Source organism: Carassius carassius, chromosome 36 (genome assembly GCF_963082965.1).
Source record: "Carassius carassius chromosome 36, fCarCar2.1, whole genome shotgun sequence".
Taxonomy (NCBI): domain Eukaryota; kingdom Metazoa; phylum Chordata; class Actinopteri; order Cypriniformes; family Cyprinidae; genus Carassius; species Carassius carassius.
In genome coordinates, this window is record NC_081790.1 from 16790669 (window position 1) to 17079026 (window position 288358).

Here is a 288358-nt window from a genome sequence, read left to right on the forward strand (position 1 = left end):
CTGGGGGTAAGCAGATAAACATCAAATTTTCATTGTTGGGTGAACTATCCCTTTAATAAAGACTCCAACCAGAGACTGCCTGCTCTGCCATGGCACCCTAAACTGACTGATCTGCCATGGGTCCCGGGGCCGGTACCCCACTGGAGGCCTCCCATCCCATACAAGCCTGTCCCTAGAGGCCTCCAGAGCGCAAAGACACGCTTTCTGGGAGGGGTCAGCCCTGTGTTCCTGTTTTGTTGTGTTTTGCTCCCCATGTGCTCCCCGTGACCCAGTTTCTCCCTCGTGTTAATTGTTCATTGATTTCAGGAGTGTCTCATTGAGTTCCTCATTTAGTTCTGTATTTAAAGTGTGTTCTGCCCCTTGTTTCCTGTCCAGTGTTAAATGTCAATATGCTACGTATGTTCCTGCCTGCCCTATGTTTGGATTAATAAAGACTGTTCTATTTGAATTCTCCTACGTCTCCACACTCTTTCGCTCCTACACAGTAGACACCGTGACAGTAGTATTGTGAAATACTGTAGCATTACAATTTAAAATAGCTTTTTTATTTGAATGTATTTTAAAATGTTATGTATTGTGAACGATGCACAGCTAAATTTTCAGCATCCATTACTCCAGTCTTGAGTGTCACATGATCCTTCTTCAGAAATCATTAATATGCTGATCCTCAAAAAAAATGTATTATTATGAATGTTAAAAACTATTAAAAACCATTATACTCTGATGAATAGGAAGTTCAAAACAACATATAAAACATTTTGTAACAGTACAAATGTATTTATGGTCACTTTTGATAAATTCATCCTTACTGAATAAAAGTATTAAAAAAAGAAAAAATAGAAAAACAATGAACAAATATGTGTGTGTGTACCTGGTATTCCCTATATGGAGACCAAATGTCCCCACAAGTATAATACCAGTAATTTTTGACCTTGTTGGGACCTTTATTAAAAAAAAAAAAAAAAAAAAATTCTGTGATGTGATGTGGGCAGGGGTTAGTGGATAGAAAAATATGACTTGCACTGTATAAAAACCATGACACCTATGGAGAGATCCCCTAAAACATGGAAACCAGTGTGTGTGTGTGTGTGTGTTTATATTTCAGGATTCAGGAACACTTTTAAGGAACAGTTGTGAGGCAACTTCAGAAAGCAGTGAATCTAAGAAGTGAGTGAATTACTATCAACTAATCAGGCTGATGTAATTAAAGTAACAGAATGATAGTGACAAAAGCTGATGAAATCATGAGACCTGACAGAAAAGATGTTCTTTTCTCCATTATTAGTTTCAGCTAACCCTGACTATAAGTAGATCGGGACACAAAACTGAATTAACTCCCTAAAAATATCAGAAAGTATCGAAACCATTCAACATTCTAGATTCACTGCATGAGACTGACCCTTAGACTTCATAGCATTCCAAGCTTGACCTCGGCATTTCTGAAGAATTGTCAGGATAAGAAACTGACATTGGATGAAACTGAGAGACTGACTCTGGGATTCTGAACTGTCGCATGGCTGTGCAAAGCGTGAAACCAAATAGGGGCCCACATTTTAAGTTGACTCGCAATAGTCAATTTACTTCTGAAATGTTGGCGTTTCCATACAACAATGTATCCCACTGCTTAACCACCATAGTAAGAGGCATTGTTGTTGGAACTAACCAGCTATGTTGCTTGTTTTTTTGAAAATGGTTGCATCTCTGTTGTTTGGACCACATTGGTTCAACAATATAGGACAGACATTAGTGACATCAGGCACAGGTGGTGAAGTAATAACTTCTACTAACTCATTGATTTGAGATCTGGTGCAATTGTCATGGAAGATTATGAGTATTTCATTGTTTTTTGTTACTGGTCTTATTTCTTTCTTTTTTTTTTTGCTGTATATGGAGATCCAAACATAGGTTTGGGAAGAGCCTAATCATTTAGTCCTGTCAATCATTATTAGTAGCATATATAAGCAACATTTGCGCTGTCCCAGCAACAATTCTTCCGGCATCCCTCCACCTCCCCATCTCCTCCTTTATTTCTGTTCATCTACCTCTATGTAGTACAGTAGTGAGGTGGGGTCGAACACATAGCTCAAGCCGAGCCTCGGGTTTGAACCTCTGTCGAGGACAGCAAGCTAAGTTCGTTTACCTCTGTGATGAGTGGGGTGGGGCCGAGGACCGTGGGAACGGAGCGAGGCCGGTGGAGTGATTGGGAAATGAGCGACACCTGCTCTACTCACCGGTTTCTAATCCCACAGAGGAGATTGGAAGGATACAAAAGAGGAGCGACGACAGTGAAGGACGAAAGAGGACCAGGCCTGGGTTTTATTTTGTGTTTGGTTTTGTTTGTGTGCGGCAGTCATCCGCGAGGGGCTGTCGCGCTGTTTTGTGTTTATTTTATTATTAAACTGATTTGAATGTCTGCCGGTTCCCGCCTCCTTCTTCCAGAGATTATGAAGTTTTTATACCGTTACAACCATTAACTATTAAAACTGTATGGGCAGACAAACTTGTGAATTTATATTTTATTTATTGCAGGGTCCTCCTTATGTCATACTTCGGGGTTCCAGAATCCAGAATCCGAGCTTGCAATGCTGTTTGCATATGTGCTTTTGGGAAACACACCCCTGGCCATTTTTAAGGCAGCATAATAGATGCTTGTTTATTACAGTATATCCTAAAATCCTGTGCTAGTAGTTGGTGGAAAGAACAAAATAAAAGAGGTAAATTAATAAAAAGTAAATTAACTGAAACATTTTCGAATGTTTGTTTGTTTTTTTCTAGCAAGAAATAAGAATTTAAATGATTAAATATTTTACTGGTTATGACTAAAATGCACTTGAATTTGTACATTATATCATTATATATGAAATGGCATCGGCCACATTCACACAGAAGCAGTATGTGGTTGTCAGTCCTGTTTTTATATTGATACAGTTCCGTTGACACAGACACTGACTTGTGATCAGTGTGTACCCCTGTGTGAAGCTAAAATAGAGGTAAATGCAAAACTGAAGAGACCAGTTATAATTTGGCTTTCACATATCCCCCCCCCCCCCCTTCCCCCCCCCCCCCCCCCCTAGTTACTGTTGCTACATCCGACAAGCCACGGCACTCTCACTACACACATGTACTGTGTTCAGAATCGCCCTGGGATTGATTGAGTGCACTTGATAACGTCCACTATAGTTTACAAATGGCTTTCCCTTCAAATAGTGCCCTATATAAGGGAATGGGGACAATTTCCGACACAGCAATGTTCTCATGCAGTAAACAAATACATTGCAGAGCAAAGAGGACACTGACAATATGCTGACTAGATTAAAATGCAAAATGAACCAAAACTATTATATATACTAGATCCCTTGCACCAAAAGCAGTTATTGTAAATTAAATGATCACAGATAATAATTTTGATGTACACTGCTTGACTGAAACCTGGCTAATCCAAATGATTATATTGGTCTAAATGAGTCTACTCCACCAAACTACTGTTATAAGCATGAGCCCCATCAGACTGGTCACGGCGGTGTTGCAAAAATATATAGTGATTTTCTCAATGTTACTCAGAAATCAGGATACAGATTTAACTCATTCGAAATACTTCTGCTTAATGCTACACTGTCAGATATTCAAAAGAAATCTATTTTACCTCTTGCTCTTGCTACTGTGTATAGATCACCAGATCTGTATACAGATTTCCTAAAATAATTAGCAGATTTCCTCTAAGAAATTGGTTACTGTTGATAAAGTGCTAAATGTCACCGGGCCCACTCATAATTTTAATCATACACTAATACATTAAAAGGGTATTCTTAAGGCATTATAATGAATGCACAATGCATTATAAAAAACTTTATATGTTATATCAACTCATGAATAATCATAACAACAATTATTATACATCATAATACTTACATTTGTGGTTATAAATCTAAGAGTATGATTATTTATAACACTCAGTGAACACCATATTTAATTTACTTAATTTAGTACTCTAATGGACTGTATCATATCTTGAAATTGCTTGTTTAAAATCTGCACAGTATCTTACTACAGCTTGTGAGTGGTTAGATGTTGTGTGTTATTCAAGTGTTTTTTTTTTTTTTTTTTTTTTGTAGGGCTTATGTTAAATAATTGATGTTAGCTTAATACTCCAACTGAAGAAAATGCAATGTTTTATATGGTTACATTTTATTTTGATGGTCCCCTTAATCAATGGATTATAAGCAACTTTGCCACAACTTGCCAACCATCTCTCATTGGAGTACTAGTATGCTCAAGAATGGTAGAATCTAGTATGGAAGAATAAGTTGACGTACTTGCAAAGACACTTATGTCAGTGTATTTGTTGGTTAACCATCAAAAAAAAAATTGTTAGCATATATTTACTGTCATGGGCTATGTTCCATTCAGCTTAAACACTCCCAAGAAACTCCAGGACACAGTTGATTCATTTCCATGAAGTTTACTGGGAATTTTGTGAAACTGCAATACAGTACAATGAGATGTCTATATTATTAATCAAACTCAAATACACAATAACAGTGTAAGTAGCACCACTTAACTAACATAGCAGTGTAGCCTATATGATAAACACAATCAAGCTAGTAGAAACAACCAGCAGCAATAAACAAACTAATTTAACCGTCTCAATAATCTTACTAACTTAAAAGTAAGCAGTAACCAAATATTAAACGATGATAAATACTTACAGACGTTGCCTTAGCAAAAAGGAAAAAGGAAAAGCGATCAACTCAGAACGACTGATAGAGCTCACACATTCCTGTAGCTGATTACCGCATGGCAATTTTACTTCCTATTTCCCCACATGCACTAGTATTAAGTTACTATGGTTACAAGATAAACAAACCACACTGAACTGCTGAAACAAACACATTTTCAAGCAGCATGACACTCCCCGCTTGGGGTCTTTAAAGAGCCCACATTAATTAACAGAATCAGTCTTTGGAGAGAGAAGCAGAACCACTTCTTTAATGGGCCGAGAAAAAGCCTTTCTGGTTCCATCCTTGACGACTTCCACTTGAACCTTCCGGACCAGTCCATCTTCTCCTGGAAAGGTTTTTGTGATGATGCCCGTAGGCCATTGATTTCTCTTTGCCTGATTGTCTTTCAAGAGAACTATGTCTCCTTCCTGGAGGTTCTGCCTTTTTCCTTGCCATTTGTGCCGAAGCTGCAATGTTTTGAGGTATTCATGTTTCCACCTGTTCCAAAACATGTCTGCTAGGCCCTGAACCCGCTTCCATTCCTCTCTGATGAGATGCGCTTCCTCAAAGCTTCCTGACGGAGGAGGAGGAGCAGATCCTGTCTTGAGAGTCAGGAGCATTGCTGGGGTGAGGATGACAGGCGATTCCGGATCCGATGATACTGGGATGAGCGGTCTAGCATTCATGATTGCAGCTACCTCAGCCATAAGTGTGGTCAGAACTGCATGTGTAAGGTGAGACCTCCTCTGCTCAAGCAGCATGCAGTCCAAAATACGGCGGGCAATGCCAATCATGCGTTCCCAGGCGCCACCCATATGGGACGCGTGGGGCGGGTTGAATACCCAGGTGCAGCTCTGTGTGTCCAGGTACTCTTCCACACTGTTGAAGCCTGGATTAGTCTTGTCCATCTCCAGCTCACGAGAGGCGCCGACGAAGTTAGTTCCGCAGTCAGAGCGAATCTGCTTTGCAGGGCCCCTGACTGCAAAGAACCTCCTCAAGGCATTGATAAAGCTGCTGGTACTCATTGCTTCAATTACCTCGATGTGAACTGCCCTTGAGCACATGCATGAGAACATCACAGCCCATCGTTTAGAGTTGGAGACTCCTCCTCTTGTGCGGCGTGAGACAATGTCCCATGGTCCAAAGACGTCGACACCTACGTAGGTGAAAGGAGGTGCTACTTGTAACCGTTCTGCCGGCAGAGCTGCCATCTGCTGATGTTCAGTCTTCCCCCTCAGCCTTCTACAAGTGACACATCTGTGAAGCAGACTGCTGATGCAGCGTTTAGCTCCTACCAGCCAGAACCCTGCCGCTCGAATGGCACCTTCGGTTAGATGTCTTCCTTGGTGTTTCACTGCTTCATGATAGTGAGACACAAGCAGGGTTGCGAGATGATGTCGGCCAGGAATGATGATGGGATGAGCCTCGTCCGTGCTCAGATCTGACTTTCCAATCCGACCTCCCACTCTAAGAAGTTGATCGTGGTCCATGATGGGGTGCAATTTCCACAGGCTGCTGGAAGATGGGATGTTGGATCCTGAGTTGATACACTTAAGTTCCTCTGCATAGCACTCATTCTGGACACTCTTCACAATGCACACTTTGGCCCTTAGCAACTCTTCCTCTGTAGAGCGACAGATGTGCCAGCCCTGACATTCATTCTGGGTGGAGTGGGCAAAGGAACGAGCCACGTGGATGAGGTGCGCTATGGCCGTGAGGAGAGTGCTGAACTTGGAGAAGCGTTCAAAGCGTTGTGGGTGCACCACATCTCTGGTAACATGTGTGAGACTTGTCACCACCTGAGGACGCACTTCAGAGTCAGTATCAGGGTCAATAAGGTTATAAGTCTCTGGAAGCTCAGGTGAATACGAAGATGCATCATGGAGAAAGGCTGGTCCTTTGAGCCAAGTTGTGCTGCTAAGCAAAGCTGGTGTCACAGTTCTTGACCCAATGTCAGCTGGGTTGAGGTGCGTTGGGACGTACTTCCACTGACCAGAACAAGGTGATTGATGGATTCGTTGGATCCTGTTGTGTACATAGACATAAAATCTCCTTGTTTGGTTCTGGATGTACCCTAATACAACCTTGCTATCTGTGTAGTAGGTGATGTTGTCGAATGTTGTGTCCATCTCTGTGACTACCATCTCAGCGATCTCAATGGCGAGTACAGCCGCACAGAGCTCAAGTCTAGGGATAGTTAAACCAGGTTGGGGGGCCAACTTTGCCTTCCCGAAGACGAAGCCAATCTCAGTCTGTTCTTGGTGGCTTGTCACCTTTATGTAGGCAACGGCTGCTATAGCCTTGACTGATGCGTCTGCAAAGACACAGAGCTCTCTTCTTAGCGCACCTGCGGTGGAGAAGGACGTATAGGGGCGTGGTATCTGGAGCCCCTCTAGGTCTTGGAGTGACTGTTTCCATCTAGTCCACTCAATCTCCATGTCTTTGGGAAGAGGTGAGTCCCAGTCCTCTGATTGCTTGGTGAGTTCCCTGAGTATCAGTCTTCCATGAACCGTAATGGGTGCAAGGAACCCTAGAGGATCGTAGAGGCTGTTCACGGTTGAGAGTACCCCTCTGCGAGTGAATGGCTTCTGATCATCTTTGATTTGAAACATGAAGGTGTCTGTGCGCATGTTCCAGAACAATCCAAGGCTACGTTGAATGGGCAGATCATCAACAAAGAGATCTAGGTTGTTGACGTCCTTGGTGCGATCTTCGGTTGGAAATGCTTCGATGACTGCCAGTCGATTTGAAGCAATTTTGTGCAGCCTGAGGTTAGAAGCTGCAAGCATCTTCTGTGCTCGCCCGAGGACGCTGATGGCCTCTTCCTCTGTGCCGAAGGACTTTAAAGCGTCGTCAACGTAGAACTCGCGGTCGATGAATCTTCTTGCATCACTGCCATAGTCGGCTTCTGCTTCCTTAGCTGCCCGTCGCAGACCATACACTGCAACGGCAGGCGAGGGACTGTTCCCAAAGAGGTGAACTCGCATTCTATAGTCCACTATGTCGGAGGTAGAGTCGTTGTTTCTATACCACAGGAAGCGGAGAAAATCGCGGTGGTCCTCCTTAACGACAAAGCAGTGGAACATGTGCTCAATGTCGGCGGTGATCGCCACCTGTTCCTTCCTGAACCTCATAAGAACACCTAGAAGGCTATTATTAAGGTCGGGCCCAGTGAGCAAAACATCGTTGAGTGACACTCCTTCACATGACGCGCTGCTGTCGAAAACCACACGGATTTTATCTGGCTTCCTAGGATGGTACACACCGAACAGGGGCAGGTACCAGCACTCTTGTCCAGGCTGCACTGGCGGGGCAACTTCTGCATGTGCCTTCTTAAGCATCCTCTCCATAAACTCTAGGAAATCGGCTTTCATCTGTGGTCGTTTTTCCAATGAGCGCCGGAGTGAGACAAGACGGTCGAAAGCCTGTTTCCTGTTGTTAGGCAGCCGCTGTCTTGGTGACCGGAAGGGTAAAGGTGCAACCCAACTTTTGGAGCTGTCCTGATAGCACTCAGCTTCCATTATCTTCAGAAACTCTAGATCCTCCATGGATGGAGCGAGTCTGTGGTCGTCGGGAGTACGAGCGAAGACAGTCTGCCCCAGGCAGTCTCCACTGAGCATCATTAAGCCACAGGTGGAGGTAGGTGCAGGATGATGCTGAGTTTTAGGCACTTGACCAAATACCTCTTTCACTCTGATCTGGTTGTTGCATGGCTGAAGATAACTCGTACGACCGTTCTCTAAGATGGCTGTTTTGTAACTCCTCACTTCAAGTGGTCTGTGGGCACCTCCAAGACACACATCGCCGACGACAACCCATCCTAGGTCAAGCCTTTGAGCAAACGGTGCATCTCCTGGGTCACTTATCTGTTCTCGGACCTTGTGTGCCTGTAAGATGTCTCTACCCAGTAAGAGGAGTATTTTGGCGTCTGGATCCAGAGGCGGAATCTTGTCGGCGATGCGCTTCAGGTGGGCATGATGGTAGGCTGCTTCCGGCGTAGGAATCCCGGAGCGAACGTTAGGGATTTGGTTGCACTCGAGGAGTGTAGGCAGAGGAATGCTCAATTTCTTGTCCACCGGCTCCACAGTGTATCCGCTGGCTCTCCTCCCCGCTGTCTCTGAACGCCCCGCACAGGTCTTGAGAGTATATGAGTAGGAGCTTCCGGAGATCTTAAAAACCTCGAAGAACTCCGACCGCGCCAGGGAGCGATTGCTCTGCTCGTCCAGTATGGCGTACATTCTCTTGGACTCCTCCCTGCATCCATTTGGGAACACGCTGACGAGACAGATCTTGGCACATGCTCTGGCACTCAATCCTTCACCACATACTTGAGTGCACGTCGACTTGACCTCCTGGATGTCTGCTCTGTCCTCCTCGCCGCCGTCCTCTGAAGTGGAAGGGGACGACTTAGATTTCCAGGTAGGTGGGCAGGGGTGGAGCGCTGTCACATGAGCAGTGCTCTCACACTCTGTACATTTTAACTCAGCAGTGCAGTTCTTTGCAAGATGCTCTGTGGAGGAGCAACAGCGAAAGCAGATGTAATGCTCTTTCAAAAGCTGTTTGCGATCGTTTATGCTCTTCTCACGGAAGCCTCTGCATTTCCTCAGAGGGTGGGGCTTTTTATGCAAAGGGCAGTATTTATTTGGATCAATTCGTTCCAAACTTTCTCTGCACTCGGCCTTAGCAGTTCCTGAGACCTGCGTCTTGTGAACATAAACCGATGTCTTTATGGGCCTCTCCCATTTACTCTTTCTCTCTGCTGGAGCTTGCGTGAAGAGGTTAAAGCTTGCATCGGTGCGAGCCCTTGCCTCCATGGCGATGAAGTTTACAAACACGGAGAAGGGTGGGAAGCTAACGAAATGTTCCTGTTTGTATCTGGTACCAAAGTAAAGCCACTTTTCTTGCATGTTGTATGGGAGTTTCTCAATGATAGGCTTAATTCCTCTGGAGGTATCCAAGTATGACAAGCCTGCAAGGTAGCCATCTTCCTTGGCAGCTTGTAGCTCTGACAACAGGTCGGCTAGATCCCTGAGTCTCTGTGGATCCTTTGTTGTGACTTTTGGAAAGTTTTCTAGTTTGTTGAACAGAGCCTGCTCGACGGCCTCTGGCGAGCCATATATTTCGTCGAGGCGCCCCCATGCCATGTTCAGTCCAATCGCTGGATCCTTAATGTTGACTGTTTTTATCCTTCTTACTTGTTCTGCTGACTCTTTTCCCAGATACTTGGTGAGGAGGTCGAGTTCTCCTGCAGCAGACAAGTCTAGATCGGCGATAGCGTTCAGGAACGATGTTTTCCAGGCCCAATAGTTCATTGGCTGGTCATCATATGTGGTGATGCCTGAAGTCACCAGGCGGCTGCGAGCAAGGTATTTGATGAGGTCTCCAGTGGACGTAGAATGGCCATAGCTACCTCCATAAGGCGTCCTGTGAGCAGGCAGGTGTGCAGGAGATGAGGAATCTTTCTTGATGTTCTGTTGCGGAAGATTCCCACCAAGCTGAGGAGCTGGAGAGGAGTTGAGAGGCTGCTTGAAGCTTTGTTGTGGCAGTGCCCCACTGGTCTGAGGAACTTGGTGTGGCATAATGTCAGCGGAAGCAGCAGCTTGGGTTTGACTTGCATTGAGTGGGTGGTGTGTTGAAGGGATAACATTGATAGGTTGGTGTGGAGGATGAAGCGTTGGCGAAGCATAGTCACTCCCTCTTCTGACGGATAGACCCCTGCTGCATAGGCTGGCTTGTGTCGACACATAGGCGGCGACGAGCTGGTCTTTGACCGATTGGGGGACTGGGCTGTTAGCCTTACTGCATACTTCGAAGCCCATATCTTGTAAACCAGCCACGAGAGCATTTGCCTCTGCAATGGCAGCATCCTTTTCTTTTTCGTCATTTAATGCATCAAGATTAGCTTGAACTCGTGCCTGCTCCACTTTAAGTTCAATTTCCTTTAGCGCATGTACCGCTCTAGCTTGCGCTGCTTCGGCCTTTGCCTTTGCCATGGCGACGGCCATGCTCATCTTCGAGCTGGACGATGTACCAGATGAGCGACTGCTTCTTGAGCGCACAGTCTCAGTCTGGTTATCTCCATTTCCTTTTTTATTGTTGTTACGTTGTGACATTGTGACTCACCGCGTTTTCAATATCAGGAGAAGGAAGCTAGTATGTAGCTGACAGGGAGCTGTAGCGTTAGCCGCTTATCTCTTGGTATTGAGTTGCTCTGTAGGATGGCAATCCTTGTGTCCCTCATTAGCTGTGATGCCGTCTTTTCACTGTCATGGGCTATGTTCCATTCAGCTTAAACACTCCCAAGAAACTCCAGGACACAGTTGATTCATTTCCATGAAGTTTACTGGGAATTTTGTGAAACTGCAATACAGTACAATGAGATGTCTATATTATTAATCAAACTCAAATACACAATAACAGTGTAAGTAGCACCACTTAACTAACATAGCAGTGTAGCCTATATGATAAACACAATCAAGCTAGTAGAAACAACCAGCAGCAATAAACAAACTAATTTAACCGTCTCAATAATCTTACTAACTTAAAAGTAAGCAGTAACCAAATATTACACGATGAGAAATACTTACAGACGTTGCCTTAGCAAAAAGGAAAAAGGAAAAGCGATCGACTCAGAACGACTGATAGAGCTCACACATTCCTGTAGCTGATTACCGCATGGCAATTTTACTTCCTATTTCCCCACATGCACTAGTACTAAGTTACTATGGTTACAAGATAAACAAACCACACTGAACTGCTGAAACAAACACATTTTCAAGCGGCATGACATTTACAATTACATCAAAATAATTATACTGATATTACAATAAAAATAGTTCAAAGCAAATGTGTCATAATACACAATCATGTGATCTGATATCTGATCTTATGGCTGTTTGAGAGAATTGTTTTTATTATTATTATAATTATTACTACTTATAAGTGGTCTTTGACCGCTTTAAGTAAAGTAGCATTAGAAAAATATGAGACTTATAATAGATTATAATTATGAGAAATATAATACATTGTAAAAGTTGAATGCAACGTGTTCAATGTGTTATAAATAATCATTCTCTTAAAAGCTATAACCACAAATAAAAAAAAGTAAATATTATAAAATATTAAAACTTATTCTTATGAATATTCATGAGATGATACAACATATTATAATGTTTTTTATAATAGATTATGCATTCATTATAATGCCTTAAGAATACCATTATAATGTATTATAAATACAGGCTTCAAAGAAAGTGTTACCAAAAAACTGCAGTGGTTTACAGCTATATGACTGGAAGAGTTTAGAAGAGCTGGAAGAGCTTAACTTAACACTGCATCTAAACCAACAACATGTTTATTAGATCCTGTTCCCTCTAAATTACTGAAAGAGTTGTAACCTTTAGCAGAAGAACCGCTTCTCAATATTATTAGCTCGTCGTTATCTTTAAGTCACATCCCAAAACAATTCAAGCTGGCGGTTATTAAGCCCCTTATTAAGAAACCACAACTAGATCCTAGTGAACGGGCAAATCACAGACCATTTCAAATCTTCCGTTTATGTCTAAACATTTTTTACAAATTGTGTCTGCTCAACTGTGCTACTTCCTGCAAAAAAAAAAAAAAAAAATTATATATATATAGAATTTCAGGTTAGGTTTCAAACCCCGCCACAGCACAGAAGCTGCACTTGTTAAAATTACAAATGACTTGCTTCATGCATCAGACCAAGGCTGCATCTCATTGCTAGTTTTACTTGATCTTAGTGCTGCATTCAACACCATAGATCATGACATACTCATAATTCGATTACAAAACTATACAGGTATTCAAGGGCGGGCTCTAAGATGTTTAGATCCTGCCTGTCCGATCACTACCACTTTGTTTATTTAAATGGGGAGTCATCTTAGTTATTACCAGTAAAGTATGGAGTGCCACAAGGATCTGCCCTAGGTCCTCTGCTGTTTTCAATATACATGTTGACCACTGGCAATATTATCAGAAAATACGGGATTAGTTTCCACTGTTATGCTGATATACTACAGTATACTATATCTCAACGAGACCAGATGAAACTTCAAAATTATCTAAGCTAACAGAGTGTGTTAATAATGTGAAAGATTGGATGACCAATAATTTTCTCCTATTAAATTGGGATAAGACAGAGATATTTCTTATCAGATCAAAAAAACAGTACACCGAATCTCGTAGATTGCTATTTGCAACTAGATGGAAGCACTGTTACTTCCTCTACAGTCAAAAATCAGGGTGTTATATTAGACAGCAACTTGTCTTTTGAGAATCATATTTCCCATGTTACAAAAACAGCATTCTTCCATCTTAGAAACATTGCCAAGCTACAAAACATGTTACCTTTTTCTGATGCAGAAAAGCTAGTTCATGCATTCATAACCTCTAGACTGTACTATTGCTATGCAATGCTAGGTGGTTGTCCTGCATCTTAAATGAACAAGCTACAGATAGTCCAAAATGCAGGTCAAGAAAATATGATCATATTAACCCAATTTTTACAGTCTCTGCACTGACTACCTATCAGTTACTTACCTATAAGGCCCTTAATGGTTTAGTTCCTGCAACTTAATTTTCAGTAAAGCTGCTTAGCAACGATTTGTATCCTGAAAAGCGGTATACAAATAAACTTGAATTTAATTGAATGGAATTGAATTGAACAAGACAGGACAGGTTTCTTTTGCTGTGAAATTGTGTCATTTTTAAGAAATTCAAAAAATTAATACTATTCTATTGCATTTTAATGTGTCACGTCACATCGCTGTAGCACCTCAGTTCAAGCAGCACATGAACAGGTCATATCGTCCTTTTTACTACCAGTTACTTCACGAAATAAACATGAATGAACATGAATGATCAAAAGTTATGTAGTTCTGACGTCAATACACACCATTTTTTAAGTTCAAGTCTGTCAGTTAAACTCCCTGTAAAGGGTGAATGAAACAAATTTTAGAAAAAGACCAATCAGAATTCAATATATGTTGTGATGACATCATTGCTTTTGGTTGGATTTTGCATAGATATATGTAGATGCCACATTCGACCACTCCAGATATGTTGACACATCTGCTATCTTAGAACGGTCTATGTCGTCATTCACAGTAACAATCAATGAGTTTCAAAACATTGTTCAGAACTCATTACAACATTGTGCAGCATCTGGTTGTAAAACTGCCTAAATGTAAAAAAAGTTTTTAATATGCATTAATATGGATTTTAAACTAAAGTACCTTTTAAATGCCTTGTCAGCTATCGGCTTTGTCATGTTGTATTTAAAATTTAGTTTGAAGTTATATACTGTAAAAAGACACTATGAAGATACAATACTGTAACAATACTTTACTTAATTGTTTCCAAATCAATATTAGGATTAAACTTTCTGAATATACTTTTTTAAAGAATAAAAATAATAATAATAATAATTTAATCTGCACTCAACAATGGCAGAACTTTTCTGCTGCACACACTGACAAAATGTCTTAAAAATAATTTTAAAAGTAACCTTATGATGTCAAAACAAGTGATAAATGTACAATTGTGTACTGCATGTGCAGTATTTAACACCCCCTTGTCAGAATCTTAAGACCCTAAACAGATAATATAACAAAATCTATAACAAACAACAAAATCTACAATAAGGTCCCATTAGTCAGAGTTAGTTAGTGTGTTATAACATCAACTTATAATCCTTGTAATGTTAGTTCTCAAATACAAACGTTCATTGTAACTTCATGTTAGCTTATAGGTCCTGTAAATAATATTAACAGATTTAACTTTTAATTTCAATAATGTATTAAGAAATGTTTAAGTTAACATTAACTAAGATTACTTGAAGCATTTTCATTGTTGGTTCATGTTAATAAATGTTAACAGCTAATAAATGGAATCGTTTAGTAAAACTTTATGCTTTTAATTCATATTGCTAAATTTCCCAATTACAGGTATCCACACTAGAGATTAGGAAGGAAAGAAATCGTTCACCCTTAACTTCCATAGTATGGGGGAAAATACTATGGTCATCAGTGGGGACCAGAAACTGTTTGGTAATGCATTTTGAAGAATGTTGGTAACCAAAGAGTTGCTGGTAGTCGTTGACTTCCATATTATGGGGAAAAATACTATGGATGTAAATGGGGACCAGAAACAGTTTGGCAATGAATTTTGAAAAATGTTGGTGGTAACCAAACAGTTGCTGTTAGCCTCTGACTTCCAGAGTACTTTTTCCACCATGCTATTGATAGCTTTCAGTCACATGACCGGCTCGAAGACCTTGAGGGCAAAACATCCATAGAACTGCAGCACAAAAAAACTATCAATTTTCCATCTGTTTCACAGCCTCAAATATTTAGATCCCCTCTAAAAAGAATAAAACAAAGGTATGTGAACAAAATGCAAGTTTTTGCCATTTGCAATCCATATTAAGCACCCGCGGCAATATTTAAATCATTAAACAGTGCGACAAACATTGTAAAAGCACTGAAAGTGCCTTAATATATTTAAAACAGTAATATTAAAAGATAAAATTCAGTAATCACTATATTTAATGATAGTTTACATAGGCAAGCAGATGAGGCTGGAATATGAATGCAATCCGCTTAATGGTTCAGTGTTTTCCTTAAAGGGTTAGTTCATCCAAGATTGAAAATTCATCCATCTTCTACTCACCCTTGAAGCATCTTAGGTGTATGTGACTTTCCTCTTTCAGAATAATCCAATCGAAGTTATATTAAAAACTGTCCTTGCTCTTCCAAGCCTTTCAATGGGTGTTTGTTGTCAACAGTTCAGAAGACGTGAAATAAAGTACGCACATCTGTAATGAAACCTCCCTCAAACGCCTCCAGGGGGGTGAATAAAGGTCCCCTGTAGCGAATCAATGCGTTTTTGTAAGATAAATATCCAGATTTCAAACATAATAAACACTTTTTTTCTCACTTCTGCTAACTGTTGGGAACCGGAAGATATGCAGGTGGATGTTGTAGTTCATAAGCTCTGCGTGGTTAGTGACGAGCGCGGAGAGAGAACAAAACAAAACACTGGTCACAAATTAGAAGCACAAAATGAGGATTTGTAAAGAAAAACGTCTGAGGAATTCAAAATAAGCCAAGAGGAGATTGGTTTTCCTTTGCTAAAGTAAGGAAACTTTGTTTCCTCTGCTCCTACATTTCCCAGAGGCGTGACGCATATGTCTTCCATCTTCCGCCTGCACGTCTTCTGGTTCCCAACAGTCAGCAGAAGTGAGAAAAAAAAAGTGTTTGAAATCTGGAATCTTTTGAGGCTGATTTATACTTCTGCGTTGGACCTTTACGCCGTAGGCCAGTGGTTCCCAATCCTGGTCCTGGAAAAACCCCAACACTGCACAGATGTCTCCCTATTCAAACACACCTGATTCAACTCATCAGATCATTAGAGAAGACTCCAAGACCTCAAATGTGTTTTAGATAAGAGAGACACCAAAAATGACATTTCCATAGTTTTTCCATTTTTCCTCCATACCATGGAAGTCAATAAGGACCAGAAACTGTTTGGTAATGCATTTTGGCTATTTTCTTTACTTTATTGGTATAGGACAGTGTAGAAGTTACAAGATGCAAAATGTGGGAGAAAGAGAGAGAGGGGGCGGGATCAGGAAAGGTCCTCAAGCCCGGATTTGAACTCTGCACCCATAGTGCAATGGCGTTATATGTCAGTGCCCTTCCTACAAGGCTGTCAGCATCGACTGGTAATGCATTTTGTAGAATGCGGTAACCAAACAGTTTGAACAGACTTCCATAGTATTTTATTTTCATACTATGGATGTCAGTGGGGACCAGAAACTGTTTGGTCACCGAAATTCTTCAAAATATTGTTTGTGTTCAGAAGAAGAAAGAAATTCATACAGGTTTGGAAACAGCTTGAGGGCGAGTAAATTATGACAACATTTTCATTTTTGAGTGAAAATTTCTTTAACTAGATGTTTAAAATACCAAATGTGTGTCCTAAAAGTGATGGCAAAATAGAAAATACTGATCTGTCTGTTTGGCTGAACATTGCCTGAAAGAGAAAGAGTGCTCTGGTAGGGAGCAACGCATGACACAGGAGAGGCCATGGTGGGCGCACTCGCCCCGGGGCTTCGGCCACACTCAGATCTTTGTTGCGTTCGCTCTGCGTGAGACGAGGCAGAGGCACTTTCCTGGGAGAGTGAGAGAGACAGGGAGAGGGGGGTATTAGTTTTACTCTGCCCACTGCCTCCCACTCCAGCTGCATACATGACTAGCACCGCAGGAGTGCCCCAGAAGACTGCCCGAAAAAGAAATGCCAGAGAGCGAATAGAGGAAGATGTCCGGTTTCGCAGACGCTCAGGAATGTTGCAAGCTGTGTGAGATTTCCAAACAAACACCGCAGTGCTGCTGTCTCCACTCTGCCCCGAGGCACAGCCCAGCGCTCCTTTACACGCTCACCTCCCACAGCCACCTCAGCACAAGTTTCCCATCAGTCTGGATGATCTGTTTCACTAATGCGTCAATTGTTCAGTTGTTGTTGTTGTTGTTTTTTGCAGTGCTGTGTAATGCATACATTGTTTACTCTGGCCTGTATCTAGCCTCTTTCCCCCATCCAAAGTGTTAGATTATGGGACATGCAGTACATTGACTCTCCCTGTGCATTCAAGAGCATATGGTTGTCTTTGAAAAGCCGACCCTGACAGGATGACAGGCAAAAACTTCTGCTGTCTCTCTGCCTTTGACACAGTAGTACAAAAGAGAGAGAGAGAGAGAGAGAGAGAGAGAGAGAGAGAGAGACCACAAAGCTCCATCTGAACCCTCATGCACAGAGATCCATCTGAAAACTGGCAGGCAAAACAAAAATGAAATAGAGGAGGAGGAACTCAAGAGCCAAGTGACTACGACTGTCATCAGAAGAACAGGTGTGGCCAAATACTGATGTTTTCAGGAGATGCTGATGAGACAGATCCTATAGTACCATGTAAAAATGTTTGCTCTCGTCTGGGATTCCTAAACATTAAACATCAGCCCAACAGCCCATGTTAAAAGTGTCAACCATGCAAATGACTATGAAACAAAGAACAGATGCATAATGATGTAGCGAAGAAGGAATCTAGCGATCTAGTCATTTAGAGATGAGAAAAAACTGCAATGAAAGATCACCATCTAGTGGTCATTTGGCTATATTGCAGATTTAACAGAACAAGTTACAAGTTAAAGGGTTACTCCACCCCAAAATGCAAATTTTGGCATTAATCACTTACGTTCCAGACCCGTGAAAGCTTTGTTTGTCTTCGGAACACAATTTAAGATATTTTGGATGAAAACCTGATCTGAACAAAAATAGTGCATAGGCTGCTTACGTTTAGCGGATATTCAACAGTGATGCGGAGAGACACAGAGGAGACAAATTGTTGAATAAAGTCGTTATTTTTGTAATCTTCACATACAAAACATATTCTCGTCACTTCATAAAATTCTGACGATGTCTTTCATACTTTTCTGGACCTTGACAGTGTTATTTACTTGGCAGTCAGTGGGACAGTCAAAAGCCTCCCGGTTTTCATCCAAAATATCTTATCTTGTGTTCTGAAAACAAACAAAGCTTTCAGGGGTTTGGAACAACATGATGGTAAGTGATTACCCTTTTAATGAAGTGATTGCTGTTTAAAATAAATGCTTTAAAAAAATCCATTAATCAAAGGATAATAACAAAAATGATATATTAAGAAAATATTAAGCAGTACAACTGTTTATATAATAAATAATTATAAATAAATAATATAATTTTTTATATTAATAAATGTTTCTTAAACACCAAATCAGCATATTAAAATGATTTCTGAAGAAGTATGTAACAAAGGATGCATGCTGACAATTCTGCTTTGCCATATAAATTACATAATAGTCTAAAGCTAAAAAAAATGGTGAAACAAATTTTAATATAAATTCAAATTCTGCTTTGCCATATAAATTACATAATAGTCTAAAGCTAAAAAAAATGGTGAAACAAATTTTAATATAAATTCAAATTCTGCTTTGCCATATAAATTACATAATAGTCTAAAGCTAAAAAAAATGGTGAAACAAATTTTAATATAAATTCAGTCTCCTTGAGCATAAGAGACTTATTTCAGAAACATTAATAAAGCTTACATGCCTTACCAAATTTTGAACGTTAGTGTATAGGCCTATTGCAGGTGCAGGTTCAAATTTGGTCAGTGCCACCAAGCATCATTTTACCGGCTTGTCTCACAACCATCAAGATGCAGGTTTGAAGTAATATGACGCTGAGAATCAGAATTGCATTTTTGGAAGAACTATTCTTTTAATAAAAGCTAGTGACAACTGTTTGGTATTTCTGCTGCTTTCAGTATTTGGTAGATATAATGTGGCACATAATGAAAAAGACTATTTCTAATCGCTGTTTGAATCTCTATTTGCAAACAGCAATACAGCGTACAAATCAACTTGAATGAGGTAACAATAAATAATAATACTGCACAGCTGAATGTGATGAAACTCTTGAGTTTTTGCTTGCATAACTTTAGCCTGCCCTGACCTCTATGGGAAGAATAAGGTATTGCAAAACTCTAGAAACGTGTATATAAATGCAAAAGCAGTTCAGCCTCCTGAACCAATGGGAGTTCCCTGCAGCTGTTTTTCACCAGCAAGAAAAAGCTTCATTAATGTCTTTCCGCAGTGTCAATTCAAAGCTGACTGCCTGTTGCACTTCCTTGTTTCAGCCTTCGGTCAGTGATGCCCTGGGACATGTAGACTGAAAAAAGTAATATAAGGTAATATATCTTTTAACACTGCAACATAAAATAAAGCTACTGGTGTCTGACTGTTACATTAGATGCACTCAAGAGTTGTCCATTTGAGAATATGGGTTTCCTCAAATCAACTGGGAGATGATAAAACATTAATATTATTCAACATAACAGAATATTTAGAACTAAACTGATGATAACATTCTCACATTACCATCTGTTCAATTGTTGACTTTCATGCCGATTTTGTCTAATACCCAGTTATCACAGTTTTACGGCGTGAAGTACCACTAACTGTAATAAATGCTATTATTTATCAAATCAAGCTGGTCTTAACTGGTCTGTTGGACAGTTTTACTTAAAATTATATTAAAAGTACTGCATTACTTATTACTAATTACTTGCCAAATCCCATATCAACCTCGACCATTTACACAAGTATAGACATGAAACTGCTTTTAATTAATATGAATTAATTTTCAAATTAATTCAACTTTTCTTTTAAATAAATAATGTAAAAATGTATAATATAAATAAAAAATGAACAGTATATAAAACTATTTTTGAATTTACCAAAGTATTTCAAGACAGAAGGTTCGATTAAAAACATAAGCTACATTTTAACAATTAGACATTACATTTTCCTGTAAAGTCAAGTATTGTTTTATAATTGTTCTAAGTTCAATACAGTATTTCATGCAATTGCATCAGAAGTAGCTAATTCAATTACAGATAATTAAGAGTAGCCTAATTCAAAGGAAATGTTAATTAATCTGTGCATACAGACAATAGGTTTACACTAAATAAATAGTTTTACCAATGACATTCAATAAAAATTTGTTTAAACTTATGTTTAAAAACTTATTTAAAGAGACCATATTTACTACAGCCAAATAACTAGCCTACTGTAAAATATTCTGCACATTTGTTTAATGACTTTTTGATGACGGTTTTGGCTAATTCCAAATTCTCCGTTTTTATTGAAGTGTCATTATTGAGATCATAAATATTCTTAACTCCCGTTTAATAATCTGGCAGAGCGAAGATGCCACAAGCGTGATGCGTTTTTACAGACCTGAGTGGCATTTCAACTTGATTATCAGTCACGGCGATGAGCGAGCGGCGCGTTTTCGGGAAAGCCCTTCACCTCCACCTGATGGCAGCATCAGCAGGCCCTTCACGCGGGTGCGTGGGAGTTCCCCGCTTCGCCATGTCGGGGTGGTGCAACGCGCTGAAAGGATCTCCCGAGCGCGCGCGCTCTCTCTCCCTTTTCTCCACCGCCCCCACCCCATCAGCTCCATCCTCCCCCTCACGACAGTCTCAGTCTCAGCAGCAGTATCATCAGCAGCATCGTCCTCCTCCACCCTCTCTAGGCAGCAGCATCATCCGGCGGTGAAACACGGAAGGAGACGCATCCGAGTGATGCCACTGCACCAACCGCATCTCGCCACCGCGAAAACACGCCGAGAATAAAGCGCTTCTTCTGCGAGCAGGGAGAAACACATTCGCCTGGAGAGATCCACTGCCCATGAAGATGTCTAACGCTGACATGGTCTTGAACTCCACCGATCGGGTAGTGAAATGTAAGTCTACATTTCCTCCCTCTCTTCTACCTGCATCTATATTTTGTGCCATTATTTACGCACTAATTGTTCAAATATTATTACAGCTAATTAAGACGTATAGATTGCGTTTATTAATGTGGTCAGTTCATCTTTAGGAGTGAACGTTTTTGAGTTAGCGATGATTTTCTCTGCTATGGATGGATGGTAACTGAGTCACGGAGGCAGAGGGAGATGTGTTAAATAAGGCAGATCCAGTGGAGGCGGTGATGCAGCAGGATTTAGGTGGCATCACGCAGTCCTTCCTGTATTCTTCTGAGACGATCATGCAATAAGGTTTTCAGTTCATGTTTAGCTGTTTGCTTTCTCTAAGGAAAGCCTCCGGCATGAAGGTAAATCATTCGAGATGGAAACTGTCACGCCCCCGTTGCGTCTGATTGATTTTCGCACATTTGCTGGTCACGTAGCGCACATTAATCTTCACATGTAGGAACATAAAAGCATAGATCACTGAGACTGAATGTAAGCGTCTCGGTCTTATATAGAAACTAGACTTAATTGAAGGTCATTTTTTGCTTTTAAAAACAGTTCAACATTAAAGGCACTTTCATAGTTAAATTATATTGAAATAATACATACACACTCATGAGGTGTCAATAGTCATATCAGTATTATTATAACAAAAAGCTGTTTTTGTTTTAAATAGAGCGGGTCGCGCGTTCTTGGGCGCTGCTATGTTTGGATCACGTGACCAGCCGTTTGATACAATTAATCGTGTTACTGATAAAAAAATGATTTTGCCAGGATGCTTTACAAAGCATACATATAAACGTACATTCTAATAGCATCCGACACAACATAAAAACAATGCCATGGTGTGGATCAACAGGTGTGTGACCCACCAGATGAATGAAAAAATAAAAACAAAATGGCAACCTAACCCACAAAAGGGGAAATATAGAGAAACATGGGAAACTGAACAAAACAGAACATGCACAAACAGATTCAGTGGTGTCAGCAGTGAGTGAGCAAATTTAATGCATCCAGGCCAATAGGTGTCAGTATATACAGTCCAAAACCACTTGTATTATATGGATGAACTGGAGCATATAAATGTAAACAACAATTAACTTACCATAGGCTACCTTTCTGTCCTTGATGGTGACAAACAGAAAACAACTTCATCATTTTAATAGAAACATAATTTCTTTTAAATTAGTTACATTTTTGTGGTGTTGGCTTTCATTGATGCATTCTGACTCTTTGATGGCAGTTAATGGGGCAAGTTTACACATTTACACTTTCATAGATTCTCCTTTCTCCTCTCAGGGTTGCAACTTTTGTCTTTTCGGTCCAGCGAAGTAAAATTTGTGATATTAATAACAGATACAGTACATTCTTGTAAATATGTGTTTTGAGTGAAATGCAGACTCTGTAGGTATTCAGCCTCCTTAAAAAACAGTAAACCCCCAATGTTAATCTTTTTCTTTTCTTTTTTTCTTTTTTTTTTACACAAATTAACACTTCAACCTAGCTGATTGATTTGAATTGCAAATATCTGTGGACTTTTGAAACAATTTCCAGGATAACTCAATCTGCATGCTAATGCGGCTGCAATGTGTTTTCCACTGTGTTGATTCGATAAATAGTATTAGCATTTAAAACACGCTTTGTGTCAAAGACGTAGTTCACCCAAAAATGAAAACTCTGTCATCATTTACTGTTTAAATCCCATATGATTATCACAAAAAGCAGATGTTAGGCTGATTTACGGCATGAATGTTGTGCATAATTGCACCTGAGATTCCTGATTTGTTGATATGCACATTTTTTGGCAGAATTTTTTATTTCTATCTGCCTTTTAATGCTGAATCTTATGATAAGGCCCATTATAACTGTTTTTTTTTTGTTATAAGTCATCTGACCTCTCTTAAAGTTAAGTTTGCATTAGTCACTGCTACATGTAATGAGTCACAGTAGTGACCCCCCTCCAACGCACCGACTACCTCATAGAAGTACTTTAGATCTAGCAGTTTAAGCCGTAATGCCATTCTCTGAGCTACCTCTGTCTCCTCTCCCCCCTTATGTATAATTGAGGGCTTTTATCATCAACAAAAATGCATCAATAAATAATCACATGTAAAATCCCAGTGATGAGGTTAGCTAAGCATTCATATTTAGCATTGTGCAGCGCCAAATGCAGGAGACAAACAAATAATTTGTCTCTGTGTAGAATCCTCACAGCAGCAAAGCAGGATTTCATAAAACACTGCATGGTGTATGATTTGCAGAGTCTCATTTACTAAGTGCAACTAGAGTTAGGCCTTTCATTCCTGCACTGGCATAATGGATTTTAGGCCGCTTTCCATTTAGTGTTTTGATATGCTGGTTTATCGCCTCGTCTCATGGGAGCTGTACTGAGCATCACTCTTTGTATGCGAAATCATTATATTGTAGCCACACTTTTAGCATTCTCATACTCGTTTCCAGCTTGCACATAAATCTGTCTTAATGATCCTGGTATGAAGGCAGAAAACCATTCACAGGGTTGCAAAGGTGAAATGAACAGACTAGGGATGTTGTGATGCTTCATTCGTGTCTTTCTTATAGCTCAATGTTGTGGCAATTCTGTGATTGTATTAACTCTTTACAATTAACACTATTATTATTATTATTATTATTATTATTATCTTTGTATATTTAATAACATATATTAATTTATTTGGTATAATGCTTATATATTAATATTGTTTTGGCCTTTTCTTCAGGCTACGGAAGCATGGGAGTGGGTTTGCATCTTGATATGCATTTCATTCCGCAATACGACAAAACAAAATTCAAAAAAGGGATTTTCCACATACAAAAAAGTATGAAGTGGTCAAAAACTGTGTCTGACCCACTCCATTTCTTCTGGCGTATTGCCGTTCAGTTAATTACCATGCCCTTTATGATAATTACAAAAATACACACACTTCTTTCATAATTAACAGATCAAACTGAAACAAAACACAAACAAATAATATTAAAATATAAAACAAAATTAAATTTTACAACAAATATAATATATGTTGTTAATATAATAAATTATAGTTTTTTATGTATAATAAAACTATTTATAAGGACTGCATCTTTTACAAAAATAAAAATATTATAATCATATTTATATATTAATATAATATGTGACCCTGGACCACAAAACCAAAACCAGTCTTAAGTCGCTGGTGTAAATTTGTAACAATATCCAACAATACATTGTATTGGTCAAAATTATCGATTTTTCTTTTATGCCAAAAATCATTAGGATATTAAGTAAAGATCATGTTCCATGAAGATATTTTGTAAATATACTAGCGTAAATATAGCAAAACATAATTTTTTTATTAGTAATATGCATTGCTAAGAAACCTCATTTGGACAACCTTAAAGGTTATTTTCTAATTTTTTTTTTTTTTTGCACCCTCAGATTCCCGATTTTCAAATAGTTGTGTTTCTGCCAAATATTGTCCAGTCTTAACAAACCTTACATCAATGGAATTTTTTTTTATTCAACTTTCAAATGTTGTATAAATCTAAGTTTAATAAAATTGACACTTATGACTATGGTCACATATAATAAATATATTTGATGAATAATATTAAATGGTATCTACAAAAACAATTAATTAATAATATATAAAACCAAGAACAGTATGAGGAGTATATCTTTTACATGTGTGAACCTGCCATCCAGCATGTTGATGTGTTTATGTTTCATGCAAAAATCTGTGACATGTCAAGAAATTGGCCACTTTAGGGGAAAAAACTCCAAAAAAACCCCCCAGACTTTTACTGTATATTGATCACACAAAGCATTTTTCTGCATTTTGTTATTGTTTATATACAAATGTGTCAAAATTGCACACAGCTGTAGTTGCGATATTACTGTATTTACTTGTGTTTCAGAATAGTGTTACAGTGATACTATCATTACACAGCTTAACAACTAACTACACAGCAGGTCTCTATATGAATGGCTACTGAGAATGAGTGAGTCAATTGAGCGCATTTTGAACAAATTAATAAATATAATCTGGCACAGTAGTTTGCTTTTATACTAAACGTTGACATAGATGTTTACATAGGTGTTTCTGGGGAGGATATGATAGGTAAAGTGATAGTTTAAGGCTCTTTAAAAATACAATTTGTCAATCAGCGCCTGGTTTTAAAGCCCAGAGGAGGAAGGTCAAGTTTTGCTTCAGCCTCTAAATTCTAGTGTGTAGATGCCAATAGCCCACTCACTGCTCTGGGATGCCTTCATGACAGGCTTAGAACGGCCTACTTTACTAAGTCCAATTCTAGGGCATTAACTGTGTTAGTTCTGATGGGGCTTGGCGAGCCACAAGGGGCTCAAGAGGTATTGTCTGGATATAAACAGGACACTTGGAAAGGTGAGTCACCTAGCGGTGATGCTTCTCTGGGTCATTTGCTGATTAGGACACATGAAGATTACTATTAGTGTTATTGCAATGCTGCTGACCTGACATTGTTATACTTACAAACGAATAAGGAATGTTGCCAAGTAAGGTGTGCTGTTGTTTGCTTGTTATTGTATGGCAAACTAAAATAACAGATTGGTTTAATGCATTTTCTGGGAAAGAAAAGTTGGTGGTGCTTGAAAGAAACTCACTGAAGATACGCTTTAAATCAGTACCATATCAGTTATTGGTCGTTATTTTAATTGATTGTTATTTACCAATATTGGATATTTCATTGTGCATACATTTGCCCTACTTTTAAATTTAGACCACCTTAAAGCTAATCTTTGATACACTAATAATTTACTAAATGTACCAAATCTCGTAATAAATAGATTTGATTGTCGTATAATAAAATGGGTAACACTTCACAACAAACTTCCGTGGTTAACCTTAGTTAATTACATTATTTAACACGAACTATCAATGAAAAAATTGCTAACACTTTATTTAAAGGTCTTTGTTACACGTTCCTTGCATTTATTTTTATAATAGCAATAAATTATTATAATAAATACTATAATAATAATAAACCAAACCCTAATCCTAGCCCTAACCATACGGTAAGTCTATGTATTTATTTACTATTACTCAGTACTTTAATATATAATTACACTGTAAGAAGGACACCTAAAAAAAAGTGTAACCAAAAGTTTTCTGAAGCATTAATTAATCATAGTTCATGTAAGGAAGGTTTTGTAAAGTGTTATCTAAAAAGGTGATGCTTTAATTTGTAGCATTTAAAATGATTGGTTTTAGTTTTTAGGGTTTTGTTATTCATTTATTTTGACAACTGGTAATGTTTTTTTAATATCTCTTTTATCGCTCTTTTATCGGTTATCGGTCATAACATGCAAATATTTAGCATCTTATAATGTATTGGCCAGAATTTTATATTCATTGCTATCATGCCCAGGTGTTGTGGGTGGTTGCAGTGGCATTGCAGTTGCTAAGATGTTCTTATATTGGTTTTTAGAGTATTTGCTATGCAGTTGCTATGGTGTTTTCTGGTCGGTTGCATAAACTGCTTATACTCGTCTTTCCAGCTGATCAGATTTTTCTTTAATACTGGTCTTATTTATTAGACAGTTACATGAAAACATAGTCAACTTGAATTTGAAAAGTAAAACTGATTACCCCTTGGCTAACCACTGGTTGGTTAGGCTAGTTCTTAAATCACAGTTCCAACAGAGTGGCTATGTTAATGAAAATCATAAATCTTGTTACTTAGAAAAGTCACTTCTCTCATCAATAAACCATATGATTTGAGTTACCACTCCTCTCTATATTTCAAATTGTCAAAATTTAGTGTCAGTGTCCCCTAATCTTCAATAGTAATTGAATCTTTTTACGTTTTCAGTAAAACAAAAGCTTGTTGTGTTTATTAAATCCACCCAAATAAATGGTAAATGGTTTCAAACACATGCTCTGTTATTTAAGCATTGCTTTCTTTATCGGTTCTTACAAATAGCTCAGCATGAGCCTTCTCTGGTCAAGCTGTTACAGTTTCCCATATTCATCACCTATATTTTTTAATGAGTTATTAAGCCTGTGTTTTCCCTTTAATTAGTGTGATTCCATGGGCTATTCATTGAGTGATTGTCCAGAATTGTTGTTTGAGCAATAAGCTCAAAGCAAAATATGAGCATAATCCGTTAGGTAGAGTCCATTCAGAGTGTGTGAGGGTAGAAGGTAAGGTGGAGTAATTACTGACAGGATTGGGATGGAGCGAGATGGATGCTGGGGATCCGCTTGCCTGATATGTACATGCAAGCTTTATATAGTAGTGTGAGTGAATTATTTAAACATTGGTTTGCAGCACTGTTTCAGTTCACATGGCTCTCTTACATAACAGCACTTCCCCGAGGTCTACTGATGAGATGGAGAAGACGAGGGAGATGAGGGAATGAAGAAGAAAGGATGAAAGAGAGGATGAACAATCTTAAGGCCTATTCACACCAGTGTGAATATTCCCTTCAAATATTCAGTCAGAGGACAAATGTTGGGAAAAAACACCGGGTTTCTATGGGCCTGTGAATATGTGTGAATATTCATCTGCCGGCAAATCTAATGAAATGTTTTTATTTTTTTGATTGACCAATAAGATATTAGCTTTTGATCATGTTTGCCAAGTCGCTGCGGCACAGTCTGTTACATATGGTTATGATGTTGTCTTTGTACTCAACCAGAAAAAGAATACACATTTGAAACATTTTCTTTTAAACACAGAGTTTGAAAGTAAGTCTTATAAAGATAAAATATAAATAGAAGCAAAAGTAATTAATAAATAATAATAAAAAGTACTTATATATGTATTTTTTTATTACTTTTGCTAACATAATTAAATTTTTAATACAGACATTGAAAATAAATCATGTAAAAATATATATTTTTTTATAAATAATAGAAAATACTTATATATATATATATATATATATATACACACACACACACACACACACACACACACACACACACACACACACACACAATATATATATATATATTACACATTTAATACATAATACATTGAAATAATTTATAAAAATTAAGCAAATGCATTAGACTTATCTAGTTAGGTAAAATTAATAATTTAATTAAACTCTGTATTGAAATCCTTATGCTGGCAGATATGTCCGTCATCTTTTGTACTGTTCAGCATCACCTATTCCATCAGAAAGTATTTGCTTGAAACTTAATTCGAACAAAACATTGTTTACATTTGTTATAAAATTTGTATATACGTTTTGACTTTGACATTTTGCATTTTTGTTTTTGTGCTGGGTGTGAATAGGTATTTAGCTTGGGGAAACAGAAAAAGGGAACGGGGGATGTGTTTGAGTGAGAAGGCTGGAGAGGTGTAAGACATAAAGACGTTTCCATGGAGAATGGTGGACAAAGGATCTCGAGGGCATCTAAAGGGAATATGGTGAATGTGAGGAGAAAGTGACAGATGAAGGCTGAAGTAGACAGGCAGGACATGATAGAGAGGGGGAGGGAAATAAGATGATAGGAAAAAGTAGAGACAGAAGGAGAGCCACGCATGAGAATGCTTGTAAATTGCACAAATACATGACAGGTCTGTGGATGAAGTGCCTGCTTATTATAGTAGTCCTGCTTCAACAAACACAAACCTTCACACACATTAAACATCACTAATGCTGTCACTCTTTCATCAAAAGGGATAATTCACCCAAAAATGGAAATTCGGTCATCATTTACTCATCCAAAAGTTATGTCTGAATAAGTTTCTTAGTTCTGATGAGCAAAAAAAGAAGATAATTTGAATGTTGGTAACCAAAGCAGTTGATGGTAGCCAATGACTTCCACTGTAATTTTTTACCCATACTATGTAAGTCAACACCTACCGTCAACTGTTTGGTTACCAACATTCTTCAACATATCTTCTTTTATGCTCAAAAACTCAAACTTCAAACAGATTTTAAACAACTTGAACATGAGTAAATTATTACAGTATTTTCATTTTGGGGTAAACTATATCTCTTTAAGTTGTTGAATCAATCTCTTAATGTTTTAGTCAGGGCTGTAGCCTAGCAATTAGCATGCATGCTTCAACATAGGGGAGACCGGGGCTAGTTGTCACACTGCTTGCTTTCAGTGAATATTTCTTAGAGTATATTGGTTCACCTTTGACAGTTAATTTCAAAAGCCCTGGTCCGCTCTATTAAGTTGTGGCAGTCATATCATGTCGCAATGTTTGAACCTGGCTTGCATTGGAATATCATCCAATGTCATATATATATATATATATATATGACATTGGATGATATTAAAATGTGTCTGGAATATGAAATTTGTATAAAATTATGAAGTTTTATATATAAATATATAAAAGTATGGAAGCCTGTTTCTGCCACTGAATAAGAAATACAAAAGGTAATTGCGAGTTTTTTTCTCTCTCAGTTTAGACTTCTTTTCCCACAATTGCGAGTTTACATTTCTCAGAATTGCCTGATGTAAACTTGCAATTCTGACTTTATTTTAGGAGAATTGCATTAACTCGTAATTGTTATAAAGTCAGAATAGCGGAATATAAACTCGCAATTGCAAAAAAAAAGTCAGAATTGCGAGATGTAAGCTCACAGTTGCAAGAAAAAAAATCTAAATTGTGAGTCGCAATTAACTTTTAGATTTTTTATCCAGTGGCTGAAATGGGCTTCCATATAAAAGCTTTAGGAAAGAATAGATTTTTCCAGAATGATTTTGTACGGAATGTATAGAAATGTACAGTATAGTGCATGTATAGAAAAGGAAAATAATTGTTATTTCAAAATCAATGATTTTTATTGTAATTATTATTAAATAAAAAATAAACAAATTAGGAAATATATTGCAAAAATGCTTTATTAAAATAAACAGACAAGCATTCACATTTTCGAGAAAATAAGTCACAATTGTCACACCTGTTCAAATTAACATTATTAAGACAAAAAAACTTGGATTGAATTAAAGTTTAATTCGACACAAATCCAAATATGTGCGTGCTTGGCATTAATTGAATTATTTAAGTTGCTTTGGAATTTAAGTCGCAGCGTGTTTCAGTTTATTAAAAAAAGTGATGTGTTGCGGAAAACAGTTTTTTTTATTATTATTACTGTAATAGAGACAAATTTATTTTATTTTAGATTACACTGTAAAATTACAATACTAATATTTATGTGTTCATTTTCAAATGTTAAACCACAGAGCTTTTATTTTGATGGTTTGCCAACAAATAAGTATATGCGCTGCATGTTTCAGAGTGAAGGGTAGCACTGTGTTGATTTTATTTCGATATATACTGTATTCCCCTGCCCCCCATTCTAATACCAGTCAGCAGGGCCGGGCAGCCACACTAACTCCATCTCTTTCATCTCTCCCTTCTCCAGCATATTGGCTTTTCATGCATGGGTTGTGCTCAGGCCTGCAAGCTGCCACACAGCCAAAGCCCATAAACATGTAAGGGCTCGGCACAGTCCGGGTTTGTGCATGTTGCGGGAACCACTGACACATTTCGACACAAGCGGTGCAAATGTTTCGAGTCGAGTCTCATAAAAGAAGTGCTCCCAATTCTGGTTGCCAGGTCTATTTAAGTATTATTTTTTGTAAACAACAGAAGTCGGACACAACGGCGCCTGGACTGGAGGGCGATAGTCTGAATCGCTAGTCCAAGTGATTCCTAGCTGCGCTAGTTCACGCTGTGTGGTTGATCCCGCTAGAGTTAATGTGGTAGACACTGTGGAGGCTGTTATGTAATCCAGTTTCTTCAGTTATTAATAATGTCCTGTCAACATGTCCACTTCTCTCTGTTCTTTTTAACAAGCTCCACAGCTTTCCACCACCTCTGAAACACCTTAAATGGTACACTGATAAAAGATCTGCTGTGCGACGTTAGCGGCTTGTCGTCCACCGGTGACAGATACATTGTTAGTCTGTAGTGCACATTATATTAGGCCAAAACGTGGACAATGGGTAATGGTGAAAAGTGAATAATTTGACTAAGTAAAGTCTTGTAACAGAAAACATAAATTATTGTAACAGAGCCATGAGCAAAATGAATAAGCTCTCAGTTCACCAGGAGATTGAGTAGGTACTACATTTGGTTTGAAAATGTACTTACTTCATGGCTGTATAAAAAATTATGTATGATACAGTATGAATATGAGTAGGATGATAGAAAATTGGACGTACAGTACATCTGCCATGTTACTGCTGTCCCACCAGTGTCAGTTGCGTTGCTCCATTGCCATTCGTAAATCCTCATCCGTGGCCCCAATAAAATGTTTTTACATGCTACAGTATATAGTATGCCTATTCGTATGCACTGTTTTTGTTTTCTGATAATATGCTTCATTCAAATGTGCAGAAGAAAATATCTGTCGTTCAGTTTTATTGTAACTCATAAGCACAAACTCAATTACAAAATCACAAGCATAGACGACTTCATACATAAAAGGTCATAACTGATTTAAAGCAAAACATCAGTTGATTTCAGCACAGTTTGATGTTAGGATGTTGCTAACCTAGTACTCTGGTAAGCAAAAAAAAAAGCTTTTCAATATTTAGTATGTTTTTGTCCACCATCTTAGCTTGTTGCAGTGCATTTTGGGATTGCATTCTCTGCAAAGGATACATGTTGTGCTACCCTACCTTACTAAATATAGCATCTATTTTAGGGTGACCAAACGTGCCATTTTCCCGGGACACGTCCTGGCCAGGATTTCTATATTGCCTAAAATATCTAGATTTTGGCTTTGGTTTCCTGTTTTCATACTAAATGAAGGTAATGACTGTATGACCAGTAACATGCAGACATTGTACATAATTAGTGGTGCATGAGAAGGTGAGATCTACAGAGAATGGTCAAAGCGATGCAAATACGTGTACATATTAATGTTCGACTTGAAGCTGCACTGAGCATACCGATCGGTGCATGACATCAAAGTACCGTGAGAGCAATTGAAAATCACAAGAAGTACAGTACTTTGTCATACAACTATTGGTCTGCGCAGCGCAAACAAAGCCAAAGCGTGAATATTTTAGGCAATATAGAAATCCTGGCCAGGACATTTGGTTTGGTTTGGTCACCCTAATCTATTCGACATCCAAATATGTGAATATACTGAATTGAATCACATTATTTGAGAGTGTTTAAAACCCATACACATACAAAAAATTTTTAAATGTATTTTAAAAGCTAAATTATGCTTTTATTTTTTGTGTATTTTTTTATATATAAATATATATTTAAAAATATATATATATATATGCTGTCAAACGATTAATCGTGATTAATTGCATCCACAATAAAAGTTTTAGTTTACATGATATACTGTATGCGTGTGTACTGTGTATATTTATTATGTATATATAAATACTAGGGGTGTAACGGTTCACAAAATTCACGGTTCGGTTCGATACAATACACTGGTGTCACGGTTCGGTACGGTTCGGTATGTTTTAGATACAGCAAAAAGAAAAAATTGGCAGATAAATTTCCTTGATTTAAAATTTTTTTTAAATTAAAACTAACAAAGTGTTTTTTACATTGAACAATGATGGAGCTATTCTTTACCCATCTTCTATGGTGTTTTCTTAGCAGCATACTGTATAAAACAAAAAAAGCTCCTTATTAAAAAAAAATGAAAATGTTATATTATTGTAGTAGTTATGAACAAATACAAAGATGTAACTTTTTAATGTTTAACTTTTTTTAGATGTAACTGGGGAAGTCGTGGCCTAATGGTTAGAGAGTTGGACTCCCAATCGAAAGGTTGTGAGTTTGAGTCCCGGGCCGGCAGGAATTGTGGGTGTGGGGAGTGCATGTACAGTTCTCTCTCCACCTTCAATACCACGACTTAGGTGCCCTTGAGCAAGGCATCGAACCCCCAACTGCTCCCCGGGCGCCGCAGCATAAATGGCTGCCCACTGCTCTGGGTGTGTGCTCACAGTGTGTGTGTGTGTGTGTGTGTTCAATGCTCTGTGTGTGTGCATTTCGGATGGGTTAAAATGCAGAGCACAAATTCTGAGTATGGGTCACTATACTTGGCTGAATGTCACGTCACTCACTCACTTTTATATGGAACTCTATAACTCTTTATATTGAGTGTGTTTTTACTCAATTGGTTCTCTAAAGGGCTTATGTTTTTTGGAACAAAGCAGGAATTACGGTCTGTCTGAAATGGGCTCGTGAAGGAATATTGTAACGGGGCTCAATTACATTAAGCATGTTCTTAAAACCTACGTTTTCCACTACAGAGTAAGGCGCTCGCTCACTCAGTACGCGCTGAAGGCTCGTTGCAAAATGGCCAATGCGTTTAACAGACCAGAAATAGAAGATCCTCCAATAACCAACAGGTCTGGTGTTTGGGTGCACTTTGGATTCCCTGTAAGCTATAATGGTGATGATAGAAGGAATGGTAAATAGTAAGGTCTCATATCCACGGCTATAACGTAAATGTACCAATCGCCGTGGTGATGTCTTTTGCCCTGTTTGAATCCGTTGGAAATGTCTGTCTAAATGCTGCGGGGATAATTTTTTTCTTGAATGTTTCTCATTTTTTTCGTCTTTACCCAGATACTGACACACTAAGGTGATGTCGGCGTAAATGAGTTGACATGTTTCAAGTATTCCCGCTGGTGTTTTTTTTTTTTTGACCGACTGACTGAGTAGCCTAACATAAACATATAAGTTGGTGTTTTTTTTCTTCTTCGGGGGTGTCAGGGGCGTTGCCTGTTACGTCGTTTGGGTTATTGGGCTACCTTGTTGAACGCATATCATTATATTTCACAATTTTTTTTTTCTTTTCCAAATATAATTAATTAGTCCAACGAACCGTTCGGTCCATAATGCGTACCGCGTACCGAACCGAAAGCCTCGTACCGAACGGTTCAATACGAATACGCGTATCGTTACACCCCTAATAAATACACACACATTTTTAAAATATATATTGTGTCAATCCAAGAAATACATTCACTCATATCACATTTGAAGAAAAATTTAATTTGTTATCTATAACATGTATGAATTTAACACGTTGGAATAAAATTCAGCAAACAACATACTTTATGTCATGCACCTGGACTCATTATGTTTTGTTTTCCCTCCATGCCCCATGTTGATTGTCTAATTCCATGGACCTGTGTTTAGTAATTATCCCTCGTATTTAAGTTCCTGTCTTTCCATCTCTCCTCTGTCTGGTCTACTCCGTCCATACTTGTTGGATGTTCTTTGTTACCGTTGTGGATTATTCCTGTGATTCCTGGATCAAAGACTTTTGCTTGTACTCCACGTTTCTCTCTCGTTCCTTCCCGCAGCGAAGTGTGACAGAAGACCCAACCATAAAAACAGTTACCTCCATTTGTCTCCCCTCTGTTTGTTTTCCATTTTTTCTTTCAGTTTTTTGTTTCTGTAGTGTGTCCCATGGATCCCCTCCTTCGCCCAGAATATCTCCTCCTCCTGCTGGAGCAGGGGGAAAAATTGCTCGGGCCCACATTAGACTGTTCATGGTTGTGGTCATTCGAGAACATTCCACAAGCAAATTTTGCAGCCTTCGTGGAGTGGACACTGGGGAGAAACGCCACTCCCAAACCAGAGCCCAGCCCAACCCCCTTCTCCCCAATGCGCGGAGCGCATGCCCGAACTCACCGCTGATGGAGAGCCAGAGCCCGCCACAACTAGTGAGCCATCGCTAGAGAAAGCGACAGAGCTGAGGATCGATGCAGAGCCAGAGACCATGACGTCAGTCCAGGTATGTGAGCCAGCAACACCCGCTGTCACGAGGGAGAAAGCCACAAACATTGTGAGCAAGGAGAGGAGCTCTGCCCCCTGCACTGCTGCTAAGGGTGAGCTGAATATGGTGTCGCAAAAGGGCCAAAATGAGGAGGAGGATCTCATTGACTGGGAATCTGATCTGGAGATCGAACTGCCTCCTCTCTCCGTTGTCTCCGCTGGTCCTGTCCAGCCCTCCTTCATCCATGGTTCCCTCGTCCAGCCCTGAGGGGGCTTCTTATTCTCCATTATCTGCTCCTAGAATGTGTCCTCCAGTGCCTGCTCCTAGAATGTGTCCTCCAGTGCCTGCTCCTCAAAAGTGCCTGCCCTCCCACCCGTTCCAGCCTCCTCCACCGTCTGGCAGCCCCTCTTCTGGCCCTCAGCCCACCATCATTACAGTGCAAGCCCCGCGGGACTGCCATCCTCCAGTGTCACCATGGATGGAGTCTCCCTCACCTCCAGCCTCCGAGGCCTGGACTCAGCCTGTTGACCCGTTGGCTCCACCATGGCTCCTAGCTCCCTCCTCTCCATCGTGGCTGGGCAGTCCACAAGCTCCGCCTGGCTCCCTCGTCCCTCTGGCTCCACCTTGGTCTGGCGTTGACCATCCTGCACCTTGGGACTCCACTCCTCTGGCTTCGCCTCATACCTCCGTCCCTGTCAGGCTCCTTCATTCCCCTGGAGTCAGTGGCCACTCCTCCTCCATTGCTCCTCCCACTGTCGGCTCCACCATGGCATGACATTATGGCTGTGGTCTGGGTCCTGCTGGGCTCCTCCGTCCACCGGTTCCCACCCATATATATATATATATATATTAGGGATGCAACAATACAGTTAGCCCACGGTTCAATACATACCTCAGCCCACGGTTCAATACATACCCATGATTTTTGGTTTGGTTCGGTTCTGATGGCTTGACACATAAGAGTGTTTTTTTTGTTTTGTTATTCTATGCTTAGACAATAGGAACAGTAAGAGGTTAAGAAGAAAAAAATAAAAACGATTTATTGCAATACTCCTTTATTTTACTTAAAAGCAAAGAAAAGTCCACTAGTTCCTAGTGTATTGTATAATATAAAATATTTTTTTTCTTTTAAAATTAACACTGACATCTCACAGCTGCTGGTAGCCCATGTACAAACTGGGGAACACATAAATTCCTAAATTTTGAAAATAAACATACATGTGAAGTTAGTAAACATAAATTGACCATTTCAAATAAACATACATGTACTTCAGTAAACATAAATAAATAAAATCTTAAACTTAACAGTACTCCAGTACAGTATTCTTCATTCAGAATGTAAAGTGCAATTTCACTTAGGTCAGCTATCTATTCTTGTATTTTGAGGTTCTTCTGTATAAAGATAAGCCTGTCAACATTCTCTGCAACAAGGAGCGTTTTGCATTTACAAGTCCCCGGTAGTGGAGAAAATTCTCTAACTCGCAACAGAGTGTTTTTTAGAGGACTTTATTACCTGCTCTGCACATGTCTCCACACCACAGAGTTGAAAGACGTCGGCGCGTCCTCGTACTGTCTCACTTCACCGCCGCTCGCCATGTTAAAGTGTGGAATGATGTTCAGCACCCCCTAACGTTAGAGCATAGTCATTGAATATTTACTCGCGGGGAAGAGTTTCCTCATCTCAGCTCGTAGACTTACAGGCACATACAAACAGTAAATTCGGAGAGAAATAAAACGCACATAAATTATTTAAACGTAAAACCGGAAAAAACGCAATTCACAAGTGCGTATTGAACCGTGGGTGTCATACCGAACGGTTCAATATTATGTTGAGAATTGTGGCATCCCTAATATATATATGTATATAAGTGGTGGGCCTTTATCGGCGTTAACGTGCTGCGTTAACGGGAGACTCCTATTGGGCAATAAAAAAATATCGCTGTTAATCTATTCTCAAAGTTGGGTTGAGAGCTGGATCTATACTAGGCGAGCTATGATGACTTTCACCTTGATATTTTAGTGCGGATGTAGTATGCCTAACTGAATTGCACTGTAGGAGGCAAGAACAAGTCTTCGAACCTGTGTGTATGCCTATTGTGAAATTACCACATCAAACGTGATGTGCTAACATGGATGCAGTGTTACGAACGCACACACAAAACGAGAGATCCAATCGCAGTATTTAATGGGGAATCCAAAATCACATCCAAAAACAGGCAAGAGGTCATAACAACAAAATCAGTCCAAAAACAAGAAACATGAAAAACACAAGGAAACACAAGAAAGCCAGGTGACGGAAAACAAGGACTCCATGAAACAGATAGAAACAGACCGGTTTATAAAGACAGGTTAAAACGATGAAAGTGGAGACAGCTGAGTGCAATTAACAGGTGTGCAATTAACAGTGATGAAAGGGACAAAGGCTTTTGTGTGCAGAGGGGTGACTATGGGGAAGTGAGACCACTAGTGGACACGCTGGGAAACATAGACCAGACACTGTGACATTACCCCCCTCTAAGGAGCAGCTACCAGATGCTCCACCGAACACAAGAACAAACCAAGGAACACAGAGACCAGGAGAGAGGTGGACTAATGGAGGAAAAGGGGGAGGGACGGAGGGCCAGGTCCATAGAAGGGAACAGGGACTGGAAGTGGACAAAACAACAATAACAACAACACAACAAGGAGACCAGGAGGGAGGTGGACCGGCGGAGGACCAGGGGGAGGGCCAGGTCCATAGAGGGGAACAGATACAGGAAGTGACAAAACAACAACAACAAAAAGCAACAACATTTGCAGTGGAGCTGGGCAGGCGGCCATCTTGTGCTGTGGCGCTGGGTTGGTGACCACCTTGTGCAGTGGCGCTGGGCTGGCGGCCCTCCTGTCTGGAGACACAGGTCTAGAGTCGGTCATCGTGTCTGGAGAGACCGGTGTGGCTGGGGTATCCCACTGAGCCCTATGGTGTAGGTACCTGGTGAACCCCCTAAAGTCCAGGATCTCCAGCCCCTTCATCTCCCACTCAGGCACAGGGTCATCCAGGCAGGCGTTAAAAAGGTCTTTAAGTGCCTCATCCTTGTACCCCATTCTTACTGCCATGGTCCAGAATAATTGCGCCAAACCACCCACCTCACTCCCCTCTTGACGGAGGGTGATAAGATTTAGGAACCTCCCCCTCCGCTCCTCCATGCTGGCTGGGGAACAGATACGAAATCCCACACTGCTGGATCTGGGCATGATGGAGTGGACAGGAAATGTAGTGCCTGCAGAGGGGTGACTATGGGGAAGTGAGACCACTAGTGGACACCCAGGGAAACACAGACCAGACACTGTGACATGCAGTTGAAGCCGCCGGGTTTGCTTCAGGGATTTTTTTTTTTTTTCGACAAGACGCACGCCTGTTTCACACATAATCCGTCTGCAGTGCGTATGCAGTCCGTGTGCGTTACGTATGTGGTACTGAAGCAGCATGGACTCATACTCATTGTGCTTTCACACAGGACACGTTTGCAGTCCTCTACTCGGTACGTAAACGATCGCTGCACTGCTGCAGATGCACCGCTCCTGGAACGCACTGACGGACCTCAACTACGTGAACGCTGGATTCCGTTAACATGGGCGCGTAAAAAAATACGAAACATACCCTGGTCTAATGCACCAACTGGCTCTAGAAACCCGTTCTAAAAGACTTTCTTTTAGTCATTATTTTATTTGGGTAGCACACATATTCTGAATGCCTTTGGCAGAATTCAAATGAGCCATTTTAATCTAGATTAATCTAGATTAATTCCAAGATTACAGTGAGATTAATCTAGATTAAAAAATCTTTTTATCTATGCCCACCAATATATATATATATATATATATATATGACAGTAATATATTTTATTGAGCTTCACTGTGTACAAAATATATTTGGCTTATATCAAATATATATTTTTGTCACAAAAAAAAAATATATATATATATTCATATATATATAGACATATGGGAGTGTTTAGAGCATTTTTAAATGTCATATTAACATATGCATGTCCCCTTTCATCAAGGTTATGCAGAAAATACTAACATCTAATTATTTTAAATAAATCTAAATGTTAACTCTTTGAAATACTTGAATACTGAATATACAAGGTCATGCTTCTACTGTCTATGTAGATTTTGACTTTCCCTGTACTTTATGCTCAGTGTGTGTGTACACATACAGTAATTTTTATGGTTTTTTCCCATATTATTAAGCTTGTTCTGTCAGCAATCAGCATATGTAAATTCTTTTAAATGATTCTGGGTCAGTAGTCACGCATATGTTGCATGCAGTGACAATTCGGCATGTATTTGACGCATCATCTCTGGTAGCATTAGCACAGTTGTTTGCGGTCTCGGCCTAAGTCTGAAGCTCTTCTGTTAACATGATAAGGACATTGACAGGCATAGACACTGTTACGCTGCCAGGTGTGCTTGTTGGTGATGCGTTTTCTGCCACACACATGTAGAGGTTATTCCCATATTATGGTCTAACACACAGGAGGGATGTTATGTGCTTACATCCTTCAGGTTTCAGCAAAAGGTTTACTGTCAGTCACAGGCATCCAGAGCTTTACCACAGGAGTAAATGAGGAGAGAGAGAGGAAGAGAGAACCTGTTCGGTGTAATAGAGCCATCGATTGCACAATGTGAGACAGTCATGAAGACAGGCAACCATAAGAGATCTTGTTAAGATGAACTTAAGATGAAGCGAAACCACAATAGACTTATCTATAGAAGAATGTAGTCACAGAGGGTGTTACACAGATAATATTTCCCTTCTACTTTCAGTAAATCTTGAATGACATTATGAGAAAATAAAGGACTAAACAAGGTAACTTCTGCATGTCTGTTTCAAAACCTGCTGAGCTGCCTAGGGCCTAACTAGACATCTTTTAAGGCACCATATGTCCTTCGTAATTCTGAGGGTAAAAATAGCTTTGTATGTATATTTTCGCGTAGTTAGAAATCCTACAACACACTGTGAAGAAATTGTTGAATAAAGTTGTTATTTTTGTTTTCTTTGAGCACAAAAAGTATTCTATTAGCTTCATAAAATTATAGTTAAATCACTGATGTCACATGGACTATTTTAAAGCTGAAGTAGGTAACTTTTGTAAAAATGTATTTGTGAAACTTGTCATTATGTCCTGACAGTATAATATGAGACAGATAATCTGTGAAAAAATCAAGCTCCTCTGGCTCCTCCCAGTGGTCCTATTGCTATTTGCAGAAATTCATCCGCTCCCGGTAAGAGACAACGAATCAGAGCTGCGGTCCGTAACTTTTTTTGTGTTCAAGATTTACAAATTGTATATAATAAGCGAGTACACCATGAATCCATTTTCCAAATCGTGTTTTTAGCCTGTCCTGAATCACTAGGGTACATCTATAATAAGTGTTTATATTCGGACTATTTTAGATTGCTTCGGGGGTACCGCGGCGGATTAACCCGGTACCTTTGTGATTCTTCATAGACATAAACAGAGAGAAGTAGCTCCGGCTACAATGTTCTTCCGCAAGACGCAAGCAGTTCTGTTTATTAACCGCTAGAGCGTCAAAAGTTACGGAATGCAGCTTTAATGATGTCCTTACTACCTTTCTGGGCCTTATTATGTAGTAGTTACATTGCTGTCTATGCAGGGTCATAAAGCTCTCTGATTTCATCAAAAATATTTTAATTTGTATTCCAAAGATGAACAAATTTCTTACTGCTTTGGATCGATGCGAGGGTGAGTAATTAATGACATAATTTTGGACATTTCTGTGTAAACTATCCCTTTAAGGTTTAAGCTATTTTTTTATGCAGGATTTTATGCTATATTTATATTTTATTGCAACATGCACTCTGTGTTACAGCTCCATAACAGCTCTATAGAAAGCAATAGTGTCCACCTACTTTTTAGAAGCCTTGGTTCTGGAAATATTTTTCTTATAGAGATTGTAAATAAGCCTTTATTACAGAGTTATAAGCCATGAGCCAAACCAGCCGTCTACAAGGTAAAGCACAACATTACAAATTCATTACAAACTGATTTGAAGGAAACAACTTAATTGAAGGGAAGAATAATAATCCCATGAAGCTTTTTTAATTACTTAGTAATATATTTCTATATTATAAACCTCAGTAATTGTTACTAATTAAAAATGGTCTGTGTATGCTAAATTGTCCTATGTATTTCATTCGTTTTAAAGAATCATATCATTAGCAACATGCTAACTTCACACTCTATTAAAATCCATTGTGACTTCATGTGCCAGTTTATTAAGCAAACAGGGATGAAAAAATGACAGGTGCTTATTTTAGAATCAGTGATCAAGGAATTGGGTATGTCTGCATAATCTGAATTTGCATCATGCCAGGGTTTTTACACTTAACTTAAACCATAAAGAAACATATGTCTCACATGACATAAATGTTAACTGAAATAAAATAAATAATTTCTGCTAGTTGCCATGGCAACATTTCTCATTTTCATTTAGTTCAACTAAAAACTAAAGCTGAAATCAAAATGAATAAAAACTATACAGACATATATGAAGACAAACATTCATACAATTATACTAGTATCTCAGTGATACTAAAATAACACATTTTATCATAATTAGTACAAACTATGTCTAATTTAGCTGTATGCAGCTCCTTCTTGATTCATTTTTGTACATGCTCTTCTATATGAGTATGCTAGGTATACCTTGTTTTATTTATATGTAAATATGTGTAAATTATAAACCCCTGAGGTATACCCATTAAGAGCAGTTCTCCTTTCTGCTTTCCTTTAGCTGAAGCATACAGTAGTGCACTGCTTTTTAGCTGCAGAACAGAATATTTCAGAATGTTTGTGGTGTGTGTAGAGAAAGACAGAGCTTCTGCAGACCTGCACATTGGAGATTTAATCCCAAATCACAGTGTATACTGTGTCTGAACCGGCCACACTTCAGTAGTCACTGGCTGTTGCTCAGCAACATGCACCACAGTCCAACATCTTGTGAAGTGAAGAGCCAAGCTGCTGTTTTCCATCTCACCCTTGAACCACTCTCTCTCTCTATTCATTTGCTCTTCATTCCTCCTTACTGAGACCATTGTTCATCAGGCATTTCACACATTCTCCTGTTTCTCTCTTGTCTATTCTTCCTATTAAGTTTCTTCTTACTCCGATAGGCCACATGTTGTGCTCTGGAGCATCTCATTATTGTTCATTTTTTACACAAAGTTCTCGTCATCTTTCTGTCCTTCAGGATGCTGTGCGAGCGCATCTCAGCCCTCTAGAGTATTGGGAGAAGGCGAAGATGGGGACAAATAGGAACATTATGTTCTTGTGAGGGAAGCATTATGTTCTGCGTTATCTGTCTATCTTTCTCTCGGTCTCTTCGTCTGACTGTGCTGTGACGTCTTTTGGTGGACTCTCACACTGAGTCAGAAAAGTGCCAAAAATTAGTTGAAATGCTGTCGCTGTTCACACTCATTTGATTCTTCACATTGAGAAGCAAAAACCTTAAATTTGAGTGCTTTCTATTTTTTTATTTACTCTCCACCAGACCCATCAAAAAGCCAAGGGCCCCTAAATCAATTACATACTAGAAACTGGTTTATTTTAGCTTATGATAAACTGGACAGGATTAGTATTAGTGAAGTAAACAGTTTAAGAAATAAGCATCTGTATGTTACTTTGTATGGGCATATATATTCTTCTACAGTAGTAGTTCTCAACCATGGACCGGGGCCTTCAGCAAATTTTCTTAAAAGTATATAAATTAAATGACTGGGTCCCACTTAAATATTAGGTCGCCTTAACTACTAAGTACTTATGTCATATTGTATTGCCAAACACTTTTTCTGCTATTAAGATGGGATACAGGTAAAGTTAGGAACAGGTTTATTGGTATGGGTAGGTTTAAGGTGTAAGGGATTGGTCAACAGTGTAATTATACATTTAATTACAGAAATTAATTACAGATGCAGGTACATGCAGGTATTTTAAAAAATCTAGTTTTCAGGAAAGTTAAAATCATTTACACAATAAGTGCATTGTATTAACTGATTCATTTAAATGTAAGTACATAGTAGTAGCCACCTAATATAAAGTGGGACCAATTAGTGTTAATGTTTTACAATAATCTAATATTAAATCTTTAATCTATAATATTAAAATATATATTTAATATATATTAATATTAAAACACTAATAAATGCATAAAATCAACTAATATGTATCAAATCAATTTAAAACATATTTATTTTTATTTCCCCTCAATATATATTCCAATAATTGAAGAATAAGCATTTTTTTAAATTTCTGGAATCACAAAATAAATAGTGGATTATTAATTTATCACTACTACCAGTTTCCAATAATAAATTTTTTTATGTTTTTTTTTTTTTTTGGATTTGGAAGTGGATTTGTCGTAATTACAAAGATATTTTCTTGTCTTAAATGACCTAAATGTGTTATGAATTAATCATGAATTATTTTAATCTATTGATGGCATGAATATTTTTTTTCTTTTAAGATCTATTTTATAGGTATGACAAAGCTACGGGAACTTTTTTCTGCTTTTCTCTAGAGAAAAAGGCCCTAGTAATCTCACATGTGTCTCCTCAGATGTTTCAGAAGAGATCTCAGCAGTGTTTTATATTGTCCTCGGTTTTCCCAAAATAGCAAAGTCTGCGATCAAAAGACAGAGCAACGCTTTGTTTAAAGAAGTTATCTGGGCAGTTGGAGAATACAGAGATTTGAGCTGTTTCTGAATTCACAAAATGGTGATGGCTTGTCTCATGAATATTCATTACCTTATGCAGAAATGATCTTTCACTGTTTTGATGAACAATGTCTACATGAGATAATGATCTTGGAGAACAAGTAACAAAACATAGATTTTTTTAATGATGTTACCTTATTGCATATAGGGGATCAGGGTCCTAGTCCCCCCTAATTAGACTTTCTATTTTAATAAAATGAAAACATTGTACATCAATGCATATCAAATAAAAATCTACACATTTCACTGGAATGGATAGCAAGCCGCAGAAAGGCTATGTGAACATCGTTGGTGCTTTCCGTAAGTGATAACTACAACAAAATGTGTTTATGCTTTACATGCTAGTGGCTAGTGGACTAACAGCATATGAATAGGCTTCCGGAATATCTTGTAGATATATCTTGCATTAGAGTCAACATATAAAACATTAATAAGCGGCCATATTTAGCATTGTTCTGCCAATTATCATCCAGCCATTTCAAAGCGATTGAAAGCACAAGCATGAGGGCTAAATATTTGTTGGTTCTGACCAGCCGAAACATTTCTACACTATAGATAATAAACAATGGACCTTTTTTCCAGTAAAAATTCACTGAAATTTCACTGATGTGACCACATGTTTCGATTGATTAAAATTCCCATGACCAAGGAGACCAAACATATACAGAAGCAACACAAGAACACACACACTTGAATGGGATGTATTTTTACTGCTCATAAACTACTATGCTAGGCCTAGTCTCATTATCCCAGCAGCAGGAACATGAGATTTCTTTTTTCCCCCTCAAGTCAAACATGAATTATTTAGCTTTGTGTTGATCACGTTGAGTCTCTGCCCTGAGCTTCCATCCCCAGTTCCCTTACTGTATCCCTCTCTCTCTCTGTCTCTCTCTGAGCTGTGTATGTTGCTGCTAGCCTCTACTCAGCAATCTAAAATGCATGTTTTTCTCACAGAATTGCCCATATCTCTGAAGTCTTATTCTGAAATCCTGCTGTGAGTGACTGTGTCATCATGTACAATGAACAATGTGTAGCATTTCTTCTCAATGGCACTGTAACTGCACTCAGTAATTATTTCCGTACAGTGTGGGGCGTATCTTCGCAAGCACACATGCGTAAATAATTCACCATGCCAATGTTTTGTTGAAGCCAAGTCCCACATTGTCAGTGTACACATTTGTGAGTCATGATGGAAAGAAACTGCCTTTGCCCCAATTTTTGGTGCAGATATTGTTTTCTCAGTCTAATTTCTAAATTGAATTTTCACACAGCTGAGAATCGGCACCTTTATCAATTATTTACATCCAGCTCTTTGGAAGCTTAATAAGCAGCTGTTATTATAACTTGTCAGTCAACTAACAAATAGCAGTTCTGGCTTTGTTTTTGAAAAAAAAAAAAAAAAAGGCCAATTTTGCATTGCTGTGAGCTTAACGAGCAAACGATGATGCTGGGCAGACATGATTAAAGAAAAACAGTTTTTTGTGGAGTTTAGTTAACAGAGAGTCATTTATGTTTTAACAATGAAAAGTGTTCCTGTGGCTCAAGTGGTAGAGCACATTGCGTGAGCAGCACAAGGTTGTGGGTTCGATTCCCAGGGAACACATGTTAGGTAAAAAATGTTAGCCTGAATGCACTGTAAGTCGCTTTGGATAAAAGCGTCTGTTAAATGCATTAATTTAAACGCATACTTATTTTTACTTTTTGCATTCAGTTGATTTACAGTGACAGGAAACAAGATTACTAACTTTCTATACATCAAAGAAACCTGCAAACAATTTCATGGTTGCCACAAAAATATTAAGCTGCTAACTGTTTTTAACATTGATAGTTATAAGAAAAATTGCTTAACCCTTAAGGCGCCAGGGTTTTTGGGAAAAAATGTATTTTGACATCAAGATTTCAAAAGCTTGTGGCTTGAAAGAGCTTAAAGATAGAGATCTACTGTCAATTAGAAAAATGTTTGGTATGATCGAAAGTTTATGTGGGGTGTAAATATACTAATCTAATTTGCATATTATAATGTCACCAGGGGCGGCTATCTCGATTTTCATAAGATTCAGGAAATATTAGATATTGAATTGATGTTTGAACATATTTGCATGTTTTTGTGTGTGTGTGTCTTTTTTATCCTCATTCCAAATTATCAGAAAAGAGGAAGCCAACCATAAAACAGGAGAAAGTACTAAATTATTACTATATTACTACACTATATAGTAGTAAAACACATGTGAACAGTAGCCTACTTTTTGATCAGTTCATCAGTAATATTCAGGAAATAATAGATAGTGAATGGATGTTTGAACTCATTTGCAAGTTTTTTTTTTTTTTGTATTTGATTGTTGTTGTTTTTTTGTCTTTTTATTCTCATTCCAAATGATCAGAAAAAAAAACGAGAAATGTAGTACATTATTACTATATTACTGTGCCATAGTAAAATACATGTGCCTATTTTTTGATCAGTTGACCAGCTATCTGCCCAATCAGGTATCTATGTGACACAGTTCGTAGTTCTTGAGAGTATGGTTCTTCTCATTCATTGCATGACACAGCGCAGAGCGCACCTTCTCCACACAGACTGCACCTGTACTGAGTTAGTTGTCTGCCGGCCGCGTATTAGAGCGTGCGCGATCAGCAACATCGCTTAGTATTAAATCAGCATACTGTATTATAATGATTTCTGAAAGATCATGTGACACTCAAGAACAGAGTATTATTTAATAACTAAAACTAAAATAATAATAAAAAATTTTTTTACTTGAAATAACATAGATGTTAATGGTTAAGTAGTATATTTTATTGCATTTTAAATAGTTTTCAAGGCAACGTTTCTAATTTTCATTTAGTTTAACTTGATGTACTATAATAACAACTACAGTATATAAACATATTTCAAAACCAATGAAAATAACAAAAACACAGCAAAATTGCTTAGTCATTATCTGAAATTAAAACAAAATTGATCATATAAAAATTAATTCAAAATTTTAATTTAAAACTTCACATTATTAAAAACAATGTAATGAAGAATACAGTAGGTGGTAAAAAAATAGGCTTTGTAATAAATTGCATTTCAACTCTTTCTGTTGTAATGAATTTTATTTTAAAGAGAAATAACTGAATTAAATTTAACAGAATTTTGGATCAAATAGCTGCAGCCCTGGTAAGCATAAAAGACTTCTTTTAAAAACATTTTAAAAATCTTTCTATGATGGGGCAGCCATTTTGATTTAACAAACAAGCATTTTTTCCAACATAGTACTACTTTTGATAAACATATATAGTGCAGGCTCAGAATCTGAATCATCAAACGATGGAGTTACAATATCCCGGAGAATAGTTGCAACTGACCACTGAGTTAGGTTAATACAACATAACTGATTTATCAAAAGTGACTATAACAATCAAGTTCTAATGTATACTCTCTGTTTTGTGTTTCCCTCAGCCGTTCCCTTCCCCTTGAGTCACCGCCTCACCATGAAGGAGGTGTTTGACTGTGAGGGGAAACCAAGGGTGGATCTACTGAAAGCCCACCTCACTAAAGAGGGCCGAGTGGAGGAGACTGTGGCCCTTCGAATCATAAATGAAGGGGCCTCTATCTTACGCCAGGAGAAGACCATGCTGGACATAGAGGCACCTGTCACAGGTACTTCCCTTTTTTTTCTCCTTTCCTCACAAACAGTATGAAGATAAATATACAAAGTAATAAAAGAATGGTGTTACTTGACATGCATTTAAGTGACCATGTATGGAAGCCCGTTTCTGCCACTGAATAAAAATGAACAATAATTCAAGATAATTGCGACTTTTTATCTCACAGTTCCAACTTTATTATGCAATTGCGAGTTTACATCTTGCAATTGTGTGTTATAAAGTCAGAATTGCAAGATATAAATGCAATTCCTAGAACTACTATGTGAGATATAAATACAGTCTCTCTTTTTCATAATTCTGAGAAAATATGTCAGAGTTGTGAGATATAAACTTGCAAAACAGTTTTTTTAAATTGCAAGTTTATTTATCATGCAATTCTAAGAAAAGAAAAGTCAGAATTGTTTGTGAGATGTAAATTCGCAATTGTGGGAAAAGATGTGCGATAAAAAGTCACAATTGTCTAGTTTTATTTTATCCAGTGGCTGAAACAGGCTTCCATTACTATGTGTGCCAGGTCTTGCAGCAGGGTCGGATGTATTTTCAGACATTAGTCGATGAAGAGCGTCTGTGCATTAGCATCTGTGTGTGTACATAATGAAGTTTGTTATCTGACGCCGTCTTCACATGTTAACTGTATATCTGTGACAACCTGCTTTGATACTGTCAGCAAACAGGACTAAAGAGCAGCAAGACAGCAAGAGCTTGAGAGAGAATGCACAATCCTGACCTCAAATACAAAAATAAACTCCAAAACACCCGACTGGAAGTTCAAAGAATGAACAAGGCCGACGAAAACAAAAGGCAGCAAAGCGAGCAAGCGCTCAAGGTGTTTCCGTATGAAGTTTACCTGTGAAGATAGTTGTCACTTTGAAGTCCGATCCCTTGTATGCGCGTGAACGTGTATTTGTGAGTGTGCATTAATTCCCTCCTTACCTGTCATCACATCAACTATAAGGTGAGAATAGAGGAAAATAGTTTTACGTTAAAACTAGGGTAATTTACGTACCATGTCTTTGTCTATTCGATGGATTGTGCATCTCTGCGTCTGAGCATTTTTTCGCTTTTATCAGTGACTGTGGATAATCAATAGAGTTGAGTACTTGATACCCGTGTCCATCTGCAGGAGTGTGTCAGCACACCAGCTGGCCGTGATTTCCTCTTTCTCATCTGTGTATGAGCCGCTTACTCCCCAAAGAAACAGGACCTTGTGTAACGGCACCAAAAAAATGAAAATACGCAGAGATAATGGATATTATTATGATTAATTTTTCTTTGTAATCTGATTCTGCTCACCCAAATGATACATCTCTTTTACACTGGCAAAATTGCAGCTTGTTTATTTAATTGTAATGTTTGCTATAGAAGCGAAGTTGCTATATTCTTCGAAAGTCATTTTATTAATTAGTATTTTGTTTTGTTTTGTAGTGTAAGGATAAAAAAATCCTTTAAACAAGATCAAATTACCTGAGAAGCAAACTTGCAAAAATAATTAATTAGGATTATTATTATTTTTTTAAACAAGAGAAAAATAATGATGAAAATTTAGTGTTTTGCAGTATGGTCAGGCTGTAAAACTGAGACAACTTATGTTAAAATCACTGCACCAAAGGCCGTTTTTGACGGCCAAGAAAGTCACATGATCATAAGCTTCAATGCATCAGGAGTCGCTTTCCACTGTGTTTTAAGACACAAAGCATTTGAGTTCACACCGGTTCAGTCACAGGAAGAGTTCAGTTCCACCATGCACTTAGATTTGTCTGGTACAGTGCAGCTGTTAAAATCCATCAGTTGATCAGAGCGACCTACAGAGCGAGAGAGAGAGAGAGAGAGAGGGAGAGAGAGAGGGAGAGAGGGAGAGAGAGAGGGAGAGAGAGAGGGAGAGAGAGAGCAGTTCTCTCCTGCAGAACACACCTACACCTCTGAGTCATCTGCATCTAACAGCTCAATATTCTCTCTCTCTCTAAATCTCTTCCCATCATCCAGTTCTGCTTGCACCCTGTGTGCCTGCAGTGGGTAATGTGAGAATAAGCATCTCCCCCTCCACACTCAGCACTGCACAGTCACTGCCACACATGAAGAGAGATACTTACAATTATCACTGTTTAGAGTTTACTGTGTGTGTGTGTGTGTGTTTGTGTGTGTGTGCGTGCGTGCTTGATTGTGTGATGTCTGTCCCTGTGCTCAGAATATTTGCCCAGATCAGCTAAAATTAGGCCAAGTGAAGTTTATGACTGCAGATCGTCTATTATTAATATCAAAGGGATATGAAATATGCAGGAGGCACAGTGTACAAAAGGACTTGTCATTGTCAGTAGATCCAATTCTTTTGTGATGCAACATAATGGCAAACAAAGAAATATCTGCTGCCATTTGGCACTACCTTCACCCAGCTTTGTGGCCATCACCTTATGCTATTGTTAATCAAGACTGCTTACACAATCACACAGATGTGCACACACACACACACACACACTCACACACACACACACACAGACACACACAGAGTGCTGGTTCAGGCCCATTCATTTATGCTGAGAATGATTTGTGCTGTGTGCTCCTCGCTCATTAAAGAGTTCATATAACTCAACTTCAAGTCCTTTCTCTTTGGAGTGTTACAAGCTGTTTGTGAATAGATAAGATCCCTAAAGTTGCAAAAGACTAAAGTCTCAAACCCAAAGAGATATTCTTTAAAAAAGTTAAGACTTGTCCACGCCCTCCTAAAACGCCTTGTTTAAACACGCCCCACATGTCTACATCACTGTGTGGCAAGATTTGCATAAATGTTTACGCAAAGAAAATGGTAGTATTGTTTCTGCTGCTGCCGCCATGTCGTGGAGACACTGTGTGTTTCATTGTGAAAGCGAAACTACGTTGTTTGGTCTTCCAAAAGAGGATGAAATCAGTGGTTAAGTTGTATTTACAACACTGTTCCAGAACAGTTCAACCCAAATATTCAGATGTGTGCAGCACATTTTACGTAGGGCTGTTTCCTGAACCTGGGAGAGTAGCCTACAATGCCAGCTGTGCACAAAGGTGGTTTCTATAAAGTGAGACAATTCCAACTTTGACTCACAGTCTGTGAGTACGTTTATATTTAAAGCATTTGCCACTGATGATTCAAACGCAAGTTGTCGCGCCAGGAAACGGCATCACAGTATGTTATGGCGTGAAACATTTCCATCACACGCTTGAGGCATTCTGCCAATCACAAAGCACTGGATAGCTGGCCAATCAGAGCACACCTCACATTCAAAACAATGAGGCTTGTAAAAATCGATATTGTTTCAGAAAGGCGGGGCTTAGAGGAGAAACAATAATGTACAGTATTTGGAAAATAATGGGTTTTTTGAACCTTAAACCACATAAACACATTGCATTACATCAAATAAACAACATAATGTTCTTTTTAGCAAAGTCATATGACCCCTTTATGTCCAGCTTATGTAATGGAAAGGAGAGGAGAGGATGAGGAGGAGGAGGAGGAGGAGGAGAGGAGGAGGAGGAGGGGAGAGGAGGAGGAGAAGAAGAGGAGGAGAGGAGAGGAGGAGGAGAGGAGAGGTGATGAGGAGGAAGAGAAGAGGAGGAGAGGAGAAGATGGAAAGGAGGAGAGGAGAGGAGAGAATAAATTATATGTACAAATGGGAGAATAAGGGGGAAGAGGTGGATGAGTAGAAGAGGAGATGAGAGGAGATGAAGATGAATAGAGAAGAGGAAGTGAAAGAAGAGAAGTTGAACAGATGGGAGAATTAGAGATCAGAGGAAAGAGGAGAGATAAGAAAAAGAACAGTTGAAATGAGAGGAAGAAAGGAGGAGAGGTGACAGGAGAAGATGGGGGGAATATGAAAAGATGAGATTCTGTTCCTGTTCAGAAGAGGAGAGGAAGAATGAGATGAACTCATGATCTGAGATCAGAGGAATGAGGTGAGAAGTAGAAGAGATGAACAGAGGAGAGGAGAAGAGCAGATGCAATGAAAAAGGAAAAAAAACAGGAGATGCCGAAGTGAGAGGAGGAGAGAAAAGAGGAGAGGAAATGAACAGATGGATGAACAAATGAGAGAGTACAATAAACAGATGAAAGGAAAGAGGAGAGGAGAGGAAAAGATAAGGAGAGGAAATTAGCAAATACACTGAGAGGAGATGGGAGAATAAGGGGAGCAGATGGGGAAAGAAGACAGGAGAACAATAACACTCGAGAGAATGAGGAGTCAAGGAGATGAACAGATGAGTGGAGATTAGAAAAGAAAAGAGAGGAGTTGAATAGAAGACAGAATCAGAGGAGCAAATGAGTTGGGGGAAGAAGAGAATAAGAACAAACTAGAGGATGAGACGGAGAGGTGAGAGGAGAGGAGGTGAAAGGAGAGGGGATGAATAGAAATAACAGACAGATGATATGAGAAAGAAGAAGAGAAGATTAGATAAGCAGTGAGAGGAGAGAGGATAAATAGGAGAGAGGAGAGGAGATGAATCAATGAAAGGAGAGGAGAGGAAGGAGATGAATGCATGTGTTCATGGAAGGGAGAGGAGATAAGAAGAAGGAGCAAATACAAGAAGCAAGAGCAGATGAAATAAGAGAGAATGAGTAGGGGGAGGAGGAATGAACAGATGTGAGGATGGGGAGAAGATGAAAGAAGAGAGAGGAGACAAAAATGACAGAAGGACAGAAAAGAAGTGAGGAACAGATGGGAGTATAAGAGAAGTACTGTACATAGATGAGGAAAGAGGAGAGAAGAATAGATAAAAGAAAGAAGAGAGGAGAAGATGAACATGATCAAAGAGGAGAAAAGAAAGAAGAAGTGATGAACAGATGGGTGAATGAGATCAACATGAGATCAGAAAGAGAAGATGAAGGATCAAAGGGTAGAGAAGAAAGGAATCAAACAAGTAAAGAAGAAGAAAGGAAAAAAATAGGAGACTCAACATGCAGATGAGAGAGGGAAAAGAAGAGATCAACAGTAAGAGGAGTAAAAGAAAAAAAGAGGAGAGGAGAGGAGAGGAGAGGAGATGAATAGATGAGATCCTGTTTATCTCCACAAGAGGAGAGGAGGTGAAAAGAGAGAAAGGGGGAGATAAACACATGAAATGGTGATTTGAGAGAAGAAAGAAGGGAAGACAAGATTACAGAAGAGCAGTTAAAAAGGAGAAAAAAGGAGATGAACAGTGAGAGGAAAGAGAAGAACAGAGGAGAGAAGATGAATAGATGAGATCCAGATCATTTCCAAAAGAGGAGAGGAGGTGAAAAGATGAAAAGAAAGGAGGAGAGGAGAGGAGATAAACTCATATCTCAGGATATGATAGGGGAGAAAAAGAGCCAATGAAAGTTATGAGAGGAGTCAAATAAAAGAAGAGGAAAATAAATTAATATTTGTGAGACAAGGAGTAGGTAAGAGAAGAAATAGAAGATAAACTGTGAAAGGAGATGAAGAATAACAGAGGAATGAATAGGAGTTAAATAGATGAGATCCTAGAAGATGAGAGGAGGTGAAAAGGTAAAACAAGTGGAGAAAAAGAAAGAGATGAACATGTGCGATGATTTAAGAGATGAGAGATAAGTAGATTACAGAAAAGGAGCAGATAAGAGAAGGAGGAAAGCAGATTAAGAGGAGAGAGCAAAGGAGATGCAGAATTGGAAGAAAAAGGAGGATATGAGAGGAGAGAAGAAGATAAAAGAAGATGAACATAAAAGACATAAAAAGAGAGAAGAGGAGATAAACAGAAAAGAGGAGCGAGTGTTTTGAACTGTTGGATTGATCAGATACACTTTTAAAAATAAAGGTGCTTCACGGTACCATAGAAGAACCTTTTTTTCTAAATGGTTCCATAAAGAACCTTTAACATCTGAAGAACCTTTCTGTTTCACAAAAGGTTTTTTGTTGGTGAAAGAAGGTTCTTCAGATTCTAGAAAGGTAAGAAAGATATGGTTCTTTAAAGAACTTTTGACTGAATTTTTCTTTGTTGTGCCAAAATTGTTATTTTATGGCCTCACTGTAGAGCTGTAGTCAAGTCCAGCTTTGTCGAGTCCAAGTCAAGTCTAAGTCCAGGACTAGTCGAGACCGAGTCAAGACCGAGTCCAAAGAGGTTAGAGTCTAAGTCAAGTCCAAGTCCAAAAGTTTTGAGTCCAAGTCAAGGCCGAATCCAAATGAGAGAAAAAAGGATCCTCTTCAAGACCACATACTTAACTACTGATAATGCATGTGTGAGAGGCAGCATATCTCCTATTCTAAGAAAATTATTTTACATTATTATTTGTAATGATCAAAAAGCATGTGCAAAGTAACAACTCTGTAGGAAGGGGTCTCCAAACTAGTTCCTGGAGGGCCAGTGCCCTGAAAAGTTTAGCTCCAACTGGCCTTAACACACCTATCTGGAAGTTTCTAGTGTGCCTAGTAAGAGCTTGATTAGCTGGTTCACATAAATACAGTGACATTTTGTCATACTGTACTAGGGCTTGTATAGACTAGTCGGAGCTGTCAGAAACAATCGACTACTCAAACATACATTAACCATAATAAATACAAAGTACTTGCAAGTATGACGTGAATTTTAGGATTACAATATTGCGTGGAGCTGTTACTTTCTATGATCTTATCCATGTTGCATGTAAAAATAAAATGTTTAATGTAATAATTAGGTTTGTGCCTGAAGTAGAATACCTTATTCGGAATGGCAGGGATAATGGCTTCAAAAACGAATAACGGACAAGGAATAATTCTGCCTGAGTACTCAGCTGAAACTGACAAAGTCCGGTGTTTGCTAGATAACAGTTGAGCCAGGGGATCAGCGCAATATTATACACAGACCTCTAAAGTCACGAGTGTGAAGTGAATGAATGTAAACTTTATGAATGAAAAGAACGCAAATCAAACACCGCATTTCTGTTGCCTCTAGTGCATCTCTCAGAAACCAGAGCTTTGCAAGAGTAATTTCACCTATAATAATATATCATACACGTTATATAATTTGTTAATATTTAAAAAGCAATTATTTAAACCTTCCCTCTAAACACTGGACGTCGGATAGATGTGCAGATCATGTCTATATTAGGTCCTTCAGTCCAATACCATTTCTGAACATCTATTCGGCGTCCAAACTAGGTCCACTATTTGGACGTCCAACCATGACCCAAATTGGACGTCATCATGATGTTCAACATTTGAACATCAAGATGACGAAGTTCACTAAACATTAAGAATCGCTTAAAGAGTTCTGCATAATGAAAATGTACACATTGAATGGATTCAGTCGTGTTCAAATGACCACTAAACCTTTGTCATGACATCTCTCTGCTTGCATGATAAATATTATTTTAGTAATTAATAATTATTTTAGTTTAACATGACATATTTGTTCAGTGATAACTACGAAAAAAGATAAAAAGTCATAACGGTCTTATCAAGTAACAAGTCCGAGTGCAAATGCAACGAGTCCAGGACAAGCTGAGTGCAAAAGCAACGAGTCGGAGACGATAGAAAAATGTCTCGAGACCGGACTCGAGCACTACAGCCCTACCTCATTGTGAAGAACCTTTTAAGCAAATTTATCTTTAAGAGTGTATCAGGAGTAAAGGTGGAGCGCAGAGACAAACAGCATTCAGTGAGCGCTGTGGGAAACCAGGACACACATCGGATTCCGTCTACATTTTCCTCCTCAAGCGCTCGCTTGGCATGTGACCCGAGAATGTGAACGAGCATGTTAATTGCACATTTAATACCTGTTTCTCCTCAAGCACAGCTAAAATCAGCTCAGCCAACCAGCCAGTTCATTTAAACAGAAGCACTTAACACCAGGACCCGGGATAATTTTCATGCACAATTCATATACTTCTTCATACATAATGTAATGTCTCAATATGCAGGATCCGCTCATTTATATACAGTGAACGCCACTTACTAACACAGCCCAGGCACATTTGCATTATACAGTTCTTTTTCTGCAATGTGACTGGGCATTTCTGCATTTTTTTCGCTCTCCGATTCAGTTTATATAAACCGATCTATATCTACAAAGCCTTAAACAACGGGACTTTCAGACCACGGTGGAGCTCTGCCAGACGAGAAAGTTTGAAGTTGTCAGGAGAAAACCAGATGCCCGGAGGGAAAGAGTCCACCTGGGTATACATGGAGGACTCCTGCTCCTGTGAGACCCTTCACATAACAACAGCAGTGTGGACTAAATAAATGCGTTTGGTGTTTTTAATGATCCTCTGCACTCGATTCGTAACATCTTAGATCTCCCGCCTCCTATAAGACGCAATCAGATGGTGTCGTGCACCTTTTCCCACAATGCATCTGCATTTTTATCGATGGCTTGGGTGCTGTAGAGGAGGCAGGGTGAAAGAAGGGAAATAAGCACAGCGTGAGAAGGCTGGAGCGGTAGCAGCTGAATGCAAGGGGGCGGAAGAATCTCTTTACCAGTTGGTAGAGAAGCGAGAGCGCGCAGGCAAGAGAGAGTTCAACTTGTCACCTACCTGCCATTCATCAGCCTTGCTCCAGCAGAAAGAAAGAGAGCCAAACAGTGCTAACTGTAGCCCCCGTGACCTCAGCCTTCCAGAAAACGATCCCTTTAGCCCTTCTCGACATCATTTCCTCTTGAGGCTTTTATTCTTTTTGACTATGCCGCAGTGCTTGATTACTTCTAGGGCTTTTGCTCTATAATGTGTGTTAATGGTTCATGTTAATGGCCCATTTTGCATGTATGTCAGACTCGGTGGACTGCTTGCGGCTGCAGTATGATTTAAGCCAGATAAGTCATCAGTGCTAATTCATCTGACGAGAGGAATCTTAATTTAGGCCGCTTCCCTTGAGACGTATGAGGCTAAATGAATGGTCATTCTGAGAATGGATCAATTGATTTGGGTATTGATCTCCAAGTAGAGAGCTGTTTGGGTAGAGCCTGACAGAATGCTTGTGTCCCTACAGTGAGCTACAATCTAAGAAAAGGAGGTCAGCATCATACAGTTCATTTATTAGGCTTGAAAAATGAATGCTGGTGTGTTTAGGAAACAAACATTAGAGTAAAGGAAGGGCTGTAGAGTTGATTAAAATACTTAGTCGGAAAGAAACATTTTTGGTCTTTGTCTGTCTTAGTGTAGTCCTAAATGGTGATAAATTTCACTCTTTGAAGTTGCTTTGAAATCAAAATGGACGATTCTTATTTTTTTCGTGTTTAAATTATTTATTCAGGCACATAATTATTAGTTAAAAATTCATGTGCCCCTTTAATCTTTAATCAGAAACATTAACTTCCCCTCCCCCTCTTTGGCGTTCGCACTGACTGGAGGGCGGGACAATGATCTCTTGCTTCTAACGACCTGTCACTCTCATGAGATTGCGTCAGTTAGCAAACGACAACAATCCAATCAATTCTTCATGGTCCTAACACAATCTTATGGGAAATGGTAAATTTTTTACAGGGTGGCAGGATGTCGTATGAGCCCCACCCTTAATCGCAACCATCACTGAAGTGTGTGCCGATCATATAAATAACATATGAATGAGATCATGTGAAGTCATACGAAATAATTTGCAGAAACTTCAAATAGCTATGATTTGCCTAGAGACTGCTGAATTTTGCACAGTTCTATATCTTGTATCCATATTCTGTATGTCTTTGCCTTCGTGGTTCAGTAGGAAATATACTGTTCAAAAGATTGAGGTCATTAAGAAAAACAGGGGTCTGTTTTTTTTTAAAGAAATTAATACTTTTTTTTCAGTAACAATGCATTCAGTTGATCAAAACATTGAACACATTTGTGTATCATTTATAATGATACACAAAATTATTTTTCAATTAAATCTTGTTCTGTCCAACTATTAATTCATCAGAAAATCATGTATAAAATGTATCATGCTTCCTGGAAAAACATTGAGCATTTAACGTTCACTATAAGAAATGGTGTATGAGCAACAAATCAGCATATTATGATTTCTGAAGGATAATGTGACACTGATGATTGGAGTAATAATGCTGAAAATTCAACAGGAATAAATTACATTTAAAAATATTTTTAAATATAAGGTTAATCATTTTTCACAATATTGCTGTTTTCACAGTTTTTGATTAAATATATGCAGTTTTGGTGAACACAGGACTTCTTTCAAAAATGTATATTCTTGCCGACACCAGACTTCAACACTGAAGTGTTTGTTAACACAGGAAAGAAAACTCCTTGTCAAGCAATCTCTTGGTGTCTTTAAAGTGGGAGAAACAGGAAGTGAGATGCTCCACATTTTTTCCACAGGTCTCAAGCGTGGTGACGCACTTACAGTAGGTCATGTCACACAATCTGGACCTTTCACTGCAAAATCTGATTCCTCAGATTTCGACTGAAATTCAAAAACTTGTTTCCCTTCCCACAAGCTCAGAGTCGGTACAAACACACTTGGTAATTTCAACCTCTATCTTTGTATGTCAGTGATGTGGGCTTGATATCTGGGTGATACATGAGCTAAGAGGGTTTTTAATGCGTGTTTCCCTCTCTGTCCGTGGCCACACCAACACACACTACAGCCTGAGAGGCCTCTGGGGCAAACGCTTAGGCAGCATCTCCATGGCAACGCAAACTCCTCATTTATTTCATTCTTTATTCTCATCAAATTCATGTCTCCATGGCAACAGGAGTTTGCATTTTGCTCCCTTGCTCTTTCACAGAGAGAGAATTGTGTTGCAAAGGACTTACGTAGATTTTCAGGCCAGCTATGTTTCATATAGGTTCACTCTTCCAGATGTGCACAGCTGTCATTGTCAATTCGATCAGTTCATTATGGCTTGAGCAGTCTAGTGGCTGATATTAAGGGATTACGCCTAGCACAGAGCTGCAGTTACAGTATGATTTTAATAGGTATGGCTTTATGAATCCACCATGGATTAATGTTTGTAGATCCTGGATACTGAACAAACAGTTGAGTCTGTTTGCATCCAGCTCAGCTAGTCAATATTTTCCTCTTTCTCTTTCTTTATGCAGTATGCGGTGACATCCATGGGCAGTTTTTTGACCTGATGAAACTGTTTGAGGTGGGAGGCTCTCCAGCCACGACACGATACCTCTTTTTGGGTGACTATGTGGACCGGGGTTACTTCAGTATTGAGGTAAGAAAAGTTGCATTGGGATAGTTTATGCATCCATCTATGATTTCACCATTTTTATTCAAGTTAATTGAAAGAAATTATAAATTTGAATGAAACGGTTAATTTGAGTCATTACCAGGTCCAGACTGAAAATGCATTAATCAGTTTCTCAACTGATTTTGGGGGCAAGCTACAGAATTGATTGAAACATAAGAAGAGTAACTGCACTCAAATTGTACAAAAACTACGATAGAAGTTAATTGTCATAATGAAAATTAATAAATAAGCATGTATAAATATTAATGAAATTAATATTAATTCATATTAAATTTAAAAAAATTCTTTTTTAATGGTGTGTGTGTGCACCAAAAACGAATATAATTATTTGCATGAGTAGATTACATACAAAGTCAATGCAAAGATGCAAATTTGCACCAGGTGACGTAAATGACGTGAACTGAGCAACGTGATTGCTGCAAACACACGATATACACCTCAATTGTGTGTTTCGTGCAAGTTGAAAAATTTTAACTCCAACAGAAAATTAGCATGATGTGCTGTCGCGCAAGCCAACCAGCGATGAGCTTATTGACACATCTGGATTGATATGTCTGGTTGTATCAGAAAATGGAAAAGAGCATTACGCAATGTTTATATTCGCACAAGCGACACGAAAAACCGAGGGAATCTAGAGCAATAACACGATGCTAATATTTGCTTCGCTTTTGTGTATACATTATATGAATTATTAAATGTAGTCTCTCTGCTGTCTTATTGATAATTGCAAAGCAGCTTTAAATTTGTCCAAATATTTAATAAAGAAACAAATTCTATGTAAACCTGCAGAAGTTACATATAGTAATATATAGTAGTACAAATACATTAATAAATATAAATTAAAAACACTTGTCGCAAAATACTATAAAAAAATTTATGAATACAGTGTGACATTTAAAAAAAGAAGTATACCATGTATATTTACTAATAAATTAATACACATTATAACTATTTAATTATTTCATAAATGCTCATAAAACAGCATTATAAGTATAAAAGCATTAATATGCTTTTATATTTTGTTCCAGATAAATTACCACATTGCAAGACACTGCTGCAACTACTTGCATCATGTGACTAAAAAAGTCAAAATAAAATAAGATGCCAATAACAATGAAATGAAATATAAAATAAAATAAACATTTCAAAATATATTAATGAACATGTACAAACATCTATGTCTGCAGCTCTTAAATGACTTCTGTTGCAACTGAAGCATAACTGTCCTCCCTCAGTAATACCTGTATTTATTAAATTCTTAAAATTCACCTTTTTTCAATTAATCTACATTTTTCGTTTTCAATTAAACTTGCATTAAAGCACAAACTACACTTACTTGACCAAGCAGGCTTGGTTATTGGCTGATAGTCTCATCCCAGTTAACTTGCAACTCTCAAGTGTTCCTTTGGTAACAAGAATGGGCAATTCTGTCATACGCGTCAGGGAATCATCCTCCAGCTTCAAACAGAGAGAAGGAATCAGTCATATGTGAGCGCTATGCTCTGACGTTCATGTTCTTTGACTTGTCCAATTTCTGCCATCTTTGACTACAGGCCATGATTAGTTCTGCCAACACATCTCAGCACCGACTGCTCAATTAAATCACTCAGCTCCCAATGTTTGCTGAAGAATTCTTCTTTTATTTGCTAAAGCATGAGATCAGCATGAGCTGTGTTTAACTGTGTGTGTATTAGCAGTAAAGGGAGAGGAGGAAGCCCATGTATGGTCCGAGGGCAGCCAGTGAAGGTGATGGGGACTGACAGTAGATGTGATAACATATGTAATGTAATTGGAAGAGTATTATTAACACTGCACAGACCTTGTGCTGGCCTGCATTAGCATGGTGTTTGTAGGTATCTCATGGATGTGGCCATATGTTTCATCTCTTTTTCTCTCTCCTTCTCTATAGTGTGTTCTGTACCTCTGGTCGCTGAAAAGCCTCTACCCAAAGACGCTATTTTTACTGAGAGGAAATCATGAATGTAGACATTTGACAGAATATTTCACCTTCAAACAAGAATGTGAGTATCCCCGGTCATGCTTGCAATGTTGTATTATTGTGCCTCAAATATAATTTGTATTAGCAAAAAAATTAAATAAATAGAAGCTTTTTCAGAAGTATACTAAAAAGTCTAGGGTCAGTATTGATGTATACTTTTAATTCTTTTATTCATTAAAGATGCATTAAAGTCTTAGTAAAGACACTTTTAATGCTTCAAAAAATTATATACTAATTTAAATTATATAATATATTAATTACATAATTAATTAAATATTGTTGGTTTTAAATAAGAATAAGAAATGTTTGAGCAGAAAATCAGCATTTAAATTACTTAAACAATATATATAAAATAAACAAATATTTAACAGTTTTTACTCTATTTTGACCAAATAAATGCAGCCTTGTTGAGCATAAGAGATTTTAAAAACATTTTAAAAATCTTATCATCCCCAAACTGTAGAAAGGTAGTGTATATATATTTAATATAATTTATATTTATATTACATTTGTATTTTTTTTGTATATTTGATAAGTAATTCATGATTTAATGATTAATGTTTTAAAAGGAGTACATAAATCTTTATATTTTCCTATATTAAAAAGGTTATAGTTTTCCAGTATTAATAGACCAGATTGATTTATCATAATTGTGTGTGTGTGTGTGTGTGTGTGTGTGTATATATATATATCTGTGTGTGTGTGTGTGTGTGTATATATATATATATATATATATATATATATATATATATATATATATATATATTTTATATAATGTTTTATTAAATAATAACTAAAAAAAAAAAAAAAAATATATATATATATATATATATATATATATGTCGTGTTTATATGTAAATTTGAATAGGATTTCACATTTCTGAACAATAATTTTAAAAGGGCTATTTCCCTATATTTCATTGAAAATGATCAAATTAGAATAACAGAGCCTAATCCTCAAATTGCTATAAAATCAATAAATTTTCTATAATGTCTATTGTTCTTGAAAGGACAAATCGTTCCATTTAAAGAGAATGAGGTTTATAATGCAGAGAAGTTGAGGGTGGAGGAGGGGTAAGATGTGGAGTATGAGGTAATGCTTCAGACTGGAGCTTTCCCATGAGGCCGAGCGGCGAAAAGCAGAGACAGGTGAGGTGGGAGGGAGAGGTGCGGAGTTGACGGCAAACGCTTTCTGTCTACTCCACTGACCTGTCGCCATGGTTACAAATGCTTTTGAGAGGTGGCGTATTGAGACATAATGAGAATAGGACACGCGTCGACACACTGAGAGAAAAAAAAATCCCTCCTCCGTCTGGAGACACTGTTTATCTTGTGTGTGTGTGTGTGTGTGTGTGTGTGTGTGTGTGTGTGTGTGTGTGTGTGTGTGTGTGTGTGTGTGTGTGTGTGTGTGTGTGTGTGTGTGTGTGTGTGTGTGTGTGTGTGTGTGTGTGTGTGTGTGTGTGTGTGTGTGTTTGTGACGCACTGAGACACATGGGGCTGACCGCTAAAGTTCGGTCCCAGTAGGAATCTAATGAGACCGGAGAAAAACATGATAAGTGCTGTTATAACAAAATAGCTGTTGCTTGCTACAAATATTAGTTTGTTTTTGCAAAATAACTGTAAAAAACATGATGTCACTTCTTGTTTCTTTGTCATAATGACTTACCTTCACAACTTTAATGATAACAATGCAGTCTCAGTCATGCCTATGATGTCTAATGATGTTATTAGAATATTACCAGAATTGATAACAACTACAGTGTAAACTACGTCATTATGCTAAAAATAAACAATAATATTCGTAACATCTTTTCTTTCCTTGTCTTAAAAGTACAGTAGCAAAAACAGCCTTTTTTGAAAGCTTGACTGACATTAAAAGTGGTTTTCAGGTCGAAATCAAGTAAAATAAAATAAATAATTATAAAGAATCCACATGAATACCACAACAATGTTGTATTTACATTATTTTAAGCACAGACTTTTAATGAAGTGTCAATTAAAGAATCTTAACAGAATTAGAATTAGCAGAAGCTAATTTTATATTTATCTTTAAAAGTAACTATGAATTGTATTTTAATTGTATTTAGTTTTTATAAAATAGAACAGTGATTAAGTAAAACAAATATTCTCATTCAGTCAGTTTATGAGGAGACTGAAAAAAATTCCCCATCATTCTCTTTGGCAAGAATGAAAATTCACCAAGAAATGAACAAATTACACACCTAATGCATATCCTGTCACACCCCTGGACTGTCTTTGTTGTGTTTTCCCTCCCCATGTGCTCCATGACCTGGTTTCTCCCAATTAGTCATTGCCCTGTGTATTTAAGCCCAAATCTGTTTGGTCTGTGATTGTCAGGTTGCTTGTTGGATTTATAAAATTACAATTTCGTTTATCCACGGCTCCTTCATTCATTTACTTCATTAAGACCCAACCCAAACAGTTAATTTTGTGTGTTTCTCCCCGTTTTTGTTTTCCATGTTTTTTATACGGTTTTCCTTGTATTCCTATGGATGCCCTCGCCTTGAAGTTTACTTCCCTAGCCCGAAAGGACTTTTCCCTATTGGAATATGTGGTTGAGTTCAGCCAGCTCACCGTTCGACGAAGCTATGCTGAATTCGCTGTTCTGGATCGGGGCAAATTACCAACACCCAGTTGACCTCCCTGACACCACTGGACTGAGCTGGAGGGAAGCAATCATCCAGTGTCTGGAGACTGTCTACCCCCAATCCGGAACACGGCCAGACCCAGAGCCCAGCCCAACATCTCCCCACTACACGGAGTTCAAGCCTGAGCCCTCCACTGACGGAGAGCCGGAGCCTGTCGCGACCGATGATTCATAGCATAGAAGTGCATAAGAACTGTGGATCGTCAGACCAGGTGCAAGAGCCATCTACAACGCCCACCACGAAAGAGAAAGCCATGTACAGAGAGAGCGCGGAGATGAGCTGTGCCCCCTGTGCCGTGGCTGAGGACGAGCTGGAAAGGGATTTGGGAGAATACAAAGTGGAGGAAAACCTAATTGACTTGTTTACCAACCTCCTCCGTTGATTAACTTTGTCCCTCCCGTTTCTGAGTTTACCCAGAGAAAGTTCCTGTTCCCTTGTCTAGCCCAGAGAAGGCTCCTTTTCCCACATCCAGCCTTGAGATGGCTCCTGGTTCCAAATTAAGCCCGGAGGCTCACAAATGCACACCCACCCACCCTCTCCTGCTCTCTCCACTGCTGTCAACTGGTCTGTCATTCTCCATCATCACAATGGCTGCAGAATCATTAGTCTCTGCCTCCAGCCTCTGAGACCCAGCAGCTCTACCATGGCTCCTAGCTCCATCCTCTCCGCCGTGGCACATCAGTCCACTGGGCTCCCTCATCTCTCCAGCTAAGCCTTGATCTGTCGTTGACCATCTGTTGCCTCGGGAGTCTACTCCTCTGGCTGCACCTTGACACTCCTTCCCTCCAGCTCTGTTAGACTCCTCCATTTTTTCAGCTCCTCCTCGATCCTCTGTCGCTCCGGCACCACCACGGCCTTCTGGATCCCCACATCGGTCGCTAGAGACATCTGCTCTGCCTCGGCCCTCCGGATCCTCCCCAATGCCCTGGCTCATGGACTCTCCGTCTCCACCTCGGGCTCTTCCACCACCTGCTCCGCCACTGTTGGTCGGCCCCTTGGAGTTGCCAGCCCTACCTCCTCCATGACTTCACACCCGTCCCTCCTTCTGTTGTTGTTACGACATGGGACGTGCCCTCCTGGAAGGGGGGAGTAATGTCACACTCCTGGACTTTGTGTTTTCCCTTCCCCATGTCCCAACTCCATGACCCAGTTTCTCCCAATTCCCTCCTTATTCTGTGTATTTAAGCCACAGTCCGTTCAGGCTGTGTTTGATGGGACTACCAGTTGTATTCAGGCTTCCCTTCCAAGTGTAGATTTACCCTGTGTGTTGTATTTAATGAATGACAGTTACGTTTATCCACGGCTCTTTTGTTCCTCCCGGCAGCGTATCGTGACATCCGTTGCTTCTCATTTTATACTAGCATTACAATGTCTTTGCAGAACAGAGATACAGATACTGGCTTGATAGAGAATGTAGGCTTTACAAAATTATGGTGAAACTTTAGGGACCAGTTCTCACTATTAACTAGTTGCTTATTAGCATGAATGTTACTAGCATATTGGCTGTATATTACAGTTTTTCTCTATTGGTTTGGCTCATTTCTTGAAACCGAGGTGACATTCTCTAAACCATAAGGTCATTTGGCCAAACAGTCTTACAGTTCTGCTCAACATTATAGCTCACTAGCAAAATCAAATATCTTTCCCCAAACTCTTCTTCCATGCTTCAAAAGCAGATTCCTTTCCCATATAAAAGGTCAGTACAGTCAAAATAGCACAGATCCTTCTCAATTGCCTTGGCACATGTGCATTCATTTAGTGCTTTTGTCAAAATAACCTGGATGGTTTAGCACAACACCATGGATCCCCTGCAAAAGCTCATATCTCTCCCAAAACAGTTTATCCATGTGTCAAAACTAAATATCCTTCTCATATAAATAGTCAATGCCCCCAAAATGCATTATACCTTTGGCATTGTTTAAGTACTGCATGTCAAAATGCTTAGACGTTTTGTCACTGAGGCACAGGTCTAGCAACAGAATACCACCATGAATAAAACTAAAAGATTTTACAGTAAAATCAGCCTCCAATAAACCACTCATACTCAAGGAAACTGTAAACATTTTTATTCGTACAAAGAAATGTTAACATTAGAGAACATACTGTGAAAAGAAAACATATACAGGATTCTGTAAATGTGAACAGTTATAAACACAAACAAAAAACAAAAAAAAACTCTAGCCTACCATACTGTAAATAAAGTTTCAGAACTATAGTACAGTAATATTTTCAGTGGTCGCCATTGTCACCCTCTCTTTCCTGGCCACCATCCTCATCCTCCTGGCCATCGACGCGCTGCTCTCTGTTAGGCCATAAAATGTTTGATTGGTCATCTGAGATGTGGGAAACTGCTCCTTCGTTAGTTCTAATTTCACCTGATTGATTGTCAAGTACTGTCATAAATTTATCAAATGTTCCAAGAAATTCTTTCATGGTATTATATCTTTGACTAATTTTGACAGTTGAACAGACAATTGTGCATATGATGACTTACACAATGAAACCATGCTGATATGTTTTGGAGGGAGTAACCATTTCACTGAAAAATCAACTAATCAGTTTAGATCAGCAAGATCTATTTATTTGGAAAATGTGCTAAATGTGGGCTCATTGTGCTAACTGTAGCTACTTGTACATAATCATTTGAAAAAAAGCACAGAGTCACTTGAGACATGTACTAAAGCATTTGCAATTTGATAAAACCAATGAAAAATGACATTCTGTTGTGAACAATTGCAAGGTGGTTTGGAGATTTGTCCATGTTATTTTGAGAATGTCATCTCGGTTTCAAGAAATGAGCCAAACCAATCGAGAAAAACTGTAGTACCTATAAAGCACATATTAATGTTTTATTCTGCATGATCACATTTAAGATCCCTTAAAGGGGTGGTTGACTGATATTTTTTTTGGGGGGGGGGCTTGATTGTGTTTATGGGGTGCAGTCTGACATGGGTTTATGATTCGTTTTTTTTTAAACGCATTATTGTTTACATAATTTACCTTTATTCTACACCACTATGTCCCTTCTCCTGTAAATGTGATGATGGTTTTCTGGTTTTATGAAGCCCCTCCCTCAGAAATACATGATGGGCTCAGATTGGTTAGTGGCCCAGTGTGTTGCGATTCGTTAAACCGCAAGTGTGTGTTCAGAAAGGTCATGGCCCTTGCCTCAGTGCATGTGCTCCAGTTGTAAACAATATCATTGTTACTGCTTAGCATGTTGAGCCCGACTGAGATGCAGAGGATATTAGTGAAGAGGATTGTGCAGAACCTGTACAAACACGGCCTTTAATGGTATGTTTTTTTGTTTGTTGTTGTCTCATATTTTTAGATATGCTGTTATTTGTAAATGCTACTGCTTATGTTAGCTTTTATCCTTATTAAAGCTTTAATACAGTATGGCAACTGTATGCGCGTCCATGTTTATACCTCTCATAGCTATGTGAAAATAAGTGTATAATTGTAGCAGTTCATTGTTGGAGCTGAGACAAGCAGATTATCTGAATGAGAGAGATAGATAGATAGATAGATAGATAGACAGACAGACAGACAGACAGAAAGACAGACAGACAGACAGACAGACAGACAGACAGATAGATAGATAGATAGATAGACAGACAGACAGACAGACAGATAGACAGATAGATAGATAGATAGATAGATAGATAGATAGATAGATAGATAGATAGATAGATAGATAGATAGATAGATAGATAGATAGATAGATAGATAGATAGATAGATAGATAGATAGATGCAGAGCGTTTGCATAGCAGGGGGATTTAAGGAACCTCAAACAACAACATTACACACTAACTAATGTTAAAAAACTGAAATCGTAATCAACCACCCCTTTAATCTATATTTAAACTTAACAACTACCTTGCTAACTAGTAATAAGCAGCAAGACAGAAGTTGTAGTTAATAGTCAAAGGGATAGTTCACTCAAAAATTAAGATTTTGTCATCACACACTAATGTCGTTCCAAACATGTATGAGTTTTTTTCTTATATGTTGATCATAAAAGCAGATATTTAGAAGAATGCTGGTAATCAAACAACAACTGTTTGGTTTTTCAAAAATTTTCAAAATATCTTTTGTGTTCATCATAAGAAAGTAACTCATACAGGTTTTGAACAGCATGCAGGTGAGTAAATGATGCCAAAATGTTCATTTTTGGGTGATCTATTATTTAATAGTGAGAGTTGGTCCCCAAACTAAAGTGTGACCAAAACGACTTATTTTCCTTTGTACTCACTTGCTATTTTTCTCCCTCACTGTCCATCAGGTAAAATCAAGTATTCAGAGCAGGTTTACGATGCCTGTATGAGCGCATTTGACTGTCTGCCCTTGGCAGCTCTCATGAACCAGCAGTTCCTGTGTGTCCACGGTGGCCTGTCCCCAGAAATACAGACCTTAGATGACATAAAGAAGGTACTGCCAAGCCATGCATGAACAGCCGCGCTGTGTGTAGGAGGAGAAATATTTCATGGGTGGCTACAAGAAAGCAGTATATGTGTGTGTATTTCTGTATTCTGTATTATATTTGTGTCTCTGTGGCCTAGTTGGACCGGTTTAAGGAGCCCCCAGCATTCGGGCCTATGTGTGATTTGCTTTGGTCCGATCCCTTGGAGGACTTCGGCAATGAAAAGAGCCAAGAGTACTTTACCCACAACACAGTCAGAGGATGCTCATATTTCTACAGGTGGGTGGTTTTTGTGTGATTATGTGCATGATTTGATGTGTCTGAGTGGGAATATGCTGTCATACTAAAAGTTTTCAAAAGAATCTGCCATTAAATAGCCTATAATGGGATCATCAGCATAATGTTAATAGTAAATTCGTAATATTGTGAAATATTCATAAATTTAAAATATTGGGCCTCATTTACGAAACAAAAATACGATAGAAAAATGGGCGTACGGTCTTTTCATTGTAAAACTTGGAATTTATCAATATGAACATGAACGGTGGCTACGATCAAAAATCACGTCTGGTCTCAGCTCGTGTACACAAGTTTTTGAGTTACCTGAACTTGTGCGCAGCATAGTAAATAGCCATTCATCATCAAACTAAAATGCAGTCAACCAAACAAAAGTTACACTGTTTATTTTAAAAGGTCCTCTGTAAATGTAGAATTCAGGGACCAAACAAACATTTTTGCACATGTGAAGGATTTACAGAGATATTAGAGCATGAGTGAAGTATAAAGCCATGTTTAGTCTACATAATGAATAATAGTTATGCAAACAAATGTTACGAATATGGCAAAAATGGAAACATTTGGATTATTGTGGAATTAGACTGGCTCCTGAGCCCAATGCCATTCCAGTTCTGCTTGACATTTGTATGCTGTTTATAATAAATGCCATTATAGCCTTACTTGTGTTTTATTTTAGAGTTTAATATATAATTAGGGGTGCATGATATATTTAGACCGATGATTAATGCAAATTGTTAACTGACAAGCTGCCCAAATCCAAGTTTATTATCAGCTTGGATTTGCGCAGCTTGTCAGTTAACAGCGGCTCCGTGAAGTAACAGCTGCTCTATGTCAAATCAGGCACCTGATGGTATTTACCACTGATTAGAGAACCGGCTTTACTGACTAGATGCGCATTAATTATCGACTGATATATATTGTGCACACCTAATAACTGCTTATTTTTCATTTTTGTTCTTTTCTGAATACCGTTAAATTTAAAATATTTGTTGTAGAGTGAGGGGAATTAAATAGGCTGTTTATATTTAGGCCTACCAGTATTTTAATATACATATAAATTACATAAATTAATGTAGCCTAATTGTTGCAATTACAAGATTAACAGGTGTTTGTGGAGTAAGATCAATTTCTCTTTCGTGAGATTACTTTCTCTTTTTGGCTGGGTTTCGTCTCTCTGTGTCAGAAACTCTAGGGCGAGGCTTCTAAACCGGGATGTTTTTAGGGGTGTGATATTCAAATGACGATTGTTTTCTGCCGCCACATTTATCAACGTGCGCTCATTCTTACGAAGAGTTTGGCAGCATACGAATGTTTAATGAATCACATGTAAAGTGTCATAAACAGAGGTGGGTAGAGTACCCAAAAACTGTACTCAAGTAAAAGTAAAAGTACTTCTAGAAATATTTACTCAAGTAAAAGTAAAAGTACTAGTCTTGAATAGTTACTTGAGTAAGAGTAAAAGAGTATCGGATAAAAAATCTACTCAAGTAGTTAGTTACTAGTTACTTTGGGTCATATATACTGAGCCTATTTTTATTTAGATATATAGATAAAATGTATGTAATGTATGTGTGCTTGTATAAATGTATATATTTCATCAGCCTTTACTCCAATTTATGTAATTTATTATAAAACCCTGTCTGTTTACTTAAGTAACAGATTTAATACGACTGACTTTATATTAAATATTAAATGTGAATTTAACATTGAAAGTTAATGTGATATAAATATTGCTACTAATCTTTCATTGTTCAGAAAGAGAGCAAATAACATTTACATTATTAAAGATAATTTTACTGACAGTCTAGATTTCAATCACTCTCAGAAACTCCCATTAAAATCACTGAAACTGTTAACACTGTGAAATCAATATCTTAATTAAAGATTCGTACACACATCTGCACTTTGTTGTTCCTGCGAGAGAATTCGCCAGAAAGAGGTATCCAGTCAGCGAGCGAGTGAAGGAAGCACCGGCATTTTAGCGATGACTCATCTGAACGCCTCTGATTGGCCAATGCTTTAATAAGCTCAAAAAGATCATGTGTGATTTGTTATAATGCGCAGCGCTGTATAAACGCATCTATCTCTGGCTAAGCGCCAGCAAGCAATCACAGATCTGAATTTAGCAGCTGATAATATGACTCGCTGAACGTACTTGCACCAGTGTGATTGTATTAAAATTAATAAAATCTTAATCGGCTGTTTTTTTGTCTTTTGGAAGCTGCATTCAACTTGACTCCCCTCTGTTATAAGCCACACACATACAACAAACTAATGTCACAGTGGTATCGTGTACTGTAATCGAATGTAGCCCAAGTTATTACCTGTTAAACAGTAGACAGCACAAGCGGTGTTCATCTAATAAGGATCTCCATCGCTAGCAAATAATAACCTTTGCAGATTTCAATTCAGTGCAGTTCCAGTCATGTTTTCAACGCTCTTTCTGTTCTTAAACGTTACAACTCCAAGTGAACCACTTCAGACGCTCAGCGCGTGTGGCAGGGAACTGAACGACTCATTCAAACTGATTCATGAACCAATTCCTTCTTTTGCCAATTGGTTTGATCAAGCCTTTGAACAGAATTGACTCAAAAGAATGAATCATTCGCGAATGGGCATCGCTCATTGCCCAGAGAAAAGTAGACGTCGCGTTTGGAATAAACTGAAGCATTATAACATTTATTGCATTAAGATAAAGTAACGAGAGGAGCGTCGAGCACAGTAACGAAGTAAAAGTACAGATTTATCCCCAAAAATTTACTCAAGTAAGAGTATAAAGTACCCATCTTTAAATATACTCAGAAAAGTATTCGTTACCCCAAAAAATTACTCAAGTAAATGTAACGAAGTAAATGTAACTCGTTACTACCCACCTCTGGTCATAAATTGACTTGTGCGCATGGATTTGCACTAGTTTCTGCATTAGATTGATAAATGAGGCCCATTATGTTTTTTTATGTTTTTTTTATTTTTATTTTGTATAAAGTAATTTATCTGATGCAAAACTGCATTTTCAGCAGCCATTACTTCAGTCTTGGGGCCATTTTGACTAAATAGGGAAAATTAGCGCAAGGGTTGCAATTCCAAAATAGAGTAGATTAAAGTATGTAATTAAATCAAATTAAAGAACACAGACGCAACATCTAATGTACAAAAAAAAATATGGATAATGTGTTCCTCTGACATTCAAAATAATTCCTTTTACCACGCGCTCTCTGTTCTCTGTGGTGCCTCTTTCTAGCAACAAATGCGCAAAATAGTTTAAGACATGCTTTTTGGGGGGATTAAATAATGGCGCACATATCAGTAATTTGACGAGTGCAAACATTATTAAATCGCGTTGCGTAATTCATTTTAATATTCTCCTCCCATAAATTTTGCATCTGAAAGGGATCTCCTACCAATGCATTGGCACCTTTTCAGCACTAATTCTTCACTGCGAGTCATTAGTAAATCCTGACAGTACTATTTTAACACCACAAAACGTTATTTAAAAAATGTTATATATAATTTTTTGTTCACTCTTTTAACCAACAGATATAGAAAATCATGGTATTAGGATTTTAATTTGGAAGATAGAATTCACAAACATTATGTTTTCAGAGTGTTTTAAATGAGGCATTTGAAACCTATGGAATCTTATTACTGCCACAGAATAAAAAATATATAAATGGCAATCAAAGCTTTTTATCCCACAGTTCTGTGAGATTCTAAATGTATGTCTTAATTTCGCTGCCACGATGCTAGGAATGTGCATATGTGTGTGCATTGATGTTGTGTAACATAATGTGCACATATGTGGGCGGATATATTTGTGTGTATGTATGTGTGGGGACAGCTGGGCTGGTGGGGGGTTGTTGGGTCTCTCCACGAGCTCAGGGTTGATGTTGTTTTCTGTTCTGCATAGAGAAACAGCCTCTTAATATTTCACACACTCTGCTGAAAATTTGATGGAACAACAGTACACTGTTGCATGTTTCTGAGCCAGTCTGTTTTTTTTCAGCATTTAAATGTTTGTGTTTTAGCATTAGCATTAGCATGTAGTCTTCTGAATCTTAACAGGATCTATCTATCTATCTATCTATCTATCTATCTATCTATCTATCTATCTATCCAGTGTTTAGTGTCTGGTGTAAACTGCAGATTTTGCCTAGTGGTTTGGAGCCCTACATTCATTAGTGTGTCTCTGTGTTATATGCATAATACCAGAGGCAGCCATGTTACAGAGCACACACCACTGAATTCATCACAAATACACACAGCGCTGCATATGCTACTTAGACAGATACATACCCACACATCTCTGTTATGCAAGGTGCACAGAAGCCATTTGTTTTAATCTGTGCTGTCAGTGTTCTTCGAGCTGCCCACCTCCCTGAATCACCATGTTGGAGTTTAATCACTCCTCTTTCACTCCATTCACTCTGTTTGTTTATGTGATTGCCTTTATGCACTTGCACTCTCCATAGAGTGTTTGCACAAATGAAGAGAGAATATTTAGAGAATAGAAGAAGCAATTTGTGTAAATATAAGTATAAATTAGTATAAATATATATATATATATATATATATTATTCATGAGTATTTTATACAGAATATTCAATACAAGTTCAATATAAGTTAAGAATTTTTGGCATAATGTTAACTGACCCTTTGAAAAGACCCTCTCCAGTGGATGTTGCAATATTCGACAAGGCATGCCGCTCTCACGCCTCACGCTCTCACATCATGTTCTCATGCAGTCAAAATAACATCCTGGAGCAAAGAGAAAACTGACAACACACCAACATACAAGAAAGAGCAGGTTACTGTAGGTATGAAACCAAGTCTCAGCTTAAAAACTGTCATTTTTTTAAGAAATTCATGTTGTGACAGATCGCTGTAGCACCTCAGTTTAAGCAGCATGTGAAGTGATCATCTCTTCCTCTTTTCTAGTTATAGCACAAAATGAACATGAATGAACATCAGAAAGTACCTTGTTTCAACCGCAGAAAGCCACTGATTGGTCAGCTTGTCTGTCTGTCAAACTCCCTGCAAAGGGACAATTAATTAATGAATGGAATTGTCATTTTTGGGTGAACTAGCCCTTTAAGTTGGAAGTGGACCAGATTTTCTGCTGATCAAACGTCTGGTCATGTGTGATTAGGGTGAAGCTGTCAGAAGAGGAGATGGGGGGATGCCCTTTCAGCCTCTTGCATCGTACTGTAGTCAGCAGAAAGAGTGAGTGAAGAGCTTACACTGCGGCCAGCAGCGGCAACTCAGCTTTGCGATCTATCCCACAATCCCCAAGGGCTCTGCAGTGTGGTGTTGCCATGACGACCCGTTTCCTCTTCTCAAACTGGAGGGAGTGATAACTAGAGAGTAAGACAGATGCAAAGGAAGAAGTGATTGGTAAAGAGCAGCGGTAAAGCAGCAGTGCCCCCTCATTAGCTGACTACATGAGAGAGAAAAAGACCGAGAGCAGCTCACACCCTCCTTTACACACTCTCTGGGTTGTAGGCAAACATATGTTAGTGCTTTCTCACAGTGAAGCTTGACAGCATCCATCCCTATTCATTTTCATTGTATGGAAAAGAGCAGCATGAACATTCTGCCTAACAACTCCTTGTCTGTTCCACAGAATAAAGTAAATGTTACATGTTTGGAATATGGGTGGAAATAAAAGGATAATTTAGCAAATCAGTTTTTTGATCGCGGCAGAGAGCAACAGTCAGGGTCCTGGAAATTAAAATTTCAATTTGAGTGACTTCTGAGTCTGACATTAATTTATAAGCCCATAAACCCAGACTGAGTTCTGAGGTTAATTGAATGCTTTTTTTTTTCTTTTCTTTTTTTTGAAGTCATTTGTTTGCACAGACTGTTTAACAGTTGAGATTGTCATGAAAACTACATTACCCATGATTCTCTACAGAAGATTCCACTTATCAGACAGTCTTTGTGAGCAAATTGTGTCAGAAATGCTCTGTGGGGAATGCCAACGATGAACATAATAACGTAATCAAGGCGACAGTTGCTATGCTGTAAAAATACTTTACTATATGTGTATTTATGCATATTTTGCAATAAAATATATTGTTTCCATATGTATAATAAATATAAAAATATTAGTTTAATAACTCTTCATTGTTTTTCATTCTGTTGTCATTTTCAGCGCTTCATGGCATTGTATTTTTTCCTTCCCCAAAGCCGTTTAGTACTTAGCTGTAATTTTGTCTTTTTGTCTGATTTTCAAATACTTTCTTGCTTTAAAGCCTTCTTTCTTACCAAAAATAGTCTTCTGAAAAGTTTAAATAGCACACAATACTTTCTCAATACTTTGAAAAAGTCATTTAATTGAAACTCAAAATATTGTTGGATGTTTTCTGTACCTATTCTATAGATATATGAACTATGAACGTAAAAAAAACGGATTTCTTTCTCAGGATATCTGTTAACAACATGATAATGCTGCACAGCAACAGTTGAGGCCACGCTGCCCCTGCTGGACATATGTTGAACTGCACCCCGCGCTCCATTCACACAGGAATGTTTTGGTTGGCTGACGGTGGAAAGCATTGAAAAAACAATACAACATTAATGAGACCGGTCCACCCACAGTTTCTGAATGTTGGCTCCTATTTTCTCTCTCATTCTCTTTTCCTTCTCTTAATCTCTGTGTTGCAGTTATCCGGCTGTCTGTGACTTCCTACAGAATAATAACTTGTTATCAATCATTCGAGCGCATGAAGCACAAGATGCAGGGTATGTATTACCAGTATTTCGCTCTGTATTTAAATTTTTGTGTATTAATATGCACCCTTTAGGTGTAGATAAGGTACTAAGGGTACACTTTTTTCATACACACACACATTGTTTTCTGCACATTTTGTCTATAAAAAGTAAATTAAAGTGTTTTGTCTTTCTCTCTCTTCAAAAAGGTACCGGATGTACAGGAAGAGTCAGACCACTGGCTTCCCTTCCCTAATTACCATCTTCTCTGCACCAAACTACCTTGATGTTTACAATAATAAAGGTGAGTCGTGTTTTTCCATATGTGCGAGAAAAATGGAGCATTGTGATGGGAACAGAGAGCTGGATGAGAGCGTGGGCATGGAACAGGGTCAACCTCTCAGCAGTACCATCTAGTGGAGGCTTTTTTGTGAAGACGAATGTTCAGCCACATACAAAATTGATATACTGTATATCCAGAAGTATTAACACCATGTTTGATTGACATTTTCTTTCTTATAAAGCTCATTTAGCTTGGGTTTTGTCATATCATTGTGTGTACACAATGTTTCAGCCAAAAATGTAGACAAGGATTCTACTTGAATTAGTCGTTTAGGAAACAAACCCAGCGGCTCAGGAAGCCACGCTCTGTTGAAATGATTTCTCATATTATTGATTCGTAAATTTTCATAAGCCGGAGGCTCACTTTTTATTATTATTCACTTCCTCAGCGGCCGTCCTGAAGTATGAGAACAATGTAATGAACATCCGGCAGTTTAACTGCTCCCCTCATCCTTACTGGCTGCCAAATTTTATGGATGTCTTCACCTGGTCCCTGCCATTTGTGGGGGAGAAAGGTACCTATATTTCATACATATGTACAGTATATATACAGCATATACATATATATATATATATATATATATATATATATATATATATATATATATATATATATTAGTGCTGTTAATTGATGAAACATTTTTAATTATTCATAATTTTTTTCTGAAATGAATCGCAATTAATAACACCAAACATTTAAGTTTTTAAATATACTTTTATATTGCAATAATTTCACATGCAATCTTCAAATCAAGTACAACTACATAAAGGCAGTATATATATTTATTTATATTTGTTTAGTGGCATCTTTTTAATGACTGAAGGCGATTATACGAATACTGATGTCTCTGTGAAATTGACCATTGATTATAGCCATTCAACATTCAATTATAAATGAGAGCTATCAATTTTAACATTTACTAGACTTTTAAAAAATAATAATTTTTAATTTAACTTAAAACAATCTGCACATAAACCCATTATAATAAATGTCATACCTGAGCCCTTCAGCAAGTAGGAAATATATAGAAATTGAATAAAGTTATCAAACACTAAATTTAGGTCCTTAAAGCTACAAAAGTTATTGATTTCCTCCTTTTTTTGGGGGGGGGGGGGGTTGAAAGACATCACAGCTGCTGGGTTATTAGATTTGTTGGCTGCTATTTCTTTAAGAGCTGCTGCTGTTAAACTTGACACGGATCTGACATGCATTGTGTTTTCTTTCAACCTTTTGTATATAATTGCACTTTAATATGAAATGATATGCAGCGCAGGTGCATTTGTGTGTATATATATAGGGCTATGAGTTAAATGCACTGACCTAATTAATTAGTTATGAAAAATATTTTTATGCAGTTAACAGAAAATGACTTTGGTAGAAGTTGAAGTCACTGTTTGGAATATTACTTGAGTAAAAGTCTTAAAGTATTTGATATTTATTGTAATTAAGTACAAAACTTATTTTTTTAATCTTAAACGTACTTAAGTATTGAAAGTAAAAGTACAAGTAAATGGAAAATGGAAAAGAAGCAAATATATATATATATAAATGTTCATACACAGCCTGAGTAGCAAGACTGTGTTCAGTTTTAACTATTTCTTCCATTTTGTGTTTTTGGGTAAGAATAAGAAGCACTTCATCCAGTACTTAGTGTCTTTCATTCCATCATAAGAAAACATTTCTGGAATCTGCATCTGAAATAGCATCTAGGACATGGATTCATTTAAACTGCAGTTACAGATGCATAAATAGGCTTAATGGTTTGTTTTTAACATAAAAGGTTGAATACTAATGATATTTGAAATAATTTAAAACATTGAAAAAATGTGAAATAAAAACCGCCAGTAGGTGACAGCAAGTGAATGTTAATGAGTGAGTCATTAAACTGATTCATTCAAACGGCTGATTCATTCTGAAACAAAGCATTTGATTGTGTTAATGAGTGAGTCACTGAATCATTTATGCAACCAATTCATTCAAAAAGCTGATTCATTCGATAAGTAAACACCGTCCATACACACTCTGTGTATGATTCGGTGATATAGACTACTTGATAACGTTGGGTTGCACATCATTACAACAACACTTACCATATTATCGCAGACGTACTGTATATTGCACACCCCAACCTCGACTTGAGTGGAAAAGTTAAATCATCTGAGGTTGTGCACTTGTTTGCACATGAGCAAAGGTGTTTTTAGGAATTTAACTTGCACACGCCAGACCACTGATTCGTCAAACCTGCTATCCTGCAGTCTGTGTTGTTCTGACTATTTTGTAGTAAGTAACAAATATCCTTAGGGGAAATGTATCGGAGTAAAAGTATGCATTTTAATTAGGAAATGTAGTGGAGTAAAAGTTGCCTGAAATATAAAAACTCAAGTAAAGTACAGATAACTCCCAAAAAATACTTAAGTGCTGTGATAAAGTATTTTTACTTTGTTACATTACAACGCTGCCTAAAAATCTAGATATTGGGGCAAAAAATGCCTCTGAATGGCTTTTTGTCTCAAATGTATATGACATGATAAGTGATATCACATGAGCAGCGAGAGCAATATGACACAAGTGATGTTTTTGTCACGAAGAACATGAGTGTAAATGTAATTTTATAAAACATTTCAGTAAATAAGATGTTAAAGGGCACATATTATGCCCCTTTTTACAAGATGTAGTATTGGTCTTGGGTGTCCCCAAAATGTGTCTGTGAAGTTTCAGCCCAACAGATCATTTATTATAACAGCTGGAAAATTTCATTTTTGGGTTTTGTCAAAAAAAAAGAGCTGTTTTGGAGTGTATTTCTTTAAATGCAAATGAGCTGCATATTCCTGCACCTTGTCCAAAAGAGGGCATCACGGATACATCTCTCTGCATTGTACACATGTACCTAATAACAGCCAGCAGAACCAACATAACTGAGAGCAAGAGAACTGGTGTTTAGCCAAACATATGGGAAGCCAAATGCACTGAAAGTTGGATGAAACAGCGCAATGTTACAGAGCTCGCGACGCGCTGATCTGTCATCGGCGCAGATCAATTGCAAGAGACGCGTGATTGTACTACCAAACAAATCACGTGCTACGAATCACAGCACAGATCAGTTAAAAAGTACTTAATGTATGCGAATATGTTTAAAACGCTAAGCACTATAACGACATGCCATTCACAAACGAGTCTGGAGTCATACAAGTATTTAGGTAGATTTTGAGGCGTATTACCTTGAAATAAAAAGTAATCCACAGCGTCCTCAGCAGCTCAGATGTTGAGAGAAAATTAAGACTCTTATGTTCAGTCTTACATCCAAACATAGAGCATCGGGATTGCTTGCAAGTCATTGTTACAGCTGCTCGAACACAGAGAAAAAGGAGGACAACGTACAACCGCTGAGGGCGGAAACTATAGCAATCCAGAGCTGCCAATCAACTCCCTATGAAATGTGATGTCAAACTGCATGAGAATCAAAACAGCAGGCTTAGTGAGACTGACTTGGTTTAAAGGGGATAAAAAAAAATGAGGAGTGGGTGAGGAGTGGGTGAATTTTTATCATTGTAGGGTGGTTGTGTTCACACACTGCCAAACACCATGTAAAAGTGGATTTTGCATAATAGGTGCCCTTTAATATTGTCCTATATTTTAAACACAATTTTGTGTGTTTTTGTTAAATTTTGCCAACGAAAATATTAAAAGACACAGTAGAATTGTTGTGGGTCTCTGAGCAACACAGCTGTGTTTAGTTTCTGAATGAATCTGATTCAAACAAATCGTGATTTAGTAGCCCATTTAGGGTTTTCACACCGTGTAGTTCTAAGAACTTAGTTCTAAGAGCTAGCCAGCAGGGTGATTCCTAGAAAACCAGTTTCTCCCTTGGGCCGTTTTCCTGGTTGCATCCGCACCGGCAGCAAGAACTTTGAATCGGCCAACAGCCAAATCTTTATTCATGGCATTTGCATATGTTAACAACCAGTGAATGGAGGACGCCATGATTGGAACTGTTTTTTATTGTGTGTTTTGGGTTTCATGATAACAGAGATGGAATGTAAATGCACAATTTACATGACTGAAAGAGCAAAAAGTTAGTCTAAGAGATAAAATCTCCAATGACAACTTGCAGTGTTACATTTCGAGGCTGAGAAAAGAGCACAACACTGCAGACAACAGGTAAATGCTGCACTGTAAAAAATCATAAGTTGGGCCAACTTAAAATTTTAAGGCAACCAGCTTCAGCAGATTTTTGAGTTTGCTCAACTTAAAGGTCAATTAATTGTACAAACTTTTGTGCATGTTCAATCAACATAATATATTAAGTTAAGTGAACTTTTAGTTAAACTTCCAATTTTGTGTTTAGTTGACTAGTAATATATTTTTAAATGATAAAAACTCCATAAGTTTACAAAACCTGATAGTTGAAGTTGCTTTAAAAAACAAAAGTTGACAAAACTTAAGTTTAAGGCAACCAGCTTCCGAAGGTTTTTGAGCTCTCAACGTTATTATTATTATTTTTTTTTTTGGTTTTTACAGTGCAGCTTCAGAACTTTAGGTTTTACTCAAGCAGTTTAAAGTTCAGCACAAAACTGTCAATCCAATATGAGTGAATTAATTTATTAAATGCTACTCAGTACAACATTGGTCCTCAAAAAAATCTTTAAATGGACAGAATCACAATTTTTTTTATTTCATCAATATGATTTTTTTTTTTTTGTAGAACAGCAAGTTTAAATCACAAACCAAGTCAAATCATTTTATTCGCAATAAAATAAATAAATTAAAATAGAAAGTTTTTTCAAGTTAAGAGCTTATTTGTCACATTTGTGTTGCAAAATTAAAAACGTCTACACAGTTAATTAAATTGGGAAAGCATCAAAGAAAAACTATCACAAAATTAAAGTCCAAAATAATGTGCAAAAATAACAACGGATGCAGTTGTTGTTCACCACCTGGTCTCGGAAGGGAGTGGTGGGAACCTTGGGCATGTATCCTGGCCGGGGTCTCAGGACAACCTGAGAGTAGGCCGGCCTGAACACAAGGCACTTTTCACTTACCGAAAATGCTTGGAGGTCCCTGACCCTCTGATGGAAGTGAGCGCGACCAGGAGCGCTGTCTTGAGAGACGGGAACTTTAGCTCGACTGAATCCAGCGCTGGTGGCAGATCACTCAGATCTGCCGCGACCCGTCCAGAAGCCACACGTGGAGGTTCCAAAGATCTGGACGCAGGTGCCAAGCCTCTGAGAGAGGAGGCGTCTGACTTGAGCCGCGTCTGACTCCAGAGGAGGAGATGGCGGGCGAGTTGGGACATGCAACGTAATCGTAGACCGCCCTGTCGGTTGGTGTACGAAACAGCCGCAGTGTTGTCCGTGCGGACCAACACGTGCCTGTCTAGCAACAGCGGCCGAAACCGCCGTAAGGCTAGATGCACTGCCAGCAACTCCAGACAGTTGATGTGCCAAACCAGTCGAGGTCCTGTCCAGGACCCTGCGACTGCGGATGCCATATGCCCCATATGCCCCAGTAGCCTCTGAAAGTGTTTCAGTGGTACCACTGTCCTGCCTCTGAAGGAACTCGCTGGTGAGCCGTGCCATCATACTCACCGAGTCTAACTCCATACTGAGATGAGAGATTCTCTGCACAGGGGAGAGCTTGCTCTTCTCTCGGTTGACCTGAAGCCCCAACTGACTGAGGTGCCGGAGCACCAAGTCCCTGTGATCGCACAACTGCTCTCGGGACTGGGCCATAATGAGCCAATCGTCGAGATAGTTGAGGATCCTAATGTCCACTTCCAAGAGTGTGGCAAGGGCGCCCTCCACGACCTTCGTGAAGACACGGGGGGACAGGGAGAGCCCGAAGGGGAGGACCTTGTACTGCCATGCCTGACCCTCGAATACAAACTGCAGAAACGGTCTGTGGCGAGGGAGGAATGAGACACGAAAGTATGCGTCTTTCAGGTCGATCTTGAACGCAGATCCAGGATAGGCCGAAGGCCACCGCTCTTCTTGGGTACGATGAAGTAAGGGCTGTAAAACCTTGTCCTCATCTCGGCTGGAGGGACCGGCTCGACTGCATCCTTCGCCAGCAGGACAGCAATCTCCTCACGCAAGACAGAGGCATCCCGGACTGCCACCGAAGTCTCGAGCATGCCATTGAAATTGGGAGGTCGCCGGGCAACCTGAATCACGTAACCGAGTCAGACCCTCCGAATGAGCCAGCGTGATGGGTTGGGCAGTGCAAGCCATGCTCCCAAACTCCGTACAGGTGGCACCAAAGGGACAGTCGACATACCCGCAGTGGTGCAGCGATGGGGAGTTGTGTCGGATGGCCCAGAAGGCATTGCGTTCTGAGTCATCACAGCCACACTCCTCACCTCCTCCACTCCTCCCAGAGGAACTGGCCAGAGACGCGTAGAGAGGTGAGATGTGGGTGAGACAACACCCGAGGGGGGCAGCCCCGCCGAATCTTCATCCACAGAGGTCAATAGCCCATCCCCGATGCTGAAATCGACATCTGATCCCTGGCGGTAAACTAAATGACCCGTTGGGACTGCAAAAGACAACCCAGCAATATCATCTGCTCTCTTAGTTGAAGCGCCCAGGGGAATCGCTGAAAGGGACATGTTTTCTCTTAAACTCAGAGATGATTGGCCTCCAAAGTGAGACCCCATATGTCGTTCGACATAACTCGTAGTGACCGACAGATAGGGACTTACACTTACCAGAGCGATCACAATGAGGGAATGAACAGACACAGCTTAAGGAAACTCGAAAATGAAACAGGAGAAATTAAAATGGCGTTGTTTATAAAAAAGCCATCGAACTGCGCATGCTCATCAGCCTTTGTGGGCAATACTAATAACCAACTTAAAGTTGTTAGTTGTTCTAACTTGAAATATTAATTTGGTGTTACAAATTGATCTAAATTTCTATTTAACTTACATTTCTGTGTTATCTCAACTTTTTTAATGTTAAATTGTTGAATTAACTTTAAAAACTGAGTTTGTAATACAAACTGTAAGTTGGATTTTTTACAGTGTGATATCACTGTTTTTAAAAATGGCGGGTAGCCGGTGTTTCGTATGCGTTTGGTCAATCAGCATAGACTCACATCACTGGTAGTTCCCATTGAACTGTTTTAGACCCTACTCTGAAGTAGGAGCCAATTTAGCTCCTCCAAACGGAGTTCCTAGAACGAAAGCCGTTCCTAGTTCACCTGTGGTGCGAACACGTCAAAAAGTGGGTACTTCCGCCAATAGTTCTAGGAACTATGAAAACTTTCCTCTGGTGCGCAAGCCACTTAGAGAGCCATTTACTGAATTCCTGAATGAATCAACTGTTTGAACGAATCGACTCATAAAGACATTTACCACCACCTTGCTGGTAGTTTTAGTTTCTTCTTTAGAGTATCATTTCATTTATTAAAAAATCTATAATTAACCCTCTTAAGGCAGGCGTTGCTGATTTGCAACAGTTAAAAACTAAAAACCTTATTACTCCAGATACATATTTTATGTATCTGGAGTACTAAAAACTTTACTAAAGGTTACTAAAGTTACTAAGTTACTAAAACTTAATTTGAACCTGAGAGGGTTAATGGGATTAAAGGGATAGTTCACCAAAAATAAATAAATTCTGTCATCATTTACCCACCCTCATGTTGTTTCAAACTTGAGTGACTTACTTTCTTTTGCATAACAAATATTTTCACAGCCAAGTTGAAGTCTGTTGTGGAAAAGAATAAATTGTTGAATAAAGTTGTTACTTTAGTTTTCTTTGTGCACAAAAAGTATTCTTGTAGCATTATAAAATTATTATTGAGCCACTGATGTCACAGGGACTATTTTAAAAATGTCCTTACTACCTTTCTGGGCCTTGAACGTGTCAGTTACATTGATTTTTGTAGAGTCAGAAAGCTCTCGGATTTCATCAAAAATATCTTAATTTCTGTTCCAAAGATGAAAAGGGTATTTAGGGTTTGGAATGACATGAGGGTGAGTAATTAACAACAAAATGTTCATTTCTGAGTGAATTAATCCTTTAATGCAAAAATCTTAACCCCAAAACTTGAATTCAAGTTGAACTTCAATATTCTTTCCTTAAGATAAAACAGAAATGAGAAAAAAGCTTTTGCTAATGTCCAATACTTTCTACTGAATGTTGTTTTAATATGTTGTGATTGAGTGTTGTTGTTGTTTTGCCCGCAGTCACGGAGATGCTGGTAAATGTGTTGAGCATCTGTTCTGATGATGAGCTGATGAATGATGGAGATGAGATCTTTGACGGTGAGACATCTTCACTCGTTTGCTCCACAGTTTCCTTTATATTGCATGTAGAAGATAAACATTATTCATCTTCAGAAGTTCCCCAGCATGAAACATGATTATGATTTCTCAACAGAAAGGGCCTTTTCTTTGACGTCAGGTACATCCTGAATTATGACTCACAGTTCTTTTAGTATATTTCCTGTTACGTAGCACTCTTGTGATACTGTGCTTTGAATAGCCCTTAAGTTTCGTCTTAGTACTTAGTAGCTGCTAATGTTACCAGTACTGGGGAGACTAGTTTAAAACCAGTTTTTCAAGCTACAAGCTACTTATAATTTAAGGAAAAGAAAACTACAACGACAAGCTGTAATTATTATTTACAAATATGGTTTAGTTTAACAGAAGCAGCATTTCTCTGACTCAAAAACAATGAGGGTTTTATCTGAGTTAATCTAATTCACACTAAACTTTATACAGTGTAACAATGTGAGTAAAAAAGTAGCTTGTACTTGGGGAAAAAAAATACTTTGAAAAAATAGTTAGTAGTGTCACTTCTTTAGGTTAGTTAGTCCCAGAACCGCCGCCAACACAATACACAAAAGTTTCTGGGGGTTTTTAGCCTTTGGTTATACTGAGACTGCTTGATTTTTTCTTTCCGCCCACAGCCAATGCAGCAGCTGCTCGAAAAGAGGTTATTAGGAACAAGATCCGTGCCATTGGGAAGATGGCCAAGATGTTCTCTGTGCTCAGGTACAAACGGGGCTTCCTCCAGCTGAGTCATTCAGTTTGCGGTCAGCTGGATCACATGCTCATGAGACCACTTTTGCTTATCAGATAGATTGAGGAGAGGCTTCTTAAAAGCAAGATATGGCTGATATTGAATGCATCACAAAACTTGGATGCATTTTAAAGGTACAAAAGGTTTTTTTTTTTTTTCAAAAGGAATGGCATGGAATGCTGGGCTCTCTATGGAGATCTGTGATTGTAACACAAACTTGCAGGTTTTAAGTGGAGAGTATCTTTGAGAGACCCTTAAGTATAAGGGCATCTGTTTTTATGCTATATATAGTCATTCATACTATGTAAGAAAACCAGTAAAGTTAGATTATTAAGAAAACATTAATTAAAGGGATAGTTCACCCAAAAATGAAAATTCTTTAATTAATTACTCGCCTTCATGTCGTTCCAAAGCCGTAAGACCTTTGTTCATCTTAAGCACACAAATTAAGATATTTTTGATGAAATCCAAGAGCTTTCAACCTTACAGGAATACAGTTGACATGCGTTCACAAGAGTAGTCTCGTGAACATTCACTGAAGACTGACACAGAAAAGGAGAAATTGTTGAATAAAGTTGTTAATTTTGTTTTCTTTGTACACAAAAAGTATTCTTGTATAAAATGATGGTTGAACCGCTGATGTCATATGTTCTTACTACCTTTCTGGACCTTGAACGCATCAGTTCCGTTGCTGTGTATATACAGTCAGAAAGCTCTTGGTTTTCATCAAATATGTGTTTTCTGAAGATAAACAAAGCTCTTACGGGACTGACACAACATGAGGGTGAGTAATTAATGACAGAATTTGGTGGTGAACAAATGACATTAATGACATTTTTGGGGAACTATCCCTTTAAATTGCCAATGTATTAAAGCCAAATATGGGCAAGTGTATTTATAATTTTTTTCTTTCTTTTTTTATTTACTGTTTTAAAAAAAGTGGCTGTTAAGGAATAAACAAAAATCACTATTTGTGTATTTTGTCCAGCCTTTGGAATGCAGAATAAATCTCTAAAAATGTAAATTTCTCTAAATATAACCTTTTTCTCCTTCAAAATTTTCAACAGACCCCAGTTCGAGAAAAAATAAATAAAAATTACTAAATATAAAGTTTGTTTAACTCAAGACATTTTCAAATTTTTACTATCTATCATGCAAGAGTTTGGAGTAATTACGATTTTTTAAAGAAATTAATTCATTCCTCATTTATGAAGATTTTATTTCAAATAAATGCTGTTCTTTTGAACCTTCTATTCATCGAAGAACCATGAAAAAATGATTTCCACAACTGTTTCCAACAATTATATATTGTTGATATTAACATATTAGATTGATTTCTAAAGGATCATGTGACACTAACGACTGGTGTAATGGTGCTGAAAATTCAGTTTTTCATTGCAGCAGTAAATTACATAAAACAAAAGTTATTTAAATTGTAATAATATTTCAAAATATTACAATTTTACTACATTTTTTATCGAATAAATGCAGCCTTGGTAAGCATAAGAGACAAAAATATCAAAACAATTTATAGGCTGCAAACTTTTGAATGGAAGAGAAATATCAGTAATGTGTATTTTATTATTTCTGATGGTCCTATGCTGTCTTTGCAGAGAGGAGAGTGAGAATGTGTTGACCCTGAAGGGTCTGACCCCTACCGGGATGCTCCCCAGTGGGGTGCTTGCTGGAGGCAAGCAGACTCTACAGAGTGGTGAGCCCACGATCCAGTACTGGCCATGTTCCTCTCTTGGTTCTTGTCTACCTGTCTCCTCCTCCTCCTGTCTTTCTTGCTTCTTTTTATTTTCTCCTCTTCTGTCTCTGTTATGTCTGTCCCTGTCCTTTCCACCTGTCTCTCCATCTGTCTCTTTCTGTATCCTCTGACAACTCCAAGCTTTGGGGTGCTGCTCTTTTAGTTCCCCCAAAGCATGGACACATTAGTGGGTCGGTTTACCTGTCAATGGTAAACTGGGGTGAGAATGAGTTTCTGAGAGGCTCGTAGGGTGTCTAGAGCACAGGAAGCGTGGAAAGCAGGAGAAGTCTCTTGCAAAGTGCGAATGGTTGAGGGGATTGTCTGAGTTTGTGGTCCATAGTCTGGTTGGCGTGCATGCGTCCCAGTGCCCCGCCGCTGCTTGTGCACAACTGCTGCCTGTGCATTACTGCTGTTGCATGGCTTGTTCAGGTGTAACACACTCCCCTCCTCTTCCTCCAGCAACCGTCGAAGCCATTGAAGCCATCGAGACGGATGAAGACGGAGAAGGTAAATCCAGGACATGTATCTGGGCATAATCCAACATATGATGGTAGATGAGTTTTGGAATGGTAGATGGTTTGGTATATGGTTTGTTTCTTTTTCAACATGGGACCACATTTTAAAACACATCTATCATCGTATGCTGAATTTTCTGCCAGGGTCACCATATTCTGAAGTTGACTGCTCTAACCAACCAACACACTACATTAGAGAAGAGTAACAAGACCAGGAAACCACCGATCACTACGAAGGGGCACTAGACATGTCTGGGAACAGTTTGGTGTCAAATAGTTTTCAAGTAATCTGTCATAGTCTGGATTGCTTACTAGTTAACACTGTGGCTGTGTCCGAAACACAAGGCACCTGTCTTAATATCTGGTCAGTCACTGACTAAACAGACAGCACATGTGGATTTTAGGCACCAAAACATCACATCAAATGATCAAATAACCAAATTCAAGTGAGCTTTAGAGATAACCAAGCATACAATCAATGCTGGGCTCAACATTTCTGATTTGTCCTTGAATATAAATTGAAATGTGTAATTTTTACACTACTATTCAAAGGTTTGGGGTCAGTAATATATTTTTTTATTAATACTTTTATTCAGCAACGATTCATTTAATTGGCAATAAAAACATTTAGAATGATACAAAATATTTCTATTAAATCATTCTTTCGGTCTATTATCTGGAAAAACAAATATCACGGTTTCCACAAAAATAGTTTTCAACACTGATAATCATAAGAAATGTTTCCTATGATTAAGAATGAGCATAATTCTTTCTAAAACATTAAAACAACTTACAGACTCCAAACGTGTGGATGGTACAGTAGATTTACATGAATAATTTTATGTTTCTAATTTCACTGCTGCAGTGTTTATTAGGTTGTAGACACAGCCATTGTGTTATTAAGGTATCACAAGATGCTATTTGTACAGGAAAAAGAATATATATATATATATATATATATATATATATATATATATATATATATATATTTTCAGCAACTTTAATTTTATCAGATATTTGCCGTGCCCTTTTGAAGTGGTGACATTAAGGGAACATGCCTTTTATTACTTGCATGATGGTTTGAGGTAGCATCTAAACTGGAGGCATGATTTTTGGATATGTTCTGGCGGGCGCTGCTTTTCCTCTGGCCCTCATGGTTCTAGTGTGGGCATAGCATGTGATTAACCCCAATCAGGAACTCTCAGCCAACCAGAGTGTGTTCCTCTTCTACAACCTCTCGCTTTCTGAGACCAGCTTACCTCAGTGATACACACATGGATGGACTCAAGGGGTTTGGACAATGGTTTCTACTTCCTCTATATAAATATGACTTGTTATCTTGATATTTCTCTGAAATGGCTTAAAGCTTTTCATTTCAGAGGAACCTCTAAAAGGCTAGTGTGGTGTGTAAAATTAAGTTTAAGGTTCATTGGCATTTTCCAATTGGATAAAAATTAATAAATATATATATTCATATTGCAGTCGGCAAATGGATTAGTAAGTGGAACTGACCAATGACTTGTGACTAAAAGTTGTGTTTAGTAATGAGTTCTTAAAGTATTATTTTATTGAAATGTTTGTAAATAAATTATTTACTATATTTTATATAGTAACATTTACTATGTATAAATATAATATTATTTATAAAAAGATTAGTAATTGGATTAAAATCTATACTAAATAGTACTTTTAACTTATGTTTATTTGTCTATTTAAAATAATTTATTAATGCGTTATTTTATTGTTGCACTTAACTTTTTAAATCAGATTTTTTAAATGTCTATTTTCCATTTTGATAAGTCATTTATAAGTTTACATTTTTATTATTTAATACATTTATATTTAATTTTATTCCATAAATTCCATAAAAGTCCTCCATAAATAATAGAGCTATATATTGTAGTACTGTTCAAAAGTTTGGGTCTGTAAGATTTTTTAAATGTTTTTTAAAGTCTCTTACGCTCACCAAGAATGCATTTATTTTATCAAAAATATGATAAAACTGTAATATTGAAAAATATAGCAAAAATGTAAAATAGCTGTTTTCTAAATAGATGTATTTCAAAATGGCATTTATACGGAGCCCCACACATGACATGCAAGCAAAAATAAATAAATTGTGCACACGATTTACTAATTCGTTCCCTCATTGTACTAAAATGTGCACATGATTACTATTGCATTCCATTGATTTACTATTGCGTTGCTATTTACGTGCGCATGATTTAGCAAGGGAAGGGATTTAGAGGGAACGAATTTGTAAATCGTGCACACAATTTATAAATCGAGTGAACGAAATAGTAAATTGAGGGAACACAATAGTAAATCGAGGGAACGCAATAGTAAATTGAGGCAACGCAATAGTAAATCGTGCGCACAATTTATAAATCGAGTGAACAAAATAGTAAATCGAGGGAACACATTAGTAAATCGAGGGAACGCAATAGTAAATCGAGGCAACGCAATAGTAAATCATGCGCACAATTTATAAATCTAGTGAACGAAATAGTAAATCGAGGGAACACAATAGTAAATCGTGCACACAATTTATAAATCAAGTGAACGAAATAGTAAATCGTGCGCACAATTTATAAATCGAGTGAACGAAATAGTAAATCCAGGAAACGCAATAGTAAATCAAAGGAACGCAATAGTAAATCAAGGGAACACTATTGTAAACACAATAGTAAATTGAGGGAACGCAATAGTAAATCGAGGGAACACAACTGTAAATCGTGCGCACAATTTATAAATCGAGTGAACGAAATAGTAAATTGAGGCAACGCAATAGTAAATCGTGCGCACAATTTATAAATCGAGTGAACGAAATAGTAAATCGAGGGAACACATTAATAAATCGAGGGAACGCAATAGTAAATCGAGGCAACGCAATAGTAAAACATGCACAGAATTTATAAATCGAGTGAACAAAATTTTAAATCGAGGGAACGCAATAGTAATCGTGTGCACGTTTTAGTACATTGAGGTAACGAATTAGTAAATCGTGCACACGTACATACATTTATTCCTGTGATGGCAGTGATGTGAAGCTTTATTTTCTGCAATCATTTCTTCAGTCTGCAGCGTCACATGATCTTTCAGAAATCATTCCAATATGCTGATTTTGTACTCAAGAAACATTTCTTATTACATTTCTTGTAAATGTTCAAAATACTTTGTGTAGCTTAATAATTTTTGTGGGAACTGTATTACAAGCGTAATAAAATTATTATTTTAATAGTTTTTTTTAAAAGGAAAAAATCATACTGACCCCAAACTTTTAACGTATATATATATATATATATATAAAATTTTTAGACTTTTTTTAAGAAATACCCAATGATGAAATATATTTGTTCAACTGAAAAATATGAAATGCAAAAAATGTAGGTGCATTTTGAAATCAACTTGTACTTTATGAATATTTTAATTAATTATATGCAGCAATAAACAACATGTAAACTAGAGCTACCTGATTCTGGATGAATTGGGAATCATGTTTATTCATATATATATATATATATATTCAAATTAAATTATGAATTACATTTATGCATTTAGTAGACGCTTTTATCCAAAGAGACTTACAGTGCATTCAGGCTAACATTTTTTACCTAACATGTATATATATTGGAGATCATGATTCTTAAGAAAAAAAATTTGAAAACTAAACAAAATAGCATAATTTACTAGTGGTTCTGACAAAATGTTCATTGCTGAAACAAAAATAAAAATAAAAAATAATTAAATAAAGGATTCAGTGTCTCAATTCATAAAGACCTGTTTCTCAATTAGAATCCTCTGAATGAACGATTCAATGAAAATACTTTTTTAAACGGGAAGTTGTCGTCACCTAATGGTGGAGGAGGATAAGCATTACAATACATACACGTTAAGGTACTTTCGTTTTGATCACTACTGTAGAGAATAAGTGTTTATACTCAAACTATAGCATACACTTTTATATCAGTAGGCTGCTACTTTTATCTAAATGTCTGTAACACAGAAATAATGATGTTTGGCTGAATAAACGGTTTGTGTTGCTCTTTCTGGATCAGCTGCAGCATGAATAATTTATTAACATGGACAGTGACAAAATGTGCTTCTCACGCTCCACTGACACTCGCGAATCGTTCTCATTCTGGAATAAGCTCGCGTGGGTGTTTAATTTGAGATTGCCATCTTTAAACGAATAAATGTGCGGCTGTAATGTAAACACTGCAAATTGTTTTGCTAGGATATAGTCACGTTCTCGTGAGACCAGTTGGGTCTCGTCACATCCCTAGTATTTATATACATAATAAATATACACAGTACACACACATATATTATGTAAACAAAATATGTAAACTTTTTTTTGGATTCGATTAATAACGATTAATCATTTGACAGCAAAAAGATAGATAGATAGATAGATAGATAGGTAGGTAGGTAGGTAGGTAGGTAGATAGATAGATAGATAGATAGATAGATAGATAGATAGATAGATAGATAGATAGATAGATAGATAGATAGATAGATAGATAGATAGATAGATAGATAGATAGATAGATATTATGCGTTATAAGTTTATAATGCCTCATGGCATTATTTGCAACAAATGTAGTTACAAGAAGATGATGAGAACCAATAGTCTAGTTGTTCATTGTGGGCTTTTCCCATCTCTCCGCAGCCATCCGTGGCTTCTCTCCACAGCACAAGATCAACAGCTTCGAAGAGGCTAAAGGTCTGGACCGCATCAACGAGCGCATGCCGCCCCGCAAGGATGGAGTCAACCACGTGGGCCACTCCATGGGCAAGATGAACATGTCTGAAACCAACGGCACCGAAGACAACAGTAACATCCAGTGATGAAACAGCTGCCCTCTTACCTGCACCTGAGTCCATGACGCATGGCAAGACAATGCCAAACCCGTGATTTAAGGCCTCCTGCTTCCAACAAACACCTAATGACATCACCTACACATGCCTCCCTGCTCCAATGTCCAATTAGAGAACCAAACTATCTTTAATGTTTCACTGAAAAGAGGCAGACTGTTTTCTTGCTGTCAGTTTGCCGCTTGCAATTTTCATGCCGACGGCAAGTTTCTGCCTTTTTTGGGAGTGTCGAATGGGGTGGGGGGGGGGGGGGGGTTGATTTGCCTGTGAAGGGCTGAAAGTGTCTTTATCAGAGAGAGGGTCGGTCTCAGTTCCTTTCCGGCTCCGCCCCTATGCCAAGTGGGCGGGGTTTAGGAACTCTCTCTTAAGCCTGATCCATCCAGTTCGTCTGTGCGGGTGACAAGAGCCCGTACCGGAGACATATACACACTTTTTTCCTCTTTTTATTGCGAGTTTTTCTTCATGATCCCATCTCATAATGAAATGATCTCACTGTTGACGATGTTTTGCTACTAGTATTAATAAATATACAAATTTCAAATGACAAAAAAAGGAAAATTGTTTGTAAGAAAGGACATTTAACGACGAATCCTGTACATTTTATTACTTACAATGCAATCTTACCTGGGGGTTTTTATTTCTTGATTTGGTTTTTGGTAAGATACCATGAAGCAGTAGAGGAGAAGAGCGGTGATGCTTGTCCGCCGTAGACTCTCGATCAAAGCAACCGTTCGGACGAAGGAAAACTGCAGATGGAGCTCAATTTTGGCGCCACCTTCCTGATTGTTTATCACTTGCCTGTATCTCAAGAGAGAGAATGCACATAGTACATTTCGCAAGTCAAATAAATATATATAAATATATTTAAATATATGATTATTAACGGTCGAGGACAATGATTTGTAACAGCATCTATGGTACTGAACGCATCAGTGCATGCAATTAAGTTCCTTATTGATATGTGAAATATTAATTGTGATGTGTTTCAATATAGTAGACTTGAATTATTTCCCTTCAAATTATATTTGTTTTTATATCTCTATAAATAGATATGATTTTGTAATCTTTTACTTAATTTCTTTTCTTTTTTTCTTTCTGTTGATTGATATAATTTTATTATGGTTGATTTTATTTTTGTATAGTTTCGCTGTACAGGCACTGACGCTCTTTCCGAGGTGTTTTTTCGTCATCTTTCGTTCTTTCTTTCCGTTTCGTTCTCTCTGTTCAGTTGGTGTACAGAAGTTGTTCAGTAGTGTGAATGAACATATTACTCAGTGAAAAACAACATTCAGGCTGCCAAAGCATGATCGCATGGTTTATTCAAATGTAAACTAATTGGACACAAGGAAAATTCAGTGTCTCACTTTGAAGAGGAAAACTATATTATCATTATGATTCTTGATTATCTTATTAGTCTTACAATTAAGCTTACGGTTCTTTCAGTTCCACTGTTTTCTGCTCCTTGTTTAGTCCAGACGTGGTTTATTTCAAAGAAGGAATTTTATGGATTTGTGACTATTTTTCTTGTAATTTTCTCTGGAACTAAGTTTTCGCATTTGACTTCCTAAATGAAAACACATATTGTAAGCATGCCCTATGGGACAAATCACTTTTTTACTCTTGAATAAAATATGCATGAACTAATAATGTCTCTCCCCTTTCGATGCTGGACTGAAAATGTGCTTGCAAAATGATTTTTCTCTTTCAAGAACAGTAAACTGATTATTCAACAGCAACAACAATGAAAATGCAATTTTTTTAATGTAACATTAACGTGAAGAAATCCAAAGACCACAGTTTGAATAAGGTTTTTATTAGGAACTTAGTTTCAAAGGCACAGTCAATGAGGGCTTTTTTCCATGAGGGCATCCCACCTGTTTCCTGCTATTCTTCCACAGGAAGCTCAGCCCCTTCTCCCTCAAACCAGACCTCGGCGCCCACTGACACACACCCAAACACACGCTTCTCAGCAGGGCTTTGTAATACTATGTGCACTCCCTCGTGTGTTACTATTATATCCAACAGGAAACAGATTTGGTCATACTGGTTGATGCCTCAACAAAATTCACTAGCTCAAGAACATTTCCATAGTTTTTAGGCTTTGTTTTTAATTTTTTACACATACATAAGTACTGTAATTATTTGCTGATATCTGGGATACATACGACCTGTCCGGTGTAGGTGGATGAGAGTAAAACTCATTTGGATTGAAACATGGAGCAGCTATTTTTTCTTCTCATTCCCCTGTTTGCATCTTCTTTCATCTCAGCAGGTAAGTCAATCAGAAGCCATTTTTATATTTTATATTTTATAGTATATGGTAAGAAGAAAAACAGTATAAGGGGTGATCAAAGTTTAAAATGTTTTCTGGCTTAAACTGCAGTAGTCACTGACTATGTATGGTGGCCCCCAAAAGGCTGCTTTTAGTGCCCAACATTTTGTGGCTATTTAATATATTCAGTATATCTTTTCATGAAATGTATGTTCTCGATGCGATTTGCACAGAAAATTACCAAAACATACCAACTACAGTACCTCCAAACACAACTGCTACGTCTACATTGTCTGTTGTTTCAAAAGCAGGTGAGTATTTTATATTATATTGTGTACAATTCTCATATCTAAACAAGAATTTCCTACATTTTAGCTGATTTGAACATATTTCAAACAACTGGTAACTGTCACTATACCATTGTTAAGATGATATTAATAAGTAAGTGTCCAACAATGTTTTCTTAAACGTATCTGTAACAGTGCAACTTTATTTTCCATTAATTAGACTTTAACCAAAAAATGTAATTCTTTCTTCAGCATAGTGTTTATTTATTTAATGCGTGAAGAAAAATTAACTTAAGGTAAATGTATCCATCTTTTTATTTTTGAAGCCCAAACTGGGCCTTACCATTTGTCATCTCGATATGAGAATGGCGTGACCAGTCACACCTCAGAAACTGTAAGCACAACCACAGCTCCTGTGTCTTCTAGCCACACAGGTAAGGCAAAAATACAACTTCAGTTGATGTTAATATATTGTGTAGTAAACATACAATGATGTTACCTCTGTTTGCTCAGGCAGTACTAATGGATTCAGCCTTACTTCGCACACCACACCAGGTAGTACTTATTTCTACCCACTGGTAGACTAGTTCACCCAAAATAAAAAAATAAAAATGCTAAAATGTACACATTCTCATGCAATCCAAGATGTAGATGATTTTGTTTCTTCATTGGACCAAATTAAAAAAAAAGAGGATTGCATCACTTGCTCACCGGTGGGTGGATCCTCTGCAGTGAATGGGTGCCATCAGAATGAGAGTCCAAACAGCTGATAAAAACATCAATATAACCGAAAGCTATAATAAGTGAAAAGCTTAATAAATTAATAAAATAATAATTGATAGAAAAAAATTTTCCCTTTTATCCATATCATTGCTTTCTCCAGTGAACAAGTTCATTGTTCAATCTGAATCAGGAGAGAAATATGCTCAATCTAGCACAATTTACAAGTTAAAACTGTTTTTAACAAACATTTCGGTCGATAGTAAGTGATTAGTGATGGACTGGAGTCTTGTGAATTATTGTGATGTTTTTATCAGCTGTTTGAACTCTCATTCTGACGGCACCCATCCACTACAGATGATCGATTGGCGAGTAAGTTATATAATGCTACATTTCTCCAAATCTATTCTGATACACAAAAAAAAAAAACTCACCTAAATCTTTTATGACCTAAGGGTGAGTAGATTTTCATTTTTGGGTTAACTATTCATTATATATATTGGAAGAGTATAGGGGAAGTGAATGTGATTAAAATTATAAAATTGTGTATTAAAGGGCAGTCCATCATCACCAGCTCCACACTGACCACACTAAGATCCTACGCTGACACAACTCTAAATTCCACCTCATCCCCAGCGGCCAAAATAACAGGTTTTACCTCCTTCCCCCCTAAACTCGAATTTGCTAAAAGATGAACAAGTATCCTTGTAGATGTAAATGGACAAGATATAATTAATTCAAGAATGTCCTGGCTCATAGTTGAGTTTTGGGGATCACAATCAGTGGAAGTTGGAGACAGAAATGTAACCTTGTACCTCTGTTTGTTCAGGCAGTACTGATGGATCCGGCCTCTCTTCACATAACGACACATCAGGTAAGAATTATTAACTGCTAATACAAACCCAATTCCAAAAAAGTTGGGACACTGTACAAATTGTGAATAAAAACAGAATGCAATGATGTGGAAGTTTAAAATTTCAATATATTCAATATTCAATAATTTATTCAGAATACAACAAAGATGACATATCAAATGTTTAAACTGAGAAAATTTATCATTTTAAGGAAAAAATAAGTTCATTTTAAATTTGATGTCATCAAAACATCTCAAAAAAAGTTGGGACAAGAAAATGTTTACCACTGTGTGGCATCCCCTCTTCTTTTTATAACAGTCTGCAAACGTCTGGGGACTGAGGAGACAAGTTGCTCAAGTTTAGGAATAGGCATGTTGTCCCATTCTTGCCTAATACAGGCTTCTAGTTGCTCAACTGTCTTCTTTGTCACATCTTCCTCTTTATGATGCACCAAATATTTGGCTTGACATTTCAAAATATCTCACTTTAAATCTCATTTGATATGTTATCTATATTCTATTGTGAATAAAATATAAGTTTATGAGATTGTAAATTATTACATTCCTTTTTTACTCACAATTTGTACAGTGTCAAATTTTTTGGAATCGGGTTTGTAAAAGAATAAAAATTAAAAAAATTGCTGAAATGTACTCACCCTCAGGCCATCCAAGATGTAGATGAGTTTGTATATTTGTATATCTCAAATGTATGAAAAAAAAAAAGGCATTTGAAGATCATTTTGAGCTGTATGTTGAAGAACTGGTCGTGCTGTGCAGTACATTCAAGTATCTATCATTTAAGACTACATTAAAACATTATTTCACGTGTTTGCTCCGTGTGCAGTGGTTGTTACACTGCCTCCAAAGACTTCAACGACCGCTAATTCAAGCATCAGCATGTCAGAGGTGACGGCATCCCCTTCACAGGCACCAGACAGCGGTCTCACTTTGCTCGCCTTTAGTAGGTTTTATACCGATATAATCTCATGATACACATTATTTCTAGTGCTAAAATATTTCCTGTCTCCAATTACAGGTGTGATGAGTCTTATACTCGTTTTAATTATTGTCATGGTGGTCTTAGTGATCGCTATCAACCTCAGGGGACGGTGTAGAAATACTAAACAGCATGAGGGTGGGTTTCTCATTAATTCTATAATTTTCTAAATTATCTTTAAAAGCTCACATGGCTATAAATGTGCATATAATTTATCTGTTTTCTATTTTGTGTTTTGTTGGGGGGGGGTATTTATAGGTATTAAAAGCTGTGATCCTGTGGTGTCTGACAGGTGAGGACTGATAAATGTGTCTGTATATTATATAATAAATTAATATAATAACAATTTTAAAAAATTTTATATGAACATTTAAAAAGATCGCAAGTACAAGTTAATTATATCAATGTAGCCTGCTGTAATAATGGAACATAATATATATATATATATATATATATATATATATATATATATATATATATATTCTTTTTTTTTTTTTTTATATATATATATAACTTTATGTACTACATTTAAATAACAGATCTGTTAAAAGTTAAATTTAGATAAAAACTATTCTGTATGTATATTATATAATAAATAATATAATAACAATGATAAAAAAATGTATATGAACATTTAAAAAGATCGCAAGTACAAGTTAATTATATCAATGTAGCCTGCTGTAATAATGGAACATAATATATATATATATATATATATATATTTTTTTTTTTTTTTTTTTTTATATAACTTTATGTACTACATTTAAATAACAGATCTGTTAAAAGTAAAATTTAGATAAAAACTATTGGTCACACTTTATTTTAGGTTCCAATTCTCACTATTAACTAACCATTAACTATGACTTTTGCCTCAATTAAATCCTTATTTGCTGCTTATTAATAGTTTATAAGGTAGTTGTTAAGTTTAGGGTATTGGGTGGGATTATGGATGTAATGCATTATATGTACTTTATAAGCACTAATGAACAGCCAATATGTTCATAATAGACATGCTAATAAGCAACTAGTTATTAGTGTGAATTAGACCCTATACTAAAGTGTTACCAAACTATTTTTTTATCCAGCAACTTGACCAGCAACTGTGAGAAGGAGAGCATCACTCTTGTCTCTGTGAGGACAATAAACACAGAAAGCAGTAAGTACATGCTTTCCTTAGTGTTTTTGTGACTGATACGGAGAGAACAGCATCCCATTTTATGTTATTCTAATAGGGTGGGTTATTCTCGCTATCGAAGGGTTGTGAGTTCGAGTTTCGGGCCGGCAGGAATTGTAGGTGTGGGGAGTGCATGTACAGTTCTCTCTCCACCTTCAATACCACGACTTAGGTGCCCTTGAGCAAGGCACCGAACCCCCAACTGCTCCCCGGGCGCGCAGCATAAATGGCTGCCCACTGCTCCGGGTGTGTGTTCACAGTGTGTGTGTGTTCACTGCTCTGTGTGTGTGCACTTTGGATGGGTTAAATGCAGAGCACAAATTCTGAGTATGGGTCACCATACTTGGCTGAATGTCACTTCACTCACTAATATATGAAACTGTAAATGTCCTTCTGTAAGACTTCTCTTCTGTGCAGATACAGATTCTCCCCAGATGTCTTCAGTTCGTAGCACAATAGTGGATAATGATGACCAAGAATTTACCAGAGACCTGCTGGGCATCAAAGACGGACTATGATTTTACTCAGTTCGTAGCACACGATTTTGAAGGCTGCATATTCTATTTATAATATTAAATGAATGTGAATGAATGTGCCTTTAGCTAATGGCCAGTGTACAGATCACACATCATGTTTATGACATACATTGGTGCACACACTGCATATAAAATATCTCCTATATATGCTCTCATATATTAAACATGACTTCCTTCATTGATAAATAAAATGTCACTTTTGTGTTCATCTTCTTTTTCAGATTAAAAAAGTTTTTGTAAAGTGAAATATGGAATGTAAGGTTTTGAGTTGAGTCCTGTTTCACAATTTTTTTTATTTATTTTTTCTGTAGAGGCCACATTTGATGTGATATATTTGTGCCATTATCCTGACGACCCTGTCAGACGTTTATTTTGAGGTAAAGACTGAACATTAATGGTTTTTTGCTTTTTGGTCCTGGTCTACACACCTGATTCAGTTCATCAGCTGATTTGCTGAGAGCTCCATGAACTAAGAAAGATGTACAAAATGTACTTTGAGTCCACAACTGCATACCACTGCTGTAAAGTATTCCTTATAATTCTTGAAATCATTGGTATTTCCATCAGGTGGTTGTAAGAGGATCTTCTGATGCAGTCAAGACAGAAACCACTAGGGCAGAGCAGTTTTAGCAGGAACCTCTGGGACCAGGGAGGTTGAGAGAGGAGCTCTGGGACTGGAGCAGCTTTAGCTCTGGTTGAGGTTATGACAGGAAACAATGGCTTTTGTTTTCTTGGCAGCCGTGGCATTAATCTCAACACCATCACGGGAGGAACCTTCCATAGCACACATGACAGGAAGCTTTCCAACTTCAGCTGTTATGACACAGAGCTCTAAAACCATTGCAGGTTTTGGACTTGCAGCAGCAGAAACTTTCAGGCCTGGACAAGAAGATGTAGGACCAAGGCAGCTCTTAAAGGTTACCATGTCAAGTAACCTCTGCAGTGCCTTTGATTTGGTTCTCTCTGACCTCAGCAGGTCCTGGAGCAGCAGTGTCAGGAACTTTTATGGAGGCCTTCGGAGTGATTTCTGAAGCAGTCCTGGCAGTATTTTTGTGCCCGAGGTGGCTGAGAAACTAAGCTCTGTCGCCATGTGAGTGGCAGGCATCTCTATGTCGGCAGTGCCAGGAATTTGTGGGACAGGCTTGACAGGGAGTTCTGGGAAGCTCTAGGTAGATGACTCCATTTTAGAAATATGATTGGATGGTGCAGAACTTAACTTACTAAAAATAAATGAACTATTTACAATTCACATCACTATGCGAGTATAGTTCTGCAAGATGATAAAGCTACTGTCTCAGGCCAAGGCGCAAGATGCTAAGGCTGGAGGGAAGGATAGCTAACTTAACTACCTAAAACTACACTAAATATTTACAATAATTATTCATCCCTAAGCAAGACGCTAGGGATGGAAGGGTCACCTTGGTCAGCCCACCAGACAGCCCTGTCCTCCATGACTTACAGGGGGACCTGAAACACAATTAAGAATTATACATTTACAACTTGTGCAAATTAGACAAATCAATTTCATGAGGTTTAAAAATACATATTTTTGTCTATGCAATGTATGATGATTGACTAAGCCTAAATGAGTTACTGCAGGTATTAAAAGTTAGCTGATGTCCATATTAAAATAATCAAACAAGACCATCAGAAAGTCAAAAAATAAACAAACAATATTTCAGACAGGAACCACTTTGGCAAGTTTACTTGAGTTTATTGAACACAATTTATCATTGGCGTTTTGGTTCCTTATGGGGGTTCTTGCTACCAAAATAACTGAACATTCAAGAGCTATAAAAATTAACCCCACGAAACCATCTGTTACAAACATGCCAGGTTCCACCTCCACGCAATCACTACGCACGCCCTCACCGGAATACTAAGCACATCCACCTGATCCTCATCACCACCCAATCACCTCAGCACCATTAAAACCACACACACGCACTCAATCGATGTCCGGTCTCGTTCGCGACAAGGTCTTACCTGTATGCTAACTCTAAGGACTAACTCTTCTTCTGCTTACCTCTCTCCAGCGATTCTCCAAAGATCCAGATCCCCAGTGTGCGTGTGTGTGGTTCACCTTCCTCCTCTGGCGTCTTCACCCAACCTGCACGGATCCATCCCTCACTCCACCCTACACTACCTGCTCCTCTGCTTGTGTCTGTTCAATAAACCATTCTGTCTGTTACTCCTCAGCCTCCCGAGTGATCCGTAACAGAAGACCGGACCAACACCGCCAGGCACAAGCATGAGCCTCATGGACCCCTTTCAAGATCTGGTTAATGCACTCCGAAGGACACTCACAGCTACAACTGCATCCCCAACACCAGCGAGCACTTCCGTCAACGATGCCAGCACTTCCTCACCTTCTGTTCACACCAGTCCCATGGCCTGGCCAGCGCCCTACTCTGGTGCGGCGGAGGAATGCAGCGGTTTCCTCCTACAATGCTCGCTGGTCCTGGAGATGCAACCGCACTTGTACCCCACTGAGAGATCTAAGGTAGCCTTTGTAATTTCTCAACTGCAAGGTAAAGCACTACTGTGGGCAGATTCAATATGGACTCAAAATCACCCAGTTATCCAGTCTTATTCCAGCTTCATTGACCATTTCCGTGAAGTTTTCGGCAGACCAGCTTGGGACTCTTCCATTGGTGAGAAGCTGTATAATCTCAAACAGGGGAAAATGTCTGTCAATGAATATGCCCTTCAGTTTAGGACTCTAGCAGCCTCCAGTGGATGGAACAAACAGGCTTTACTGACTACCTACCATCAGGGATTGGAACCTCGAGTGCAGTTGCATCTCGCTGCATACGAGGACACCATCGGGCTAGAACGATTCATCCAGCTGTCCATCCGCTTTGCCACTCGTATGCAGTCGTGCCTCGAAGAGCACCAGGGCCAGGCGTATTCCTCTATGCCACTCTGCCGACCACAGGCCGTCAGCTCCCCAGAACCAGCCAGTGAACCCATGCTACTAGACTCCTATCATCTCTCTATGGCTGAACGACAAAGACGGCTGGCCCAGAATCTGTGCCTCTACTGTGCAGCCCCGGGGCATGCCATCGCTGTATGCCCCGTCCGTTCTCCTCGTCCCATGGTGAGTGCCATTCTCCCTTCAAGATACCAAATGAAACCACTCACCACTGTTGTGACACTTACTGCCGCTGACATATCTCTTCCAGTTTCCGCCCTCCCCGATTCTGGGTCAGCCGGCAACTTCATCTCCGGTGCCCTCTGCCATCAGCTCAAGCTCGCTACCACGGCAACGCCATCAGCCTACCAAGTCCACACTATCACCAGCAAGCCGTTAAGCAGGAGATGCGTGCGTCATAGTGTGGGTCCCATATCCCTCCAAACTGGACTACTCCATCACGAGGAAATCCATCTGCTGGTTCTGGAGGAATCCGCCGCTGACGGATTCTAGGGCACCCGTGGTTAGAGCAACACAACCCCGTAATCTCCTGGAAGAGGGGCGAAGTCCTGAAGTGGGGCGACGCCTGTTTCAAGAGCTGCATCTCAGGTTGTTCAGTTCCAGCCACACCTTCCCCCGAACCTCTTCCAGTCTGTTCCACATCAATAGAGAGCCCAGTGGAAAACCAATCCATCGCCATCGCCTGTGCAATCGATCTGCTGCTGGGTGAACCAGTGCCTAAAGGAAGGATATACCCCCTATCCATTTCTGAGGAGAAGGCCATGGAGGAGTACATCAAGGAGGCGCTGGCTCAGGGTTATATTCGTCCATCGACCTCCCCTGCTGCTTCGAGTTTCTTCTTTGTGGAGAAAAAGGACGGAGGTTTAAGACCATGCATTGATTATCGGTCTCTCAACAATATAACAGTTCAGGTACCCACTTCCCCTCATCCCAGCTGCCTTGGAACATCTCCGTGGTGCCACTGTGTTCACCAAGTTGGACCTCCGCAGTGCCTACAACCTCATCTGGATACGAGAGGGGGACGAGTGGAAGACCACCTTCATAACCCCTACAGGCCACTATGAATACTGCATGATGCCGTATGGACTTGTTAACGCCCCCTCAATATTCCAGGACTTCATCCACGAGGTGCTCTGGGAGTTCCTCCACAAGTTCGTCCTAGTCTACATTGATGATATCCTCATTTACTCCCGGAGTCTGACAGAACATCAACGCCACATTGTGGAGGTCCTGCAATGCCTGAGGGCCTACCAACTGTATCTCAAGGCCGAAATGTGCTCTTTCCATCAGCCCTCAGTGCAGTTCCTTGGATACAACATCAGCAGCAGTGGCATCCGGATGGACGAGGGGAAGGTAAACGCCGTCAGAGATTGCCCCACTCCAACCACGATCAAGGAGCTACAGCGGTTCCTTGGCTTTGCCAACTTCTATAGACGGTTTATACAAAACTTCAGTACCATCACCAGCCCTCTCACCAGTCTACTCCGTAACAAACCCAAATCTCTCTCCTGAACTCCTGCCGCCACAGAGGCCTTCCACATCCTTAAGGAGGCCTTTACGACCGCCCCACTCCTGGTCCATCCCGATCCCGACCAACCCTTCATCGTGGAAGTCGACGCTTCAAACACCGGAGTGGGAGCAGTCCTTTCTCAGCAACAGGGGAATCCCTATAGCCTCCACCCATGCGCCTTCTTCTCCCGGAAACTCAAACTGGCCTTGGAAGAAAGGAGGCATTGGTTGGAGGGAGCCAAACACCCCCTTTCTGGTCCTATCAGATCAGAAGAACTTAGAGTATCTTTGAGTGGCCAAAAGATTAAATCCGAGACAAGCCCGCTGAGCGTTATTCTTCACCCGCTTCCATTTCACCATCTCATACCGCCCAGGGGTGAAAAATGTGAAGGCTGACGCCCTCTCCAGGTGTAACGCCCCCGAAGAGAATCCCAAAACTCCGGAAACCATTCTTCCAGAAAGAGTCATCGTCTCTCCTATTACCTAGTCTGCTGAGACCCTTCCTCCTACCGAGCCTACCACCAACACCCCGCCGGGTTGCCTACCGGAACTTCAGTATATTCCCAGGACACGGCGCACTCCACTCATACACTCCGCTCACACATCGCTTGGCACTGATCACCCGGGGGTCAATGAAACCCTCTCGTTGCTGAAGGAACGCTTCTGGTGGCACAACATGGCCTCGGATGTCAGGAGGTACGTGAATGGATGTACAAGCTGCGCCATATCCAAAAGCCCTCGCCACCTCCCATCAGGCAAGCTCCATCCTCTGCCCGTTCCCAATCGCCCGTGGTCACACCTAGGGGTGGACTTCATAACCGATCTTCCTCCTTCAGATAACAATACCTGCATTCTTGTCATAGTGGATAGATTTTCTAAATCCTGTCGTCTTCTTCCTTTGAAGGGTCTGAAGAACTGTTATTTAATCATGTCTTCAGGTACTTCGGCATCCCAGAGGATATTGTCTCGGACCGAGGCCCCCAGTTCATCTCCCGGGTATGGAAGGCTTTCCACTCACTCCTAGGTGTGGCCATCAGCCTGTCCTCCGGGTACCATCTCCAGTCAAACGGGCAGACGGAGAGGAAGGTTCAGGAGATTGGACGCTTCCTCCGTACCTTCTGTCACGGCCACCAGAACTCCTGGAACCAGTTCCTTGGGTGGGCCGAGTATGCAACAAAACTCCCTTCATCAACCTACCACTGGACTCACTCCATTCCAGTGCCTACTCGGCTACCAACCACCTCTATTCCCCTGGTCAGGTGAACCCTCGGATGTCCCCGCCATCGACTACTGGTTCCGGGAGAGCGAGAGGGTCTGGGACGCGGCACACCACCAACTCCAGCGGGCTTTACGCAGACGTAGAACGACAGCTGACCTTTGCCAATCAGAGGCCCCAATGTACCAACCTGGTCAGAAGGTCTGGCTGTCCACCCGGGACATCTGCCTGCGTCTGCCCTGCCGCAAGCTAAGTCCCAGATTCATTGGCCCATTCACCATCATCCAGCAGATCAATCCGGTCACGTACAAACTCCAGTTACCCCCTGAATACCGGATTCACCCCACATTCAATGTGTCTCTCCTTAAACCTCACCATCCTTCTGTCTCTCCCTTCACAGAACCTGGTGAAACGGAAGCCCCACCTCCACTCCTCCTAGACGACGGCGCAGCCTATGCAGTGAGTGACATCCTGGACTCCTGGCGGCATGGTGGACAACTGGAATATCTATTGGACTGGGAAGGATACGGTCCAGAGGAACGTTCCTGGGTCCCACGCAACGACATCCTGGATCCTAACTTACTCAACACCTTCTACTCCAATCATCCTGACCGACCAGCTCACAGGGGAAGAGGACGTCCACCACGTCGTCTGGGTCCTCGGCCTTCAGGAGCGGGCCGTGGGGAGGGGGGTACTGTTACAAACACGCCAGGTTCCACCTCCACGCAATCACTACGCACGCCCTCACCGGAATACTAAGCACATCCACCTGATCCTCATCACCACCCAATCACCTCAGCACCATAAAAACCACACACACGCACTCAATCGATGTCCGATCTCGTTTGTGACAAGGTCTTACCTGTATGCTACCTCTCAGGACTAACTCTTCTTCTACTTACCTCTCTCCAGCGATTCTCCGAAGATCCAGATTCCCAGTGTGCGTGTGTGTGGTTCACCTTCCTCCTCTGACGTCTTCACCCAGCCTGCATGGATCCATCCCTCACTCCACCCTACACTACCTGCTCCTCTGCTTGTGTCTGTTCAATAAACCATTCTGTCTGTTACTCCTCAGCCTCCCGAGTGATCCGTAACACCATCAGCTTGGAAATACATGACAATTAAGACTCTTAATAATTTCTTTAAAGCAAACAGTGATAATCATGTAGATGTGGCAGTGGGACGTCTATCCTGTAGCCTGGTTATGAAGATGAGTGTCTCTCAGCAGTGAGGTCCATGCCCGCTAAGACTTGAAAGCCTTAGTGATGTGAAACAAAGAAGACGACAACCAGAAAGTGCACGGTAATATGCTCATACTTATAATGGGGAGAGAGGGAGGGTTGCAAGCCGTTTGAGCATGCTTACCGAGCAGTGGTGCCACGTATATATATGTCCCGTGTCTAATAGGAGAGTAGTAGTGATTGGAGCGAAGACAGCTGACTACATCAGCTGGTCGCAGCCAATGCCTCCGTGACCTGACTGAACTAACGCTGCGCTCAATATATTTCAAACAATTTTAGCTTGTCTTTGACACAGTACTTTAAACAGGTCATGGAAGAGCATCTTTAAATGAAGCCTCTTTTCCAGGTCGCTCTTCAGATATCCTCGGATAACACGGCAGCATTTTGAATCGCAAGAAATGGTGGTTTCTTGCATAATTTATTTGCAGATGCCACTAGTTCTGATAATGTAACTAATGCAATTTAAATGTGGCTGAAATGTTCAAATATCTTTTTAAAGCCACTGTATAAAATCTCTAATCCAGTTCAACAAATCTTGAAATGGTGAAAACGTATAAGGTGCAATACAACAGCATCAAACCATTGTTATATAATTGAGTAATTTAGTGAATATTAGCCTAAACATGTTCCACTTGATCTGACCTGATATTAATGAAAAATGCTGTTGAGCATCCTTCCTTTTTTTATCTTCTGGGAACAGTAATATAAATCAAAAAGTAACTGCACATATAAAACCCATCCCACCCCTGGTAGACTTCAAAATAAAGAAAAAAAGGAATAAATAAATAAAATAAACAATAATAATATAAATAAATGAAGTGATATTAATACATAAATAAACAATAAAATATTTTTTACAAAGATTTTAGAAAAGATGACACATTAAAAACGGAAAGCCATAAATTTACAGTTTTTACATTAGATTTTTTTTTTTTTTTTTTACAGTTTTCCTGTGGTTCAGTGTTAGAGCATTGCTTTAGCAGCGCAAAAGGTTGTGGGTTCAATTCCCAGGGAACACACATACTCTTAAAAAAAAAATTATAGCCTGAATGCACTGTAAGTCACTTTGGATAAAAGTGTCTGCTAAATGCATAAATGTAAATGCAGATCCATGTATATGAGAAATTGAGAGTTCTATTGAGATAATGTCCATCAAATACACAGTCCAGGTTTGTGAGAGCAGCTAACAGTTAACATCTTTGTTTGACAGACAAGGTGAGGTCCCAAAACTCATTCATGAAAAAATGGTGTGGAGTCAAACATATCTCAGTATCCATATCTCCTGTGAGAGCTGAGTCCAAAAAGGTTAGAGAGAGAGGGGCACTCCCAAAAAAATACAAAATAAATGCAAAAACATGCCTAAAGATCCTTGCAAACAGAGATTGCACGTAGGAGAAGATGACAGATTCATATAAAAATGTTTCATTCGAGTCACGTAAACCCTTCAATGAATCATTTGGTGGGTTTTAAGAAGACAATTTAAACATTCCCCATACCTGATCCAAAAACAAAACATGCACATCCTCATTAAGATCCTTAGCCCAAACAGTTGAAATAGATAAAGGTTTGTATGAATTCTCAAAAAGAAAGAGATAACTGAAGCAGGGGAGGGAAGAGGAAGGGAGGGAAGGATTAGTTTGCGTAAAGGGTGAATAGGCAGTTGAGAGTTCCAAGGCACCCCATATGCCCTTAGGGCCGATCTAATGCACAAATACATAAAAAAAGGAGGTGTCTGGCAAATTATATTGAGTTTTGAGAATCTGGAAGGATTGTAAACCACTATCATCATATATATTGTGGTCACTGAAATCGAGTACTGCCTGAAAAAAGATTATTATTGTGGAAAATAGGCGAATGTGGAGAGGAGGTGGGTTACAATGGGACCAAACCGAGATTTACACGGTCAAAGCGGAACTCCCTAAAAAAACAAGATGTTTCAATTTGTACAGATAAACAATAGATTCCTCAGTTGCTCTCCAAGACAACTCACTGTCAGGATCAAACCAAACTGATAAAGAGCAGAGGGAAAAGGCTTGAACGTACAGTCTAATGTCGGGAAAGAAAGACCTCCATGTAATCTATTTTGTTGTTACACACCAACTGCAGTGTCATACCATCCAGCTCGTCGAGAGCATTGACTGTATAAAAACATGGACGTAGTGTTCGTGACGTCACCCGTAGACTCCTGAAGTGTGTTTTTGAAGCCTAAAGTGTGTAGAGCGGGCCGTCGCCATCTTGGCAGCGCGTCACCGCGCGACTCTCCCGGACAATCAAAAATGGTCAAAAAGGCGGGAGCTAGTTGCTGTAGCCACACCCACCTAGAACGACGGCAGTGTCAGCAGCGGCAATCCACCTGTCACTCAAGTGGCTACGCCCTTAATTATGCAGAACTTTAAGTCTTAATATAATTTAAACGGATGAGTTATAAAAAAAATTCACCCCCCTCACAGTTGTCATGAAGGGCAAAATTAGCTATTTAGACCAAAATCATTTTTTGAACCAGGCTGTAAACATGTTTTTTCCTGCTGTAAAGTTGGCCATTTTAACATGGGGAGTCTATGGGACTGACTCCCTTTTGCAGCCAGCCTCAAGCGGCCAGTCGATGAATTGCAGTTTTAGTCACTTCCTTATTGGCCTCACGAGAGAGAGCGGGAGGTTGGCGCCAGTGTTGCCAGATTGGGCGGCTTCCCGCCCAATTGGGCGGTTTTGAATTTGATAGTGCGGGTAAAAATTGTCTTGGGCGGGTGGACAAAATTTGGGCTGGTTTGGGGTCAGTTTGGCGGTTTTCAAAAATATAAATTGTATAGGCTAATTGGCTAACAAACAAGCTCAAGTCTGCATATACTGCATCCGAACAGTCATCACGTTGTTATAAACTGCAGTGCAGAGGTGCTGATGCTGATGTGGACGTCGCGGCCGTACTTTTAGCCAATCACTAGTGATCTACAGACACACGTGATGATTCATGAGCAATAACGGATCTAATTTTAAATGTATGAACTGTATGAGTGATCATAATGCCTAAATATATGTTACATGGTAAAGAGTGGGAGAGTGTTTTAACACTCAAAACGTGAATTACACCTGTTGAGGGAAAGTCCTAAAATAGAGCACAGTTAAATTATGTAATTTATAACAATCTATTTATATCTAATCTATATCTAAACGATCTTGTCTTTTATCTTTTAAACAGTACAGATTGGTATATCTTCTTATTTGACTGTTATATGTGTGCATAAACAAGTGTGAAATACCTAATGCTTTTCCTATCACTTATACTGGACACTTATGCATTTAAATTCTGACTGTTGACATTGAAAATGATGCATATGTTTTTTCGAGGGTATCGGTAAATCAATTGTAAATCAATCAAATGTTTTGACGGTGACTGCTTGCATAACCTATTTTAATCATATTCGGTAATTGTTATTTGCCACCATTTGATCCATGGGAAATTTGTCTAACGTTATTATTTAGTTTTAAGGAGTTAAAATGGCTCTTAACCCCTTTGACTGACATGTTGTATCACATTATTTTGTTAGTTAAAGTTTTGGGCGGGTTTTTGTTGGAGTGGGCGGGTTTTTGTGAGCTTTTGGGCTGGAAATCGTCCATCCAATCTGGCAACACTGGTAGGCTCTCGGTCAAGGACTCTCTTGGTCAAGGACACCTCGACACTTGGTCAGGTGGAGCCGGGGATTGAACCACCAACCTTCCGGTTTGTAGACAACCTACATGAACCACTGAGCCACTGCCACCCAGGATGAGAAGACGAGACCAATTTTCTAAAATGTGTGGATACTTTTGCTAGCATACTATTAAACTTGAGGGAAAGTAGACATGACTTACTCCAATTAATTTTAAACCCAGAGAGAGATCCAAAATGGTCAAATAAATTCAACACATGAAGAACAGAATGTGACGGCTTCTCCAAAAAACAATAAGATATAATCTGCAAACAAAGAAATATGACGATGAGTATTCCTTATAAATATTAGAGAAATAGTTTCAGATTGCTGAACTGCTTGAGCTAAGGGTTCCAAGGATAGGGCAAATAACAGAGGAAAAGCTGGCAACCCTGACGAGTAGCCCTGCCTCAGTGTATGAAGAATGAGCACTCAGATCCTGTGAGAACAGAGGCTGCTGGATTGATGTACAGAACTTTTATCATATTTATGAAACTTGATCCTAACCCCAGATGGTAAAGTTGACTCTTATCAGAATATGGTCAAGATATTATGTTGGGATTTAGTTTGGAGGACAAATCTCATCATATTTAATGTTTCTAATACCATCACGCCATTTACGTCACGGAATGTCGCGTTCTAATTGGTTGTTTGGATTGTAGTCCACCGCGACATGTGCTTCCGCTTCCGATTAGCGATGGAGGTTACAAGCAATATTGTATTTCTGTCTTTCTCGCACATTTTACAATGACGAAGCCTAATATAGAGGGTCAAACATGAATTGTTTTGTTGTTGAAATTCATATTCGACTAGGTCGCGGAGCGGAAGGTATCTAAAGTTAAATTGGGGTTGTATTAGCATAACGTATTAGATTTAGAATGTAAACAACACTGCGAGTCATTTTGACAGCCCAACACGCTTTGTTTTGAATATTTGACTTCTGTTAGTTCTCTCGCGGGTTTGAGGTGTCGTTGTTTGACATGTCACTGTTTGAGATGGACAGAGAGGAGTCTGACAGGCTGATAGAGAAAGCCAAGCTGTGTTTGCGCTCAGGACGCAAAGAGAAAGCCTTGCAGCTGCTTTACGAGGCGCAGAAGATCCACCCCAGCACACGGGCCAGAGGTGTGTATCATGCTGTTATGTTTTGATTGACAAATCAGCTGTGTTTGCTCCTTGCGCTGAAATAGAAAGTGCAGCGTCTGGTTGTGAGCGTTATATAATCTGTCCCCTGGTCAGCGGTGGGTTTGAGTCTCCCAGTGGGTGGAAAGATGATATATAGTCCTAGTCCATATACATAGATCAGTCTCTCTTGTGAAACATGTCTCCCTTGTGAAACATGTCTCTGTTGTGATTCAGTCTGAAGAAGAAAAATAATTCTAAAAGGTATAGTCCACCCCAAAAAGCAAAATCTGTCATCGTTTACCCTGATTTGCAGTAAACCACAGCAATTTATTTGACAGGGGGCTCTCATGCTTGTCATGTGAAACAGCAGCCACAAACTGATATAGGCTTATGTCCCTACTGAGAAAGTTCTTTTTGATAAAAAGAACCATCAAAGAAAATTTGAATGGTTTCCACAACAAATTACTTTACAAACCATCAACTTTTAACCATAAAAATTGAGTTCTGTAGTGTGTATTGGGACATATTCCATTAGGATTAATTGGTTTTAACAAGCAACAAATTACCAGTGTAGATCAACAAGGTCCATTACAGTTTCCAGTAAAACCATTACTAATTTTTGTAATTGTGTTTATTGTTGTTGGATTTTTCAGCAGGGCATTTTATATTTTTATTTTTATTCAAAATATTACCCAAATATATCATGAAATAACACGATTCACAAATGCAAGTAAATTAATTTTGCACCTTTATCTATGCTAGTTCTCTATTGTTCCTGTGTCTCAGTTGTAGTGCATTGCATTAGCAGTGCAAAAGGTTGTGGGTTCAATTCCCAGGATACATGCATACTGATAAAAAAAAATGTGTAGCCTGAATGCACTGTAAGTTGCTTTGGATAAAAGCATCAGATATAAAAAATGCATAAATGTAGTAAAGTAGCCTCTATTAGTGTAATCTATTAACATATTATTAACATAAAAAAAAAGTCTTTTTACTTAAGTACCAGATATGGGCGTCATACCATAAAATATTTAAGAAAGTCTCTTATGCTCACCAAGGCTACATTTAATTTTTTTATTTAATTTTTTTTTAAATCCAGTTAACACTAATGTTCTGAAATACTGCCAATTTAAATTTTGCTCATTTGATTCCAAATCTATGCATTTCTTTCTTCTGTGAAACACAAAAGACATTTTGAAGAATGTTGGCAACCACATAGTTTTGGTTCTTACTGACTTCCAGTACAACAGTACAACAGAAATCAATGGGACCCGAAACTGTCCAAAAATTGATAATGTCATGGCATTAAATGTTTCATATACAGCAAAAAAATGTAATATCTTTGTCAGTATCTTTGTATTGTTTCCCAATACAAATATATAAACGTACCTAAATCAAAACACATTTAATTGAGATGCAGAAAGAAGACTTGAAGTCTTGTTTTGAGAAATTGAACAAAATTAAATGAGTTTATGTTTAGAACAAGAACAAATATCTGGGGTATGAAAACTGGATTTCCCTTTTAATTAAGTTATTTTTTATTTTATTTTATTGTATTTTTTTTTTTAGATAAATGCACTTCAAGATAAATGCACTGTAAAACAGTTATTTCCATATTCTAGTTAAGCTATTTTGTCTGTGTATATGTGTAAAATTAATTAAGTGATGGAGATTTGTTGTATATTCAAACTTTTAAGTATTGCTTATATTCTAATATAATATATGCTAATATAATATAATATTGAAGTATAATTTTCCCTAGACATATACTTTTAGAAAACATATTTATGTATTGCATTCCCTTCAATTTGGTCCTTACATGGTTTTAAAAGCTCTTTAAAATTTCTTACATTTGCCTTCATAAAATTTGTAGAAACCCAGGTAAAAATGGGGGACCAGCAGAAAAAAACAAACAAACAAAAAAAAATTTTGTTAACTCCATATATGTTTGTTTTTACACTTTAAAGTATTGATTAACAACCACGTGTACTTAATGTAGGGTTATGCTAAGGTTTGGTTTACGGTTATCTTCATGTAATTATGCATCATTTACATATGTGGAAAGCCAGGAATACACTACACGTTTTTTTGCCATGATTTTCCACCGATTTACAGTTTGGAGAAGTTGACGCTAGTTGCGGAAAATCACAGATTTCTTTAGCTTCAGACTGATTCCACCCAGAAAGAGTATATCATACATGTTTGTTATTTTCAGCCGATTTTAGAACAAAGCATCTCATAGCATCAAGGTGCATTTTTCTGCATGAGATTTTTTTTATTGGAACAACTTGAAGGACTTGTAATAATGTTTTAAAAATCATGTAGTGTATTCCTTCCTTTACCATTTTTTTTCAGTGTACACAATAAGTATGCAAGTACAAGCTGATTTTAATACTCCCTACATGTTTCTCTGATTTCTATTATTAGTATTGATTGATGCCATTGTGAAGAATGGCAGCACTCCCCATGAAGAGGAGCATACCTACACTCCTCCACCAGGCTGGAGAAACTCTGAGCACGGCCCGGCTCCACATCAGCGGCCCAGTACACAAGAGAGAGGAGAGGGGTCCGACAAAAAGAGCTATACGGAGGAGCAGCGGCAAGGAGTGCTCAGGTACTGACAGGAGTAGTTGCCCAAATATGATAATTCAGTCATTGTTCATTTATATGCTTCCTAAACCTGTGCAGGATAAAGAGATGCAGAGACTTCTATGAGATTCTGGGGGTGCCAAAGGATGCCAGTGATGAGGACCTGAAGAAAGCCTATAGGAAACTGGCGTTACGCTTCCACCCAGATAAGAACTGTGCCCCTGGAGCGACCGATGCTTTTAAAGGTATCTCATATGACCATTATGATTCTTAAATAACCATTATAACCACTGCTGGTGCTAAAACGTTTGTCTTGGTTATAAAGAAAATGAATACTTTATTCAATAAGGATGTATTAATCACTAAATACATTTAGATTGGTACAAAAAAATTCTAATGTAAATAAAAGCTGTTGTTTTGATGTCTATATTTATCAAAGAATTATATATATATATGTAAAATGTTTTACACAAAATTATTAAGCATCACAACTGTTTTCAGCATTGATAATAAGGAGTGATAATAATTCTGAAGGATCATGTGACACTGAAAACCAGAGTAATGATGCTGAAAATTCAGCTTGCCATCACAGGGATTAATTACATTTTATTTAAATATTTAAATTGTAATCAAAGTTTACAATGTTTCTGTTTTTTTCTGCATTCGTTTAATCAAATAAGAAACCTTTTACTTTCCCCAAATTTTATATTTATATTTAGAATAATGTGTATATATAGTTCATATTAAACTTTAATATTTGGGTTTCTCTGCTCTTTTTCTCTATTCAGCTATAGGCAATGCATATGCAGTACTTAGTAACCCAGAGAAAAGGCAGCAGTATGATCAGTGTGGGGACCAGGGCCCTGCAGAGACATCTAGTCATACTTCAGCACAACCACGTCACGCGTACGGACACCATCGCACCTTCAACAGAGACTTTGAGGCTGACATCTCTCCAGAGGAGCTCTTTAACATCTTCTTCGGGGGCAGGTTTCCTACAGGTCTGAACCTCTTCTAAAAGCATCAGAGATATAGAAATTGTTATCATTAATTTGCATTAATGTCTCCGTCACATTTCTATGTTTCAGTTACGAATCCAATGCAAGCTTAATATTTCTGTCACATATTTAAAGAACAAACAACTCTTATCCTCATGTAGGCAACATTCACGTGTACACCAACCGAGGAGCTTCTTACGCTCATTATTACCAGCCCCGCAGACGCCGTACATATGAGAGACGGGAAGAAGAGGTGGAGGAGAGCCACAGTCAGGTGAGAAGATCTTGAACATATAGGTGAGGATACAATGTATAAGAGGTTAACTGATGATCAGAAAATCTTCGATGTCATTTATATATAATTAGGGCCCGAGCACCGATGGTGTGAGGACCCTCTTGGAATTGCTCCATTTATTATTATTATTATTATTATTAGGGCCCGAGCACCGATGGTGTGAGGACCCTCTTGGAATTGCTCCGTTTATTATTATTATTATTAGGGCCCGAGCACCGATGGTGTGAGGACCCTCTTGGAATTGCTCCGTTTATTATTATTATTATTATTATTAGGGCCCGAGCACCAATGGTGTGAGGACCCTCTTGGAATTGCTCCGTTTATTATTATTATTATTATTATTATTATTATTAGGGCCCGAGCACCGATGGTGTGAGGACCCTCTTGGAATTGCTCCGTTTATTATTATTATTATTATTATTATTATTATTATTATTATTATTATTATTATTATTATTATTATTAGGGCCCGAGCACCGATGGTGTGAGGACCCTCTTGGAATTGCTCCGTTTATTATTATTATTATTATTATTATTATTAGGGCCCGAGCACCGATGGTGTGAGGACCCTCTTGGAATTGCTCCGTTTATTATTATTAAGGCCCGAGCACCGATGGTGTGAGGACCCTCTTTGAATTGCTCCGTTTATTATTATTATTAGGGCCCGAGCACCGATGGTGTGAGGACCCTCTTGGAATTGCTCCGTTTATTATTATTATTATTATTATTAGGGCCCGAGCACCGATGGTGTGAGGACCCTCTTGGAATTGCTCCGTTTATTATTATTATTATTATTATTATTATTATTATTATTATTATTATTATTATTAGGGCCCGAGCACCGATGGTGTGAGGACCCTCTTGGAATTGCTCCGTTTATTATTATTATTATTATTATTATTATTATTAGGGGCCGAGCACCGATGGTGTGAGGACCCTCTTGGAATTGCTCCGTTTATTATTATTATTATTATTATTATTATTATTAGGGCCCGAGCACCGATGGTGTGAGGACCCTCTTGGAATTGCTCCGTTTATTATTATTATTATTATTAGGGCCCGAGCACCGATGGTGTGAGGACCCTCTTGGAATTGCTCCGTTTATTATTATTCTTCTTCTTCTTCTTCTTCTTCTTCTTCTTCTTCTCTAAGATGAATTGCATTTTTGAGAGCCTAAACATGCTCGAAAAGTCATGAAACTTTGCACACACCTCATAACTAGCGAAAATTTACGTCTGATATGGGTTTCAGAAGTGGGTGTGGCAAAATGGCTCGACAGCGCCACCTATACACGTTCAACGGTGTGCGCCTCGAGCTACGTTTCATGTACATGTATGAAAATTGGTATACACATGTATCTCTCCAATACCTACAAAAAAGTCTCTTGGAGCAATATCCGAAACCCAACAGGAAGTCGGTTATTTTTAATTTTATGAGCAAATTTTGTGTCATTTTTGTCATTTCCATGCGTTGTATTTTAACGAACTCCTCCTAGAGATTAATTCAGATCAACACCAAAGTTGGTATGCCTAATCTAAAGGCCTTTGCGATGTTAAATTGCGAAGATTTTGAGTTTTCGTTAAAGGGCGTGTCCGTGGCGGCCTGGCGAATTTCGATGATTCGCCATGAAAAATGAAGTTGCTATAACTCGGACATACAATGTCCAATCTGCCCCAAACTTCACATGTTTGATGAGACTCCGAACCTGAACAGATTTACATGCCCATATTCAGTTATAGTCATAGCGCCACCTATTGGCAACAGGAAGTGACATATTTTACACTGCGACTAACTACTCCTAGAAATTTTATGACATCAATGTCTTTTTTGTGGTCAGTCTAATCTAAAGGCCTGTGCGATGTTAAGTTGTGAAGATCTTGAGTTTTCGTTAAGGGGCGTGTCCATGGCGCCGTGACAAAATTCAAAGTCTCGCCATGGGAATAAAAGATGTTATAACTCAGGCATAAAATGTCCGATCTTCCCCAAACTTCACATGTTTGATAAAAGTCCTGGCCTGAACAGATCTGAAGGCCAATATTCCATCGGGTGTGGCAAAATGGCTCGATAGCGCCACCTATACACTTTCAACGGAGTGCGCCTCGCTCTATGTTTCACGTACATGTACAAAAATTGGTACACACATGTAACACACCAATACCTACAAAAAAGTATCTTGGTACGAAATCCTAATCCCAACAGGAAGTCGAATATTTTGAATTTTCCCTGCAAAATTGGTGTTGTTTTTGCCATTTTCAGGGGTTGTACTTTAACGAACTCCTCCTAGAGATTTATTCAGATGAACACCAAACTTGGTCAGTGTAATCTAAAGCCCTTTGCGATGTTAAATTGCGAAGGACTTGAGGTTTCGTTAAAGGGCGTGTCCTTGGCGGCCTGACAAATTTCGATGTTTCGCCATGAAAAAGGAAGTTGCTGTAACTCAGACATACAATGTCCAATCTGCCCCAAACTTCGCATGTTGGATAAGACTCTTGACCTGAACAGATCTACATGCCAATATTCAGTTATAGTCATAGCGCCACCTATTGGCAACAGAAAGTGAAATATTTTACACTGGGATAAACTACTCCTAGAAATTTTATGACATCAATGTTATTTTTGTGGTCAGTCTAATCTAAAGACCTGTGTGATGTTTAGTTGTGAAGATCTTGAGTTTTCGTTAAAAGGTGTGTCCATGGCGCCGTGACGAAGTTCGATGTGTCGCCATGAGAATAAAAGATGTTATAACTCAGGCATAAAATGTCCGATCTTGCCCAAACTTCACATGTGTGATAAGGGTCCTGGCCTGAACAGATCTGAAGGCCAATATTCCATTGGGTGTGGCAAAATGGCTCGATAGCGCCACCTATACACTTTCAACTGAGTGCATATACACTTTCAACGGAGTGCGCCTCAAGCTATGTTTCACGTACATGTACAAAAATCGGTACACACATGTAACACACCAATATCTACGAAAAAGTCTCTTGGTACGAAATCCGAATCCAAACAGGAAGTCAGTTATTTAGAATGTTCTCTGCAAAATTGGTGTTGTTTTTGGCATTTTCATGCGTTGTATTTTAACGAACTCCTCCTAGAGATTAATTCAGATCAACACCAAAGTTGGTATGCCTAATCTAAAGGCCTTTGCGATGTTAAATTGCGAAGATTTTGAGTTTTCGTTAAAGGGCGTGTCCGTGGTGGCCTGGCGAATTTCGATGATTCGCCATGAAAAATGAAGTTGCTATAACTCAGACATACAATGTCCAATCTGCCCCACACTTCACATGTTTGATGAGACTCCGACCCTGAACATATTTAGATGCCCATATTTAGTTATAGTCATAGCGCCACCTATAGGCAACAGGAAGTGACATATTTTACACTTCGACAGACTACTCCTAGAAATTTTTTGACATCAATGTCTTTTTTGTGGTCAGTCTAATCTAAAGGCCTGTGCGATGTTAAGTTGTGAAGATCTTGAGTTTTCGTTAAGGGGCGTGTCCATGGCGCCGTGACAAAATTCAAAGTCTCGCCAGGGGAATAAAAGATGTTATAACTCAGGCATAAAATGTCCGATCTTCCCCAAACTTCACATGTTTGATAAAAGTCCTGGCCTGAACAGATCTGTAGGCCAATATTCCATCGGGTGTGGCAAAATGGCTCGATAGCGCCACCTATACACTTTCAACTGAGTGCATATACACTTTCAACGGAGTGCGCCTCAAGCTATGTATCACGTACATGTACAAAAATCGGTACACACATGTAACACACCAATACCTACAAAAAAGTCTCTTGGTATGAAATCCGAATCCCAACAGGAAGTCGGTTATTTAGAATTTTCTCTGCAAAATTGGCGTTGTTTTTGCCATTTTCAGGGGTTGTACTTTAACAAATTCCTCCTAGAGATTTATTCAGATCAACACCAAACTTGGTCAGTTAAATCTAAAGGCCTTTGCGATGTTAAATTGCGAAGATCTTGAGGTTTCGTTAAAGGGCGTGTCCATGGCGGCCTGGCAAATTTCGATGTTTCGCCATGAAAAAGGAAGTTGCTGTAACTCAGACATACAATGTCCAATCTGCCTGAAACTTCACATGTTAGATAAGACTTCTGCCCTTAACAGATCTACATGCCTATATTCAGTTATAGTCATAGCGCCACCTGCTGGCAACAGGAAGCGACATGTTTTACGCTGCGACAAACTACTCCTAGAAATCTTTTGACATTAATGTAATTTTTTGTGGTCAGTCTAATCTAAAGGCCTGTGCAATGTTAAATTGTGGAGATCTTCAGTTTTTGTTAAAGGGCGTGTCCATGGCGCCATGACAAAATTTGATGTCTCGCCACAGCAAGAGAAGCTGTTGTAACTCAGTCATAAAATGTTCAATCTTCCCCAGACTCTGCATGTTCGAAAAGAGTCCTGGCCTGAACACATCTGAAGGCCAATATTCCATTATAATGATAGCGCCACCTGCTGGCAACAGAAAGATTGGCACATTTATGGAATAAACTTTGATATATTCCACTTATATTTATGAGTTTAAATGCATATTTCTCACCGTTCACCTATTTACTAAAGCCACTCGCTGCCGGTGAGCCCGGGTGCGAGGGCCCGTTCATCGCTGCTTGCAGCTTTAATTATTATTATTAGGGCCCGAGCACCGATGGTGTGAGGACCCTCTTGGAATTGCTCCGTTTATTATTATTATTATTATTATTATTATTATTATTATTATTATTATTCTTCTCTAAGATGAATCGCATTTTTGAGAGCCTAAACATGCTCGAAAAGTCATGAAACTTTGCACACACCTCAGAACTGGCGAAAATTTACGTCTGATATGGGTTTCAGAAGTGGGTGTGGCAAAATGGCTAGACAGCGCCACCTATACACGTTCAACGGTGTGCGCCTCGAGCTACGTTTCACGTACATGTATGAAAATTGGTATACACATGTATCTCTCCAAAACCTACAAAAAAGTCTCTTGGAGCAAAATCCGAAACCCAACAGGAAGTCGGTTATTTTTAATTTTATGAGCAAATTTTGTGTCATTTTTGTCATTTCCATGCGTTGTATTTTAACGAACTCCTCCTAGAGATTAATTCAGATCAACACCAAAGTTGGTATGCCTAATCTAAAGGCCTTTGCGATGTTAAATTGCGAAGATTTAGAGTTTTCGTTTAAGGGCGTGTCCGTGGCGGCCTGGCGAATTTCGATGATTCGCCATGAAAAATGAAGTTGCTATAACTCAGACATACAATGTCCAATGTGCCCCAAACTTCACACGTTTAATAAGACTCCTGACCTGAACATATTTACATGCCTATATTCAGTTATAGTCATAGCGCCACCTATAGGCAACAGGAAGTGACATATTTTACACTTCGACACACTACTCCTAGAAATTTTTTGACATCAATGTATTTTTTATGGTCAGTCTAATCTAAAGGCCTGTGCAATGTTAAATTGTGAAGATCTTGAGTTTTCGTTAAGGGGCGTGTCCATGGCGCCGTGACAAAATTCAAAGTCTCGCCATGGGAATAAAAGATGTTATAACTCAGGCATGAAATGTCCGATCTTCCCCAAACTTAACATGTGTGATAAGAGTCCTGGCCTGAACACATCTGTAGGCCAATATTCCATCGGGTGTGGCAAAATGGCTCGATAGCGCCACCTATACACTTTCAACGGTGTGCGCCTCGAGCTACGTTTCATGTACATGTATGAAAATCAGTATACACATGTATCTCTCCAATACCTACAAACAAGTCTCTTGGAGCAAAATCCGAAACCTAACAGGAAGTCGGTTATTTTTAATTTCATGAGCAAATTTTGTGTCATTTTTGTCATTTCCATGCGTTGTATTTTAACGAACTCCTCCTAGAGATTTATTCAGATCAACACCAAAGTTGGTATGCCTAATCTTAAGGCCTTTGCGATGTTAAATTGCGAAGATTTTGAGTTTTCATTAAAGGGCGTGTCCATGGCGGCCTGACAAATTTCGATGTTTCGCCATGAAAAAGGAAGTTGCTGTAACTCAGACATACAATGTCCAATCTGCCCCAAACTTCACATGTTAGATAAGACTTCTGCCCTTAACAGATCTACATGCCCATATTCAGTTATAGTCATAGCGCCACCTGCTGGCAACAGGAAGTGACATGTTTTATGCTGCGACAAACTACTCCTTGAAATTTTATGACATCAATGTTATTTTTGTGGTCAGTCTAATCTAAAGACCTGTGTGATGTTTAGTTGTGAAGATCTTGAGTTTTCGTTAAAAGGCGTGTCCATGGCGCCGTGACGAAGTTTGATGTGTCGCCATGGGAATAAAAGATGTTATAACTCAGGCATAAAATGTCCGATCTTGCCCAAACTTCACATGTGTGATAAGGGTCCTGGCCTGAACAGATCTGAAGGCCAATATTCCATTGGGTGTGGCAAAATGGCTCGATAGCGCCACCTATACACTTTCAACTGAGTGCATATACACTTTCAACGGAGTGCGCCTCAAGCTATGTTTCACGTACATGTACAAAAATCGGTACACACATGTAACACACCAATACCTACAAAAAAGTCTCTTGGTATGAAATCCGAATCCAAACAGGAAGTCGGTTATTTAGAATTTTCTCTGCAAAATTGGTGTTGTTTTTTCCATTTTCAGGGGTTGTACTTTATAAAACTCCTCCTAGAGATTTATTCAGATCAACACCAAACTTGGTCAGTTAAATCTAAAGGCCTTTGCGATGTTAAATTGCGAAGATCTTAAGGTTTCGTTAAAGGGCGTGTCCATGGCGGCCTGGCAAATTTCGATGTTTCGCCATGAAAAAGGAAGTTGCTGTAACTCAGACATACAATGTCCAATCTGCCCCAAACTTCACATGTTAGATAAGACTTCTGCCCTTAACAGATCTACATGCCCATATTCAGATATAGTCATAGTGCCACCTGCTGGCAACAGGAAGTGACATGTTTTACGCTGCGACAAACTACTCCTAGAAATCTTTTGACATTAATGTATTTTTTTGTGGTCAGTCTAATCTAAAGGCCTGTGCAATGTTAAAGTGCGGAGATCTTCAGTTTTTGTTAAAGGGCGTGTCCATGGCGCCATGACAAAATTTGATGTCTCGCCACAGCAAGAGAAGTTGTTGTAACTCAGGCATAAAATGTTCGATCTTCCCCAGACTCCGCATGTTTGATAAGAGTCCTGGCCTGAACACATCTGAAGGCCAATTTTCCACTATAATGATAGCGCCACCTGCTGGCAACAGAAAGATTGGCACATATATGGAATAAACATTGATATATTCCACTTATATTTATGAGTTTAAATGCATATTTCTCACCGTTCACCTATTTACTAAAGCCACTCGCTACCGGTGAGCCCGGGTGCGAGGGCCCGTTCATCACTGTTTGCAGCTTTAATTATTATTATTATTCTTCTTCTCTAAGATGAATCGCATTTTTGAGAGCCTAAACATGCTCGAAAAGTCATGAAACTTTGCACACACCTCAGAACTGGCGAAAATTTACGTCTGATATGGGTTTCAGTAGTGGGTGTGGCAAAATGGCTCGACGGCGCCACCTATACACGTTCAGCGGTGTGCGCCTCGAGCTACGTTTCACGTACATGTATGAAAATTGGTATACACATGTATCTCTCCAATACCTACAAAAAAGTCTCTTGGAGCAAAATCCGAAACCCAACAGGAAGTCGGTTATTTTTAATTTTATGAGCAAATTTTGTGTCATTTTTGTCATTTCCATGCGTTGTATTTTAACGAACTCCTCCTAGAGATTAATTCAGATCAACACCAAAGTTGGTATGCCTAATCTAAAGGCCTTTGCGATGTTAAATTGCGAAGATTTTGAGTTTTCGTTAAAGGGCGTGTCCGTGGCGGCCTGGCGAATTTCGATGATTCGCCATGAAAAATGAAGTTGCTATAACTCAGACATACAATGTCAAATGTGCCCAAAACTTCACATGTTTAATAAGACTCCTGACCTGAACATATTTACATGCCCATATTCAGTTATAGTCATAGCGCCATCTATAGGCAACAGGAAGTGACATATTTTACACTTCGACAGACTACTCCTAGAAATTTTTTGACATCATTGTCTTTTTTATGGTCAGTATAATCTAAAGGCCTGTGCAATGTTAAATTGTGAAGATCTTGAGTTTTCGTTAAGGGGCGTGTCCATGGCGCCGTGACAAACATCAAAGTCTCGCCATGGGAATAAAAGATGTTATAACTCAGGCATAAAATGTCCGATCTTCCCCAAACTTCACATGTGTGATAAGAGTCTTGGCCTGAACACATCTGTAGGCCAATATTCCATCGGGTGTGGCAAAATGGCTCGATAGCGCCACCTATACACTTTCAACATAGTGCGCCTCGAGCTCCGTTTCCCGTACATGTACAAAAATCGGTACACACATGTAACACACCAATACCTACAAAAAAGTCTCTTGGTATGAAATCCGAAACCCAACAGGAAGTCGGTTATTTTTAATTTTATGAGCAAATTTTGTGTCATTTTTGTCATTTCCATGCGTTGTATTTTAACAAACTCCTCCTAGAGATTCATTCAGATCAACACCAAAGTTGGTATGCCTAATCTAACGGCCTTTGTGATGTTAAATTGCGAAGGACTTGAGGTTTCGTTAAAGGGCGTGTCCATGGCGGCCTAACAAATTTCGATGTTTCGCCGTGAAAAAGGAAGTTGCTATAACTCAGACATACAATGTCCAATCTGCCACAAACTTCACATGTTTAATACGACTCCTGACCTGAACATATTTACATGCCCATATTCAGTTATAGTCATAGCGCCACCTATTGGCAACAGGAAGTGAAATATTTTACACTGCGACAAACTACTCCTAGAAATTTTATGACATCAATGTTATTTTTGTGGTCAGTCTAATCTAAAGACCTGTGTGATGTTTAGTTGTGAAGATCTTGAGTTTTCGTTAAAAGGCGTGTCCATGGCGCTGTGACGAAGTTCGATGTGTCGCCATGGGAATAAAAGATGTTATAACTCAGGCATAAAATGTCCGATCTTGCCCAAACTTCACATGTGTAATAAGAGTCCTGGCCTGAACAGATCTGAAGGCCAAAATTCCATTGGGTGTGGCAAAATGGCTCGATAGCGCCACCTATACACTTTCAACTGAGTGCATATACACTTTCAACGGAGTGCGCCTCAAGCTATGTTTCACGTACATGTCTCTTGGTACGAAATCCGAATCCAAACAGGAAGTCAGTTATTTAGAATTTTCTCTGCAAAATTTGTGTTGTTTTTGGCATTTTCAGAGGTTGTACTTTAACGAACTCCTCCTAGAGATTTATTCAAATCAACACCAAACTTGGTCAGTTAAATCTAAAGGCCTTTGCGAAGTTAAATTGGGAAGATCTTGAGATTTCGTTAAAGGGAGTGTCCATGGCGGCCTGACAAATTTCGATGTTTCGCCATGAAAAAGGAAGTTGCTGTAACTCAGACATACAATGTCCAATCTGCCCCAAACTTTGAATGTTAGATAAGACTTCTGCCCTTAACAGATCTGCATGCCCATATTCAATTATAGTCATAGCGCCACCTGCTGGCAACAGGAAGTGACATATTTTACGCTGAGACAAACTACTCCTAGAGATTTTTTGACATTAATGTATTTTTGTGGTCAGTCTAATCTAAAGGCCTGTGTACTGTTAAATTGTGGCAATCTTGAGTTTTTGTTAAAGAGCATGTCTATGGCAAAAATGACAAAATTTGATGTCTCGCCACAGCAAGAGAAGTTGTTGTAACTCGGGCATAAAATGTTTGATCTTCCCCAAACTTCACATGTTCGATAAGAGTGCAGCCCTGAACACATCTGAAGGCCAATATTCCATTATAGTGATAGCGCCACCTGCTGGCAACAGGAAGATTTGCACATATATGGAATAAACATTGATATATTCTACTTATATTTATGAGTTTAAACGCATATTTCTCACCGTTCACCTATTTACTAGAGCCACTCGCTGCTGGTGAGCCCGGGTGCGAGGGCCCGTTCATCGCTGCTTGCAGCTTTAATTATTATTATTATTCTTCTTCTTTAAGATGAATCGCATTTTTGAGAGCCTAAACATGCTCTAAAAGTCATGAAACCATTTGCAAAGTCATTTGCACACACCTCAGAACTGGCGAAAATTTACGTCTGATATGGGTTTCAGAAGTGGGTGTGGCAAAATGGCTCGACAGCGCCACCTATACACGTTCAACGGTGTGCGCCTCGAGCTACGTTTCACGTACATGTATGAAAATGGGTATACACATGTATCTCTCCAATGCCTACAAAAAAGTCTCTTGGAGCAAAATCCGAAACCCAACAGGAAGTCGGTTATTTTTAATTTTATGAGCAAATTTTGTGTCATTTTTGTCATTTCCATGCGTTGTATTTTAACGAACTCCTCCTAGAGATTAATTCAGATCAACACCAAAGTTGGTATGCCTAATCTAAAGGCCTTTGCGATGTTAAATTGCGAAGATCTTGAGTTTTCGTTAAAAGGCGTGTCCATGGCGCCATGACGAAGTTCGATGTCTCGCCAAGGGAATAAAATATGTTATAACTCAGGCATAAAATGTCCGATCTTCCCCAAACTTCACATGTGTGATAAGAGTCCTGGCCTGAACACATCTGTAGGCCAATATTCCATCGGGTGTGGCAAAATGGCTCGATAGCGCCACCTATACACTTTCAACATAGCGCGCCTCGAGCTCCGTTTCAAGTACATGTACGAAAATCGGTACACACATGTAACACACCAGTACCTACAAAAAAGTCTCTTGGTATGAAATCCTAATCCCAACAGGAAGTCGGTTATTTTGACATTTCCCTGCAAAATTGGCGTTGTTTTTGCCATTTTCAGGGGTTGTACTTTAACGAACTCCTCCTAGAGATTTATTCGGATGAACACCAAACTTGGTCAGTGTAATCTAAAGCCATATGCGATGTTAAATTCGAAGGACTTGAGGTTTCGTTAAAGGGCGTGTCCATGGCGGCCTGGCAAATTTCGATGTTTCGCCATGAAAAAGGAAGTTGCTCTAACTCAGACATACAATGTCCAATCTGCCCCAAACTTCACATGTTGGATAAGACTCTTGACCTGAACAGATCTACATGCCAATATTCAGTTATAGTCATAGCGCCACCTATTGGCAACAGGAAGTGAAATATTTTACACTGCGACAAACTACTCCTAGAAATTTTATGACATCAATGTTATTTTTGTGGTCAGTCTAATCTAAAGACCTGTGTGATGTTTAGTTGTGAAGATCTTGAGTTTTCGTTAAAAGGCGTGTCCATGGCGCCGTGACGAAGTTTGATGTGTCGCCATGGGAATAAAAGATGTTATAACTCAGGCATAAAATGTCCGATCTTCCCCAAACTTCACATGTTTGATAAAAGTCCTGGCCTGAACAGATCTGAAGGCCAATATTCTATCGGGTGTGGCAAAATGGCTCGATAGCGCCACCTATACATTTTCAACAGAGTGCATATACACTTTTAACAGAGTGCGCCTCAAGCTATGTTTCACGTACATGTACAAAAATCGGTACACACATGTAACACACCAATATCTACGAAAAAGTCTCTTGGTACAAAATCCGAATCCAAACAGGAAGTGAGTTATTTAGAATTTTCTCTGCAAAATTGGTGTTGTTTTTGGCATTTTCAGGGGTTGTACTTTAACGAACTCCTCCTAGAGATTTATTCAGATCAACATCAAACTTGGTCAGTTAAATCTAAAGGCCTTTGCGAAGGTAAATTGGGAAGATCTTGAGGTTTCGTTAAAGGGAGTGTCCATGGCGGCCTGACAAATTTCGATGTTTCGCCATGAAAAAGGAAGTTGCTGTAACTCAGACATACAATGTCCAATCTGCCCCAAACTTTGAATGTTAGATAAGACTTCTGCCCTTAACAGATCTACATGCCCATATTCAATTATAGTCATAGCGCCACCTGCTGGCAACAGGAAGTAACATATTTTACGCTGAGACAAACTACTCCTAGAGATTTTTTGACATTAATGTATTTTTGTGGTCAGTCTAATCTAAAGGCCTGTGTACTGTTAAATTGTGGCAATCTTGAGTTTTTGTTAAAGAGCGTGTCCATGGCAAAAATGACAAAATGTGATGTCTCGCCACAGCAAGAGAAGTTGTTGTAACTCGGGCATAAAATGTTTGATCTTCCCCAAACTTCACATGTTCGATAAGAGTGCAGCCCTGAACACATCTGAAGGCCAATATTCCATTATAGTGATAGCGCCACCTGCTGGCAACAGGAAGATTTGCACATATATGGAATAAACATTGATATATTCTACTTATATTTATGAGTTTAAACGCATATTTCTCACCGTTCACCTATTTACTAGAGCCACTCGCTGCCGGTGAGCCCGGGTGCGAGGGCCCGTTCATCGCTGCTTGCAGCTTTAATTATTATTATTATTAGGGCCCGAGCACCGATGGTGTGAGGACCCTCTTGGAATTGCTCCGTTTATTATTATTATTATTATTATTATTATTATTATTATTATTATTATTATTATTCTTCTCTAAGATGAATCGCATTTTTGAGAGCCTAAACATGCTCAAAAAGTCATGAAACTTTGTACACACCTCAGAAATGGCGAAAATTTACGTCTGATATGGGTTTTCAGAAGTGGGTGTGGCAAAATGGCTCGACAGCGCCACCTATACACTTTCAACGGTGTGCGCCTCGAGCTACGTTTCACGTACATGTATGAAAATTGGTATACACATGTATCTCTCCAATACCTACAAAAAAGTCTCTTGGAGCAAAATCCGAAACCCAACAGGAAGTCGGTTATTTTTAATTTTATGAGCAAATTTTGTGTCATTTTTGTCATTTCCATGCGTTGTATTTTAACGAACTCCTCCTAGAGATTAATTCAGATCAACACCAAAGTTGGTATGCCTAATCTAAAGGCCTTTGCGATGTTAAATTGCGAAGATTTTGAGTTTTCGTTAAAGGGCGTGTCCGTGGCGGCCTGGCGAATTTCGATGATTCGCCATGAAAAATGAAGTTGCTATAACTCAGACATACAATGTCCAATCTGCCCAAAACTTCACGTTTAATAAGACTCCGAACCTGAACAGATTAACATGCCCATATTCAGTTATAGTCATAGCGCCACCTATTGGCAACAGGAAGTGACATATTTTACACTGCGACTAACTACTCCTAGAAACTTTATGACATCAATGTCTTTTTTGTGGTCAGTCTAATCTAAAGGCCTGTGCGATGTTAAGTTGTGAAGATCTTGAGTTTTCGTTAAGGGGCGTGTCCATTGCGCCGTGAAAAAATTCAAAGTCTCGCCATGGGAATAAAAGATGTTATAACTCAGGCATAAAATGTCCGATCTTCCCCAAACTTCACATGTTTGATAAAAGTCCTGGCCTGAACAGATCTGAAGGCCAATATTCTATCGGGTGTGGCAAAATGGCTCGATAGCGCCACCTATACACTTTCAATGGAGTGCGCCTCGATCTATGTTTCACGTACATGTACAAAAATTGGTACACACATGTAACACACCAATACCTACAAAAAAGTATTTTGGTACGAAATCCTAATCCCAACAGGAAGTCGGTTATTTTGAATTTTCCCTGCAAAATTGGTGTTGTTTTTGCCATTTTCAGGGGTTGTACTTTAACGAACTCCTCCTAGAGATTTATTCAGATGAACACCAAACTTGGTCAGTGTAATCTACAGCCATTTGCGATGTTAAATTGCGAAGGAATTTAGGTTTCGTTAAAGGGCGTGTCCATGGTGGCCTGACAAATTTCGATGTTTCGCCATGAAAAAGGAAGTTGCTGTTACTCAGACATACAATGTCCAATGTGCCCCAAACTTCTCATGTTGGATAAGACTCTTGACCTGAACAGATCTACATGCCAATATTCAGTTATAGTCATAGCGCCACCTATTGGCAACAGGAAGTGAAATATTTTACACTACGACAAACTACTCCTAGAAATTTTATGACATCAATGTTATTTTTGTGGTCAGTCTAATCTAAAGACCTGTGTGATGTTTAGTTGTGAAGATCTTGAGTTTTCGTTAAAAGGCGTGTCCATGGCGCCGTGACGAAGTTCGATGTGTCGCCATGGGAATAAAAGATGTTATAACTCAGGCATAAAATGTCCGATCTTGCCCAAACTTCACATGTGTGATAAGGGTCCTGGCCTGAACAGATCTGAAGGCCAATATTCCATTGGGTGTGGCAAAATGGCTCGATAGCGCCACCTATACACTTTCAACGGAGTGCACCTCGAGCTATGTTTCACGTACATGTACAAAAATTGGTACACACATGTAACACACCAATACCTACAAAAAAGTCTCTTGGTATGGAATCCTAATCCCAACAGGAAGTCGGTTATTTTGAATTTTCCCTGCAAAATTGGTGTTGTTTTTGCCATTTTCAGGGGTTGTACTTTAACGAACTCCTCCTAGAGATTTATTCAGATGAACACCAAACTTGGTCAGTGTAATCTAAAGCCATTTGCGATGTTAAATTGCGAAGGACTTGAGGTTTCGTTAAAGGGCGTGTCCATGGCGGTCTGACAAATTTCGATGTTTCGCCATGAAAAAGGAAGTTACTGTAACTCAGACATACAATGTCCAATCTGCCCCAAACTTCACATGTTGGATAAGACTCTTGACCTGAACAGATCTACATGCCAATATTCAGTTATAGTCATAGCGCCACCTATTGGCAACAGGAAGTGAAATATTTTACACTGCGACAAACTACTCCTAGAAATTTTATGACATCAATGTTATTTTTGTGGTCAGTCTAATCTAAAGACCTGTGTGATGTTTAGTTGTGAAGATCTTGAGTTTTCGTTAAAAGGCGTGTCCATGGCGCCGTGACGAAGTTCGATGTGTCGCCATGGGAATAAAAGATGTTATAACTCAGGCATAAAATGTCCGATCTTGCCCAAACTTCACATGTGTGATAAGAGTCCTGGCCTGAACAGATCTGAAGGCCAAAATTCCATTGGGTGTGGCAAAATGGCTCGATAGTGCCACCTATACACTTTCAACTGAGTGCATATACACTTTCAACTGAGTGCGCCTCAAGCTATGTTTCACGTACATGTACAAAAATCGGTACACACATGTAACACACCAATATCTACGAAAAAGTCTCTTGGTACGAAATCCGAATCCAAACAGGAAGTCAGTTATTTAGAATTTTCTCTGCAAAATTGGTGTTGTTTTTGGCATTTTCAGAGGTTGTACTTTAACGAACTCCTCCTAGAGATTTATTCAAATCAACACCAAACTTGGTCAGTTAAATCTAAAGGCCTTTGCGAAGTTAATTTGGGAAGATCTTCAGATTTTGTTAAAGGGAGTTTCCATGGCGGCCTGACAAATTTCGATGTTTCGCCATGAAAAAGGAAGTTGCTGTAACTCAGACATACAATGTCCAATCTGCCCCAAACTTCACATGTTAGATAAGACTTCTGCCCTTAACAGATCTACATGCCCATATTCAATTATAGTCATAGCGCCACCTGCTGGCAACAGGAAGTGACATATTTTACGCTGAGACAAACTACTCCTAGAGATTTTTTGACATTAATGTATTTTTGTGGTCAGTCTAATCTAAAGGCCTGTGTAATGTTAAATTGTGGCAATCTTGAGTTTTTGTTAAAGAGCGTGTCCATGGCAAAAATGACTAAATTTGATTTCTCGCCACAGCAAGAGAAGTTGTTGTAACTCAGGCATAAAATGTTTGATCTTCCCCAAACTTCACATGTTCGATAAGAGTGCAGCCCTTAACAGATCTACATGCCCATATTCAATTATAGTCATAGCGCCACTTGCTGGCAACAGGAAGTGAAATATTTTACGCTGAGACAAACTACTCCTAGAGATTTTTTGACATTAATGTATTTTTGTGGTCAGTCTAATCTAAAGGCCTGTGTACTGTTAAATTGTGGCAATCTTGAGTTTTTGTTAAAGAGCGTGTCCATGGCAAAAATGACTAAATTTGATGTCTCGCCACAGCAAAAGAAGTTGTTGTAACTCGGGCATAAAATGTTTGATCTTCCCCAAACTTCACATGTTCGATAAGAGTGCAGCCCTGAACACATCTGAAGGCCAATATTCCATTATAGTGATAGCGCCACCTGCTGGCAACAGGAAGATTTGCACATATATGGAATAAACATTGATATATTCTACTTATATTTATGAGTTTAAACGCATATTTCTCACCGTTCACCTATTTACTAGAGCCACTCGCTGCCGGTGAGCCCGGGTGCGAGGGCCCGTTCATCGCTGCTTGCAGCTTTAATTATTATTATTATTATTATTATTAATATTATTATTATTATTAGGGCCCGAGCACCGATGGTGTGAGGACCCTCTTGGAATTGCTCCGTTTATTATTATTATTATTATTATTAGGGCCCGAGCACCGATGGTGTGAGGACCCTCTTGGAATTGCTCCGTTTATTATTATTATTATTATTATTATTATTATTATTATTATTATTAGGGCCCGAGCACCGATGGTGTGAGGACCCTCTTGAAATTGCTCCGTTTATTATTATTATTATTATTATTATTATTATTATTATTATTATTATTATTATTCTCTAAGATGAATCGCATTTTTGAGAGCCTAAACATACTCGAAAAGTCATGAAACTTTGCACACACCTCAGAACTGGCGAAAATTTACGTCTGATATGGGTTTCAGAAGTGGGTGTGGCAAAATGGCTCGACAGCGCCACCTATACACGTTCAACGATGTGCGCCTCGAGCTAGGTTTCACGTACATGTATGAAAATTGGTATACACATGTATCTCTCCAATACCTACAAAAAAGTCTCTTGGAGCAAAATCCGAAACCCAACAGGAAGTCGGTTATTTTTAATTTTATGAGCAAATTTTGTGTCATTTTTGTCATTTCCATGCGTTGTATTTTAACGAACTCCTCCTAGAGATTAATTCAGATCAACACCAAAGTTGGTATGCCTAATCTAAAGGCCTTTGCGATGTTAAATTGCGAAGATTTTGAGTTTTCGTTAAAGGGCGTGTCCGTGGCGGCCTAGCGAATTTCGATGATTCGCCATGAAAAATGAAGTTGCTATAACTCAGACATACAATGTCCAATGTGTCCAAAACTTCACATGTTTAATAAGACTCCTGACCTGAACAGATTCACATGCCCATATTCAGTTATAGTCATAGCGCCACCTATAGGCAACAGGAAGTGAGATATTTTACACTGTGACTAACTACTCCTAGAAATTTTATGACATCAATGTCTTTTTTGTGGTCAGTCTAATCTAAAGGCCTGTGCGATGTTAAATTGTGAATATCTTGAGTTTTTGTTAAAAGGCGTGTCCATGGCGCCATGACGAAGTTCGATGTCTCGCCAAGGGAATAAAATATGTTATAACTCAGGCATAAAATATCCGATCTTCCCCAAACTTCACATGTCTGATAAGAGTCCTGGCCTGAACACATCTGTAGGCCAATATTCCATCGGGTGTGGCAAAATGGCTCGATAGCGCCACCTATACACTTTCAACATAGCGCACCTCGAGCTCCGTTTCAAGTACATGTACAAAAATCGGTACACACATGTAACACACCAGCACCTACAAAAAAGTCTCTTGGTACGAAATCCTAATCCCAACAGGAAGTCGGTTATTTTGAAATTTCCCTGCAAAATTGGCGTTGTTTTTGCCATTTTCAGGGCTTGTACTTTAACGAACTCCTCCTAGAGATTTATTCGAATGAACACCAAACTTGGTCAGTGTAATCTAAAGCCATTTGCGATGTTAAATTGCGAAGGACTTGAGGTTTCGTTAAAGGGCGTGTCCATGGCGGCCTGACAAATTTCGATGTTTCGCCATGAAAAAGGAAGTTGCTGTAACTCAGACATAAAATGTCCAATCTGCCCCAAACTTCACATGTTTGATGAGACTCCGAACCTGAACATATTTACATGCCCATATTCAGTTATAGTCATAGCGCCACCTATTGGCAACAGGAAGTGACATATTTTACACTGCGACTAACTACTCCTAGAAATTTTATGACATCAATGTCTTTTTTATGGTCAGTATAATCTAAAGGCCTGTGCAATGTTAAATTGTGAAGATCTTGAGTTTTCGTTAAGGGGCGTGTCCATGGCGCCGTGACAAAATTCAAAGTCTCACCATGGGAAGAAAAGATGTTATAACTCAGGCATAGAATGTCCGATCTTCCCCAAACTTCACATGTGTGATAAAAGTCCTGGCCTGAACAGATCTGAAGGCCAATATTCCATCAGGTGTGGCAAAATTGCTCGCTAGCGCCACCTATACACTTTTAACGGAGTGCACCTCGAGCTATGTTTCACGTACATGTACAAAAATTGGTACACACATGTAACACACCAATACCTACAAAAAAGTATCTTGGTACGAAATCCTAATCCCAACAGGAAGTCGGTTATTTTGAATTTTCCCTGCAAAATTGGTGTTGTTTTTGCCATTTTCAAGGGTTGTACTTTAACGAACTCCTCCTAGAGATTTATTCAGATGAACACCAAACTTGGTCAGTGTAATCTAAAGCCATTTGCGATGTTAAATTGCGAAGGACTTGAGGTTTCGTTAAAGGGCGTGTCCATGGTGGCCTGACAAATTTCAATGTTTCGCCATGAAAAAGGAAGTTGCTGTAACTCAGACATACAATGTCCAATCTGCCCCAAACTTCACATGTTGGATAAGACTCTTGACCTGAACAGATCTACATGCCAATATTCAGTTATAGTCATAGCGCCACCTATTGGCAACAGGAAGTGAAATATTTTACACTGCGACAAACTACTCCTAGAAATTTTATGACATCAATGTTATTTTTGTGGTCAGTCTAATCTAAAGACCTGTGTGATGTTTAGTTGTGAAGATCTTGAGTTTTCGTTAAAAGGCGTGTCCATGGCGCCGTGACGAAATTTGATGTGTCGCCATGGGAATAAAAGATGTTATAACTCAGGCATAAAATGTCCGATCTTGCCCAAACTTCACATGTGTGATAAGGGTCCTGGCCTGAACAGATCTGAAGGCCAATATTCCATTGGGTGTGGCAAAATGGCTCGATAGCACCACCTATACACTTTCAACTGAGTGCATATACACTTTCAATGGAGTGCGCCTCAAGCTATGTTTCACGTACATGTAAAAAAATCGGTACACACATGTAACACACCAATATCTACGAAAAAGTCTCTTGGTACGAAATCCGAATCCAAACAGGAAGTCAGTTATTTAGAATGTTCTCTGCAAAATTGGTGTTGTTTTTGGCATTTTCAGGGGTTGTACTTTAACGAACTCCTCCTAGAGATTTATTCAGATCAGTATCAAACTTGGTCAGTTAAATCTAAAGGCCTTTGCGATGTTAAATTGGGAAGATCTTAATATTTCGTTAAAGGGAGTGTCCATGGCGGCCTGACAAATTTCGATGTTTCGCCATGAAAAAGGAAGTTGCTGTAACTCCAATCTGCCCCAAACTTTGCATGCTAGATAAGACTTATGCCCTTAAAAGATCTACATGCCCATATTCAATTATAGTCATAGCGCCACCTGCTGGCAACAGGAAGTGACATATTTTACGCTGAGATAAACTACTCCTAGAGATTTTTTGACATTAATGTATATTTGTGGTCAGTCTAATCTAAAGGCCTGTGTAATGTTAAATTGTGGCAATCTTGAGTTTTTGTTAAAGAGCGTGTCCATGGCAAAAATGACAAAATTTGATGTCTCGCCACAGCAAGAGAAGTTGTTGTAACTCAGGCATGAAATGTTTGATCTTCCCCAAACTTCACATGTTCGATAAGAGTGCAGCCCTGAACACATCTGAAGGCCAATATTCCATTATAATGATAGCGCCACCTGCTGGCAACAGGAAGATTGGAACATATATGGAATAAACATTGATATATTCTACTTATATTTATGAGTTTAAATGCATATTTCTCACCGTTCACCTATTTACTAAAGCCACTCGCTGCCGGTGAGCCCGGGTGCGAGGGCCCGTTCATCGCTTCTTGCAGCTTTAATTAGGGCCCGAGCACCGATGGTGTGAGGACCCTCTTGGAATTGCTCCGTTTATTATTATTATTATTATTATTATTATTATTATTATTATTATTCTTCTCTAAGATGAATCGCATTTTTGAGAGCCTAAACATGCTCGAAAAGTCATGAAACTTTGCACACACCTCAGAACTGGCGAAAATTTACGTCTGATATGGGTTTCAGAAGTGGGTGTGGCAAAATGGCTCGACAGCGCCACCTATACACGTTCAACGGTGTGCGCCTCGAGCTACGTTTCACGTACATGTATGAAAATTGGTATACACATGTATCTCTCCAATACCTACAAAAAAGTCTCTTGGAGCAAAATCCGAAACCCAACAGGAAGTCGGTTATTTTTAATTTTATGAGCAAATTTTGTGTCATTTTTGTCATTTTCATGCGTTGTATTTTAACGAACTCCTCCTAGAGATTAATTCAGATCAACACCAAAGTTGGTATGCCTAATCTAAAGGCCTTTGCGATGTTAAATTGCGAAGATTTTGAGTTTTCGTTAAAGGGCGTGTCCGTGGCGTCCTGGCGAATTTCGATGATTCGTCATGAAAAATGAAGTTGCTATAACTCAGACATACAATGTCCAATGTGTCCAAAACTTCACATGTTTAATAAGACTCCTGACCTGAACAGATTCACATGCCCATATTCAGTTATAGTCATAGCGCCACCTATAGGCAACAGGAAGTGACATATTTTACACTGCGACTAACTACTCCTAGAAATTTTATGACATCAATGTCTTTTTTGTGGTCAGTCTAATCTAAAGGCCTGTGCGATGTTAAATTGTGAAGATCTTGAGTTTTCGTTAAAAGGCGTGTCCATGGCGCCATGACGAAGTTCGATGTCTCGCCAAGGGAATAAAATATGTTATAACTCAGGCATAAAATGTCCGATCTTCCCCAAACTTCACATGTGTGATAAGAGTCCTGGCCTGAACACATATGTAGGCCAATATTCCATCGGGTGTGGCAAAATGGCTCGATAGCGCCACCTATACACTTTCAACATAGCGCGCCTCGAGCTCCGTTTCAAGTACATGTAGAAAAATCGGTACACACATGTAACACACCAGTACCTACAAAAAAGTCTCTTGGTACGAAATCCTAATCCCAACAGGAAGTCGGTTATTTTGAAATTTCCCTGCAAAATTGGCGTTGTTTTTGCCATTTTCAGGGGTTGTACTTTAACGAACTCCTCCTAGAGATTTATTCGGATGAACACCAAACTTGGTCAGTGTAATCTAAAGCCATTTGCGATGTTAAATTGCGAAGGACTTGAGGTTTCGTTAAAGGGCGTGTCCATGGCGGCCTGACAAATTTCGATGTTTCGCCATGAAAAAGGAAGTTGCTGTAACTCAGACATACAATATCCAATCTGCCCCAAACTTCACATGTTGGATAAGACTCTTGACCTGAACAGATCTACATGCCAATATTCAGTTATAGTCATAGCGCCACCTATTGGCAACAGGAAGTGAAATATTTTACACTGCGACAACCTACTCCTAGAAATTTTATGACATCAATGTTATTTTTGTGGTCAGTCTAATCTAAAGACCTGTGTGATGTTTAGTTGTGAAAATCTTGAGTTTTCGTTAAAAGGCGTGTCCATGGCGCCGTGACGAAGTTTGATGTGTCGCCATGGGAATAAAAGATGTTATAACTCAGGCATAAAATGTCCGATCTTGCCCAAACTTCACATGTGTGATAAGGGTCCTGGCCTGAACAGATCTGAAGGCCAATATTCCATTGGGTGTGGCAAAATGGCTCGATATCGCCACCTATACATTTTCAACAGAGTGCATATACACTTTTAACGGAGTGCGCCTCAAGCTATGTTTCACGTACATGTACAAAAATCGGTACACACATGTAACACACCAATATCTACGAAAAAGTCTCTTGGTACAAAATCCGAATCCAAACAGGAAGTCAGTTATTTAGAATTTTCTCTGTAAAATTGGTGTTGTTTTTGGCATTTTCAGGGGTTGTACTTTAACGAACTCCTCCTAGAGATTTATTCAGATCAACATCAAACTTGGTCAGTTAAATCTAAATGCCTTTGCGAAGGTAAATTGGGAAGATCTTGAGGTTTCGTTAAAGGGAGTGTCTATGGCGGCCTGACAAATTTCGATGTTTCGCCATGAAAAAGGAAGTTGCTGTAACTCAGACATACAATGTCCAATCTGCCCCAAACTTTGAATGTTAGATAAGACTTCTGCCCTTAACAGATCTACATGCCCATATTCAATTATAGTCATAGCGCCACCTGCTGGCAACAGGAAGTGACATATTTTACGCTGAGACAAACTACTCCTAGAGATTTTTTGACATTAATGTATTTTTGTGGTCAGTCTAATCTAAAGGCCTGTGTACTGTTAAATTGTGGCAATCTTGAGTTTTTGTTAAAGAGCGTGTCCACGGCAAAAATGACAAAATTTGATGTCTCGCCACAGCAAGAGAAGTTGTTGTAACTCGGGCATAAAATGTTTGATCTTCCCCAAACTTCACATGTTCGATAAGAGTGCAGCCCTGAACACATCTGAAGGCCAATATTCCATTATAGTGATAGCGCCACCTGCTGGCAACAGGAAGATTTACACATATATGGAATAAACATTGATATATTCTACTTATATTTATGAGTTTAAACGCATATTTCTCACAGTTCACCTATTTACTAGAGCCACTCGCTGCCGGTGAGCCCGGGTGCGAGGGCCCGTTCATTGCTGCTTGCAGCTTTAATTAGGGCCCGAGCACCGATGGTGTGAGGACCCTCTTGGAATTGCTCCGTTTATTATTATTATTATTATTATTATTATTATTATTATTATTATTATTATTATTATTCTCTAAGATGAATCGCATTTTTGAGAGCCTAAACATGCTCGAAAAGTCATGAAACTTTGCACACACCTCAGAACTGGCGAAAATTTACGTCTGACATGGGTGTCAGAAGTGGGTGTGGCAAAATGGCTCGACAGCGCCACCTATACACGTTCAACGGTGTGCGCCTCGAGCTACGTTTCACGTACATGTATGAAAATTGGTATACACATATATCTCTCCAATACCTACAAAAAAGTCTCTTGGAGCAAAATCCGAAACCCAAAAGGAAGTCGGTTATTTTAAATTTTATGAGCAAATTTTGTGTCATTTTTGTCATTTCGATGCGTTGTATTTTAACGAACTCCTCCTAGAGATTCATTCAGATCAACACCAAAGTTGGTATGCCTAATCTAAAGGCCTTTGCGATGTTAAATTGCGAAGATTTTGAGTTTTCGTTAAAGGGCGTGTCCGTGGCGGCCTGGCGAATTTCGATGATTCGCCATGAAAAATGAAGTTGCTATAACTCAGACATACAATGTCCAATCTGCCCCAAACTTCACATGCTTGATGAGACTCCGAACCTGAACAGATTGACATGCCCATATTCAGTTATAGTCATAGCGCCACCTATTGGCAACAGGAAGTGACATATTTTACACTGCGACTAACTACTCCTAGAAATTTTATGACATCAATGTCTTTTTTGTGGTCAGTCTAATCTAAAGGCCTGTGCGATGTTAAGTTGTGAAGATCTTGAGTTTTCGTTAAGGGGCGTTTCCATGGCACCGTGACGAAGCTCGATGTCTCGCCATGGGAATAAAAGATATTATAACTCAGGCATAAAATGTCCGATCTTCCCCAAACTTCACATGTGTGATAGGAGTCTTGGCCTGAACACATCTGTAGGCCAATATTCCATCGGGTGTGGCAAAATGGCTCGATAGCGCCACCTATACACTTTCAACAGAGCGCGCCTCGAGCTCCGTTTCCCGTACATGTACAAAAATCGGTACACACATGTAAGACACCAATACCTACAAAAAAGTCTCTTGGTACGAAATCCGAAACCCAACAGGAAGTCGGTTATTTTTTAATTTTATGAGCAAATTTTGTGTCATTTTTGTCATTTCCATGCGTTGTATTTTAACGAACTCCTCCTAGAGAATCATTCAGATCAACACCAAAGTTGGTATGCCTAATCTAACGGCCTTTGTGATGTTAAATTGCGAAGGACTTGAGGTTTCGTTAAAGGGCGTGTCCATGGCGGCCTGGCAAATTTCGATGTTTCGCCGTGAAAAAGGAAGTTGCTATAACTCAGACATACAATGTCCAATCTGCCCAAAACTTCACATGTTTAATACGACTCCTGACCTGAACATATTTACATGCCCATATTCAGTTATAGTCATAGCGCCACCTATTGGCAACAGGAAGTGAAATATTTTACACTGCGACAAACTACTCCTAGAAATTTTATGACATCAATGTTATTTTTGTGGTCAGTCTAATCTAAAGACCTGTGTGATGTTTAGTTGTGAAGATCTTGAGTTTTCGTTAAAAGGCGTGTCCATGGCGCCGTGACGAAGTTCGATGTGTCGCCATGGGAATAAAAGATGTTATAACTCAGGCATAAAATGTCCGATCTTGCCCAAACTTCACATGTGTGATAAGAGTCCTGGCCTGAACAGATCTGAAGGCCAAAATTCCATTGGGTGTGGCAAAATGGCTCGATAGCGCCACCTATACACTTTCAACTGAGTGCATATACACTTTCAACGGAGTGCGCCTCAAGCTATGTTTCACGTACATGTACAAAAATCGGTACACACATGTAACACACCAATATCTACGAAAAAGTTTCTTGGTACAAAATCCGAATCTAAACAGGAAGTCAGTTATTTAGAATTTTCTCTGCAAAATTGGTGTTGTTTTTGGCATTTTCATGGGTTGTACTTTAACGAACTCCTCCTAGAGATTTATTCAGATCAACATCTAACTTGGTCAGTTAAATCTAAAGGCCTTTGCGAAGTTAAATTGGGAAGATCTTGAGGTTTCGTTAAAGGGAGTGTCCATGGCGGCCTGACAAATTTCGATGTTTCGCCATGAAAAAGGAAGTTGCTGTAACTCAGACATACAATGTCCAATCTGCCCCAAACTTTGAATGTTAGATAAGACTTCTGCCCTTAACAGATCTACATGCCCATATTCAATTATAGTCATAGCGCCACCTGCTGGCAACAGGAAGTGACATATTTTACGCTGAGACAAACTACTCCTAGAGATTTTTTGACATTAATGTATTTTTGTGGTCAGTCTAATCTAAAGGCCTGTGTACTGTTAAATTGTGGCAATCTTGAGTTTTTGTTAAAGAGCGTGTCCATGGCAAAAATGACAAAATTTGATGTCTCGCCACAGCAAGAGAAGTTGTTGTAACTCGGGCATAAAATGTTTGAACTTCCCCAAACTTCACATGTTCGATAAGAGTGCAGCCCTGAACACATCTGAAGGCCAATATTCCATTATAGTGATAGCGCCACCTGCTGGCAACAGGAAGATTTGCACATATATGGAATAAACATTGATATATTCTACTTATATTTATGAGTTTAAACGCATATTGCTCACCGTTCACCTATTTACTAGAGCCACTCGCTGCCGGTGAGCCCGGGTGCGAGGGCCCGTTCATCGCTGCTTGCAGCTTTAATTATTATTATTATTCTTCTTCTCTAAGATGAATCGCATTTTTGAGAGCCTAAACATGCTCGAAAAGTCATGAAACTTTGCACACACCTCAGAACTGGCGAAAATTTACGTCTGATATGGGTTTCAGAAGTGGGTGTGGCAAAATGGCTCGACAGCGCCACCTATACACGTTCAACGGTGTGCGCCTCGAGCTACGTTTCACGTACATGTATGAAAATTGGTATACACATGTATCTCTCCAATACCTACAAAAAAGTCTCTTGGAGCAAAATCCGAAACCCAACAGGAAGTCGGTTATTTTTAATTTTATGAGCAAATTTTGTGTCATTTTTGTCATTTCCATGCGTCGTATTTTAACGAACTCCTCCTAGAGATTAATTCAGATCAACACCAAAGTTGGTATGCCTAATCTAAAGGCCTTTGCGATGTTAAATTGCAAAGATTTTGAGTTTTCGTTAAAGGGCGTGTCCGTGGCGGCCTGGCGAATTTCAATGATTCGCCATGAAAAATGAAATTGCTATAACTCAGACATACAATGTCCAATGTGTCCAAAACTTCACATGTTTAATAAGACTCCTGACCTGAACAGATTGACATGCCCATATTCAGTTATAGTCTTAGCGCCACCTATAGGCAACAGGAAGTGACATATTTTACACTGCGACTAACTACTCCTAGAAATTTTATGACATCAATGTCTTTTTTGTGGTCAGTCTGATCTAAAGGCCTGTGCGATGTTAAATTGTGAAGATCTTGAGTTTTCGTTAAAAGGTGTGTCCATGGCGCCATGACGAAGTTCGATGTCTCGCCAAGGGAATAAAATATGTTATAACTCAGGCATAAAATGTCCGATCTTCCCCAAACTTCACATGTGTGATAAGAGTCCTGGCCTGAACACATCTGTATGCCAATATTCCATCGGGTGTGGCAAAATGGCTCGATAGCGCCACCTATACACTTTCAACATAGCGCGCCTCGAGCTCCGTTTCAAGTATATGTACAAAAATCGGTACACACATGTAACACACCAGTACCTACAAAAAAGTCTCTTGGTACGAAATCCTAATCCCAACAGGAAGTCGGTTATTTTGAAATTTCCCTGCAAAATTGGCGTTGTTTTTGCCCTTTTCAGGGGTTGTACTTTAACGAACTCCTCCTAGAGATTTATTCAGATGAACACCAAACTTGGTCAGTGTAATCTAAAGCCATTTGCGATGTTAAATTGCGAAGGACTTGAGGTTTCGTTAAAGGGCGTGTCCATGGTGGCCTGACAAATTTCGATGTTTCGCCATGAAAAAGGAAGTTGCTGTAACTCAGACATACAATGTCCAATCTGCCCCAAACTTCACATGTTGGATAAGATTTTTGACCTGAACAGATCTACATGCCAATATTCAGTTATAGTCATAGCGCCACCTATTGGCAACAGGAAGTGAAATATTTTACACTGCGACAAACTACTAGAAATTTTATGACATCAATGTTATTTTTGTGGTCCGTCTAATCTAAAGACCTGTGTGATGTTTAGTTGTGAAGATCTTAAGTTTTCGTTAAAAGGCGTGTCCATGGCGCCGTGACGAAGTTTGATGTGTCGCCATGGGAATAAAAGATGTTATAACTCAGGCATAAAATGTCCGATCTTACCCAAACTTCACATGTGTGATAAGGGTCCTGGCCTGAACAGATCTGAAGGCCAATATTCCATTGGGTGTGGCAAAATGGCTCAATAGCGCCACCTATACACTTTCAACTGAATGCATATACACTTTCAATGGAGTGCGCCTCAAGCTATGTTTCACGTACATGTACAAAAATCGGTACACACCTGTAACACACCAATATCTAAGAAAAAGTCTCTTGGTACGAAATCCGAATCCAAACAGGAAGTCAGTTATTTAGAATGTTCTCTGCAAAATTGGTGTTGTTTTTGGCATTTTCAGGGGTTGTACTTTAACGAACTCCTCCTAGAGATTTATTCAGATCAACATCAAACTTGGTCAGTTAAATCTAAAGGCCTTTGCGAAGTTAAATTGGGAAGATCTTGAGATTTCGTTAAAGGGCGTGTCCATGGCGGCCTGACAAATTTTGATGTTTCGCCATGAAAAAGGAAGTTGCTGTAACTCAGACATACAATGTCCAATCTGCCCCAAACTTCACATGTTAGATAAGACTTCTGCCCTTAACATATCCACATGCCCATATTCAATTATAGTCATAGCGCCACCTGCTGGCAACAGGAAGTGACATGTTTTACGCTGCGACAAACTACTCCTAGAAATCTTTTGACATTAATGTATTTTTTGTGGTCAGTCTAATCTAAAGGCCTGTGCAATGTTAAATTGTGGAGATCTTCAGTTTTTGTTAAAGGGCGTGTCCATGGCGCCATGACAAAATTTGATGTCTCGCATCAGCAAGAGAAGTTGTTGTAACTCAGGCATAAAATGTTCAATCTTCCTCAGACTCCGCATGTTCGATAAGAGTCCTGGCCTGAACACATCTGAAGGCCAATATTCCATTATAATGATAGCGCCACCTGCTGGCAACAGAAAGATTGGCACATATATGGAATAAACATTGATATATTCCACTTATATTTATGAGTTTAAATGCATATTTTTCACCGTTCGCCTATTTACTAAAGCCACTCGCTGCCGGTGAGCCCGGGTGCGAGGGCCCGTTCATCGCTGCTTGCAGCTTTAATTTCTTCCTGTAATGCTTGATAAAGCAGAGTTTGTGAGCACCGAGCTGATTTGTTTACAGCTGTTATCCCCATATACCCATATATCGGCAATCGGCTGCCCTGATTTCTAATTATCGGCATCTGCATCAGCCAGAGGAAAACCCGTTTCAGTCGACCTCTACTTTGTATTCAAGTTGGTTTCATATGGTTTAGAAAAACTAGCTAGTTTAATGACTTATGACATTCAAAAAAACATTTGTACAATTTAAAATAACTTTGTCCCAACATTTTGAATAAATGTAAGTATACACATCTTAATCATTAATTTCAAAAAAGTTTTATATTTTTTGTTTTTTTTTAGTTGATCCACATGACATTGAATGTTATGCGGAGTAATGAGTCATATTTTTTGTAATAATTTTTGTGTCAATATTTTTGTAATAATAATATTTCGAATTTTAAATAAAATGTCATCCTTTTAGTGAGCCCTTGTTCTTTGATATAAGAACAGAAATACATTTTAGTTTAGAATTTTAAACACATGGTTGGGGCCGATAGCCTTGTGGCCAGTGCACCTACATATAACTCGGCGTCCTGAGTTCGAATCCTGACTTGTGGACCTTTCCCGATCTGGCACCCCTCTCTCTCACCCACTTTGCTTCATGTCACTGCTATAGTCCCCTATCAAGTAAAATGTAAAATTAAATTCAAAAACATGCTCATCATCGAATAGGTATATTTAACCCTCTGATGGTTTTCGTTTCTGTCCACACTCGTGTTTTTTGGGGTCCCCAGACAATAACATTCAATTTTGTAACAAGATAATAGTTTTTTTTTTTTTTTACAAATGTAATTTTACTCTGTTTGTTAATGTTTTTACTCAACATTTGTGCAGTTTTTGGAGGATTTGTGATATCTTTTAAATTTCTATAAATAAATATTTATTTAAATAGGCTTTTTACAAAAAAAAACAGCATTTGATGTAAAATTCACTTTATAAAAGACCCAGATTTCTAACTTTCATTCATGGGGATAACATGGATAATTTTAAATTATTTAATGTAACATTTATACCCATTTTTTGGAAAATGCAGTTTAAAAAAAAAAAAAAAATCACTTTAACCACTAGATGGCTATAGAGCTCCACTATATGCTATTTGACTACCTGAAAGATATCTTTTCACAAGTTGGATTCAGTTGGATTCATATCTAAATATTATAAAATCACAATTATAACAAAAATAAAATATTTTTTGTCAAAGTTTAGTACTTCTTAGTACCCCCCCCCCCCCCCCCCCCTTGTTACAAAGAGAGATGTTGGAGTCTTAAGATTTTATCATTTATTTCAATCATCTATTTTTAATATAATTCTACAATTTTAATCAACATTTCAGTTACTAACTGTAACAGAACAAAAATGAACAGAAATGAACAGTTATATTACATATGAACACATGAACCTGAACAGCAGTAACAAGTGAGCAAATAAAGCAGTAAAAAGATAAAATTTTGTAAAAGAAATCAGTAAATGGGGAAAAAATCAAACAACGAGGAACAATAATTGGTGGTTTCATCTCATACAGTCTCGTTTACAGTGCAGTGCAGGTGTTTATGTGTCAATGCATTGCAGGCAGTAAGCATGGTAAACTGCATGACTTCTGGGGTTAGAGCAGGTTTGTGTGTGTGTGTGTGTGTGTGTGTGTGCGTGCTAAATTGTTTTGTCTCATCCTGTCATCTCTCTCTCCCTTTTTGGTGGTTCTGCATTTTGCATGATTTTTTTTAAATAATTATAAGAGAGCAGTTGTTTTATATCCTCACAAGTGTGTGTACACATTGTCGGTGTCAGTGTCACCACTTTATATTTGTGTTGGTTCTGCATTTTGGATGATTTTATTTGACAAATGATAAGAGAACAGTTTTTATAGTCTCAAAAATGTATTCCTCTATATGTGTGTGTGTGTGTGTGTACGCGTGTTGTGAGCAATATAATTTAGCATTGTGGATGTTTTTTGCATTGGTGGAAGTGTGCCACTTAATTTGTGCCATTTCTGTCGATGTGTTCTGTGTTGTTTCTGTCTTATTTTGATTGAAAAATCAGATATCATTCCAATTTTTTTTTTTTTTTTTTGTAGATCTAGAAAGTGTTGAGAGCCGTAGAAGGTTTCATACCATTTGGACAAAGGGAACATTTTTTTTAATTTGAGCAAAAGTCATTTGGGGTCTTGAAAACCATCTGAGGGTTAAGTCAAAGTGTGTATGGCATTTATGCATTTTAGTACTTTTATTATGACTAGTGCTGATTAATCGATCCAAAATACAAGTTGTAATTTGCATAATATATATATATATATATATATATATATATATATATATATATATATATATATGTATATGTGTGTGTGTGTGTGTGTGTGTGTGTGTGTACTTTGTATATTTATTAAGTATATACATAAATAAATACACTTACAGTATATATTTTGAAAATATTTACATGTATATATTTATATTAATATAATTTATTTATTTTCCAAATATAAATTTTTCTTAAGTTGTGGGGAAGTCGTGGCCTTCGAGTCTCGGGCCGGCAGGAATTGTGGGTGGGGGGAGTGCATGTACAGTTCTCTCTCCACCCTCAATACCACGACTTAGGTGCCCTTGAGCAAGGCACAGAACCCCCAACTGCTCCCCGGGCGCCGCAGCATAAATGGCTGCCCACTGCTCCGGGTGTGTGTTCACAGTGTGTGTGTGTGTTCACTGCTCTGTGTGTGTGTTCACAGTGTGTGTGTGTGTGTGTGTTCACTGCTCTGTGTGTGAGCACTTCGGATGGGTTAAATGCAGAGCACAAATTCTGAGTCTGGGCCACCATACTTGGCTGAATGTCACGTCACTTTCTTTAAATATATACATGCATGTATTTAAATATACATAATAAAAATACACAGTACACACATTATGTAAACAAAAACTTATTTTGGATGTGATTTAATCGTTTGACAGCACTAATTATGACAGTCACGTCATTGATTCAGATAAACTCTGCATTAAGGTAAATCACATTTACAGTTGTTCAGCCAATTTGAATCTGAATCTTGCTAATTTGTAATTTTGCAAAAGATTTTGTCACACAGATGAATAGACTGCTATTAATAGAGTGCTGCTTCATACAAAGCTACACTATTGATAAAGGACTTTTTTGGCCTAAGATAATTTCGCTTATTTGACCTCACCTTTATTCTCTTTCTGACTTCCATACTGTAAACAGGGTCCCACTCTAAACTTGTTCCTGTTTCTCTTCATGTAGAACAACTTCACAGCTCTCCTGCAGCTGCTACCGGTGCTGGTGCTCATTCTGATATCTGTATTCACTCAGCTGATGGCAACCAACCCTCCCTACAGCCTCTACTACAAACCGTAAGTCAACTGTGGCACATGGTTTCAAATATCTTTAGAAGAAAAGACCTGACATATACCGTCTCTCACAGGTCCGTGGGGTTGGTAGTGTCCAGAGAAACCCAGCACATGGGTGTCCCATACTATGTTGATAAGAGTTTTGAGAAAGAATACCGTGGTGCTGCTCTGGACGAGCTGGAAAAGACTATTGAGAACGACTATATTGACCACCTACAGAGCAGCTGCTGGAAAGAGAAGCAGCAGAGTATGATGCCTTCTCTTCTATTAGGTTATGAATATAAACTCCTGTATTACTAAAGCAGTTGTTTCTTTTCAGAATCTGATCTAGCTAATCTGGGCCAGCTGTACCGAGACGAGCGGCTGAAGCAGAAGGCAGAGACCATGAAGCTGGATCACTGTGAAAAGCTGCACCGCTTCATGGGCCGACAGAGAGGAGACTGAGGCAGTGTCGCCCTCCAAGACAGCATGGTCAGCTTAATCAAAGAGCTTTTAGAATTGGTTACATATTTCAGTTTACTCGGGTGGGTCATCTTTTTGGGAAGGAGAAAGGAAGAGATGTATTAAAGCAGGAACCCAGGCAGATTTTCTGAGGAGCTTCCATGAATGTGCTGAAGTCTGATGTCCTTTAGCTCATCTGATTCAGCTGCGATGCACAAACTGTGGGTAACTCGTGCGAGCGCCTGGTAGCTTTTTCCTTACATTAAGGAGCACCGACTCCAGGCTGGCCGACAGAATTCAAGCTAGTGATTGTTGTTTTAGTCGCATTTAAGCTTATTTTTTATTAGGAATTTAACTTATTCAATAACATTTAATATCTGAATTTGTGCTGTGAATTACATTCATCAACAACTTTTAATAGAAAGCTCCTTTTTTGTTTTTGGAAACAAACGGTTCTCAAAAACAGGGATATAAACCACTACAGCTTTTCAAAGCCTTCTATACATAGCAAGAAGATAAAAACCTTATGTACAGTAAATTAGTTTTTCAGTCCTTTGTTACAGTGGTGTATGTTTCAGAAATTAAAAAGGTATCAGGCAACTGTTTTAAGCTAGGTAAAAATTCAGTGCACTGAAAAAAAAGCTTAATGCCATTACCTCTGAATTAATTTATCTGCAGTATTTGATTTATATTTTGGCACTTTAACTTCTCGTGTATTGCATGCATCCATCCATGCATTCTCCTCGCCTTGTTAGTGTCCGAAGGTGTTACTGGCAAAGTTTAATTTCAATAATTATAACTAGGCAAATAACCGTTATTGAGCATCTGTTTTGAACTAAAATTAATGTTTTAACTTTTGTCACTCAACACTATGTTCTATATATAATAACATACTGATATTTAGCACAAATCTGAACCTAAGGGATGTTTAGAAGTGCTACAGGAGGCGTCCACTCACTCAGGATGAAATAGAGGAAGAGTGTCAGATTTGACGTGGAGAGTTTGTGCCGGTGGTGGTATTGTAATCTTGTTTCCACGCAGTGTGCTAAAAGTAACTGCTGGAAGTTTTGTTTGGTTTGATATGCGTTTTTTTGCTACTTAAATAAAATATTAAATCAAACACAGTTTCTCTGTGCTCTCTGAAGTCATTAATTGACTAAAAATGAAAATGTCAGGAAGAGGTGCCAATTACAGTAAATGGTGACCAAAGAATTTCAATAAATAATTACTTGTAACTATAATTACCTGTTTTGTTTATTGTTTTTAATCTTGAAAAGTCCTTGGTCCTGATCCGTTACGTGGATAAAAACAGTTTGAACATTATTTAAAATTTCTCCCAAGTAGCTACAAAAAAAAGTGATTTAGTTTGAAACGATAATACAAGAATACAGCATTATGGCAGAGTAAAAGGTGGGTAAAATATCAGTAAAATTGTTACCACATTAGAAGGCATATCCTTTCATTAGGTTTTTTCCCGGTAGGTTGTCAATACCTGTAAAGATACTATCCGCTCATTTCTTCATCTTCAGGTCTGCTTCTATGGCGCAGCGTCGCCCACTTGTGTCCCCGTACTACAGAGAGGGTCATAGCTGTCAAGGTCACTTTAAACAAGCAAGTCATTTTTCCCCCATTATTCAGCACATCACTTTTAACTGTATGAGATTGAACATAAAATCTGAAAATTATGGTATGTAAAAAATTGCTAGTAGCCTCCAGTAAGCAAAAAAGTTTGGCTTTAACTTCACCCCAAAATGAAAATTCTTCATCTGTTCAACAAAAAAGAAGATATTTTAAAGAATGTTGGTAACCAAAAGTTGCCGGTAGCCATTGACTTCCATAATAGTTTTTCTGACTATTGAAGTCAATGGTTACTAGCAGCTGTTTGGTTACCAACATTCTTAAAATATCTGTATAAACAGTGTTGATAAAGGGGTAGAGAAAGCAGACAGGACACTTAAGAAAGAGAGAAGGAATGCAGGAGAGGCCATGGGAACACATTCCTGTATGAGGACAAAGGTCAGTGTCAAGAGGGATAAAGAAGTCTCGAATACACACTTAAAAGTGGTTTAAAGGTGGATGTTGCATTGAAACAGACAAGAACAGAAAGATGGGGTGAATATGGTTTCATAAAAGTTTGTAAAACTTAACTCAGTTGGACTGACCAGATTTAGACATCTATTGTGATGTCTTTCATATCACTTTTTTCATACATTAATGAATCATTTCAACTCAAATCAATATTTCTTGTCAATTGTTTACTGAATTAACATTATGTATTACATTTATACATGTGTAATATAGTATTGTATTTTGCTGTATTTTGGACTACCTGTAGCTTGTTTATTGAAGATGCAGGACAACCACCAAGAAGTGCATTACAATAGTCCAGTCTAGAGGTTGTGAATGCATGAACTAGCTTTTCTGCTTCAGAAACAGGTAACATGTTTTGTAGCTTGGCAGTGTTTCAAAGATGGAAGAATGCTGTTTTTTTTTAACATGGGAAATATAGTTTTCAAAAGACAAGTTGCTGTCTAATATAACACCCAGTACATCCATCTAATTGCAAATTGTAATCTACAAAATTCTGTGTACGGTTGTTTGGTCCAATAAGTAATATCTCTGTCTTATCCGAATTAAATAGGAGAAATTTATTGGTCATCCAATCTTTTACATTTTTAACACACTCTGTTAGCTTAGATAATTTTGAAGTTTCATCTGGTCTCGTTGAGATATATTTGAGCATCATCAGCATAACAGTGGAAACTAATCCCGTATTTTCTTATAATATTACCAAGGAGCAACATTTATATTGAAAATAGTAGAGGACCTAGTCCTTGTGGCACTCCATATTTTACTGGTGATAAATGAGATGACTCCTCATTAAAACAAACAAAGTGGTAGCAATCGGACCGGTAAGATCTAAACCATATTAAAGCCTGTCCTTGAATACCTGTATAGTCTTGTAATCGAAGTAGGAGTATGTCATGACTTATGGTGTTGAATGCAACACTAAGATCAAGTAAAACTTGCAAGGAGATGCAGCCTTGATTTGACGCAAGCAATTCATTTGTAATTTTAACCCTCTCAGGCTCAAATTAAGTTTTAGTAACTTTAGTAACCTTTAGTAAAGTTTTCAGTACTCCAGATACATAAAATATGTATCTGGAGTAATAAGGTTTTTAGTTTTTAACTGTTGCAAATCAGCAACGCCTGCCTTGAGAGGGTTAACAAGAGCAGTTTCTGTGCTATGGTGGGGCTTCACCCTTCAAATTCTTCATAGAGAACTTTATTAATTTATTTATTTTGCATGAAGGAGCTCAATTGAGTGGACACAACTTTTTCTATACTTTTAGACATAAATGGAAGATTTAAAATGGGTCTAAAATTTGTTCACTAGGATCTAGTTGTGGTTTCTTAATAAGAGGCTTAATAACGCCAGCTTGAATGGTTTTGGGACATGACCTAAAGATAACGGCGAGTTAATAAAATTGAGAAGCGGTTCTTCTCCTATAGGTAACTCTTTCAGTAATTTAGTGGGTACAGGATCTAATAAACATGTTGCTGGTTTAGATGTAGTGATAAGTTTATTTAGCTCTACATTTAGCAGAAGTATTTCAAATGATTTAAATCTGTATCCTGTTTTCTGAGTAACATTGACTATATCACTATATATTGTTGCAACACCTCCTCTATGACCAGTTTGACAAGGCTCATGCTTATAACAGTAGTTTGGAGGAGTAGACTCATTAAGACCAATATAATCATTTGGTTTTATCCAATTTTCAGTCAAGCAGAGTACATCAAAACTACTATCTATGATCATTTCATTTACAATAACTTCTTTGGTTGTGAGTGATGGGGTAATGTTTATGAGTCCAAACTTTTATCCGACATGAGTTCTGCTCCAACTCTGCTGGAGTGCAGGCCATCAGTGCGAGAAAAAACTTAAGACGCTCCCAGAAAAGATTCCAATTATTAACAAAGAGCAATTTCTCTTCTTTAGAACATGACAATAAGCATTAATTTAAAGCAAAAAGTCTACTGAACCTTTTGTGTCATCATCGATACGTGGGAAGTGGTCCTGACACGATGATCATCACTGAAGGACATCTGGGAAAATCGCGTCCTGGGTGCACCGGGCCTGTGCAGAAAATCACACGAAGGTGGTGGGATTGTTAGTAGCATGCTGTATACTTACCCTTGGACTTCTGAGCGTCAGCCCAGGAGGTTTCCAGTGCGGGTTTCCACTCTCTCAGCTTGGCCTGCCTCTCCTCCAGGTCGCAAATCTGCTTCTTATGGCCTCCAGTTCCTCACCTGCTCTCAAAGGTAGACATACAGGTTCTGGTCATGAAATTAGAATATCATCAAAAAGTTGATTTATTTCACTAATTCCACTCAAGAAGTGAAACTTGTATATTATATTCATTCATTACACACAGACTGATATATTTCAAATGTTTATTTCTTTTAATTTTGTTGATTATAACTGACAACTAAGGAAAATCCCAAATTCAGTATCTCAGAAAATTTGTATATTACTTAAGACCAATACAAAGAAAGGATTTTTAGAAATCTTTGCCAACTGAAAAGTATGAAAATGAAAAGTATGAGCATGTACAGCACTCGATACTTAGTAGGGGCTCCTTTTGCCTGAATTACTGCAGCAATGTGGCGTGGCATGGAGTCGATCAGTGTGTGGCACTGCTCAGGTGTTATGAGAGCCCAGGTTGCTCTGATAGTGGCCTTCAGCTCTTCTGCATTCTTGGGTCTGGAATATCGCATCTTCCTCTTCACAATACCCCACAGATTTTCTTTCGGGTTAAGTATATTAGAGTATGTAAGATAATACTTCTACTTGAAGAATAATTCAGCGAAAAATGACAATTCTGTGATCCTTTGCTCACCCTTAAGTTGTTCCAGGTTTGTAGTGTTCCTTTTTGGGTTAACTATCTCTTCAGCTAAGGTTTTAAACATGACTAGTAGATTTTAGCCAGTATGGTATTGGTAGTTACTAAAAGTAGTTTACTTAAGTATCTCAATATTTCTTCTACTAATTACTTTGTCATGGAGCTAAACAATTTTTCTTTTCCTTCTTTCCCTAAATCAGACTAGACCCCTGTTCAGGATAAAGCTGAATGTGCCAGCACTGGACAGGTTTTTAATGGTTTTGGGCTGAGCAGGAGGCCCTGACAGTGCTGCTGGATCTTGTGAGAAGTGAACACCAGACCCTGGTGTTTCTCTTCTATCTGGTGCCAGTGGTACATCATAAAGATGGTCTCCAGAGTGTTTGATATGTGCCTCATTCCACTGTCACTGCAATGTCCTCCGAGTCTCTGCTTCACCAAGAGATTGACCTCCTGAAGACCCCAGAACACATGGAGGCAGCGCTGGGCTCAAACTGATGTTGTTTTTCTGATTTTAAACCTAAACTATGCTGTAAATGGTTGTAAAAAGTACTTTCAATTATAGGGCAATTTGTTATAATGTGTAAAAAAATATTTACAGGATGAAAAAATAAAAGAATGTTTTGAGAAAAAATGTATAAGCTGCATTAAACGAATTAAGAACGTACATAAGTATTTCTTTTATTTACACGTGAATATGCAAAAAAATACAAAATGTACAGAAAAGTACTTATTTATGAACAAATTACACACAAAAAATGAATAATGTATACAACTTGCTCCACAAAGATAAACTACAGAAATTAGGCTGTTTCATTGACAATATGATGTTTAAAAAAAGATACTGAAAAACTGTAATGTACCCATTTTTTCCCCACTTTTTTCTCTTGGCTAATGAAGAATGTATTTGTTAAGCATTCTCTCAAGAAGAGAAAGCTTGTGCTCCTCCCTCTCCCTCTCCCTCTCTCTCTATCGAGTTTGATGTCATCCCTGAGCAGCTCCACTCACTCTCTCACCTGTCCCAGGACACTTAGCAAATAAACCATGCCTGTTAACAACAAAAGCACAATGAATTTCAACAAAAAATTGTCTATTAACTTTTTATTAAGTCTTTCCCCAGCAGGCTCACTTTCTCCAAAATAGTACTAAAATGAGAAAATGGAACAGCGCTCTCTCCCACCCTCAATACCCATGACTGAAGTGCCTTTGAGCAAGGCACTGAACCCCCAGTTGCTCCCCGGGTGCTGGATATATAGCTGCCCACTGCTCCGGGTGTGTGTTCACGTTGTGTTCACTTCTCACTGCTGTGTATGTGCACTTGGATGGGTTAAATGCAGAGCACCAATTCCGAATATGGGTTACCACACTTGGTAAATGTTACGACTGTCAAATAATAAAACAAAAAATAATCATAAAATCAAGTAATAATAATAAAAAATATACTAGCTGCTTGACCTACTGATGATCAATAAAATAAAAGTTTTTAAGGTGGAGACAGTGTGCAGAAGAAACTATTAAAGACTGTGTGTTCCAAAAACTCTCAGATGGGAACAGAGGGCTTTAGGTAGTAGATGTCATACACAAAGAAAAGTTTGTAACACAGATCGACTGCTTGTAGTATCGTCTTCTGTTCCATTGCCTCCCCGTTTAAAATAATAAAAACTTGGGAGGAGTTTTCCTTGTCACCAAGCACCAGGACATGTGGATTCTGGCTTGTCTCGTGATTCAAGTACAGCACTAATTAGTGCCAACCTTAAAAGAATTAAAAAAAAAAAAAAAAGTTCAGTTAACATGCATTGTGATGATATTTCATTGATACACTCACTTTACAAATGAGTGAATTTAAATGAGTTAAAAGCTATAGCGAATTTAAATTGGTTAAAGTGATAATTCACCCAAAAATGAAAATTCTGTCATCATTTTTTTTTTTTTTAATATCTTCTTGGAACGATTTGTATCATACAATGTGTGTCTTATACAAAATAAATAAAGGTGACTTGACTACACAGGGCACTGTAATTTTAAGTGTTGCTTTTACTTACAGGTTGAATGTCAATGAAGGACCGCTTCATTTCCGTGTACGATGTGCACACCATTTTTCCAGTTGTGTGGTATTGGTGAAGATGGCAGGAAGGGTTTTAAAGACAATTTCTGCACGAAGGCCTTTAAATGACAAAAGTACAGAGAAAGCACAAGTAAAAAAAAAAACAAGCTTACAGTTAAAATTTTTAGTCTTTGTGGGGATCTACTATCATTTGCACTAAGATACAGACTAAACCAGTTTTCACTCCCTCCAGAAAATTTGTGGCAATATTTGCGGAACAAAAGTACACTGTAAATGAAAGGAAGCTTTGTTGGACGGAATGCTGCAACACACTTATTTCACCTCATTTGTCTTTTTTCATAATTTTGGTCATAGGTCTAAGTAAAATTTAAAACTTATGTATCATTAATTTAAATAGGTTACTTACCTTGAAATGTTTCAGTTAACAGGCAGAAATTCTATTATTGCAATTTTTCCTTCACGAAAAAGTCCATTGTCTAAAACATAAGTATAAACACATTTAGTACAACACATTTAAAAAACATGTCAATCAATCTAGCTTCATAAGAGAAATTGCTGTAATTATAGGGTATTCTAATAGATGCATAACAATATTCAATATGAATAAACCATTAAAACACTTTTACTGTACAATTAATTAGTGCTGGTGCGCTAAGACGAATATGGCTTCTATTTTACACTCTCCTCTTAAAGGTTGGTTGTAGGAGTAACGTTATGTAAATTTGGGGCACTGGTATACATTTTCGCTGAAAGAGCGCATTGCCTCACGACTGCGTGCTTTTCTTTCATCTGGGTTTTGAACTTTTATAACAGAAAATTGCAGGTTCATTCAAACAATTCTCGCGGAGTATGTTGTCTGTCGCATGACTGATGTGTGTGAGCTCCGCTCGCGCAGCAGCTTCATTCACTGGTCCGATCCGATAAATGGTCCGTGTGCCTTTTCTAGCTTAATTCTAATGATTTCGTCAAACTTTCACATTTCACCAGATATTTTTATTAACTTTAAGTAATACTTGTCTGAAAAGTTTGGCAGCTAATCTTTTAATGTATTAAAGGAGCTATGTGGAGGTTTTTACTTAAAAAAAATCTTTAAGATAGAGTTTTCATTTGTACATGTATGAGCCAATCATGATGTAAAAAAAAGAATGACACCTCGACTGTCCGCCAGGGTTGCCTCTATCAGCCTGTAGGCTCAATTGTGTGTGGAGGAGTCGGGCCCAAATTGGTGCTTACAACCGTACGGCACGCCAGTCATTATAGTAAGCAGCGGCAATAGTGTTTTCAAATGGACTCTGCGGATGGAAAGAAGCGACAAGCCTCCAGCAAATTCAGACACCAATGGACACTCCTCGTAAGTAAAAAAAAAAAAAAAAAAAGAGAGACTGTGAGAGACATGAGACTGGCTGCAGTTCCTCTAATGGCCACTGGTGTCAGTAACGGTTAGAAATTTCAGAACCTACGCAATGCTCCTTTAATGCTGGCGAACAAACAGGAATAGCATTCATTTACAATCGATCTGATTCTCTGGGCGAAACAAAAAAAACTTTTTTCAACGCATAAAAAAATAATTAATATATCAGACACATCACTTCATGCTATAACAGTTATATACATCATAGGATTATATTAACAGTTACTTACCTTTCAAGATCATGCAGGCTGTCGCTAACCGTTAAAATTTGAATGGAGTGAAGCTGGAAACATATTTAACCCAACTGAACTGAATTGAAGGGTGCATTTGAAGTCGCTTTCAAAATTCGTCAGCCTTCATCGCGGTGATACATTCGCACTTCAAATGCGCCCTTCGAAGTGTGCATTCTGACTTTGGGACAGCTTACGTCGTGACTAGGGCTGGGTATCGATTCAGATGTACCAGATCGATTCTATTTCGATTCAAAAGCTCTCAAATCGATTCGATTTCGATTCTCAATTCGATTTTTTGAATATGATTCTAGATTCGATTTTCTATACTCGATTCTTAATTCAACTCAATGAATATAGATATAATACAAATACTATATTTATTTAAAAAAAATTAAGAGCCACAAACCTGTATATTAAACTCTTATTTTAGGTACACTTGGGTACATTAAAACAGAACCATCTCTAATTGTCTAATGCATACAATTATGTTAAATAAATACAATAGAATTTTGATGCAAGATGAAAAATGTATGCTGAAAAAAGTCAGAACAGTCACATTCCTTGATCAAACAGGATCAAGTTATTTCATTTTGAAGATAAAATAATCATACAAAAAATAAAATCGATTCTTGGCCTTTGAGAACCGATTTTGAATCAACCACATTTTAAAAAATTATTAATCGAAATATCGATTTTTTTACCCAGCCCTAGTCGTGATGCTGTGACGCAATCACACTTCACATCCGCACTACGGAGTACACACACTTCAGTTTGGGACACCCTTCGTCGCGCTGCTGTGATGCATTCGCACTTCAAATGCGCACTTCGGAGTCCATGCCCTTAAATTTGGGACACAGCAACAGTTTCAACGGAGGGACTGAGAGCTCTCTTAATATCTCAAACTGTGTTCCAAAGATAAACGGAGGTCTCACTGGTTTGGAATGACATGAGGGTGAGTTATTAATTACATAATTTTGATTATTGGATGAACTAACCCTTTAAAATGCCTTACTGGTTTATGATAATCAAAACAGTCCTGAGCTAGATTAAGCTTTGATCTCTGCAAACCAAACTATCACTTTGATCAAATATTTAATAATAATGTTTAATACAGTAAAAATGATTGATTTTAAGGTATTGCATAAAATACTATAGACGTGACGTGAATGCTTTACCGAGCTTGTGCAAACATCCACATCGGTGTAATAAGATGCATTTTTAACTGGTGCTTTCACGCTGCTGTAATATTTTTATTGTTGTTGTTTATTTTGTTATTGAGAGTAAAACGCGCGTCATATATTTTCATATCCAAACACCATTCGCTTTCTCTGAAGCAGCGCTGAGCGTGCGCTGTATCTCTTCTTCTCTTGAATTGCATCGAGGAGGGCTGAATTTCAGTCCTCCGCCACACTGGTCAAACCGCAAAATTATTGCAAAAATTATTGCAGGCTCTAAATTAGTTGAGACATGTTGGCTGGCCAATCAAGCACAGAAATATCATGGTCAGCAAAACACTTGAAAGTAGTTTTGGTATTGTGGGCGCTGTTCGCCAGGGGGCCGGAGCCTGCTGCTATCCGTGAACGACTCCGGAGGAGCAGGGAACGGGGGACTCCTGCCGGCTGCCCAAAACCAGAGGAGCCGTCGCCGTCTGCTTGACCCACTGGTCTCGAGTCCCACGGCTCTCGGCCCCGCCCCACTCGCCACACCCCGGAGGGAGGGGGGGACCGCTCATGGGGACCTGCGGGAACCTGGAAGGATGAGGAGTCACGGAGACGAGAGAGGGGAGAGGAAAAAAAAAAATCCGGTTCCCAGATGCACTGCCGCTTGGCCCTCCACCAGCTGGGTGATCTCCTCCGCGATCCCTGGCGGTGGCACTGGACGGCCCTCGGCAGACGGCGACGGCTCCTCCGGTTTTGGGCAGCCGGCAGGAGTCCCCCGTTCCCTGCTTCTCCGGAGTCGTTCACGGATAGCAGCAGGCTCCGGCCCCCTGGCGAACAGCGCCGACTCCTCCGCTCCCTCACGGAGGGCAGCCGCCCCTCCACATCCCGGCAACTCACTCCAGCCCAACGCCTCGAGCGTCCATGGTGGCACACTTCCTCGCCTGCTCGATGGCACCGCAGATTCACCTCAGCGGCTAGGGATCTTCAGCAGCACGTCCCTCCTTCTCGAGGGTTTCGGCACCACTGTACCAAATTAACCTTCATAATCATCGGGAAGAAGGAGGCAGGAACCAGCGGACAATCAAATTACATTTTAATGAGAAAATAAAGACAAAACAGTGCGTCAGCCCCTCACGGATAACTGACACACACAAATAAAAACCAAATACAAAAAAAACCCAGGCCTGGTCCTCTCTCGTCCGTCACTGTCGTCGCTCCTGTTTTATATCCTTCCATCTCCTCCGTGGGACTCGAGACCAGTGGGTCAAGCAGGTGTCGCTCATTTCCAATCACTCCAGTCTGCAGTCAGGCGCAGTTGCTCTCCACGACTGCGCTGATCAAAAGCACGATGGGAAACGACTTGCTGATGACAAAGCTTAATGCTCATTGGTTTAAACAACTGTGATGTAATGTTCTCTTTTAAAATGTTTGATTTTAAAACTCTAATATCATGTTTTCTGTGTATATGTTATGTGTGAATATTCCCAAACTATCTGACAGTGCGATCTCTTTGGGTTATGTAATTAAATTTTTATAAATAAATAAATAAAAACACATATGTCTGTATTAAAGAAAAAAATATTGATAAACACGTCTTTGGTATGTAATTAAATGGGTGTCTTGTCCATTTTATTTATTTTCATATAAAAGCAGCAGAACTTGAATTACATCCAGTTTATTAGCTACACTGTGCACAAGCGTGAATCCCATGATATCCATCTTTGATCTCACAGGTGTCAGATCCACTACGAGAAGAGAGATCTGTCCGGCTTGCCTGCGCTTTGTTCACTCCTCCTCTGGAGCCGCCTACTTTTGCCTACATTTCAGGCGAGGCAAGGCGCATCTCATCTTACCGCTGTGCCAAGAGAAATCTGAATCACCCACCGAATCTCACAGATGTTGTTAAATAATTTTGTCCCGTTGCTTTTATGGACTCTCTATGGGCTTCATATGCCTCAGATGTAAAGTTATTCACTGTTTTTTCAAGTTTATTTTTATTTGTATAGCGCTTTTTACAATACAAATTGTTACAAAGCAACTTTACAGAAAATTATGTTTCTACAATATTTAGTAGTAGCTAGTAATTTGTGCACGTTTGACAGGATTTTATAAAAAATAAAAAATAATAATAATAATACAAGACGTAGTCAGCTAGACGATGAACTATCAATATTATTAATTAATAGTTATTATATGATGCAGTCACACATGTAGCAATAATTGTTAGTTCTGTTTGTTGATTCAAGGTTAGCATCATCTGGGGTCCTCTGAGGGTCAGCATCATCTCTTCTCAGGTGTTCTGGATCCAGACTGGAGCTTGTGTAAATCCTAGTTGCAAAACATAGAAACAAAATAGAGACATCATTAGCATAGCTGCTGATTCAACAAAGTAAAATTAGTTTAACCCAAGCTAATGAATAAAAATTCACATTTGATCAGATGCAACTACACTCACAAAGATACATTATTCGTATGCTTGGCGAAAGAGATGTGTTTTTAATCTAGATTTTAACAGAGAGAGTGTGTCTGAACCCCGAACATTATCAGGAAGGCTATTCCAGAGTTTGGGAGCCAAATGTGAGAAAGCTCTACCTCCTTTAGTGGACTTTGCTATCCTAGGAACTACCAGCGTTTTGTGACCTTAGGGTGCGTGATGGGTTGTAGCGTGGTAGAAGGCTAGTTAGGTACGCAGGAGCTAAACCATTTAGGGCCTTATAGGTAAGTAATGATAATTTGTAACTGATACGGAACTTAATAGGTAGCCAGTGCAGAGACAGTAAAATTGGGGTAATATGATCATATTTTCTTGACCTCGTAAGGACTCTAACTGCTGCATTTTGGACTACCTGTAGCTTGTTTATTGACGAAGCAGGACAACCACCTAGAAGTGCATTGCAATAGTCCAGTCTAGAGGTCATGAATGCATGAACTAGCTTTTCTGCATCAGAAACAGATAACATGTTTTGTAGCTTGGCAATGTTTCTAAGATGGAAAAACATTGTAACATTGGAAATATGATTTTCAAAAGACAAATTGCTGTCTAATATAACACCCAGATTTCTGACTGTAGAGGAAGTAACAGTACATCCATCTAGTTGCAGATTGTAATCTACAAGATTCTGTGTAGTGTTTTTTGGTCCAATAATTAATATCTCTGTCTTATCCGAATTTAATTGGAGAAAATTATTTGTCATCCAATCTTTTACATTTTTAACACACTCTGTTAGCTTAGATAATTGGGAAGTTTCATTTGGTCTCGTTGAGATATATAGCTGAGTATCATCAGCATAACAGTGGAAGCTAATTCCGTATTTTCTAATAATATTACCAAGGGGCAACATGTATATTGAAAATAGAAGGGGACCTAGGACGGATCCTTGTGGCACTCCATATTTTACTGATGATAAATGAGATGACACCCCATTTAAGTAAACAAAATGGTAGCGATCGGACAGGTAGGATCTAAACCATCTTAGAGCCTGCCCTTGAATACCTGTATAGTTCTGTAATCGATCTATGAGTATGTCATGATCTATGGTGTCGAACGCAGCACTAAGATCAAGTAAAACTAGAAATGAGATGCAGTCTTGATCTGACGCAAGGAGCAGGTCATTTGTAATTTTAACAAGTGCAGTTTCTGTGCTATGGTGGGGCCTAAAACCTGACTGAAATTCTTCATACAGAGAATTTTTATGCAGGAAGGTGCTCAATTGAGACATAAATGGAAGATTTGAAATAGGCCTATAATTTGCCAGTACACTAGGATCTAGTTTTGGTTTCTTAATAAGAGGCTTGATAACCGCCAGCTTGAATGGTTTTGGGACGTGACCTAAAGATAACGACGAGTTAATGATATTGAGAAGCGGTTCTTCGGCTACAGGTAACAGCTCTTTCAGTAATTTAGTGGGTACAGGATCTAATAAACATGTTGTTGGTTTAGATACAGTGATAAGTTTATTTAGCTCTTCCTGTCCTATATTTGTAAAGCACTGCAGTTTATCTTTGGGTGCGATGGATGAAACTGAAGTGTTAGACGCTGTAGAATCTACATTCGCTATTGTATTTCTAATGTTATCTATTTTATCAGTGAAGAAATTCATAAAGTCATTACTATTTAACGTTGGTGGAATATTTGAATCAGGTGGCGTCTGGTAATTTGTTAACTTAGCCACTGTGCTAAATAAAAACCTTGGATTGTTTTGGTTATTTTCAATGAGTTTGTGTATTTGCTCTGCCCTAGCAGTTTTTAGAGCCTGTCTATAGCTGAACATACTGTATTTCCATGCAATTCTAAAAACTTCCAAGTTAGTTTTTCTCCATTTGCATTCAAGACTACGAGTTACTTTCTTGAGAGAGTGAGTATTACTGTTATACCATGGTACAGTACGTTTTTCTCTAACCTTTTCAATTTGATGGGGGCAACAGCTTCTAATGTGCTAGAGAAAATAGTGCCCATGTTGTCAGTAATTTCGTCTAATTCATGTGTATTTTTGGGTACAAATAGCAGCTGAGAAAGATCAGGCAGGTTATTTGCGAATCTTTCTTTGGTGGCTGGAACAATAGTTCTGCCCAGACGGTATCGCTGAGATATATAGTTAATATCAGTTATACGCAGCATGCACGATACAAGGAAATGGTCTGTAATATCATCACTTTGGGGTACAATATCTATAGCAGTAAGATCGATTCCATGCGATATAATTAAATCTAGTGTATGATTAAAACGATGAGTGTGCCCGGTGACATTTTGCTTGACTCCAAAGGAGTTTATTAGGTCAGTAAACGCAAGTCCTAATGTATCATTTGCATTATCAACGTGAATATTAAAATCTCCCATGATTAGCGCCTTATCAACTGTAACTAGAAGGTCTGAGAGGAAATCTGCAAATTCTTTTAGGAATTCTGTATACGGCCCTGTTGGTCTATACACAGTAGCCAGAGCAAGAGATACATTAGATTTCTTTTGCATGTCTGACAGTGTAACATTTAGCAGAAGTATTTCAAAAGAGTTAAACCTGTATCCTGTTCTCTTACGAGAGTTCTCTCGTACTGCGTCTTAGCTAAGACGCTACGGGAAAAGTCTCTTTTCACGAAATACTGAAGCAAAAAATTATCCTTAATTTTGAATTTTTGTAAAGCGCATTTGCAGCAGTACACAGCCATAGGCGAGACAGCTCGCTCGCTCATTGGCTTGCTCTGCGGCAAGTGCACAGCCTATCGAGCGCAGGCTGATGCAATATCAGACCAATAAGGGCGCTTCGCGCCATAGGCGGAAATCGCGGGGGGGTCGGGGGGGTCCGGACCCCCCCTATCTGAGGGTTGTCCCCCCATAAAATATAATTGAAATATGTGTATTGTAAATAATATAATGATATATAGTTAAACTAATTGTGTAAGTAGTAAAACAATACAAATGCAAACAGAGCAACAACAACAAAAAAAGTTTTAAACATCTCGAGTTCTCCCTGCTTTGCCTCAAATTGCTTTGGTCCACTGCCTGCTCCCATTTTCATCTCACCTCACCACCGACATACACACAGTCTTGTACGTTAGATTAGATTAGCGCGGGTGCGCATTTAGATTTTCCCGCGTTCACTATGATTTAGTCGGTTTACTTCATTTAATATAGTCAATCTAATATAACATCACAATAAGAGTGCAGTTGTTCTCCAGATATTAGCATAACAAATGTGATTTAGATTTGTATAAAAATTGAATAAACAATAAGTTAATATTAAGTGCATTTTAGGCACCATATTGCCTGTTTTAGCTCTATTTCACCAACGAAAAAAGTTGAAAACTAATCTACAGCAGTAACAGCGCTGATTTTGAGAAACACAATGAGGAGGTGTTTCCTAACTAAATGAATCCACTTTTTTGAACAAATCAGTCATTGACGTAATAAATAATTATTTTTTGTTTTCTCCCCTCTCTTTTACTTCTATACCGATCGCACTATACAGTTGTGTGAGGATGTAGCCTATGTCTAAGAGTGTGTATGCCTTCATTTTGCTAGGCATGGCAAATGTTTTTATATATGCATGTTTTAATTATAACTGTGAAGCAACAACATTGCTATTAAATGTGCTATACAAATAAATAAAAGTTGAAGTTAAGTTCAAATTCCATTGTATTTTGGTGGCTTGATTTTGTAAACAACTTCAAAAACATTGCAAAAAAATAAAATGTTTTGCAGAATGTTTTGGTCAATTTAGTCAGCTTTTTCATTGAACCAGAAAGAAACTTTGAGAAGAAGGATAATGGAATGGTCTCCATGCAATAGTAAGGCTTTCCTCTCTGTACACATATCCTTAAGTACAATCCTGCCTGTTTTATTGGTGTCCCCTTCAAAACTTGCTTGTGAGAAATGTTATGTTTATTGTCCCCCCCAACATTTAGATGAGATTTTCGTCCCTGCTTCGCGCCCTTCATGCCACTTCTCGCCGAAACATGTGTGGCCCAACCCTATAAAAGGAGCTCGAAAAGGCTGACTCACCTGATTTTTCATCTCTTCAGCGAAGCTCACGCATCGCTGGATCACGAAGGAAGCAAGCGCCGTCTGATAGGCATCTCAGCGGGACGAGCCACTTCTGAAGCTGCTGGCCTTCGCCGCCTTCCACTGCCGTTCCTGCTGCGCTCTCCGGTGCTTATATCCTTTTTATATCCTTGTGTGTGTTCGCCCTGCGACGCACACTCGTAAAAGAGCTGCCCTCACTGCGAGCTAATGCCGATGGTGACTCTGAGGACTCGCCTGGCGTTCTTCTCCAAGCCTGCATCCTCCGCTGCGCCGCAGCGCCGTAAAAAGCGCCGCTCTCAGCGTTTACCGGAACCGCCTCCAGCTCTACCGAGCTCGCCGGTTCCCACCGCTTCACCGGCCTCCCCTGCATCGCTTCCTGATGGTCAGCGCCCGCTGTCTGCTGCCGCGTCCTCCGAGGAAGTGGATCTCAGGGCCGCGTCGGAGGAAGAGGACACGTACTCTCTGCTAGCTTCGGGCAGTGAGGGTTGGGCGAGCCCCGCGGATCTCGCGCCTTCTGCTCAGAGGCCCAGCAGACGAGCTGACATCAACAAGGAGCTGATGCGAGTGCTCACGCTGGCCGCGGCGAGCCTCGGCCTCGGGTGGTCTGCACCAGCGCCCCCTTCTCGTTCCCGGCTGGATGGTAGCTTTCTCCCGGATGAGCGTCTTTCTCCCAGCTCGAAGCACGCCCCGTTTCTTCCTGAGCTTCACAAAGAAGTGGCGAAAGCTTGGAACGCTTCATTTTCTGCGAGAATTCGTTTATCTGTTTCACCAGCATTCTCCACACTGGACGATGCTAAAAACAGAGGCTACCAGTCACTTCCGCCGGTGGAACAGGCTATAGCAGCGCACCTTTGCCCGCCCTCTGCTGGACGGCGGACGAAGGCAGCGTTGCCATTGAAAGCCTGTCGCATGACGTCATCGCTGCTCGCACGGATCTTCTCTGCTGCTGGGCAGGCTGCGTCTGCGCTACACACCATGGCCACGCTGCAGATTTTCCAGGGCGATCTCCTCCGCAAGCTGGATGAGATGGGACCTGAAGCGATCTGTCTCGGGGATCTGAGGAGTGCTTCGGATCTCTCCCTCCGCGCTACTAAGTCCGCTGCACAGGCCATGGGACGGGTTATAGCTTCCGCTACGGTGGCTGAGAGGCATTTGTGGCTAACGCTTTCGGACATCGCAGAGTCTGAGCGGGCTACGTTCCTTGACGTGCCGCTGACTCCTGCTGGCCTCTTCGGATCGTCTGTCAACGAGTTTGTCGAGAGATTTGTCGAGGATCAGAAAGCGTCACAGGCGTTTAAGCACTTCCTGCCAAAGCGCTCCGGTTCTGCAGCGAGCCGCGCTAGACCAGCCCCACAAAGCTCTCAGTCACGCCCACCGCCTCCAGCTGCTTCATCGTGGCAGCGTCAGCAACGCAGCTCGGGACCCCGTTCTCACTCTTCCAGCCGTCGCCCCGCGCCGCGGGAGCCGCGGCAGAGGATTACGGTGAAGCCGGAAGCCCCAAAGTCATCCTAGCACTGCTAGGAAAGCGCCGGTGTACGAGTTCCGCTGCGGCCGAGCTCTCACTCAAGCGCGCCGCTGTTGCAGTTCCAAGAATTGTGACTGTCAGATGCATGGTCAGGGCTTCCAGGGGTTTCGGATTGGGTGCTAGGCATTATAAAGAGAGGCTACTCACTACAGTTTTTTCGACGCCCTCCGCGCTTTTTAGCGTGCGTCGAAACTACGGTCAAAACAGAAGTAGCACACATACTTCGGGCCAAAATATCAAAACTGTTGAGCAAAGAGGCTGTAGAGCCTGTGTCTCGAGCTCAAAGCGAGGGGGGGCTGTACAGCAGATACTTTCTAGTGCCCAAAAAAGACGGGGGTCTCAGGCCCATACTGGATCTAAGACAGCTGAACAAGGCATTGGTGAAACGCAGTTTCAGAATGCTTACGACCAGGAAGCTCCTCGCGCATATTCGCAGAGGAGACTTGTTCATGTCAATAGATCTGAAGGATGCGTATTTTCAAATACAGATAGCGTCAAGTCACAGGCGATATTTGAGATTCGCCTTCGAGGGCCAGGCATACCAGTTTACAGTCCTGCCGTTCGGCTTGTCCGTAGCTCCTCGTACGTTTACGAGGTGCATGGACGCAGCGCTCACTCCTGTCAGACTCAGAGGCATGCGAGTGCTGAACTATTTGGACGACTGGCTGATTCTGGCTCAATCACGAGCGGAGAGCACAGGGCCGTTTTACTCGATCACCTCGAGAAACTAGGTCTCGGTGTCAACTGGACGAAGAGTTCGCTGAGCCCCAGTCAGACGGTACTGTTTTTGGGTATAGCTCTGGACTCACGTTCCATGACGGCGCGACTGTCACCACAGCGCGTGTTGGGCATTCAGCGCGCAGCGAGTTCTCTCCGCTGCGACGCGACCGTTTCGCTCAGAGAATGTCAGAAGATGCTGGGTCTCATGGCCTCAGCATCTCCAGTTCTGCAATTGGGCCTGCTCCGCATGCGCCCCCTGCAGTTCTGGCTGAAAGCGTGGGTACCGCGCGGAGCGTGGGTATCTGGTCGACTGCGTCTCAAGGTCGATCAGGGCTGCGTTACAGCCCTGAAACCCTGGACAGCAAACGACTGGTACCAATCAGGTGTAAGCCTGGGGACTTCCTCGAAAGTGAAGATGGTGTTGACGGACGCCTCCACTTCGGGATGGGGAGCGTTGCTCGAGGGCAGACCGTCCTTTGGCCTGTGGTCAGAACGGGAAAAAAGCTCTAACATATCAACTGTCTGGAAATGCTGGCAGTGGAGAACAGTTCGCTTTTGTCCCCGAATCAAGGGCCGCCTTGCTTAGTCCGTTCGGACAACATGTCTGTGGTGTCCTACATAAATCGCCAGGGTGGTCTCGGGTCCTGAAACCTGTACAGGCTGGCGGAACGCCTCCTGGTTTGGGCTCAGCGCAACTTGCGCTCGCTGAGGGCAGTATATGTGCCTGGGCTACAGAATCTGGGTCCAGACAGGCTGTCCAGAAACAACATTCCCACGGGCGAATGGTCTCTACACCCGCAAACAGTCCGGCTGTTGTGGGAGAGATTTGGCAGGGCGGAGGTGGACCTCTTCACGTCCCACGAAAACGCTCACTGCCCCAGTGACGGAGATGGCCGTGCTGCCCGCTTTATGCTTTCCCTCCCGTCTCCCTCCTTCCGCAGGTGATAGAACGGGTGAGAGAAACGAGATGTTCAATACTGCTGGTAGCACCTTTTTGGAAGAACCAACCATGGTTCCCAGATTTGATGCAGTTAGCAGACATCGCCCCGTGGCCAGTGCCGTTGAGGAGGGACCTCCTCTCGCAGGCCAGGGGCTCGATTTGGCACCCTCAACCGGAGTTGTGGTCCCTCCATGTGTGGGCGCTCAACGGTTACCCGCTGATCTCTCAGTGGGAGTGCTAAATACCATCACTCAGGCTAGAGCTCCGTCGACACGACGGCTGTATGCCTCGAAGTGGTCGGTGTTCTCCAGCTGGTGCACAGCTCGGGGATGTTCACCCCTTAGTTGTGAGGTGACGGAGGTTCTCTCCTTCCTACAGGAGCTGTTGGATAAGGGCTACCCCCCTCTCCTGTCCTGGACTCTCTGTGAGTCCTTCGGGTGACTGTGCACTGTAAATCCTGGGCGTTGCTTCAGGTTTATTGGTGTGTGATCCCTGCGCGCACTGCGTTTTACATGGGGTTCCCGTAGCATCTTAGCTAAGACGCAGTACGAGAGAACTCTCGTAAGAGAACGTACTCGGTTACTAACGTAACCTCGGTTCTCTCTAGAAGAGGGAACGAGTACTGCGTTCTCTGCCGTGCGTACGATTCACTCTAGTTCGCTTCGGCGATGAAATAAATCAGGTGAGTCAGCCTTTTCGAGCTCCTTTTATAGGGTTGGGCCACACCCGTTTCGGCGGGAAGTGGCATGAAGGGTGCGAAGCACATAGGCTGTGCACTTGCCGCAGAGCAAGCCAATGAGCGAGCGAGCCGTCTCGCCTATGGCTGTGTACTGCTGCAAATGCGCTTTACAAAAATTCTAAATTGAGGATAATTTTTTGCTTCAGTATTTCGTGAAAAGAGACTTTTCCCGTAGCGTCTTAGCTAAGACGCAGTACTCGTTCCCTCTTCTAGAGAGAACCGAGGTTACGTTAGTAACCGAGTACGTTTTCTGGGTAACATTGAGAATATCACTATATATTGTTGCAACACCTCAGCCACGACCAGTCTGACGGGGCTCATGCTTATAACAGTAGTTTGGTGGAGTAGACTCATTTAGACCAAAATAATCATTTGGTTTTAGCCAGGTTTCAGTCAAGCAGAGTACATCAAACTATTATCTGTGATAATTTCATTTACAGTAACTGCTTTGGGTGTGAGTGATCTAATATTTATGAGCCCAAACTTTAAAAATTGTTTTTGTTCATTTACTTTACATTTTTCTGGTTTAATTACGATAAGATTTTTTCTAGATCCTACATTATATTTTGACCTCACTATTCGGGGAACAGACACAGTCTTAATAGTTTTTACAGTGCAAGTACTTTTATCATTTAAGCGGGTGGAACAAAACTCATCATAATAGTTATCTGAGAATTGGCTTACTAGTCACATGGAGCGAAGTGTCCTGGAGATGTTGTCAGAGAGCAGCTCCACTCCGATTCTGCTGGGGTGCAGGCCATCAGCGCGAGACAGCCTAGGATGCTCCCAGAAAAGATTCAAGTTATTAACAAATAGCAGTTTCTGTTCTTTACACCATGACAACAACCATTCATTTAAAGCAAAAAGTCTACTGAACCTTTCGTGTCCTCGTCGATACGTGGGCAGTGGTCCTGACACGACGATCGTCGCCGCAGGCGTCGTGCTGCAAACCGTCTCGATCAGGCTGCTGAAGTCCCTCTTCAGCGTCTCCGTCTGCCGCAGCGTGGTGTCGTTAACCCCGGCGTGAAGCACGACCGCTCTGGGGCTCTCGTCGGCCTTCAGGATCGCGGGTATCTGCGCAGAAACATCGAGAACACGAGCACCAGGCAAACAATGAGTGTGCACTTTACCTTCAGCTAACGTAGCACTTACGTGTCGGACGATGGAGTCTCCGATGATCACAGTGTCGCGTCCTGTCTCGCGGAGGGGAGCGTAGCGGTTCCGGATGGAGATCTCGAAGGTAGGAGGGGCAGAAGTCGTCAAAGTGACGCCAAAATGAATGGGAGTCAATGGAATGCTAACAGCAGGTGGGGGTTCGCTAGCCAATGGCGGCGCAGGGGTGCTTCAAAAAAATATGAAACCCTGCCCCCCTGCCATAGACAGTAAAAGAAGTGGACACAGCGACCCCATTGGATTCAATGGAGGAAAAGGAAGTCGATTAAAGCACGCACTTCCTGGGGGTCGAGCGTACTGCACAGACTCAAATTGAGCTTGATGACGTAGATGTCACGTGAGCAACTTGTCTGACAATTGTAAGTCTTCTAATAGCTGTGCCAAGAGAAATCTGAATCATCCACCGAATCTTGCAGAGAAGACGAGCGTGAACAGGAGCATATTATTAAGTATTCTGATTAATTATCTCCCTTGACTTTATGCCTCCACGTCCCCCTGATTGCCTCATAGACAGTAAAAGATTGTCTGTGAGCTTCTCCTCCTGGCCATAGGGTAATTTATCTACTGTGCGACAGAGTCGCAGGTTATGACGCAATCGTTAGCCTATTTTTACAAAAACTGCTTCTACGGGACCATAACGTAAGATACAAGGTAATGGAGCCTTTTATACATTTTCGTGTTTCTTTAGAAATAATTAATGGACAAATGGAGTCTTTAGACGCCTCAGATGTAAAGTTATTCGCTGTCAAAGTGACGCTAAAATGAATGGAAGTCAATGGAATGCTAACAGCAGGTGGGGGTCCGCTAGCCAATGGCAGCGCCCAGGGCTGCTTCAATAAAATATGAAACCCTGCCCCCCTGGGAGAGGCAGAGAATGTCTAATATGGCGAGAAGTTTCACTTTCACTACACTTCCGGCTTCTGAACTGGTTGCAGTTACACTCTGATTCCATATGAGGGCACTCACAGGACGAGTGCAGAATGAATGGAGGTCAATGGCGGTATACCCCTCAAAATCCTCTTTTCTCAGGATATAATTTTTTGTCTAGTAATTTGAATGTTGTATTCGAAAGGAGATGCAAAGAAATTACACATTGCTGGGTGTTAGATTTTTTAGAGTCACTTATTTGCTTTAAAAAGTCTTTTAAAATGTCAATGATGTCATACACATCGTACGACCAGAGATACTGCTTTACGGCAATCCTTCAGTCACTTTGGTGCTTTCCAGAGCCGTTGAAAAATTTATTATTTAACGGCTCTGGTGCTTTCGTGCTCTGGACTTTCTTTTCTCTCGAGGCATCGACAACACAGCTGACACAGGTAAATACACGTGCTAGAAGAGTTTTTGTTTTGTTGTTTTGAACGACCACGCCAAAAATACACACACAATGGCTTTGACAATTAACACAGTCCACATGGGTTACCCTTTTGTGCCCTTGGGAAATTAAAAAAAATAGGACAACCCTTGCCCACTATTAGAACAATTTATTATTGCACACCTGCGAGGCATTTTTTCCTTTTTAAATTTTTATTGATATTTAGTACTATTGAGCGTGACATTTGTTTGTGTTTTTTTAAGGTGGCAATACTATACCATATGTATCCGGTATTTCTTAACACTCAAATTCAATTGATTTTCTGTATAAATTTCACAGTACATACATAACAATAGCCAGATAAAAGTGCCAGCAACCAAAAATAAAGTTGCTGCGTTGAAAAGAAAAACTTGGGTGAAAAAGTCCGCCTTAACATTCTGATCACGCTGATTCTGATTCGTATCTCTGGTCGTAATCAGTCCTTCACTGACCAATCAGTGTTCATTAGCAGAATGCTAGCGTGTTATGGGCAACAACAACTCAACCTGTAAGAAATCGAAAGGACATAAGTACTCGTTCATTCAACTTTCAACCTATAACCCATGTTGAACTTGCAAAACCTACAATCAGATCTGAGATGTCTCACTGGCAATCTGGTGAAAGGGACAAATTTAGCCGTCTAGCCCCATAGACTCCCATTGATTTTGCACTCATGGCGATCGCCCCCAGTGGAACTCTGGTGCAACTGCAACCAAATACTCCTACGGTACAATCATAGACAGTAAAAGAAATGGACAAACTGAGCTTAAAGTGTAACTAAACCCCTGCTCAGAGCCTGACTCCACCCACTGACAATATTTGAAAAATGCTGAAAAGTGGGCAGATCACAGCGGAGATAGAGGGGACGAACCGAGGGCGGGGCTGAGCGAGTGCGGCGTGAACCTGAGACCCGCAGTGACGGATTGATTGACAGCTGCTGACAGAGACGCTAAAATGGAGAGTGACTGTAATGACGCAAGTAGCTTTGCAACAGAGCAATCATTTGAAGTAGAGGACTTTTCTCGAGGTGTCGAGGTGTCTGTTCATATCAATTCGAGCCGCTGGCTCAAACTGCGCTATTAACTCCCGCACCCCGTCGCTTTTCAGCGCGAGCTGTCTGGAGAATCCCATTTCCACCTCCATTGCGTTGGAGAAGCAATCCCGTGTAAAATGCAGTTTGCACACTCGAGCTCTAGGCGGGAACTCACGGTCTTCCAGGCCAAGTGCATGCAACCACTGGCTCCTAATTTTAAAGTCTGCTGGAAAACTATGCAGTCCAGCAGTGCTGTCGCAACCAGCAACACTACACACACCATCCTGACCACTGTACTAAATACAGATAAATCTACGCCAACTTGAAGATCTAAATAACTATATAATTGCTATACTAAATAGATGCTATAATAGTCTATCCTGGTCGTTACCAATACTCGCAATTCCAGCTCCTGAGTCCAGACTCACTACAGTGATTTTGATGGTTTTATACTGCCAAGGGCGTGGTAGCTCGTACCAAGGGGCGTGGTGAGCTGGAAACTGCTTACGTCACCTGCCACCGCTTACGTCACTTGCCACCGCAACATCCAATAGGAAAAATCAACTGCAGTAGCCACCGTTCAACCTGAAGAGGGCAGCACTCAGACGTTTTTACACCATATATTATAGAATTAAAACACTTTATACTCAAATGTCAAAAAAGTTACTCGAATCAATGAACAGCACTAATAAAGCCCCTTTCTGTTAGATCATTAACTAAAAAAAGTTGGTTTAGGATTTAGTTACTCTTTAATGACGTAGATGTCACGTGAGCAACCTGTAAATCTTCTAATCGCTGTGCCAAGAGAAATCTGAATCACCCACCGAATCTTCCAGAGAAGAACGCCTCAGATGTAAAGTTATTCGCTGTCAAAGTGACGCCAAAATGAATTGGAGTCAATGGAATGCTAACAGCAGGTGGGGGTCCGCTAGCCAATGGCGGTGCCCAGGGGTGCTTCAAAAAAATATGAAACCCTGCCCCCCTGGGTACAATGGGCTAGTTGCATATCTCCGCCATCTTGGATTTCCGGTCTTGCGAGTGTGTGTGTAGATATTTCCGGTTGTGCTAAACGTCAGTGCAGAGAACCGGAGAGGTCCAAATATTACCTTCTATATGTTTACAGGATTTATAAAATCACTTCAAATGCAAATAAGATATACACTGCTATTAATACTATACTATAAATGTAAACTGAGCCAGTGGATTTGAAACTTGTGTATGTTTGGGTCTGGTCAATGAATTAAATACACTAATGTTCACTACTGTTCACGTGATGAAAGTTGAACTCATGGTGTGTATACACAGCTACATAATGTATTTTTATCTTACCAAATATGTAAATGTACAAATTACTTATTTCTCGAAAATTTTTGCATTATTTTTTTATGAAATTTTTACCTCATGAGACGTGGGCTGCGATTTATCTTCAGAAGTATCCATTTCTCAATTGTACACATACATCAGTCTGTTTCATCGTTATTTTCACAACATATTTTATTATTTTACACAGTAAAAAATACATGACTACTTTTAATATCTGTTTAATTAATAATAACTGTTGATAATTAATGCAAAAGAATAACAATATACATGGCTGCTCATAGACAGATAATGATTTATGCTGCATAGAGCCCGACCGATATATCGGCCGGCCGATATTATCGGCCGATATAAGCTAATTGCATTTAAATCGGCATCGGCATTTATAACGGCCGATGAAACATGAGAAACAGAGTCTCATTGCTTCACTCATGTTATGAGTGTTGCATAGTATGCCCACCAGAGGGAGCTCTGCAGCTCCAGAGTTAACAACAGCGCCAGAAGTCCACTACAGAAGAAAGCGATCAACTGTTTTGACGGTGAGTCTGTCGTTCGTCATGTGAAATGATTGTAGATTTAGTTCATACCCTGTATATAAAAACTGTGTGGTAGTTCTAGCTAACGGTCCTATCATTATTACTTCTAAATATTCTGTAACATAACTTTCAGCCGCTAATGCATTGCTATATTAGATTAGCCACAAAGCTAATACCATGTTTATCAGTGGAAGAGCGCGAACGTTAATAGGAGGTCAAACTATAACGTTAGCGTTTAACTTATTCTTATTCTATTGCGGTGTGTTTCCCACATAATGACCGCGTAATTGGGCCTTTCACACAGTACGCGGTATGCACGGCGCTTGCCGCTGGGCTCAGTGTTGCCCTTCAGATACAACGCGATTTGCGCTGCGCTATGGCATAGGCGGAGTTTTAAAAACGTTTAGCGGGAGCTCTTTCATAGTCTGTTCCTCCTCCTTTCGGTCAGCAGCAAACATGCATCTGTTCCTTTGTAAGAAGCGAGCGATAGCGCTAGTCCTGCTGATGAGAATTAAGAGAGAAGCAAGGAAGAAGAGGCTACCCTCAGGTCCAGAGAACAATTTGGTGAATTCAGGCTGGTTACGTTACTCTAACGCTAATAGCTTCCTTTTTAGCAGGCCCCTTAAATGCTTGCTATTAACTTGTTTGAAGGTGGTTCTTCTCAAAATTGACAGCGGTGTGTTCATGACACTAACGTTAACCATTCAACTTCGAATTGATTCCGTAATCTTCCGGTAATAGTAGGCAAGACGATGTTTTGATTCAGACTGCACAAAGAGAAGAGGAGAAGATATACGGGTCTGTTGTGAATGTGTCTGTGAGAGCAAATATAGTGTAGTTACAGTAACTACAGTAGGTGCGTCAGAAATGATTAAACCAGAGGGGACATGTAAATAAATGTGAGCTGAACAAGCGCTTTTTTTTTTTACATATTGTTTCAAAGCAGCTTTACAGACATAACAGGAAAATGTTGAAATAATATTGTTAAATATAAGTAGGTAATACCTATTGCTTGACAAATAAAAAAATATATATATATTTCTCATTTTTGCCTATGTAGGAGATCCCTGTTTATTATTATTATAATTCTAATGATTACATGAGTAATGATACATGGTGATATTATTAATACACATGCTTATTCTTTCTCCGTCTCTCTTTCTGCCTACAGATGGCTGAAAAAGGTGAATGCTGTAGCAGCAAAGTGTGGGACTACTTCTGCAAATACTTTAACTTTAGTATTATAATTTATTTACAGTAAACACACAGACTGTTAAAACCAAGCTTTAACTGGAAGAAAGTAAAAGTGTTAAATGTTTAAAACCAGACTGTTTTTTGATCATTAAATAATATATACTTTTGATGTGCAATTGTTTAGTCATTGAGACTGTAATCTAAGGCTTTTTTTTTTTTAACATAGTCCATTCTGGAAAATGGTTTATACAGCCCACATACATAGAACAGGCAGATATTTTGCTATTGAATGTTGTGTAAATGCAGTTTATAGGAAATGGGTCTAATATCCAGATTATTTTTAAAATCTAAATATCGGCTTATAAATCGGCTCTTTTCGAGTTAATATCGGCATCGGCATCGGCCCCCAAAAATCCATATCGGTCGGGCTCTAATGCTGCAGATCTTTCACAAAACAAATAAACATAGATAAAAACACACATGAATGCAAACAGCGATCTTTTATTTAATGAAAACCTACCATAATTATATTATGTTTAATTGTACAGTTAGTTATAAATTATGTTAGCAAATAAAGTTAATGAAACATGCTTTATCAGAAATCTCTGTGCTTGTTTGACAGTCAGAAACATTGATCTTACACAACAGTCAGAACAAAACCAGCTCTTCGAAAATGAAAAGTATTGCATATTTGAGTGGTTTGTGTTTGAAAGAAGAAATCCCTGTGGACCTGACCTGACGCTGATCCGCATAATCAACAGAAGAATAAAGCAATCTCCGCATTGTATCTTGATGAATTTCCACACAGAGGTACGCAAAATGTAGGGAGGATGTTTCCCCATGTTTTTGACATACCACTATCCGCTGTTAAATTTGAAAATCATTAATTATATACATCTAGCCAAGTTTCGTATGTAAGTTTCCCTTACAGTCAATGCGAGCGTCGCAAGACTGGAAGTAAGTATGCACACACTCACGTCGCTGAAGCTCACCGGCGCCATCTTGTGCACCTAGCCCATGAGATTAGAGACTCAATACTCAAGAAGAGGATTCAAGTGAGAGAACATGGACAAGACAGTTGGTCCGTCTACGTTTTGATCATTTCGGTTTATGGCTTCAATATTTCATTTGCACTTGTGGGCGGAGCTGAAACGCTGCTTTGATCTGATTGGTCGAATCACTCCGCCTTCAGCTCGGTCTTTTCATTCTTTCAGACGGAATAAGAATCTACAGAGCCCAGGACATCACCTGTAGGAGAAAAAAAATCAATCCGTGGCGACGGTTTTGCAATCCGTCCCCTCAGTTTATAAACCGTTCTCACAAATTCATATACTGTTCCCTCTGTTTAATAAATCGTGCCCACGGATTAACAAACCGTGTCCACAAATTTCCAATCCGTGCGCTCAGATTTGGTAAACCGTACCCTCGGTTTTTGAATCCGTACCCATGAATTTATAATCCGTGAGCACGCTTTCGCAATCCGTTCCCTCGGATTTGTAAACCGTACTCACGGATTCATGCAGCAAGCTCCTACGTGTTAACATACAGTTTTACTGAATCAGTGTTGGGGGTAACGTGTTACAAAGTAACGGATTACAGTAACGATATTACTTTTTTGGGTAACGATGTAAAGTAATGCATTACACTAATAATATTGGTAACTACACTACTTTACTAGACTATAGGAACACACTTTCCTGCGTTACACATGCCGTGTTTGCCTGTGTGTAAAGTTCTGGGCCAGGTTTCCCGATAACGATTGATCTTGGCGCTTAGAGGCGCCATAGTTTACGTGATTACGTCATCACATTTTGACAACATTGATTCGTCAGAAGAAACCAATGCTTTCGTTCCTCTGAGCCAAACAGAAATGATTGGTGACGCTTAGTCCCACCCCCGTGCCCAGATTGGTTCAAACTCTCCCATATTAAACCAATAAGTAGTCTTTTGAACTACTACTTAACATAGCCTACTGCTTTGGAAAATGAACGAAAACAAAGTGAAAGTAAAGTCTGTCATGAGTGCATGAATACAAACACACAATAACACATTTGCATGAGAAAACTCTCCGAAAAAGCACAAAAAACACTCGACAGGGTACTTTGACATAAAACAAATCAAAAACAAGGATGAAACAGTGATACATATCTGATAAAGCACTGGAATTTATGTCTTGGGTCGTTAGGCGATGTCCCGGTAAATTCGTTTTTTTTTTTCTGTTACACTCTGAATATTTCTCACTCATTTTGTATGTTGTTTGTGAATCATTTGCACTGTATTGTTGAAGACAATTTGTGCAATTGTTTTTACTATATGCTGCATAGTTTGTGTTTATTGTTCATACTCAGATTGAAAATATATTTCTCAGAAGAAGAAAAAAGAAATGCAATTTATATTTAAAAGAAAATCTAAATTAATGTTTTATGCCTTCATTTGATAACCAGAAAAATTTAAATACACAACAGAATTTCTGAGGGGAAAAAAACATTTCATAAGGCTATTTTAAGAAAATTTAATAAATGAAGTTTTTTTATGTATTTAAATAATTACACATGTTAAAAAAATAAAACATATGGTGAAGAAAAAATAAAACATTTCATAGGGCCCTAAACATGTAATTTTTGTTAAACTTTTAATAAATTGCTGTGAAAATGTATAAGTGTTATGAATTAAATTAATTAGACATGCTTTTTGATGAATACAATTAAATGTAACCATTAAAAAGGAGTTGAGAAAAAATAAAACAGATTTTATAAAGTAATCTCATTACAATTTACAGAAGTAACTAGTAACTACTAATTAAATTTTTTGAGTAACTACCCCAACACTGTACTGAATATTATTATGTGGAATAGGCAGAGGTGGAAAGAGTACAAAAATATTCTACTCAAGTAAAAGTACCATTACATTAATGAAATTTAACTTAAGTACAAGTAAAAGTACCAGTCTAAAAATGTACTCAAGTAAAAGTAAAAAGTAGCTCATTTAAAATTTACTCAGAGTAAAAATTACTTAGTTACATTTTAACAATGACTACGTTTACATGCTGTTAAAATTCGGGTTATGGTCGGGTTAAGGTCACTATTTGGGTTTCTGAAACATTCGGGATAACCCGTTTACATGCGTGAGCAGAGAGAGTTACCAATCCCGATGTAAACGGCGACGCACGGTTAGCGTCTGGACATACGGACAACAAGACGCAATACGCGTCATTTCCAATTTCCAATATCATCGCAGACGATATATATAGCACACTCCTCACCACTGTCTTTTTGGCTAATTTGTGCAAAACCTCTTGCTAAAATGTCAAAGCTTCATTTTAACCACCAATGCAACGATGCAATTATTTAGCTTACCTCTACATTCTTGCGAAGGGTTGATGTCTTGTCGAGATTTTATAAGCTGCTAGTTTGGTCTTCCTAGGCAAGTACAGCTTACACTGCATAATAGAGCATACATATGGCCAGGGGTTCACTTCATTTCCTTCGAGTTCAACTTCAGAATATGACGGGGTTTCGTTTTCAGCGGTGTCTGCACCACTAACGCCTGTTTTGACCGTCTGCATCTTTCTTGTGATTTTAGCGCCAGTTTGCCCTCCTGCTCATTATTTCCTGCCGAAGTTTCCAGGGAGCGATTTTTTTTTTTTTTTTTACTCAGTAATTAATGTGTTTTAAAATGTAGCGAAGTACAATACTTTAAACAAAATATACTTAAGTAAAAGTAAAATTACAGATTTAAAAAATTACTTTAAAAAGTATTAGTACACAAAAAAGCTACTCAATTACAGTAACGCGAGTAAATGTAATTCGTTACTTTCCACCTCTGGGAATAGGTTTACAGCAAAGTGTCTTAAGTGATTCTCTATCAAGTGTAGTAGTAGTACAAACCACGTATTATTTCAAGACGTTATTTTAAGCATTTTAACGAACAAGCTTTTTTACAAGATATTTATGATAGTGGTTTACATGTGGTTTCTTTGATACCTGATGTAGATTTAGCATGGGAGCATTTCAAATGTACTTTTTTAAGTATATGTGATAAACATGCTCCTTTTAAAAAATTCAGAGTAAGAGGGAGAGATAACCCCTGGTTTACGGAGTTAATTTCCTCACGTATCAAAGAACGTGATGCGGCATGGGTTAAAGCAAAGAAAACAAATAATCTTCAGGACTGGGTACATTACAGGACATTAAGAAATAATAGTACAAAATTGGTAAAAAAAAAAAAAAAAAAAAAAGCTAAATGTGAATATTATTTAAATGCAATAAGTGGAAATTTGAATGATCCCTCCAAATTTTGGAAGTTGTGCAAATCAGTTTCTGGTCTAAAACCCTCTATGAGTTTACCTGATTATTTAAAAGTAAAGGAAAAAATTATAAAAGGGAAAGAAATTATTGTTGAGGTTTTTAATAATTTTTTCATTACTGCGGGTTCAGCCCCTGACCCTAGTCATTTAACCAACGATATAATAAAAGGGAATGGTGAAGCTGAAATATATCGCTCTACTCAGCTTTTTACATTTAACCCTGTTTTAGTATCACAAGTTCATAAAGCCCCACTAAATTTAGATTGTAAAAAGTCAACAGGACCTGATAATATTGAACCTTATTTTTTAAAAATTGCAGCAAATTTTATAGCAGAACCCATTACTTCTATTTTTAATTTAAGTTTAACGTCAAATGTAATTCCCTTTGCATGGAAATCAGCCATGGTTCTTCCTTTGTTAAAAGGGGGTGACCCTCATGGACTGGATAACTATCGTCCTATTTCAAGGTTATCAGTTATGGCAAAAGTTTTTGAGTCTTTTGTAAATGATCAGGTTAAACAGTTTTTAACAGAAAATAATATTTTAAATGAGTTTCAATCGGGGTTTAGGTCAGCCCATAGTACTGTAACAGCGGCAACTCTTGTCACAAATGATATTACTTCTTTAGATAATAAAAATTACCGTGCTGCTTTATTTGTAGATCTCTCTAAAGCTTTTGATTCTGTAGATCACAAAATTATTTTAAAAAGACTCAGTTCCTTTTTAGTGAAATGAGTATAAATTGGTTTAAAAATTATTTATCTGAAAGATCGCAGTGTGTCTCAGTTGAAAATTACATTTAAAAAAAACTAGAAATTAAGAAAGGTGTTTCTCAGGGATCCATTTTAGCACCAATTTTATTTTCAATTTATATCAATCCCTTGTCAAAAAATCCTATTGGAATTTCACTTTGTCCTATTGGATCTTACCGGATTCTTAGAATCCTATTGGACATTCTGATTGATTTTAATGGAATTTCACTTTGTCCTATTGGATCTTACTGGACTCTTAGAATCCTATTGGACATTCTGATTGATTTTAATGGAATTTCACTTTGTCCTGTAGGATTTTATTTGATGTTTAGAATCTTTTTGGACATTGTGTTTAATTTAATGGGATTTAATTTTTTCATGTGATCTTTTATTGATTTGTATTGGACATTGTGATTTTTAAATGGAAATTCACTTTGTCCTGTAGGAGCTTATTTGATTCTGTTAATTACTTTTTAAGAGTAACTTTACTTTTTTAGAGTAGCACTGTGTGTGTGTGTGTGTGTGTATACTTGTAACCCATAAAAATGCAGCCTAAATATACACAAATATAAAAAAAAATGAAATTCATAATACAGTAAGGCAAATATGTTAAATGATATAATATCCGAATAAGTTAAAATGTATTACATGTGACTAAGAATTCATAAAAACACAAACATCTATAATGGTATTGTCGTGACGCTTCCCCTTTAAGAAATCCGAATGTAGTGCGCGTGACCCTGTAGCGTGCATAATTTTTTGAACGGTAACGGTCAGGTAAGGAAGCTGAGAAATCGAGTGATTAACGTTGTTTAACTTGTTAAAAGTTTATTGAAAGACGCTAAAAAGGAAGAATTAATGATACTTATCTGAGCTGCATCCCAAACGAACCATTTTGGGTGAAGTAACTAACTTATATCTGTTGGCGAGTTGTTGATCTCGTTACTGTAACGTTATCTGCTGATTAGTACAGGAGTCTGCCATTACATAGCAAAAGCTAATTTAAGAACTGATATTAATGAAATATTAATGTATGCCGTTTATAATAAAATGTAATTGTATGAAACACTGAAGTAGCGAGTTGTGATTTACGGTTTTGTGTAGCGCTTTATTTGTATTGATGGAATATGTTCTGTTGTGCAGGTCAGGTTTTATGTTCCAGTTAAAAAGTTTGACATGATACAGTTCTCCCGTGAATCGTGATATGTGTGTGTACATGGAGAAGACACGCATGACAAGAGAATAGATGGCGAGCCTTTGTCAGCTGAAGGACCTGTTACATTGCCTGGTAACCAATTGACCATATGCATGGAACTTCCGCATAAAGATAAGCCAATACTCGTAAACTTCCAGTAAAGCTGGTTTAATGTTGTGGTTTATACAGGTACAGAAACATCTCCTGCCTATTCTTGTCAGAAAAAAAAAAAAAACCTTCCATCTTCATAAATAATGATAGCATAACAATAATGATAGATGATGGCATTAACATACAGTTTTATGTTATTTAACAGAGGCGGAAAGTAACGAATTACATTTACTCGCGTTACTGTAATTGAGTAGCTTTTTTGTGTACTAATACTTTTTAAAGTAATTTTTTAAATCTGTAATTTTACTTTTACTTAAGTATATTTTGTTTAAAGTATTGTACTTCGCTACATTTTAAAACACATTAATTACTGAGTAAAAAAAAAAAAAAAAATCGCTCCCTGGAAACTTCGGCAGGAAATAATGAGCAGGAGGGCAAACTGGCGCTAAAATCACAAGAAAGATGCAGACGGTCAAAACAGGCGTTAGTGGTGCAGACACCGCTGAAAACGAAACCCCGTCATATTCTGAAGTTGAACTCGAAGGAAATGAAGTGAACCCCTGGCCATATGTATGCTCTATTATGCAGTGTAAGCTGTACTTGCCTAGGAAGACCAAACTAGCAGCTTATAAAATCTCGACAAGACATCAACCCTTCGCAAGAATGTAGAGGTAAGCTAAATAATTGCATCGTTGCATTGGTGGTTAAAATGAAGCTTTGACATTTTAGCAAGAGGTTTTGCACAAATTAGCCAAAAAGACAGTGGTGAGGAGTGTGCTATATATATCGTCTGCGATGATAATATATTTTTTGTTTTAATGATGTGCGCACGCATTTATAGTGCGTTCTTTCACTGTGTGATTCAGTCTCCTAAAATGCATTTAGAATGATCACAAAATTGAAGATATAGGGGCAGAAAATTCACATATTTATATAATTTCATATATTAAATCAAAATCACACAAAGAATGCCGTCTTTTCCTCCAAAAATCATCATGAATATATACATACATATATATAACAGTTCAGTAAACAAGTTAATTAAGAGACTTACGTTTTAGACACCATATTGCCTTTTTTAGCTCTATTTCTACAACAGAAAATAATTCCAAACACAGCCACCAAAGCACAGTTTTGCGTCTCTGAGCAACGTGACAGTGTTTCGTTCCTGAATGAATCAATCGTTTAAATGATTCGGTTCAATCGCAATGACTCACTTATTAACAGTGACTTGCTGACACATACTGGCCATTTTAATTTCACATTTAAAGTATCTTTTGATTTTTTTTTTATAATTAATTTCTTATCATTTCAAATGAGTATTCAACATTTTATGTCTTGTATATCAAAACATTATTCATGCATTTGTAACTGCAGGTTAAATGCATTCTTGTCCTGCACTATACAGTGTAATACATCTAAATGCCACTTCCAATGAATCTTCAGCATTTCCTCTGCATTAAAAGATGAGTTTGTTGATACTGATTTGCCTGGTAACAGCCCAAATGTTTTATTATTCTAAATAACTGATTCCTTTAATTAAAAACAACTAGTTTGAGATTAATAGACCTATCCCAGGGGTGTCAAACTCAGTTCCTGGAGGGCCATAGCCCTGCAGAGTTTAGTTCTAACCCTGCTCCAGCACACATATCATGTAGTTTTCAAATAAACCTAAATGATTAGATTAGCTGGATCAGGTGTGTTTAATTAGGGTTATATCTAAACTGTGCAGGACTGTGGCCCTCCAGGAACTGAGTTTGACACCCTTGGCCTGTCCCATTTTTGACTCCCTCCCACTGACTATGTTTAAATGCAGCCAATAACCCGTTCAAAATCGGGATATTAGCAATAACCCGGTCGCGCACGGCCATGTAAACACCGGCAAAAACCCGGATATGCTCATATCCCGGTTTTTAAAAACCGGGATATTATACCTGGGGTACCCCTTTTCTAACCCGAATATTTGGTCTTGTAAACGCGTTTCGGCATATCCCCATCAAAATGTGTGTTCTGCGCATGTTCTATTCGCAAGGAATCTTGGTCTTTTGAGTAGAGACGGCACATAAAAACCCCCCGCGTGCAGTATAGAGGCACAGTAGTTTCAAGTGCTGCTAGTGGATCAGTACCAGCGCCAAAGCGCAAACAAAGACTATCGCTATCTGCCCCAAACTATTCATTATCCGCCTGCTGCTGCTGCTGTTGTTGTTGTTGTTGTCTTTGGATACAGGAAGAAGAATTGGAAATGACGCATATTGCGTCTTGTTGTCCGTACGTCCAGACACTAACCGTGCGTCGCCGTTTACATCGGGATTGGTAACTCTCTCTGCTCACGCATGTAAACGGGTTATCCCGAATGTTTCAGAAACCCAAATAGTGACCTTAACCCGGCCATAACCCGAATTTTAACAGCATGTAAATGTAGTCATTGTTAAAATGTAACTAAGTAATTTTTACTCTGAGTAAATTTTAAATGAGCTACTTTTTACTTTTACTTGAGTAGATTTTTAGACTGGTACTTTTACTTGTACTTAAGTTAAATTTCATTAATGTAATGGTACTTTTACTTGAGTAGAATATTTTTGTACTCTTTCCACCTCTGTTATTTAACAACACATAATTGTATATGCCAAGCCTAGTAATCCCAGGCGATTACCTAGACACGTAACTACATTGAAATGCTGACAATTAAACACTATAGTAACTGTTTATAGGCCAGTGGTTCTCAAAATTTTATACCAATTGCATGCATTAAAATTCAGTAGCATAGTAGGCCTAACTATTATTATATTTACTGTTGTCAGCCACTTTAACATTGTTAATATACATTTTGAACATTAACAATAACACTATACTGTGCTTACAAACAGGTAAATAAAAAGAAAAACGGAAATAATGATTAAATTAAAATGTGTTGTACCTAAAAGTTAAATAAAAACTGTATTGTACTTAATCTTTATTTGAGTAGAGTTGTTTTTACATTTAAGTTCAAAAGTATTGTGTTTTAACATTAATTTATAACTAAATTAGTGATCCCTCTGTGTACCACTAGAGGGGCTCGTAGCACACTTTGAGAACCACTGGTTAAGGTGTAGGCTAACATTAGTGATGCTATCTCCCAAATGACATCACAATGCTATGATTAATTATCAATTACTTACTTACATAGTCATGAACACATTTTAAACCCTTATAATATTTGCCCGCTCAACTCTATAGCATGCAGTAAAATTCACTTTAAAGATTTTGACTCCAAATGTGTACTTTTTTTTTTGTACTGAAGTATAAAGTATAGCAAGTGCAGGAATCAAAAAGTCTCATATCATTTAATAAAAATATATATATATGTCCCGACACTAACAGTGTATAAGGGAGAATTATTTAAATACTTAACTAGTTAAATACAAATTAAGTTAAATATTAATGGTATAACAAATAATGCATTAAATATTTTTTTCTATTTTTAGATTTAATTTAGTAAATACATTTTTAAAGTTTTATCTTTAACTGTAAAACCTGCTAAATATATTCAGTCAACACAGACTTGTTACTGTTGTAGTTTTGTTACTCTGAATTTAGTTTAAATCACATAATGGACCTCTCTATTTTGAATTTGGCTTGTCTTCCGTTATTACTGTCAATCGAAGCAATGAGTCCAGAACAATTTAGCAGATTTACCTATGTAATATTTAACACTCGCGTTTGTCATTTCTGAAATGGTAAATGTGGACGTTTCATCCTCTTAGATAAACAAAAATTTTCTTCAAATTGTGAATAGATTTTGTAGGGAAGCTGAGAAAAGCACAGGACAACTGACTGGAAATGACTGAGCTGGCTTATCTAAAACCAGGAAGTAATTGTGCATATGTTCAGTTGACAGAGCATTAGTGATTGCTTTGGAATATATTTGATACAATATTTTTCAGTTTTTTTTCTCTGTTTTTACATTACACACAAACAGTACTTTATTACATGAAATGAACAGTTTAAATTCCCTTTGAGGTGTATTATAATGATTTACAATATCAAATTCTACATATTGTTTAATGTTTTATTGTTCTGTGTTGTGATGTGATTGTATTTGCTATTATTATTATTGTTACAGTAGTGTTATTTTTTTAATATTTAACTTCTGGTCTCCTGTATAAACTTTATATGTTCCTCCTCACTCTAGATATGTTCCTCCATTTGGTTCTAGAATTGGTTTAGTGTATATTTACATTGGAAGCAAATTGTGTGTGTGTGTGTGTGTGTGTGTGTGTGTGTGTGTGTGTGTGTGTGTGTGTGTGTGTGTGTGTGTGTGTTTGTGTGATCAATCCATTATCAGTGCCTTAGAAATTTTTGCACTAATGCTGTATGCTGCACAAATCACCTCTCATGTTTTTTTACAATGTTACTGAAGGTCATGCAACATACAATGAACAATGTCTACATCATGGTGAGTTTAAGCAAACAGCAAGTACTATTTGTTCATAAAACAAATACAATGGAAAAGTGTACCTTTAGAATAAAAAAAAATCCCATATAAACAGTCACCCAACTGGATCCCATTAAAATCCTATAGGAATGATCCTACAGGATATTTATGTCTTGTCCTACAAGACTATTCTTATCAGAATCCTATAGGAAAATCCAATTAAAATCCTGTACAGTTTTCTTATTGGAATCCTTTAGGATTTTTTGACAAGGGATGGTTTGGGTCAAGATATAACTTCAGCTAAACTGCATTTATATGCCGATGATACAATTATTTATACGGCTGCACAGTCCATGAAAAAAGCTCTTGAACTATTACAAGATTCTTTCCAGGTATTGCTATCTTCATTGTTAAATTTAAAATTGGTTTTAAATATTAAGAAAACTAAATATATGCTGTTTACTCGCACTTGTAACAAACTCGTGATTCCACCCATTTTAACTTTGGAAGGGGACTGTGTAGAAAGTAAATACCTATAAATACCTGGGCATATGGCTTGATGAAAGGTTAGGTTTTAATATTCATATTGACAATCTTTCAAAAAAACTCAGACCCAAATTGGGGTTTCTTTTTCGTTTCATTTCAAGAAATGTTTTTCGTCTGAAGCCAAAAAGAGAATTATTCAAAGTTGTTTTCTCTCTGTGCTGGACTATGGCGATGTGCATATTGCATATACCATGCTGCAATACGATTTGTGACAAATGCTCCTACATGTACCCATCATTGCACTTTGTTTGATTTGGTTGGCTGGCCCTCCTTGTATCGGAGGAGAAAAATGCATATGTTGATGTTTATTGCCAAAGCTCTAATAGGTAAACTGCCTCTGTATACCTGTAGTCTCATATCTTATTGTTCTGGTAGTTATAAAACTAGATCGTCTTTTAAATTACTTTTAACTGTGCCTTGATCATACACCGAGTTTGGTAAAACTGCCTTTTCCTGTTATGCGCCCAGACTATGGAATGAAATGCAGAGTACTTTGAAGCTAAAAATGCTGCCATCGTTAATTATTTTTAGAAACCTTTTGATGTCACATTTGAAAGAATCATGTTCCTGTTTTACTTAACATTTATATATTACATTAATCTTGAGTGCTGGACATTTTTGTGACAGGATTTTTTGTTTTGTTTTCCTTTAATGCTTGTCTTGTAATGTTTTATGTGTAAAATTTTGTATGCTGCCATTTTGGCCAGGACTCCCTGGTAGAAGAGATTTTTATCTCAAGGGATTATTCCTGGTAAAATATGGGTTAAATAAATAAATTTAAAAAAAAAAGTACGAGGTGAAATTTAATTTTTTTCCTCTTTTGTAAGTTGTTTTGGATAAAAGCTTCTTATGCATAACCTGTATAATAATATGTAATAATTATAAAAATAAAGTTATTTTTATAATTTTAATTTATAGGCTAAATAAATGAGTACACTTAAGACAGTAAAAATGTTTGTCATAAAATAATTCATGAATTATTTATTTTTAATTAACCTTTGACAGTTTTGGAAATGCTTGTGTACAATTCTTTCTTAACATGAAGACTTATTTTTGTGATTTTACTATACTAAGCTCCACCCACCCCACCCCACCTGCCGGAGTTAGATGCATGCTTCACTGTTAATGTTATTATTAAATAATTAGGCCAAAAATAACATTGCATTCAGTTAGAGAGAAAAGGAATGAAAACATAACCGGCATATTATTTGTTTTGTATTGCTTTTTACCTTTTTTTTTTTTTGGCCATAAAACACAGGCGGCTGTGTCTTCTATTGCTGATTAATGTAAAATAAATGCTAAAAAGAAGACTATTTTGTAAATGCTGTTTTGTGAATCATGGTCTCATTGGATACTATGAAAAATAATGTTTAATAAACAGAAATGAATCTGCCGGTGGGGGCGGAGCCACAAATGGGTGTCAGTTTACAAATCTGAGGGAACGGATTACGAAAGCGTGCACACGGATTACGAATTCGTGGGTACGGATTCAAAAACCGAGAGTACGGTTTACCAAATCTGAGCGCACGGATTGGAAATTCGCGTGCATGGTTTTATTATTCCGTGGGCACGATTTATTAAACAGAGTGAACAGTTTATGAATTCGTGAGTACGGTTTATAAATTGAGGGGACGGATTGCGAAACCGTCGCCACGGATTGATTTTTTTTCTCCTACAGGTGACGTCCCAGGCTCCATAAGAATCAGTGCGAGTGCGCACTGTAATGTCTGAAAACACCGCTCACTGTTAATTAGCATAATATTTTAATCAGTTGTAGCTGGGCACATAATTCGTGCTGCTGCGACTTGCAAATTATCTCTAGTTGTAGTATTGTATGAATATTGTCCCACTGATAAATAAAGTGAAAATAGTTCTGTCTCTTTGGATAAAAGTGAAGTGGAAATAAAAATCAATAATAGACTGAACAGTTCCATGTCTGTACATTTACCACTCTCATCTTTTAAGTCATAAGGCACTAGGTAGGTGTGTTTGACATTAATAAATAATTGTGAAAATTAATATAGTTACATTTCTTAAATAAATGAGTAATATTAGTTTTATTACTTACTAAATTGAATGATGTATCTCTTTTTAGTCTTCTTTGTTGGGCTTAAGAAAGACAACATATATTTACCGTGTTTTCCGGACTATAAGTCGCACTTCTTTTCATAGTTTGGCTGGTCCTGCGACTTACAGTCACGTGCGACTTATTTATCAATATTAATTTGACATGAACCAAGAGAAATGAACCAAGAGAAAACATTACCGTCTACAGCTGCGAGAGGGCGCTCTATGCTGCTCAGTGCTCCTGTAGTCTCTCCCTGAAAACATAGAACGCCCTCTCGCGTCTGTAGACGGTAATGTTTTCTCTTGTTTCTGAATAAATGCGAATTATATATGTTTTTTTCCTGCAACTTATACTTAGGTGCGACTTATAGTCCGAAAAATATGGGTTACATTATTATTATTATTTATTATGAGAGTAATTGACACAGACTAGAACTTTAATGTTTCACCAAATTCAACTCAGATCTTCAGACTCGTCTGACTCGCGTTACTGTATAACTGGCCAGACTTACCTTCCCAAAAAAATCCTATTTAATTTTATTTTAAAAAATTAACTATATTTATTTCCACTTCACTGTTATCCAAGGAGACAGAACTATTTGCACTGTTTTTGTCAGTGGGACAATATTTATACAATACTATAACCTAGAAATAATTTAACGGGGTCTCTTGCAAGTCGCAGCAGCACAAATTATTTGCCCAGCTACATCTGATTCAAATATTATGCTAATTAACAGTGAGCGGTGGTTTCAGACATTAGTGCGCACTCGCACTGATTCTTATTCTGTCTGAAAGAATGAAAAGACCGAGCTGAAGGCGGAGCGATTCGAGCAATCAGATGAAAGCAATGTTTCAGCTCCGCCCACAAGTGCGAATTAAATATTGAAGCCATAAACCGAAATGATCAAAACGTAGACAGACCAACTGTCTTGTCCATGTTCTCTCTTGAATCCTCTTCTTGAGTATTGAGTCTCTAACCTTCTGCAAGCCCCGCCTTGTTCATGCAGTGATTGACATGGCAGGAGGGGGCGGAGACGTGATCAGCTCGGAATGCATTTTCAATGTGCACATTGAATTTTGCTACATTCATTGCGGGACATTGAATGAAAATGCAATCGTAAGTGTCTTGACTGTGAGTGTTAATGCAATTAAGAAAAATAGCATTTGAATGGTAATTTTTCCACAGTTAAAGCTTGATGTTACACATATCTAATCATTTCTGTAATACATTTTCATTTTAATTTTGCAACTTATAAAGCATTACAATTGGTATTCATTTTATATATTGAAACTATAGTGTATGAAATGGCAAATGAAAATTATGTAATTTAATTTTAATTTTGCACCAAACGTTGCACAAATGTATTGGAAAATGTAAATGTAAATACAGAAATGCATTGCCATTTTACATATTGCTTTGTCATTTTGCATATTACATTCCAAATTGAATATTGCTACCCATATGCTTCCATACTCTTCTCTCTGCTGCTGGCTGTCTGTCATCTTCCATTCAATATTTTAACAGTCAGTCAGACAGTCAAGACAATCAAACTCTCTCCAAGAGCACAGTAACAAGAAAAGAAAAAGAAAATGCTCAATAAACTATCGCACCGATTTTATACAGGCTGTTGAATAACTTTTTCATGATTCTATTACAAAGATGATTAAAAGTTTAGGAAATGTATGTGTTCATACAGCTCCATGATGTGTTCAGGGGGAGGTATGTGTGATTAAAATGATAAGAGTACATCACAGCGTTCCCATCACTGTGAGCTACAGAGTCCTCATGATATACTTATCTTCTCATAAACATTCACATGCTGCATGTTATATTATTAGTGCTTTCATCCTTTCGCATGGACTTTTGCTTTATTTGGCATGTAGTTTTTATTTGTGTACAATGTACATCCATCCACCATCCCATGTTTTGTGAAGTTATGTATTGACAGTTTGAGAAAGCTGCGCTGGAAGTTTGTAAGTGGTCTTAAATAAATTGTGAAAGGACTGATGTATTCATTCTTGTAGAAAATTTTGAGATATATATATATATATATATATATATATATATATCAGTTTCCACAAAAATACTTTGATAGTAAGAAATGAAATAAGGATTATGTGACACTGAAGACAGGAGTGATGGCTGTTAGAAATGCAGCAGGAATAAATTATCTAAAAAATATATTGAAATAGAGTTTTATTGTAATAACATTTCATATTACATTTTAACTGTAATTTTGTGAAATAAATGCATCCTTAGCGAGAGACTGATTTCAAAAACATGAAAAAGAAATTACAATTACCACACAATTTTTTCCCATAACAAATAATTTACACAGAATTATTACAGCATTTATTTCTTTTAATGACAGCTTGCTCAATGTTAATGGGATAGTTCACCCAAAAATGACAATTATGTCATTAATGACTCACCCTCATGTCGTTCCAAACCCGTAAGGCCTCCATTCATCTTCGGAACACAGTTAAAGATATTTTAGATTTAGTCCGAGAGCTTTCCCTCCATTGAAAATGTGTGCAAGGTATATGGTCCATGTCCAGAAAGTTAAGAAAAACATCTTCAAAGTAGTCCATGTGACATCAGAGGGTCAGTAAAAATTCGTTGAAGCATCGAAAATACATTTTGGTCCAAAAATAACAAAAACTATGACTCAGCACTGTCTTCTCTTCCAGGTCTGTTGTTCCCTTAAAATGATCAATTTTCTCAGTTTAAACATTTGATATATTTCATCTGTGTTGTATTCTGAATAAAATATTGAAATTAGAAACTTCCACATCTTCCACATCAGTAATGTGATATATTGCAGTGATTAATATGCACAATATTGTTATCGTGGGCACGTCTAAATACCGTGAATAAATATACATTACAAACAGTGTTGGGGAGTAACTAGTTACATGTAACGGCGTTACGTAATTTAATAACAAAATTATTGTAACTGTAATTAGTTACAGTTACTAAGAAAAAATTAGTAATTAAATTACAGTTACTTATGAAATTTTTTACGATTACAAAGGGGATTACATTTGAATATTTACACACATCCACATACAGATTTAACTGATTACTTTCCCAAATTGCACTGACTATTCTGAGACATACCGCCCTAATAATTTCCGGGATGCGGAAATACAGTCTGGTTCGTAGAATCCAGTCATAAAAACGGAATGCCTAACGCGGACGGAATATGCCACATTTTGGATGACTAAATCAAAAGTAGGTCAGTACACTTGAATCAAAACATGACATCGACTAGTGTCTGTGAATATAAAGCTCCAAAAATGCAATATATGACTTGCACATTCTGCGTGTCTGTGGAAATCAGGCGCGGACTGGACACCGGGAGAACCGGGACAATTCCCGGTGGCCTGGCAGCCAATTTTGCCCCACTATTTAATATCATTGTTGTATAATTTCCTGCCGAATGTAATAAAGCGATCATTTGCGAATCCGCCATTTGATAATTAAATCTCTAATAAGGCATGAATTGTTAGTCATGACTCGCGCGCTCTCCGCGCCTCCGCCAAACGGTTTGGATCAGAGTCAGACTCAGAGTAATCAATGCGAGAGAGAGAGTGAGAGAGAGAGAGAGAATAGAGTGGACTGCTGGAGCAGAGAAGCAGAACTCCTGTTCAGGGTTTCAGGTCAGTTTCATCTGTAAAGATGCTTTTTTGTCTTTGTTTTTTTATTTATTTAATCAAGCAGCAGCACGTTGCTCAATCAGTCATCACTCAAAATACTATATAAAGGACATCATTATTATCTCTTGTAATGTTACAGTAGTAATTTAGCTGAAAAAAAATTCCGATTTTTTTTTTTATAGGTTTAGGGGGAGCTACGACAGACAACAACACAACCCTTACGGAAATTAACAATTTAATATTTAACTAAAAATCCAGAGAAAATGGTTACTATTGTTTAACTGTGATAACCAAAAATGTAAAATTATTTTACAAATGTATTTATTTAAAAATAAATACAAATCCATTTGAAAAAAAAAAACAAGGTTATTTTACTTTTATATAGGCTAATAAAAGCATGGTAATTTTTTGTAAGGGAAAAACATGACTCGTGTATAGTATAAGGATTTTTCTATAAAGATATTGTAGTATTGTAGAGTATTGTATTGTAAAGTAAAGTTTTGTTCAATCTTGAGTATTAAAGTCATGAAAGAGATGGATAACAGGGCAAAATAAAGATACTGAAGAGAAAAATGGAAGTGAAGGTGCAGTTCAGGAGAGAACTTTTAATTATTTTGCATGTCCCCAAATCAAAGATTTAAACCTTTTTTATGTCAGGTCCATACAAAAAATAGTTTTGTCCATGAATTTGTTTGTATGAGTTTGAATTTTCCAGTCTGAATTTTTTTCCCAGTCCGCCCCTCCTGTAAATTAATGGCAAAGACATGGTTTTATTTACTACACATATATAGGCCTATTGAAGCTCGCAGTGTTTTCAACCTCTTCCGCCTCAATATAAGAGTACACGAGCACATAAACATAATTTCTAGAACTGCCCTGTGTCACTTCATGTGCATTTTACTTATTTTGAGAAAACTATCATCATATACAGAGACAGCAGTTTTAAAAAAATACCAATGTTTCAGGAGTTTATTACACAGAATACGTCACATGCTTATCAGATAACTTTATCTAAGTTGATCTATATGCTTTTATTTATTATTCTTTAATTTTCACAAATTTAGAAAAGTAATTAAAAAGTACTCAAAAGTAATTAGTTACATTAATAAAGTAATTGAAAAAGTTACACTACTATTACATTTTAAACAGGGTAACTTGTAATCTGTAACCTATTACATTTCCAAAGTAACCTTCCCAACACTGATTACAAATTATTCAAAATTTGGAATGCATTTTAAGAATAGTATTCACATCAGCTGCTTAAAATGCACAACATCGCTGTATGCTGCTTGAAGGAAAGCATGCGCTCTGATGTAAACAAGCACGCATGAGAAGCACATGGAGGAACACCTGAAAGATGCACTGAATGAAAGCACATTCACTCTCTGACAGCAGATGGCACTAAAATGCAGCCCTTACCCTGTAAACACAGTAAATAAAGCAGTTGTTACTTTCTAAACCATATTTAAATAATTGTAAATAACCATTCAGATTTGTGTTTTCCCTATGGTGTTTATTACAGGGCCAACTACTGAAATATTTAGACTTAATAGGCTATTTATCTTCAAACATTCAATATATATATATTTTTTTAATCTGGACTACAAATGCCCTAGATATCGTTTGAAAGTGTTTTGATCTTTTATTGTTCATTTACACTTTACATTATGGCTTCATTAGTTAACTTAAACTGCCAATAAAAAAATTATTCTGAACATTCATTAATCTTAGGTATTCCAATATTTAATAACACATTGTTAAAATTGAAAGTTGCAACTGTGTTATTTAATGAGCTAACATGAACTAAGACTTTTATTTTTTAACAAAGATGAATAACTTCTATAGTAAATGTAGCTATTGCTCATTGTTAAGCTGTGCATTTATACATGTATTTCTTGGCGACGTCATCACTGCTTGCACACGCAACCAGGAGGCAAAAGACCCGCGCTCTTCGTACCGGAGTAAAGGGTTTAGGCTAGTAGCATAGTGGTGGTGTTGTCGCTAGTCAAAATGCCAAGGAGTTGTTGCGTGGTCAATTGTACTAACCGAGCCAGAGCTGGGTGTCAGATGTTCACAGTATGTCTGGATTTTGATTCGTAAACAGTTGGACGTTTTACATAATGTTATATTAATATGAAACACAAACAAACAGATCCAACTCTGAAATTGCAATTTATTATTGAGTCAACAAGAAATTACAAACAATGCAAAATCTACGTTAATTACAATGTTGTCTTACTGAACTCGGCATAACAGATAGCGGTTTTCTGCCTCCTGGATGCGCGCGCATCAGGTGTTTACAGGTTTGTAAATAGGGGGGTGCGAGGACTGGAATTGGGTACTGCTGATGTAGCCTATTGTAGTAATGTTGTCTCTGGTATTCTGGTCTGTGCGTGCGTTCACACGCTCAGCGGGCGTGGCTTTGAACGGCTATAGAGGGAGGGTGGGAAGTTTGCTTTCAGTGCTATCAGGCTAAAGTTTCCATTTTCCAAAATCTCCCACTACACCTGACTACATATACAAACCCCACTTTTTACTTAAAGCTGCAGTCCGTAACTTTTTTTTGGTTAAAAATGATCTGAAATCAATATTTGAGCAAGGACATAATCCACCAACGATCTAATCACACCGATGATTGTATGCAGTGAACACTATTAATAGCAGTTATTATATGATGCAATCAAACTTATAGCAAAATTTGGTAGTTCTATACGTTGTTTCAGGGCTAACATCATCTGAGGTCCTCTGAGGTGTTGGCATCATCTCTTCTCAGGTGTTCTGGATCCAGACTGGTGGCCAAACAGAGAAACAAATAGAGACATAATTAGCGTAGCTGCTGTTCCAAGTAAAATTAAGTAGTTTAACCCACGCTAAAGAATAATAATGCACATTTTATCAGATATAACTTCAGTCCAAAATTACGAGATGCATTATTTGAATGCTTGGTCAAAGAGATGTGTCTTTAATCTAGATTTAAACCGAGAGAGTGTGTCTAAACCCCGAACATTAGCAAGGTTATTCCAGAGTTTGGGAGCAAAATGCGAAAAAGCTGACTTTATTGACTTTGCTATCCTAGATACTACCAAAAGTCTTGGGGTAATATTATCATATTTCCTTTACCTGCTAAGGTCTCTAGCTGCTGTATTTTGGACTACCTGTAGCTTGTTTTTTTGAAGATGCGGGACAACCACCTAGAAGTCCATTATAATAGTCCAGTCTAGAGGTCATGAATGCATGAACTAGTTTTTCTGTTTCAGAAACAGGTAATATGTTTGGTAGCTTGACAATGTTTCTAAGATGGAAGAATGCTGTTTTTGTAACATGGGAAGACAAAAGACAAGGTGCTGTTTACAGATTTTTGACTGTAGAGGAAGTAACAGTACATCCATCTAGTTGCAAATTGTAATCTATGAGATTCTGTGTACTGTTGTTTAGTCCAATAAATAATATCTGTTTTATCCAAATTAAATAGGAGTAATTTATTGGTCATCCATTCTTTTACATTTTTAACACACATTGTTATCTTAGATAATTTTGAAGTTTCATCTGGTTTCGTTGAGATATATTTGAGCATCATCAGCATAACAGTGGAAACTAATCCCATATTTTCTAATAATATTACCAAGGGGCAACATGTATATTGAAAATAGCAGAGGACCTAGGACAGATCCTTGTGGCACTCCATATTTTACTGGTGATAAATGAGATGACTCCCTATTTAAACAAACAAAATGGTAGTGATCGGACAGGTAGGATCTAAACCATCTTAGAGCCTGCCCTTGAATACCTGTATAGTTTTGTAATCGATCTATGAGTATGTCATGATCTATGGTGTTGAATGCAGCACTAAGATCAAGTAAAACAAGCAAATAGATGCAGCCTTGATCTGATGCAAGAAGCAAGTCATTTGTAATTTTAACAAGTTCAGTTTCTGTGCTATGGTGGGGCTTCACCCTTCAAATTCTTCATAGAGATTTTTTTTTTTTTGCAAGAAGGAGCTCAATTGAGTGGACACAACCTTTTCTAAACTTTAAGACATAACTGGAAGATTTGAAATCTATAATTTGTTCACTATGATTGAGTTGTGGTTTCTTAATAAGAGGCTTAATAACGCCAGCTTGAATGGTTTTGGGATGTAACCTAAAGATAACGACGAGTTAATAATGTTGAGAAGCGGTTCTTCTGGTACAGGAAACTCTTTCAGTAATTTATTGGGTACAGGATCTAATAAATATGTTGTTGGTATAGATTCAGTGATAAGTTTATTTAGCTCTTCTTGTCCAATAGTTGTAAAGCACTGCAGTTTATCTTTGGGTGAATGAAGCTGAAGCATTAGACTCTGTAGAATCTACATTTGTTATTGTATTTCTGATCTTATCTATTTTATCAGTGAATAAAGCTCTGCCCTGGCAGATTTTAGAGCCTGTCAATAGCTGGACATACTGTTTTTCCACGCAATTCTAAAAACTTCCAAGTTAGTTTTTCTCCATTTGCGCTCAAGACTACGAGTTTCTTTCTTGAGAGAGTGGGTTTTACTGTTATACCATGTCACAGTACGTTTTTCTCTAACCTTTTCCAAAATTGATGGGGGCAACAGCTTCTAATGTGTTCGAGAAAATAGTGCCCATGTTGCTTGTCATTTTGGCTAGTTCATGTGTATTTATAGGTATACAGAGCAAATGAGATAAATCAGGCAGGTTATTTGCAAATCTGTCTTTGGTGGCTGGAACATAGTTCTTCCCAGATGATAACGCGGAGCCATATGGTTAATATCAGTAATACTTAGCACGCACGATGCAAGGAAATGGTGAGTAACATCCTCACTTTGAGGTACAATATCTGTATCAGTAAGATCAATTCCATGTGATAAAATTAAATCTAGCGTATGATTAAAATGATGAGTGGGCCCGGTGACATTTTGCTTGACTCCAAAATAGTTATTTAGGTCAGTAAATGCAAGTCCTAATGCATCATTTTTATTATCGATGTGAATGTTAAAATCTTCAAAAATTAGCACTTTATCAACGGTAACCAATAGGTCTGAGAGGCAATCTGCAAATTCTTCTAGGAACTGTGTATCTGGTGATCTGGTGATCTGTACATAGTAGCCAAAGCAAAATATACAATAGATTTAAATAGAAAACGATTCAACCCGGCGCTCCGGTGAGATAAGAACTCGTAGTAGGTGCTCTGGGATGGGGAAGCAATATAAAATGAAAAAAACACAGGTCCCAGGCACTCAAAAAGAATTCAGGTGGAGAAGGTAAACGTTAAGAAGCCTTTATTGTGGTATGGCCAATATCAAAATTAAAATGCTGACATGTTTCGACCGCAATGGTCTTCCTCAGGGCAAAGTGATAATCACAATTGGTGTGCTCACACATAAAAATACTCCAAACCACTCCCATCAGCAATAAGCAATTAGTGGACTAGTTAAGTTCAATATCAACATATGGGTAATCAGGTGTATGAGATCAGGAACCTAAAAAGTAAAAGACAAAAAAGGGACAATGCAAAAAGAACAAAAATTAATATTAACATATATATACATACAGGTCCTTCTCAAAAAATTAGCATATTGTGATAAAGTTCATTATTTTCCATAATGTAATTGTCACAGGTCGGAGCGGACCACAGATGTCGTGAGTCACGCCCCTCCCTAGTTTCCACCTCGAGGAGGACCCAAGAACACCCCAATGACCAGACACACGAGAGACGGTAAGTAAGTATTAAAACAGCTTTATTAAATTACTAAAAAAAGGTATAGGGAAGGGAGGGGGAGGGAGGCTAAAATCCAACTCTCCAATTGGGGGAGTATCAGTCTCGAGTCTCTTAGACTCCGTCACGGGAGATCTCCGGTAAGTCCTTCACTCCTCTTTCCTTCTGGCTATGTGACGACAATCAGCTTATTCACAAGTGCCCCTTTGTTCTAGCTTGCCAGACAGCTGCCCAGGGCCCTCTCCTTTTCCTGGACGTATCAGATACAAGTGGTAAGTATTTAGAGTTTGAATGCACGATGGGTACCTGCTGCTTCTCGTGGCGAACTCCGAGGCGGCCCAGCGGGTTGGACTCCCGGTCGTCCAGATGCTGGTGGAGCTGCACAATGGCTGTCGGGACCCGACTGAAACCATGCTGGTAAGTGTACGGGAGGTGTTCGCGGTTTCTGTATCCTGAGTAACGGGTCGACGTGCAGGTAGACACTTCAAAGGGACCTGCTAGATCTGCACAAGAACATACAAGTAAGTATGACAGGACTGGACATGGACGGTGGACAGAGGGGCCACTGGCTCTTCGCTCGGGGCACAGGCAAGTCTGTAGGAAAGACAACTGAGGCTTCACTTGGGCATACAGGCGAAAGTACAACACAATATGCTGGCTTTAGCTTTGGGCATAGGGTAAGTACATCAAAGGCAGTTGGGACTTCACTCTGGGCATACAGGCGATTGTACAACACAATATGCTGGCTTTAGCTTTGGGCATAAGGTAAGTACATCAAAGGTAGCTGGGACTTCACTCTGGGCATACAGGCGAATGTACAACACAATATGCTGGCTTTAGCTTTGGCCATAAGGTAAGTACATCAAAGGTAGCTGGGACTTCACTCTGGGCATACAGACGAATGTACAACACAATATGCTGGCTTTAGCTTTGGGCATAAGGTAAGTACATCAATGTAACTAGGACTTCACTGGGGCATACAGGCGAGTGTACAACACAATATGCTGGCTTTAGCTTTGGGCATAAGGTAAGTACATCAAAGGTAACTGGGACTTCACTTTGGGCATTCAGGCGAATGTACAACACAATATGCTGGCTTTAGCTTTGGGCAATAGCTTACGGTGAATATACAGGGAAGCAGAAAGGGATGTTACTCACACCTTTTGGGGAAATAGATGTCAGGCGTTCCTTTTCTGAGGTTTACCAACTGCTGATAGAGATGCGGGTCGAAAGCTGCTGCTGCGTTGGGCCGAACACGGCCTCCGCTGATGTCACACACAGGTAAGTTGTTTCACCCAGGGTGTGCTACACTGGGTGGGTCGGATGCTTCTCTCTCCTTTCTGCCAACCAACAGGGTGAGTCTTCTAGACAGGGGCGAACCTTTGAAGAACTCCACAGCAGGTAATAATACACGCACAGCTGATTTCCTCCTCCAGCAGCCAACTCCTCACCATTAATACTTCCCACTATATCCACACTGTTCTTACTTGAATTTGTTTCCCACCTCCGTTACGTGGGGTAGAAGGGTCAGGATGTCATCGACGGCATCTAATTAGAGATGTTGTTTTCTTCGCCCGCCTCAGTACTCACTTCCTCCACAGGATTTCGTCGGGCCGGAAAGGTGGTTTTTGACGACACAAATACAGCACAACACTGCAATTTTCAAGTGTATACAATCACAGCAAAGGACAAAGGCTCACCCACTGCACTCCACACACTCTTGGTGAATTTAGGGTCAAACCCCCCCGTCTGACCAAAGACTCGTCCTGGAAATCGTGAGAACACTGATGCAAAGAATATTCAGATTTAAACCTCGCCGCCACGACACCCCAACGTCTTCTCTCACTCCTGGTCCCGGCTCACCCACAATCCTCCTCCACGGTGGGGCCGCTCACTTACTATGCCAAAAACTCACAAAAAGGCTCACAGATAGTTCACTCCAGATAATTATGCTGCTGTACGATGGTTTGGAGTACTCACACGGTTACTAACACGATGTCTCTTTTCCCTCTTCTTTCCAGCTCCTGGATACTTCTCCTCATGCCACGTGACCTTTCTAAAAAGGGCCTCCTTCAGCGATATTTCCGGTGAGTTTTCCTGTTCTCAACCACTCAGAATTCGTTACACATGTCCATAGAGCATTTCACAGTTAGATAGACATCCCAATAAACTCAGCCCGGTTTCTGTTTCTGCCAAACCCTTGTCTCCGTCTTCGCCCAGCCAACAATATTCCTCCGCCTTCTTTCCGCTGCCCTCGCCCAAACACTCCAACTCACTCGCCGTATCGGCTGGAATAAACAACAACTCTCTCTGCAGTTTCTGAGGCCTTCTTTATACTCCTCCTCCTCTTCCCACTGCCCAATCCACGATCGCCCCGTTCATCCATCCACCTGCGATCAATGAAACCCTGATTTCCTTCTCCGGAGTTCCCGGAAGTAACCGGTGTTTGAGGAATTATCGTCCGGGCGGAACCAATCTCCGTCCTTTTAGTTCCGCCCTTACAAAGTCACTCCGTGACATAATGATAAAAATTAAACTTTCATATATTTTAGATTCATTGCACACCAACTGAAATATTTCAGGTCTTTTATTTGTTTTAATACTGATGATTTTGGCATACAGCTCATGAAAACCCAAACTTCCTATCTCAAAAAATTAGCATATCATGAAAAGGTTCTCTAAACGAGCTATTAACCTAATCATCTGAATCAACTAATTAACTCTAAACACCTGCAAAAGATTCCTGAGGCTTTTAAAAACTCCCAGCCTGGTTCATTACTCAAAACCGCAATCATGGGTAAGACTGCCGACCTGACTGCTGTCCAGAAGGCCATCATTGACACCCTCAAGCGAGAGGGTAAGACACAGAAAGAAATTTCTGAACGAATAGGCTGTTCCCAGAGTGATGTATCAAGGCACCTCATTGGGAAGTCTGTGGGAAGGAAAAAGCGTGGCAAAAAACGCTGCACAATGAGAAGAGGTTACCGGACCCTGAGGAAGATTGTGGAGAAGGACCGATTCCAGACCTTGGGGGACCTGCGGAAGCAGTGGACTGAGTCTGGAGTAGAAACATCCAGAGCCACCGTGCACAGGCGTGTGCAGGAAATGGGCTACAGAGAAGCAGCACTGGACTGTTGCTCAGTGGTCCAAAGTACTTTTTTCGGATGAAAGCAAATTTTGCATGTCATTCGGAAATCAAGGTGCCAGAGTCTGGAGGAAGACTGGGGAGAAGGAAATGCCAAAATGCCTGAAGTCCAGTGTCAAGTACCCACAGTCAGTGATGGTCTGGGGTAGGGCAGGGTCAATGCAGCTAGTTATCAGGAGATTTTGGAGCACTTCATGCTTCCATCTGCTGAAAAGCTTTATGGAGATGAAGATTTCGTTTTTCACAGAGGTGGGTAGAGTACCCAAAAACTGTACTCAAGTAAAAGTAAAAGTACTTTTAGAAATAATTACTCAAGTAAAAGTACAACCCGAATTCCGGAAAAGTTGGGACGTTTTTTAAATTTTAATAAAATGAAAACTAAAAGACTTTCAAATCACATGAGCCAATATTTTATTCACAATAGAACATAGATAACATAGCAAATGTTTAAACTGAGAAAGTTTACAATTTTATGCACAAAATGAGCTCATTTCAATTTTGATTTCTGCTACAGGTCTCAAAATAGTTGGGACGGGGCACGTTTACCATGGTGTAGCATCTCCTTTTCTTTTCAAAACAGTTTGAAGACGTCTGGGCATTGAGGCTATGAGTTGCTGGAGTTTTGCTGTTGGAATTTGGTCCCATTCTTGCCTTTTATAGATTTCCAGCTGCTGAAGAGTTCGTGGTCGTCTTTGACGTATTTTTCGTTTAATGATGCGCCAAATGTTCTCTATAGGTGAAAGATCTGGACTGCAGGCAGGCCAGGTTAGCACCCGGACTCTTCTACGACGAAGCCATGCTGTTGTTATAGCTGCAGTATGTGGTTTTGCATTGTCCTGCTGAAATAAACAAGGCCTTCCCTGAAGTAGACGTTGTTTGGAGGGAAGCATATGTTGCTCTAAAACCTTTATATACCTTTCAGCATTCACAGAGCCTTCCAAAACATGCAAGCTACCCATACCGTATGCACTTATGCACCCCCATACCATCAGAGATGCTGGCTTTTGAACTGAACGCTGATAACATGCTGGAAGGTCTCCCTCCTCTTTAGCCCGGAGGACACGGCGTCCGTGATTTCCAACAAGAATGTCAAATTTGGACTTGTCTGACCATAAAACACTATTCCACTTTGAAATAGTCCATTTTAAATGAGCCTTGGCCCACAGGACACGACGGCGCTTTTGGACCATGTTTACATATGGCTTCCTTTTTGCATGATAGAGCTTTAGTTGGCATCTGCTGATGGCACGGCGGATTGTGTTTACCGACAGTGGTTTCTGAAAGTATTCCTGGGCCCATTTAGTAATGTCATTGACACAATCATGCCGATGAGTGATGCAGTGTCGTCTGAGAGCCCGAAGACCACGGGCATCCAATAAAGGTCTCCGGCCTGGTCCCTAACGCACAGAGATTTCTCCAGTTTCTCTGAATCTTTTGATGATGTTATGCACTGTAGATGATGAGATTTGCAAAGCCTTTGCAATTTGACGTTGAGGAACATTGTTTTTAAAGTTTTCCACAATTTTTTTACGCAGTCTTTCACAGATTGGAGAGCCTCTGCCCATCTTTACTTCTGAGAGACTCTGCTTCTCTAAGACAAAGCTTTTATAGCTAATCATGTTACAGACCTGATATCAATTAACTAGATGTTCTCCCAGCTTAATCTTTTCAAAACTGCTTGCTTTTTTAGCCATTTGTTGCCCCCGTGCCAACTTTTTTGAGACCTGTAGCAGGCATTAAATTTTAAATGAGCTAATTAAGTGGATAAAAGTGTAAAATTTCTCAGTTTAAACATTTGCTACGTTATCTATGTTCTATTGTGAATAAAATATTGGCTCATGTGATTTGAAATTCCTTTAGTTTTCATTTTATTAAAATTTAAAAAACGTCCCAACTTTTCCGGAATTCGGGTTGTAAAAGTACTAGTCTTGAATAGTTACTTGAGTAAGAGTAAAAGAGTATCGGATAAAAAATCTACTCAAGTAGTTAGTTACTAGTTACTTTGGGTCATATTTACTGAGCCTATTTTTATTTAGATATATAGATAAAATGTATGTAATGTATGTGTGTGTGTATAAATGTATATATTTCATCAGCCTTTACTCCAATTTATGTAATTTATTATAAAACCCTGTCTGTTTACTTAAGTAACAGATATAGGTGTCATGCCATAACATATTTTTAATACGACTGACTTTATATTAAATGTGAATTTAACATTGAAAGTTAATGTGATATAAATATTGCTACTAATCTTTCATTGTTCAGAAAGAGAGCAAATAACATTAAAATTATTAAAGATCATTTCAATCACTCTCAGAAACTCCCATTAAAATCACTGAAACTGTTAACACTGTGAAATCAATATCTTATTTACAGATTCGTACACACATCTGCACTTTGCTGTTTCTGACGAGAGAATTCGCCAGAAAGAGGTCTCCAGTCAGCGAGCGAGTGAAGGAAGCACCGGCATTTTAGCGATGACTCATCGGAACACCTCTGATTGGCCAATGCTTTAATAAGCTCAAAAGAATCATGTGTGATTGGTTATAATGCGCAGCGCTGTATAAACGCATCTATCTCTGGCTAAGCGCCAGCAAGCGATCACAGATCTGAATTTAGCAGCCGATGATATGACTTGCTGAACGTACTCGCACCGGTGAGATTGTATTAAAATTAATAAAATCTGAATCTGCTATTTTTTGTCTTTTGGAAGCTGCATTCAACTTGACTCCCCTCTGTTATAAGCCACACACGTACAACAAACTAATGTCACAGTGGTATCGTGTACTGTAATCGAATGTAGCCCAAGTTATAACCTGTTAAACAGTAGACAGCACACCCGGTGTTCATCTAATAAGGATCTCCATCGCTAGCAAATAATAGCCTTTGCAGATTTGCTTTCTATTCAGTGCAGTTGCATAGCCACGTTTTCAACGCTGCTGATGTTCTTAAACGTTACAACTCCGAGTGAACCACTTCAGTCGCTCAGCGCGCGCGGCAGGGAACTGAACGACTCATTCAAACTGATTCATGAACCAATTCACTCGTTTGCCAATTGGTTTGATCAAGCCTTTGAACAGAATTGACTCAAAAGAATGAATCATTCGCGAATGGGCATCGCACATTGCCCAGAGAAAAGTAGACGGCGCGTTTGGAATAAACTGAAGCATTTATAACATTTATTGCATTAAGATAAAGTAACGAGAGGAGCGACGCCCACAGTAACGAAGTAAAAGTACAGATTTTCCCCCAAAAATTTACTCAAGTAAGAGTATAAAGTACCCATCTTTAAATATACTCCGAAAAGTATTAGTTACCCCAAAAAATTACTCAAGTAAATGTAACGAAGTAAATGTAACTCGTTACTACCCACCTCTGGTTTTTCAGCACGACCTGGCACCTGCTCACAGTGCCAAAACCACTGGTAAATGGTTTACTGACCATGGTATTACTGTGCTCAATTGGCCTGCCAACTCTCCTGACCTGAACCCCATAGAGAATCTGTGGGATATTGTGAAGAGAAAGTTGAGAGACGCAAGACCCAACACTCTGGATGAGCTTAAGGCCGCTATCGAAGCATCCTGGGCCTCCATAACACCTCAGCAGTGCCACAGGCTGATTGCCTCCATGCCACGCCGCATTGAAGCAGTAATTTCTGCAAAAGGATTCCCGACCAAGTATTGAGTGCATAACTGAACATAATTATTTGAAGGTTGACCTTTTTTTGTATTAAAAACACTTTTCTTTTATTGGTCGGATGAAATATGCTAATTTTTTTAGATGGACCTGTATATACATGAACTTTTTTTACATGGTTTTCATGAGCTGTATGCCAAAATCATCAGTATTAAAACAATAAAAGACCTGAAATATTTCAGTTGGTGTGCAATGAATCTAAAATATATGAAAGTTTAATTTTTATCATTACATTATGGAAAATAATGAACTTTATCACAATATGCTAATTTTTTTAGAAGGACCTGTATATACATATATTTTTTTATATAGTTTTTACGCGTCTCATCACGCCAGAGCTGTTAAACTTGTGTAGTGATACAATGTTGTTTCTACATAACAACTTACAACCCTCTACGGACACCTTGGCAATTGAATTAAATTGATATTGAATAGATGGCTGCAAAGGGATCTTACAATCTTTGGAAGTGTTCTTTTGTCCAAAATGGATCATTTGTCTAGACTCGTCTACCCAGCCTTTTCCATGCTCATTTCAACAAAAATGATTAAAGCAAAAATAAGATGAATTTTTAATTTATTTGGAGGAATAAATGTCAGTACATAAGAAAGGATGACATGATTAAAAAGTATGAAGATGGTGGAGTAAATGCGATTGATTTTGATGTTATGAATGGTGTATTGAAATTAAAATAGTTAAAATCCTTCATATGTAATAATCAATCCTTTTGGTATATTGTCCCAAGTGCAATTTTAAAAAAATTGGGTGGATTTAATTTCCTTTTACGTTGTGATTTTGAGTGTACCTCTTTACCAGTAAAACTTTCTGACTTCCATCAGCAAGTGCTGCTTTATTGGAAATTATTGTTTAAGCATAATTTTACACCTCATAACACTCCAGTTTGGAATAATAGATATATAAAATTTGGTAGAAAAACATTTTTTTTTTTGAGGAATGGAAATCCAAAACGATTTGGGCTGTTGCCCATTTTTTGGATGATAATGGGAATTTGTTACTACATAGAGAGTTTTGTGAGAAATTCCGACTACAATGTACCATTAATATTTACAATGAAATTATTAGAGCCATTCCAGTTGCTTTAAGAGTAATGTTTAAAGAAGATATTGTGAACTCCAAAGTTTCCCCGGAATTGAGGCAGCTTTCCTTAGAAGGTCATTATTTTTGTAATAAAAAATGCTCTAATAGAGTTATTAGAAAGTTGATTTCACAGGTTTTCTATCCAAACCCAATTAGACGAGAATATGTGCTTAAAGATTTTGATAGGAATGAAGTTAAAAAATGTAGAAAAAACTGGTTATGTTCCAAAGATGTTGAATTACCACCATTCAATGTGAAGGTAGTTAGGTTTGGTCTTTTTCATGAAAAAAAAAGATTTTGAATTTTTTCTCAATTCTCTGATATGTTTTGGGAGGTTTTTTATTCACAAATGCAGATGGTTTAAATCTAAACCCAACTTTATTCATTGGTGTAACGAGATAAAATTTTTATATAAATCCTTAAAATTTGTTAAGAATAAAAAAGTCCTTAAACTGATGATCTCTATGTTGGAATTATATAATTTAATTTAAAAGCCCATTTTGTAGTATTGGTTTATTTTTTATTTTTTATTTATTTATTTTGATGTGTTTGTTGTTATAAGTTTGGTTATGCTCAACCAAGTCTGAATAATTGTGGATATTTTTTGAAAATATGTTCATGTACCTTGTTTGGTTGTAATGTTGTTGCAATAAAGGCAAAAAAAAAAAAAACTGAAAATAAATAAATAAATAAAATAAAATAAATAAACCTTGGCAATTGAATCGCCATTGGCTAGTAATTATTTTAGTTTACTCGCCAGTCAGTCAAGCTTTATAATAATCAAGTATCATTTAAGAATAGAACTTTAGTAATTAGAAGTAAACTTAATAACCATGTTTAAATGCTTGTTAGTCGTTTTAACTGAACATTTTAACTGGACTGGTGGTGGTGCTTTTTTTGGTCATTCAGTGTTTCTGTAAAAAAAAAAAAAAGAAAAAAAAAATTTAATAATATATATATATATATATATATATATATATATATATATATATATATATATTAAAAATAAAAAACCTTGGGAAAAATAATAATAATAATACAATTACTACTAATAGAAACTATAAAACACTAAGGATTACTAAGTGTAACGGGGTATTTAGCCCGTCGTGTGGGGAGATGGATTATGGCTGCTCTGGAAGTTCGGACAACGAAAGGATCTTGGTCCTCGCTCCCCAAACGTTTTAGCCTCGTTACACGCTAATGTGTGTATGTGATTTCTTACTTTATTGTATGAGAAATCTAAAGATTGACAAGGGTAGGCTTCAGGTACGATAATGTCACACGGTGGCTTCCTGAAGAGAAATTGCATATGCTAGATCACAGTGTGTTATACTCCACCCTCCCCAGATCTAATAAAGTAAGTGAGACTTCCCCACTCCCTAGCAGCTCTCAATGAAAAGATACACTGTAAATAAGTACAAAAAAAACAATTAAACAATTTATTCTTTTAGATTTCTTTTTCTTATGATTGGTTATGTCTTGTCTAAATAAAAAATGAAATAAAAATAATTTACAGCCTTTGTGTTGTCTTTGAATTCACACCAACACTTTCAACACTGAAATTGTAAACTCTTTTCGCTTGTGGAATAACAAATCCCTTATAGATCGTCAAATCGAGATAATTTCAAATGTTTCAATTTGTATACCCACAAATTATAACCTTTTTTAAAAGATCACCTTCAAACAATCACATTTGAAAACAACAAACAAACATACCATCAAATCTCACCTCTGAATAAGCACTTTTAAACGTGTACTCACAGTTCACCGTTTATCAGTTCAGTCGCTGAAAAATAAAAGAAAATACCAGTTCGTAGAATGAAGAATTAGAGTGCGTTGTCTGGACGTGGGGTGCGTTGCAATAAACTGAAGATCCCGTATTGAAGTATGCAAGTTCAAAAATACACTCAACTTTGTCTCAACTGTTTCACAGATAAACTGTCTCAAAAAAAAAAAAATCAACTTGCAGATGAATCAAACTGAGATGTCACTTGAATGGCAGGGTAACGACAATCTTCACTCTTGAATCAGCGAAAAAGTTATGTTTTTTTCCATCAAGTGCATACTGCATACTAGCTGCTACAGCGATCTCAATCTCACGTGCTCTGACTCGTGCGGGAAACTCAATTACACGTGAACAGTCCCACTGAGCTATTAACTCGACGAAACTTTTCGATCAAAACATGAGAAGTGCAAAAAAAAATTGCAATAAGACATGTAACAGGTCTCTGGATGGCAAAAAAAAAAAAAAATCAAACAGGGTTTGCACGTACTCACAGCTTCCGTGGTCTTCACAATATGTCACTGCTCATTCTCACAGCCAACACATACCACTGGAACGAAACTGTCTTCTGCGAAATCAAACGTGGGTCACTGTTCACACTTTCACTTGGTGCTGTCATCCTTTATTCTACTTAAGCCTCGATAATCTTTAATTGAAACAACTTTATCGAACAAGCTTCACAAACGCGACACTGCACTCTCTTCTGTGTCAGTCACACACTCATAACACGCGCTCTTCTTCGTCTCCCTCCGCTGCATTCACAGCACGCACAAAAAGTAGACCACTCGCCTAAATAAAAGTCCCCTAAACAAAAATATATATATAATCTCCTTTCAAAATAATATACCCGTTACATTCCCCCCTGCTAAACCCTGCCACTCCATTGACATCTCTGGCAGATTCATCTCTGAAACACAAAACAGCATGTTAGAAAAACATGTCATATAACTTCATATACTTCCCAAAGTTACAGAAGACTCTGAACTCTTATTTAACAATATAGTCACTTCTATACTTCACAGGTAAGATACCCTTGTTTTGCCTCTGAGAGCGTCTAAGCTCAGAAATACTTTCTCTTACAGCTTCTGAAACATTAACATCATCTGCGTCATCTTGTACCCTCAACTCTGATTCAATTATCACATTCTGATTTTCATCACGGTCACCCTGTCCTACTTCCTGTACCTCCCCTTGATCCACCCTTGTGTGTGCATGGTAAGTGGAGTGTTGTGCAGTTTCTGGAAAGCAGACAATGTCTGACATGTCTGTGTCTGACTCAGGCTTGTCTCTGATATCGTGCCGGTGTGCATGCGGTGTTGTGGATGACGGGAATGAACAGTGCCGAAGCTGATCTCTGTGTACAACCTTAGTAAGACCCCCCTGCTCTGGTTTGATCGTAAACACAGGTATGTCTGCATGGTTTTGCTTTAACACTATGTATGGTGTATCTTCCCATTTATCCTGAATTTTATTTCTGCCCCTGTGTTTGTGATTACGCAGAAGCACTCGATCTCCAGGCCTCACAAGAGCTCCAAATGACTTGCGGTCATAAATTCTCTTTCTCTTTCTGGAAGCCTCTTGAGATGCTGCGTTTGCAATCTCCACTGCCGTCTTCAACCTTGCATGATGACCTTTCAACCAATCATCCAGGTTATCAACCTCATCCTCTTCTAGGTCCTTTTCCCCAAGGACATCCATTGGTAAACGTGCATCTCTTCCGAACATTAGATAGAACGGAGAATAACCAGTGGATGAATGCACATTGCTGTTGTAAGCCATTACCAGCTCTGGAAGGTGAGTCTTCCAATCCTTTTTTTTCTCGGGTGGCAAGGTTCTTAACAAATCATGCATGGTACGGTTGAATCTCTCACATTGAGAGTTCCCCTGTGGATGGTATGGGGTGGTACGGCTTTTTCCTATACCATAGACTTTGCAAAGCTCCTTGATCACGTTGGCCTCAAAACACCTGCCCTGGTCTGAGTGCAAGCGAGCTGGACAGCCGTAATAAACAAACCAGTGCTTAAGCAACGCTTTTGCTGTTGTGTTTGCAGTCTGATTCTTTGTAGGAACAGCAACTGTGAATCTGGTGAACATATCGGTAAGAACAAGCACGTTTTCATACCCTCCAGAAGACTGCTCAAGCTGCGTATAATCCATGGCTAGGACCTCTAATGGAGCTGAAACATTACTGCAGGTCATAGGAGCTCGAAGTCTGGGAAAAACATCTTTGGCTAGTGTACATCTCCTGCACTGCTTGATCCAGCATGGAACATCTGCAGACATTGTAGGCCAGTAATAACTTCTGCTCATCCGAGTAACTGTACTTCTCTCTCCAAAATGACCTCCGTGTTCATGTTGTCCCTCATACACTTCACGCTGTAAAGGCTCAGGAACAACCATCTGCCAGATCTCCTCTCCATCCCTCGGGTCCAAGATGCGTCTGAACAACACTCCCTGACGCAGCTTAAGACGGTCAAATTCTTTGGCAAGCTTCTTCAGTTTTGGCGCCATATCTCTGTGATCCATTCTACTTGGTCTCTGGTTCTCAGATACGGCTTTATAAATGGGGCCGATCACAGGATCGTTCCTCTGTTGCTTTCTTATCTCACTCCAACTATACCCATTTATTTCTCCTCTTATTGAAGCCTGCACCACGGCTTTGCCGTCAGGTTGCTCTTGGTCGACCCTTTTTCCTGGCCACAAGCATGCTCTCACTTCATCAGCTCCTAGCCGAATAAAATCCTTCCCATCATCATCCTTCTCTGGTTCCGCCTTGGAGGGAATCCTTGACAGGGCATCGGCATTCGTGTTGTGTCGGCCAGGTTTGTAGCATACTTCAAAGTCGTACTCGGCCAACTGCGCTACCCAGCGCTGCTCAACTGCGCCAAGATTAGCTGAGTAGAGGTACCTTAGTGGGTTATGGTCAGTAATCACCGTAAACTTTGAATACATAAGATATTCTCTAAATTTTTCAGTGATCGCCCACTTTAATGCAAGCAGTTCCAACTTGAACGCACTATAGTTTTTGTCATTCTTTTCTGAACCCCTTAGCCCTCTGCTTGCATATGCCACAACACGCTCAATCCCTTCCTGTTTCTGGCTGAGGACTGCTCCCAGTCCATGAAGACTTCCATCTGTGGTGAGTATAAAGGGTTCACTGAAGTCGGGATATGCCAGGACTGGTGGTGACATCAAACACCCTTTCAACTTATCCAATGCGGACTGACATTCTTGGCTCCAAGTAAACGTCCCTGGGTTCTTGCTTGTCTTTCCTCCACTTACCAGTGCATGCAGTGGTTTGGCAATTTGAGCAAACCTTGGGACAAATCTTCGGTAATAGCTCATAAAACCAAGCACTTGCCTGACCTCTCTCACATTCTTAGGAACTGGCCACATATCCAGGGCTTTAACTTTCTCATCATTCACTTTTATGCCCTCTGCAGAGATCTGGTGTCCTAAAAACTTTACTTCGGGCTTTAGAAGAAAGCACTTGCTTGGCTTTAACTTCAGACCATATTGCCTTAGCCGGTTAAAGACAAGTTCTAACCTCTCACAGTGGCTTTCAAAATCTCTGGAGAAGATAATGACATCATCTAGATAGACAAGAAGAACGTCAAAGGCTAAGTCACCAAGCACCACACCCATAAGGCGCTGAAAAGTGGCCGGAGCGTTGCACAGCCCGAACGGCATCCTGGTCCACTCAAACAGCCCAAATGGAGTGGTGACGGCTGTCTTCTCCTGATCCTTCTCACTCACAGCCACCTGGAAATACCCAGCAGTCAAATCCAGTGTTGAGAACAGCTTGGCGTTCCCCAACGCATCCAAGGACTCGTCCACTCGTGGAAGCGGATATGCATCCTTATACGTTACTTCGTTCAGCTTTCGATAATCACAGCAGAAACGCACACTGCCATCTTTCTTCATAACAATAACTGCAGGTGATGCCCAGGGGCTACTGCTTTCTCTAATGACTCCCTGGGACACCAGACCCTGGACATGCCTTTTGACCTCTTGGAATATCCGCGGTGGTACTCTACGATGTCGCTGCTTTATTGGTGGCACTTCACCTGTCGGAATATTGTGCACCACAGCCGTGGTGTAGCCATAATCTTGGTCATCCTTGGAGAAAACATCTCTGTGCTTTGATAGTAACTCAGTGAGCCTTTCACATTGTTCTGGTGTGAGTCCGTCATAGTTCACTTCAACAGGAACTGGTAACGGCGTGAGTGAGTTTTTATCAGCTTGAACTTTGTCTTGCACCAACTCTTTGACATGAAGTACTCCATTATCTTCCTCAAATTCAAGCACGTCCTTTGTGATTACTTCCTTTGGCTTAAAAACAGAAGCAACTCTGGATCTGGGAATAAGTCTAACAGCTTTTCCACTCAAGTTCACTACACGCACAGGGACCTTTCCATCCTCAGTTTTAGCAAGAACGTGAGCCACTAAGAGTCCATTTGGCAAACTTGCTCCAGCGACTGGCTCAACTAGCACATGACCGTTCACCCTAGGCGACACTCCACAGCGGCCTTCCAGCACCTTCTCACAGCGGGGAGGAATAGTGACAGCCTGTCTTCCGGCAATCTTGACATACCCAATCCTTCCATCAGACCCTAGATGTCCTGTTTCTTTCTCAACTTTGGCAAGCACTCTCCGGACCTGGGCTTCATCTCGCCTATTATACTTGCCAATCTTCTTCATCCCCTCAGCTGGGATAAACAAGGACTGAACTTCACTGAGTACATTCATCCCGATGATCCCAGACACCCCTTTCATTCCCTTCACATCAGGACTTGTGTCAGTCAGAACGAATATACACTTTCCAGGAAATACCTTTCCCAGACATTCTACATCAGCCTGCAAGCATCCCAAGACAGCCTTGTACCAATGGGCACTTTATCTCCATAGGTGTCAAGGAGAACGGTAAAGATGTTGTCAACAGACTCCTCTTTCCCATCCATCATGAACTTCACTGTGGCTTTGGCCTCATCCTTTAGGTGCTGTTTCACCAGCTCTACCCGATCCTCAGTGGGCACCCTCATGACTTGAAATGCAGACTTCATCGATGCTACCCATTCTTCAACACTCAGCTCTCCTGGTTTTGACACGCAACCAGTGAAATCAGGGAGCTTCCGGTCTCGAGGGATATAAATGGCAGCCGGGGTCGTTTGTGCAGAGGTTTGGCTCTCAATTACCACCTTTGCTAAGGATAGGGCTTCGCTCTGCTCTGCCCTGGCTTGGTCAAGTGCCCCTGCCTGCTCAGCAAACCTCCTCTGCATCTCGGCCATCTCTCTTTTTAATTCCTCCAGCTCAGACATCTTCTTACTTGACAACAGCTACTTATGAGCCTGGAGACGTGCGACTACTTAAATGTGCCTAATTCGATCCTGTTCGTGACGCCACTTTGTAACAGGGTATTTAGCCCGTCGTGTGGGGAAATGGATTATGGCTGCTCTGGAAGTTCGGACAACGAAAGGATCTTGGTCCTCGCTCCCCAAACGTTTTAGCCTCGTTACACGCTAATGTGTGTATGTGATTTCTTACTTTATTGTATGAGAAATCTAAAGATTGACAAGGGTAGGCTTCAGGTACGATAATGTCACACGGTGGCTTCCTGAAGAGAAATTGCATATGCTAGATCACAGTGTGTTATACTCCACCCTCCCCAGATCTAATAAAGTAAGTGAGACTTCCCCACTCCCTAGCAGCTCTCAATGAAAAGATACACTGTAAATAAGTACAAAAAAAACAATTAAACAATTTATTCTTTTAGATTTCTTTTTCTTATGATTGGTTATGTCTTGTCTAAATAAAAAATGAAATAAAAATAATTTACAGCCTTTGTGTTGTCTTTGAATTCACACCAACACTTTCAACACTGAAATTGTAAACTCTTTTCGCTTGTGGAATTACAAATCCCTTATAGATCGTCAAATCGAGATAATTTCAAATGTTTCAATTTGTATACCCACAAATTATAACCTTTTTTAAAAGATCACCTTCAAACAATCACATTTGAAAACAACAAACAAACATACCATCAAATCTCACCTCTGAATAAGCACTTTTAAACGTGTACTCACAGTTCACCGTTTATCAGTTCAGTCACTGAAAAATAAAAGAAAATACCAGTTCGTAGAATGAAGAATTAGAGTGCGTTGTCTGGACGTGGGGTGCGTTGCAATAAACTGAAGATCCCGTATTGAAGTATGCAAGTTCAAAAATACACTCAACTTTGTCTCAACTGTTTCACAGATAAACTGTCTCAAAAAAAAAAATCAACTTGCAGATGAATCAAACTGAGATGTCACTTGAATGGCAGGGTAACGACAATCTTCACTCTTGAATCAGCGAAAAAGTTATGTTTTTTTCCATCAAGTGCATACTGCATACTAGCTGCTACAGCGATCTCAATCTCACGTGCTCTGACTCGTGCGGGAAACTCAATTACACGTGAACAGTCCCACTGAGCTATTAACTCGACGAAACTTTTCGATCAAAACATGAGAAGTGCAAAAAAAATTGCAATAAGACATGTAACAGGTCTCTGGATGGCAAAAAAAAAAAAATAATCAAACAGGGTTTGCACGTACTCACAGCTTCCGTGGTCTTCACAATATGTCACTGCTCATTCTCACAGCCAACACATACCACTGGAACGAAACTGTCTTCTGCGAAATCAAACGTGGGTCACTGTTCACACTTTCACTTGGTGCTGTCATCCTTTATTCTACTTAAGCCTCGATAATCTTTAATTGAAACAACTTTATCGAACAAGCTTCACAAACGCGACACTGCACTCTCTTCTGTGTCAGTCACACACTCATAACACGCGCTCTTCTTCGTCTCCCTCCGCTGCATTCACAGCACGCACAAAAAGTAGACCACTCGCCTAAATAAAAGTCCCCTAAACAAAAATATATATATATAATCTCCTTTCAAAATAATATACCCGTTACATAAGGATTAATGAGCTGCTGGATTCATGAATATTAATTAGGTTTTGTGTGTTCGCTCGAACTGATTTGCTGAAACCATATAGACCCTTTGCACGTGACGTCACGCTCTACTCGCGCGAATTCTGAACGCCATGACGGACGGCGGAAGAGCTATTCTGTAGACGGACGGCAAGCCAAATGAGTTCGTGTTTGAGTTAGTTCTAGTTGTAAAATGGTTATTTCGTGTTGTGCCGTGGGCTGTGCTAATAGACAGGGTAAAGCCAATATATCTTTTTATCGAATACCATTTGATGGGGAGAGAAGGCAGCGATGGGTTGCTGCTATCAGCCGAAAGGACTGGCAGCCCTCCAAGTACTCCAGGATTTGCAGCGAGCATTTTTTACAAGGTAAGGTTCATGTATTTCCCAGTTACGTTTACTTAATTTGTGTAATACCATATCGCCATCCTTGTCCAGATGGAGACCCAGTCAAATTGTCATTTGTAACATGAGTAACCTAAGTTAGCTATGTAATGAGCAAGTGCCAGCTAGTGTGATAGGGCTGTGCAGTCTAACGTTAACGTTACTGCTACCCATTCACAAAGGTAGCTAACGTTAGCTTAATGTCATTATTAATGTAATTTAGGTTGGCTTTTATAAACGTGTTGAAAGATGTTTTTGTAAAATAAACCAGCCCTCAAACTTTTGACTATGCTGTTGTACTTTATAAAAGGATATTAAATGTATGTAGAATTACACACTGGCAAATCTTACTAATAATTCAATTACATTTTATTTATAGTATCACATCATAAGAAATTAAAAGAAAAACATTACAAATGGAGTAGGTCTAGACCACACTATAATTTACAAAGACCCAACAATTCTAGTAATTCACTTCATGAGTCTGTGGACTGTGTTTTGTCTGACAGCAGTCTATCTGGGCATGTATATGTCTTGGCCAATAACTCAGATAAAATGGCTGACCTATAGAAGGCCTCAACATTCTGCACTGCTTCTGTAAAAAAGTCAGCATCAGGCAAAATTCTCTGTATAAAAAAATCGGATGTAGACCACACCATGAAGTCACAAAACTTCCGCTTCGTCACAAACAACTGGGCTTGCACCTGGTAGTGGTATTGATGATCTCTGTTAAGTGCATGTGTACCATCTGTGTTCTCAATGCAGAAATGTTTCTTTTCAGTGGCACTGAGGACTCCGGTGTCTTTGGCACAGTGTGGGCATTTGATTTCCAAAATACCATCGCCACAGCAGGAGCAGGACAGCAAGGCATCTGGAGATGCTCCAAGGTAGGGACGGGAGGTATCAATATGGAGACCGGCATCACGAACACTTAGGTCCTGATGATGTTGTGCAGCGTAAGCCTCATATGTCTCTCTGGCTTTTTGTTCATGTTCACATCCCCATCTGAAAATGAGAAAAATAATGTTATTAAAGGAATAGTTCACTTTAAAATGATAATTTTCATATACTCACCCTCATATTGTTTCAATCCTGTATGAATTTCTTTCTTCTGCTGAACAGAAAGGAAGATATTTAGAAGAATGTCAGTAACCAGACAGTTTCTGGGTCCCATTGACTTCCATAGTAGAAAAAAATATACTATGGAAGTCAATGGGATCCAAAAACTGTCTGGTTACTGATAATCTTCTAAATATCTTCCTTTCTGTTCAGCAGAAGAAAGAAATTCATGCAGGTTTGAAACAACATGAGAGTGAGTATATGATGACAGAATTTTCATTTTAAAGTGAACTATTCCTTTAAGTCATCGTAGCTCTTTGAGTGTCCTTTTCATTGGATTTGTTCTCTCATTTCCCTAAGAACTATAAGTACTATAGATGTCAGTACCCAAAATTGGCCTAATCTTAATAGCACATAATATTCTCTTGTATCATATTCTATCACAGATATCACAGAGTAGTTTAAAAAGGTGTAAATTAAATATAACAGGAACCATTTAAAAGGAACATTAGGAATAAATAGGCAAAGGACCTACACCATACACCTGGGATTAAAAATAGATAAGGGCACTCAAAGAGATTGAGGGATGTAATCTGTCATCATGTTTGTAATTTAATGTTGATAATTTGTAATACTGACTATAATAAATATTCCAATGATAAATGCATTTCTTTGTCTTGTTTTTGTTTCTTTGATGTTTTTGTGAGCAGGGGCCCTCTACATTAGAACACAACATGTATTGCATACATTTCCATAGTTGAAACATAAGTTCAAAGAACATCTAATTTCTTTACTCACTTACACTATGGTGAAATTAAAAACAGTAACTGTATGTTTATGTCATTATGTCACACATGCCTGGTTGCAACTGTTGAAAATCTGCATAGGTCAGGGTAACAGATCTGCCTAATTAGGGATTTGGAAGGATTTGTAGGGTCTGTCCTTGCAGCTGACTTGAACCTAGATGCTGTCACCCTACCAGCCCTCATGTCAAACCATAGCCTTGACTTTCCCTGTTGTCGTGTCTCTTCCTCAACTTTTACTGCCTACAACATTGTAAATTATAGAAGATGAAATTAATGACATGACACCTTAAAGCACATTTTAGTCATATGAGATTAAGAGGGATGACTATACCTGCTCTGGTGTGACTTCCATATCATTGAATACCGCATCACATTTTTTCTCAAGGTCCGAGGCAGACAGCTTCCGGTTCTGAGCACTGTATAACTCAGTCAGGGGCTGTGGTAGACCCAGAGACACCACTTTTGGTTGAAACTGTTTACAGTAGTGTGGCAATATGCGTAGGATACCACTCTTCTCTGAAGGGTTTGGAGTTGCATTATCCAGAGCCTTGTAGAATTGTTCTATAGCTGCTGCAGACACACTCACTTTTTTCACAGATGGACAACCTGAATGGCTTTGGTTGTTTACACCACAACGCTTTTTGGCAGGATGTGAGAAATCAATTCCTGATCCCTCTTCGTACAAAGCCTTGCCCGCTTTCAAAGGAGGAAGTCCCCACTGTCTGGGCCCATCAGTGCAGCTTTTGTCTTCCAGATGTTTAACAGCAGAGTCTATTGCGTATAGCAGAGCTGTCACGTGGGAGCACACCTCTCCCAGGCCCGCTTTACATGTACAGTGGCCGCACAAGACTGTCCCATCCTTCTTCAAAGATACCCATGGTTGTAGTTGGGTTTCAGACAGTGACTGACTGTGATGCACCTACAATTACAGAAAGTGGCATAAATACATTATTCTTACATGAATGTTATTGTGATGTTATTATTTACTGCTGCAGTGACATAAATGCCCCTTGTGAATACATCTTAATCACTGTGATAGTCAAATCTCAACATAGGCTACAGCGAATATAATCACAGATGAGATGATGGCTAGATGTAAAAATTATGTGTGGCTACTGATCACAGACACTCCGTGGTTTACTGGCTATGATGCACCTACAAATACAGAAAGTGGCATAGATACATTATTTTTACATGAATGTTATTGTGATGTTATTGTTTAATGCTGCAGTAACACAATAAATGCACATTGTGAATACTTTGCTGTGATTAACTGGTAGAATCTTAACATAGGCTACTGCGAATATAATCACAGATAAAAAGATGTCTAGATGTTACAATTATATGTGGTTACTACGGATCAAAGACACACCGTGATTTACTGTCTGCATGGATTAACGTGTGATCGATAATTAATGACTGCACTTCCCAGAGCTGGGATGCGTCCAGGCATCCATTAAAAAGCCACGGCCGACCATGTACTCTAAAATCATAGGCTACGTGTTATATAAATATTTATCAAGAAATAACAGACTGCATTCTACATTAGAATTCAACTAAGCCATGTAATAATACAAAATAAACCATAGATCGATGTCTTACCTTTGCCATTATGAGGTACCTCCCCCCGCCGTTAGCGTAGCATCGCGTAGCTGTAACCCAGCCAGCTACGAAGAACTGGTAAGCATCCAGACTTTTAAAAGCTTTGAGATCAGCACCAGTGTATGGGGATACCCCGTTTACCACATAGTGGTACAAATCGTGTGGGCCGAAGTCAGGCAGACTCGGCGATTTAACGAGGTCCGTGAAAACCGAGGGATGAAGAAGGTAAGGGTCTGTATCCAAACCTGCTATCTCCAACTTCTCCAAATATCGCTCTTTGTGAGCACCTACCAGATGCCCTACCTCGACCGATAACGGCACTACAACTTCTTCAATAGAAGAAGCCATGAAGTTTAGTGGTAATGTTAACGTTATCTATTTTAATCTGTTTAAAACTATTCAAATTTCCCGCTCGTCTACTACTGCTCAGCCTGCGCGTCCAGTGATTTTGCCGTCCAGCATGGCGTCGTCACGTGGTCGTGGTCACGTGTTTGCAAAGGGTCTATAGGAACGCCGTTATTTTGACAGGAAAATACAACAAATAATATTGTTTAAATGTAGCACGTCAATCCCCTCTCGCTCTTTCTCTATGTGAGTGTGAGAGAAAGCAACGGCGATTTGTGCTCCTTAAAGGGTCATGAAACCCCAGACTACTTATTCTAAGATTTTAGCAGAGGTGTTTGTGTTGCACATCATAGAAGACAATGTTAGCATCCGCTAATTTTAACTGTTGGAGAAAATTGGTTAATTTTAGGCTTTTTTGCTCTATTTTCATCTTCCGGATTTAGAATCTACATTGTGTTGACGTCACGATTTTTGACGTGGCAATGGACTATAGTACATTGATGACGCGTCGGTGTCTATTCAATTATTCATGAGATTGCATGTTTATCCTATGAGAAGATGCATCGCTTAATTATTCACAACAGCATGTGTTGATTTGCTATGAAAGACTCATCAGACTGTGAAATGACATCGCACACATTAACAGAGAAACATTCATGGATCGCAGAAGAGTGTTTGTTTTTTCTTTGTAATAAGAGTTCGGCACAAACGCGATTCATTCACTTGGTGAGTGTAACCGTTTTTATAGCTCTGTGACACAACCTGTCAGAAGGCTTATATAAACGCCACAGAATAATATATATGTCTCATTTGTGAGTCGCTTTGAATAAAAGCGTCTGCTAAATGACTGAATGTAAGTGTAATATGTTTTCGATGCAGAGTGCAAATGGCTGTGCATTTATTTGTGCTTTTAGCTCGATGGGAGCGAAATGAAACTTTCTGAACGCAAAGCTTTGTGTGGCGTCTGTCTCCCCTCTTCCCCCTCCCCCGGTCCGCTGCACACCACGCCCACTTTTTTAGCATTTTTTAAAACCGTGGTGGGAACTAACCTGTGCTGAAATGGGGGGTTTCATGACCCTTTAACACTAGAGTTTACGGTACATTATACAGGTGCGTTGCGGATCCATTGAGGAAAAAAAAGCACAGATCGTCTGACGGAGAGTCAGAGAGTGTTCGCGAGTGAAAATATCTGTGATAAACTTAGCCTCCAACTCACACACTGGCGAGTAAAATCAGAGAATTTATTAGCCATTGGCTAATATTAGACATCATTTAGTAGCCAGAAGGAAGATTTAGTCGCATATGCGAGTGATTTACTCGCAATGTAGAGGGTTGACTTACTAGCCACAGAGCTAACTTCTGAAAAAGTAACTTAACGTTACTTGAAGACTGGAAATAAAATGCATCCCCCGGACAGCAGTTATTAGACACGCGACCGATAATACTATTTGTTAGTTTGCTTATTATGCTGTTAAAAACAATAAGATAAACCCAAACTGTCCATATAATCTAAAATGTTGCAGAATGCTGGAGGAAAATGAACTTACCGGGGTCTGACAGAGACATGACAGTATGCGGAAATTTGTGCGCGATAACAAATTCAACTCTTCACGCCATCTTGTATATCATGAGCGCGTGCTATAAAACGTACTGTAAATAACCAACAAATGCCGCGTTTCCACCGAAATTACCCGGAACATTTGTACCAGGAACTTTTTTTCCCAGGAACTTTTTTCCCCCCAGACCTGTTGCTTTCTGCGTTTCCACCGCGGTGTAAAGTACCGGGAAGATTAGACAAATAGACTGGTGACATAGGCTCTCCGCGCGTTTCTCAATACAAAGTACGCTGATTTTGGATGTGCATCCTCCTCGGTAGTTCAGACTTTGTGCATTCGTCTCGGGAGTGTGATGTCCGCGACGAGCAAGTCCGGTAAATCTGTAAACAGCAGTGTACTTGATAACTTCAGTCAGCTGACCATGGCTACTGCAATTTTCCTCTCTGTATATTTACAATAAAAAGAAATAGGATATCAAATACAACTGCCTCCTTTCGTTTTCATTTTAACATAAGAACAGCTGCAGAAATGTACTTAATTCAGGGATATGTGAATATATATATATATATATATATATATATATATATATATATATATATATATATATATATATATATATATATATATATATATATATATATATATATATATATATATACAGCCATTACAATGAAACGGAATATTATATAAATTTGCCTTTTTTATTTTCATTTTAACATATAGATAAATTTAATACAGACCAAAGAAAACTGTTAGATTTACCCCGCAGCTGAATTATATTTTATGTTTAACCACTAAAGAGAAATCAGAGCCAGTTGCACACATCAGAAGGTCTAGCCGAGGTGAGGCTGCTTCTCGGCGGATAGATGATCACTGAGCTCCCGCTGGTCGGGTGGAGCTGACCGTCTCTGAGATCGGCGAAAATAGGCGCTGTCTTTATAAATAAACCACAGATTTGAGTTTTAAACAACTACATTCTCGCCTGAAATACTTTTAAAATTACATTTCATGACACAATAACACTAATATTTTGAAAATGATCCGAATAAATGCTGCTTGAACTCAGCTGACCATGGCTACTGCAATTTTCCTCTCAGTATATTTACAATAAAATGAAATCGGATATCAAATACCACTGCCTCCTTTCGTTTTCATTTAAACATAATAACAGCTGCAGAAATGTACTTAGTTCAGGGATATGTGTATATACAGCCATTACAATGAAACAAAATATTATATAGATTCGCCTTTTTTATTTTCATTTTAACATATAGATAAATTGAATACAGACCAAAGATAACCTGTTAGATTTACCCAAAACGAATTATATTTTATGTTTAACCACTAAAGAGACATCAGAGCCAGCGGCACACATCAGAAGGTTTAGCCGAGGTGAGGCTGCTTCTCGGCGGATAGATGATCACCAGTGTTCGAATTGAGGGGGGGCTGGGGGGGTCCGGGACCCCCCATAAGCATCAAGGGACCCCCCATAAGGCCCAAAAAAATGACCTTGGGGGGTCCCCTGGTTTTTCATTAAAACTAAAATAGAAACAATATTTGACATAGCCCTATCTATCTATTTTTTACCAAAGTATTGCGCTGCCGCTCCATAGACTGTAAAAAGTGCCGCTCCCATAAAAAGCTACTTCAAATTAGATGTGCATCTGAAAATACGCTCAAGTGCGCCACACGCTGTTTTCTGAAGGAATTTACAGACTGCGGGCGCGACGTCGCTGTGTGATTGGCTGACAGAGTGATCCTTCGTCATTATTTTACCTCACGATAACGGTAAGATAATATTTCTTTGTTTTATGATTGTTTGGTACACCTAATTTATTGCTACTGAATAAGTGTTTATCTTAGAATCAGAGAATCACTTATAATCTTGGTCTGTCAATAGTTGTTTTTTTTTATCTTATGATGCTAGCTCACTATCGGCTTGTTAGTTGTAATTAGCCATCTAACGTAATTCTGAGAAAAATAGAATCTTGTTTGGAGCTAGCATTGCACCCATTCTGAATTAAACAAATCATTTTAAATCTAGTAACCTTAACTGCTCAAAAACAGTGTTAATTTAATTAAGGACATTATTACTGATGAAAATGTTCATCAGGTGAAGGCTTTTTTTGTGTCAACGATGATAAAGCAGGGTTGCTAACTCTCACGAATTGTGCGTGAGACACACATGCATTGATTATTACGCCGAAGACAAACATGCAGATCAACCGTTTTTGTTATGAATTGTATCCTATTTTCCATTATTATGTATAGCCTAATACAATTAGTGTATTATTTAAGGTTAAGTGGAGAAAAGGATTATAAATTCAATGCAAAGAGGCAAATTAAAGTCATTTTGTGGCCAGAAAAATAATAATTTCCATTTGCAATGCCATTGTTTACCCACTCTAATAAATATACATACACTCTAGTTGCTCAAAAGAGTATTGCAGGTCATAACTGCTTACTTATTTTTAGGTTTTGCATTTAAATAAATATTTAGACATGATCAAACACTAGATTATACATTTTAAAAAGATACTCGTATAAGCACACACAAGTGAATATTAATTAATGCAAGAAAATACTGAGTTTAACCCAAGAAAAGTAAGTACAGTAGGCCTATTCATGTGAATTGATAGTGAATCAAGAGATCAAAATTGATTAATGGTCATCAGCATCGTAATCGTATCAAATTATTTCTATTTTTTCCCTCTTGTAGAAACACTATTGTGACAAAACATATATTTAAACATATACTCTCATTCACCACTATAGAAGTTTACCCAACTATGACAACTTCTGCTTGAAAATATGAAAGGGTTATGTAACTACATTCAAGATAAATTAGTTTTTTTAATGAAATAAAATGCCTACATGTGCACTGTTCAAAGTATATCACCATTAATAACCTTAATAAGTAGCATGAATAACATGGAGTGCTTTCTTAAATATATTCACAGTAACGACAACAAATATAATATTACAACTTACATCTTACATTATTTTCTCAGATATGGACAAGGGAAAGAAGAGGGTTGGGGACCCCCCAAGAGCTTTGACTCAATTCGAACACTGATGATCACTGAGCTCCCGCAGATCGCGTGGAGCTCACCGTCTCTGATATCGGCGAAACACATTTTTAAATAGGCGCTGTCTTTATAAATAAACCACAGATTTGAGTTTTAAACAACTACATTCTCGCCTGAAATACTTTTAAAATTACATTTCATGACACAATAACAGTAATATTTTGAAAATGTTGATCCGAATAAATGGTGGTTGAACTCAACCAATGCTGCGTGAACTCAACCAATCAGGATGTTTAGCGCCCAAGTCCCGCCCCCGAAAGTTCCGCCGTTTCGAGCCCGCTTTACACCACCTTTCTCCACGGAGCTGCTTCGGATGATATTACATTTTATTGCGTGTTATACACACTAGGTATTTTTTTTTGTCCACCAGTGTTCTGAAATATTCGGTTTCTGAGATTTTCAGTGACACTGGGCGGAGCCTACATGAATATTCATGAGTTTCCTGTTTTGCGTTAAAGCGACTCTGAAACTATTAGTGCGTTGAAACTGAAACATAAATGATTTTCAAATAGGGTATGTTTTAGCGTAGAATGACATTATGCTTAGTTTATTGTTGTTTTTATTACTATTGTTAATATGCAAAATATTTTATAGATTATGTCATGGTTAGTGATTCTCCTAACGATTTACCTGAGGGTAGGCTATGCTCCAAATGAGCCTACAATAAAGCAGTTTTATAATATTCTTATTTGACATAAATAAGAGTCCTTAATGTGTCGTTTAATAATTTTAGGCAAAAGGTATCTGTTGTGCCATAATAAAATGTATGATGATTATTCTGTCATTCTTAATCGTTTACTCAATCATTCAAAAATGTTTTTAATAACAAAGCAAAAGCTGAATGTTTTTTTTAATGCACACATGAACTGGAATATAAACATTCTTAATCTCTGTATTTATTTATTTGCCCCAAAAGTAATACATTTAGTACATAAAATGCACAACATAGTTAAAAAATGTATTTTTAAACTTTATTTTTGTATTTAATAATATACTGCATTGTGGTGCACTTGAAAATCATTTTGACTCAAAAAGTTATTGGTCAAGTTTTGAAATCCACAACCTTCAGTACTTTAACAATGTTTTGCTTACTTTCTACAAACTTCTAACAATTAAAATGTTTTGTAGTTTAATTACAAATGGCTAAATCAAAGCATGCAGTAATTTGTATATTCTCATTTCAAAGATAGATTGATTGCTTTTGCTGAATAAAGACTTCAACTGATTCAATGTTAAAAGTTTTATTAACAGATGTGGTGAAGGCATTACATAAATGACATTTACTACACACCTGTATGAATGTAAAATACATGGTCATGTTTTGGGGGAAAAAACAGGTGAAAGCTACACAAGGGTTTACTTGTATATGTGTTCAAGGATAGACCTACTGATCAACACAAGCAAGCACATGTTATAGTAGTTCTGTTGTAAGTAAATTATTAAATACATTATTAAAGTAAATTCCTAGATGAACAAAAAAATGGCAAACAGAGATTTATACACCATGAACTCAATGAAATCAGTCTAAATATTGGGAGAAGAAACATGCTTCCAAATCAATGGGACCAGATTGTTTATACCCACTGCAAAATAAGCCATTCAAGAATGACCCACATGTTTGTAATATTAATAGAATATCCACCAACATGAGTTTTTTTTTTTTACAAAAGCTTTTATTCATGAAACATGTTTTATTAGGTTGTGCTTGGTTTGATTACCTTTGAATATCTTGATTTTTAAAAGTGTGGATTTCAGGAACAAAATGTAGTAAAACATCTTGGTTACGTATGTAACCAAGGGCGTAACTTTGGGGCTACCATTGGGGGGGTTAAACTCGCGGCATATTTATTTATTTATTAATTTATTGTATTATTTTCTTGTGTAAAAGGTAACATGCTAATTTGCATAATTTAATTATGCAATCCCCCCCAAAACGGGTGACTGTATTGGAGCAAACAGCAGTTACAATTCAGTGACATTGGTTCTACACAGACCCTGGCACCCTCTGGCTTTACCTCATAGGACACTGGCAAACGAACATCTAGCCAGCCAACTCCAGTCAACAAAACAAATCATCAGCTAACTCAGTGTTTCTCAAACTTTTCTGCCATTCCCCACTTCAGAGGTAGGAAAGGGTTTCGAGCCCCACCTGTCCCCAATCACCCCAACAAAATGTTAATAAACTAGGCTTTAAGTTTAACTGTTAAAATGTATTTTATTAACATCACATTTTAAAAACTTAACATCAAATAACAGCATTAAAAATTTTCAAATAAAGAAAATGAAAGTGCAATTATATTATCACTTTGCATGAAATAAGACTCAAAATTAGATTAAAAAATAATAATAATTGTGTTTGCATTTAGCCTCTGATAACATCAATACAAGTGTGGACTAACATTAACCTAGTTGTGCTTTGATTCATTTTGACACTTTGCAAAATCCATGCAAAAAGAACAACAAAAAAACAAAAAAACAAACAAAAATAAAAATAATCTCAAATTGAACCAGAGGTGGTAAATTCCTAATAATGTACGTATTTTTTTAGGTATTTTAATAAGATAGATACCTAAAATACGTTGCGCATACAGCTCCACCAATGCGATCGTTATAAAGGTGTTTGAACAACAAAACACATCCACTTGCACATATTTGACAATCGGAATATCAGATATATCCTGCTATAGCTAACACATTTGTGAAATTTTGAATAAAAAAGGAAATAAAAGCAGATCATCAGTCATTCAGCACTATTGTGGCTACGGTGTGACAAGCAATGAATGGCGCGTCTCCATGGGAACCATAAAGCGATACTACGATCAATAACGGTAGCCTTGAAATACTTTTAAACTTACGTGTGAAGAGGTTAAGTAACGTCAAGGCTTACATTTAAATGTGTCTTTGTTTTGAGTGTATGGTCAATAAATAAAGGAATTAAAAAGATGGGCACAAAACCTGTTTGTCATGTTTCTATTCCCCACACTTTGAGAAACGCTGAGCTAACTTAACAGCTTACTTAAGGGTACCTCCGTTTGGTCAGGATTTTTCGTTTTTCTTTTTTTTTTTCTTTTTTCTTTTTTTTTGGCTGGTGTCGACAAACAATGAAAAATCGTTGTCTGGCTGCCTTTCAGTGTCCTTTTCATCTTTCCGTCAGCTTTCTCCAACCATTCATCCCATCGACTGTGCAAAATAGTGAACAAACTTGGTACTGAAAGCGGGTTGGGTAATACCAGAGACTTTGGTAATACCAAATCGGTGCGGTGGGCGGGGGGTACATTACAGATTATTTAAAATATGATACTATCTTTCTTGCTTGCAAATGAAATTAATAAAGAAAATGAACAAAAGTATTCATTCTGAATATTTCATATCTATTTTAATCTGAATGATGTGATGATATTGGGGGGGTTATATTACCTGGATCTGATTTTTGGGGGGGTCATGACCCCCGTAACCCCCGTGCAAATTACGCGCATGTATGTAACCATGGTTCCCTGAATAGGGAACAAGATGCTGCGGTGACCTGCTATGGGAACACCCCTCGGTGTGACGAATGTCTGAAGCCCTATACCATCCCGCCAATCCTATTGGCCAAATAGCGCTCGGCACCGCCCTACCTGGGTGCCGCACGCCATTTCGCTCAGATTTCATGACTGAAGAAGAAGAATGCTATCAAGGTACGGCACGGCCAGGACCACAGCATCTCGTTCCCTATTCAAGGAACCATGGTTACATACGTAACCGAGATGTTCCCTTTCATAGGTCACTTCGATGCTGCGGTGACGTCACCTGCTATGGGAACGCTATACCATAACGCCTGACGTACCTGATAGCTGGGATCCAAGGAAGCATCTGCTCAAGCGGAGAGAACCCGGGAGCCAGGAGCCATCCTCACATCCAGACTGTAAGACTTGATAAAAGTGCTCGGTGAGGACCAACCTGCTGCAGCATAGGTATCATCCAAGGAAGATCCACTGAGAAAAGCTCGAGAAGAAGCCACTGCTCTCTTGGAATGAGCTTTAACTCCTAAGGGCAAAGCGAGCCCGCGCGCCTCATAGGCTAAAAATATTGCCTCCACCAGCCAATGTGACATGCGCTGTTTTGTAACCGCATGGCCTTTATTCTTATGTCCAAAACAGACAATTAGCTGGTCAGACTCACGCCATGGGGCAGTACGATCCATATAAGTCTTTAAAGCTCTCACAGGGCAAAGACTTAGATCTCCAGACCCCGCCTCAGCAGGGGATAAAGCCTCCAGGACCACCTGCTGAAAGCGAAAGGGATTAGATGCAACCTTAGGGACATAATTAGGCCTCGGTCGCAACAACACCTTCACAGAGCCCGGTGCAAATTCCATGCATGAAGGTGAAACAGAGAGAGCCTGTAAATCCCCAACTCTCTTGAGGGAGGATAAAGCCATAAGAAGAATCGTCTTCAGAGTAAGGATTTTATCCGGTACAGTTTCCAAGGGCTCAAACGGATGCCCTGATAAACCGTGCAACACAATGGATAAATCCCATGAAGGAACTCGCACGGGGCGGAAAGGCCTCAGCCGTCGCGCACCCTGTATGAAACGAGAAACCAGTGGATGACGGCCCACCGAGGCACCATCTATATACTCGTGGTAAGCTGAAATGGCTGCCACGTAAACCTTAGAGTGGCTGGTGTCACTCCATCCGAAAAACGGTCCTGAAGGAACTCCAGTACTGAAGCCACTGGGCAGTAAACTGGATCCATATTACGAATTTCACACCAGGTCGTAAACAGTCTCCACTTGAAGGCATATAAGCATCTTGTAGAAGCTGCTCTAGAATTCAGTATAGTCTCGGTCTCAGTATAGAGCTGCGTCCATGCATTTTGAGAAAGTACGGAGAGCCAGAGCTAAGCCAAAGGGAAGAACGCGGTATTGATACGCTTTGCCCTCTAAAGCGAATCTGAGGAACTTCCTGTGTCTCTTGATGATCTGAATATGAAAGTATGCATCCTTCAGATCGATCGTGACAAATCAGTCGTTTGGTTGAATCTGAGACAAAATAGACTTTACAGTCAACATCTTGAATTTGCTCGGCCTGAGTGCAAGATTCAGACGGCTTAAATCCAGAATGGGTCGCAATCCGCCGCTTTTTGGTACCACAAAATAACGGCTGTAAAACCCTGACTCCATCTGAGAGGGGTGTACTTCTTCTATAGCCCCTTTGCTAGCAGAGCTGACATCTCCTGACGCAGCACCGCTATTTCCATCCGTTTCACCACCGTGGAAAGAATTCCGTGGAAAGGAGGTGGGCCTCTTCAAAACTGAATGGTGTATCCGTGACAAATTGCGCGTAACACCCATTGAGAAATGTCGGGCAAGCGTTCCCCCCGCGGTTTCGAAACAATACTAGCGGTCTCAAATTTTCCGGTTCCTGCAACGCTGTCATACACGTTAAAATGTCCGGGCACGAAAAGCTCGTGGTGTTCGTGCACAGGGGAAGTGTATGCATAAGAGCCGTTGCGTCTCGTTGTGTATAATCCTGAAACGTGTCCACGGCAGGAATTAGGCCAACAGATTGAACATCGGGCTCTGCCGCTAGCGAAAAAGCGGCGGCTGTGCGAGCCGTCATAAACGGGTCTTTGCAGGACCCTTGAATCGCCTCTCGAATTCTGAAAGCTGGTTTGCTGCGAGACAGTCAATGTTAGAGCGTGGGGACTGCAGTGAGAGGGTTGGATGTGCATTAGCAGTCCAACAGCACTCTCTAGTGGAGGGCACAGTCCCTGGCAAACAGGAAGGGAAGCGCGTGCGTCAAACTCACTGCGTTTCGTTGTGTATAATCCTGAAGCGTATCCATGGCAGGATTTAATCCAACAAGATAAATATCGGGCCACGCTACGTTTCGTTGTGTATAATCCTGAAGCGTATCCACGACAGGATTTAATCCAACAAGATAAACATCGGGGCACGTCACTAGCGAGAACGCGGCGGCTGTGTGAGCCGTATAAACTGGCCGTCTTTGTCAGCCTCTTGTGCCCTTCCTCAAACTCTGAAGGATGGATAGTGCAGAGTGTCTGAGGGGGCGCTCAAATGATAGCTCAATCCAATGATGCTCGAGGTGCCTTTGCTGCGAGACAGTCAATGTTAGAGCGTGGGGACTGCAGTGAGAGGGTTGGATGTGCATTAGCAGTCCAACAGCACTCTCTAGTGGAGGGCACAGTCCCTGGCAAACAGGAAGGGAAGCGCGTGCGTCAAACTCACTGCGTTTCGTTGTGTATAATCCTGAAGCGTATCCATGGCAGGATTTAATCCAACAAGATAAATATCGGGCCACGCCGCTAGCGAGAATGCGGCAGCTATGTGATCCGTCATAAACTGGCTGTCTTTGCCAGCCTCTTGTGCCGTCCCTCAAACTCTGAAGGCTGGATTGTGCAGAGTGTCTGAGGGGGCGTTCAAATGATAGCTCAGTTCAATGACGCTCGAGGTGCCTTTGCTGCGAGACAGTCAATGCTAGAGCGTGGGGGTTGAGGACGAGAGGCTTTCTCGTTAAGAACCGCCTTTTTTTTTCTTTTTTTTTTTAGAGAGAAGTAAATTTGCCGAAATTAGACACGACTCGATACGCCTTCGATGAGACTTTAGGCCGCGGCCGAGTTCGGCGCGATCCGTACGGCTAGAGAGTAGTCAAAAAGCGGCATTGCTGTAAACAGCAGTCCTCCATCAGCAATGGTGGCGAAACCCGCGGCGTTCGTGACGTGCGCTGATTAAGGCTGCTTCCAGGACCTCGAAACCTCTTGGTGGAGGTCTGTGAGAAGGGTAGCGGCTCACAGGGGGGGGGGGAGTAGTTTATCCACCATGCGGGTAGCCACATAAATAGCTCACTGAGGAAGGGGAGGTGCGTTTCTCCTGTCCGCTCGGAGGGAGAGAACCGCTGGTTGGATAAACAGTTTGAAAAGCAAATCTGCTGATTAACACGCTCGAGTGAGGGAGAGCGAGCAAGTAGAAAAACTCCAGTGCATCGTTGTATTCATAGTCAAGCCGCACATATCGCCCCTAACCAACACCTTGTGCGGGGCCTCAGTGACCGCAGAAGCGAAACGGTGGGGGTTAGACGCGAGGCGACTTATAGAAATACACTCCAGAGCGCGGATTCTTTTTTTTTTTTTTTTTTACATTAGCCGTAGGCTATCACGGAGAGAACATGTAGAGAGGCTTCTAATGAACCTCTCATGAGTGTCTCCTCGTGATAAACCCATATACGGCTCTTACCTTTCGTTGACTCATCGCGTCCGCGAAGAGGAGTTAACACTGCTCGTAGAAACCGCTGGAGAACGCGAGATGAATCCTAGAGCACAGATGATTCGCTTCCCTGAAGGAATGAAATCTGAGCGAAATGGCGCACGGCACCCAGGTATACGATGCATACGCATGCATAGGGCGGTGCCAAGCGCTATTTGGCCAATAGGATTGGCGGGATGGTATAGGGCTTCAGACATTCGTCACACCGAGGGGTGTTCCCATAGCAGGTGACGTCACCGCAGCATCGAAGTGACCTATGAAAGGGAACTGGTTAATAATTCAACATTTGTATCAAATAGCAGGCTATACTTTTTTTATTTTGCATTTGATTTGTTTAACTATTACACTGATAAAGCACACTCTGTTGGTCATCATCCACCATCCCCTGCATCAGATAAAAAAAAAAAGTTAATTCTGAGAACGTTTACCCATGTATGTGTGCAATAGTGGCCTCATATATAGCTTGAGAAAATGTAAGTCTTCCCCATTAGAAGAGCTTCTGCAAACTAGGAAAAAAATAACAGGCTAAGGTGCAAGTATCAAACTTTAAAAGTAGTAAATGCGCCGCCCCTTATATTAATATAATTACTTAAATAGGCTTTAGCCTACAGGATAAAAAGCGTTATGACCGCTCACATAAGGCTTGCCACAAAGAACCGGTTAAAGTAACGATTATGCATGTGTCTAAATTAGCAAGGAGACATTTAAAGGGTAACTAAACCCCTGGTCAAGGCCTGACTCCACCCACTGGCAATATTTGAAAAATGCTGATAAGTGGGCAGATCACAGCGGAGATAAAGGGGACGAACCTAGGGCGGGGTTGAGCGAGTACGGCGTGAACCTGAGACCCGCAGTGACGGATTGATTGACAGCTGCTGTCAGAGACGCTAAAATGGAGAGTGACTGTAATGACGCAAGTAGCTTTGCAACAGAGCGATCATTTGAAGTAGAGGACTTTTCTCCCCCACCTTCACCTTAAGTGGAGGATGCTGAGGTGTCTGTTCATATCAATTCGAGCCGCTGGCTCAAACTGCGGTCTTAACTCCCGCACCGCGTTGCTTTTCAGCGCGAGCTGTGTGGAGAAGCCCATTTCCACCTCCATTGCGTTGGAGAAGCAATCCCGCGTAAAATGCAGTTTGCACACTCCAGCTCTAGGCGGGAACTCGCGGTCTTCCAGGCCAAGTGCATGCAACCAGCAACACTACACCTACGCACCATCCTGACTACTGTACTAAATACAGATAAATCTACACAACTTGAAGCTATCCTAACTGATGCAATACTATGCTACTAACTGTGCTTCTAACAATACTAACATTACACTAAAAACTATGCTAATTTACTACATAGGCTACACAAAATGATCTAAATAACTATGTAATTGCTATGCTAAATAGATGCTATAATAGTCTATCCTGGTCGCTTTCAATAATCGCAATTCCAACTCCCGACTCACTACAGTGATTTTGACTGAAAAAGATGGTTTTATACTGCCAAGGGCGTGGTAGCTCGTACCAAGGGGCATGGTGAGCTGGAAACTGCTTAGATCACCTGCCACCGCTTATGTCACTTGCCACCGCAACATCCAATAGGAAAAATCAACTGCAGTAGCCACCGTTCAACCTGAAGAGGGCAGCACTCAGATGTTTTTACACCATATATTGTATAATTAAAACACTTTATACTCAAATGTCAAAAAAGTTACTCAAATCAATGAACAGCACTAATAAAGCCCCATTCTTATAGATCATTAACTAAAAAAAATTGGTTTAGGGTTTAGTTACTCTTTAATTGTTGAGTAATAAACCAAGTGTGTACGTCTGCAGACTGCAAGACAGGGGCGTAACTTGAAGTAGGAGGCGTAACTTGAAGTTGTCCAAATCACACAGAACCACGCGAGATCTCAAAACGATAAGTTGTTGGCAATATGGCAGCTTTAATTAGGGCACAGAGTTTTAAGGGAGGCAGGGGTTTTAGGCAGGATTTGATGCATGATGTGTGTGTAGATATTAATGTTAGGGGACAATATGAGAGATGTGTACGTTTTAGTAGGAAAACGTATTATCTGATCCACACTCCGGAACAGAAGAGGGCGGTAATGCACCAATAAACTGGATGCCAACTGCCGTTAAACTGGAAAGAAGACGAATATGACAGCTTGCTGTGAGAGACAACGGTGAGAATATATTTTTTTTCCCCGAAATAATTATTTAAATTGAAGTGTATAAGTCATTTTCATACAGTGGTATTGTTTTTGGAGTTAAAAATTTATTTAAACTAAGGCGTAAAGTAAGCAACATGATATAAGCAAAAGGTCTAAAGACGCTATACCCAGGTTTCACAGGCTTAATCTAAACCCTGTCTGTGACCTACATAATGTAGCATATTTGTGATTTTGCTGTAAACATGTTTTATAATGCACAACTAACAGGGGAGCTCCACTAAGTACACGACTCAAAAGTTGATTTACATAAACCATATATACTTCTTGAAGACTATTACTAAAATGTCTATTTATCATCTGACTGGATAATGTTTGATAAGTATTGCAGATGAGCTCATCTAACAGACATGAAACAGGTGTCTGAGTGATGTGTGTGTGATATTGTGTACAGTCGTGGCCAAAAGTTTTGAGAATTACAAAAATATTAGTTTTCAAAAAGTTTGCTGCTAAACTGCTTTTAGATCTTTGTTTCAGTTGTTTCTGTGATGTACTGAAATATAATTACAAGCACTTACGTTTCAAAGGCTTTTATCGACAATTACATGAAATTGATGCATGGCCAAAAGTTTTGAGAATTACATAAATATTAGTTTTCAATAAGTTTGCTGCTAAACTGCTTTTAGATCTTTGTTTCAGTCGTTTCTGTGATGTACTGAAATATAATTACAAGCACTTCATACGTTTCAAAGGCTTTTATCGACAATTACATGACATTTATGCAAAGAGTCAGTATTTGCAGTGTTGGCCCTTCTTTTTCAGGACCTCTGCAATTCGACTGGGCATGCTCTCAATCAACTTCTGGGCCAAATCCTGACTGATAGCAACCCATTCTTTCATAATCACTTCTTGGAGTTTGTCAGAATTAGTGGGGTTTTGTTTGTCCACCCGCCTCTTGAGGATTGACCACAAGTTCTCAATGGGATTAAGATCTGGGGAGTTTCCAGGCCATGGACCCAAAATTTCAACATTCTGGTCCCCGAGCCACTTAGTTATTACTTTTGCCTTATGGCACGGTGCTCCATCGTGCTGGAAAATGCATTGTTCTTCACCAAACTGTTGTTGGATTGTTGGAAGAAGTTGCTATTGGAGGGTGTTTTGGTACCATTCTTTATTCATGGCTGTGTTTTTGGGCAGAATTGTGAGTGAGCCCACTCCCTTGTATGAGAAGCAATCTCACACATGAATGGTGTCAGGATGCTTTACTGTTGGCATGACACAGGAGTGATGGTAGCGCAAACCTTTTCTTCTCCGGACAAGCCTTTTTCCAGATGCCCCAAACAATCGGAAAGGGGCTTCATCGGAGAATATGACTTTGCCCCAGTCCTCAGCAGTCTATTCACTATGCTTTCTGCAGAAGATCAATCTGTCCCTGATGTTGTTTTTGGAGAGAAGTGGCTTCTTTGCTGCCCTTCTTGACACCAGGCCATCTTCCAAAAGTCTTCGCCTCACTGTGCGTGCAGATGCGCTCACACCTGCCTGCTGCCATTCCTGAGCAAGCTCTGCACTGGTGGCACTCCGATCCCGCACCTGAATCCTCTTTAGGAGACGATCCTGGCGCTTGCTGGACTTTCTTGGACGCCTTGAAGTCTTCTTTACAAGAATTGAACCTCTTTCCTTGAAGTTCTTGATGATCCTATAAATTGTTGATTTAGGTGCAATCTTAGTAGCCACAATTTCCTTGCCTGTGAGGCCATTTTTATGGAACGCAATGATGGCTGCACGCATTTCTTTGCAGGTCACCATGGTTAACAATGGAAGAACAATGATTTCAAGCATCACCCTCCTTTTAACATGTCAAGTCAGCCTGACATAATGATCTCCAGCCTTGTGCTCATCAACATTCTCACCTGAGTTAAAAAAACGATTACTGAAATGATCTCAGCAGGTCATTTAATGACAGCAATGAAATGCAGTGGAAAGGTTTTTTTTTTGCGATTAAGTTCATTTTCATGGCAAAGAAGGACTATGCAATTCATCTGATCACTCTTCATAACATTCTGGAGAATATGCAAATTGCTATTATAAAAACTTAAGCAGCAACTTTTCCAATTTCTAATATTTATTTAGTTCTCAAAACTTTTGGCCACGACTGTATAATTCACTTTTGTCAACACTGCTATAGAAGAATGTAAGTCATGTAAACAAACAAATGTATGTAAAGTAACTAAACATAAGTTATCTATTTTATTTGTCCATTTGCAATATTGATAATTTAAGGAACATTTGTGCTGGATAAAAAGTGTTACATCAGTTACTAACTCAACATGTAAATGTAATATTGAGCAGATAAATCAGAGGATACTGACTCTTGTCAAGATGTTACAGGGACAGATGAGACACACGTGTGTTTATCTGCTGCAGAGACACTGATGAAGGAATGCTAACATCAAAGGATTTGTGTAAGTACACTACTAAAATAAATGAAACATTTTAAATCTTAAGTTGTATTTTTTTTATTAATGTAATTTTAAACAACTATTACACCTCTTTTCTTATTCTTGATTTCTGTGCATTTGCTGCAGATCTTTTGTGGTGGAGCAGGACCTGCAAGGATAGGTGAAAAAAAGGGAAAACCTGAAACAAAAGAATAATGTAATGACTTTTTGTATTGTGTATTCATATTTTTGTAGGACATGAAAATGTCTGTAGACTGGTGTGTGCACTGAGGATGGAGAGGACCACAGCATCATCCTGGAAATGATCGAGAGTCACAGATGAGACGCTCCCTCACTCCACCTGCCCTTTACTGTCTCATCAGGACCAGATGCTGCTGTGGTATCTTCATCCTCAGTTCGAATACCAGGGAACACATGTTAGGTAAAAACTTTTAGTCTGAATGCAATGCAAGTCGCTTTGGATAAATTTTATAATTTATTTATAAATCTGAACCACTTCAGTGGTTTAGCCCATTACAAAACTAATGAATCAATGCATGTACTTGTAAACTCTGTGTAAATGTTTTTCAGGTAGTAGTGCTCATGGGGTGCAGGTTTCTGCAACAAGATCACAAAATGGGCAATGTTCTTCATTATCAAGATACTTACAAATACATTAGTTAAACCTGTCACTTACATCTTTTAAGTTTTTGTGCTTTTGTGCTTACTTTGTAGGTAACATGATCAACATAGCGGATGATGATATACAAATTGCATTCATACTTCATACATAAGCATTTAGGCTGTAGAGTATGTACTCTTTTAGCGCTCGTTAAGTTAGTACTTATTGAAATTAAGTGCCTAATAGAGGTGGGCAGATCGATACTAATATCGATAATATCGATACCAACGTTGGTATCGGTATTGATCGATACCAACGTGAAAATATCGATACTTAAGTTTCAGTTTCTCTCGTTTTGCGACCTGGCCGTGTTTGTCAAAATGCTGCTGCTGTCACAGAGCAGAGCAAGCTCTCAAGAGTGCTGCTCGTGTATGGCGAGAGGAATGTGACAGGATTACCTGCCGAAGTCGACAGTCGTGTACTTTTACGTGTGAGAAGGGTACGTCGCCTCAACTGACGCGTGATAAGTATGTCGCCTCAACTGACGTCGCCTCAAATGACGCGTGATAAGTACGTCGCCTCAACTGACGTCGCCTTAACTGACGTCTGCCAAAAAAAAAAAAATTATTCATTAAGTACATCTCTGCATTACACTAACCCTCTAAATAATACATCATCATCGGAGGTTTAATTTTACCAAGTAATAAAATGAAAGAGAACATGTTTTTCTATAATCCAGTGACATAAGTTAAAATAAGTAATATCTGAAGTATACTTTCATGCATATAGTAATGTATTTGATTTTACTTAAGGGATGTATTTGTATTTTACTTAAAGGATAGTTCACCAAAATCAAGAACTTCATAATCAAGTAATCACTGAGAAATTATTTACTCATTTTCATGTCTTTCCAAACCTGCAGGATTTTATTTCTTCTGTGGGACAAAAAAGTTATTCTAAGACTTTCCTATAATCCAATACTTTTTCCATGTCCCTCAAACATATGATTTTTGGCTTCCGATAAGTATACAATGGCTCATTTCACTGAATATTACAAAAAAACTATCATGACTAATATTTATAAAACATATCATATATGTATTTATTTAAAAAAAAAAAAAAAAAAAAAAAAGAGATAACATGATAAACAGCCAAGTATGACCCATACTCAGAATTCGTGCTCTGCATTTAACCCATGCAAAGTGTACAGTGAATACACACCCGGAGAAGTGCCACTTTGTCACTTTAGTAGTTTATAAATTTATTTTCTGGTATTTTTTTCCCCCATTTTAATTTGTTGACTTCTGCTGTTTTCAGATTTCATTACTTAAACATTGTTCGTACTCTGCTTGCTCATGGAATAAAGCAAAGTATAAAAAATGGACACTGCTTTATTTAATATTGTGGGAAGAGGTCTTAAAGCCATCACAATTCACTGAATCATAATTTTGGATTGTGAGAAATCTATAAATGAAAAAAAAAATAATACTAAGAATAAAAATCAAAGTATACTTTCATATTATGATCCAACTGTTTTGATGACTTAAAAACAAAATAGATTTTTTTTTAGAATGGTTATTAAATATTTAAACTAGAGTAAAAGTCACAACAAGAAAACCATTTGATGTTTCAGATGAAAGTTTAATCATTTAATAACAAATTTTTTACAATACAATCTTTAATCTTTAACTGTTATTTAATTAACAAAAGTACAAATAAAATAATTTAAAAGATTAAATATATTTTGTAAATATAAACACATTTTAATTTTGATGGCTGCAAAAAATAATAATAATAATTTAAAAAAAATAAAATAAAAATGAAAGTGAAAGAACACCTCCTGCATGAAAAATAATCAAATTAGTAAGTAACCCCTGAATGAAATAACCAAAAAATTATTTAAAAGCTTCGAATATCTCAGCTCTAATGAATGTAAGTAATATTATTTTTGGGCTTTATTTATTTTCCTCATAACTTTATAAAACATAAAACAAAAATAAATACCATTATTTAGATTCTCCTGATTAAAAAGAGCCCCAAATCACTATAATCCGTCATTATCTAAAGATATTCCTATGAAGTTATAACACGCATTAAACTACACAGGAGCTTGGCAAAAAAAACAAAAAAAAAAACATCAAAGGTATCTGTAATGGCGATTTCGTTCATAACCTCATGAAATATCATATATCATAGAAAAAGGCACGTCATTATTTGCAGAAAATCCATCATTGAGATCCTAAGATATCTCTCATAAAGCTATAATACATAAAAATTAATTATGACATGGAGCTGAGCAAAATATTAATTAATTAATTAAATAATATATATATATATATATATATATATATATAAAAAAAATCAGAGGTTGCACTCCTGCCAAACATGCATAGATCTTGAAAAATGACACATTCTTTTCAGAAAATTCTTCTGATTAATAATCCAAAATTTACCATAATCAGTCGACCAGATCGATAGATAGATATTCCTCATAAAGAAACATGCACATAATTGCATGTCATTATTTTCAGGAAATTCTCCTGATTAAAAAGAATTTACCATAATCTGTCATAGATCTAAAGATATTCATCATCAAATTATAAACTCCAAGTGTGCACATTGTGTAAATTTCTCGTGGATTTTTATGCTGGTCATGTCATAACACATGCTCTGATTGTGGAAAATGTCATATCATTATTTACAGCAGATTCTCACAATTGAAATGAGTCTAAAATCAAAACAACCCATTTCGTCTTTCGTGTGAATAATAATACCTAAACCCATGAATTAAAGAAATCAGTTGGAAATATCCTTTGAACACTTGGCAAGCAGAATATAAAACCTAGAATGTTTCTGTATTTTATCTTTTATATAACTTATATAAATATATATAATTAAAGAATTTTTTTTTTTTTTGTGCCATGTACCCTAATATGTCAGAAACATCATACAGCTCAGTTAGTCATTGTCATATGTAATTTGAAAGGTCTCATAGTAAAATAAAACAAGTGTAATTATTTAGGACTTTGACTAAACTTGAAATTCAAAACAAAAGTTTCTAAACTGTCAAGGACTAAGAGAAAGGCTACCTTGGTTCCAAATGCTGTAACTTTTGATTACTTCATGATATCACCATAAAATGTAATTCAAATACATGAATGAATCATGTAGAACATCACCAAAAATGAAATGTTATCCTACCTTATTTCAGACAGGAACCACTTTGGCAAGTTTACTTGAGTATATTGAACACAATTTATCTTTGGCGGTATGGTTCCTTATGGGGGTTCTTGCTCCCAGAATAACTGAACATACAAGAGCTTTAACATTAACCCCCTGGAACCATGAATTTAGAAATATATAACAATTAAGACTTTTAATAAGTCTTTAAAGCAAACAGTGATAATCATGTAGATGTGGCAGTGGGACGTCTATCCTGTAGCCTGGTTATGAAGATGAGTGTCTCTCCACTGTGAGGTCCATACCAGCTAAGATTTAGGAAGCCTTAGTGATCTGAAACAAAGAAGACGACAGCCAGAAGGTGTGCAGTAATGTGCTCATGCTTATAATGGGGAGGGAGGGAGGGTTGCGAGCCATTGAGCATACTTACCGAGCAGTAGTGCCACGTATATATATATGTCCCGTGTCTAATAGGAGAGAGGTGGTGATTGGAGCGTTTTGACAGATAACCGCATCAGCTGGTCACAGCCTTGCCTCCATGGCCTTACTGAACTTGAGATAAATATAAGAGAGATATAAAAAAATATCCCTTGACCATGCAAATTTCTCTTAAATTTTATCATCTATTTCTCCACATGAGAATATTCAGAGGGCAAAGATTTTTCCCTCTAAAAATATAGAAAGATTTCTATCAAATGATACCATCCTTTTGACTCTCCTTGCTACAGTTTTTGAGTTATGAGTCATTATTTTTGTGTATGTCAAAGCAAAAACAATACCTTCACTGAGGTGAAGTCTCAGGGCTAAAAGGGTTCAAACTGTCTATAATCAGAGTAAATTGGGAATAGGTCAGGGTATCAGGTTTGACTCATCAGAAAGCTATACATCAATTCTATGCAGTGATGCCACGGATTCTCTCAGATAGTCAGAGACAATGGAAATGTGTGATGTGCTCAGATGAGTCCACTGGGAAAAACAGATGAGTTCTCAGTCCCAAAGACCAATGGGCCATCCAGACTTTTACCAGTGATAGATGCAAAAGCAAACATTTGTTATTGGATGGGGGTTTATCAGAGCAAGGGGAATGGGTGACTGGCATGTGTGAGGGTACACTGACATGGAGGCATTACATGTCATTGGTATTGTACAGAGACATATACTGCCATCAAGATGACATCTTTCAAGAGAAGTCCATGGTTATTAGACAAAGACAACGCCAGCTCTCATTCTGTCCTTCTCTCATTCATGTGCTACAACAGCATGGTTTGGTAGAGACAGGGTGAATGTGCTAGATCAGTCCAGATCTGTCTCCTATATTGAACATGTATGACCCATCATGAAAAGGACATCCAGGCAATGATGACCACAGACTGATGAGCAGCTGAAGTCTTGTAAAAAACTATTAGTATCTTCGATTTACAAACAATTAAACATTGTAATTTAAAAGAGTTGCTGGGACACAGTGTTAAACATGTCTCTGTCCCAGTTATCTTATATTTACAGATTACCAATTATTTGGTCAGTGAAAACATTGAAAATCTTTTCTTTGCACTTTTGCCAATCAAATAAACAATAGAATTACGATTTTATTATAAGATCTTGATTTTATTCCATTTTAAAAATCTTTTTTTCTGATTTGGGGTTGTATTTAATCCTATCTTGATGTTTTATGTCTTATTGATGTCTATAAAAGTTAATGTAATGATAAATATAAAATTCAAAGATTTCTATGTACTGTAATTATATAAAACTATACTGTCAGCGCACGATAGTTATGCAAATGAAGTAGATCATCGCGTTTGATTCAAATCATAAGGATTAAAACTTCTCGAAGCACATTTGGGTTAAAATCAATCCCAAGACGCCATCTAGTGGACAACATTAATATCACAGCCTTAGCGTCCCAAATAAACTTAAGCATGTTTGCTTAGAACGACTTTGTTCTCGACCCAATTTAATTTTTAAGATCGAATGTCTAATGAATATCTATTATAAATACAACTTTATTTCTGTTAAAATTACACTCTTCTATGTCAAGATCACAAGGAAATAAGAAAGAAATGTAACTCAAGCAGAAATCATGCATTTCCTCTCAGTGTTTCCCTACTTTTTGTAGCATCCAAACAAACTGAACATTAATGTGCTGTACTTCAACACCAACTTAACAGATAAACAGAATTTATCAAACATAAAATAGACTTCATGCAGTAATTATTATGCACTATTACCACGTTTTGGGAAATATCTAAATAACAACCTGTTACAAATGCATCTACTGTAATGCAAACTTTAAATTTCGTGTAAAGCGACGTATATTGAGACTACGTATATATCAGGCGTCTTGTGAGGCGACGTATATTGAGACTAGGTTAGTGTAATGCAGAGATGTACTTAGAATATATATATATTTTTTTGGCAGATGTCAGTTGAGGCGACGTCAGTTGAGGCGACATATATTTTTTTTTTTTTTTTTTTTTTTTTTTTTTAAAGTTAACTTAAAAGTTTAAGTTCATTAGAAAAGTGAGGAAAGGATGGAGGGGTTTTCAGAAATCTGCATTTATGAATGAAGTATTTAGCAACATCAAAAATGTTGTTAATCAAGTAATGTTGTGAGTAGTCTTTCTTAAGCACACCAAACTTAATTTGTTTGTATTCAAGGGGATTTACCCATGTAATTACACATGACATTTTACTGCACAATTGAGCCCAAAACAACTTTGAGTAATTACAATTAAAAAATATATGTTCAGTGGTTTCAATATCACTATCACAGAATTGACAAGAGTTTTCTCCAATATCAAATTTGGATTTGAGAAGTTCCTTAGACGGGTATATATCATTTATTATTTTAAAATGAAGTTCTTTCACTTTAGGGAGACTTGGAAAGGTAAGATAATTCATTCTCATTTCCTTCACCTCTTTAGGGTTAAATTCTTTGAAAACATAATATCGTTTAATTCTATTTGGATGAAGTTTATTAATGAAGACATTTCTAATATATTTGTTATTACATTTATGATCTCTAATAAGCAATTCACCCAGACAAGGAGATGGAAGAGAGAATGTTACAGAGTAATGTGAAAGAATCCCTTTTACTAATAATACCATGTTTTTTGGTATGGCATTTACAACACTGTAAAACTCTTTAGGATGACATGCAAATCCATGTTTTAAACAGAAATCATTGTAATTGAGAACATTTCCATAACTGTCTGTCATGTCCAATAGGGAAATAATATTATATTGAAACCAGTTTTCATAAAATAAAGATTTGTTATGGTGCAAAATAAAACGATTGTTCCAAATACAAGTATTGTGTGGACTAAAATTGTGAGAAAATGCTAATTTCCAACATAGGAGAACTTGTTGGTGGAATGCAGACAATTTAAGAGGTAATTTGGATATATTCTTTTTTTTTTTTTATTATTATTATTATTATTATTATTGAATACAAAATTATATACACAACCAAGGCAAATGTATTCATACTACAATATGTAAAACATTCGAAATGAAAGGCTTGACACAAATTAGCTAAAAATTACTTAAAAGACAAAGAAAATAGACATGCATGAAATCATATCTTACATCTCAGATAGGGTATAAAAAATAAATAAATTAAATAAAATAAAAATAAAATTAAATTAAATTAAGGGGCAATATTACACCAAATCATATGAAATCAAAAGATCAATCAGTTTCATCGCACTCCTACCTCTCATTCTCTCAAGGGCTTTAGAAAACACTTTAGATCATTTTTGAACACAATAAGTAGTGGGAGGGATTTAAAAAATCTACATTTGTGCATGAAATATTTTGCCAATATAACAATGTTATTGATCAAATAAAAATGAGCACAGCAGTCTTTGGGAATTCCAAATAAGATATGTTGTAAAGTGAAAACAAAACCATCAACAACCACCTCCTTTTCTATCAACCAGTCTTGAACTGATATCCAGAAGATTTTGGAAATATTGCAAGTAAAGAAGATATGATCAGTGTCTTCAGAAAGACTATTACAAAAAGAACAGGGGACAATATCTATATTAAATTTTTGATTTAAGAATTTGTTAGAAGGATAAATTTCATTTAAGATTTTGAAATGCGTTTCTTTTGCTTTAGGAGGAATAGGAAAACTCAAATAATCTGTTCTAAGATATTTTACAGTATTCTTATTAAACATGTGATCTAGTTTATTTCTTTTAATTTGACAGGGATAATATGTTCTTAAGACGACCTGTCTAATATATTTGTTAGTACAATTAACACTTTTAAAATTAATATCTCCAATGACTAAAGTGGGAAGAACTGGCTTAACTTTAGCATAAGAAAGGGAGCATCTCATTAGCATTTTTATGCCAGAAGGTACTGCATTAATGACAGTGAAAAACTCTTTCGGGTGACAGGTAAATCCATGCTTCAATGTAAAAGCATTATAGTCTAAAAGCTCTCCTTTTTCATCCATTAGATCTTTCACCGACCATATACTTCTGCTTAACCAATTCTCAAAACATAAAGATTTGTTCCTGTGCAATATATATTTGTTGTTCCAAATAGAAACATTATGAGGAGTAAAATTGTGTGTATGTGCCAATTTCCAAAATAAGAGAACTTGTTGATGGAATGTTGATAGTTTCACTGGGAGTTTCGATAAATCAAAATCACAATTGAGCAAATATTGAATTCCACCAAATTCTTTAAACAAAGCTGAAGGAACTGTAAACCAAAAACTATCTTCATTACATACAAACATTTTTAGCCATTTGAGTTTTAACACAATATTCATGTTTTCAAATTCAATCACATTTAAACCACCTTGTTCATAAGATTTAACAATGTCAGCTTTTTTAATATAATGAGCTTTTTGCCTCCAAATAAAATTATACATTTTCCGGGAACATGTTTTTGTAATATTTGCGGGGGGAGCTAAAGAAAGAGCTGGATAAATCAGTCTGGATAAATATTCGACTTTGGTTAATAAAATTCGACCAAAAATTGAAAGGTCTCTTTGTAACCAGCAATTTAAGATTCGGTTTGCTTTTTGTAGATTATTTTCAAAATTATCTTTCGTACAAATTTTCTGATCTTTGGTAATTGTAATGCCTAAATATTTCACCTTATTTTTAACCGGAATATTATGCAAACAAGTGATATCATTCTGATGTAGGGCAAGAAGTTCACATTTGCTTAAATTTAGATGGAGTCCTGATGCATTAGAAAAGGTATTAACTAAGGAAATAGCCAGAGGAATTTGATCCTTGTTTTTTAAGAATAACGTAGTGTCGTCTGCCAATTGACTGATTGCTATACTTTTATCAAATAGATTTAATTTTTGTACAGTTTGATCATGAATAACTAACGTAGACAACATGTCTGCAGCCAAAATGAACAAAAGAGGGGATAGAGGGCAGCCCTGTCTAATTCCACGACTAATAGGAAATCTTTGCGAAGTACCGTAAGGAAGAGAAATGGAACTGTTCATATCTTTATAGAGAATTTTTATAATATTGATAAAATGTTGACCAAAACCAAAGTGCTCTAAAGCTTTAAATAAAAACCTATGTTCTAACGTGTCGAAGGCTTTCTTAAAGTCTAAGAAAAGAATATATCCATCATCCTTTATCAAATGATTGTATTCAACCATATCCATTACTAGTCTTACATTGTTGTGAATAGATCTTCCTTTAAGGAATCCCGATTGAACCTCATTAATTACCCCATTAATGCCCTCTTTCAATCTATTGACAAGAACATGTGTAAAGATTTTATAATCATTATTGAGCAAAGTGATTGGGCGGAGATTATCTAAATATCTATGATCTTTATCTGTTTTGGGAATTAAAATAATCAAGCCTTGACTCATTGTAGGGCACAAAGATCCATCTTCAATAGATTCAGTAAGAGCATTAAACAGTAACACTTTCAAATCATTCCAGAAAAATTTATAAAAATTTCCTGTAAGGCCGTCGGGACCAGGGGATTTGTTTGACTTGAGTTTCTGCACAGCTAAATCGAGTTCTTCCATACCTAATTGTGCATCACAAAGATCTCTTAATTCATTGTCAATTCTAGGAATAAAATTCATTATTTTTCCAAAGAAGTCCTCACACTCTTTTGGAAAAAACTTAGATAAATACAAGTCACTGTAGAACTTATGAATTTCTTTGCTTATTATTGTAGGATCAGTATTTTCAATATTATTCACCATTAGGGATGTAATACTGTTTTTAGACTGCCGTCTTTTTTCTAACCTACAAAAATAGGATGTGCTTTTCTCTCCCTCCTCTATCCATTTGGCCTTTGATCGAATATATGCACCTTTAGCTTTCTTGATATACAGGTTATCCAATTGTGTTTGAAGAGAAATAAAATTACTTTTTTCAACGCTATTTAATATATTTTTACTGCAATACTTATTAATCTCAACTATAATCTTGTTTTCATGTTGTCTTCTTAATTTGGCAAGCATTTTATATAGCTTATAGAAAATTCACAAATTTTAAATTTAAGAAACTCCCATCTGGCTTTATGAGAACTGAAATCATTACTATTCTCAATGACTCCAATTAAATCTTTTATCTTTGCACAAAATCCTTCATTTTCAAGCAAATCAGAATTAAACTTCCAATATCCCTTTTTATATGAAATCTTAGTCTTTGGCTCAACAACCAAGACAATAGCACAGTGATCTGTTAGAGGCGCTGGTGAAATAGAGCAATCCTTAACAAAATTTAACAAATTATCTGAAATTAACCAATAATCGATCCTCGATTTACTAGATGCATTAGGTCTAAACCAAGAAAACTGTTTGATGTTAGGGTTAAGATTTCTCCATACATCCAGTACTTTAAGGTTGTTGCAAAAATTAGTAATCATAGAGTTTGGTTGAGGGGAACTACTTTTAGGTGGATGCCTGTCAAGAGATTCATCAGGTGTAACATTAAAGTCTCCACCTATGACAATATTATCTGTAGGGAATAATCTTTTGAAATTACAAATTAAAGAAGAGACCTCAGCAAAAAGCTGCTGATTTTGTTTTGCATTGTTATGACCATATACATTAACCAAAATAAAAAAGATAGATTCAATATCCAGCACAATTGCAACCCAATGTCCATTAGAATCAGTTTTAACAGAAATCACTTTACCTGGACAGTTGTTAAATAAAATTGCAGACCCTGCAGAGTGGGAGGATCCGTGGCTTAGTGTCAGTTTATCTCCCCATTGACTCGACCAAAAAGCAGCATCCGTTACGGTAGAGTGTGTCTCTTGTAAAAAAATACAATGCGAACCGGTTCCTTTACAAAATAAAAACATAGCCTTTCTTTTGACCTTATCTTGAATGCCCCGAACATTTAAAGAGAGTAATGAAAACGGTAACTTAACTGGAAACATACGAAGAACAAATAAAATTAGAAAAGAACAAACACAGATTGCGAACTCGAATCAGATATGTATTAAATGGATGACAATTAACCGAGTACATACCTCGCAACCTAGCATTTCTCCAAATTATCACATCTCACACCATCCTACCCGTATAAGAGAGAGAGAAAAAGGTTCAAGTGCAGGATTTCGTTGGGTCAATGCGTCTTCCTTCAATGTAACCAAACGGACCTCTGTAATACGCTTTTTTCCCTTCTTTACGTGCTTGAGCGATCAGCGGCCATAGAGCGGCACGAGCGTTTCGGTCTTCCTTCGTGAAGTCTTCCACAAATCGGACTCCCTGGGCTAGGCAAACAGATGAGTTTTTCGTTGATTTCCATATTTCGTCCCGATATTTGCGCATTGTGAATTGTACGATCATCTGTCTTGGTCTTCCTGATTCCTTTTTACCGATCCGGTGCACTGTGTCAATAATATCATCCAATTTCTGTATCAAGTGCGGAGCAATTTCGGCAATCAGGTCAATCACTTCCCTGCGGGGATCCTCTTCAGTTTTCTCCTTCATGCCGTTAATCCGGAGATTCCATCTTCTCTTATATCGTTCGAGATCAGACGTTCTGTTTTCCAGGTCGTTGTGTGCGGTGGTTAAGCCCATGACCGATTTGCTCAACTCTTTGCACTTTTCTTTACAGTCTTTAATTTCAGCCGAGTTGAATTCGACAGCTTTGGACATCTCTGCAATCATGATGCTGTTGTTTCGCATTTGATTCACCAATGCTTCTAACTTTTCGTCTTGTGAATCGAAGGGAGCAGTTAGGGAAGTAATTGCTTGCAGCAGCGTAGCATTGGTGATGTCCTCTTCTTGAGATTTTAGCTTTTTCGACATGTTTACATGTTTACCATCTCTGAATCTGCCGTGGTTTGAGCCACGCGATGATCCGGAGGAATAACAATCTTGGGATGAGTCGTTTGGTGAGATTTACGCATTTTGTAGGTCAGCAACAATAACACAAAACATTAAAGATACTCTGGGTAGGTGTAATTGAGAAACAAGCTATTTTCATAAAATAAAACGGGAGAAAAACTAAGCCGCTTAGTGAGAGCGCATGTGTTCAGCCCGCCATCTTGCCAAGTGAATTTGGATATATTCAGTTGAGGCGACATACTTATCACGCGTCAGTTGAGGCGGCGTCAGTTGAGGCGACATACTTATCACGCGTCAGTTGAGGCTACGTCAGTTGAGGCGACGTAGCCTTCTCACACGTAAATGTACACGACTGTCGACTTCGGCAGGTAATCCTGTCACATTCCACTCGCCATAGCATTGACTGACACAGGTGAATTACTACTAGCGGAACAGAACCTATAGAATATTGCGCGTGCGCGACTGAACGAATCACTCCCCGAGACGACTCGTTCTTCTCGAGTCACATTAAAGATTCGTTCAAAATTAACGAATCGTTCAAGAACGACACATCACTATTTGACACAGTCCCCAGCACTCGCGTTGCGTCCAGATCGCGGACGGTACTAGGAGGCATCAAATTCCGATCCTGTAATATCTCGGATTATACTAAAAGGAATATGAATACGTTACGAATTGCGGTCTTTCTCGTCCATTTTCTCGGTAAGTGTTTTAAACAATGGCTTCTTCATAATATATATATATATATAATATATATATATAAAATAAGTTGCTGCTCTAACCAGTTTTGACATTACTACTTTTATGTCTTGTGGTTTAATGTAACATTTTACACTGCACGCGACACGTATCTGTAATCAGCGTCAGCTCTCAGGTTTTTTCTTTTCTTTTACATATTGACTGTGTGCAAGATACACCAAATATGTGTTTTATATATCTATAAAGTGTCTTGTTGTGTTCCAGTGTTTCTCAAGGTGTGCAGTGGCGCCTCTGTGGACCGGTATGAGAGTGCCAAACACAGAACAACAATGGTCATCCTATTTCACACACTAGAGAAAACAAACACAGCAGGGCACCAGGTCGACAGAGGGACGAATTTGTGTGGAAAGTATGATGATGATGAAGATTATGATCTCTCTGTGGATTATGACTCAAACCAACCAAGAGGTAGACTTGCATAATTTCTCAAGTGGTCAGCCAGTGCTGATACAGATGTCTTCTGAATTAACACACATTTTACACAAGTACTCCAAAAATATTATATTGTATAATAAATAGAATATATACTTATGTACTTTATATAAAAAAATATATTAAAAATCCATGTTCCACACTTAGTAGGATGACAATTTGCATTTAACCAATTTACTATAAATATATTATTAGAAATAATCAAATTAAGTGTTGCATTTCACAGGAAATCTGTCAGCGATTCCCACTACTGAGAAGAAGATGACAAACGGAAAAGGTGAGGGAAGAAAGAATAAGCCCTGCAGCGAGATACACAAAGATTTCTGCTTGAATGGAGTGTGTCATTATAGTGAGGAATTGGACTCCCCTGTTTGTAGGTGAGTTTCATGCAGTTTTTGTTCAACAAATTAGCATCTTTTGTTTTAGGCTAAACCTTTGCCAAAGCATGCAAATGTGGGGAAAAACAAGCAGTTAATAATATAAAGGCCTTCAATATATCAAGACTTTAAAAATATACAGTTTAAATAGCAGATCAGAACAGCAAAAAATTAAAACAACAAAAAAAGTATGTTAGAGATACAGAAAATTATTGCTTTTAACAAATAGGAGTTTAGCCGAAATGAATTGATTTGGTCTCTTGATATGATTCTCATGTTGTGCACTTGAACTAATTTTGATCTTTTGGCTGGTGCTTCTTACAGATGTCAAGTGGGATACTCAGGAGAGAGATGCCATTTATTTACATTTTACACAAGTACTCCAAAAATATTATATTGTATAATAAATAGAATATATACTTATGTACTTTATATAAAAAAATATATTAAAAATCCATGTTCCACACTTGGTAGGATGACAATTTGCATTTAACCAATTTACCATAAATATATTATTAGAAATAATCAAATTAAGTGTTGCATTTCACAGGAAATCTGTCAGCGATTCCCACTACTGAGAAGAAGATGACAAACGGAAAAGGTGAGGGAAGAAAGAATAAGCCCTGCAGCGAGATACACAAAGATTTCTGCTTGAATGGAGTGTGTCATTATAGTGAGAAATTGGACTCCCCTGTTTGTAGGTGAGTTTCATGCAGTTTTTGTTCAACAAATTAGCATCTTTTTTTAGGCTAAACCTTTGCCAAAGCATGCAAATGTGGGGAAAAACAAGCAGTTAATAATATAAAGGCCTTCAATATATATCAAGACTTTAAAAATATACAGTTTAAATAGCAGATCAGAACAGCAAAAAATTAAAACAACAAAAAAAAAAGTATGTTAGAGATACAGAAAATTATTGCTTTTAACAAATAGGAGTTTAGCCTAAATGAATTGATTTGGTCTCTTGATATGATTCTCATGTTGTGCACTTGAACTAATTTTGAAATTTTGGCTGGTGCTTCTTACAGATGTCAAGTGGGATACTCAGGAGAGAGATGCCATTTATTAATGCTTGTTAGTAAGAAGGAACCGCGTTACAGCGAGATCACACCTCTAGCGGTCATAGCAGTGGTCCTGTCCCTCACGTGTCTCACAGTTATCGCTATTCTGCTGGCACTAAGGTAAGTTACCATGAATCACCATTATATTATTCTTAATCATTAAACTGTTATTGTAAATTCCTTCTATTTAGCGTGTTTTTCTTACAGGTACCACAAAAAAGATGACGCTGATGTAGAAAGTGCAGAAGTGATAGGGGAAGAAAAGTAAATGGTTCCCAAAGATGGCCAGGTTTTATTTGTTAAATATTAAAATGAATGTAAAATCATATTTATTACTGTTTTAAAGGAAGGAGGAACCCAAAAGGACAGATGGCACTGAGGAAAAGCAGGGGCACAATTGCTAGATTTCTAGATCCTTACTTTCAGATGTCCTGCAGTCCTGGCGGCTGTCTACACTGCAGGAAGGATGTTTTGAACGCTGCTTCCGTACAGTGTTCTTGTCAATCTCTCATTGTGGAGATCATACAGAGAGGACTGAACCGGATGAATGTAGGGCAACTTTAATCAAGTTGAACATACTTGTAATTATTTATAAGGGTTTTTTTTATTTTTTTATCTGTAACAAGTGTAATGAATGTACTAAGTCTTGTAAATGGTATTTTGTCTAGATGTTTATTATTGATAGATCCAATCAAATAATGTTCTAATAGGACGGACGTTGCATGAAATACTTTGCAGTCACATATTGAAGACCCCTTAGTAAAGTTTTAATAATATTATCGCTAAACTGTGAAGTAAACAGATTTGCGGAGGTCTAAAAATGCAATCAATTAAATCACGTACTGTGGTGGAATGTCAAATGCAGGGCTTTGTGGGTCTTACTGAGAAAGTTTAGCTTAAATTAAGTGAAATAAAATGGAATATGTTTATCAAAGTATTTTAAGTGCTATGTGTATAGTATAAAATAACATGATTTCATTTACTAATTTTAATTTCAATGATATTACTGTTTCACTTTACTAAACAATTGTGTAACAAACATTGTGACTTTCTAAGTGTCTGTGATCTTGTTTTCAGTGTTTATATTAGTAAGTCTGGAAAGATGCAGGTCTGGTAGAATATCAAGTCATTTTTTTTAATAAAGTGCAGTAAATTGGGATATGTTGATTATATATATATATATATATATATATATATATATATATATATATATATATATATATATATATATATGTGTGTGTGTGTGTGTGTGTGTGTGTGTGTGTGTGTGTGTGTGTGTGTGTGTGTGTGTTTTCATTTCATCTTCATTTCGGTTCATTCTTGGTTTAAAAAAATATCTTCAGGTTCCATATGCAGAGCGAAATGGGAAAAGTCCAGCATTTAGCAATAATTAGTATTAACTCTGTTATTATTCTTGATTTTTGAAACTACCAACACTTTGCATTTTTGAATTATGCCTTATGTGTGACCAAACATTAAGTATTATTTGTTCCAGCTGTTTGATCGCGCATATTCACTGGAAACAGCAGGCGTTCACCAGACATTCGGCGTGAGCACTTTGACATAATGTTAATTATGATTTTTTTCCATGGATACTGAAACGCCTATTTACCTCATGAATAATAGTTAAGCTTCAAATGGGCAACATCACGAATGTTTGGATTTCTCCCGAATGAGAAAGCCCAACCTTGGCTTTAAATTATTATTATTATTTGTTTTTTTATTACTAAGCCTATATTATTATATACTGCAATTATATTTATCCATTAGAATTATATATTTCTAATTCTTGTTTTGTTCTAATAAATTAGTTAAATTTAAAGGATTTGTTGTAAAGTGAAGGGAACTAAAAATATCCTGTTTGTACATTATAACATTGTTAGGCTAGCCGTTATTATTTCTAAATGTAATATAATGCAACTTATACCTGACTTATATTTTTTCCTCTCACAAACTCAGATTTATTTTTTAAACATGCAGCAAACGAAAATAGGTGATTAATCCGTTAAAATCAAACCTATACACAACTCATATATTTTTTTCCTCTGACAAACTTAATTTATTTTTTAGCGTGTTCAAAAAATAAAAAATAAAGAAAACAACCAGCAAATGAAAATAGGCTATTAATCCGTTAAAATTTGTTACTCTGGGTTAACAGTAATTATAATTATTTTATACTTCAGAACAGAGCCTGGGCCTAATCTAGGCTATCCAGGGTTTTTTTTTTTTCATTGAATCTCAAAATGACTTCGTTCATCACATTCACTTCACGTGCTCTGACGCAGATCAGCCTCCCGCGATGCTCAGCTGTGGACGATTTAAAAATGTTTGACATAAAGGTTGCTGTCCCATTTTATACAGGAATTGTTCATTTAAAAAAATCGAATTATATTGTTAGTTCTAATTATATTGTTAACACAAGTTCATTTAGGCTATTTAACATGCACTGTGACATTTTACCATTTTTTACTTATAAACTCCTTGAGAATTTAAAGTTAGTTTAATAGTAGCCTATTTAAATTCAAGTTTAAAAAAAAGGTTTTAATTGCTTAAATTATTTTTATTAATTAATAATACGTTATCATGTTTATTCTTGTAGAAAATACGTGTTTATTCTTTAAGAAAATAAGGGAAAAAATAAGGGACGATCTGAATATTTGTACATAAACTTTACCTATTTATATAGGCTAAAATTATTCAAAAAAATAAAATAAAAAACAATAAAATAATTTCATTAAAAAATACCATTGGCCTGAGTAATTTTGACCATTATAGAATTGTGACTTTAAAGGTTAGTTATTTAGGAGGTGAAAATACTGTGAAATCACTAATGGCATGGATTTTAAAGGATAACAACTGAAGGTTTATGAAACATTGGCCAATAAAGCATTTTTTTTTAAAACAACGGAACTTAAAGTGAACTAAAATATTATTTCAACCATACAGCATGTGAATAAATAAAATGCATACTATTCCTGACATTTCATTCACAGTTTCTGGTGTTTGGATTTGTACTTCAATATAGCTCCAAGTTTAAGAATAGCCCTAGACTAGTTTCTCTCTCTCTCTCTCTCTCTCTCTCTCTCTCTCTCTCTCTCTCTCTCTCTCTCTCTCTCTCTCTCTCTCTATTTAACACATAGACAGTAAAAGAAATGGACACAGCGACCCCATTGGAACTCATTTGAGACAAGTGAAGCCCATTTTTAGCGATTTTTAGCACTTCCGTTTCTGACTCGCAGACTCAAACTAAGGCTGTGTCCAAATTCAGGGTCTGCATCCTCCTTAGGATCCTTCCTACCCGGTTGAAGGAGGAGGGGTCCTCCGACGACCGCGAAACCTGGAAGTCGGTGATTGTGAATTTGGACAGCCTACCCTTCTTTCAGTTCCCTCCCTTACCCGTTGCTCATATCCTGTCGCCTAGCAACCGTGACAGCGCTAAGCAAGAAGCGGGAAAATGGACAAACAAAGTTATTCTCCTCATTTTAAATCTTTTTGAAGGAATAAAGCAATTAAATAAATCAAATACTTTCTTTGCTCGTTGTCGGAGAGGTTTTTTATATCAGACTACAAGACAGTCATATCCAGGTAAGCCATTATAGCCTATTTTCATTTATGTTTTAAAACAAAATGCCTAACTAGACAACCACTGAAAAAAAATATTTTTTTGAAAAGCCAGTTTTTAAAAAAGGTACTCCTCTCCCACTCCGCTACCGCTCGCTTCGTCCGCCATTACGCACTGCCGAAAAGAATTATGGGATAGGTAGGACGGGAAAGGATCCACCACATCCATCCTTCCAATTCGGGGAAAAGGAGGACGTATTTGTGTGCCGCATTTGAAGGATCCTACGAATTTGGACAGCCTTCGTCGCGGCGCTGTGACGTAACATCCTTCAAATGAGTACTCCGAAGGATGCAGACCCTGAATTTGGACACAGCCTAAGCTTGATGACGTCAGCGACCTGTCTGACAGATGTAATCTTCTAGTAGCTGCCCAGCAAACATTGGTCCGACGGCGACTTTCTTGTGGCCGGCCAAAAATATTCGCGGTAGGACGGCATAAATCGGTAGAAATGTGTAACATAGAACATTTACTAAAAATGCATTCAGATACGTTTGTACATGTCTATAGTTCTATGGGGTTTCATGTATAATTGTTTCTTTGACTTTTAGCTACGTGTAGTTCAATATTTACCCGTGTTGTGAATCGGTTGTGAGAGGACGTCACTATGTGACGTCTTTTACAGGTGCATTACACGTCCATCGTGATCCTCTATGAAATCCTTGTGGAATATGCAAAAGCTGTGCTTACACCTTGATTAATACTGCACTAATTAATTTAAGTGCACCAAGTAGTTTTTAAGAGGTTTTAAAGAGGTTGTGAATAGACGTCCACTGACGTCTTTTACATGTCTCTGTGACGATTCGCGACCAGTGAAACACAGGGAGACGAGAGATCCAAATCGCAGGTATGTTTTATTTGGGATAATCCAAATTCGTTGTCAGACATGCCAGGGTCAAAACCACAAATGCAGTCCAAACAAAAACAAACAAAGAAAGGAATAGGAATGGGAACTCAGAATATGAGGAGGGAAGTATCTTGGGAAGCGAGAAGCTGGTAACACGAAGGGTAAGGACTCCATACAAACAACAGGGAAAGACTGGTATTTATAAGGAGGCTAATGACAATAGATTGCCTGCACCTGGTGCAATTAACTGGAGTGCAATTACTGTGAAGACGACCAGACTAGAGGAATTATAGTGCCTATGGTGAAGTGCCTAAGGGGAAGTGAGCCCACTAGTGGACACCCTGGGAAACAGAGACTGACAGCGTGACATTACCCCCTCCTCCACGGAGCAGCTGCCAGATGCTCCACCCGAAACCAAGGGAAAACCAACAGACAAAGAGACTAGGAGGGAGGTGGAGCGGCGGAGGGACGAAGGGCCAGATAACATGGAAAAACAGAGACAAGAGGACCAGGTAGAATGGGGAAACAGAGACAAGACAACCAGATAAAATGTCCAGGAGGGTGGTGGACCGGCGGAGGATCAGGGGGAGGGATGGAGGGCCAGGTCCTATAGGGAAATGGAAGGACAGACACAGACTAGAAACCCAGGAGGGAGGTGGACCGGCAGAGGATCAGGGGAAGGGACGGAGGGCCAGGTCCAAAGGAGGAAATAGACAGAAAAAACAAAAGAAAACACAAAAACATAAGTCCATGAAGGACATCACGTGACGCCCACCAGGGCGGAGCAGAAGACCACCACAACCGTGTGGTCAAGGTGGAAGCCCCCCAGGGCAGAGCAGAAGACCACCACCTCCACGTGGTCGGGACGGATGCCCTCCAGGGCGGAACAGAAGACCACCACATCCTTGTGGTCGCGGCCGGAGTCCCCCAGGACGGAGCAGAAGACCACCACAACCGTGTGGTCAGGGCGGAAGCTCCCCAGGGCGGAGCAGAAGACCACCACCTCCGTGTGGTCGGGACGGATGCCCCCCAGGGCGGAACAGAAGACCACCACGTCCTTGTGGTCGAGGCCGGAGTCCCCCAGGGTGGAGCAGAAGACCACCACAACCGTGTAGTCAGGGTGGAAGCCCCCCAGTGCAGAGCAGAAGACCACCACCTCCGTGTGGTCGGGATGGATGCCCCCCAGGGCGGAACAGAAGACCACCACGTCCTTGTGGTCGAGGCCGGAGTCCCCCAGGGCGGAGCAGAAGACCACCACAACCGTGTGGTCAGGGCGGAAACCCCCCAGTGCGGAGCAGAAGACCACCACATCCGTGCGGCCAGACCAACGGGAGGACGAAACTCTGGTAATCCTGTGGTGTTTCTACTGGATTCCAGAAGATCGGTGCTGACTTGACTCTGCTCATGAAGATTATTGGTGACTTGCATTTGTTCATGAAGATCCCCGGGGATTTGACTCAGTCCTTGAAAATCACAAGTGACTTGACTCTGTCCTGAAAGGTCAACGGTGACTAATCCTGACTCTGGAAGGTCGACGGTGACTAACCCTGACTCTGGAGGGTCCATGAGCACCTCACTCGACTTTGGAGGGCCCGCGAGCACCTGACTCGACTCTGGAGGGTCAACGGGAACCTGACTCAACTCTGGAAAGTCAATGGGCACCTGACTCAACTCTGGAAGGTCAACAGGAATCTGACTCGATTCTGGGGAATCAACTGGAACGTGACTCGACTCTGGAGGGTCAACCGGAACCTGACTCAACTCTGGAAAGTCAACAAGCAACTGACTCGTCTCTGGAAGGTCGACAGGAACTAGCCCTGACTCTGGAAGGTCATCGGTAACTAACCGTGACTCTGGAAGGTCGACGGTGACTAACCCTGACTCTGGAGGGTCCATTAACACCTGACTCGACTCTGGAGGGTCAACGGGCACCTGACTCGACTCTGGAAGGTCAACAGGAACATGACTCAACTCTGGAAAGCCCACTGTAACTGCCCTCCTCTGCAGTGGCTCCGGGCTGGCGGCCATGTTGCGCAGCGGCGCTGGGTTGGTGGCCATCTTATACTGTGGTGCTGGCTCAGCAGACGTGACGTGAACGGTTTTGGGAATCTCTAGGATCTTTGACAGCATGGAGAAATAATCCAAAAACGTCTCTGCGCCCATCTTGGGCGTTGGCACTGAGCTGGCGGCCATCTTGCACCGTGGCGCTGGAATGGTGACCACTTTGTGCTGTGGCACTGTGCTGGCGTCCATCTTGCCTCGTGGCGCTGGGTTGGCGGCCGTCTTGTGCTGTGGCGCTGGGCTGGCGGCCATCTTGCCTCGTGGCATTGAGCTGGCGGCCATCTTGCCTCGTGGCGCTGGGTTGGCGGCCATCTTGTGCTGTGGCGCTGGGCTGGCGGCCATCTTGCCTCGTGGCGTTGAGCTGGCGTCCATCTTGCCTCGTGGCTCTGGGTTGGCGGCCATCTTGTGCTGTGGCGCTGGGCTGGCGGCCATCTTGCCTCGTGGCGTTGAGCTGGCGGCCATGTAACCTCGTGGCGCTGAGCTGGCGGCCATCTTGTGCTGTGGTGTGGGGCTGGCTTCCATCTTGCCTCGTGGTGTGGTGTTGGTGGCCATGCTGCGCAGCGGCGCTGGGTTGACGGCCATCTTGCACAGCGGCGCTGGCTCAGCCAATTTGCGCCTCCTCTCCCCTCTCGGTCTACGATGGGGAAACGGCAGCTCCCATCCGAACCCCGAGTCAACGGGAGGCCACAGTGGAGATCGCTGCAGGACCTCCTCTCGACTACCCCCTCCTGAGCGACCTCCCCTGGTTCCACGGAACACTACCAGGCGGGTACCCTCAAAACCATTTCTCACCCGCTCGGTGACTGGGAAGGAACTATGGTTAGACATACCGCTGGATCTCTTTGGATGGAGTCCTTCTGTGACGATTCGCGACCAGTGAAACACAGGGAGACGAGAGATCCAATCGCAGGTATGTTTTATTTGGGATAATCCAAATTCGTTGTCAGACATGCCAGGGCCAAAACCAGAAATGCAGTCCAAACAAAAACAAACAAAAAAGAAAGGAATAGGAACGGGAACTCAGAATATGAGGAGGGTAGTATCTTTAAGGATGGCTGAAGCGAAACAGTCGTTCCGAAGCTTTGCGAGATCCCGAAGCGCAGATGTGTCGAAACACTGATCCGAAGCGTGATTCGAAACACCCATGTCACGTGACTATGACCAAACGAAGCCTCGAAGTGTTTCACTAATTGTTTCATCAGGTGTGGTCCGCCGAATCAGCGTTTGATTGGAACGGTCGGGAACAGACCACACAATCGCACATCTGTATAAAAGTGAAATAAACGCATTTTGACCTCGTGGGTTTTTGGGTTTTTGAACCAAATGTGCCATATTGTTTCGAGGCTTCGAATCAATCCGACACTCGTCTCAACGGTGACACCTAGTGGTCACTTGCAGGTGTTGATCTGAAACAACCTTGACGAGCCATTAAAAAAATGTGTTGTTTTTTTATTATTATAATGTTCTAATATGTGAAGCTTGTAACCTATAGGCTCCTCACTGTGCATAATGTTATTTTGGTCATGAAAAATGAATATTAATAAAAGAAATCAAGCCACAATGTCTCACTTTTTTAGAGATTTTTATTCAAAAATATTAATTTATCTGCTGTGGAAAGACTTAGCCTACTTCTTTTTTTACAGATAATTTCTCCAGCCTTTGAAAAAATCCTCTCACAAGGGACACTTTTTGCTGGCATACAAAGATATTTTTTTGCAAGGACATACAAATGAGGAAAGATTACTGCTCTCTCTTTCCAGTAAGTTAGTGGATCATGAGTTCTGGGCAAATACGCATCGTTGATGTATTTTTTCACTTCCACTGTGGCATCAGCTGTAGCATTGTGTATCATCTTGGTTTGATGGATGCGAGTATCAAAAAGTTCCCATAAACTGTCCTGTGTTTCTACTGGTGTTGATGTTTATGGTGATGGTGATGATGATGATGATGGGTGTGATGTTGACATTTCTGGGTCTGAATAATAATGAAAACAGCAATTAGTAACAAATCCTAAACTGACGGCATATATGAAGGATATATTATATTACATGATTCAGATTACATAACATAACACAGACTGAAACTGCTCACCAGGATTTGTGTTTGAACGCATCAGTGAAGCACACTCCAGTGTGATATGCTTTTCAGCTTCCTGGGCTTTGGCAGCATTTCCAAATGCCACATTTTTGAACCTTGGGTCCAGCAGTGTAGCCAGCGCCAAGGCTCTAAAACTCTCATAACCTCCACATCTGGAGTGCAGACCTTCTTGCAGATGTGAGCCTATGAGCCAAAACAGGAGAAACACATATTTATAATAATGACAATAATATGACAGTTATGGCCAATCACATGGGTAGTATGGTCATTGTGGCCTACCTAATTGAACAGTTGATTCCTGCGTTGCATTTCCTTTTTTCTGTGCAAACTTGTGCTGCAACATCCTGTACAGTGGTATAAGCTTTGAAGCAGACACTCTCTTTTCCTCTGACATCTCTGTTGTTGCGAGTTTGAATGGTTGCAGTATTGACAATGATTGTTCAATAATGTCATAATCAATACTTGTCAGGGGAGCAGTATCATTGTTTAAGTTGGAAAGTGCAGCAGCCACTGGTTCACGTTGGTCATACAAGCGCTGTAGCATGTCAAATGTGCTGTTCCATCTCGTGTCAACCTCCTGTATCAGTTTCAGAGTTGGTCTTCCCATCAAGCTCTGCATCTCCACAAGCTTGTCCTTTGCTTTGCAGCTGGATCTGAACAACCCCACTATCTTTCTGGCCTTCTGGCGTATTTCATTGATGACTGGGGTTTGATCTAGTGCCTTTTTCACAATCAAATTTAAAGTATGAGCAAAACATGGGACATGGCGAAGGTGGAGTAGCTGGGCACTTAGGATCATGTTAGATGCATTGTCAGTCACCATGCACTGAACTTTGGAGGTTATTCCCCACTCAGCCATTAGCAAGGCTTTAGCCTCCATGAGATGCTGGGCTGTGTGGGTTTGGTAAAACCTCCTTACACCCAGTACAACAGTTGCCATTTTTGCCTCTGGTGTTATGTAATGGCAAGTCACACCAAGATATCCATCCATATTAATGGAGGACCACATGTCGGCTGTAAGGCTAACAAATTCGGCCTTTTGTAGGTCCTCCATTGTCTTCTCCTTGGCTTTGTTGTACTTTTCGCTGACCATTATTTTAAGCACCTTCCGGGATGGGAGGACATAGCTTGGATCAAGCTTGTTCACAAATGCCCTGAATCCCTCATCGTCCACGATGGTGAAGGGCTGCAGATCCTTCACCACCATGTTTATAAGAGCCTCATCCAATTCCCTTTGTCTGACTTTTAAAAGAGAAGACAAAACATACTTTCAGACAAATACATTGGAAAAATACAGCTTCAATTAGTGCACATCTATTAAAAGTATAGCCTACTGGTTCATTATTTGGAAACCTTCCAGTGTTTATAATCAGTGCTTTATATAACTTATAAACTTTATAAACAGTGTCCCAAAAGGTTGTAATTATATTTCAATTATAATTATATCCCAAACAATGCATACCTTGCTTAGATGGCCCAGCAGTGTCAGTAGCAGGCCTAGGTACAGGGGGAATGCCATCCTCTGCACCCTGCAAAATGGCAGGATGAGTGCTCCTCAAATGGCGCATCATGGATGATGTATTGTTGCAGTAGGCTAGCTGCCGATCACAATACACACATCTCACTTTATTTGGGGTTTCTAAATGGAAATGCTCCCACACCACAGATGTACGGCATCTCTTCTGGGGAGCTTCCATTTTATCTATCTATCCAAATCTATCTATCTATATATGAATCGATCTATGTATCTAGATATGTATCTATAATCTATGTATCTATATATGTATCTATCTATAATATATGTATTTATATATGTATCTATAATCTATCTATATATGTATCTATCTATAATATATGTATTTATATATGTATCTGTAATCTATCTATATATGTATCTATCTATTAATCTAGCTGTCTATATATATTTATATCTATGTATCTATTAATGTGTCACTATATGTATACTCTGTCTGTCTCTAGCCTCTCAGTCAATGTGTTGTGTAAATTTAAATGTAAGTCTAAATTGCCTATAACTAATCAAATCGCACTATGTCATGTCACTATATCACCAAAAATCTCAAAGTCAAACTCCTCTCACAAAAACCCACGAGGTCAAAATGCGTTTATTCCACTTTTATACAGATGTGCGATTGTGTGGTCTGTTCCCGACCGTTCCAATCAAACGCTGATTCGGCGGACCACACCTGATGAAACAATTAGTGAAACACTTCGAGGCTTCGTTTGGTCATAGTCACGTGACATTGGTGTTTCGAATCACGCTTCGGATCAGTGTTTCGACACATCTGCGCTTCGGGATCTCGCAAAGCTTCGGAACGACTGTTTCGCTTCAGCCATCCTTAGAGAAAACTCGCAGAGGACTCTTGTAGGGAGATGTATCGATATATATTATATAAAATCTACTGTTGGGTAAGCACATTTTGTATTATTTGATTAACGTGCTTGAGTTTTACTTGTTTGACACGAAGGAACCGAGAGAAATGATGCCCACATTGTCAACTGAAATTCACTGAGTATGGCTAAAATTAGCTATCGTTAGTAGGCTAAAAGTTACTTTTATTGATGTAATTTTTATTGGTACGCTTTAATTAATTATTCAGGGGACATCACATCCCACCTGTCTTATCAGAAGTGTCCTGTTCACTTTCTCACAGTTACACACCTAGTTAAAGGAATAGTTCGCCTAAAAATGATATTCAAGCCATGATTTACTCACCCTCAAGCCATTCGAGATGCATATGTCAATCTTTTTTCAGACGAACACATTTTCAGTTATTTTAGAAAATGTTTTAGATCTTTCAGTGGTTATAATGTGTAGCTATGGGGCTCACCTCTTTGAAGTTCCGAAATGTGCATGCATCCTTCTCAAAAGTAATCCATCCGGCTCCAGGGGGGTAAACAAAGGCCTCTTGATGGTAATCCGTGCGGTTTTGTTGTAAAAATATACATATTTTAAACTTTATAAACGAAAATATCTGGCTTCCGGCCACGGTCGACGCGCGTTCACGGGAGAAGGATGTCGGCGTATGACGTATGGCGTATCGTAGGAAGCGTCGTGACGTAGAACGAATGCGCCAGCGCAGCCAGAGAGCAGAGCAAAACAAAACTACACTCGGGATTTCCGTGAAGAGTTATATAAAAGAGGATTTTGATATTAGAGAAGAGGATATTCAGTTTTTGGCTCAGCCCTATCTGTTTGAACCGGAGTACAGTGATGAAGAACTCAGGAATATGGAGGCGGCTGCATCAGCAGTGGCACAACTAACAGCCTCAAATAGACAGAGAGTCCGGGAGACATGGTGGTGCTCATGCAGGAGATGTGAGGCCATGCCAACAGAGGTCGAGAGTGTTTGCTGCCATGAATGGAAAACTGGAATGCCAACTTTGGAAGCCATTGATGCCGCTATTGAGATGACTGAGTCCAATTGTGTTACAGAAGATGATGGCTTTCCGCCTTTGTTGAGCCAAAGTGTTCTTGAAGTTATCTTCCGTTTACCTCGCATAAACTGGAGACGTCGTCCAAGGCCTGAAGGAACCGGGGGCAGACTAACGGTGGAGTAAGTTTCGTTTTGTGCAAGTAATATGTTATTACAGGTGCGGCTGATCTATGTTATTCACAAATTGCATTTATTTTACAGTCAATTTCGTCTGGTAGCATACCGAGTTGTGCTTGAATGGATGCTGAAAGGAGAAAAACTAGGAAGAGGAAACCGTAAAGTTCTTCCCTCCTGTGTTGTTCAAGCCATAAGGGAAAAATACCCATCCCAGTCTGGATCCTATGTGGGTTTCAGAGAAGCAGATGATGCCTTTGCCATGATGTAGTGTACAAGTCTGCTACCTACTACATTATTTTTTTTGAATAAATACATATATTTCATATACTTTGTTTCCTGTGATGTTTAATTCAACAACTACATTGATTCAACCATGTTTATTTTGTGTTTAACTGGTAAACAAAATTTGTTTCAATTTTTGTAAATACAAATTTTTAAAAATTTTCTGTGTGGCTTTTGAAGTTCAGAAATAAATAATATTACACATACTTTTTAAAAAAAAGAAATGTTACTGATTTTAATTTCTAAACTGTTGCTATTATCACATCAATGCTTTTTCTTCAAGACAACAGTAATGTAACATGACATATAATAAAAAAAACAAGGAAATGTTAGATAAAAATAACTTAAAAACTAAAAAAGATAATAAACAGTGCCCAATAATACTTTTATTAAATTGCCACTAAGGCACAAGAGTCTATGTAAAGCATTGTGTAGAGCCTTTACTTAGAAAATCTTGACTGGTGCTTTGAAATGGCATCTTCTTTGGCAGGTTTTGGCTTTCGTGCAATGTTTGCTGGTAATGTGGGAACAGTGAGTTGAGATGACTCGTCTGGAACAACAATGTTTGGGTTTCTACGGTACTCCAGAACTACATTAACCAGTTCATCTCTAAATGTTTGTGTGGTTGGTTCAAACAGTTTCTTAGCTACCCACTCCTTGGAGTGCTTGGGAAACACAACATTGTAGCGTTGTACTCCTAGAAAGAAACAAGACATACATGTTACTGTACTATATATTATTAGACTAATGTTAAACTACTGACCCATAAAAAAAAGCACTTTGCATTAAATTTCATAATTTGGAATTCACTATTGTTTTAAACTTTTGTTGTTGTAATGTTCTTTACTTACCAGAGGTGGTTGTGGCCTGTTTGCGATGTACATTTTCATTATGATCCATAATTGCAAGCTGTGTGCGTGCAAACATGGAAGAGTAATGAAAGTGCAAGTTCTTCGGACAGTACTTAAGTAGCATGGAGTGGAAAACTTCAAGCTTGCCTGTAAAATAAGGAAACATAATTAGTCTGGTGTTCTAAATAATCACTTTCCATATATACACACAATGTGATTTTGGTCTAACATACCTCTATACTTAAACAGGGACATTTGCTGCAGGTCCTTCAAAATACCTTTGTCCAGAACTATTTTCTCCAGCGTATGGTATGCACGAGACTCTTTCATAATCCACCTCTTCCGTCTCTGTTGGTCAGGATTGAGGGCAGGATGGAGACATCTCTGTTCTAGGCCATCTTCGGTCCAACTATGTTCCCCAGAGATGTGATGAAGTATTGACTTCCATTTCCAGATTAAGTCCTACAAAACATAAGTTAAACAATTCATTATTTAATTTTAATTAAATCTACATCATCTTTGTAATGTTATATGGTGTACAAATTAAAACTTACTTCAGGGTCACCTCCACAACTAGAGCAGCAATACCACAAATGGTTGCAGATGCACTTGATCCAGGGCTGGAGATCTCTGTTGTCTTTGTATCTTGACAAGGACAGTAATTTCTTTAGCAACCCTGAGAAAACATTATTGATACGGTAATTACACAAAATATAATTGAATGTATATATATACAAAGTATTTTTTTAATTACTAAAAGTAATCCTTGAGTAAAGGTTCACATTCAAACTAATTTTGCAAATTAAAAACAGTGTAGTTCATTTACAGATTTAAATTTTATCTGACACAATTTCTTACCCTTCACCACATGCCAAATGTCAAACTCATGGTGAATTAATGGATAATCCTCCCGCATGATCTTTCTTATGGATGGTGATCTGTCAGTGGTCAACACATCTACTTTGATGCCTTTCTCCAAAATTTGATTTAGGCCTCTTTTAAACCCAATGGGCTCCATGGCCGCTGAGCTAGATGCTTCTGTCACCTAAAAAATTTTAAGACACAACAAATATATTCTTTATATTAAGTATAAACAGGTTTTGTCTTTCTTTATAGTGTTTTCATTTAGGGTGTAATAAGTATAATATTCTGTATGTTTGTACATTACTTTACAAAGTATATTACCATTTGTGGTGTTTACTAATTAAAACTTTGCATAATTTTATACTGTATATATCAACATGTACACTCACCTGCACCAACTCAAAGTGTACAATTTTATCCGTTGTGTCATCCATAAGGCTGTATGTGTTATATTTTGCTGAAAAACCAGGGCTGTAGCAGGTAGGACATAAGATGAAACAATAAACTTTTTGTTTTTCATATTTCTTTTAATTATTGTAAGAAAGGTGTCTCATTTACCTGTCTGATCTCCCATCCCCAGATAAATGCACCTCATTCTGTAATGCATTTTGAAGCTGTAAATCGTTCAGAATCCCAGCTTGTTTTTCTTTGTAAGTAGCATCAACTGCAGGAATGAGGTATGAAGACTGCATTGAATAGAAAGCGGTTTTCTTTGGCACCTGTAAGTTCAGCAGTGCAGCCCAATCAGCAATGTTGACATAAGTTGCACCACTGAATAGGACACTTGCAGAAACCAGAAGATTGTTTAAAGGCATTCCCCGAACATCTTCACATGAACTCCAACGGCCCTGATGTTTGTTCTCGCATTCCCACAGCACTTCGATACGGCTCCCATTGGATTTTTTCTCGGTTCCAGTAATTAGTGCTCCACAATCCTGACATCTTCTAAACATCTTCATCACATTTGATTCGTTTACGATCCATTTTCTTTCCTTCCACTTCTCATTTTCTCTATCGTCCTCTGTAGTTGACGTTGATGATGTTGAGCTGGCAGGAACATTTGTAACAGTTTCGATTGTAGTTCAGTCTGTGATGTCTGATCCTATGTGACAGACAGTAAATTGTAATCACAATTTTTAATTATAAAAATAGTGTGTAAAATCACACATTATTATAATCTACACATAGATAAATTTTTCTAGTAATAATTAGAATTTTTTTTAGATATTTAGATATCACAACTGACATAACTATCATAACTTGAAAAAAATGTTTGCATGATAAAACACTTACTAAGTACTTACCGACTGATATAAACTTATGGGGGGTAAGGCTATGTATGTCCCAGATGTTGATGGACCTGTCCTTCTGTCAAATGATTCTGGACTTCTAAGCGTGAACTTGATTCCAGCCATAATTCCTTGATTCTCTTCTTTGCTTCTATGTTTAACTGGAGTTGACTGTGGAACACCCTCTAGTGCTGATATATCCAGGACAACCTTCTCCTGATCTTTTTCAGGTGATGTGCAAAGCAGATTTGGCTGAGCCTGTACAGCAGGATCCCTTGGTGTTTCCTAAAACAATTCATAATGCAATAGTACATGTTTACATACATGTAGAGGTTAAAGTGAAAGTAATTTAACTAAAAGTAATTATGTAAACCACTGTTTGACAACATAATCCAAACAACACGACAACTGGGCAAAACATTGCATGACAAAACGCATATGAGTACTTACTGACTGATAGAAACGTATTGGGGGGAAGGCAATGTATGTCCCAGATGTTGATGGACCTGTCCTTCTTGGAATTGATTCTGGACTTTTAAGCATCAATTTGAGTCCTGCCACAACTCCTTCATTCTCTTCTTTGCTGTTATGTTTGACTGGAGTTGACTGTGGAACACCTTCAAAAAATGCTGATGCACCCAGGACAACTGTCTCCTGATCCTTTTGTGTAACTGTGTAACAGAGACTTGACTGAGTAGTAACATCAGGATCCCCCTGTGCTTCCTACAACAATAGATTGTACATGATTACATTTTAAAAGAAAAATTAAATATTTATACAACAGAAAAGTGTGTCCATGACATTTTAACGTCATGTCTTATCTTAAAACGTTAACTAAAACTTAATTAGTATTCGGTAAAATTAGGAAATAAAATGTTTAATGTCCCTTAACTTACTTATTATGATGTAATGTACAGACAGACGATTGTAATCGTGAAATAAGTCCCTAATGTGTGATACAAGACTGTATGGACTTATATAACAACCTGCTGCATATACATGATCCCTTACATGTAGCATCACAATCAATACACAAAATAATACACCCTACAGTACAGAGTACTCAATACATACCGGATTTTGCGGGAAAAGCAGCACAGGTGGTTCAGAAGTGGTTTTGTTTTTCCAATCTTTGCCTCGTAATCGTCTGGACTGAAATGTTCACTGCACATCCGATATTGCAAGAGTTTTTCCTTTGGTGTATTTATATCCCAACCAATAGCGAGCAGCCATAACTGCAATCGCTCAGAATCATGTACTGGGAATCGGTGAAATGCTACTGGTGCATCTTCCTTTGACGCCCGCGCGCGTAACCTTACAGTTTTACATATGTTTAAGCATCCAGGGTAGATGCAGGCCCGAACCATTTTAAGCCTAATAAAAAACTTAAGTATAGCTAAATCAAATAACTCTTCACGGAAATCCCGAGTGGAGTTTTGTTTTGCTCTGCTCTCTGGCTGCGCTGGCGCGTTCGTTCTACGTCACGACACTTCCTACGATACGCCATACGTCATACGCCGACATCCTTCTCCCGTGAACGCGCGTCGACCGTGGCCGGAAGCCAGATATTTTCGTTTATAAAGTTTAAAATATGTATATTTTTACGACAAAACCGCACGGATTACCATCAAGAGGCCTTCGTTTACCCCCCTGGAGCCGGATGGATTACTTTTGAGAAGGATGCATGCACATTTCGGAACTTCAAAGAGGTGAGCCCCATAGCTACACATTATAACCACTGAAAGATCTAAAACATTTTCTAAAATAACTGAAAATGTGTTCGTCTGAAAAAAGATTGACATATGCATCTCGAATGGCTTGAGGGTGAGTAAATCATGGCTTGAATATCATTTTAAGGCGAACTATTCCTTTAAGGGTCTTTCTCAAGGGCCTCACATTAAAGCATAACATCTTTTATACGATAAAAAAACAATCTAATGCATGTTGATTACCTTTTTCTAATGTTTCATTCATGATTCATTCATCTTGTTCCAAGTTTTTTTGTTTTTTTTTAGCTGTAGACCATAAAGATATTTTGAAAATAAGTGCATGCCATTTATCACAAATTTTTTATTTTATTTATTTTAAAAAGAAATATATTATCTTCCCTCAGATGCTGTGAAGAGGTGGAGACTCTGAAGTGGATGCAGCAATGGCAGAACACCTTAAGCTCGCTCCAGGAAGAGATGGGGGTGGAGGTTACAAGAAATGAGCCAAACAACTGTAATGTGTTTAAGGGATTGTTCACACAAAAATGAAAATAGTCATAATTTTCTCACCCTCATGTTACAATCATAATCATTTTTCCTACAATGGCAGTTAATAGATTGTGAGATCTGTTTGGTTACAAATATTCTTCAACATATCTTTGTGTTTATAAGACTACTGTGTAAGTCAATGACAAGATTGATAAAGACATAAGAAAAAAACATCTTTTAACATTCTAGTAGAAAACACGTGAACGCATTCTCAGAAATGTAATATTTGAATTCATGTCGGCTCTAAATAGTTTAAAATCATTTAGACCACTTTGATTTTATAAATAGCAATGATTTCAAACATATTTTATGATGAGGGTCTTCTATGTTTTATGATTTTCTTGTCACATGACAACAATGGCTCCTGCAAGGTGGTTATGCCATGTTCAAATATTAATAATATTCTTAATATTATTTATATGATTAAAGTATTTAAAAATAAATGCAATTAATATTGATTTATATTATTATATATTAAAAACATTAATAAATACTGTGAAAATAGAAATTTCAGACAATAATGATGGACTTCAAGATTGAGTATTTCAGCACTTTCTATTCAGTGATGACCCTCATTAAATCATATTTCTGATGAAAATGGTAGGCCAATCCAAAATGGATACAAAGATTACAATGAAAAACATTTTTTTTTAAATAGATTTTTATCATCCTGAAGATTCTTATTCGTCATTGTCCCAGTAAAGCAAACGTGAAAACAATATTGTCAGAACATAGAAAGGTTGAAATACATTTGAACATTTGAAACATGAGGGTGAGTAAATGACAGATTTTTTTTTGGGGGGGGGGGGGAGATGGGTAAACTATCCCTTTATATAATAATTGAGTATTTTGTAATTGGTATTTTAGTTTGGTTAACAGATGATAAACTGTTCAAAAACAATAAAATGTGCTAAATCAGAGCATGCTTCTTTTTTGCATCCACAAATAATGTGTTCTTGTTTGTGATGTACACTTGATTAAGATGTTTTATGGACGTTCAGGTCTGACTGGACCGATCTTGAACTTTTGTCAAGATGTGTTAAACCCTCAAGACATAATTGATTGCCTTTCATGATGTTACACAAAGGGTATTTTATATGCAGGCTTATATATAAATACACTTAAACTATGCAGCAACGCATTTAAACATTTAAACGATGATGTCCAGGAATCGACGCATTTAGACGTCCAGGGGCCTCATTTATAAACGTTGCGTACGCACAAAAGAAGGCGTACGCCACTCTACGCAATAATTGATATTTATAAAAAGCAAACTTGACGGGAAAATGCGCGGTCCTTCACGCAAGCTCTGACCCAGGCGTACGCACAAAAACGGGTGAAATGAGAAATGGCGACCGTCCGCAGATGGAAGAAACACGTGAAAGTGAAAGTGAAAATGACAATACTGCCTCTCATAAATAACATGAAGACTTCACAAAGCAAGTCTTACAATTAACAGCCTACACGAACACCCGTTTGATCGATCAGCAGTGAAACAAACAAAAAAAATCAAACGAAAATTACAACAGAAATTCAAATGAACACATATTTGCAAAAAGAAAAGTGAAATATGTTCTGCAATAATATTGGCATGTTGTGCAATTCATCCTCATAAATAATATAGTTAACAGAACGAAATAATGTAAAACTGATATTCTCGTCAATGTGTCCGTCTGGTGGAGCAGATATAGATGCAATTAGATAGACAGATAGATAGATAATTAAGGAGATATATAGATAGATAGATAGATAAATGTAGCCCCCCAGAAGGGCTATGGCAATGCTAACTACGCCACCCCTTGGACACAACCCGTAATGGCAAGGGGACTCTGTTACAAAAAGAGCACACGCACAGGCTTTGTTTAGCAAAGTAGAAAAATACAATCTTTATTTTTTCTTTAATTAAAATTCAGTCGCTTTTGGTTGTCAATAAATAACAAATACATAATTTGACATAGGGATAAGCCATAGGAGGGTGGGTCCCGGGTTAAAAGCTGGACCAAGCCTAGGTTTCAATACCACAAGTGAAATAAAAGCACACCACGTTATGGTAGAACCAACACTACAAACTCAGCCTACATAACCACAGCAATCATGCCACTTGATGCACACATCACAGCACTACACTGCACACATCAGTTCAAAATGGGTGAAACACTAAGGAAACATGATTAGAACCTGATAAGCCTGTCTATCCTATGGGCCCAATCCACCCCAAGACTATAAATAGGGAGGGGGAAGGAACAAACAACAGAAAAATAAGAAGGCAGCTACCTACAATCTAGCGATTGGGTGAGCAGCCAATGTTCCGGCACTTCACAATCTCCCCAGGGTCACGGAGCACTCCTCTGTGCTCGTCAGTCTAGGCATTCCAAACGTGTCGTTTCGGAAGTGTGCACCCACACAACCAATAGCGCCGTTGGCAAACACTCCGCAGCCCCTTGCGCTACAAACAGCCCCCGAAACACTGCTGCACTCTGACACGTTAGCGGCTAACTACAGTGTATCGCTCCCGGCATGAGGACCCCAGGTGCCTATAAACCTGCCTGTTCTCAATTTCCGACCACTCCCACCCACATTAGGTACCATAGCAACCCGAGAGAGAGTGACAGCGATCGGAAGCAGTGACAGAGGGAAAAGAGAGAGGGCAACATAGAATGCCTTGAACTCACAGGCTACAATCCACCACCTCCAAATGAATCGGCGCCCGACGATGATACCTCATGTCCGGGAGACTTCACCCTCTATTCCTGATGAATCATAATCTATGCCACTAGTCGACTGGGGTAGATGGTAAGGATTGGAATGATGTCCTGCTGTAGACCTCGCTGAACGGCGCATGGCCACAGTATTGTACTCAGGCACCTCAGCTGTATCTTCAACGTCCATTTCCCCCACCGCTAAGGTGCCGGTTAAAGAAGGTACAGCTTGGGGCTCTGGTTCAGCACCATACCATATGATCACGTCTCGGGCATAACCATCGTCCCCAGCCGAAAGGTCTTTAGGGGTCTCCTCTCCCCGAGCAGGACCAGGGAACCCACCTGGCCCAAACCTCAATCCCGCAGGAACAATACGCATCTCAGAACGATGCACCTGTCGCACAGGTCCACCTCCACCTGCAGAAATCACCATATATACCGCTCCTGCCCCCGAAGGGCAGCGTACCACTCGATAGACCACAGAGTTCCAGTAATCCTGAATTTTATTTCTCCCAGATGGGTGATTCCGCAGATAGACCAAATCCCCTTCTTGGAACCCGGCATCGTTCACCTGCTCATTATGGCTCTGATTACGCCTGAGGGCCAGTTCTTCTGATCTCTGTCTGACGTGTTCATGAGTCATTCTGATGCTTTGCTGGTGCTTTTCAACCCATTCCTGTAAGCTGTTGGTGTCTGGGACAGCCTCCCTAGTACCAAGCAAAAAATCAACCGGCAGTCTTGGATGATGGCCAAACATCAGATAATATGGGGTATGCCCTGTGGTCTGGTGGGGGGTGACATTATAAGCAAAGGTGAGCTGAGACAGATGATGTGGCCAACGACGCTTCTCTGTCTCGGGTAGGGTACGCAGCAAGTCGTGGAGTGTGCGGTTAAACCGCTCACACTGGGCATTCCCTTGGGGGTGGTATGGAGTGGTACGGCTCTTTTGTATACCGTACATCTGACACAGTTGCTGGATCAGGAGGCTCTCGAAGTTTCGTCCCTGATCGGAATGTATACGAGCTGGGGGACCAAACCTATGGAACCACTCTTGCACCAAGGCCCTGGCCACAGTGTGTGCTTTTTGGTCCTTAGTAGGAACAGCCTGCGAGTACTTCGTGAAAATATCTGTAAGGATCAGGACATTCTCTCGTCCATCACTGGCTGGCTCTAACAGCGTAAAGTCCAGAGCTAATATTTCATTTGGTCGAGTGGCCTGCATTGTGCTCCAATATGTATGAACCTTGGGCTGGACAGCCTTCCCTACAACCCATCGTTGGCACTGCTGGCACCACTGTTCAGCATCTTTAGTCATACTAGGCCAAAAACATCGGCTCCAAAGTAGCTGGAGTGTTCTTTCCGTGCCTTGGTGCCCTTGCTCGTCATGGACACTCCGTAGGACTTCTGTTTGCAGGCACTGGGGCAGCAATAATTGGAGAGTCTCTGGACCTCCCCCTGTTGCATAAATCAGGCGATAAAGAACGCCTCCTTCATCGACCAGCCGATCCCAGTGTCGGAGCAGGACTCTGCTGGATTTGGGTAACGCTTCACGCTCCTTTGCATCTGGCCGTCGCCCTTCTTGATAGTACTTCTTCAAGGGTCCAATGACTGGGTCAGCTTTCTGAAGCAAGCTGAGATCCTGGGGTGAACGCCCCGGTAAGGCCACCACTTCCCCGCATTGGCCCTCTATAGCAGGCATTGGACCAGGTCTGGTCAATGCACCCAATGCGGGGACCTCTGTCCCGAAGGTGAAGCGTTCTAGATACTGACGAGAAAGCACATCTGCATTCTGATTGCTCTTGCCTGGCCGATATCTAAGAGTAAAGTTGAATGCCGCCAGCTGGGAAGCCCACCGCTGCTCGGTTGCGCCCAGCTTTGCTGTAAGCAGATGGCTCAAAGGGTTATTGTCAGTAAATATTGAGAAATGGTTACCCAGCAAATATTCACGGAACTTCTCCGTTACTGCCCACTTTACCGCAAGTAGTTCCAGCTTCATGGAGCTATAATTCTCCATATTTCTTTTAGCAGCTCTGAGTCCCCGACTGGCAAATGCGACTGGACGTACTTTCCCTTCATGTTCTTGGGAGAGGACCGCACCAAGGCCTCCGTAACTGGCATCTACCTCCAAGATGAAGGGCTTCTTAAAGTCTGCATACGCCAGCACTGGAGCCGAGGTAAGTCGCTCTTTCAGAGACAGGAATGCTCGCTCACATCCTTCGTCCCAAGCCGATTCCAGGGGAACTGGGGGGGTCTTTCCCTTTCTTCGAGGTCCGCTGAGTCTACCTACCAACTGATGAAGTGGGGTTGCCAACTTTGAAAATCCCTCCACGAAGCGCCGATAATAACTTGCGAACCCGAGAAAGGATCGCAATTCAGCCAGGTGTCCAGGGCGTCTCCACTCCTTGACCACCTCTATCTTGGCAGGATCCGTGGAAACTCCCGCAGCAGAGACCACATGTCCCAAGTAACTAACCTGGTGCTGGAAAAAATGGCATTTTGACAGTTTTACTTTTAGTCCCTGTTTTTGAAGACGGGAAAATACCTCTCTTAGCCTTTCCAGATGCTGCTGAACAGTAGCGGAAAAGACAATCACATCGTCCAGGTACAGTAAAACAGACTGGTATCTGCAATCGCCAAACATACGCTCCATCAAACGCTGGAACGTTCCAGGGGCATTACACAGTCCAAATGCCATTCTATTGAACTCAAACAGGCCAAAAGGTGTACAGAAGGCAGTCTTGGATTTATCCTGCTCCACCATTGGAACCTGATTATATCCACTTGCGAGGTCTAAGGTAGAGAACCATCTTGCTCCTGAAAGTGCATCCAACGATTCCTCTATACGGGGAAGGGGATATGCATCATGGCGGGTTTTTGCATTTAACTGCCTGTAATCTACACAAAGGCGCAAACTCCCATCCTTCTTGGTCACCAGGACTATCGGAGAAGAATATGGACTGCTACTTTCCCTAATGACTTTACTATCCAGGAGCTGTTTGATGTGTGCCTTTACCGTTTCATACTGGGAGGGTGGAATTCTACGGTATGGCTGCCGAACAGGAACATTGTCCAACAGGGGAATCTCATGGCTGATTAAACATGTGCATCCTAGGTCTCCCTCCCCTTGGGAAAAGATGTTACTATACTGGACAAGGAGAGACCTTGCCTCAGCCGCTTGTTGCTGGGTCAACCCAGGGAAATCTGGCACCGTGAACTCACGCTTGACACTGTTCCCAAGAAGGGTCAACTGATACAGAGGCAGCTGTTCCTGTCACGGCCGCAGCCACAACTTGTACAGTGCCAATAGGGTGGCGTGGGGGCAACCATACCTTTGTGTTACCAACATTCACTACAGGTGCATATACCAAACCCTTTCTCGCCGGCACCAGGGTGGGGGACACCAGTAGGCCTTCAGGCAATTGCTCCTCATCAAAGCCCAAGGGCTCCAGCAAAAACGCTACGGACTCAAGCTGGGGGCATGTAACCGGGACCATGGTTAGGGCTCCTGCCTCAAGACAGACATCCCCTTTCCCATGGACTTTCACTTTAAACGGCTTCGTTGCATTTACAATGGCCTGGATCTGTTCACAGTGTCTCAGTGCACGTCGGGCTGCCGGCGCCGCCGATTTCACAGGAGGGGAGTGGAAAAGCTGTGAGCCATGTTGTTCAAAGAGGGCCTGATAGCACTCCCCAATTACATTCATTCCCAGTATCCCGGGTGTTATACGCTTGCGGTCTTTAAGAGGGCCCTTCTCTGGGTCTTTAACAATTAAAATTCCCCTCCTCGGAATGCATTGCCCCAATACCCCCACATCCAACTCTAGGTAACCAACATAGGGGATGTCTAACCCATTAGCAGCCTTAAGCCCAAGCCATCTATAGTCTTTCTTTTGTAGGTGATGGAAATGCTCTTGAAAAAAACTCTCAGTGATGGTGGTCACCATTGACCCAGTGTCAATTAAACAGGGCACTGTTACTTCTCCCATAGAAACGGACAATACAGGACAATTTTTAACTAACTTATCATATGTTTGAGAATGCAATGAGCCATACACATCCCTTCCCAGCATGTGGCTCTGCACACTGGGGATTGCTAGTTTCCCAACTGGCTAAGTAGATTGTCTGGGCCTGGTGCTAGGGTAGGGGGGATATCAGGAGGCAAACGTGAAGCTAACCCACTATTCTTGGTGGAAGTAGCTGCCTGACAGTAGCGGGCTATATGGCCTGGTTGGTCGCACCGTAGACAAATGGGCTGACCATCAGGGGCACGTTTGTATCGCCCACCCCGGGGTGGTGGAGGAGCCTGTGATCTACCACTAAGGTGTCCTAGCTGCCTTACGAGCATATCCAACTGAGCTTGTTGCTTAAGGACCAAGTCTTTTAGTTCAGCGAATTCTGAGGACTGGGGAGATGTAACACATTGCGACACAAACTGAGCTTCACTGCTTGCCCCCGGAGCACGGTAACTACGATCTCGATTGGACTGACCCTCCTGCACCCACCTTATAGCTTCTTTCCGTACGGCTAGAAGAGTAAACCCACTATCTGCTCGTACCAATCTCTTGAGTTCTCTACGTAACATAGGATCAGAGACATTTTCACAGAACTGTGATCAAACAAAAACAATGCCTTGTCAAAATAAGACATATGCATTGCCGAATACAACTTTTTGCTTCTTCAATCCATTCTTCGACAGACATAGACCCTGCAGTTGCAGAGCCAGAAAACTTCGGGCACCGCCGCTCTCGAGGTATAAAAAGCGCTTGCTCCCGTCGAACAGGCTGGGTACTATTAGCACTGCTACTAGCATTGCTCATGGTCCCGCCCCCTGAAAGTCTCTCATTTTCAGCCTGGAGCTGCACCAAACGTTGTCGTAGCTGCTGTAACTCCCCTGTGGACTCCTCTCCGTCACTCATATTGTTGCCAGCTGCTGTTCTCTATAAACACTTACGTACTCACACACACACACACACACACACACACACACACACACACACACACAGGTGCTGCTTAAATAGACTAACCTAGCGACACAAATGCTAATCCTGCCGACTACGCCAAAATGTAGCCCCCCCAGAAGGGCTATGGCAATGCTAACTACGCCACCCCTTGGACACAACCCGTAATGGCAAGGGGACTCTGTTACAAAAAGAGCACACGCACAGGCTTTGTTTAGCAAAGTAGAAAAATACAATCTTTATTTTTTCTTTAATTAAAATTCAGTCGCTTTTGGTTGTCAATAAATAACAAATACATAATTTGACATAGGGATAAGCCATAGGAGGGTGGGTCCCGGGTTACAAGCTGGACCAAGCCTAGGTTTCAATACCACAAGTGAAATAAAAGCACACCACGTTATGGTAGAACCAACACTACAAACTCAGCCTACATAACCACAGCAATCATGCCACTTGATGCACACATCACAGCACTACACTGCACACATCAGTTCAAAATGGGTGAAACACTAAGGAAACCAGACTAGAACCTGATAAACCTGTCTATCCATGTCTATGCACCCACACAACCAATAACGCCGTTGGCAAACACTCCGCAGCCCCTTGCGCTACAAACAGCCCCCGAAACACTGCTGCACTCTGACACGTTAGCGGCTAACTACAGTGTATCGCTCCCGGCATGAGGACCCCAGGTGCCTATAAACCTGCCTGTTCTCAATTTCCGACCACTTCCACCCACAATAGGTACCATAGCAACCCGAGAGAGAGTGACAGCGATCGGAAGCAGTGACAGAGGGAAAAGAGAGAGGGCAACATAGAATGCCTTGAACTCACAGGCTACATAAATAAATAGATAGATGTATTAATTTTTCCACTGGGGAAAGTTGTTTTCATAGTAAAACATTTCTTCATAAGCTACGGAATTATGGTATTCATGCATATGCCTTTAGTTTGTTTTATTTTTGATAAAACAATGTATGGCGTATGTCTCAACCATTCAGAAAGCAACAAGAAATTACATTTGCGCTGAACAATTTCCCATTTCCACGTCGATTATTACCGACATCTGTAGCTTGTCAGATGCAATTAAATGGATGGAAATAAAATGCCCCATCACAATGCGTAATGACGCACAATGGCTGATCTTGCGCTCTTAGAAGATGTGGCAAATGGAAGGATTCGCAGTGAACGCATCTTTAGACAGCAAGAAGACTTGCTTGTAAACGAGGACGAGTGGCTTATGAGCCGGTTCCGACTTCCTCGAGCCGTCCTGTTGGACCTCTGCGGGCTTTTGGGCCCGGCGTTACAGAGGAGCACTCGGAGGAACCACGCCGTGCCAGTCCCACTTCAAATCCTAACAACACTAGGATTCCTGGCGACTGGCACTTTTCAGAGGGAATTGGCTGACAGGTCAGGAATATCTCAGCCGACCCTTAGCCGGGTAATGCCAGACGTGTTAAAAGGCATAATAGCTTCATCCCATGATTCCATAAAGTTTCCATACACGGCGGGTGAACAGGCAAACAAGAAAGCTCAATTTGCAGCTATGTATGGTTTCCCAAATGTCATCGGTGCTATTGACGGCACTCATGTTGCCATAAGGGCACCGAACGTTAATGAAAATGCTTTCATTAATAGAAAGCATTTTCATTCAATCAATGTCCAAATTATTTGTGATGCAGACATGTTGCTCACTAATGTAGTAGCTCGGTGGCCTGGGTCAACCCATGACTCATTTATTTTAAGACACAGCAGTGTTGGACGCAGACTCGAGGCTGGTGCTATAAGTGATGGCTGGCTTCTAGGTACGTTTGATTATAGACATTCACATTTTAATGTACTTCAATGTCTTAACCCTTTCACTATCCTTGCAGGGGACAGTGGATATCCCCTCAAACAGTGGCTGCTTACGCCTTTCCTCAACCCACATAGTGCAGAGGAAAGGCACTACAACATGTGCCACAGCCGAGCTCGCACTATAGTGGAGCGCACCATCGGCCTGTTTAAGGGCAGATGGCACTGCCTCGACTGCACTGGAGGGAGGTTATTGTACACGCCTGAAAAGGTGTGCCAAATCGTGCTGGCATGTGCTGTGCTACACAATGTGGCACAGCTTAAAAACGTGCCTCTACCTCCTGGCGCCGATTGCTGTGTTGGCCGCGACCCTGAACCCCATCCCCAGGCATTTGAGCCAAATGCTGCTGCTGTGCGCCAGCGTTTGGAAGTGATGCGTCGCTTGTAAAGAGCAACAAAAGGTGTGGAAAATATTATTTATTCAAGAATTCCCTCATCGTGCAGTTTATTTCAGTCAGCGCAGTCTTGATTTTGCCCAACTCCTTGGCCACCTCTCTGATTGAACTAATGACTTCCCTCTGCATTTCAAGGACTGCATCGGTGAGGACACGTCCACTGCTGAAGGGTTGAGAGCCGCGTGCCGTGGAGACGCTGGGTCCAGACGGCTGCTCAGCTGCAGCATCGTAACCACTGGCCCTGCTGGAACACCCAGCAACTGAAATAAAATTGTTCTATATTAATAAACTGTAATTGTGTAGCCTGCATACATGTGACTTGACTGCATTCATTTTACTTATTTCTCTTACCTGTGTCACCCGGTGCATCTGGCGCGTCAGTGTCCCCCTCCGCCTCAGTCACCACTCCACTTAATAGGGATTCCCCAATAATTGCCGCCAGTCTCTCATCAAGAGGGGTCAGCTCCGGTGTCCCCTTTCCCCCACCCGTGGCAGACACACTCTGGCGATGGAGCGCTAGACGTTTTTTTGCCTCGACTTTGATGTCCGACCATTTCTTTTTTATTTCGGCCACGGCCCGAGGTTGTGAGGCTACAGCATTTACGGCGTCTGCCACCGTTTGCCACTCAAGTGCCTTTTTGGCATTAGTAATGCCCACACTGTGCCCTCCAAACAACATTTTTCTCCTCTTTTCCACCTCGCCAACGATAACTTCTACTTCACATTGAGTGAAGTTACGTTTTTTTGATTTCCTCTCTGTGTTTGCCATGATTTCGCAATCTATTTATGGGCAACTATGGGCGTGTCATGAAGCCGCAAAAGCTGCGCTACATTTAGAATTGATTGTGATTTATTAAGGGAAAAATGCGTAGGATGTGCGTGCGCACGGTTTTATAAATCCGAATATTTCTGTGCGTACGCACGTCCTATTTTTCATCCGTACGCCACTTCTGGCGCAAATCCTACGCAAAGTTTTATAAATGAGGCCCCAGAAGACGTGCAGAAAAGATGTGCAGTTCACCTCCAGAAGACGTTAAAGACGTCGGTTCAACCTTCATTTTGGAACTATTTTTCAACCATGACGGGACGTGTCGGAAGGATGTCTTTTCAACGGTCAAAAGACGTCCGAATGTTTGCTGGGTGTGCGTGCAAACTGCCATCGTTAATCTCGCAGAGACGGCGAGCTTGATCTGGGAGTTCTTTGGCGTGAGTGAGCAGAAGTAAGGATTTTGATTAATTATTTTGTATAGTATTTTAAAATGTAACGCCAGGGCTTGTATCTATGGGCTTCTCTCTTGACGTCTCCCCGATTGCCTGTGAGCTTCTCCTCCTGTCTGTACGGTAATTTCTCTACTGTGCGACAGAGAGTCGAGTGGTTATGACGCAATCGTTAGCCTATTTTTACAAAAACTGTTTCTATGGGGCCATAATGTAACATAAAAGGTAATGGAGCCCTTTATACATTGTGGTTTATCTTTAGAAATAAATAATGGACAAATGGAGTCTTTAAACGCCTCAGATGTAAAGTTATTCGCTGTCAAAGTGGCGCCAAAATGAATGGGAGTCAATGGGATGCTAACGCAAGTGAAGTTCTGCTACAAGATGGCGGCACGCGGCCGATTTCAACTTTCGGTCGACTTCCTTCCCGCCTGATTTAACAGCATTAGCTCAATGAAATACGTCTTCCTTCCGTTAGAATGAATGTTTTCCTGCCTTGCTAAATGTTGGGCTCATGACCAATAAGTTGTATTCGCCTCAATCTGATTCAGTAAAGTCAAACCGCAGACAGTGAAGCTGCATCACTGAGCGCGAGTCCCGCGCTCTGTCGGATGCAGGGTGGCTCTGTGAGGCGGGAACAGAGGATTCCGTATGGTCTTAAAGCCTTCCGCAAACACCCACGATCACAAATAACAATGATTTTCATAAAATAATGATTAATTATTAATTGATGATTTGTTATTATTATTATGGTCTTGTGAAAATAATAATATGGGCTGCGAGAAAATAATGAATACAAAGAGTAGTGCTGCTGAGTGCAGGCATGTTTCAGCCCAGTAACACAACGTTCTTCAGAGCCAAAACACAGACCGAATTCAGTTCAGCTGGAGGGGGTTGGGTTTTTGGGAGTAGTTATGTATGACTTGTGGGGGTCGAGATAAAGGTGTGAATCTCTTGCTCTTTCATATGGACAGTGTATGAGGCTTTCAAAGTTGCTGAACTGGTTTATACAGGACTGTTATAGACTAAAAAATGGTCTGCCCCCACGTAAGATTTTTCTAGTTCTAGTCGTTCGTTTGTTATATTCAACTATATTCAACGCGCTCAAGCACATGCATTAAGTTTGCAACAAAGCACATGCAGAAGTAGCCTAATTGTGGAAAATATTTATTAGTAAACAAATGTTTTCTTGTAGGCTGCAGGATGAAATTCATACTGCTGGCTCTCTCCGAGGAGAGAAATGCAACATTCACAGATTACACAATTCGTTTTCTTTTAAAAAACATTTAAAGCTTTATGTAGATATATTTTTAATGTATGTGAAACACCACGACATTATGTTAATAAAAAAAATATAAATTCATTTTCAGGAAAAAATTAAAGTGATGAGACAAAAGTGGTCTTATATACATAGAAAGCACATTAAATGAAAGTAAAGTTTCAACTTTAAAAAATGTAAATATGTTGGGAAAATAAAATATCAAAATGTGGGTGAAATAATGTTCCATTGTAGAACAACATATGCTCTTATCCAGACGTAGGGAAGACCTGGCATTTTCCAACATGACAATGCCAGACCACATACTGCATCAATTACAACATCATGGCTGCGTAGAAGAAGGATCCAGGTACTGAAATGGACAGCCTGCAGTCCAGATCTTTCACCCATAGAAAACATTTGGTGCATCATAAAGAGGACGATGCGACAAAGAAGACCGAAGAATTTGAGCAACTAGAAGCCTATATTAGACAAGAATGGGACAACATTCCTATTCCTAAACTTGAGCAACTTGTCTTCTCAGTCCCCAGACGTTTGCAGACTGTTATAAAAAGAAGAGGGGATGCCACACAGTGGTAAACATGGCCTTGTCCCAACTTTTTGGAGATGTGTTGATGCCATGAAATTTAAAATCAACTTATTTTTCCCTTAAAATTATACATTTTCTCAGTTTAAACATTTGATATGTCATCTATGTTGTATTCTGAATAGAATATTGAAATTTGAAACTTTCACATCATTGCATTCTGTTTTTATTCACAATTTGTACAGTGTCCCAACTTTTTTGGAATCGTGTTTGTAACAACCCTTTAGGTTGAATTTGAGTGCAAATCTACGAAGGTTCTGCCTTTTGGATCTATCATACCCTGATGGGTACGATCCCACTGACAATAGATTACACAGTGATTCACTTATCTTCCATACCTGTATTAAAAAAAAAAAGCACAGGTAAACAGAGAACTATATACACAAAAAATCCAACTTTCAAAAAGTCCTACTAACCAATGTAAAAAAGTAGCCTGAAAAAAAAATGTTTAGTAGAAGTCAGTTTAATGTTTTGTGTGAAAAAAAACCTTGTCACTAGCATAAGTTGTTTTGTTTAACTTACTTAGATCTCTAGGCTTTTCAAATTGAGTCATCTGAATAGAAAATTGTACATGGAACAATATTGCACAAGTTCCCAGCATGCATTGCTGCCTGAAAACATTTTGTGTTCATTATTAAAATATTAGAATTGTTTAAAATTTTACTATATTAGTTATGCTGCTGCTGTTGTCACTGTCAGTTAGCTGTCATGTGGATCAGAGTTCTTATTTTTACTGATTTAAAATTTATTGATCCTCACCATGGTTGAGAATCGTGTGCTGAAATATGTACATCTCATTGCAATTAAATTAATGTTGTTGTTTATAAGAATAAATGCTTGACTTCATTTAAAAGAAACTAGGATTATGTATAAGGCTTTGAACAATATACTTTAATTTTGTCTATATATATATATATATATATATATATATATATTTAAAGGATTGTTATAGATGTTAAGCAGTGCAAAATTCTAAGTGTCTTTGGTTGTTTAACACCTTTTTAAAAATTAAGTACATTGACTTTTATTCAGATTATATGTTTATATATTTCGTTTGATAGTTAAGTTAATTTAAGTTGATCGAGTTCAATAGGTTGTCTATTTATTTATTTATGTTAGGTCAACTGTTTGTTTGATTTTGCAGTTTAACTATAATGGAGAAATTATTTTTTACATCAAAAATTTTTGAAATGGTTTACTAATCAGATTATCATATAACCTAACATACAGCCTAACTTTTCAATGACAAACGATAACAAAGATATTACGTAATGTGACATTAATCAGTTCTCATTACTACTAGCTGTCTTGGTATAATCAATACTAACAGAACTAGTCAAAAACTTACCTTACATGAAGAAATCCATGCGCGAGTAGTAAACAATTATGGGCATGTTGTTCAGCGTGACAAAAATGATGCAATATCGATGTGATGAGAAGCGCGCTCCGAGAGAGTTCATGAATTCGAAGGCTGGTTTCGAAATAATGAATTAATCTAATAGTTTGGGTTGATTTATTTTATTATTCTTAATTATTATTGTTGAATAAATGCAGGAATAACCCCCAATATAAACTTGAAAGCTGCGAGAATTATTAAAACCATGCGATATAGCTATACACCCACATAAATTTAGGGCCTGATTAAATATAACTCTATAACACAGAGATTTAAAAAAATAAAATTCCATAACTTTTTCAAAACGTTTTAAGTCCTGGAAATTGTTGTTTTAAAATCGCATGGCATTTCCATGTTATTCATGTCCTTACAGACTAAATGCAACTGGTGCACGCTCTTTAAATCACTTAAACTGGTCCAGCAATGTGATTGCGCGAGTGTTCCGTTACCTCTTCCTCCTGTAATCCAACACAGTCTCACTCTCTACTCGTCAAATGTCTGACGCATGGTCAAGGGATCTGGCGTCACTTTTTTGACGCACTGGGCATACCTTTGGCGTTATTTTTTAACGTGCAGGTTAGTCCAATAGACTTCTATAGAACTCAGCAGCGTTTAAATTTGACGTCTTGGGTCAGCACACCGCAACGAGACTAAATAAATAAAAATAAAAAGGTCGTTTTTTTTTCAGAAATCGTTTTTATCTGGCCCTCCAACTTGTTTTTGAGGTTTAAAAATCCTCGCAATCTGATATCAAAGTGCTCTCTGTGCAAAAGCTTAGCGCGTTCATCAGTGGTGAGTTTAACAACACTCAACTACAGGTAAAACAGCATTCAGCGGTGAGTTTAACAACACTCAACTCGAGGTAAAACAGCATTCAGTGGTGAGTTTGACCAAAGCAACGCTCAACTGCAGGTAAAACAGCATTCAGCTGTGAGTTTAACAACACTCAACTCCAGGTAAAACAGCATTCAGCGGTGAGTTTGACCAAAGCAACGCTCAACTGCAGGGAAAACGGCATTAAAAGGTGAGTTTAACAACGCTCCAAGGCGTGTACAAGTTAAGCAGTTTAACCGTTTTCTTACAACCCATTCTCGCTTATCGCTTATCATCTCGGTTACGTATGTAACCACGGTTCCCTGAATAGGGAACGAGATGCTGCGGTGACGTCACCGGCTATGGGAACACCCCTCGGTGTGACGAATGTCTGAAGCCCTATACCATCCTGCCAATCCTATTGGCCAAATAGCGATTGGCACCGCCCTACGCATGCGTACGCATCGTATACCTGAGTGCCGCGTGCTATTTCGCTCAGATTTCATGAACTGAAGAAATGCTATCAAGGTACGGAACGGCCGGGACCGCAGCATCTCGTTCCCTATTCAGGGAACCGTGGTTACATACGTAACCGAGATGTTCCCTTTCATAGGTCACTTCGATGCTGCGGTGACGTCACCGGCTATGGGAACGCTATACCATAACGCCTGACGTACCCGATAGTGGGAATCCAAGGAAAGCATCTGCTCAAGCAGACAGAACCCGGGAGCCAGGAGCCATCCTCACATTCAGACAGTAAATCTTGACAAAAGTGCTCGTTGAGGAACATCCTGCCGCAGCACAGACATAATATAGAAGAACCACTGAGAAAGCTTGTGATGAAGCCACTGCTCTCGTGGAATAAGTTCTAATTCCTAAGGGCAAAGCGAGACCGCGCGCCTCATGGGCTAAAGATATAGTCTCCATCAGCCAATGTGACATGCGCTGCTTTGTGACAGCATGGCCTCTATTTTGTGTCCTAACAGACAAAGCTGGTTGAACTCACGCCATGGAGCTGTTCGGTCAACATAAGTCTTCAGCGCTCTAACAGAGCAAAGACTCAGATCTCCTGACCCCACCTCTGCAGGGGGTAAAGCCTCCAAGACCACTTGTTGTAAGTGAAAGGGTTCGAAGCGACCTAGGGACATAATTAGGCCTCGGTCACAGCAATGCTTCCACAGAGCCTGGTGCAAAATCCATGCACGAGGGCGAAACAGAAAAAGCCTGTATATCCCCAACTCTCTTGAGGGAGGATAAAGCCACAAGAAGAACTGTCTTTAAGTCAGGGTTTTATCCAGTATAGTTTCAAAGGGCTAACGAATGCCCTGATAAACCTTGCAACACAATGGATAAATCCCATGAAGGAACTCGCACAGGGCGGAAAGGCCTCAGCCATCGCGCACCTTGTATAAAACGAGAGACCAGCGGATGACGGCCCACTGAAGCACCATATATATATACGTGGTTAGCTGAAATGGCTGCCACATAAACTTTCAGAGTGGCTGGCGTTACTCCATAGAGAAACGGTCTTGAAGGAACTCCAGTACTGAAGCCACTGGGCAGTAAACCGGATCCAATTACAAATTCCACACCAGGTCGTAAACAGTTTCCATTTGAAAGCATATAAGCGTCTTGTAGAAGCTGTCCTAGAATTCATTATAGTCTCGGTGGTTTCAACAGAAAGACCGGGACATATTAACTCACTCCGCTCAGAGGCCACGTCCACAGCTCTGTCCAGCAGTATCCTTTTGAATAACACCGCTGGAATTAATGAATCGGAGAAAAGCATACAAGCTGGTTCTGGGCCAATTGTGAGCTAACGCATCCAAGCCCAGGGGTGATGGAGGGCATAAGGAGAATCACAGCGGGCAATGTGTAGTCATGCTCGATGGGAATAAGTCCACTCTTGCTTCTCCAAATATTTGCCATAAAAGGCTCACCGTTTGGGGGTGCAACCTCCATTTCCCCTTTTTCATTTTATTTTATTTTTTTTGCTCCAGAGTCTGTCTGGATAGCAAATCCACTCCGAAGTTCAAACGTCCGGGGACATGAACCGCTCGGATCGACAGAAATCTGTTCTGAGACCAAAGAAGAATATTTCTCGCCAGCCTGCACAAGGGGCGAGAGCGTAATCCTCCTTGATAATACAGATACGACACAACCGCTATGTTATCTGATCTGAGTAGTACATGACGGCCGATCAGCAGATTCGAGAAATACTGGAGAGCTAGAAAAACCGCCAGTAATTCCAACCTTTTTATATGCCAACTGCGTTGTGTCGCCGTCCATACTCCGTGAGCTGAGCGCCCTTGACAAACAGCTCCCCAACCGGTCAAAGACGCGTCCGTCGTGACAGTCTCTCGGGAAGCACAAATCCCCAGCCGAACTCCAGCTAGAAGGAATTTGGTTGACATCCATTGTCTTATTGACATAACACACCTCCGTGTCACCAAAATCGTCCGATGCGGAAGACAATGGGGTGAAATGTTCCGGCTTGTCGTCCACCACTGAAAGGGTGCATATGAAGTAAGCCCAGACGGATTACAGGGGATGCCACTGCCATTAGACCTAAAAGTCTGAGGCACAAACTCACCGTCACTGTGCGACCAACTTTGAAGTGACGTACGCATGACACGAGAGACTGAGCGTGCGAGAGAGATAGTCTTGCTGTCATCGCACGAGAGTCAAGTTTATTCCAGAAGGTTATCCGCTGAGAGGGAATTAAAACACTCTTCTAGAAATTTGTGCATGAGCCCAGGCTGTTTAGATGATTCAGCACAAGATCCCGATGGGAGTGTGCTTGAGTCTGCGATTGTGCTTAACACCAGCCAATTGTCCAGGCAATTCAATACACGAACGCCCTGGAGCCGAAACAGGGCCAGAATTGCGTCCATGCGTTTCGAAAATACACGATGAGCCAAGGCTAAGCCGAAAGAAGAACTGAATGGTGTATCCGTGACGAATTGTGTGTAACACCCATAGTGAAAATGCCGGGCAAGCGCTACCTTGAGGCCCATAGAATGTAGTGGTTTCAAAGCCTCCGCCTGCAGCGTTTCCACATGCATTAACATCCGAGCACGGAAAGCTCACAGCGTCCGTAAGCAAGGAAAGCGCATGTGTAAAAATCACTACGTTTCGTTGTGTCTAATCCTGAAGCGTATCCGCGGCAGAATTAAATTCAACAAAATGAATATCGGGCCACGCCTCTAGCGTGATTACAGCAGTTGTGTGAGCCGTCTTAGTCAGCCTCTTGTGCCGTCCCTCAACTCTGAAGGCTGGATTGTGCAGAGTGTCTGAGGGGGCGCTCAAGTGATAGCTCGATCCAATGATGCTGCGAGGCAGTCAGTGTTAGAGCGTGGACACTGCAGTGAGAGGGTTGGATGTGCATTAGCGGTCCAACAGCGCTCTCTAATGGAGGCACAGTCCCTGGCGAACAGGAAGGGAAGCGCATGCGTCAAAGTCGCTGCGTTTCGTTGTGTATAATCCTGAAGCGTATCCACGGCAGGATTTAATCCAACAAGATAAACATCGGGCCATGCTGCTAGCGAGAACGAGGCAGCTGTGTGAGCCGTTATAAACTGGCCGTCTTTGTCAGCCTCTTGCGCCGTCCCTCAAACTCTGAAGGCTGGATTGTGCAGAGTGTCTGAGGGGGCGCTCAAATGATAGCTCATTCCAATGATGCTCGAGGTGCCTTTGCTGCGAGACAGTCAATGTTAGAGTGTGGGGACTGCAGTGAGAGGGTTGGATGTGCATTATCAGTCCAACAGCACTCTCTAGTGGAGGGCACAGTCCCTGGCGAACAGGAAGGGAAGCGCATGCGTCAAACTTGCTGCGTTTCGTTGTGTATAATCCTGAAGCGTATCCACGGCAGGATTTAATCCAACAAGATAAACATCGGGCCATGCCGCTAGCGAGAACGCGGCAGCTGTGTGAGCCATTATAAACTGGCCTTCTTTGCCAGCCTCTTGTGCTGTCCCTCAAACTCTGAAGGCTGGATTGTGCAGAGTGTCTGAGGGGGCGCTCAAATGATAGCTCAGTCCAATGACGCTCGAGGTGCCTTTGCTGCGAGATGGTCAATGTTAGAGCGTGGGGGTTAAGGACGAGAGGCTTTCTTGTTAAGAACCGCCATAAAGTGAAGTAAATTTGCCGAGATTAGACACGACTCGACACGCCTTCGACGAGTCTTTAGGCCGCGGCTGAGTCCGGCACGATCCGTACGGCTAGAGAGTTAGTTAAAAAGCGGCATCGCTGTATAACAGCAGTCCGCCATGTCAGCAATGGTGGCGAAACCCGCGGCGTTCGTGACGTGCGCTGATTAAGGCTGCTTCCAGGACCTCGAAACCTCTTGGTGGAGGTCCGTGAGAAGGGTAGCGGCTCACGGGGGGGGGGGGGATAGTTTATCCACCACGCGGGTAACCACATTAAATAGCTCACTGAAGAAGGGGAGGCGCGTTTCTCCTGTCCGCTCAGAGGGAGAGAACCGCATGTGCCGACCAGAGCCTACTCTGAGTTCGAAATCTGCTGATTAACACGCTCGAGTGGGGGAGAGCGAGCAAGTGGAAAAACTCCAGTGCATCACTGTATTCATAGTCAAGCCGCACATATCGCCCCAAACCACCAACTCGTGCGGGGCCTCGGCGACCTCAGATGCGAAACGGTGGGGGTTAGACGCGAGGCGACTTATAGAATTACACTCCAGAGCGCGGATTCTTTTTATTTATTTTTTTTTATTTTTTTTACTGAAGTCGTAGGCTATCACGGAGAGAACATGTAGAGAGGCTGCTAACGAACCTCTCATGAGTGCCTCCTCGTGATAAACCCATTATACGGCTCTTACCTTTCGTTGACTCATTGCGTCCAGAAAGAGGGGTTACACACTGCTCGAAGAAAAAACCGCTGAGAATGCGAGATGGTTTCCATAGGGCACAGATGATTCGCTTCCTTGAAGGAATGAAATCTGAGCGAAATAGCGCGCGGCACTCAGGTATACGATGCGTACGCATGCGTAGGGCGGTGCCAAGCGCTATTTGGCCAATAGGATTGGCGGGATGGTATAGGGCTTCAGACATTCGTCACACCGAGGGGTGTTCCCATAGCCGGTGACGTCACTGCAGCATCGAAGTGACCTATGAAAGGGAATCATAGTTTATCACTATGAAATCACGTTCAAGAAGTCTCATTCAGCACACATCGCGATACTTGCCATCAGTTTACATGTGCCACAGGTTTGGTGAGTATATGTAAATACGCTCTTTTAATGCCTGTTATAAAATGTATTCTGTCTTCTTTATTAATCAGATTAGCGCCGTATTGTTTACTCGCTGTACCATATCAGTCATCCGAAGCTGTCTTTGAATTTCATTGCGTTTAACCAAATGAACACACCTGCTAACTAGTGTGATTAAACTCTATCGGTCACGTGACGTTCCATAGACTTTCAATATATTCATTTCAGGTTCAAAGATGTCAATTTGTAGTAAAATCATGGTAACCACGACACGTACAATAGTAACAAATTAAATTTGAAGTTAAAACCCAGGAACGGGACATTTACCATGTTTTTTACCACAGTAACTGTAGTTTTACTATAGTATATTAATAATCAATACAATAAACTAACTATGGTTGTACAACTGTAATGGTCGTTTTTGATGTGCTTTTATATGACAGATATCACACATTTATTGTACCATGCTTTTGATACCTTTTTATGTAAATCCAAAAAAAGTAAATAAATAAAAGCACACATTTTTCCCCTCTTGCAGTTCATTCATATCAGTTTAAATTTTAGATATCTTGCTCACAAAACATTATTAAAAAAAATTTTGTTTTTTTTTTGGCAGAAAGCTGGGGAAGCAGACATTTGCAGCAGTAAGTCTGTGATAGTTTGAACTTTTTTATCAAACTGCTGTTATAAATTGCACAGCATTTGTTGTTTCTTAAACTTTTGCACTGTCCAAATACCCACACTTGCCATCTTTGCAATTGACCACTTGATTATTTATTTGACGTATTTCCTGTGTTTAGCCCAAGTGTTCGAGTGAGCAATGATGACCACAAGTGTGTGTCGAACTTTTCATGACCTGATGACTGTGTTTCCCAATCCTGGTCCTGGAGAGCCCCAACACTGCACGGTTTTGGTGTCTCTCTTATCTGACACACACACTTTTGAGGTCTTGGAGTCTACACTGATGAGCTGATGAGTTGAATCTGGTGTGTTTGAACAGGGAGACATCTCAACTGTGCAGTGTTGGGGTTCTCCAGGACCAGGATTGGGAGCCACTGCCTTATGGGACACACTTAAGTGTTTACAGAGATTGTTTTTTTTTTTATTCAACTTTGTATTTTAAAATAAATTCTATATCTCTTTTCATTAGTCCCTATTACAGAGGACAATTTAATTTTTGGTGCTTCTAATTAAGTGAAAAAAAGCAGTTGCAAATGATGTACAAAATAAATATACTTTTCTGTACACCAAGAAAACGTGCAACACTTTGTTTTACTACCAAATTATTCTCAGTATCTAATTATTATTATTATTATTATTATTATTATTATTAATATTTCACATACATTGGAAAGGTTTCCGTGACCAGATCAATTACACTACTGATAACAGTCCTTTAAGCATGTAATATTTTTTAAAATAATTCAAATGAATATAGCTTGCTATTACTGACTAGCTTTTAATAATAGATGCATTTAACATTTAATTATACAGCATCTTTACAGAGGCTGCTTTTATGGTCTAAAAAGTAAAATTGCATGTAATTAAATAATATTTCCTTTCTGTCTTTCAGGATTGTTTGCAGATAATGCTGTTCTTCTCAATCATGCACAAGGACTCATCTCTTTAACTCTTTATCTCCCCACCACACACAGAAAGGCTCCCTTGATCAGTGTTTAGACTTTGCAGTGGTTAGATTTTTGCAGAAAATGCAACTTTTTTTTAAATTCTAAGCTTATAATGAATACATTGTGACCTTCCAGCAACCCATATATTGCATACAGAACCAGTGATCAAAACAATAGTTGAAAATAGTATTTTCGTATTGATAAAGCATTGTGTTCTCTTTTTCAAGCTTCATACAATAAACTTTACTTCTGGTGCTTTTATCATAAAAAAAAAAAACATCAGTTCTCATCAGGAGTTTTCGTAAAGGACGTATTCATGCACAGCCAGCCCCTAGTTCCAGTCATAAAGTGAATGATGTTATTGTCATTTGCATTTTTATGTAGCAGGTGTTTGTTTTCCTGAACACGTTATCTTTCTTCCATTGTTCGGACAATCAGTGTTTATTTGATGCTGTGCTGATGGAGTTTTATAGATGATATTGCACACTTGACATGCATGTCTTCATGGTTTTTATTTTCTGAGTTTGAAACAGCGTGTTGTATCACTTTTTGGTAAAAAATTAAATTCTCCAGTGTTCTCTGAAAGACTATCTGTATTTACTCATTGTTTTTTTTTTTTTTATAAAAGTATTTGCAAAGTATTTTTATTCTTCATAGTTGCAAAAACAAGCTTATTGACAGAGGATGCAGTGCAGTTATATGGGCACTTTGTCTTTGAATTAGTTTTTTCTTTCTGTTTTTATTGCTAGAGTTCAAATGGTAGAGAATGGCAAATCGCAGAAACACAAAAGTTAATAATTTTTATAACTTTAAACACAACATAACATACAATGTTAATGTTAGAAGCTATCATTTGATTAGAAAATGCACTTGTCTTTGGAAAAAAAATCTTATATTTAATGAGAGGAATCGGTTAGATAGAACTGCGAATGCTGGCCATGTGCTCATCAATATTGCCCAATTTTTGTCAAGCTGAACAACAATAATTAGAGCATTTGCATTATTGTTGGAGGAAGGTGTAGACGTTAATAAAACACAATCTAATAGGTAGCAAATGTTATTGATTGTTAACCAATCTATCCCTTCAGCCGAAAAACGAAAGACATCGGTCATAAATGGATAAGGAAGCGTGACGCCGCTGCTCAGCTTTGATGTCATTGGCTGTGAATGTCCCTTGTCATCGAA

The 288358-nt window shown here is 39.2% G+C and overlaps 6 protein-coding genes and 1 long non-coding RNA gene across 8 annotated transcripts; 6 read left to right on the forward strand and 1 right to left on the reverse strand.

The window, feature by feature from the left end:
* The first annotated feature begins 20738 nt into the window (after positions 1 to 20738).
* LOC132117324 (protein phosphatase 3 catalytic subunit alpha-like) lies at positions 20739 to 92619 on the forward strand. 2 transcript variants are annotated; one of them, XM_059526553.1, is made up of 14 exons: positions 20743 to 21080; positions 47033 to 47233; positions 58202 to 58326; positions 60272 to 60383; positions 67318 to 67463; positions 67595 to 67734; positions 74416 to 74493; positions 74670 to 74764; positions 75192 to 75317; positions 82992 to 83069; positions 83717 to 83801; positions 85443 to 85540; positions 86039 to 86086; positions 90767 to 92619. In XM_059526553.1, the coding sequence occupies exons 1-14, from the start codon at positions 21026 to 21028 to the stop codon at positions 90943 to 90945; spliced, it is 1566 nt and encodes a 521-aa protein (XP_059382536.1). In that variant the 5' UTR covers positions 20743 to 21025; the 3' UTR covers positions 90946 to 92619. The 2 variants fall into 2 exon arrangements, with proteins under 2 accessions (XP_059382537.1, XP_059382536.1); XM_059526554.1 differs by lacking the exon at positions 86039 to 86086 and having other exon boundaries at positions 20739 to 21080.
* A 289-nt stretch (positions 92620 to 92908) lies between these two features.
* On the forward strand, positions 92909 to 98002 carry ecscr (endothelial cell surface expressed chemotaxis and apoptosis regulator). Its single transcript, XM_059525616.1, has 10 exons — positions 92909 to 93555; positions 93858 to 93965; positions 94045 to 94086; positions 94807 to 94902; positions 95081 to 95125; positions 95949 to 96065; positions 96141 to 96239; positions 96360 to 96393; positions 97187 to 97257; positions 97693 to 98002. Exons 1-10 carry the CDS (start codon positions 93372 to 93374, stop codon positions 97791 to 97793), a joined length of 897 nt encoding a protein of 298 aa, XP_059381599.1. The 5' UTR covers positions 92909 to 93371; the 3' UTR covers positions 97794 to 98002.
* Positions 98003 to 107060: 9058 nt separating this feature from the next.
* LOC132117344 (uncharacterized) lies at positions 107061 to 233074 on the forward strand. The gene is made up of 4 exons (XR_009425742.1): positions 107061 to 107379; positions 229899 to 230215; positions 232589 to 232662; positions 232786 to 233074. It is a non-coding gene; the product is annotated as an uncharacterized LOC132117344 (long non-coding RNA).
* Positions 109062 to 146766, forward strand: LOC132117337 (dnaJ homolog subfamily C member 18-like). Its single transcript, XM_059526574.1, has 8 exons — positions 109062 to 109517; positions 111945 to 112131; positions 112206 to 112351; positions 112895 to 113107; positions 113266 to 113378; positions 145092 to 145201; positions 145273 to 145445; positions 145518 to 146766. Exons 1-8 carry the CDS (start codon positions 109376 to 109378, stop codon positions 145640 to 145642), a joined length of 1209 nt encoding a protein of 402 aa, XP_059382557.1. The 5' UTR covers positions 109062 to 109375; the 3' UTR covers positions 145643 to 146766.
* An 11685-nt stretch (positions 233075 to 244759) lies between the features above and the next one.
* LOC132116586 (proheparin-binding EGF-like growth factor) lies at positions 244760 to 247946 on the forward strand. The gene is made up of 6 exons (XM_059525456.1): positions 244760 to 244798; positions 245726 to 245918; positions 246169 to 246319; positions 247327 to 247500; positions 247588 to 247644; positions 247727 to 247946. Exons 1-6 carry the CDS (start codon positions 244760 to 244762, stop codon positions 247782 to 247784), a joined length of 672 nt encoding a protein of 223 aa, XP_059381439.1. The 3' UTR covers positions 247785 to 247946.
* Positions 247947 to 273660: 25714 nt separating this feature from the next.
* LOC132116746 (putative nuclease HARBI1) lies at positions 273661 to 275778 on the forward strand. The gene is made up of 2 exons (XM_059525618.1): positions 273661 to 275032; positions 275162 to 275778. Exon 1 carries the CDS (start codon positions 273913 to 273915, stop codon positions 275017 to 275019), a length of 1107 nt encoding a protein of 368 aa, XP_059381601.1. The 5' UTR covers positions 273661 to 273912; the 3' UTR covers positions 275020 to 275032; positions 275162 to 275778.
* On the reverse strand, positions 275016 to 275795 carry LOC132116587 (nuclear apoptosis-inducing factor 1-like). Its single transcript, XM_059525457.1, has 2 exons — positions 275378 to 275795; positions 275016 to 275286 (listed from the first exon to the last, which is right to left on the reverse strand). The coding sequence occupies exons 1-2, from the start codon at positions 275793 to 275795 to the stop codon at positions 275045 to 275047; spliced, it is 660 nt and encodes a 219-aa protein (XP_059381440.1). The 3' UTR covers positions 275016 to 275044.
* Positions 275796 to 288358: the final 12563 nt, after the last annotated feature.

What these genes read in the sequence shown, in the direction of transcription:
- LOC132117337 (XM_059526574.1), top strand. Translation starts at nt 109,376, where the DNA reads ATGTCACTGTTTGAGATGGACAGAGAGGAGTCTGACAGGCTGATAGAG. An exon ending in TGGAGGAGAGCCACAGTCAG is followed by an intron (nt 113,379 to 145,091) that starts GTGAGAAGATCT and finishes CTCTTCATGTAG; the next exon opens with AACAACTTCACAGCTCTCCT. An exon ending in TACAGCCTCTACTACAAACC is followed by an intron (nt 145,202 to 145,272) that starts GTAAGTCAACTG and finishes CGTCTCTCACAG; the next exon opens with GTCCGTGGGGTTGGTAGTGT.
- LOC132116587 (XM_059525457.1), bottom strand. Translation starts at nt 275,795, where the DNA reads ATGGCAAACACAGAGAGGAAATCAAAAAAACGTAACTTCACTCAATGT. An exon ending in AGATGCACCGGGTGACACAG is followed by an intron (nt 275,287 to 275,377) that starts GTAAGAGAAATA and finishes ATTTTATTTCAG; the next exon opens with TTGCTGGGTGTTCCAGCAGG.
- ecscr (XM_059525616.1), top strand. Translation starts at nt 93,372, where the DNA reads ATGGTGGCCCCCAAAAGGCTGCTTTTAGTGCCCAACATTTTGTGGCTA. An exon ending in GTCTGTTGTTTCAAAAGCAG is followed by an intron (nt 93,556 to 93,857) that starts GTGAGTATTTTA and finishes TTATTTTTGAAG; the next exon opens with CCCAAACTGGGCCTTACCAT. An exon ending in TCTCACTTTGCTCGCCTTTA is followed by an intron (nt 96,066 to 96,140) that starts GTAGGTTTTATA and finishes CTCCAATTACAG; the next exon opens with GTGTGATGAGTCTTATACTC.
- LOC132116746 (XM_059525618.1), top strand. Translation starts at nt 273,913, where the DNA reads ATGGCTGATCTTGCGCTCTTAGAAGATGTGGCAAATGGAAGGATTCGC.
- LOC132116586 (XM_059525456.1), top strand. Translation starts at nt 244,760, where the DNA reads ATGATCCGGAGGAATAACAATCTTGGGATGAGTCGTTTG. An exon ending in ATCTTGGGATGAGTCGTTTG is followed by an intron (nt 244,799 to 245,725) that starts GTGAGATTTACG and finishes GTGTTTCTCAAG; the next exon opens with GTGTGCAGTGGCGCCTCTGT. An exon ending in GCTATTCTGCTGGCACTAAG is followed by an intron (nt 247,501 to 247,587) that starts GTAAGTTACCAT and finishes TTTTTCTTACAG; the next exon opens with GTACCACAAAAAAGATGACG.
- LOC132117324 (XM_059526553.1), top strand. Translation starts at nt 21,026, where the DNA reads ATGAAGATGTCTAACGCTGACATGGTCTTGAACTCCACCGATCGGGTA. An exon ending in CCTTAGATGACATAAAGAAG is followed by an intron (nt 67,464 to 67,594) that starts GTACTGCCAAGC and finishes TCTGTGGCCTAG; the next exon opens with TTGGACCGGTTTAAGGAGCC. An exon ending in GCCATTTGTGGGGGAGAAAG is followed by an intron (nt 75,318 to 82,991) that starts GTACCTATATTT and finishes TTTTGCCCGCAG; the next exon opens with TCACGGAGATGCTGGTAAAT.